The sequence below is a fragment of the Cyprinus carpio genome, chromosome B1 (genome assembly GCF_018340385.1).
Source record: "Cyprinus carpio isolate SPL01 chromosome B1, ASM1834038v1, whole genome shotgun sequence".
NCBI classification, from domain to species: domain Eukaryota; kingdom Metazoa; phylum Chordata; class Actinopteri; order Cypriniformes; family Cyprinidae; genus Cyprinus; species Cyprinus carpio.
Genome location: NC_056597.1, coordinates 36,707,110 through 36,995,467, shown reverse-complemented (window position 1 = coordinate 36,995,467; position 288,358 = coordinate 36,707,110). Strand labels below are relative to the sequence as shown.

At 36.5% G+C, this 288,358-nt stretch overlaps 21 protein-coding genes, 2 long non-coding RNA genes and 1 pseudogene across 31 annotated transcripts in view; 13 read left to right on the top strand and 11 right to left on the bottom strand.

Annotated features, from left to right (window-relative positions):
* LOC109055647 (TAF5-like RNA polymerase II, p300/CBP-associated factor (PCAF)-associated factor) overlaps positions 1-1,751 on the top strand; it is a 7,040-nt gene extending 5,289 nt beyond the window's left edge. The window contains exon 7 of the mRNA XM_042717334.1: positions 1-1,751. This exon is cut by the window's left edge and continues 333 nt beyond it. Coding sequence (XP_042573268.1) covers positions 1-465 — 465 coding nt within the window. The 3' untranslated portion in view covers positions 466-1,751.
* Positions 1,752-1,914: 163 nt separating this feature from the next.
* LOC109064365 (calpain-9-like) lies at positions 1,915-11,352 on the top strand. The gene is made up of 20 exons (XM_042717333.1): positions 1,915-2,223; positions 4,391-4,460; positions 4,963-5,081; positions 5,161-5,294; positions 5,406-5,574; positions 5,655-5,738; positions 5,829-5,914; positions 6,798-6,875; positions 7,113-7,273; positions 7,417-7,574; positions 7,665-7,873; positions 8,330-8,366; positions 8,496-8,576; positions 9,567-9,624; positions 9,703-9,767; positions 9,940-10,008; positions 10,136-10,214; positions 10,296-10,412; positions 10,554-10,612; positions 10,887-11,352. The coding sequence occupies exons 1-20, from the start codon at positions 2,017-2,019 to the stop codon at positions 10,911-10,913; spliced, it is 2,067 nt and encodes a 688-aa protein (XP_042573267.1). The 5' UTR covers positions 1,915-2,016; the 3' UTR covers positions 10,914-11,352.
* Positions 11,353-12,230: 878 nt separating this feature from the next.
* Positions 12,231-17,630, top strand: LOC109064394 (protein LTV1 homolog). The gene is made up of 11 exons (XM_042717332.1): positions 12,231-12,407; positions 12,763-12,894; positions 12,976-13,155; positions 14,148-14,235; positions 14,878-14,995; positions 15,144-15,375; positions 15,527-15,654; positions 15,731-15,879; positions 16,103-16,155; positions 16,854-17,054; positions 17,318-17,630. Exons 1-11 carry the CDS (start codon positions 12,405-12,407, stop codon positions 17,429-17,431), a joined length of 1,398 nt encoding a protein of 465 aa, XP_042573266.1. The 5' UTR covers positions 12,231-12,404; the 3' UTR covers positions 17,432-17,630.
* Positions 17,631-17,818: 188 nt separating this feature from the next.
* On the bottom strand, positions 17,819-27,182 carry LOC109064391 (interferon gamma receptor 1-like). Its single transcript, XM_042717331.1, is given in 7 exon segments — positions 17,819-19,706; positions 20,432-20,574; positions 20,962-21,130; positions 21,567-21,712; positions 21,795-21,964; positions 22,125-22,257; positions 26,726-27,182. Coding segments are annotated over 7 exon segments (1,113 nt in total). The 5' UTR covers positions 26,790-27,182; the 3' UTR covers positions 17,819-19,418.
* On the top strand, positions 26,893-31,399 carry LOC109064399. Its single transcript, XR_002013384.2, has 3 exons — positions 26,893-27,027; positions 30,672-30,818; positions 30,950-31,399. It is a non-coding gene; the product is annotated as an uncharacterized LOC109064399 (long non-coding RNA).
* Positions 31,400-47,272: 15,873 nt separating this feature from the next.
* On the bottom strand, positions 47,273-49,429 carry LOC109064393 (lysozyme C, milk isozyme-like). Its single transcript, XM_019081444.2, has 5 exons — positions 49,231-49,429; positions 48,583-48,846; positions 47,976-48,036; positions 47,694-47,741; positions 47,273-47,495 (listed from the first exon to the last, which is right to left on the bottom strand). Exons 1-5 carry the CDS (start codon positions 49,367-49,369, stop codon positions 47,420-47,422), a joined length of 588 nt encoding a protein of 195 aa, XP_018936989.1. The 5' UTR covers positions 49,370-49,429; the 3' UTR covers positions 47,273-47,419.
* Positions 49,430-54,926: 5,497 nt separating this feature from the next.
* On the bottom strand, positions 54,927-57,445 carry LOC109064400 (basic salivary proline-rich protein 1-like). The gene is made up of 6 exons (XM_042717621.1): positions 57,400-57,445; positions 56,709-56,907; positions 55,869-56,618; positions 55,695-55,755; positions 55,529-55,570; positions 54,927-55,314 (listed from the first exon to the last, which is right to left on the bottom strand). The coding sequence occupies exons 2-6, from the start codon at positions 56,887-56,889 to the stop codon at positions 55,245-55,247; spliced, it is 1,104 nt and encodes a 367-aa protein (XP_042573555.1). The 5' UTR covers positions 56,890-56,907; positions 57,400-57,445; the 3' UTR covers positions 54,927-55,244.
* Positions 57,446-58,934: 1,489 nt separating this feature from the next.
* LOC122135986 lies at positions 58,935-61,561 on the bottom strand. The gene is made up of 6 exons (XM_042717330.1): positions 61,411-61,561; positions 60,470-60,835; positions 60,025-60,384; positions 59,790-59,859; positions 59,529-59,564; positions 58,935-59,224 (listed from the first exon to the last, which is right to left on the bottom strand). Exons 2-6 carry the CDS (start codon positions 60,645-60,647, stop codon positions 59,152-59,154), a joined length of 717 nt encoding a protein of 238 aa, XP_042573264.1. The 5' UTR covers positions 60,648-60,835; positions 61,411-61,561; the 3' UTR covers positions 58,935-59,151.
* A 17,253-nt stretch (positions 61,562-78,814) lies between these two features.
* LOC109064384 (RAC-gamma serine/threonine-protein kinase-like) lies at positions 78,815-85,500 on the top strand. The gene is made up of 10 exons (XM_042717329.1): positions 78,815-79,278; positions 79,351-79,482; positions 79,557-79,622; positions 79,703-79,771; positions 80,468-80,590; positions 80,702-80,830; positions 83,375-83,473; positions 83,842-83,957; positions 84,117-84,204; positions 85,393-85,500. Exons 1-10 carry the CDS (start codon positions 78,976-78,978, stop codon positions 85,498-85,500), a joined length of 1,233 nt encoding a protein of 410 aa, XP_042573263.1. The 5' UTR covers positions 78,815-78,975.
* Positions 85,501-89,226: 3,726 nt separating this feature from the next.
* On the bottom strand, positions 89,227-89,987 carry LOC122135985. Its single transcript, XR_006153839.1, has 3 exons — positions 89,852-89,987; positions 89,516-89,615; positions 89,227-89,410 (listed from the first exon to the last, which is right to left on the bottom strand). It is a non-coding gene; the product is annotated as an uncharacterized LOC122135985 (long non-coding RNA).
* Positions 89,988-90,044: 57 nt separating this feature from the next.
* Positions 90,045-96,325, bottom strand: pus10 (pseudouridine synthase 10). The gene is made up of 15 exons (XM_019081425.2): positions 96,285-96,325; positions 94,780-94,906; positions 94,466-94,678; positions 94,304-94,390; positions 93,910-93,944; positions 93,719-93,830; positions 93,587-93,648; positions 93,375-93,420; positions 93,215-93,279; positions 93,049-93,134; positions 92,528-92,653; positions 91,273-91,329; positions 91,084-91,160; positions 90,359-90,414; positions 90,045-90,261 (listed from the first exon to the last, which is right to left on the bottom strand). Exons 1-15 carry the CDS (start codon positions 96,308-96,310, stop codon positions 90,045-90,047), a joined length of 1,392 nt encoding a protein of 463 aa, XP_018936970.2. The 5' UTR covers positions 96,311-96,325.
* A 27-nt stretch (positions 96,326-96,352) lies between these two features.
* cct4 (chaperonin containing TCP1, subunit 4 (delta)) lies at positions 96,353-101,872 on the top strand. The gene is made up of 13 exons (XM_042717328.1): positions 96,353-96,635; positions 97,249-97,301; positions 97,398-97,487; positions 97,859-97,967; positions 98,789-99,053; positions 99,154-99,286; positions 99,389-99,528; positions 99,651-99,747; positions 99,832-99,942; positions 100,109-100,239; positions 101,196-101,430; positions 101,513-101,626; positions 101,733-101,872. Exons 1-13 carry the CDS (start codon positions 96,527-96,529, stop codon positions 101,745-101,747), a joined length of 1,602 nt encoding a protein of 533 aa, XP_042573262.1. The 5' UTR covers positions 96,353-96,526; the 3' UTR covers positions 101,748-101,872.
* Positions 101,873-103,473: 1,601 nt separating this feature from the next.
* LOC109064396 (protein FAM161A-like) lies at positions 103,474-109,660 on the top strand. The gene is given in 8 exon segments (XM_042717326.1): positions 103,474-103,656; positions 104,517-104,530; positions 104,532-104,777; positions 105,365-106,624; positions 107,739-107,906; positions 108,312-108,411; positions 108,595-108,752; positions 108,897-109,660. Coding segments are annotated over 8 exon segments (2,403 nt in total). The 5' UTR covers positions 103,474-103,512; the 3' UTR covers positions 109,210-109,660.
* Positions 109,661-110,238: 578 nt separating this feature from the next.
* Positions 110,239-122,456, top strand: LOC109091932 (exportin-1-like). Its single transcript, XM_042717325.1, has 24 exons — positions 110,239-110,836; positions 111,427-111,556; positions 111,642-111,743; positions 111,863-111,935; positions 112,100-112,161; positions 112,402-112,446; positions 112,542-112,723; positions 112,831-112,879; positions 113,193-113,312; positions 113,593-113,721; positions 116,560-116,718; positions 116,799-116,996; positions 117,081-117,219; positions 117,302-117,483; positions 118,050-118,206; positions 118,349-118,641; positions 118,865-119,048; positions 119,126-119,232; positions 119,312-119,506; positions 119,668-119,833; positions 119,990-120,127; positions 120,500-120,659; positions 120,750-120,846; positions 122,310-122,456. The coding sequence occupies exons 2-24, from the start codon at positions 111,431-111,433 to the stop codon at positions 122,451-122,453; spliced, it is 3,207 nt and encodes a 1,068-aa protein (XP_042573259.1). The 5' UTR covers positions 110,239-110,836; positions 111,427-111,430; the 3' UTR covers positions 122,454-122,456.
* Positions 122,457-123,561: 1,105 nt separating this feature from the next.
* On the top strand, positions 123,562-171,207 carry LOC109052086 (ubiquitin carboxyl-terminal hydrolase 34-like). The gene is given in 77 exon segments (XM_042717324.1): positions 123,562-124,373; positions 127,729-127,816; positions 128,796-129,273; positions 131,183-131,233; positions 132,607-132,756; positions 132,843-132,910; positions 134,390-134,582; positions 134,663-134,724; positions 134,799-134,880; positions 134,967-135,059; positions 135,818-135,943; positions 136,111-136,240; positions 136,850-136,980; positions 137,057-137,853; positions 138,085-138,296; positions 141,399-141,514; positions 141,592-141,719; positions 141,804-141,893; positions 141,976-142,071; positions 142,579-142,661; positions 142,759-142,913; positions 143,004-143,117; positions 143,200-143,299; positions 144,348-144,507; positions 144,733-144,859; positions 144,946-145,093; positions 148,249-148,349; positions 148,431-148,640; positions 148,720-148,845; positions 149,754-149,876; positions 149,965-150,048; positions 150,249-150,335; positions 150,431-150,631; positions 150,710-150,792; positions 150,896-150,936; positions 151,035-151,159; positions 151,714-151,866; positions 153,040-153,200; positions 153,373-153,677; positions 154,649-154,812; positions 155,266-155,331; positions 155,419-155,565; positions 155,655-155,711; positions 155,810-155,887; positions 156,913-157,007; positions 157,087-157,259; positions 157,353-157,503; positions 157,611-157,689; positions 157,800-157,853; positions 158,142-158,231; positions 158,314-158,378; positions 158,710-158,785; positions 158,909-158,956; positions 159,098-159,163; positions 159,488-159,568; positions 159,729-159,814; positions 159,947-160,115; positions 160,455-160,529; positions 160,615-160,766; positions 160,983-161,181; positions 161,558-161,587; positions 161,718-161,822; positions 161,916-162,063; positions 163,599-163,903; positions 163,987-164,316; positions 164,632-164,789; positions 164,876-164,954; positions 165,036-165,162; positions 167,202-167,309; positions 167,403-167,507; positions 167,588-167,712; positions 167,793-167,916; positions 168,080-168,159; positions 168,555-168,695; positions 168,814-168,960; positions 169,042-169,198; positions 170,223-171,207. Coding segments are annotated over 77 exon segments (10,911 nt in total). The 5' UTR covers positions 123,562-124,330; the 3' UTR covers positions 170,873-171,207.
* Positions 171,208-172,136: 929 nt separating this feature from the next.
* Positions 172,137-194,307, bottom strand: LOC109091692 (protocadherin Fat 1-like). Of its 5 annotated transcripts, none has more exons than XM_042717319.1 (30): positions 194,163-194,307; positions 193,741-193,809; positions 193,423-193,586; positions 193,289-193,333; positions 193,091-193,180; positions 192,910-192,999; positions 192,670-192,777; positions 191,719-191,832; positions 191,537-191,630; positions 191,277-191,389; positions 191,007-191,180; positions 181,954-182,082; positions 181,705-181,860; positions 181,356-181,536; positions 181,115-181,245; positions 178,893-179,843; positions 178,068-178,193; positions 177,734-177,985; positions 177,546-177,644; positions 176,606-176,778; positions 176,321-176,469; positions 175,446-175,753; positions 174,958-175,068; positions 174,383-174,574; positions 174,156-174,250; positions 173,599-173,763; positions 173,272-173,466; positions 173,014-173,112; positions 172,867-172,888; positions 172,137-172,766 (listed from the first exon to the last, which is right to left on the bottom strand). In XM_042717319.1, exons 1-30 carry the CDS (start codon positions 194,218-194,220, stop codon positions 172,683-172,685), a joined length of 4,737 nt encoding a protein of 1,578 aa, XP_042573253.1. In that variant the 5' UTR covers positions 194,221-194,307; the 3' UTR covers positions 172,137-172,682. The 5 variants fall into 5 exon arrangements, with proteins under 5 accessions (XP_042573253.1, XP_042573255.1, XP_042573254.1 ...); XM_042717321.1 differs by lacking the exon at positions 191,007-191,180 and adding an exon at positions 182,171-182,344; XM_042717320.1 differs by lacking the exons at positions 191,007-191,180; positions 191,277-191,389 and adding exons at positions 182,171-182,344; positions 182,457-182,569.
* Positions 186,734-189,210, bottom strand: LOC122135984 (cadherin EGF LAG seven-pass G-type receptor 3-like). The gene is made up of 5 exons (XM_042717323.1): positions 189,039-189,210; positions 188,600-188,895; positions 187,547-187,657; positions 187,012-187,203; positions 186,734-186,912 (listed from the first exon to the last, which is right to left on the bottom strand). Exons 1-5 carry the CDS (start codon positions 189,202-189,204, stop codon positions 186,823-186,825), a joined length of 855 nt encoding a protein of 284 aa, XP_042573257.1. The 5' UTR covers positions 189,205-189,210; the 3' UTR covers positions 186,734-186,822.
* Positions 194,308-201,411: 7,104 nt separating the features above from the next.
* On the top strand, positions 201,412-207,772 carry LOC109097194 (copper metabolism (Murr1) domain containing 1). Its single transcript, XM_019110834.2, has 3 exons — positions 201,412-201,625; positions 202,694-202,981; positions 207,539-207,772. Exons 1-3 carry the CDS (start codon positions 201,452-201,454, stop codon positions 207,644-207,646), a joined length of 570 nt encoding a protein of 189 aa, XP_018966379.1. The 5' UTR covers positions 201,412-201,451; the 3' UTR covers positions 207,647-207,772.
* Positions 207,773-210,124: 2,352 nt separating this feature from the next.
* LOC109097101 (N-acetyllactosaminide beta-1,3-N-acetylglucosaminyltransferase 2-like) lies at positions 210,125-218,454 on the top strand. Of its 4 annotated transcripts, none has more exons than XM_042717316.1 (2): positions 210,125-210,441; positions 216,208-218,454. In XM_042717316.1, the coding sequence occupies exon 2, from the start codon at positions 216,228-216,230 to the stop codon at positions 217,470-217,472; it is 1,245 nt and encodes a 414-aa protein (XP_042573250.1). In that variant the 5' UTR covers positions 210,125-210,441; positions 216,208-216,227; the 3' UTR covers positions 217,473-218,454. The 4 variants fall into 4 exon arrangements, with proteins under 4 accessions (XP_042573250.1, XP_018966341.1, XP_018966347.1 ...); XM_019110796.2 differs by having other exon boundaries at positions 210,128-210,471; XM_019110802.2 differs by lacking the exon at positions 210,125-210,441 and adding an exon at positions 212,813-214,857.
* Positions 218,455-219,463: 1,009 nt separating this feature from the next.
* LOC109091684 lies at positions 219,464-225,720 on the top strand. Its single transcript, XM_042717315.1, has 10 exons — positions 219,464-219,851; positions 219,930-219,960; positions 220,964-221,377; positions 221,521-222,171; positions 222,946-223,005; positions 223,131-223,219; positions 223,307-223,365; positions 223,453-223,619; positions 224,802-224,954; positions 225,097-225,720. Exons 1-10 carry the CDS (start codon positions 219,783-219,785, stop codon positions 225,474-225,476), a joined length of 2,073 nt encoding a protein of 690 aa, XP_042573249.1. The 5' UTR covers positions 219,464-219,782; the 3' UTR covers positions 225,477-225,720.
* A 1,851-nt stretch (positions 225,721-227,571) lies between these two features.
* Positions 227,572-232,833, top strand: LOC109097137 (annotated as a pseudogene).
* A 1,017-nt stretch (positions 232,834-233,850) lies between these two features.
* On the bottom strand, positions 233,851-239,739 carry LOC109097182 (mitochondrial uncoupling protein 2-like). The gene is made up of 7 exons (XM_042717314.1): positions 239,590-239,739; positions 238,682-238,815; positions 237,532-237,739; positions 237,182-237,379; positions 236,671-236,772; positions 234,949-235,129; positions 233,851-234,458 (listed from the first exon to the last, which is right to left on the bottom strand). The coding sequence occupies exons 2-7, from the start codon at positions 238,805-238,807 to the stop codon at positions 234,344-234,346; spliced, it is 930 nt and encodes a 309-aa protein (XP_042573248.1). The 5' UTR covers positions 238,808-238,815; positions 239,590-239,739; the 3' UTR covers positions 233,851-234,343.
* Positions 239,740-244,198: 4,459 nt separating this feature from the next.
* Positions 244,199-271,283, bottom strand: LOC109101799 (TBC1 domain family member 9-like). Its single transcript, XM_042717312.1, has 21 exons — positions 270,703-271,283; positions 264,976-265,086; positions 262,038-262,156; positions 261,721-261,949; positions 260,356-260,617; positions 259,184-259,391; positions 258,749-258,955; positions 257,990-258,163; positions 256,550-256,700; positions 255,086-255,300; positions 254,889-255,006; positions 253,301-253,586; positions 250,861-250,990; positions 250,674-250,772; positions 250,507-250,575; positions 250,159-250,411; positions 249,017-249,082; positions 248,522-248,608; positions 248,330-248,398; positions 248,137-248,240; positions 244,199-246,951 (listed from the first exon to the last, which is right to left on the bottom strand). The coding sequence occupies exons 1-21, from the start codon at positions 270,821-270,823 to the stop codon at positions 246,340-246,342; spliced, it is 3,690 nt and encodes a 1,229-aa protein (XP_042573246.1). The 5' UTR covers positions 270,824-271,283; the 3' UTR covers positions 244,199-246,339.
* Positions 271,284-286,765: 15,482 nt separating this feature from the next.
* Positions 286,766-288,358, bottom strand: part of LOC109056768 (RING finger protein 150-like) — a 10,844-nt gene continuing 9,251 nt past the window's right edge. For both annotated transcript variants that reach the window (XM_042717310.1, XM_042717311.1), the window contains exon 7: positions 286,766-287,108. In XM_042717310.1, the coding sequence (XP_042573244.1) occupies positions 286,990-287,108 (119 nt within the window). In that variant the 3' untranslated portion in view covers positions 286,766-286,989. The remainder of the gene's footprint in view (positions 287,109-288,358) is intronic.

Sequence of the window (288,358 nt, the reverse complement as noted above, 5' to 3'; positions counted from 1 at the left end):
CCCAACTCCAACTACGTGGCCACCGGCTCCACGGATAAAACCGTGCGCCTGTGGAGCACCCAGCAGGGGGCGTCTGTGAGGCTGTTCACCAGTCACCGCGGGCCCGTGCTGTCGCTCGCCTTCTCGCCCAACGGCAAGTACCTGGCCTCGGCCGGAGAGGACCAGAGACTGAAGCTGTGGGACCTGGCGTCCGGCAGCCTGTTCAAAGACCTGCGGGGTCACAGCGACAGCATCACCAGCCTCTCCTTCAGCCAGGACAGCAGTCTGGTGGCCTCCGCCTCCATGGACAACTCGGTGCGGGTGTGGGACATACGCAGCGCCCACGGCAGCGCCCCCAGCGACGGCTCCAGCAGCGAGCTGATCGGACAGTACACAGGCAGCACTAGCAACATCCTCAATGTGCAGTTCATGGCCTGCAACCTGCTGCTGGTGACGGGCACGGCGCTGGAGAAACAGGAACAGTGAGAGTCTCAACAAAACACACCCTTGTCATATTTCACCCCAAATTCTGATGAAACGGTTAGGGTTCATTCAGGATAATCCCCTCAGTAATCTCAATGGCAAAATGTGTTCCAGTTTTTGTGAATTCATCCTATAACTAAAATGAAGCCATTTAGCACCATTATTATTTGGCTTGGTGACATTATGAAAAACATGTTCCTATGTTCTTATTACTGTAATGCAACAAAAAAAACAATGAGATACAATTCGAATGGTAAGGTATTTATCAGGGTGGTGTTTGTTGTATTGTCCTTAATCTATGTTGATTCAACAATAATTTGGGACATACATTTCAGTTTATTTTCTTTAATAGACATTTTGCAATAAAAATATTACTTATAAATTCATAATTTACAGCATTTTATCTTATTAAAGGAAAGTCAACAAATACTACCTTGATTTTCATCATTATTATTATTGGCATAGCAATAAGAATTTGGATGACAATTGTCTTCTTAATTGGCTTTATTTTCTTTGAGGAAAATATATTTGTATTTTTTTTTTCTTGTGAAATATGGTTGGGGCATGTTCTTGACAGGTTTTTGTGAGATTCACGCTTTGTGTTTTCTAAAGTGAGAGAGTGATGTTTTGGTTCATTTTTGTTATGATGTGTGTTGATGCCTCTAAAGAACATTAGAGGTGTAGCCTGCTGTTTTCATTAAAAAAATATATATTTTACATTATTTCCATGTCTGTATTTTTCATTCTGGCTAATTTCTGTTGTAACGTTGCTGTTGTTTGTTGATGGTCTGTGTTTATAAAGGTAAGCACATCCAGCACTGTTCTCCTGGAAGTTCACCAGGAAGCCAGATAAACTGGATTCATTCTAGTTTAAGCAGGAAACAGTCCTGATGAAGCCGTCATCATCCTAGTTTTTATTCCCCCAGTCACTAGGGATTGACTTTAGTTTTACTGCAACAACAACAAAAAACTTCCCTAGGAAAGCTCAAGAAGAAACAAAAACAACTGATTAATATAACTGCCACAGTTTGTGTTTTGTAGCTCATGGATGGACTGAATGATGACTTTCCTTGAATCTGTGAATTTTGCAACCCTGCTCTTAGTTTTGTATGAAGCAAGGCAAGTTTCTCCGTTTGAAGTTTCCTTTGTGTTCCTAGAGGTCAACCACACAATCATGGGATGTTTTCTTTAACAGTGAAGAAAAACATGACTTTTGTATTGTTTGGTTCCTTCCAAGAAATGTTTTTGCATCGTTCTGATACTTGTAAATATAGTTTTGTAACATTTCACAGTTGTCTGGATCTCATTTCTGATGTTGCAAATCTGATTACTGCAGTAATACCGCAGTAAAGTTCTCAAGCAGGATCCGATCCACCTCCTCACACACAGGTGTGGCTGCTTTCACCCAAACCAGTTCTGCTCTGGATGGGCGTGACGCCAACCTGACGAGCCTGTCCAGAGTGGCTGGATTCATCTCACACACACTCGAACACAAGCTCACTGCTCCAAACGAGTGTCACCAGTGTCCTGTCTGTGGTTTTGGACGGTTTGAAGATGCCCTACAGCGTGAATCTGCCGAGTGGCTCTGGCCAGGCGACCCTAGTGAACAGCACACAGGCGGACGGGAAGACGTATGAACAGCTCCGCCTGGAGTGTTTGCAAAAGGGGAAGCTGTTTGAGGATCCAGATTTCCCAGCCGTGGGCGACTCGCTCTTCTTCAGCCAGAGGGTCCCGGTTAACTTTGAATGGAAGAGGCCAGGGGTAAGTGACCCACAGTATGCATGATGCTGCAAGATAACATTTTTGACTCCTGGATGAGGTGCATACAGTAAGTAGAGTAGGATGAACTGGGTAATCACACAGATTTATTCCCTAGACTGAAATATCAACCAGCACAAACGAGACCTCAATCACATTTTTCATTCATATGAATTGGCACTGCGGAGGGAATTGAGGGTGAATTTGATGGGCTCTGATGTAATCTATAAAGCTGACAAATGTCTAGAACTGTCAAATCTGACGTATTCCCTTCTCTGTAATGCTCCTGCTGCTCATGTATGGATGGATGTTAGATGAATGAATGGAAGTGGCTTTACGGTTCGTAATTACTAATGGTTTCACCTGTAGTATTACGCACATTCCAAAAACATTTACATCGGTTTTGACCTTTATGTCACACTACACCTACCTTTGCGAGCTACATGCATTTATAAAAAAACCATCTCACCACAAAAAAACTTGTCATGCAAGTTGAATCAACCAGGCTGGCTGCTTTATGAACACACCAGAACTTTATTCCCTAACATTTCACATTCCTTTAAGTGTCAGTCACAACAGAGGTCATATTTATACATTATTTATACATGAAGGACATTTCTGAAGCCATGAAGCCACTGGAGACTGATGCATGCAGTGTTGGGGAAAGTTACTTTTAAAAGTAATGCATTACAATATTGCTTTACTCCCAAAAAAAGTAACTAGTTATGTTACTTATTTACTTTTTATGGAAAGCAATACATTACGTTACTTTTGCGTTACTTTCGTGTTACTTTTTAAATATGAGCAGGGCTTGGTTGTTTTTAATACAAGTTCTATTTATAGCAAATACATATAAAAGCCCAGTCACACCAAAAAGTGTAATGAATAAACCTCAGGCTGAAGGAAAAGTAAATTCACGTCTGTACAGTAGAACACAGCAGAACACTCTTCAGCAATAAAAAAAAAAACAATGAAGCACAATTGTTAGTTTATCTGAAGTCATTTTTGCTTGTTAGTATGGTTGAACTGGATCATCAAAGGTCATCAGCAAAGACATTAGTCAATAAAATGGGATTAGATACATTTGTGTTATTTAACATATTTAATTATTGCAGGTTTGCGCCAGATTCTGAGTTTGCATTTCACTGTTTTAAATCATTCTGATGAATACTAAATCTGTTTTTTGTTTTTGTTTTTATTTTTTTGTGAGTGGGATGAATTAATGCACATTCTCTTTTAGTCTAGAACTACATCATGTTCACACAGTGCACACAACGCCTCTGTACTTCCGATTTCTCCCAATATGGGGACAGGAGACTTGTCAGTCAATAAATGGGAAAACAAAATAACTGGCATTACTTTTTTGAAAAAAGTAACTCAGATATTTTCTTGTAAATTAAAAAGTAATGCGTTACTTTATTAGTTACAAGAAAAAAGTAATCTGATTACGTAACTCGCGTTACTTTTAATGCGTTACCCCGAACACTGGATGCATGCAGCAGGTCAGGAATGCAGATGGAATTTTGGCATGCACGGAATGCATGGTTTATTTAGTCTTGAACGATTGAATTGAAAGTGGATGTAGGTTTTATTCTAGTTGGAAATAGACTACTGGGTTGAGTTGGTTGCCAGTAGTTGTAAAAAATGATCTAAGATGCTCCGCACCCCTCCATCAAGCTTGTTAAACTCTGAATGATACTACAACTGCATTTCATTCCAGGGCGTTCCTGCAGAGTGACCTTAGATATGCAGCGCCTGAACAGTGTGGGCTTGTGTTAGAATGCGAACACACCTCACACAGGCATCACGGGCTTTCACACACCTGTCTCTGTCTCTAATCAAACGCTTCAATAGATCTACAGTAACGGCAGATCATGTGATGTGTTGTATCTTCTGGAAATGTCTATAAAAATAGTAAAGATTGAAAATACTGTTGTATAAACAACCTACAGTATCCAGCTCTTATTGCATTCAGAACATTTCTTATCATGGATGGATGGATAGACAGCATGACAGGTGGATGTTATTTGATCAATTGATATTTTTTTTTCTCTGATCTCTTCAAATTCAGCAAATCTGCGAGATGGATGATAGATAGAGGGATAGCATAACAGATGGTTGTTATTTGATCGTACTGACTGATATTTTTCCCTGATCTGTTCAAATTCAGGAAATCTGCAAAGACCCAAAATTCATCACAGGAGGAGCCACCAGGACAGACATCTGTCAGGGGCAGCTGGGTATGTTTTCCTGTCGTTTCAGGTTACTCAAGTGTTTTATGACTAAATGAAAACCTAATCTGAGCAAAACACCTCAAATGACCAAAGAATAAAATAATGGATCAGTGTCGGGGAAGATTACTTAAAAAAAATTGATGCAACACAACACACCAAAACTCAAATAAAAAATAAACAGCCTGAATGAAATGTCAGTGAATAAATGGGAAAAGCATTACTTTTATCACCTGGGCTGGGCACCAAAAATGTTTTTAGAATAAATGGGAAAACAAAGTGACTTGCGTTACTTATTTGAACTTTCACACCAAAAGTGAAATTAATAAGCTTCAGCCTGAATGAAATGTCAGTGAATAAATGGGAAAACAAAGTGACTTGCGTTACTTATTTGAAAAAGTAACTCAACTATTTTGTTGTAAATGTAAAAGTAATAAATGCAATGCCTCAGCACTGTGACTGATCATAATATGACCTCCATGCATGCTGCCCTTCATGTATGGCCACACAGGAGACTGCTGGTTGTTGGCAGCGATTGCCTCCCTGACCCTCCATGAGGAAACTCTAAAAAGAGTCGTACCACACGACCAGAGCTTTGATCGTGGCTATGCTGGAATCTTCCATTTCCAGGTGAGTCCCACTCTCGGAACTCTCTCTCTATAGTTTCCCCATGACCTCGAACCCTAACCATACTCACCTTGTTCTGCAGTTCTGGCAGCATAATAAATGGCTGGACGTGGTGGTGGACGACAGACTCCCGTGTGTGAGGAACAATCTGGTGTTCGTCCACTCTGCTGACAATACTGAGTTCTGGAGTGCACTTCTGGAGAAGGCCTATGCCAAGTATGCACTTGAGTTTACAAAACACGATACGCCTTGACGTCTTGTCAAATCTAGTTTTGAGACGTCAAACCTGTTTGTGTAAGTCAGTCATCTCCTGTGCGTCTCTCTCAGGTTGAATGGCAGTTATGAATCCCTGAAAGGAGGAAGCACCATGGAGGCCATGGAGGACTTCACGGGCGGCGTGGGCGAGATGTACGAGACGAAGAACGCCCCCACAAACCTCTTCCTCATCCTCAAGAAAGCCGTGGAGAGAGGATCGATGCTTGGCTGCTCCATTGATGTAAGCAAAGCTTTGCTGGATTCAAAGTGAGATCAGTAGCTGTTCCTAAATTCCAGATGTTTGTGTTTTCGTATTATTAGATCACTAGTTCTGCTGAATCTGAAGCGCAAACCACTACTGGTCTGGTTAAAGGCCACGCTTACTCCATCACTGGAGTGGAGGAGGTAACCACAGCGTTTTCATCTCTTTTTTTTTTTCACAGATTCACTCTTTATTTTCTCTCTATTATCTCTCACGTCTTGTCTTGTCTTCAGGTCAACTACAGAGGAGCAAAGGTCCAGCTGATTCGTGTTCGTAACCCCTGGGGTCAGGTGGAGTGGAACGGACCCTGGAGCGACAAGTAAGCGTCCACTAATGGTGACACTTGAATAAAGTCCATTTGTTAATTATGATAAAAAATCATAATAGTAGTCAGTAAGAAGCATCATACAGCTGTTGTGTCATTAACTATGTTTCCAACTAATAATTTTTTATGTGATTTCTGGGATGAAATAAGCTGAAAAATGCACATAAACTCAATTGAGCCGGATAACTTTTTCATTTAATAAAAAAAAAACATTTACATAAACTATAATGGAAACACATTTACCAAATTAATTCATAGATGAAAACTTATGTGACTTGTGAACTTATGTTGCCTCAACAGATTGTGTATTTAATAGTGCCATCAAACGATTAATCTTGATTGACCGGATCCAAAATAAAGGTTTTTATTTACATAATATATGTGTGTGTGTGTACTGTGTATATTTATCAAATATATATAAATACACACACACACTGTAAATATTTTGAAAATATTTACATGTATATATTTATATTCATGTAATTTATATTATATATAAATATATTTAAAATATAAACATAAAAATTTTTTCGGAAATATATACATGCATGTGTGTATATTTATATAGACATAATAAATATACACAGTACACACACATATATTATGTAAATAAAAACTTTTATTTTGGATGTGATTAATCGCGATTAATCATTTGCCAGCACTAGATTTAAAATGATTTGGTTTAATTACCTCACAGAACTTACTGTGTTCCCAAACATCAAGCATCCACCCAGAATGCAAGATAACAGAACAGCATTTTTTGTCTGTGTGCTTTGTTATGTAGGAAAAAAGAGCCACAGGCTTCCCCAGTTGCAGCAATTTTTTATTATTTCATTACTGATACTCTTGTGTTCTTTCTTTAAATCTTGTTTTTCAGTTCCAGGGAATGGAGCGCTATTGACAGTTCAGAGAAGAATCGACTGCTGCACAACTCTCTGGATGACGGAGAGTTCTGGTATGTGTGACCCATCACATTTAGAGTAATAATAATACTAATAATAATACTTTTTATTTGGTGGTGCCTTTCAGAACACCCATGTAATGTAATGAGGGGCTTTGAAAGTTAACAGAAGTTGTTCATATCAGGGTGACTGCTCTTAAAGAATCGCTTTCACATGAGAACCAGGATGATCTGACTCAGCGAGCTCATTCGGATGTGTGCTGTGAACTAACATGACTTGCTGTGTTGCAGGATGGAGTTCGGGGACTTCAAAGCCAACTACGATAAAATCGAGATCTGTAACCTGACTCCTGATTCTCTGTCAGACGACGGTAGCAAGAAGTGGGAAGTCAATCTGTTTGAGGGCAACTGGATCAGGGGCTCCACTGCTGGCGGCTGCAGGAACTACATCGGTCAGTATCATAGATTTCACCATAAAATCATTTCATCATGCTAATCCATGCTATCGTTTATACATGAGGCCCAGAAATTTTACTATTTACAGTTGCTCAGACCTATATTCGTGTTCCTCTTGATCTCGGTTTTCCCTTCTCAGACACATTCTGGACAAACCCGCAGTTTAAGCTTCGTCTGGACCATCCAGATGATGGTGACAAGATGTGCAGTGTCATCGTGGCCCTGTTGCAGAAGAACCGCCGTCGGCTCAGGAAAGAGGGGCTTGACATGGAGACCATTGGCTTTGCCATTTATGAGGTAAAGGAGATGTAATACTGTGTTGGAAGAACTTCATGTAGTGCCTCCTGCTCCACTGAAGTCTGACCCGCTCTCTAACTGTACCCTCAGGCTCCTGATGATCAAGATCACCAGGGGAAGGACTTTTTCCGCTACAACGGCTCTAAAGCACGGAGCCGTTCTTACATCAACATGAGGGAGGTGTCCGAGCGCTTCAGACTGCCGCCGGGAAACTACCTGCTGGTGCCCACCACCTTCCAGCCGCACCACGAGGCTGATTTCCTGATCCGGATCTTCTCAGAGAACAAAGCTGGAGCTATGTATGTCCATGAAAATACGCTTCAGTGTTATCAGCCAGATTTTAAAGAAAATATTAGCTGTGTTCATAGCAAGCATTTTGATGCAGCTCCAAAAAATCACAAAAATGCACCATTTAAATACTACGAAAGTAGTATATATGACTCATAGCATTATATTGCACTGTAAGTCATATAACTTTTTATATAACAGCGCATTATTCACAAATAATCTTAGTGTGTGCATGTACTGTATCTATGCATTCCACTGGCATTGTATTAAATATATAATCATAAAAGTATTAAAACAATAGTGAACTATTAATTTATGAATACATGTTTTTCCTTCAGCACATTTTGGAAACATATTTCCATAAAAAAAAAAAAAAAAACTAAAATGTATTATGTATAGTCATTATATCCCGTAGATTTGTTTTTACACCAAATAACTGTACGATGTAATGTGTTTTGTGTTTGCAGTGAGATGGGAAACACCATTACAGCAGATCTGCCAGAGGTGAGTTAGTTCATTTATAGTCTTGCTGGGAGCTGGGAAATACTCCTTCACTGGACATAAATAGTTTAACATACACTGATGTTGTATGCTAAAAGTGTGTGTGCATGTGTGTTTCTGTTTGATTCGCGGCCACCGAAGCCAAACCCTCCTGAGGAGGAGACAGATGAGGAGAAGGGCCTGAGGAGACTGTTTGAACAGATCGCCGGATCGGTAAGAAACTGAAAAACTCCAGCTGGGTTTCCCAAAGCGAACTGCAGGGTGTTGATAAAAAGCTGATGACAAACTAACATTTAATTAAATCCTAAAAATGTGACATTAAAGTAAACAATTAATTTTAAAATAAAAACAATCAAGATATAAAAAAAATATGGGGTTGCATTTGTGCCAAAAATTTGCTATACATTTGTCTTTGTCTACAATTACTGCCTACTTGTTCAGGTAAATCAGTATATGTTGACGTATGTCGTCTGGTCTTAATCTGTGGTCCTGCCGTCTTTTTCTCTGTTGTCCTAACTGTCGTTTTGTTCTGTCATCCTAATGTTGTGATGACAGAAAAAAAATGACATTAGGACGACAATAAGGATGACAGAACAGGACAACAGAATAAAATGACAGAACAAAATGACAATAAGGACAACAGTAAGCACAACAGAGAAAAATACGGCAGGTTGACAGATTAACACGACGTCATCAGACAACATACATGTCAACATATACTGATTTACCTGAACAATTAGGCAACGACTGTAGACAAAGACAAATGTATAGAACAGAGCACAAAGCAGTCGACTCATTTTTGGCACAAATGGAACCCCGTAAAAAAGCTTATTTGTCTTATTTGTTTACCTGGATGTCTTGTGACCATTAACCGACATAATATCAAATGTGCAATCATACTAGTGTATTATTAAATGATTGAAATATTAACTTAAATCTTAGGGGGCACTTTGAGTAAATATTTTAGGTCAAATTATTAATATAATAAAAATATATATATTTTGTTTGTTTACCTGCATGTCATGTGACCATTAATGACATTAGAGAGCCATGAACATAGAATGTGTTATTAAATTATTAAAACATCAACAAAGGAGTTAGGCTGGGGAAATGTTTGGGAATCCCAAAACAGACCGAGCTCGCCCTCCTCTGGTGTGGCTGTGAATTACTGTATGTTTTACACTCTTCTATGTCTCTATGTAGGATAACGCCATCAGCGCCAGAGAACTGCAGCATGTGCTGAACAATGTTCTGAGCAGAAGTGAGTCACTGTTTTCAAGCTTTTTAATCCAAAACCAGAAATACCATAAATACCGTACATGCAACTGTCTCTCTGCAGGGAAAGAGGTGAAGTTTGATGGTTTGACCCTCAACACCTGCCACAGCATCATCAACCTGATGGATGTATCCTCTCAATGGCTGTGCATGTGCTATTAGACTATATAAACTAACCCACTTCTGCCTCAAGTTTAAGTACAAAATCAAACATTCAAACCCTATGATTTGAGTTTTACATCTTTGATACATGAGTATTATTTTGAGCCATTGTTGCTGAGTTTTCCTGAACCGAGTGCAGGTGGATAACACCGGAATGCTGGAATTCGAGGAGTTCAAAGTCTTCTGGGAAAAGCTGAAGAAATGGATCGTAAGTTACAGAATCATACATTTACTTGCTAGCTTGTCATCAACGACCATCTTCCAGAATATCACCATATATCTCAGAATGAAGCTTCCACAGAGAAACTGTGAAGTTGTGTTGTGTGCTGTTGTAGATGCTGTTCCTGGCTTACGATACGGACCGCTCTGGACGCATGTCATCCTACGAGCTGCGCAGTGCTCTTAATGCTGCAGGTAAACATTACAGTGCAGTTTAAACAGAATTATTTAGAAATCAGTGTTTTATCTGACCCTGTTTGTGTTTTCTTCATCCAGGCATGAATTTGAACAATAAGATTTTGCAGCTGCTGGGTCTGCGGTTTGCAGATGAAAATTTTGACATCGATTTTGATGATTACCTGACATGCATCGTGCGTCTGGAGAACATGTTCAGTACGTTATGACGATGCGTTAACTAAAAGTCTTGTCTCTGGACTGCAGTGTATTTCTGTATTTCTTTATTATTAACATTCAAAACATGTTGAGTGTAAATAAAACCTGGTATTTAAATCTAGATTTTGACTTATGTTACAGGAGTTTTCCAGGCCTTAGATAAACAAAAGAAAGGAGTGATCAATCTGAACATGATGCAGGTAAAACTTTTTTTTTTTACCTTTTTGAAAATGTAAAGAAAGCATTATTTATTTATTTGCAGTGCATGAACTACAACAGTTGCCCAATTTGTCAAAAAAGCTCTTAGTAGTTTCCTTATTTAACAATGTTAGGCAACATTTTAAGGCACATATTGCTTTCAAAATTCAAGTTTCATGCATTTTGAACTGCTTTCATATGTTTTAGTAAGTAGTGTTACTCCTTTTAATAATTCTAGCATGTCAAAGTTATAAACAAATCTTAATTTCTTCACAGTTCCTGATGTTGTCCATGAACATATGAGGATTCAACTAAATCCAGCAGGAACGATGTGATGAACAGAGTCAGCTGTGCCACTGTGGATTTTCACTGTTACGCTGAACAGTTTTTACACACGTTTTTGTTTGATTGTGGGGTCTTTCCCGTTGCTACTCACTACAGATTTACCTGAAAGTTTTTCTGATTATTATGTGAAAAAAATTCTCCAGTGTTGTGTTCTCGATGGCACGTTTACTGTTATTTTTCTGTGATTTGAGGCATGTTCACCCTTTATGGATGTTGCAAGAATCTGTAATTATTGCAAGATGTATTATTCACAGAGCTGATCTCGAAAGGTGCATGCATAAATGAACAAAATCAGGAATATAAACGAATAAAAATGACAATCAACTACTGTGGCTATTGTTATTGAGAAGATGTAATAGAGCATCCACTAACTAATAAATCTTTGTTTAATATTAAACAAGGTCCAAGCATTTTGTCATTGATTCATCACCAGGAAAAAAAAAAGAATAAAAATAAATAAAAATTAACTAAATGGGCAACGTATTACTGGTTAATGAAATTAAAAATGTTCAACAAATCAAGCAAGCAAATAAATGAATTAACATAAATTAAATAAACAAAATAAAAACAAAAAAAACAAAATCTTTCACAATTTTCACAATAAAACTAAAAAACTAATATAATCTACATTTTCTTTATATATTTAAATGTGTAATATAATTTACATTTATATTTAACTATGCGTGCCTGGTGTTTTATTTATATACCTATTATATTTATATATTTGCCTTTATATTATAGATATATATATATTATATATTTTTGAATAATTGTTACATTCTGTCTAACCTAAGATGAACCAAATAAAAGCAAAAATAAATAAATAAAAATAAATAAATAAATAAATAAATTCTAAAGCCATAAAAAATAGTGTAAATATATTTGAATAATCAAAACAACCGGCACTGCAACAGCAACAATAAGAACACTCAAACATATAGGGAAAAAATACTTAATTAAAAGTAAAGAAAAGCTAATGTAATGTATGTTAGAATATAAAAGTTAACCATATAATTTAATTTCTTAGGAATGTAGAATTTGTAGGGTAGCGTCTGAACGTCATCATCAGTACGTCACGTCCCTCGTTTAGACTAAACCAAAACTGATTCAGGGGTGTTTCATCAGCAACAACGATCGCGCCTGGTAGCGCTGTTATTTATTCGATCGCTTCAGTATATCATTTTAAATCATATATGTACAAATCGTAAACCGCACTATATATGAATAACTTCTTGTTTATAACAGATTTTTTTTTAGCCTGGACTATCTCTCCTCCTTCAGTCACTCGGGATGGTATAGTCCAAAAATGGTCGCTGCTGTCCATGCGTTTCGAGCTGACTGAAGAATTTCTGTTTGATTCTTCGTTGTCCACTTTTCATAACATCGATACTATTACAGTCACTTCATACTTGAAATACAAACGTTTGGATTATACATTAACGTGCAAGAATGGTGAGTAACTTCAGCCTTGTTTTTACATGTTTAGCTGTCAGGCCAGTAAGCGTGTAAATCACATGTGACACTTTTGTTCGTTAAAGAACGTTGTCATTTAAACACGAAAAACAATCCCTGTGTTCTAAAATAGATCTGTTTCAGTCAAGATTAATGCTTTAGTTTGGTGTTACGTTTTAATATCACAGCAAGCAGTCTTATTGTAGTATTGAATGTGTTGTACTGTATAACATTTGGCACAAACACACAAAGATTAAATAAAAGGACCCCAGAAGTGAGTACAATGGTCCTGCAGTAACAGAATATGACAGATTTGTGTGTTGGCGCATTATAGTTGTGATCTGTCCGTCTCCAGCCTCACAGAAAGAAGAAAGCCTTCATCAATAAGAAGAGCGCAGTGTCCTTCCACCTGGTGCACAGAAGTCAGAAAGATCCGCTTGCTGCAGACGAAACAGCACCTCAGCATGTCCTTCTGCCCGCCGCCAAGGTGAAACAAACACACCGGACGTTCATAACACTGAAATATCACCCCTGACCGTGTCACTGAAGCTGGCGTTTGCTCCTGCAGGTGGAGGTGGAGAAGAGGAAGGAGGAGCAGCGCAAGTTCGGAGTGTTTTTTGATGACGACTACAATTACCTGCAGCACCTGAGAGAGGCGCCCCAGCCCGCAGAGCTGGTCTCTGCTCCTCGCATCCGCAGAGACGCACCACCAAAACCTGAAGAGGATGAAGAGGACGCCAGTGTCCCTGTAAGGCCATTCGCCAGCAGCTCCTCCATGCAGCACTTAGATCTCCATAAATTACAATTATATATTCTGCACATGTGACACTGATTGTATAATTTGTAAAACGTATACTGCACCAGAATAGTCCACACAAACATGAAAAGACTTTGTACTTTTTTTTCTTTAGGGATTTCCCACCACCTTTTAACACTTCTGTTAGTCCGGGTCAAAAATGACCCGCCTACGAAAATGACTCGTTATCACCAAATATTGGATTCAATCTTTTTAGCAACTTATTTTCTTTAAATTACTTGAATTTATTGATCACAGGGCGGAGCTTATGCATCTTATGCACAGTTTTTGAGTGAGCATTGCCAAAATTCTCAACAAAAAATGCTTTATTCAATCAAAAACCGAGGTGCATAAGCTCAGATCAGTATGACCTACGATTAATCAGTTTCAAAGCAAAATACAAAACCTGTGCTAACTGGAAGACAACAAGAATAGCAGAAAGATTGATTCTAAGATTTGGTGGCGATATAACACAACAAGAGATGATTGATAAGCTATTTTTAGAAGGTCAGACAAAAACACCAAATTAGGTAAAGGATTTTCAGCACAAGGGTTAATTCTTTTGTGTTGACACATTTCCAGAGAAATTGAGGAAGTTCTTGTTAATAACAGTCAGCTTTTAATTTACATCACAGCTGTGAATCAGGTTTCGTTACTTGTTAATTCAAATCTTAAGTAGGCGATATTAGGGAACATAAATGTGTACACATCCCTGATTTTGTCATTATTTTGGTCCATTTTCCATGACACGAAAGATTTGAAATGTTAAATGTTTTATTAGATAACCTTGTGGTTATTTTTACTAAAAATATGCGTGCAGCTAGAGTGAAGGTGACGACAAACAACGTTATGGTCCGGTTGCGTCACCTGCAGTTGATATGCATCGTTACGCGTGTGTTTTGATGAAATGCTGATGTTTTATATTGATGTTTGTCATAATGCAGACGGCCTCCATCAACCTGCCCTCGTCTGTGTTCGCGTCTGAGTTTGAAGAGGAAGTAGGTTTATTAAACAAAGCAGCCCCTGTTTCAGGTGAGATCAGAATCAGTCCTGCTCACAAACGTTTACTTTATTTAAGATCAGACCTCATTGGCTGTCTTTATTCATTGGTCGATTGATAAAGAAAACCAAAATAAGCCCTCAGACATGGATGGGTCATGTTGGATGACTACTTCTTAATTTTATTATTATTATTATTATTTTTTTTTTTTGAATACAGTTCAATACTGTTACATATTACTGTTACAATACCTATTTTTGTTCATCAAGGATGCAATAAATCAATTAAAAGTGTCCATAAAAGCATTTAAAATTTCTGTGACAAAAATATCACTGTTTTCACAAAAATATGAAGCAGCACAACTGTTTTCAACCCTGATAATGATAAGAGCAGCGAATCAGTATATTAGAATGATTTCTGATGGGTCATGTGACACTGAAGACTGGAGTAATGATGCTAAAAATACACAGGAATAAATTACATTTTACAATTTATTGATGAGTGGCAAGACCAAACAATAGTAAATGGTAATGTGACCTTAATTTAAAAAAAAAAAAAAAATATATATATATATATATTATATATAAAAAATAGTTGATAGTAAAAGGCCTGTATATATCAATGAAATGCAAATGTTGAAAAGCCAACGACGTCATTTGCGTCTTGCTTTCCAGGGCCACGGTTGGATATGGATCCTGACATTGTCGCTGCACTGGATGAGGACTTTGATTTCGACGACCCAGAGAACATGCTGGAAGATGACTTCATCATCAAAGCCAACGACATCACGGGGTAAAACTGACAAATGTCAGAAGATTAGCATGAGCCTGATAGTTTGTGGATGATTGGATGAGTTGGATGTAAATTAAGTGAGTTAACCAGTGGATGAATGCTTGAATCTGATGTCATCACCAATTTCCTTTTGGTTTTTTGACCTCAGTGGTGATGAGGATGATGATGATGAATGGGAGGACACGGATGAGGAAGATGATGAAGACGAGGAGCAAGATTATGATTCAGAAGGTGGTCTGTCTGAGGATAAGGAAGGCGGCCGGAGAGAGTTCATGTTTGCAGACTGCGAGACGAAGAGTCGTTTCACAGAGTATTCGCTCACATCCTCCGTCATGAGGAGGAACGAGCAGCTCACGCTCCTGGACGACCGCTTCAAGAAGGTCAGCCAGCAGATCTTCCACACACAATCGTGCCTGGTCACAAATTAATCTTTCATTTAGGCACACACTACAACACGGCAACATTTTTTTCTTTTCTGAAATGTGCCACAATTAATTGTCTATGACAAATAAATGTCTGTTCGTTGGATAGTTTTACGAGCAGTTCGACGATGATGAGATCGGCGCACTGGATAACGCAGAGCTGGAGGGCTACATCGAACCGGACAGCAAGCGACTGGAGGAGGTCATCAAAGACTACTTCAAACAGAAAGAGAAAGAGTGAGTGTGTGCGACTGTCACACATCTGTGTGTTAGAGATCACATCAGAAGAGCTCATCACTTTATGTGTCTGTAGATGTCAGAAACCAGATCAGCTGGGTCCTGCGGAGCTGCCCTCTGTGAAAGAGGAAGAAGAGGATGAAGACGACGATGGCGGAGAGGTGGAGATTGAGACGATGGTCATTGAGCCACCTACTGAGCGCTGGGACTGTGAGACCATCATCAGTGAGTCTGGATCCATAGAGTTTCCATAGAGTCATGATGCTGAAAATTCAGATTTGATCACAGGAACTAATTATATTTTAAAGTGTATTAAAATAGAAAGCAGTTATTTTAAATTGTAATAATATTTCACAATATTACAGGTATTTTTGATCAGGTGTTCAAGTATCAAAATAACGACATCCCGATTATTCTTTCCATGATCATTTTCATCTTTCTCTCCTAGGTACATACTCCAACCTCTACAACCGGCCCAAGCTGATCCAGGACCCACCGAAGGTGAAGAAACCTGCCTTACATGTTTCATATTTAATAAACTGTTCACTCATTTCAATAGAGAGATAAAGAAGTAAAGGGACTGATCAGATTCACTGGGAGTTACATTTCCAATTCAAATCCACTTCCATTTTGCATTGGAACCAAATTTCAGACGTGGTTTGTGTCTCTGTATTACAGTATATGCCTATAGCACACAGACACAAGCAAACATGCTACATTTATAACAATAAGGCTAAGAAATCAATTAGTAAACAAATGGCGAGTCTGTAGTGAATTGAGCTTGTATTCATATTAATCTTAACAAATAATACCTTCCATATGAGTAACTTTTGATGCAATAATTCACCGAGCTAATTCATAGTATATGTGACTAATAAAGCACACAGACCTGTTTTCTTTACTTGCTTTTGATAATAGTTTGCACGCAATGTCATGACCAAAACACATTTCAGAGGTCATTAGAGGAGAACATGTTTGTTCATGAGGATGGATGGGGTTACATGAGGATTATTAGAGCTTAAAAACACACAAACGCCAAGAGACGTGGCCCATAGTGTAAACAGTACAGCATGGTGCTTGCAACACCAAAGCTATGGGTTTGAATCCCATGAACTGATATTATCTACATCTTGAATGCAAAGCAAGTTTCTTTGGATGAAAGCATCTGCCAGGTGCATAATGTAAACGTGTGTTTGCAGACCAAGCAGATCCGAGTGTCCGATAAGACAGGGATTCCTCTGGACGTCCTGCCGAAACGAGGCCTGACGGCCAAACAGGTGGAGAGGATGGAGAGGATCAACGACTCGGACCTGCCCCGAGCCTCCACGCAGCCCCGCTCACGGGAGGAGAGCGCAGAGGAGAGGAGAGCCAGGAAACAGGCCTGTGGGCACTTCCAAGTTGTTACACTTGGGATTTTTTTTGCTTATTTCATAATTAAATTAGAGATCTAACTCACTTTATGTTGTGATTATCTAGTTAAGAGGAAAAACATCTCATAATAAAATTAAATTTCCAAGTTGTTACACTTGGGATTTTTTTTGCTTATTTCATAATTAAATTAGAGGAAAAACCTCTCATTGTAAGAGGAAGTTGGCTCCGTATGAAGCACTTGGCAGTATAACTACCTAAAAAGCACCTTTATTTTCATTCATTGTTGTTTTAGGAGAGGAGGTCAGAGAAGAAAGCAAACAAACTGGCGTTCAAACAGGAGAAGCAGATGCAGGAGAAGCAGATGGTTAATTTAAGAGCAAACGTTCAGGGACTGAAGCTCTCGTAGGACGGCAGAGACACTCCAGAGACTGTTTCCAACACCAGCGGAGACTACAGGACCTCACTGAAAACACGACAGCTCACATGGTTTTCCTTACCAGACCTTCCATGTTTGTCTGACTCACACAGCCAGTATTGCCATGGAGACATCATAACAAAAGGAATCTACAGAAACTGTTCTATTAAAGTTTGATTGTTTGAAGGAACAGAATATAATTAAAAAAGGTTTTCAATCAGTTGAATATCAGTAATCAGTAATATACAATCAGTTGAATGTCAGTAATCAGTACATACATACATACATACATTATATATATATATATCTATATATATATATATATCTATTTAATAACATATATATATATATATATATATAAATAAAAAACAAGTACTATTTTTCCCATAATATCCCAGTCTGGTTTTAATAAAAACAATATGAAAAAGCAAAACAAAAAACAATCGCTTTTTTATATACAAGTGGCACATTATATCAAACTATCAGCTGTCTGTATCTACAGAGGATGGCTTTATAAATTGGCTTGTCATTTCATCATGATGAAAGTCTCTTGTCTTGCATTATTATGTATTGTGCATGAATGCCCTTCACAGGATTGAACAATAAACAACTTTGACCGCAAAAGTTCCTGTTTTCATCATGGAGTGAGCATGTTGCTACAATGTGGTCATGTCAGAATTACAGCGATTATGAGTTTGAGTTGGCAAAAATGTTCACGTCTTTGTTGGAAATTGAAATGGCAAGCTGGAAGTGTTTTATAAAAGCTCTGGCATCATACAAAAACAACCAAACTGACAGTGTCTTTAAGAGATGTTTAGTAGCACCTTAAACACACTACTGTTCAAAGGGTTTGGATCAGTGAGATTTTTTTTTAAATGTTTTTTTTTAAGTTTCTTCTGCTCACCAAGGCTGCATTTATTTTCTTTTTAGTTTGATTATATTATAAAATGAAACTTATTCACATTAATTTTCAGCGATCCTTCAGAAATCATTCTAATATGCTGATTTGCTGCTCAAAAAACATTTCTGAATGTTATCAATGTTGAACACATTTGTGCTGCTTCACATTTCTATAGAAATCATGATGTTGTAGTTTTTAATGAATACAGAAGGTTCAAAAAAAGCAGTGTTTGTTTTAGCCTCATTATACTTTTGATTAATGCATCCTTGCTGAATAAATATTCCCCAGCTATCAATTTTTGGTTCCCAAAATATAACCAAACGGGAACCAAAAACTAACGTTAGGAGAACGTTCTGTGTTTGCTGGATCAGTTCTTTAAAATGAATCATATTGACCACAAACTTTTTGAACAGAAGTGTACATTTCTGCTTGATGTGACATTTTTTACAGTTGATGATAGCTGGTGCATTCACATTTACAAAAAAAAAATAAAAAAATAAATATAAAGGTGAATTACTGTAATAATAAAGTGTTTTTCTGTAATCAACTCAACAAAGCAAGGATCTATTTGGTGTTGTGAGTTTTCCAAGACAACCAAACTGAAATACAGCAGTTGTTTTGTAATGGCGGTAAATCCCATGAGATGTGCAAGAACGCAGCATAAATCCAATGACTTAAAGTCACATGACCTGAGAAGCGCTTGTAAAAGATGTTGTAAAACTTTGTTCAAAGGCCACAAGATAAGACTCTGTCCGCATAGAAAATAAAGCTACAGTATGTAGAAAAATATAACTAATGAACAAATAATGCTTAGAAAATGGATAAAGCGATTCCCTACAGTAGTGTATGAGGAGTTTCAGTTCGAATAAAAGGAGTGCCGTGATGAAGGAAAACGCCAAACAGGTTTTTCCATTGTGCCACGAATCAGAAACCCTGGGGGAATTCCACTCATGATGCATGTGAGGGCTTGTATTTTTACGAACAGTCCCATCCCATGTCATGTTCCCAATACACATCTATACGGGGATTTTGCTGCCTTTACAGTACTTTCCTCCACTTCTAGACCTCTAAAAGCAGTTATGCTCCGTAACCATCTACCAAATCTCCGGGACTCATCTCCTGTTTTTGCCTGGGAGCATGTGGGCAGTCGTAAAAATCCGACAGGTCGCTCTGCTCATCTTCAACAAGGTCATTAGGCCCGTAGGAGTTTTTATCTTCTGAGTCGCTGCTTTCCAGTTCCTTGTTATCGGACAATGATATCAGCGAGGTTTGCTCTTTATTGTCCTCGATCTGCAAATGTGACTCCACATAATCCGGCACCACATACAGTGTTTTCGGCGGGTGCGATTGTGTATCACCGAAATCCTACCAAACCAAAAAGAGACAGTTTACAGTCACTAACCCCTTTAAAAAATAACAATGAGAAACACGCTCACATAACACACTCCAGGACACATCTGACAAATTAAATGCATGGTTTACCAAAAAAAAAGTATTTTACAAAAAGAACATTGAGAACCAAACATTAGACAATCCACTAGTGCACATTCATTCATTTATTTAATTTATTTTATTTTTTTAATAATTTTCTGGAGTACTAAATGGATAGTAGTCAACTTCATCCACCTTATTCTTCCACGCGGAAATAAAACTATGGGTGAAACTAGCGGCTGATTAGCAGAAATAATGAGAAGAATAACAACGTGCAGTAACGGGAAAACTGCACTACAAACCAGTGTGATCATAATTAAGATAATACATTAAAATAGTAAAGTAAGATGCACTAATTTGCAATATCAAGCAGCAAAACTAATGGTTTTGTACAGCTAAAATTTGCTGGATGCGGATGATGCCAGAAGCCAGACCCATATTTACGAATGCTGTTTCGTAAATACATATGACCATTTTAATGCATCTTGCGTAAACAGGATTGCAGCATTGATGCAAGTAGACAAGTGGAGGCCAATTATAGTAAAAAAAAAAAAAAAAAGGAAATATTTTAGCATTTGCATAATGTTGCATTCAGTTTGTATCAATGTTTTACTGAAAAATGCATATAGATATCCAGAACAGGTCGAAAAGCAACTTACAAAGAAATGCGGGAACATAGAGGGAACTTTCTTCTTCATTTTTGAGTTGCACTTCTTCGCTAACAGGATAATCCCGGCGGTAATGAACAGCAGCGTTAAAACCACCCCCAGCCCTGGATACAGGTACACGGTGAACGAAGGATCTGGATGGAAGAACGAAAAACATCAGTCAACTACATCAGCCTCAGCTGCGCATGTATTTATTGTTGGGTTTATCATTTAATATCCCTTTATAATGCTTGGTTTCTGTTTCAGCTTGGTACCATTGAGCCCATATGGTTTTGTCTCATGTATAAAAAGTATATAATTTGCCTTCAGTATTTTTAATATGTAAACTCTGCTTTAATTTGCTACCTAATATGTTAGAAGCCAGAAGTATTTACAAACTCTCTATTATGACTAGCAAACACAATACATAATAAAGTGATCAAAACTACATAATAATTGTATTTGTCTCTATTTCAGCTGTTTGTTTGAAATTGCACTTACAGCTTCTTATGTCTCCTATGATTGTTTGAAATTGCACTTACAGCTTCTTATGTCTCCTATGAAACAGCTTCTTGTGGGATTGAAATACCTCTGTCCAATAAACACACCCATATTCACAAAGTATCACACACTTTCCTCTGAAAACACAACAGATGTCTCGCATGATGTATTTTGCTTCATTTCACAGGTTTCACAGACTTCTTTCTTCCCCTGTGGAGGAAAAAAAAGGTATTTTTAAAAGAAAAGTTCATACAAAATGAGCATTTTGTCATTATTTATGCACTCCGTTACACCACCGCTCAAAGATTTTCTGTTTTCAAACTGTTTTCAGCACTGATAATCAGAAATGTTTCTTTCATTTCAATATTTCTAAAGGATCATGTGACACTTTGATCACAGGAATGAACTACCTTTTAAAATATATTCACATAGAAAAGAGTTATTTGAAATAAACAAAAAAAAACATCACCCCATAAAACAACAGATACTTTTAAACTTCAGCTACTTTTATATGTTGCATTTTGGTCTTTTTTAAAGCTAGAAATGATTATAATACAGAAAAAAGCTGCTGCCGATTCTTCAAGTGAGGCGTTTTTTTGTATTTGGTTGAACTATTACTGCAAGCAGACAGGAAAGTGAAGGGTACCTCGTCTTTTTTGATACAGTATCTCAGATTATCGGTGAGGTTGCGCAGAGCCGGTGAGTTTCTGTACAGCAGAAGAGGGTTGGTGAACTGGACGTGAAGTTTGCCGTCTTTGGGAGAAAGTTTAACCTCAGGAAAATCCAAATAACCTGAACACACAATAGTACCGTTATACTGCCGGCATTTGCTATGACAGATGATATTTCCACTAAAAACACAGGCTAAACATACACTTAATATCGGCGGTAGCAAATGTATTATAGCTGAAGATAACTGAATTGGTCGAATCTGACTTCTCTCCTCCTCGCACGGCCGTCACAGAGACACAGTAGCGGTTGTGCGCTGCATTGAACAGCATACTGGATATGTTTAACTGCAGATTTTGTATAAGATTAGAGCTCCTGGAACAAAAATAAATAATAACAGTGAGCACATGATGGCAGAAAACACTCTCAAACTACCAATAAACAAGCTTATGGTTTAACTGGTATTTTAAAGGATTCACCAGTCATTTATTTCATTCATATATCATGTATTCAATTTCTAATTCAGATGATTTACCTTTCAGAGGACTCATCTTTCACCTTCACCTGGAAGTAAACGTCTTGATCGAGATCAGGATATTCCCATCGAGCTTTGACTCCATAGCTGCCACACTGAACAGACACGTTCACAGGAGACGGGAGACTCACAACTAAACGAGAGACAGAATCACGTTATGTCTGATCAATGAGCTCTTTTCTCTCTGTTTGCATTAGTCTGATCACATGATCTCCATGTATATCACATTTCTTATTATGCAAATTAAAACAGTTCTCATAATTCCCATTCAGACATTGTAAAAACACCAAATCTGTCAGGACATGTGGACCAAATTTCAGAAAATAAATAAAAGCCTATTTTTATTTATTTTTTTGCATTGTAACATTATTCTTAAAAGCACATTTAATTGTCGGTAGTTCAGTAAAGTAATCCAATTATCGTTTGCACTATATAATGCAAGAAAAGTGATATATTCAAACATTTATTTAAGTACAATTATTAAGTACGTGTTTTTTTTTATATACTGAATATACAATACAATGCTATTTAAAAGTCTGCACGGTAAAAAACCCAATTTACAAAATGTTGGAAGGGGAAAAATATTTAAGGTGAACTAATTTTATTGCTTGTTTAGAAAGTGTTTTATGAGTTGTATATCGGAAGAAAAGTGGATATTTAAGAGTTGTTATGTCAAGTTCAGGCCTCAGGTAAGTCAAGTGGCACTAAATACTTAAATATTGTACTTAGACTGTATATTAAAAAGGTGTAAGTGTTTTATTTAAAATGTATATATTTATACACAAACGTACAACATATATAAAAAAAACATTGAATATGTCTGAGGGAAATTTAAGTTAAGGGGACGTGGTCTTTCACCTCGTTTAATCCATAAACACTTAATGTCAAAAGCTGTGTTACTATAATGAATTTTAGCTAATTTTGGTGTGTTGCATGATATTTTTGTGTCTCGTGACGGAAAAAATATATGAAGAGATTGCGTGGTCTTTCTCTCTTTTATAAACCATTATGCTTAATACGACTAACGTTAACTGAAATCTATTAAACGTGTAACTTAATGTAAACCACAGGAATGCGCTCATTTGAAGTTAACATTGGCGTGTTGCCAAATCTCATGCATCTGGTGCGCGAGTCACGCTTTTTCAATGCAAATCTCACACCAAATTGGCAACCCTCCTTGCAATATGAAACAAAGTATCAGCTTTCAAATTTTGTGTTTTAATATTTTTTTTTAATTAATTTTTTTTTATTGTAATAATGTTGAAAACAATTGTGCTGCTTCGCTTTTGGATTAATGAATAAATAGAAAGTTTAAAAAATATAAAAAACAGCATCTATTTGAAATCCTTTGTAACATTAAAGTCTTCACTATCACTTTTGATCAATTCAATGTGTCCTTGCTGAGTATTGATTTCTTTAAAACAACAACAACAACAAAAAAAACTTTTTTTCATATAATAACTCTGCCCTTTTTTATATAATTATTATGTTATTAACATTCTTCAGAAAATATCATCTTCATTACCGTATTACAGTCATAACAATCAGTGTGATTTACCTTAATGGTCTTAAAATAGGCTTCATGTATGTTAACTATCATTTCTTTTTTCTTTTACTATCATCTCATAATCTTTTTTTAATCTAACAGCCACAGTTACAGTGATTCCTCTTGTATTGGTTCAGACTGGCCTGACAACGTCACCAGTGCTGTTTGTTGAGATAGTTTGAACAAGCCTTTACAACCCCTACTATCACCCTCCCTAACACTCACCAGCGTCACTCACACAACACGTATCAAAACCGTCTTCCCTTCCCGCTGGCCAAACACCCACGTGCACACATGCTCACACTTGCCGTTTGTTAACAGATGCCATTTAACGCGTCACTCACACTGTAATTACCATCGACCAGTGCCAGTTATCAACTTATTATCTAGTATTTTGGACTTTGCATTGCTTTTATATTCAGATGTGTTTTAAACCCCTATAAAGTCGACAATCAAAACCGATTTAACTGCTCTGAAGTAACATATTTAAGAGCATTTAGCATTGTAATGTAACGTGTGGCACTCGTTTGATTCTCTCTATTAATTTTTTTTTGTCTTGTCAGATACAGGCTCTTTTATGAGAACAAAAAAAAAACGGAATGTAAAAAAGTATCTCGATTTCCACAAAAATAATTAAGCAGCACAACTGTTTTTAACATTGATGATAATAATAATAAGAAATGTACTCGAGCATTTCTGAACGATCATGTGACACTGTAGTATGGAAGCCTGTTACTACCACTGAATAAAAAAATAAAACAAGGTTATTGACCCTTCGCAGGGAGCTTGATTTACAGGTGATCTGACCAATCATAACGCCGAATCTGCTCTTTTGTCCGACAAACAAATCAGACAGGAGAGTAATTAACGTCGGTTGGACTTAAACTAGAAAAATGGTGTGTACTGACGTCTTTCCGCAGTTGAAACAAGATACCTTCTGATGTTCATTTCATGCTATAACTAGTAAAGAGGAAGAGATGATTGGTTCACATGTGCCGCTTGAACTGAGGCAATACAGCCAACTTTTGCAACACATTAAAATGCCACAAAACTGTATTCATTGTTGGACTACACTGTTGGAAAAATGACAAAAAAAAAATTTCAAAAACAGGGTCAATTGCGAGTTTTCATCTTACAATTCTGCCTTTTTTTCCTTTGCAGCTGCATTATATAAACTGAGAATCTCGCATTCAGTTTATGAGAAAGCCAGAATTACGAATTTATTTCTCAGAACTGCTAGTTTATATCACGCAATTCTGACTGCGTAACTATCAATGCCGACTTTATATCACGTGATTCTCTAAAAATGACCTTGTTTTATTTTTTATTCAGCGGCAGAAACGCACTTCCACACTGAAGACTGGAGTAATGATGCTGAAAATTCAGCTTTGCATCACAGGAATAAATTACATTTTAAAATATATTCACAAAGAAAACAGTTATTTAAAATTGTGATAAAATTTCACAACATTACTGTAATACTGATCTCATAAATGCAGTCTTGGTGAGACTTCTATATTTAAAAATCCTACCAATCTCCAAGAAGATAAATGTTTTCATGAGTGATTTGATTAGCTTCATGAGTCATTAGTCACATGGGCTACTTTTACAGTGTTGTGTGTGTGTGTATAATTTTTTTCAGGGTGTGTATGAGTGTCTGATGAAGTTCTCAGACTCGTTTTCCAAGTTTTGACTATTGACCATTAACCATGACTAAAAAAACAAGTGACAAGGACACCAATACACACAAACCCGCCCCTTTCTCTCATCACTGGCATTATATTCTGAGAAAACAGTGTAAAACAGGATCTGTGGTGTCAATTACTGCCGTCACAGTCAATCATTTAATCTTTGTTTCTAAAAGTAAGTGCAAACCAGACACCAACAGACTCCAACTTCCTTAAGACCTTCTGAGAACTCCAACCCAACAAGCTTCCCACCCAAAAACAATAATGTAACAAGATGAATCATATTACAACGTTCAGAGAACAAATGCCTGACTCACAGGACCGAGCTGTTGCAATAGTTGCAGCCTTTTTAAATGGTGCTGAAATTTGGTTAAAAATGAATTACGACTGAAATCAGATATCTTTGTGTAGTCGAATCATTTACAAAACAGTCTAAATGGAGTCATTTTACACCCGCTTTAACAGCCTCACAATCACATCACATTCATTTATTCAGTCTAATCAGACTGATTCATAAGGCAGCTGTGATGCGATCGAACTTTGACCTACATTATGGATTTAATAAACATGTGGAGTACAAGTGATTGCATTTCTGTCCAGACATTCACAGATCTTCTCAGTGAAGCACACTTTAAAATATGAATGAGACGAATGTGTGACCAACAGCACTGACAGTAAAGTACTGGGTTTGCGTCCCTCCTGTCGAGTTTTGACACACCTGTCTTCAGGATTAATCTCAGATTTCAGTGCAATAGAAATTGACACCTGTCCCAGACCTTTGGACTGCACAAACACAAACCTATGCTCTTATCACGGAAAACAAAATGGCAAAACAACTCTAACACAGCACCTCTAAAAGCATAGAAAGTGTTAAATCGGTTTACATTTGGTAAACACTTTCATCCAAACACAACAGACACAGTGTGAACATATTTCTGTCGGTTCTTGCGTTCCCTGAACCGAACCCACAACCTCGGTGTTGGGCTGCCATTAGATTCTGAAAAGATTCAGGAATTAAAGCAATGTAATGTTATCATGAAAAATGAAACAGAGCAATATACAAGTGTGTGCAGACTTAGCCTCCCTTGTATGAAAACTGAAACATTGTAATGCTGTGCTATCCTGCCTCACATGTGCCAACATAAACTTTAATCATTAATAATCAACATTCATGAAATATTTAGTGATATTAACGGGTCCGTTTCCTCCCAAAAAATTATTTTCTAAATGAATAAAAGCAATTAAATAAAAATAAAGGTCGTTTGATAATAATAAACATTTAATAAATATATTTAAAATGTTTCAATATATTAAGTTAATACTATTATACAACTAAATAAATAAATACATAAATAAAATAATCTTACCCTCTGAAGCAGATTTTTTAATCAGGATCCAGACAGTGAGAGTGATATAGATCTGTGTCCGCATTATTGCCCGCGAGTTTCAATCCAGTATTCACATAATATAGCTTCGAGTAAAAAAAGAGTTAATCCTGTCGAAATCAGCGTTGTCCACGTGTAGTGAACCCCATGTTCTTCCAGATCTGAGCTCTCATTACACGAGACGTGCTGCAGCGCGAGCAAAGTTTCCAGGGAAGCGGCGCTCTTTCAGGGAAATGACGTGTCTCGCGCACGCACTCCCTCGGGCACGACAAAGGTGTTTACAGGTAAAGACAGATTTTACTCACTCTCTTACTCAACTACACTGAACTTTTCGCTTGTTGAGGCTTGACTTAAACTCCTCTGAAACTGTAACTGCTATGAATCGGGATCGTTTAGACCGCGGCTTCTTTCACACGGAGGGTTTTATCTTATGTCCGTTTAGGATCAGATTTCAGCTCTCGGTTTAAAATATTAATAGTGCCATCTGATGTTATATCAGTGTATTACATGTCAGATAAACTGTACATAGAAATTATTCTATCTATCTATCTATCTATCTATCTATCTATCTATCTATCTATCTATCCCCACGAGTCCTTGTTTTTCAGTAATCAAGTAAATAAAAAAATAAAAGTAAATAAAAACAGATTGAGCACTTTTGTTCAGTGGCAGCTGTGACAGTATGGCCGGTCTGAGTCCTTCAGATGTAGCCTCTGATTGGGTTGCAGCTGTAGTTAGCAACAATTTGTTAATATTCTAACAATGTTGGTTTCATTTTCAAAATGACCAGTGGGTGACTGTAACGGAGCACATTTGATGCATTGTTGTACATTAAACTGACCAACAGTACAAACCCGATTCCAAAAAAAGTTGGGACACTGTACAAATTGTGAATAAAAACAGAATGCAATGATGTGGAAGTTTCAAATTTCAATATTTTATTCAGCATACAACATAGATGACATCAAATGTTTAAACTGAGAAAATGTATAATTTTAAGGGAAAATAAGTTGATTTTAAATGTCACGGCATCAACACATCTCAAAAAAGTTGGGACAAGATCATGTTTACCACTGTGTGGCATCCCCTCTTCTTTTTATAACGGGTAAACGTCTGAGACAGGAGACTGGTTGCTCAAGTTTGGGGCAAATGTTTTAAGGAGACAAGTTGCTCAAGTTTAGGAATAGCATCTTCCTCTTTATGATGGGGCAAATGTTTTCTATGGGTGAAAGATCTGGACTGCAGGCTGGCTATTTCAGTACCAGGAACCTTCTTCTACGCAGCTATGATGTTGTAATTGATGCAGTATGTGGTCTGACATTGTCAAGTTGGAAAATGCAAGGTCTTCCACTGAAAGAGACGACGTCTGGATGGGAGCATATGTTGTTCTAGAACTTGGATATACCTTTCAGCATTGATGGTGCCTTTCCAGATGTGTAAGCTGCCCATGCCACAAGCACTCATGCAACCCCATACCATCAGAGATGCAGGCTTCTGAACTGAGCGCTGATAACAACTTGAGTTGTCCTTGTCCTCTTTAGTCTGGATGACATGGCGTCCCAGTTTTCCAAAAAGAACTTCAAATTTTGATTCGTCTGACACACAGAACAGTTTTCCACTTTGCCACAGTCCATTTTAAATGAGCCTTGGCCCAGAGAAAACACCTGCGCTACTGGATCATGTTTAGATATGGCTTCTTTTTTGACCTATAGAGTTTTAGCCGGCAACGGTGAATGGCACGGTGGATTGTGAAAACAGTTATTTAAAATTGTGATAAAATTTCACAACATTACTGTAATTCTGATCTCATAAATGCAGTCTTGGTGAGACTTCTATATTTAAAACTCTTACCAATCTCCGAAGAAGATAAATGTTTTCATGAGTGATTTGATTAGCTTTATGAGTCATTAGTCACATGGGCTACTTTTACAGTGTTTTGTATGTGTGTGTGTATAATTTTTTTCAGTGTGTGTATGAGTGTCTGATGAAGTTCTCAGACTCGTTTTCCAAGTTTTGACTATTGACCATTAACCATGACTAAAAAAACAAGTGACAAGGACACCAATACACACAAACCCGCCCCTTTCTCTCATCACTGGCATTATATTCTGAGAAAAAACAGTGTGTAAACAGGATCTGTGGTGTCAATTACTGCCGTCACAGTCAATCATTTAATCTTTGTTTCTAAAAGTGCAAACCAGACACCAACAGACTCCAACTTCCTTAAGACCTTCTGAGAACTCCAACCCAACAAGCTTCCCACCCAAAAACAATAATGTAACGAGATGAATCATATTACAACGTTCAGAGAACTCACGTGACTCACAGGACCGAGCTGTTGCAATAGTTGCAGCCTTTTTAAATGGTGTTGAAATTTGGTTAAAAATGAATTACGACTGAAATCAGATATCTTTGTGTAGGTGAATCATTTACAAAACAGTCTAAATGGAGTCATTTTACACCCGCTTTAACAGCCTCACAATCACATCACATTCATTTATTCAGTCTAATCAGACTGATTCATAAGGCAGCTGTGATGCGATCGAACTTTGACCTACATTATGGATTTAATAAACATGTGGAGTACAAGTGATTGCATTTCTGTCCAGACATTCACAGATCTTCTCAGTGAAGCACACTTTAAAATATGAATGAGACGAATGTGTGACCAACAGCACTGACAGTAAAGTACTGGGTTTGTGTTCACCGACAATGTTTTCTGGAAGTATTCCTGAGCCCATGTTGTGATTTCCATTACAGTACCATTCCTGTATGTGATGCAGTGCCATCTAAGGGCCCGAAGATCACGGGCATCCAGTATGGTTTTCCGGCCTTGACCCTTACGCACAGAGATTGTTCCAGATTCTCTGAATCTTTGGATGATATTATGCACTGTAGATGATAATAACTTCAAACTCTTTTCTCTTAGAAACTCCTTTCTGATATTGCTCCACTATTTTTCGCCGCAGCATTGGGGGAATTGGTGATCCTCTGCCCATCTTGACTTCTGAGAGACACTGCCATTCTGAGAGGCTCTTTTTATACCCAATCATGTTGTCAATTGACCTAATAAGTTGCAAATTGGTCCTTCATCTTTTTTATATATACACATAACTTTTCCGGCCTCTTATTGCTACCTGTCCCAACTTTTTTGGAATGTGTAGCTCTCATGAAATCCAAAATTGAGCCAATATTTGGCATGACATTTCAAAATGTCTCACTTTCAACATTTGATATGTTATCTATATTCTGTTGTGAATAAAATATAAGTTTATGAGATTTGTAAATTATTCCATTCCATTTTTACTCACATTTTGTACAGTGTCCCAACTTTTTTGGAATCGGGTTTGTATATGTAATAGACTATTTTAAACTTAACAACCTTGAACATATTCAGAAGTGAAATGCAACATACACAGCAGTGCAGAAGTAATATTAATGCAACAACATCCTGATAAATTATTTTTTTTCTGAACAATACATACCTTCGCTTTTACTCTCCATACCTTAAGTATACCACAGTATGCAAGATAATACTTCTACTTAAAGGGACTGTTGCTCCAGAAATTAAAATTCAATTATTAACTCACTCTCAAGTTCTGCCAAACCTGTATACATTTCTTTATTCTGCTGAGCACAAAGGAAGATATTTGGAACAGTGTTTGTAACCAAGCAGATCTTGCCCTCATCGTCTACCATAGGAAGAAAAATACTATGGTTGTCAGTGGGGGTTAAAATGACGACTGAATTTTAATTTTTGGGTGAACTATCCCTTCAACTAAGGTTTTTTTAATATGACTAGTACATTTCCTCAATGTGTTGTTAGTAGTTACTAAAAGTAGTATCCTAAAGTATCTCGATATTTCTTCTACTAATTACTCTCTCACAGCTCTAAACAATTTATTTTTTCCTTCTGTCCCTAAATCAGACCAGAGCCCTGTACTGCAGGATAAACCTTAATGTCCCAGTGCTGGAAAGGTTTTTCAATGATGGTGACACACGGCCTGACAGACAGTGGTGCTCCATGGCGTGACCAGCTGTCTGACCACAACTATTTGTAACAGGCAAGACAATTGTAAAGCTATGATGCCTAAGACAAAAATTGATTGGACCATAAAACTGTTTTGCACATAGAAATATTTTATAGTTTTGTTTTGAGTATGCAAGTTAATTTAATTTATTCTTCCCTTTCTGAAAACATCTTAGTGACATGACAGCGGTTGATTGTGTCAGCCCTGCAAACCTGTTGGTAGACAACACAATGGACAGTGGAAATATGCTCTCAAACACTCAGGAGACCATCCCAGATGATGACCCACCAGCAGAGAGGCCTTACCAGGGACCCATCCCAGGTCCAGCAGCTCCACCAGGCCCTCCCTGCTCAGCTGGATGAGTGTACAAAGAAATGTTTTGTTCCGTTTTATATACTCTACTTGTATGTTGTTTTTCTGAAGATCAACCCAAGTTATGTTGTTAAGTAGTTTCAGTAATGTTTTGAATTATTTGTTTTAATGTAACAATTTAATTTAAGACAAAAATAAATGCATTTGAATACTTCTATTAAAATAAGAATGCTGTGTAAGAATTATAAGTTGCAACAGTGTACAGGAGAATCCTTTTATTTCCACGCACAAAAAAAAAAAAAAAAAAAAAAAAATACTCAGCCTCATTTCAAATAAATTACATTACAAAAATAAATGCATATAACTCTTCATTTTTAACTTACAAAAATAAACTGAACAGAAATTAGACTATTTCATTGGCAAACTGACTTAAAATAGGTTTTCTTTTCTTGAGAAAATGGTTAATTTATTTGTTAGCCATCCTCTTAAGAAGACCAAACAGTCGGTCCATTCTCTCTCTGTTCTCTTGGGCTCTTCTTTCCTCCGTCTCCGTCTGGAACTTGGTGTCTTCTCGGAGTAGCTCCACCAGCTCATACTCATGGCCCCGTTTTTTCTTGCCTGGTGCTGGCTCCTCCTCAGCTTCGTCACCCAGTGCTGAACTTGGCCCTGCCGTTTCCTCAGGAATGGAGCAATTAGGACAGGGGGGTTGTTTGAGGGCCTGTGTCCTAACACCTCATCCATGAGGACAAATAAGGGCCAAGTTTCAGCAGTGGGTTTTCCACTCACCCCCTCACCCATCCCAGGAGACTTGCAATCCTAAGGCAAAATAAATAAACCATGAATTTCCGTAAATGTTTATATTAACTTACTTTATATATTTATTTACCTTCAGGCCAGCAACCTACCAAACCACCCCAACATTCCCAATAACTCCACAAATGTCCTAAAACAAGAGAAAACGAAAACACTTATTAAATATATTAAAATGGGTGCAGTTAGATTAACAATAGAAAATATGACACAGCAGGACATGCATAAAAAAGTACTGAAGTGCTCAAGTTTGGTTCAAACGTGTAGACATCTTGCATGATAGCACTACATAAACACTAAGTGAAAGACTACTGCCGTATATACTGGTTGCCATATTGTTTGTGGGCTTTGTGTAGGGTGGCAGCTAATTGTTATAATGAACAAGAGAGCCTAGTGGAAAAACTGCAAAGGAGTCGTGGTCTTACCTCCAAGCCACGCTGGCCGAGTTTTTGGCCCCTGTGAATAAATGGTCGTTCTGACCCCTTAATGTGATGAACTGAGCTGTCTGCTCGCTGCCCCCTAAAAGCAATGGAAATATTAGAAGTATTGCCTCAAACTACCTAACAAATGAGGCTGCTCTGTGGTAAAATGTTTATTTTAAGTTCACATTTTTTAAGAAAGACCTCTACCTTTTAACACTTGGCTTGCTGGATATTAATTCTTACATTTAAATGTGAATTCCTCTGTCGACGCCACTGATGTCTCACCCGCCGTGTTGTTTGAATATTAATTCCGTCATCACCTGTGCGCAGTTTATTCTGGGATAGGGTAGGGTCAGAGAATGTCTAATATGGCGAGAAGTTTCACTCTCACTACACTTCCGGCTTCTGAACTGGTTGCAGTTCCACTCTGATTCCATATGAGGGCGCTCACAGGACGAGTGCAGAATGAATGGAGGTCAATGGCGGTATACCCCTCCAAAATCCACTTTTCTCAGGATATAATTTTTTGTCCAGTAATTTGAATGTTGTATTCGAAAGGAGATGCAAAGAAATTACACATTGCTGGGTGTTAGATTTTTTAGAGTCACTTATTTGCTTTAAAAAGTCTTTTAAAATATAAATGACGTCATACGTTATACGTTCATTAGCAGAATGCTAGCGTGTTATGGGCAACAACAACTCAACCTGTAAGAAATCGAATGGACATAAGTACTCGTTCATTCAACTTTCGACCTATAACCCATGTTGAACTTGCAAAACCTACAATCAGATCTGAGATTTCTCAACGGCAATCGGGTGAAAGGGACAAATTTAGCCGTATAGCCCCATAGACTCCCATTCATTTTGCACTCATGGCGATCGCCCCCAGTGGAACTGTGGTGGAACTGCAACCATAATTCGGTACAATAGGACTTAATAGGGAGTGGGAAGGCTCTCCGTAGACGGGCTCTGGTAGGGTGCGAAGTGTCCATCAGATGTACACGTCCTCTGCATCCCAAAGTTAAGGCCACGCCTCCGAAGTGCACGATAGTATGGCAAGCCGTTTTAACATTTAAAACTTTGTTTTGACTATCCATAAATGTAATTTCGGATAGTCACAATTGTAATTCCAGATATCTATATTGCAATTATGACTCATCGTAATTGGAATTAAGATATCTGCAATGTTATTTTGACTAGTCATAATACACATTTCAGATATCTACAATGCTATTACGACTTGTCATAATCTTCCATTGACTTCCATTGAAAAATATTTTCGGATATCTTCAACTGAGTTTTGACTAGTCCTAATTCCAATTCAAGATATCTTTAAATATGATTTGACTAGTCAAAATACAATTTAAGATATCTTTAATTCCAATTTTTTAAAGATATCTAAAATACATTTGTAGATATCTGTAATTCATTTATGACTAGTCAAATTACATTTGTAGATATATTGAATTGGAATTTTGACTAGGCAAATCATATTTAAAGATATCTCTAACTGGAATTATGACTCTTCAAAACCCATTTAAAGATATCTGCAATTTAATTATGGATATCCCAATCAGATTTTTGACTAGGAAGAACTATATTTAGAGATATCTGCATTTAGCTTTGTGACTAGGCGTAATTGCAATGTAGATATCTGGAATTAACAATTTGACTAGTCAAAATACGTTTATAGATACCTACAATGTGCACGCAAATACACCTTTGTTGAGCCCCACCTTAAACATTTTATTTAACCAATCCTAGCTTGGAAACTGTTGTCATCCGCAATTTTGTCTAAGAGTTGTATAATAACGGTCCTGCGTCTTTGGGTGGTTTTAAAGGGGTCATGACATGGGTTTTTTTATTTTATTATTATGGTCCCCTAGGTGCAATTATAGTATTACTATAGTTTTTTTTAAAAAAAAACTTTTAAAATGTAGTGAATTATGACATTTTCCCACCCTGTTTCTCATCCTTTGATTCAAACAGTCTGTTTTTGGGCTGTTTCCCCTTTAAGAGTTACAGTGTTAACGCCAATGTTTATGATTGGCTAACGACAGCGCCTATGGATCAATTATTAACACCCCCCAGCCAGAACATTTGCGGATTGAGCGTAACTGTTTAGTAGCGGGGTGATTCCATGTACGATGTCGCGATTTCATTGGTCCAGTCGTTGAAGCCTATTTCTGATTGGTTGTTGCCGTTTTGACAGTGTTTATGCCAAGAGCAAAGAGAAAGAAATCGAAGAGAAAGAGTACTTGGCCATGCGCGAACGCATGGGACACAGTCTAAGCACATACACGCTTACTTTAAGCGAAGAGGAGACATTCGCGATTGCACTGAACACGGTTTAAGTGCAGGCATACTCTCTGAGCGAGCCCAGAGAAAATTCTTACAAGAGCATTGTGTATCTGAGATTCGCGCTCGCACATTATATTAATGTACTTTCGCGCTACAATAATGCGCTCTCGACATTTGACAGGGAAATAACGCCATACTGCGTGGCATTGTAATTTTCCTGTACACAGACCCACTCGCTGTCCGTCGACTGAACACTTGTGAGACGCGCGGCGCGACAACGATACGAAATGAGCGTAGTTGTGGTCTTGTGCTGGAGGCGGTCATATGCAAATGGTTGGAACGTCACTTCGCACCGTGACTCACTTCTTACCATGGATCCAGAACGAGCTGTTTTTTAGAGCTTTGATTAAATAAATGGCTCGTTTATAATGGGGGAGGGACGTCTTAAGCTATCAAAATTTAAGTACCAAATAACAGCACAAATAAATCTTCATAAACCAAAAAATCAAGGCAAATTTGGTTTCTCATTTCATGACCCCTTTAAACTGTTTTATACAGAAGTAATTCCAAAGTATGGAAATAAAAATGTAGCTGGAGCATGTGTAAAAGTGGTAGGCTATACAGAGAGGACTTAAATAGGCCTTTGTCCTGTTTAATATCGTAATGTTGAGACGTGTGTGCTGTGGATTAAATTTTGTTAGCCTTTATTTACAAACGAACACATGCATAAGCCTCATGTCAGCCGTTGCAACATTTGATATAATGTTAAAAAGAATCAGAGTGTCTATTTACACTAAGTGCAAATAGCCTGCCTTGTTGTCAGAGACTACTTACACTATCGCCCACCAACATGTGACACTGATAAACGACACTTAATCAGTGTCAGTTGTAGTGGATTAGTGGTTAAAGTTTGTTCTTTTTGACGCAATCGACCTGAGTTGGCATCCGCCTTTTGCCAAACATTTTTTCTACTTTTTCAAATCTCATATCGTATCAGAAAGGCATTTATTTTCAAAAAAAATTAAGGAAATAATTAAAAAGTTGAAAATAAATATTGGGTAGGGTTAGGGTAGGTGTAGGGAGGGCTTTATTGTCCCAGTAAGGTGGCGTCCATTTAAAAATTTGAATTAAAATGATCATTTACACTCAGTAAGTTATTATTGCGTACTGTTTTATAATGAACTACAATACCGAGGTGCAGATAATTGCCACTATTTGAAATTAGTAATATAAATAGTAGAAAATCTTGCTATTTTAACATAGTCTAAATATAATCTATAGCTATTTGCACTAAGTGTAAATGGCACATCGTTAAAAAAATACTGCTATTTTCACTTAGTGTAAAGGGAATCCATTGCTATTTGCACTCAGTGTAAATATCATCTATCGCTAAGAAAATAGGCTATTTACACCTAGTGCAAAAAGAATACATTGGCGCTCATCACTGAACACAGCAGAATATCATCATCATGGATCTCTTGCTATAATACAATACAATACTCCCACCTTGTGGGCTCTTTATGGAAGCTCGTTTCGGCCACTAAATAAAGAAATAATTAATAAATAAAGAAATAATTAATAAATAAAGAAACAGCAACTTTTTATCTCGCATTGTCTATATATCGCAATTCTGAGAAAAAAAAGTCAGAATGAATGGTAAGATAAAATCTCCAAATTGCACTACCTACCTTTCTTTAAATAAATAAATAAATAAATAAAAACATTGTTTTTCATTGTCTAAATATATAATAAATAAATTCAGATGAGCAGTTTGTGATTTTCTGCCTTTATTGAACATTACACTGCATTTGGTTTATTTTGCAACATGATTCAGTTAAAACACAGCACATGCACGCTGGAGACCTTTTACCACACAAGGCTGCATCCAGATTTATTTAATAATCCATGAAGCACTTCATCCGGTAGCTTTTCTCTGCGTGACAACAAAAGCAGACATTTATTATGTTGTTAGCAGTAGCAGAGATGGGGAGGAGCTGAGTAAATGTAAACAGCATTTCGACTAGGAGCAATTGCAATTCAGATATCTTGATTTAAACTATAATTAGCCGAAACTGAATTAGAGATATCTCTAATTACATTTATGGATGTATGACACGTCTATTGTATATATTTATAAAGTAATTACAGATATCTTAAATGTAATTTTGACTCAAATCATGCAATTATAATTGAAAAAACACATTATTGTAATAATAAATATTTATTGTCATAAAGAGGATTTTAATTTGAGTGTTAGCATTACATTACAGCTGATAAAACAAGGAAACACACTCATTTATATAAAAACAATATAATGCACAGTGGGGTTTGACTAAATATTTAGATTCAAAAAAAGAGAGCAGGCAATAATCCAAACAAGCTCATTCAGTAAAATTACTTTTCAATGCTATATGAACAATAACAAATTAGTTTTAAAGTATTTTTGAAAAAGGAGCTCGCCAATGCATTTATTTGACCAAAAATACTGTAAAACTGTAAATTAAATGTTTTCTATCTGAATTTTTTAAATATTATTTATTCCAAAACTGAAGTTTCACCAGCCATAATCCTTCAGAAATTATTTTCAATCTTTTATAACATTATAAATATCTTTACTGTCACTTTTGAACAATTGAATGTGTTCTTGTTGCATGAAAGTATTAATTTCTTTTAAAAACAAACAAATGAACTGTTAGATCATGCCTTCACACCAGATCATTAAGATCCAGCCCCAGATGCCAGATTCTGTCAGAAAATATCTGTTTTGTCTGGAAACAGTCAGCAAAATTGCTTAATACCCAAAACCTGTTGATAGCAAGTCTTGTCTGGTACCAAAAACTGTATTAACAATTGACTGAGAAGTTGACTGAGTAAAGCCAGAGAAGAGTAGAAGCAAGAGAGCAATGATGATGATAAAAAGCAGCAGAGTTTATTGTATAATCTTAGTTGTGTATGTTTCAGACTTCGTCTGACGAGCACAAATCCAGCAAGTACTGTTATACCAAACTGATTCACAACAACATCCCATAAACCTTGAGTTTCCATCAACATTCCCTCATAGCTCTTATTCATAAACACATACAGCTCTTGAAAAACACAGTCATAAGACTAAACAACAATGGAAAATAATATAAAAAACAACAATACAAAAAATAACTAATCCGTTTATGAATCAATGAAATGAGTATACAAATGGCTAATGATTATTATAAATTATTAAATGCAATAATAAAAATAATTGTAAATGAACAAATGAATGAAGAATAAATAAATGAATATAAAAGAAAGAAAGTAAAACAACACAAATGCATGGTTTCTCTCTTGAACCTCAGATCCTGGGAACAAACTTTAGAACAGTATTGTATAACTTTTGGACATATCTGTCTCAAAAATTAAAGAAAAAAGTTATCTTTGGATACAAGGTTGAATGAATAGGTTTGATGAATGCTGCAACAACAATAATCAAACTCATACAAACCCCACTCACTTATTGTGCAGTGTTTACATTTACATTGCCAGCAGACTGAAGCGACTTGCAGGAAAGTGTTGTGTTCATCACATGTTACTGGTCAGGTCAAGCATCAAGAGTACAACAACGATAACACAAATCAGCTACTAAGATGAGCAAGTTAACAGTCAGGTATTAAGACGAAACCCTGAAGTGACGATCAAACAAACACAGACATAAACACAAGCACAAAGAAACAGAAGCGGTGAGTTAAGCCTCTTGAAGCGTTACAGCTGCTGTGCTTTGAGGAAGCAGATGTGGAGTGAATGTGAGCACTGAACAAACAAAGAGACGCTCATGTGGCTGCAAGCTCATCATGTGTATTTATGCACCACTGTGTCACTAAAAGGAAATGTTTGAGGCAAATACACCTGGTTTCAATAGACCACTTCATCTTGTGTGAGAGCAGAGGATTTGAAACAGATTTTTCAGAAGCTGTTTGTCCAAAAATGAAAAATTGTTGAAAATGTATTCTTCCTCAGGCCATCTCAGATGTAGACGAGTTTGTTTCTTCATCAGATTTGGAGAAATGTAGCATTACTGTACATCACTTGTTCACCAGTGGATCCTCTTCAGTGAATGGGTGCCGTCAGAATGAGAGTCTAAACAGCTGATAAACACATCACAGTAACCAACAAGTAATCCACAGCACTCCACTCCATCAGTTAACGTCTTGTGAGGCAAAATGCTGTGTTTGTAAGAAACAAATACATCAAGACAATTTTTCATTTTCTTCCCAGCTAAAATATGAGTCCTAATTCCATAATATATTTTTTAAACATGGACAAAAATTACATAAGCAGAGTTTTTATTTATTTGTACTTGCTTACATTTAAACACACAAAATAAATAATTCCTCTTTCTCTCTAATAAATAAAATACACACATGCACGCACACACTCCGCCCCATTTACTTCTATAATACCCTTTTACACAGAAAAGCCACTGCAGATCTTCAAATAGCTGCAATATGTTGAGAGCTCAGCAGTTGTTCTGACCTCCAGCAAAACACGGGTCAAGGGCACACAAACACTAACACTAAACCATCAAATCCCTGCCAAATGTCTCCATCCTCCCTTACTGCCCTTCATGCAAGCATCATCACACATGCATTCACATGTAGTAGCTGGATCAGTGATATAAAATGAGTCTCAAATGTTCTGAATAAACTTTATTTTTCATTTCCAGGACGTGCTGCTGTTGGGAGTAATGAGTGCACACAAGCAGAAAGAATCAACATGATGGCGTTTCATTCACAGAGACTAATTAGAGTGTCTTTCCTGAAAGAAACTCCCTGTTATCATCCCAGATCACTCACAACTAGGCAATCAGCATCCCAAAAGTGTGTCCTGGGATCAGCTTCATTATAGTCACAACACCAGCTGAACCTCACTGCGGCCTCTTCATGAAAACAACATTTAGATATTTGCTGAAGACAATCTGAGTGCTTTCTTCATACAAAACTCACTATAATCGATCAGATTCATAATTTTCATTTGGTTGATGACTGCAAGAGTGAACTTATTAAAAGTTGAAAATATCCTACGATACATCAAACTGATACATACTATATAGCAAATATCGCAAAATGTAACTATATTATCAGCCAGCTCTTTATATAAAAATATATACGTATGTCAAACTTTATCCAGATACATACAGTGCAATATATACTACATAGCTACATTACTTAGTTGCTTAAGTATCATTGCAAAATATAAACTATTATCACTCAGCTCTAATCTGCACCTGTAAGGCATGAAGATATTATATATATAAATGTATGCTTTGAAACTATGTGTATTGTGAAAAGCACTATATAAATAAATATAACTCGACTTATTTATCTAGAGACTAGTATATCACATAAATGGAGACTTGACTTTTGACTTGTGCCAGAAGAGATCAAAAGCTAAAAATATAGCATAAAAATATTTAAAAATCTGAGATGTAATATTTTCCCTGTCTTTTTTTTTTCTTATTCACCTTTCCCTGCACAGCTCAAATGAAACTAAATTGTTCTGGAAAAATGGCAAAATCACACACACACACACACACACACACACATGAATGTTGTTGAGACAGATGTCCAGTCTAACAGATGTTTTGTGAATGTTTATCCTGATTTAAAGAGAGAAAATAAAGCTCTACTAAAATTTAATTAACAGTCAGAAATGACATGAAATTAAGCAAACCAGAAGAAGATCTGATTATTTTATATCCTCCAATACATACATATATATATATATATATAATAGTTGTATATGTTTTTTTCCTAACTGAAAACAGCTTGAAACCGATCCAGATAAACGAACTTGAGGTCATTTGCATGGAGAGACAAAGATATTAATGTAGAATTTAGGACAGTGTGTGTAAATCTTCAGTAAAGGTTGCGTAACAGAACGCAGTACTTCTAGTAATAAGGCCGAGAGAGTGAAAGCATAAATGAAGACTTTATATTATGTCTTAAAAACTGAGACAAGGACATAACGGCATCACTGAGCTCACTCAACAGATTCTCTCTTTATTTGAATTTGTTTTTTTTAAAGAAAAAAAGAACCCACAGTGAAATGCTGACTCAGAGATTATCAGTGTGTTCTTCTCGTGACTCAGATTCAGACTCTGGTCTGGCCTGGAGTGGGAGGAAAGCGGTGACCCCGTTTTGTGTCTGACATGGCAAAGCCTCATGCATGTGTGTGTGTGTGTGTGTGTGTGTGTGTGTGTTTAAGTATGATTAAGTGTGTGTGAAAGGCTAACGTGTTGGGTTAGGATTAGCATTAAACATGAAACTGGGAGACTCATGAAACACACAAGCTGAATAACTGAAGGAAAAACGTGCTGCAGTTCAGGATTATTATACTTTAGATATTTCAAGGAACTTTTATGTCTGTTTTATGTTTTCAATTCAATTCACTCTGCTTGCTTTTTCCAGTGTTTTTCTAGTTTCAGTAAAGTTTAAGATTTACATGGTATTTTCTAAATATATGATTTTTTATATATATATAAGATATTTTAAATATTACACAATGTATGTTATTTAAATTAGTTTTCACATTGTTTACTTTTTTAGTGTTTTTCAAAAAATTTTCCCCTTGATTATTTTTAGTATGTTTCTGAATTATTTTGATACATAAAAATATATAAAACTTATTTTGTATATTAGGTATTTTATATATTATAATAATAATTGTATTATATATATATATATATATATATATATATATATATATATATAATATAATATATTTTTATATATATGTATATAATATATATATATTGTATATCTATATATATAATTTATTTTTACATGATGTATTTCATGTTCATCACTCCACATTAACTTTTCTTTAAAATTAATGTTTTTTTTTTTTCAGGTTCAGTTTTTCACATGAACTGTGTTTTAAAATGAATGTGGGGTTCACGCTGTGTTGTTTTGTCTGGTCATGTGATTAAAAGTGTCTATTCAATAAACCTCTTTTTGGATGATTGCTTTATCCACAGGACGTCCAGCAAACTCCCGTTACCAGTGGTCAGAGAAATTCTTTTGAAAACCTTCACTTGTGCGTCAGAGATTTCGATTGAATTACACAGAAATTTCCATATCTCTAATTAAAAACATGGCCGCTGCTAAACCTAAAAATGTTCAACCCCAATAAACCCAGATATTAGGATTGTTCTGCTTCTGAAACTCATCTGTCTAAACAGCCACTTGATACAAAACATCAATGACTTGATACAAAACATCCACAAGATTTTCTTCAGTATGATTTGAATTAAGCTTAAGGTCAAGATCAGGCAGAAATAGCTTCTTAAGATAACAAAAATGGCACATTTTCACACTCTCGCTTTCTAACGTTACAATATTGCACATTAGCTACATTTAAATGAGACAGTACAGGTACAAAGTCAAATTTTGACATCATAGAGCCAATAGTAAAAACCAAATGCTGGTGTTCACGTGAAAACGTCTGATAAAATCAGAATGAGTGCTTATTTAGTTGTTTTGGAGCCCGACCTCAGACATTAATAAACCAAATGTACTGAGAGTGATCCACGGCATATCAGTAATGAGCTTTGATCCTAATGAGACTATCGCTGTGATGCCGCTTTGGCTTGAGCAGAGTTTTATCGCTGATTGACTGTAGCTCAGCTCAAATGCCCTGGCAATCATTTCACATCTCCAGCCAACCAGACTAATGCAGACTTTCAAATCTGCATCTTTCTGTTTCTGATTTTGGCCTGCTTTTTAACCTAAAGCCTATACGATATCACTCTAAATTATCAACATGATCAAAGTTTTGCTGTAAAACCTGTTGCACAAAATCTACTACATGCCTTCTGTCATCTGATTGCTAGTTTATGTTTTTAGCAAGTAAAAGTATTAGTGTTATTGTAAGTGTATCCACCATCGTTTTTTTTTTTTGCCTTGAAATCTTTAATGATTGTTATTAAGTAAATGCAAGAATAGTTTTTATATTATTGGTAATATTTAGATGAACACTTACTAAACTAAAGCAACTTACTTGATTATCCATATGTCATTTTTAATGTTAAAATGAGTATCAAATATGCTCATCAGCCTTTTGAGGAATGTTTATTTGTTCATTTCTCAATCATCACTGTTTTGCATTGCATTATGTATTCTGTTAATCATAAAACTGAGCAAATAAATATCTTACAAAGACATTATCGTGACAACTGATATTTATATGCATTTATATAAGTAGTCTGTTACTATGATAAAAATCTTATTGATTTACATGATCAGAATTTCTTAATTTCTGGCCATATAAATAACAGCAACTTCACCAAATTGCATATTTTTGCTCAGTTTGGGCATCTGAATAAAATATAGGCGCTTTTTCCTCCTCAAATGTGAGCTCATTATTCTCACTGTATCATATTATATGAGACATGGTGATTCAAATCTGATGCAAAACATAAAACTTTTTTTTCTCATATTTTGTCTAAAGGATCAATAAAGAGTCCATTTTTTGGACTAGTATTTAATATGTCTGACTAAACAGGGTTAAGTTTCTCCAAAGCAAAGAAGTAGGCTAAAGTATATCTTAAAGCAACATATGTCTGAACTGAAGCATTCCTAGATGTTCATCTAAACGTGCAACTCTGAATGCAAAGGAAAAGCCCCGCCCTTTTCTGCCACCATTGCATAGCGCAGCAGCACTTCAACTCATTTGATGGACAGCTCCATCTTCTCTGCTTATTAAATATAGGCCAGCTGTGTGCATCACAAATCCCCAAATGATTGCCTTTCGGGTCTTTTTTCGCCTCACGCCATTGGCTGACCGCTGGCCTGATTTCCACTGATCTGTATGTGCGAGCATGTGAGACAGTATTTAACACACACAAACTCTGGCTCTCACACACACATTTAGAGAGACACAAGATGCAGCTGTTATCCCACTGCGCTCTTTAGACCGCTGCTGACCTGACTCTCTCATCCTTCATCAGCCGAAGCTCTTCTGTCAGCAGAAGCATGCGACGATTGCTGGACAGCAGCTGGATAAAGTTTGGACCTGCTGGAAGAGATGACTGGGTGTCTGGGTCCCCATCGCCACCTACTGCAGAACAACGACTACAGGTTGGTGAACAATCCCATTCAAGATGAAGGCTGGGATTCAAGATGAGATTATGGAAATGGACAGAAGATTGGAGATTAAAGTTCCAAAAATAAAGGTTCCAAAGTGGTGATGTCATAGAAGAACCATTATGGGAACCTTTCAGTGAACAGTTCTTAAAAAAAAACTTTTCTTTGTTTGAAGACCTTTTAAATAATCCAAAGAACCTCTATAAAGAACCTTTTGTGCAATGGAAATTGTGCAATTCACTTTGTGTGAGAATCAAAGTTGCAGTTGCACTCTGACATTTGTTTTGTCTTTAATTTTGATGCTGTGATGACCTGAAGTTACAGTTGTGATCTCCACAGGGGTTCATCTGAGGTGACACAGTGTGGTTTGGCGTAAATGAAGGGGTTTAAAGGACCAAAATATCTAATCTAGCTGAAAAGCAGCATTATGTGATTAGTGTTTGTAAAACGTTGGAGAAGCACTAGATTTTGGGATGCAGTCCAGTTAGGCTGGTTCTGGATTAGTAAACAGCTGTATTTATTAAAGAATGGTTGCTTTCCTTCCATGCAATACTTTAGTGTTTTTGAAAAGAAACTTTAAATGAAAGAAGTTGCAGGATGAGGCCATTCATGAAGATAGTGGATCCATCTGTGGATATGCTGCAGCTATAGGTTCAGCGAAGAACTTTTTTATTTATTTAAATTTTTTTCAAGACCATTTTTCACTGTAGTCTTAATATGGCTCTGTAAGACTTAAAAATTGTGTTTTATAGGTTTTTCAAATCATTCTTTTTTTTTGTTTCTTGGTTCATTAAAGCATCATATGGTTTTCTCATGAGCTGGATAAGACATCTCAGAAATCATCTGAAGACCATCTTAAACCAGATAAGACTAGCAAACCAGCTATTTTACAATAAGCAGGCCTTCAAATACATTTACATTTAGTCATTTAGCAGAGGCTTTTATCCAAAGCGACTTACAAATGAGGACAATGGAAGCAAAACAAAATCAACAAAAGAGCAATGATATGCAAGAGCTATAACAAGTCTCAGTTAACCTAAAGCAGTACACATAGCAAGGTTTTTTTAATGATATAATAAAAAGAAAACTAGAATAGAAAAAGAATAGAGCAAGCTAGTGTTAGAGGCCTTTTTTTGCTTTTTGTTATTTATATAACAAATAAAAAGAAAACAAATAGAATAAAACAGAATAGAGTTAGATTTTTTAAAGAAAACAAGCAGTTAGTAAATTAATAGAGTGCAAGTCTTTTTTTTTAAGAATAGAATTTGAATAGAGAGTGCTAGAGTTAGAGGGTCAAATAACAATAGAAGCGATGTGTTTTAAGCCGCTTCTTGAAGATGGCTAGGGATTGAGTTGGGCAGGTCATTCCAGCAGGAGGGAACATTTAATGTAAAAGTCCGTGAAAGTGATTTTGTGGCTCTTTGGGATGAACAATAATGCGTCTTTCATTAATGCACCGAACTCAAGCTTCTAGAGGCACATAAATCTGAAGTAGCCTAATGAATTCTTGTAGGCTACCACTGATGCCTTAAATGCAATACTATAAATACAGACTTCCAAACTCCTGAACTGAAGTAGTAACCCATGGTGTCCTTTACGTCCCTATAGGGTTACCACTGGAATGAGCTTTCGAGCGAAAACGACGTGAAATCGGAGCTTATCCTGTACGTCGTCCTCCCGCTCGTCACGCTCCTCGTGTTCGGTGTCGCGTTCGTCCTTCTTTACCGAAGGTTCAGGCAGAACAAGCTCGGGCTTGCCAACATCCTCGCGCTGGACCTGCAGCACCCGGAGCGCAACGCCGAGATCCTGTCGTCACTCACCGGGAGCGCGGAGCGGCTCAACAGCTCCAGCTCGGACTTGTCTGACGGGGTTTTCCTCATGGTTTACCTCCCGCCGCCCTACGAGGACACGCTGACGAAGATAACGCGGGCCGCCAGCCTCAGCAGCGGGAAAGACGTCGAGTCCATCAAGATCGAAGACCTCGAAGCCAAACTGTGTCCAGAGCTCAAGTTTGTCTGAGACAGAAGTAGCCTACTAAAGAGACACCGGGGCTAGATGTAACAGAGCCCTGCTGGGAAAAAAAATGTAAAAAAAAATAGAACCATCCCAAAAATTTCTAATGGTTTCCACTACAAACATTACAAACCATCAGGTTTCCTATAGTGTGTTTTGGGACATGTTCCATTGGGATTTATTGGTTTTAACAAGCCACCGATAGAAGGTGACCAATTAAGAGATGCACCATTTCCATTAAAATCAATACAATTCCCGTTATAACCAGTAAAACCATTAGAAATTTTGTGATGGTGTCTGTTGTTTTTATTGTGAAGATGACACAAGGGCTATCTCAGTTTTTTGTTGTCTTGTTGTCTGTTGGTTGAATTCTCATCTACAAAACGAAAATAGCAGATAAAAACTTAAAAGTATGTGCCTGACCTTCTAAAATAAACCTTGAGTGGTAAATATTCACTTGAGTAAAAAGTGTGACAACTAGACCCGGCCCCCATCATCATCTGATTCTAAACTTAAGTTTGCAGGGATTTTTATACTGTACCATAATAAAGCTATACAGAATTAAACATCTTGATATTCATATTAGTTTTGCATTACGACAATGTATTGTATACCACATCGACATGAGAGTAAATCTTTGTGCTTGTATTTACAGTAGGCTAAGTAATCACTGTGTGTTTTACTTTGAAATATTGCCTAGTTAGACACACTTTGTGTTGCACCACAATTTTTAGTAGAGACAGCCTCAGTATTAATATATCACTTTTTATATCTGCAAGACTGCATCAGTCCTTGTTTGCATTTAAATATAAAGCACAATCCTGGCAGGTTTTGCATTATCATGTACTCATCTAAACCATTTCTAATAAAGACCATATTAAAGACAGCTTAGTGTCACCTTTTTGCCCACATGCAGTTTTTCATGCAATATTGCCAGTCACTTCACATATCGCCTTAATAGTTAATATGTAAAACACTATAATAATATATACACTAAGAAAAAAAATGAAAAAAAAAGCATACGAAATAATATGTAATAATTATAATAATAATTAATAATAATAAAAGCAGTGATTTGTGACAGTTTTATCTAAGAGTTTGCTGAAAAAAATCTTGCTTGAGACTTTTAGATAATTTTCAGCTCATATTTGTAGCGACAGAAAAACAAAACAGCTGCTGCATGTACATGTCAAAAATGGTTCTTTAGTTCTTCTGAAAATACACTTCTCAGTTACCTTACAGCCTGCTGTTTATCTCAGTACACAGTAATCAAGTGTGTGCTATAATTACCTCCACAATCCGTTTGTTAACAAGCACGCCGTCTAGTGGATGTTCTATGTACTTAGTATGCTACATACTGAATACTGCCTGATAATAAATAACTTATTTACCTTAACGTCTTTGTTTTCCATCCGATTTGGATTGCCTTTGGCAATAAAATGGACATAAACACTCAGCGCGAAACATTCAGCATCAGACTGCAGAGACACACAAGGGCCTTAATTAAATTAATGAGCACACCACTGCGTTTCAAATGGTTTTAATGACTCATATAGGCTAGTACAAAACACAAGCAACTTGTGCTGGGATTTTGTTGTCTTACAAGAAAGCTACGAATATAATTGCACATAAATGCAAAAGTAAAGCAGGGTGCTAATAGAGGTCAGGACTTCAGGGTGTTTGACAGCTGGCAAAGTACGAAGTGGCCTTCATGGCCATACACTCTGGCTGGTGGATCAGCGAGATCCTGTCAAAGGAAAATAGGAAACATGAAAAGATTTCATTATTATTATTATTTTTTAGAAAAGCTGGTTTAGTCAAGGCAGTGATATAAGCTATTGTAGTGATCTCAATATCAATTTGTAACATGCTTGCATGCAAACACAGTAAATTTGTGTTTTCCATTAATTGCTGCATTGAATTGGTTCTTGTTTCTTTCACTTACATTTCATGGATGTGTCTAGCAGTTTCAGGGTCAGGAATCAGTGAAGTTCTGTTATAGTCAGATGAGCACAAAATCAGGACACTTGTATTCACCTGCTTTATGAGGATTCACTACTAATATAATTTCTACATGGAATAAATATTAATACTACAGTCTGCAAAATTAATACATCTACAAACAATGATGTTTAATGTTAAAGCACAGTTAATTTAATCATACTACACTGGATAATATATGATAATATAATTTTCTGATGTTTGTGCATTCTATTAAATTACTCACACTGCATTTATAAGGGTCTGGACGCAGGCTATGTCATCACTGGTGTTATCGTCAATCAGCTCTGAAAAGGAGAACAATCACATTTAATTTTAGAGAATATTTATGCATATAAAAAAAGTATCTTCTGCTCACCATATGTTTCATAAAACATAAAAAAAAAAAATAACTATTTGAATATATTTAAAAATGTAATTTATTCCTGATGCAAAGCTGAATTTTCAGCATCATTACTCCAGCCTTCACTTAAAAATTATCCATAAAAAATACTCTTTTAAAGGATTTATAGAAATTATTCTAATATACTGATTTGCTGCTTAAGAAACATCTTGAAAAAACAGCTGTGTTGCTTAATATTTTTGTGGAAAGCATACTCTTTTAAAGGATTTATCGATGAACAAAACATTCAAAAGAACAGCATTTAGTATCATAGAAATCTTTTGTAACATTATACATTTCTTTACTGTCACTTGTGATCAGTTTAATGCATCCTTGCAGAATAGAAGTATTGATTTCGTTCACAAGAACCCCAAACTGGTTCTGATAACCCTGTGGGTTATTTTGCCGTATCACACAGTGCATCATCTCTTTTTATATGAAATATACTCACTGTCACAGGACAGTCTGCAGAGGTTCAGTGCACGACTTTGAGTAGAGCTGCACACCACATGGTCGCTAAGCTGGAACAAGCCGTACAGGGTCCAGACCTCATCTTTGTCCTCACCACTTTCATTACTGGAAGAGCCACCTTTATTTTTTTCTCCTGGAGACCTAACACGGCGAGGACCGGGACCACTACGAGGCTCTTGTGGCTCAGCGATCATCTTGATGGCGCTGGTATTGAAGCCAGAGGTCAGCTGGACGTGACACACGACTGTAAAGAAAAGAGTTTTCCTTCATTTCAGTCATTTTTGAAGAATATTCTATTCCATCCGACTTAAAAATGAAACTTTCACAGCGATGACATAGAAGAACCATTTTGGGTTGAACCTTTGAACAGTTCTTAAAATAGCCATTTAATTTTCTTACCATGAAGAACATTTGTAAAAAATGTAAAAAAAAAACTTCTTCCACTATAAATAACCTTTTGTGGAATGGAAAGATTTCATGGATATTTAATGTTCTTCATGGAACTCTCAATGCAAAAAGAGAACATAGTGTGTTCTTTGCTCACCTGCAGACTACTGAAACAGTATATGAATCTACACAGAAGCAGTGATAGGTATATCTAAAGCTCGGGATGTAAACAGAGACTCACTCTGTGCCAGCACGTCTGCAGAATTGGGGATTTGCAGGGTAAGGCCTCTTTCAAGCTGCTGCTTCAGCTCACATTTACTCAAAATCACGCCATCACTCACGCCGACCGCTAGAAATAAAACAACCACAACTGCCAACATCTTCACGGCTGGATGAATTCTCACGATTTCTGTGTGTTCCTCTCACAGGGAATCATTGCAAGTTGAGTTTAGATATATAGACCCACCTGTTCCCCTGAGAGAGGCCATCTATGTGTCAGTGGATTATGTGAAATAAGAGTTTGAAAGGTTTTGTGTCAGTGTGTAGGAGGTTTTAAGGCACTTTGTGTTCTGTATGAAATGTTTTGGCTTGGTTTCAGTGTTTCTGGGTTGCACAGATTCAAGTTCTAACACAATGAAGTAAATGCATCATCTTTGAATCGTCTTTGTCTCAGTAAGGATCAGATGTCATGTACATGTTATGTGAGGCCCCTAGATGACAGCAAGAAAGACCTGGACAGACTGACTGGTACACGACACAATGCTGGGTGGACCTCTGAATTTAGGTTTAATAAAAATAAAATAAATTCTAGGAAGGAAAGCATTATGTTGTAATACAATGATGCAAGCAAAATGTGAATTTGCTTTGTTCTGGATCAGTTTGACATGGTTTGTCACCATGCGGGGAGGAAAGTGTGCCAATGCATATAGGTCAGGAAGTTATATATATATTCACATGTGTAGATGATGGGCTCTCCCTCCCTGAGTTTTGGTTCCTCCCAAGGTTTCTTTTTCATCCTTCCTAACCAACCATTTCTGAGATTGTACAATGCATATACAGTAAGGTGCATTAAAAGGCATAATTGTTGTATTACATTTTTTTTATATAAAGTATTATACATAAAGGCTTTAAGTAAAGTGGTACCAAATCTTGTATTAAATTGAACTGAATTTAGGGCTATATTGATGTCCTTTTCTTAAAAGAACTGTCTAACAACAGGTTTATACACCAGATTCACTGCAGAACCAACAAGGCTGTAATTACTTTGCAACAACTGCAGTTGTTGTCATGCTATGTTGCTGTTGGAGTTAATATATATTGTTTTTAATGTTGTATGCAATCTCTCCAACATTTGCCAGTTAATATCATACATAAAGAGCTGCTGACGTTCAGGTAATTTTATATTCCGTTACATTCATAAACTGTATCTTACTGTTTATTAATGAGGTCAAAGTTTGGCTGATTAGCATGGGTCAGTTATTGAGGTCATCTCTTTCATGCTGCTCCAGATTGTTAAGACCTGACTGTTTTTTCTTTGGGAGGATCAGTTTTCAGGGTGGACCTTCTCTGTTGAACCAGTTTAAAACAATGCAATGCAGTGCATTTTTGATTGCCTGACTATGAAAATGTATATAATTCACAATCAAAACCAAAACTCGCCGTTTTGTATTCAGGACTGGAACGGGTTTTGCAACCTTAAGACATCATATTGGTTGCAAACAATTATTCAGCTAATCCGGATTAAGCAACAACAACAAATAAATAAATAAATAAATGAATAAATAAATAAATAAATAAGAAAAATCAAAAGAAAAAACTTATATTAAAAAGGGTGTTAACATCAAAACAAAACAAAAATACTTCAGAAAAGCATGATTTTTCCTGTGTGATTGGAAACAAAAATAAGTGACAAAGCCATGTTAAATTGGATTATTTGTAATTTAGTAAAGAGAATTTAAACTGTTAAAAATATGATTAAAGGTTACATTATCATGTTTTTGTTGTCATGTTTTTATTTTTATTTTTTTTTAACTTATCTAAGTATTACTTGCTCATTACAAGATTAAAATAAAATATACTCGACCACAGTTATAGAGTTAATAGCAATTAAAAACTAAATTAATAAAAAAATATACTAAAATATAGTTTTGGCAGTATAATTTTAAAAAATGGATAAGCTGTACTTATGAAGAATACTTTACACCACTGTATGTCAGTAGCTGCTGCAGGTCATGTAATGGTTCGTCTTCCTCCAGTAATTATTTTCACCTGCTAGTTTTGCATTTGAAAATGCTCCGGTTACTGATGTAACCTCGGTTCCCTGAGATAAGGGAATGAACGTTGCGTGAGACGCTAAGGGAAAACTCCTGTTTTACTCTGAACTGAAGCCTGATTTGTTTCTCTTTTGGCAAAGAGGTCGACCTCTGCCCTCCCGAAGACTGACCAGATCGCTGGAACCTTTTGAGGGTGTAGCGCCCATTTGCTCGTGGCCACTGGACAGCATGTCTGCACCAAGGTTCAATATGCCTGGCACATGTACCACCCTTAAAGAGAGGAGTTCTTTCTGTGTCCAAAAAAAGGAGGCAACGAGCCATCCTGTAAAGAGTGTGTGACCTGAGACTGCCTTGGTGATTGATGTAAGCCACCACCATCATCATGCTGTCTGACCGGACCAAGACGTGGTGCCCTTTAAGGCTGGAAGGAAGGTTTTCAGGGCTAAGAAAACCGCCAACATCTCTAGGCGGTTGATAAGCAGGCATTGCGCCGGTGCTGACCAGGACCAACCCGAGTTGGACACATCCTTTGTGACTACTTTCCATCTGGAGGTCAGGTCTAATCTCGTTCCTGTTTGGAACAGGCAAGAGTTCGTCCAGGGGGCCACAGCCTTGATACAGCAGTGGTCTACCCTGACAGGAAGCCACCCCAGGCGCCAGGCGTGGAGGGGAATGTGGGCTTTGAGCCAAAACTGAAGCAGGCCCAGAGAAATTACAGAGGCGGCCACTGCCATAAGGCTGAGCAACCATTGAAAAACCTTCAGTTTGAGAGACTCTGCCAAACGTTGAATAGTCAGAGATTGTTCCGGCGTAATCCATGCCTGCATTTGGGCGGAGTCTAAAATTGTTCCCTTAAAGACAGCTCGCTGTCTGGGCAACAGCTGACTCTTGTGAGGGTTGATGATCAACCCGAGGTGCTCCAAGTGCCTGAATAACAGCTCTCTGTGAGCAGCCAACTCCCATTCTGACCTGGCTAGAACCAGCCCATCGTCGAGGTAGTTCAAGCCACATCTATGCACTTCATGAAAGTGCGTGGGGCCAGAGACAGTCCAGATGGAAGGACTGTATATTGATAAGTCAAACCCTCAAAAGCAAATCTCAAGAACGGTCTGTGATGGGGGCTATGTGGATGTGAAAGTATGCATCTTTCAGATCCACTGTCAAAAACCAGTCCTCGGGGCAAATGTGTGTGAGGATCTGTTTGATAATTAACATCTTCAACGACTGGCGCATAAGTGAGTGGTTCAGATGGTTGAGATCCAGAGAGGGTCTGAGCCCGCCATCTTTCTTTGGAATGAGGAAGTAGCGGCTGAAAAATCCTGACTGTTAAGAAGATGTAACATGTTCAATGGGGGCACTATTTGCAGGCCATGGTGGGATTCTTCTGACGGCCCGCAGCTGGGCGCCAGGGCGCTTGGGGAGGAAGTGATGGAGCACCTGTGACAACTTTTGAGCCTCTGAAAACTTTTCTGTAAACCTGTCCACAGCGGGGCCGAACAGGCCCTTCGGCGAGCCTCCTGGTGTTCTTGGCCAGACTCGTCCATACTGATAAGCATGACTTCTGGTTTATTAGTGGTTGTAGGGAAGATAATGAGAAGGTTCTCTTTAATTTGTTGAGCTCCATCTGTTTATGAATCAATCAGCCTGTTTTCTATTTATGAATAAATAACAAGGGCCTTATTATAAAAGTGTTTCTTTATTCACAACATATTCATTTTAGCCAATAGTAGGCTGAGGCATTCTGTTTGAGCGTGTGTTAGACAATTAATGAGCTGTGTTCAAAAATTATTTTTCAAATAAATGAATATAATTAGAAAAATAATAAAATGAAAAAAACACTAAAACTCAATAAACAGTAAAACTGTTTGCATTTTAAACCAGTGTGTTCAAAAATTATTTTTCAAATAAATGCTTTTCTTTTGAACTTTGTATTCATCAATGAATCCTGAAAAATGTTGGATTCCACAAACACATGAAGCAGCACAACTGTTTTCAACATTGATAATAATAAGAAATGTTTCTTCAGTGGCAAATGAGCATATTAGAATGATTTCTGAAGGATCATGTGACACTGAAAACTGGAGTAATGATGCTGAAAATTCAGCTTATTGCGTCACAGGAATAAAATACATTTATTTTTTTTTTATATTAGAAAGATATTTCAAATTGTTATAATATTTCAAAATATTACAGTTTTTACTGTATTTCTAATCAAATAAATGTAGCCTTGTGACTTCTTTCAAAAATGAAAAAAAAAAAAAAGTCTTAAAGACACCAAACGTTTGAATGCTATAAATTTGTTGCTTGTTCAGATAGACCAAGGCATATTCTACAATTCTGAACATAAATGTTGTGTTCAGACAACTGGAAGAACCACATTATTAACAACCATAACTGAGTCTTACCAGATGTTCTTTTGTTGGAGATTGAGATGAACGAATTCGTGTCAGAGGAGGATGGGCTCTTTCTGCTGAATTTTAGTTCCTCCTAAGGTTTCTTCATACACCCAAACCACACTGGGCAAATTCTTATTCTTAAATGTAAAAAAATCAGCCCATGTTTGCTGTGATGTGACAGTGATTTTAGCTTGCATTTTTTAAATAATTTATGTGGCATGTCTGCAGCAGACAGATGATAGAGGTCAGAAATCACTCTTTAAAGCTTTAAATCCATGACAATTCCTTGTAAAAACAAAATGCTTTTGTGTGAAAGTGCTTTTTGGGAAAGGCGCTGACATTTAAATAGCGTTTTATTAGAAACTCATAATGGTTTAAGTCAAGAAAATTAGTTCAGACAAGCTAATTTAAGTAATTATGAATGATTCAAATAGTACAATTTAAATCAGACTTGATCTTTTGCATTGTCTCAGCACACTAGATGTTTGCAGCTTACATTAGTGTGTCAAAGTCTCGTTCAGCTTGCAAATTTTTGTAGGAACGATGATGTTTTACTGGGAAAGATTAAAATTTAAAAATCATAATACTGTTTTTTTATTATTATTATTATTGCAGGGGAATGAATATAATGTCAAAAACAACTTTTGGTTTGGGTGAATGAAGAAGAACCTTTGGGAGGAAGCAGAGCTTCAATTTTAGAAATGTACATTAATCTCTGTATTAATTATGGAATGATCCAAAAGCTGAGGTGCAGCCGCAGGTGGAGGAGATTCTAACATATATAAGTCTGATGAATCACATACAGACTGTCTCCAACAACAATAACCAAACATATTTTATCTCAAAAATAAAATATTTTGAATATTTAAAATCATAGAAACAATTTAAATATTTGCTCATTAATAATAAAAAGCTGCTTTGCAGAATATAACGTCAAAAATGACTATTTTTTAAATCACAAAAATGCATATAAAATATAATTAAAAATACATCATAAAACATCCATCTAAAACTAATATATTATTATTGCAGGGGAAAGTGTGCATCTAAAATGCATAGAATATAGATTGCAATAGACTTCATACAACAGCTGGTGATGGCTAAGCTAAAAGTTTACCGCCTTAATTATTAATTATTTAAACAATTTTTATATTATTTGCTTGTTTTCTTTTCCTGCACGATGCATCATGAATATATGCATATATATAAAAACTATGTGGCATCGTGTTGCTTTTTGATTTGGAGAAAAGAAAGACCACACAGGGGTTTGTTAATTTTATTTTTTATGATAAAGTGACAGTATTTAAAAGCCCTCAGCAGCAGCACAATCATATTGGATTATACAATGATATATTTTAGGTTTATACAGTGATAGATGTTTAGACATTCACAGTATTACAGTAATAAACGAAAGTGTCTTAATGCACAAACTCCCTATATTCAGACTCTCATTTAAACTCCCGCCACCATCATAATGACCTCATTATCATTCAATCAAAGACAGTTGCCATGGAAAGCATCAAACTGATGTGTGTAAAAAATGCAGCAGGAAGAATCTAATCTTGAGTGAGTCTGCTCCATCTGTTTTAAACACATTCAGAAAAGTAGTTTGGAGGAACGACAGAGTGACACTCCTCCACCAACATCATCTTCACACTGTAACACACAGAACACAGTCAGATCTGACTCAGACACATTATAATTACTGTCACATGTAGAGAAACAAAAACTCACATACATGCACACTTGCATATATATGTATATATAGATTTAGATTTCATTCAATATATATTTAAATATTTAATATTTATGATTCTGTAAAAGCATAAACTATACAACTGTAAATATGTACATAAAAAAAATAACTTACATCTTCTTAACATCAAATAGGATTTCTTTGGGTTTCGCTTTCCTGTTAAGAAATGAGATATTTGCACTACTTTAAGTAATAGTTATATTTTTCAAACTTTCTTATGAAAGTCTGACCACTTTTGTGTTATCATGCAGTCTAACATAAAAGAGTTTGTTGTACTTACATAAAGTTTGTCAGGGTCTTCAGGCAGGCGATATCATCAGTGATGTCGTCATCAGTCAAAGCTGGTTTGCAAAAAAAATAAATAATTATTCAAAGTTATTTTATTTGTTTTTAAACATTCATGTTATTGCTTGCTCTTTGATTTTTTACAGTGCAGTCATTAAAAAACACTCACCAGAGCAGGTCATGTTGCAGACGTTGTGTGATGGGATCATGCCAGAATCACAAGCCAGCTGATCACTGAGCTGAAACACTCCGTACAGGTGCTCAACATCTTTGGCAGCTATGGTCGGACGTGGTTTGGAGCTGGATGGAGCTCCAGATGGTGGAACTTTGGATGGAGCTCCAGATGGTGGAACCTTGGGTGGAGCTCCAGATGGTGGAACCTTGGGTGGAGCTCCAGATGGTGGAACCTTGGGTGGAGCTCCAGATGGTGGAACTTTGGATGGAGCTCCAGATGGTGGAACTTTGGGTGGAGCTCCAGATGGTGGATCTTTGGGTGGAGCTCCAGATGGTGGATCTTTGGGTGGAGCTCCAGATGGTGGATCTTTGGGTGGAGCTCCAGATGGTGGATCTTTGGGTGGAGCTCCAGTTGGTGGAAATTTGGGTGGAGCTCCAGATGGTGGAACTTTGGGTGGAGCTCCAGATGGTGGAGATCCAGATTGTGGAGCCTTTGGTGGAGATCCAGATGGTGGAGCCTTTGGTGAAGATCCAGCTGGAGCCTGAGGTAGAACTCGAGATGATGGAGCCTGAGGTGGACCGCTACGTGGTGAAGCCTGAGGTGGAGCTCCAGATGATGGAGCTTGAGGTTGAACTTGGGATGCAACTTGAGGTGGGGCCTGTGCTGGATTCATCTCTTTATTGTCGACCGTGATGTTTTTGACAAAGCTGGTGTTGAAGGCTGAGATGCTGGCCTTGCAGACAACTGCCTCAGAAAAGAAGAAAGACATAGATGAGGGTCACATAATCTGACATAAAACAGTGCTATTTGGCATCCTGCAGAACAATATCTCACGTCTGGCGATGAGACTGTTCACGGTTATTGTCTCTTCCATGACCGTGATCTGCTGCAACTGAGCGGCGTCCAGCTTGGCCTTCAGCTCACATTTATTCATAATCCGTCCCTCAGTCACACTGAATACCAGCAGAACCAGAGCAAACGCCGCCAGCATCTTCACTGGGTTTGCACGCTTCATCTCTCTCTGTTTGGAAATCTGGAGATTACACGTGTTCAGTTAATCCAGGGAACTCTGATCACATCTTGAAGTAGAGCCAATAACAGATTACAAGTATTCAGTGATTGTATATTCATGAATTAAAGGATTGGCGGGGATAAAAATATCTGTAGATCATGCACAAAAAACATCTTCAACTTAACTAAAATAAAAATGTAAAATTCAGATTAAAACTTAAGTATTAAATAGGTTGAGCCACATATATAGATTATATGTGTGTGTGTGTGTGTGTGTGTGTGTGTGTATATATATATATATGATAATTGAATAATATATTACACAAAAACAAATACTAAATAATTATTACTACACAAAAGCAAATAAAAGTACATTCAATTCAGCAGATGCTTTCATCCAAAGGTTTTATTCCTTTATTTGTTTTTGCAATGACCGGGAGTGAACTTAATGATTAGTTTGAGCAACAAAAAAACAAACAAACATGAAATATCATGAAGAACCAATGCATCTTACCAGAGGTTCTGTTGAGATGCTGCTTGTTGGAGAGTCTTCTCCAGCTTCAGTGTTTTTTTTGTGCTGTGGTCCATCTTATATATGTCCGACTGACCTCCACCTGCACTGTTGGTCCATCCCATCATCACGAGGAGATCATGTTCCTATGATGTCATTGCTCTGAAACATCACAAATGCTGACCAGGAAGCTCAGGTTGTCATCCTTGTTATTATGTATTTGTTTACTTATTTGCTCTCTTTTTCTCCAGTGGTTTCCAGCTGTGAGTGGAATGATGTGAAGCTGATGTTTTGATGCTTGAGTCTCTGTGCTCTGTTTGTCTTTTGATGATGGTGTTCTGCAACACACGCACCCACAACCACAAACAGCAGCATTTCCAATTCAAATAGCTGAATGCCGCACTCATCTTCATCTAGAGCCCACTGCTTGTATAATGGTACTGCTGTGACTCTCGAAAGCCTCAAGTTTTTACTCTGTTTTGTTTGGGCGGATCTGAAGGGCTGACGATGCTTAAAGGATCATTTAGCAATTGTGAATTATGCAATGAAAACTATTCAAATCAAATATTATCTTCTGCATTGTCACATCAGATGAGTTTTGTTCTCAGGAAAAAATTTTTATGCAGCTTTTCTGATTAAGACAGATGAGCTTATTCTCATATGCGATTGAGCTTTAATTTTTACTTTAGATGCATTACATGGTCAGTCTGAAAAATCTTCTTTTTGAAAGCTGAAAATTTCGGTCAGTGTCTTGGTCCAAATCTCTGAGCTTCACTGCGAGGGCTCATTTGAGTGTATTCAAATAGCACACAAATACTTGGTTTGTTCGAAGATGCTTGCTTTGACCTTTGTGTGTTGTTGTTTCAACATGTAAATGTGAACTTCACATGGCACAGAACAAATAAGAAATTGGATAAAAGCACAAACAATTATTTTTAAGCACAATTTCAACGATTATTCATCGTATGCTTGTGGATGTGCAATTCTTTTTTATTATATATACCAATAATTTATTTAATTTGTATTTTTTAATTTATGTAATAAATAATACATTTTTATATTCTATATTTTAATATATTAATGCATTTTTAATGATGCATGGAGCATACTGTGTTCAAAGGAGATAACATGGTCAGTATCATTAATATGCTTATGTAATATAATATGTCCATGGTAGAAGGCTTTGCACAATAGATTTGGTTAAACAGAGTTGATCTTTTATTGTGATTCATTGCACAAAAAAAGACATAAAACAACCACAGCACAAAAATAAATGATTTGAGCTCTTTAAAAAAAAAAAATCATTTTATGAGAATGCATGGCTACTTTTTGAATGGCCATCGTGTGGAGAAAGATGATCTTTCCAGACAGATGGTGTAGTTACCATATCTAGCAGCAGAGGTTAAATAGACCATGCAAACCAGACTTCTTGGATGGTATAACACTTGTTTTGTGTTAGAAAACAAAACCTTTCACTCATGCAAACACTGATTTGTTGGTGTTTTTATTGTAAAGACAAACTTAGACAAGTGTATATATTTTTTTTAAAATATTTGTTTATTTGCATTCTGAGGAAGCCTAACTGAGGCTGTTTTGAGAATATTTTCCAGGTACATTATGGCAGAAAATGCAACAGTAAAATACAAGGGTCTGAGAACTTATTCATGTGATCAGTAGTTCCTGTAGGGTTTATTACAATAATACGTTGGGATGAAATTTAACAGAATATTCATGTCTGTAGAAACGTTGAATGTTTCAGCGACACTCAGCAAAGTACTGCGCAGGATTGATGTTGCGGCACTCGTTCACAGAGAGAATTACAAGTGGCCTAAAAGACAAAAAACACAATCTTGTAAAAGAAGGGTTACATCTTGCAAAGCTTATTTCTGTGGTTAAAAATATATTGCTAATATTAATGTAAAAATATGTACAGAAATATATTTCCAATAAGTTTTAGTTACTTCTATTTCATCATATATTTTTGCCAATTTCTTATGTATATTGTCCGAAATATATTTTATAAATGTATTTCATTAAGACTTGTATGCTTTCAAGTATTGAATAAAATAAAATAATATATTTCTAGTCAGTATTTCTCTTGACTCATACCATCTTATAATCGTCTGACTTACATTTTATTGGGTGGAGAAGCGAAGGCTGAAACAGTGCTGTAAGAAAACAGGAACATTTATTAGAAAAATACACTTGTTTAGTTGCTTTTGGTAATATTGGAATGTTTTACAATGAAGAATTGTCCATTTTCAATTATAATGTGTTTATTTTGCAGAAATATGCTACAAATGTGATCTGTGAGCAGTGACAGAATGTGGTGACTACCAATGGGAATGTAAAAGGTGATCATGTGATTAGTGGGACAAAAGATGACAACTTACGCATTTCTTGCGCTGTCCAGCAGGGTCTTCAAGCACCTGATGTCATCCCTGATGTCATCGTCAGTCAGAGCTTTAAGAGAAAAATTATGTTGGAAAAAAATTGAATAATTTTTTTTTGCAAACAAATCGCATTGTGTGAATTTATTTAAAATCACCGCCCAATAAATTAGTTACATTTCTCATGAGATTGGGTTCAGTCTATTCTGTTTATAATCACTTTTGTAACGTGACTTACCTCTGCAGTTCATGTTGCAGATGTTCAGACTCTGGCCGGATCCGGAATCGCAGGCCACACGGTCGCTCAGCTGGAAGATTCCAAACAGTCTTGTGGCGACATTCTCCTCAGAACTCTCGGAACTCTCGGAACTCTCGGAATTGTCACGAGAAAATCCAGCTGGCCTCCTGAGTGCCCCAGCATGAGATCTCTTTCCCCTTCTGCCGGGACGTCCAGGTTTTCCCCCTGGTCTTTCATTGGGTTGTTGTTGTGGTCTGACAGGGGGTCTCACTGGAGGTCTCACTGGAGGTCTGGGGTCTTCTTGGATGGTGGTGACCAGGCTGGTGTCGAACTTCGAAACATGCTCCACAGAACAAACAACTGAAAGAAAGACAGAAACACTCTTGGCTTACATTTGTATCATTACTAGTTGTCAACTGACAGTGTTTACCCTTGCAACACTTACTTTGGGCGATGAGTGGATTTACAGTTGTATTTCCTGGCACTGTTACGTTTCCAGGCATGTCTCCAGGCACCGTTTCATTTCCAGGCATGTCTCCAGGCACAGTTACGTTTCCAGGCATGTCTCCAGGCACAGTTACGTTTCCAGGCATGTCTCCAGGCACAGTTACGTTTCCAGGCATGTCTCCAGGCACAGTTACGTTTCCAGGCCCATTAGTGACAGTTGCAGGTCCATTTCCTCCCTGATTTCCCCCAAATGCCGCCTCGAGTTGGGACTTCAGCTCACATTTACTGAGAATCCGTCCCTCACTCGCACTGGAGACAGAAGAACCAGAGCCAACACGGCCAACATCTTCACCTTCATCTCTCTCTGGAGATTAAACACATAGCAATGGAAAAATCCAAATTAAACAATCAGTCTATTCTCTTCATACAGTGCTTGAAGTGAAGGAACATAATCACTAATGCAGCCAGCAATCTTCTGGATTTGTTCTCAGCAAAATTGTCCAGAAATGTGCCTTTACCACCCAGACTCTAGCCTTGGAAAACTGTCATAAAAAGTGCTTGTCACTTGGACATCTTTGTACCTTATTTCCCCCTAAGTAGTACAATATTACCACTTTAAGGTACTAATATGAACATTTAATGGGCAGATAACATACAAAGATGCCTTTTTAAGGGTATTAACCCAGTGACAAGCAATTTTTCTGACAGGTTCCCAAGGCTAAAGTTTGGGTGGTCAAGACCAAGTAGATTATTAAAATTACAAACATGTTTTTTATCATTATGCCCTTTAGCAATGCAATTGGTAAACACTTTGCATTAGGTTTTCTACGACCAAGTGGTTCATTATTCTTGCATATTTTGATACAGTTATAAACTGAAGTAGCATTTAGATAAATAAGCTTAAAGCATTTTATACAAAGAGTTCATAAGTGATTTTACCAGAGAAGCTTCGACTGCAGTAGATGTGGGTATAGTCTTCAGTCTTGCTTTAGGCTGGTGTTTGTTTCCACCATCCGTTGTGTGCTGATCAGACGAGCATGGGGATTTTTATACTGAATTTGACATGATGACCTCATCGCATCAAACTCACTAAACCTGTTGAAGAAACACCACATGACTCAAATTCCAAAGACAAATTGTATGTATTGCATAATACTTTTTGAAACAGCTCCTTATCCGGTGTGTCTGATGTGATGTAACTTTACAGAGACGCTCAGGTGGAGGTGAGTCAGGTTTTGCTTCGTCACTTTTTCCTCACGCCATTTCAACTATTTTTAAACTGTGACCATGTAATTATGAGATCTTTGTTGTGTGCCAGTTTCCTGGAGGATGACCCAGACTAAGTGGCTCTGCAAATAATTTTAACTTTTTATTATTAGTAGTAGTAGTATCTTGTTTTACATTTTAATTTCAAAAGGTTAACACTAAACTTAAAGGGATAGTTCACCCCAAAATGAACATGTCGTTCCAAACATGTTAGACGTCCAAACCTCGTTTCCGGAAACAAATTAAGACCTTTTTTCATCTCCAGAACATACTATGATCAATATTTTTGATGAAGTCTGAGAGCTTTCTGACCCTCCCATAGACAGCAAGTATACTACTATGATCAAGGTCCAGAAACATAGCAAGGACATCGTTAAAATAATCGAAAAAGGAAACGGCGCCATTCTGGAGAGTATCCACTGAACGTAAACAACGTATGCTGTTCAGTGTATGTTCTCAAAAATGGTGTTATAGGGTGACACGGAGACTAAATACTAAATAAAGAATAATCAGTGTATGTTCTCAAAAATGGTGTTATAGGGTGACACGGAGACTAATTGTTGAATAAAGTCGTAATTTAGTTCTCTTTGCACACAAAAAGTAATCTCATAGCTGCAAATAATTACGGTTGAACCACTGATGTCACATGGATTATTTTAATGATCTCCTTGCTACGTTTCTGGATGTTGATCGTGTTCATTACATTGCTGTCTATGTGAGGGTCAGAGAGCTCTCGGAATTCATCAAAAAATATCTTAATTTGTGTTCTGAAGATGAATGGAGGTCTTACGGGTTTGGAACGACATGAGGGTGAGTCATTTTTGGGTGAACAAACCCTTTAAGGACTCTAAGTTTTTTATTTATTTATTTTTAACTGATGTCAAAAGTAGAGCTGTCAGTGTAATATCAGTGTATTATTATTATTATTATCAATCAAGTTTGGTGTGCTCTTATTACACACACACACACACACAAAAAAAAAAAAAAACCATGCAATTTGTCAAGTTTAACACGTTTTGTGCAATGGTATTCAAAATGTTTCAGGGTTAAATGTTATGCTTTGAATTATCAATGCAAAAATTAAGAATAATGGCTTTAACTAGCAAATTTCAATGCAAACTTTTGATTTTTTTAATTTTTTTATTTAAAAGTATATAAATAAGTAAAGACATCACTTTTTTTATTTATTTATTTATTTATTTTTTTTTACATTTATTTATTTTCAAATAACAGTTTATTGATATACTACTATTCAAAAGGTTTGGGGCATGTTTTATTTTAATTTATTTTTTTCATTGATGGTATACTGAACATCCATGCATCTATGTAAAGAGAAATCTCCAACTGTGTGACGTTTGCTCAGTAGCCATTGATTTACTGATCAGATTTGGTTGTGGTGTTCACTGGAAACAGATATTCATTCCAGAAAGGATTTCTACCATTCACTCACTCAAAAACTGATTCACTGATAATTATTTATTTGAAGTTTATAGAGAAGTCAGGCTCAGACAAACAACTCTTTTATGAATATGGTTTTATTTGCAGTCTGTGGTATGCTGTAGGACAGGTAGAAGCAGAGATCAGCACAATTGTGGCTATTGTTAAAAACATTTTTTTAGGTGTATTATGCAAATACAACTCAAGAGTGAAATACAAGAGATGTAGAAGTCCGAGATCTGATCATTTAAGCTACTTTATGTGATCAGTAGTGCCCCGATCCCCTTTTACCAGCAAATTAACCATCAAGTGTATAACAGTAATGCAATGACATTGGCGGCAAATCATGTGCAGCCTAAAAGACAGTCAACACGATCTTGTGAAACAGGTTTTACGTCTTGCAAAACTTATTGCTGTAGTTTATTGCTTTAACACTTTAACAAACATTTTAACACTACTATAATAACATAATAAAAACAGCACACAATTAATTTAATTTAATTTATTTAAGCAGTTGCTTTCTAAATGGAATGGAATTTTCAGTGTGATTAACTCATAACTGACTTACATTAGAAACCATATGGCAAAAATACATATTTTCAGATACTGAATATATTTGAAATATACTGTAAATATACAAAAATAGACAATTATTTTGGTAACATAATTGACGGTAAATATATTTACATAAATATATTTCAGATTTTTTATGCAGCAAGAATTAAGAGTAAGGACATTTATGTTACAAAAGATTTTTATTTCAAAGAAATTCTGTATTTCAGTATTTCACAATCACTGTTTTTACAGTGAAATAAATGTAGCCTTGGTGAGCAGAAAAGACTTCTTTCAACACCTTTAAAAAAATATATTAATTATTCCAGACTTCTGATTGGTAGTAAAAATACTGATAAATATGAAGTTTAAAAGACTATAACCGTATGATAAGAAAGACTTTTTATTATTATACACCCTTAAATAGTGTCAGAAAGACAAGTCACAGCATAAACACAATAAATTAAAAAATAAAAAAATAAAATCATTAAAGTTACTTGTAATGAATATGAAAAGTCAAACTCCGGACTGTGTGTTGCATGTATAGTGGGTGGACTGGTATTGCACACCTGTGGTTGGATTCCTGTTATGTAATTTTAGCCATCCTGCCAGACAGTTTCGGCAGTAGTTAATAACCAAACAGACGTACGTTGTGTTCTTACAGAGCTGCTGTATCTACAGTATTAGACAAAGTCAAGCTATTCAACTATAAACGATACTATGATGCATTTCCATGATAAGGCTGTCAGTCTTTGTTCAGTTCTGCAAAATACATATTCCTTCAAATATGCAGATACCCACAAAAGTATTACTGAATTGAAAAGTATTTTAAAGTCTGTACATAGTGGCTCAAACATGTAATTAGACACTTTACTTCATCGCATCAGATGCAAAATATCAAACTAAGTCGCTTTCCACTTTATTATCAAAAACCAAAATTAATCATATTTACATAAAACGCGTAACACAAACATAATAAAATAACATCTTTTTTTTTTTTAATTGCTTAGACACTAAAAGTGATACTTGGGCCCCACTTAGTGAAACCATTCACTCTCTAATCTTTAGACAAAGCCTGCAAAACTACAAGCACATTACATGCTTTATTCTTTTTCTTTTTTAAATAAAAAAATTAAAGTTGCTATTTTAGTTTTTATTCATGTTTTGCAAGTTTTCGTTTCAATTTAATGTAAACCTTTATTAATTTTGTAGTGTTTTTGTCATTTTTAGTATAGTCTATATAGTTTTTATTAATCTTCTTTTACTATCAGTTTTTTACTGCATCAAGTTAAATTAAAAATATGAGAAATGTTGTTTTTGCAATTAGCTGAAATAAAAACAAGTTTAAGCTTTTTAATATTTATTTCAGTTAAGTTTATTTTTAGTTAACTATGGGTTTGAATAGTTAACAAAAACTAAAAACATAAAAAAAAAAAACTTTACCTAAATAATTGTTAAGAAGCTAAAACCTATTTTAGACACCTTTTTTTTGTTTTTCTTGAATGAGGTGCTTGTGTTTCTGGTTTGTCAGTGACATTTTTAAGTGTGACTTCAGTGTCCAAAAACTTTTAGGTTCAGTTGGATCTGTTATTAAATATCCTAACTGCTGGGTTATTAAATACACTTCTATTTATTCAGGTTCAGTATCACACAAACACTCCCTTATTGCACCATGAAAAATCTGGAGAGAGAACAGAATGAACTATCAGACGAGAAACATGATCATGTGTTATGACGCAAGTATTGAATATCAGAGACGATCCATTTGACAACTGTCTGACAAAGAAAACTTCAATTGTTCTGCATCTCTAAAGCAAGGTATCGGTTTGCAGGAAGTGAGGATGGGTCAATAGAGTTTGAGCTATTTTGAACACAAGATGAATGTCAGCATGACTCAGCATAAATGTCAACATCATCCTCTCACGGCTGTGATAAACTGATATCTAATAGTTAAATATGATTAAATATTTCGCCCACACTACGGCCTTTGTCACATAAAGTATCAAAGGCAGGTGGAGATCACTGCTCACTTGTTAGCAGCTCATTTGTTTAAACATCTAATGAATTGCATTGGGATATTTAAATATTTACATGGCTACTGCATTTAACTGATGTATGCTGCTATTCAAAAGTTGTACTTTGAGGTAAATATCAACCAACACAACTGCACAGATCAGGCAGCTGAAGAACGTAATCACTTTACAAAGCGATTCACGTGAAACTCACTGACATTTGTACTTGAGGTTTCATGTGGAGTACCGCTTTTAAAGCAAGAAGTATGTGCAGCTTTCAGTTCTTGGTTGTGTGCCAGTGGAAAATAATTTCAAATGCATGTTTTACATGACTGCTGTGATGGAGCTGTGTCATTGTGTGATTACATTTCACCAAAAGAATGTTTTCTCCTCAACCGAAAGGTTTTGATTGCAGTTTTGATAGGAGCATGATCTCATCTCTGCTGCTGCTCCAGCGGCTCTGGATGTGAACTCAATGTGAACTTCTGGAAATCAGCGCCTGTGGAAATACAGCACAGTCACACACTGCCCCAAATGCTCAGATTTTTAATCATTTTGTCCCCTGTGAGCTGCTAAAATCCTCATGTTTCAGAGTGTTTCATGCAACATGTGTGATGTCATATTGTCATGTTGATAGAGAATCTCCTCAAGGTACAGTGATTTTGTGGCATGTGCATTTCATGATATGCTGCATTCAAGCACAAAACCACCGCCACAGTGTCTGAAAACAAACTATCTGAAAGTATTTCACCCTAAAATAAAATGATCACCACCATCATCTACAGGTTGTCAAGTTCTGAAGAAAACAAACAAAGCACAATCAAAATGACAATTTCTTGTTTCCAGAAGACAAATGACAGGCCAAAGACAACTTATACTTATCATGTAACTAAACCATGAATGTTTGTCTTTAAATTAGTGGTACGATGGCAATCCATTATTACTGCGTCAGATATAAACATTGGCTACAGCCTATGTGTGTTTATGGATACAGAATATTCACTTGAGATATAAATTCATGTTCCAGTTCTATTAAAAATGCACAAGGAACATGTTTAGGTTTGACACACACACACACACACACACACACACTGTTTCTCCACTTACAGATCAAGAACATCCCAACGTGTGAAGGACAACTATTGCTCAGGTTGTGTTTACATCATGTAACCTTTATAAATGCAAAACGTGCATTTGTAAGGTGGCAAGGAAATAATGACTGAAGAAATAAGCCTTCCAGCAACACTTTTCCTGATTATTCAGGGCGGGAGACTAAGTTTAAGAGCTTAAGAGATAGGATCTTTTGTAAGAATAAAAGGTGAGTGTTGCCAAACGTGAATGGTTTGTGTGAGTGACTCTGAATGTATGACTTTAAAGCATTCCTCTACAAATATAGAGAGCTTTACGTGTACATTACTGAAGTCAATTAATGTCAATCTTCTCGAACTGACCTATAGACTGTCTGTTTGGTGTGTTTGATGTGTGTGTTTCTCTGTGATGAGACTGAAGCGAGGCCTGAAGGGTCAACAGATCGAAGTTTCTCCTCTGATATTTCTTAACTGCTCCAGATTCATAATGTTGCATGTCTGGAGTCTTCGGTGTCAATCTGAGGAGAAATCAGAAATCTTTTGAGACTGGTAAAAATTTGGAGCACATTTTTACTTTCCCCTATTGCCCTTGAACTATGATGTCATCCGGCTAAGTTACGTATATGCTCCAGATGTTATTATATGATTATCAGCATGCAGTCATTACATTTCTATGTAGGCCAGTACATTAGTGTCACCTGGTTTCCTCAACAAAAACCCAGTGCGATTTTAAGATTGGCTTATGAATTCTGAAGCCTAAACACAAATGTCAGAAGTAAAAAGATAAATGTAATTATAAATGAACAAAACCTCACCACCAGTAAGCTTCTTACAACTCTTTCAGTTTTTATTTAAAAACACTTTCACAAGTTTGAGTTAGAATAGTTTGTAAGAGTTTGAATAAACACAGTGAGGCTGTGAAAGCGACTAGTGAGTAGATGAGTTTTTCTGTTCTGTGTTTGGTATTTAGTGTCTCCGACAACCTCTGAAGTCCCATTTAACCACTTGATAGCAATCACCTTTTTACAATCTAGAATAAAACATCAGAATATCTTGATTTTGTGTTCACCACAGACAAAAGAAACAGGTTTATAAACAGGTTTTAGCCTATAAAAATACATAATCCCTGCAGCACTGCTAAAGCACTGGTGATTTATTTACTGATTTGAAACCCTAATGTGTGCTGTATGTGGCCTAAAGTATCCCCTGGTGGCCGTAGAGTGAACTGCAGTCTGTTGAACTATTGCTGGCACTGGGTAGAGTGTATCTGAGCTTTACTGACAGCAAAAACTAGTGTGTATTATGGAAGCCCATTTCCGCCACTGAATAAAAACAAAAAAGGTAATTGACTTTTTATTTCACAATTCTGACTTCTGAATTGCATGATATAAACTCACAATTCTTTCTTTTTTTCAGAATTGCATGATGTAAACTCGCAATTCTTTCTTTTTCTCAGAATTGCATGATATTAACTCGCAATTGCGAGTTAAAAAGTCATAATTGTTAGATATAAACTCACAATTCTGAGAAATAAAGCAAGAACTGCGAGATATAAACTCACAATTCTGAGAACATAACAGTCTTTTTCCCACCCTCAAAATTGGACTTCAGCTCGCAATTTTGACTTTATAACTCGCAATTCTGATTTTTTAAGATATAAAGACAAAATTTTGAGGAAAAAAGTCAGAATGTAAAATCAGAATTGTGAGATAAAAAGTAAAAAAGTCAGAATTATGACTTTATAACTCGCAATTCTGATTTTTTAAGATATAAAGACAAAATTTTGAGGAAAAAAGTCAGAATTGCAAGTTTATATCACGCAATTCTGAGAAAAAAAAGTCAGAATTGCAAGTTTATATCACGCAATTCTGAGAAAAAAAGTCAGAATTGTGAGATGAAAAATTGCAATAACCTATTTTTTAATTATTATTCAGTGGCGGAAACGGGCTTCCATAATAGTGAATACATCAGAAAAAACATACATTTTCTCAGCTAAAAAATGCTAACATTTTAATTTATTCAAATATTAAAAGATGATAGGATGCAAAGTGAATTTCTCTTCATTTAATACCAGTAGGCTTATGTACTTGTAATTGTGTCTGTGTCTCTCACACCTGTCCAGATGTGAGCTGACGGCATGCACTCTTGCGATCTGACCGGGATACAGTCCCAGAACATCTCGGCCCTGCCGGCGAGCACTGGAGAAACACAGTAAACACATCAAACACACATGATGCAGACAGTAAAACATGCTAACATGCATCAAATCAGTATATATACTAAAGCAATAAACCAGATCAAACTGGCCAAATTTTGTCTAAAACATTAAATGTTGACATTTTAAGTTAAATGAATACAGTTGCAAATGAAATTTCTTAATTTAAACACTTTATTGTCTAGAACTGAAAGCGGTTAATTTTGACCTGTTAGGAGTCAAAGACTCAAAAACCTTTGGACATACGTGTGTGTTGGATGGTTTTTGGTGTCCTGACTTTCCTTAAATTCGTGCAACCTCAGAGCAACTCCTGACCCGGCCATCCTGCACTGAACCCTTGCATAAAAACATCAGTAAAATTAATTTGGTTAAGTCTTACATGCTCATTCATAGCAAATGCACATAAATATAAAGTAGCCCTATACAGTGAACACAATGGTTTGCATTTCAAACAAGCCTAAGCTGGTTTGCTTGTCTATCAACCTGATTTAGACAGGTGTTGGGTTATTAGCTGGTTAGGCTGGAAGACTAAGTAGACCAGCAAACGAGTTTCAATATTAAGTAAAATGCTGATGAACATTGTTATGCAGCTTCAGAAACAGAATTATGAATAGATCTCCATGAATTGTTGATAGTTCAATATTCAACCTTTGATGTAAACCATGTTAGGTAAAAAAATAAAATAAAAATAAAATGTGTCTCGTTGTTTTCGCTGAGTGAGCCACAGCTGAGGATATTATTTACAGGTCACAACCAAATCACACGTTCAAATGCAAACTCTTCGTAGAAAACAAATTGATCCCTGTTTTGAAAGACAAACACAAGCCATCTTACCTGCTTGTTTTCAGTCAGCGTACAGATGCATTTGCACAATGCATGGTTGAAAGTCAGCGTCCTTATGAGAGCAATGGACAGCAGTGCTTCTGTTACAGAAATCTGACACAGAGACACTGATACTGATACTACACTCATCACATCAGTCAGTATCCGGTGCATTTCAATCTAGAAGCTCTAGGTCTGCAGTTTAAAAGCTCTGGTCTGGAAGCAAACAAATGCAACATCTAAGATTAATTATGTTTTATAAACTTAACTTTTGCAATCTGAATACTATAATAGTACTTTTGCATATACTTATATATGTGTGTAAATGTATATATAATTTTATAAATATATAACTTTTTACCATTGTTGCCATTGTTAATACCTGAAAATAAAATATTTTTTTGTCCGTTTTTTTATTTTATTTTATTTTTTTATGATTGCATGTCTGAGATTAAAATGTCCTGAAGTTCAGAGTCTGAGGCTTAAGGCTAGATGTGGATCTGGATTTCACTTCTCAGGTTTGTGTTTGTGTGTGTGTGTGTGTGTGTGCTAAAGGTGAAAATTAATTCAATCAATCTGTATGGTATATTTTTATGACCCCACTTTTGTTTACCTTTCTTACATTGTTTTTTAAAAATAATAATTGAAAATAAATGTAATTTAATAATAATAATATTTTTTTATTTAAATATAAAAACATTGAATAAATGTACATGTATTAATTTTAAAATACAAATTGTATTAATATTTTAATACTAGTTGTAATTTATAAATTATATATTATATAACTTAGATATTAATTCATACATATAAATAATATATTAATTACATTTATTTATTTTTTATTTAATTTATATTTATTTATTTATTTGAATGTAAACTTACAAATAATAGTAATGTGGAGTAATTTTAATAATTTAATAATACTTAAATGTATTTATTAAAACGTGTATTTGTCACGTTTTATTCTGAAGCTTCAGTTTTATGTTTTGAACACAAGAGGGAGACATCCTGCAACCTTTCATGTGAAGTCCTTATAAACTATGCACTCCACGTGTAGTCTAATCAAAAGATGCATGGAATAAGTTTATGAAAATTATTCCCCAAATTTGTGACTTTGATAGACTAGAGGTTGTTGTTCAAAGTCTAGTTTGAGTCTTAGCAGTAGCCTATTATTATTTCTGTGTCCTTCGTTTTGTGAATAGCATTTCTGCATTCATTAAACAGGACAAAGGGCCCCAAATCCTCAATCTGTCCCGGGACAGAGGCGGGGAAACTCACTGCAGCTGGTGCTTTTATTATCATTTGACGCATATTAAGTGCTTTTTGGTGCTGTATGTAAATATATGATGCGTCTTTTCGGTCGGTGGGAGGTCCATAAAGCATTTATCATTCATATGTAGGAGAACAACAAAAGCCTGGCGAGCGACAAAGCCCGGAAGAGGAGGAGGACGGGGGGAGCGTCCGGTAAAAACGGGTCCCGGTGTGACGTCGAGAGGGTTCCTCCTCCGTCCCACTGGCAGCGACTGAATGGCTGGGACTGGAGACGAAATTACGATTCCTACTATTGCGAAGGTCCAGCTCATTTATATTAATAAGCGCAGACTGACGTTGCTCGCTGACCTCCCAATGACAAGGCTTAGTCTATGAATATTAATTAGCCCCGGCCGACGGTGTTTGGAAACCCTCAATGGGTTTTAAAAATATATATTAATAAGCCTTACTGCATTAAAGCTTATATCCATGATGAGTAACAAAAAAGAACAAGTGTATATTATGCAATTATTAATATTCTTGTACATAAACTAAAATGTCACATGTCTCTGTTTATTTTTTTTTCTATTAGATGTGCAGTATTACTTTTGTATTTATTTTATATTTGTATAATATTTCTATTAAAAATGTTAATTTTTATTTTTATTTATAAATGTTAAATGTTATTTATTTATATTTTTCATTATATGTGACCCTGGAGCACAAAAGCAGCTATAAGTAGCACGGGTATATTTGTAGAAATGGGTCCAAATGATCGATTTTTTCTTTTATGTCAGAAATCATTAGAATTTTAAGTAGATCATGTTCCATGAAAATATCTTTTCCTACCGTAAATCTATCAAAACTTAGTAATATGCATTGCTAATAACTTCATTTGGACAACTTTAGATTAGATTTTCGCAATATTTTGATTTTTTTATGCACCCTTAGATTCCAGATTTTCAAATAGTCAGCCAAATATTGTCCTCCTAACAAACCATACATCAATGGAAAGCTTATTTATTCAATCTGAATTTCAAAAAACGCAGAAGGTTTATCTTATGAATATTAATGAGCTCCCAGTGACGTCTCACGCTGACCTTCCAATGCCGACGCTCGCCTCATTAAAATTAAGAAGGGGGCCTTCGCCGTAGTAGGCTTCGGGAAATTCGCGTGCTGGAGACGGGGTGCGCCGTCAAAGCGCTCTCTGCATCGGGTTACGCCATCATTCATCCAGGGTCATTCGGTTCACCGGGGTAACGGAGATGATGGCCGCATCACGGGCGCGCGTGCCTCCGTGCTCCTCATGAGCGACCGGCGGCGGCAGCAGCGTGCGGGTTTGGGTTTGTTTCACACCGGGCTGGCGTGGGTCCGATCCCACCGTCTGGCGGAGCGTCTGCCAGGTAACGTACTGCGTGCTTCGCGTTGTTTATTTTTCCTCCATCAGCGAGCAGCATCACGGACGAGGCCGAGCATCCGCGCTGGAGCGGGGTGGAGATGCTCCTCGGCCTTGTCCGTGATGCTGCTGGACATAACAAGCGCTTATTTACACATCGAGCGCTGTTTTGATAGAAATGTACATTATAAACACATTCAGACCACATCCTGCGTGGTATTATTGATGCGCGTCCACCATTTTACGCATTTCGGACAAATATAAAACAAGAGGCGGGTGCAGTTCTCATCTTCTGGTCTAGATGCATGCATGCATGTGTGTTTGTATAGTTTGTTATCACAGCCGTGTTTTTGAACAAACATGTATTAATGTTCATAGGCACGCTTGTTCATGTTCGTCGCGCGCTGTCAGTCCGCTGTATGTATTTATTATGATAGCGATGGATTATATAACAGCAGCTCAATATGACACAAAAGCCGCTGCTTCATTGTGGTTATTGTGATTTGTCATGTTAATCGCTGTCACATTCGTGTGTGTGTGTGTGATGCCCAACCGTGTCCGCCATTGTTTTTGTTGACATTGGTTTGGGTGGCTTCTGTTGTTTAGACATCTCGTTTTTCCTAACGACGGGAATTATGCATCTGTTTTATTCGACGTGTGTCAAAATGAGCCTCTTTTGTTAAGAATATGTTTTTAATTTCTGAATTTAAATCATTTTGATGTTTTTTTGACTTTAAGTCAAAAAGGTTTTTGTCGTGAAGCTGGGAAAAAAGCTTGTTTTGTTATAATATTTTATTATAATTTATTAAAAAATAAGCAATTTTGTTTTAAAATGTTATTAATATTTCATAAAAAACAAAATCTGTGTGGTGTAATCAGTGTGCAGGGAGCCATTTTGTTGTCATCATGTTTGATTCCAGGATGATGCTAAATAAAAATGATAAAGGTCTAATATTTGAAGTGATTTTAAGATCGTTGCGAGGTTGATTCGGAAGTTCTAAGGTAATGAAGCGAAAGGTTTGATTCCAAGGATGTAAGATTCTAAGACTGATTTAAAATATTCTATTGTTCTTAGGGTTCTAAGATTCCTCGTAACATTCTGATTTCTTATGTTCATTCTCAGATGGGTTTAAGACTCTCATGTGGTTTTAGGTTCTTCTAAGATTGATTGTAGAAATCCAAGATTGATTCTGAGGTTGTAAAGGTGATTTGTGAGATTTTAAGGTTGATTTGAAATCAATTCTAAAATTATACTAGAGCTGCACGATTATGACAAAAATCATATTGTCGATTATTCACTTGAACATGTAATTGTCATTAATAATTACAACTATCACAATTTACATTGAATGATGTTTATACCATTGTTTGATGTAACTGCATGCCATATTTTTATATGAAAATAAACAAGCTGAAAAACTGAAAAACTTTTAGTGCTTTTCTATAGTATTAAGCCACAGATGTCAACTATACATCAGATTGGTTTCTTCTTCTATAAAAATTATATATATATATATATATATATATATATAATACCATTTTTTATATTATATATATATATATATATATATATATATAATATATATATATATATATATAATATATATATATATATATGGTATTATTAAAATAAAACAAAAATTAAAATAATGGAAAAACCCTTAAGATAACATGTAGAAAGTAAAAAATGCATCTTAAGCACACAGAATAACATAAGTGGACTTTAAACGATTAATTGCTGCTTTGAACGATTACGTAATTGTGGCATTCATAATTGTAATCACGATTAGAAATTCGATTAATTGTGCAACCTAAATGATACTAACTGAAAAATTACAAAGGTTTTATTTTAAGATGATTCTCAGGTTGATTTCAAGTTTAAAATGATATTATTCTAAAGCTGGAACATTCTAAGCGTGAGTCATAGTTTTTAGTCAAGTTGAATGTGAGTTCTGTTTACTGTAAAATTCTATTTTATTTTGGTATTATTTAAGAGTTGAAACTGAGATGATTCTAAGAGTTGATTTATTAAGGGGTTCAACAGGACGTTTTCTTACAAAATTCAAAATTTGAAGAGGTTCCAAGATTGATTCTGAGGTTGTAAAGGTGATTTGTGAGATTTTAAGGTTGATTTGAAATCAATTCTAAAATTATACTAACTGAAAAATGACAAAAGTTTTATTTTAAGATAATTGTCAGGTTGATTTCAAGTTTAAAATGATATTATTCTAAAGATGGAACATTCTAGAAAAAAACAGGACGTTTTTTTACAAAATTCTAAGGTTCTAAGATTGATTCTGAGGTTCCAGTGTTGGTTCTGGTGCCATCGGGTTGTTTGATAGGTTGATTCTGAGCTGGTTCTAAGATTCTGAGTTTGATTATGTGGTTCTAAGATGAATTCCAAGGTTCTAAAGCCTCATCATAATCCAGAGAAGAGGTCGACGGAAACAGGGCTGTGTTCAGAGTCATGCATCGCTTCAGCATCCAGTGTGAGAGAGAGGAAGAGAAGGCCGCGGGAAGGGGCTCTTAACAATGACTGTATTTCTCATGGAAGTGTGTGTGTGGGAGAGGGGGGGAAGCGGAAGAGAATGACCCGTGTGTGTGTGTGTGTTTTCTCTCTTTTGTTGTTTCCTTCCAGGCTGAGTCACCACTGGAGTGTCTGAAGGGTCGAGAGAGAGAGAGAGAGAAAGTGAAGGAGGAGGCTGAGACGTTACATCACAACGTGGCAGAGAAAGTGAGAGGAAGAGTGTGAGAGAACAGGAGAAGCAGAGCGAGGGAACAGGACAGAACCGCCAGCAGGACGTCGAGCGCTGGACTGACCCTTGAACTCTGACCTCGGAGCCAACATGAATGACCAGAACGTAGTGAAAGAGGGATGGGTGCAGAAGAGAGGTGAGAAACAGCAGCACTGAAATACTGATGTAGTGTCTTTCTGTGTGCTTGATCGAGTCGGGGTTTTATTGGTTTCGCAGGTGAATACATTAAGAACTGGAGACCGCGGTACTTCCTGTTAAAGACGGATGGGTCGTTTATTGGATATAAAGAGAAGCCGCAAGATGCAGATCTGGCTTATCCACTCAACAACTTCTCTGTGGCCAGTGAGTCTCTCTCATTCATTTTAAACAGGGTTATTGTATTTAACTATAAATAAAACCAAAAAAAATGAAGGAAAAAATAACGCAAAAATAAATTGAATAAAACTAAACCAAGATGAAAAAAATACTTGAAAAGTAAAATAAACTTAAAATACAATAAATTAACTAAATAAAGCCATAAAAAATAAGTAAAATTAAAAAAAAAAAAAAATTTAATAAAACTAAACCAAGATGAAAAAAATAAAAGAGGTCCCATTACAATTACTAAATAAAACCATAAAAAATAGTTAAATTTCACATAAAATAAAATGAAAAAATACATGAAAATTAAACAAGAACATACTCATTTTCATTTTGTTTTAACATTATGTATTAAAATTTGCACTGATAAATAAAAATGAATACAAATATACAGGTGCTTCTCAATAAATTAGAATGTCGTGGAAAAGTTAATTTATTTCAGTAATTCAACTCAAATTGTGAAACTCGTGTATTAAATAAATTCAATGCACACAGACTGAAGTAGTTTAAGTCTTTGTTTTTTTTTAATTGTGATGATTTTGGGTCACATTTAACAAAAAAACACCAATTCACTATCTCAACTAATTAGAATATGGTGACATGCCCATCAGCTGATCAACTCAAAACACCTGCAAAGGTTTCTTGAGCTTCAAAATGGTCTCTCAGTTTGGTTCACTAGGCTACACAATCATGGGGAAGACTGCTGATCTGACAGTTGTCCAGAAGACAATCATTGACACCCTTCACAAGGAGGGTAAGCCACAAAACATTCATTGCAAAAGAAGCTGGCCGTTCACAGAGTGCTGTATCCAAGCATGTTAACAGAAAGTTGAGTGGAAGGAAAAAAGTGTGGAAGTAAAAGATGCACAACCAACCGAGAGAACCGCAGCCTTATGAGGATTGTCAAGCAAAATCGATTCAAGAATTTGAGTGAACTTCACAAGGAAAGGAATGGACTGAGGCTGGGGTCAAGGCATCAAGAGTCACCACACACAGACGTGTCAATTTGGCTACAATTGTCATATTCCTCTTGTTAAGACACTCCTGAACCACAGACAACGTCACAAACTCCTCACCTCAGATAAAAAGAAGAAGAACTGGACTGTTGCCCAGTGGTCCAAAGTCCTCTTTTCAGATGAGAGCAAGTTTTGTGTTTCATTTGGAAACCAATGTCCTAGAGTCTGGAGGAAGGGTGGAGAAGCTCATAGCCCAAGTTGCTTGAAGTCCAGTGTTAAGTTTGCCACAGTCTGTGATGATTTGGGGTGCAATGTCATCTGCTGGTGTTGGTCCATGTGTGTTTTTTGAAACACCAAAGTCACTGCACCCGTTTACCAAGAAATTTTGGAGCACTTCATGCTTCTTCTGCGACCGAGCTTTTTGAAGATGCTGTTTTCATTTTCCAGCAGGATTTGGCACCTGCCCACACTGCCAGAAGCACCAAAAGTTGGTTAAATGACCATGGTGTGCTTGACTGGCCAGCAAACCTCACCAGACCTGAACCCCAGAGAGAATCTATGGGGTATTGTCAAGAGGAAAATGAGGAAACAAGAGACCAAAAAATGCAGATGAGCTGAAGGCCACTGTCAAAGAAACCTGGGCTTCATACCACCTCAGCAGGGCCACAAACTGATCACCTCCATGCCACGCCGAATTGAGGCAGTAATTAAAGCAAAAAAAGCCCCTACCAAGTATTGAGTACATGTACAGTAAATTAACATACTTTCCAAAAGGCCAACAATTCACTAAAAAATGTTTTTTTTATTGGTCTTATGAAGTATTCTAATTTGTTGAGAGAGTGAATTGGTGGGTTTTTGTTAAATGTGAGCCAAAATTAAAAGAACCAATCATCACAATTTAAAAGAACCAAAGACTTAAATTACTACTTCAGTCTGTGCGCATTGCATTTAAAATTTTAATAGTATCTCATTGATACTTAAATAACACTGCTTTATAATGTTTTAATAGTATCTCATTGATACTTAAATAACACTGCTTTATAATGACCCATTAATACTGTGGGGAAAAAGATATGAAAATATTTACTTCTAGTGTATGTTTTCTGTCAGAATAAAATAAATAATGTGTGATCAACCTCAAGATTTTCTACCAGTGTTTTGAGATTTTTTTTTTAATTGTATGAATGATATGAGTGTGTCGTGTTTTTGGTAACCCATCAGATCAGTTTTACTGTTCTCTAGATCCATGACTCACTTCATTCAAAGCAAACTGATTTAATTTGAGCGTCACATGCTGACGTCATCAACATGAGTCTGCCGCTGTCATCTGAGATGATGACATCTTTATTCCACATACATGAATTATATTATTCAACCTGCATCCTCCTCATTGGTCAGAGTGTCAGCTGATGAAGACGGAGAGACCCAAGCCCAACACCTTCATCATCAGGTGTCTGCAGTGGACCACTGTGATCGAGCGCACGTTTCACGTGGACACGCCTGAACACACCTAACAAAAGCCCAAAACAAACCAAAATCAAAACACACTAAAAATTCACAATAAATGTTAGTAAAACTCTAAATATGACCTGTGACCTGTCACAATAAAAAAAATTAAAAAAACTATAAAGCATATTACATTTTAATGTACTGTTTAAAATTAAACAAACAATACTTAAATTAATAATTAAAAAATTTATCAAAAAAATTAACACAAGAATGTATTTAAGAATTTTTTTGTCTAGTGTCCTTTTGTTAATTGTATACCTTGTGTAATTTATTCAGAGATCGCCATAAAAATAGCCTTGATACTGGCATGGCATTAAAAAGTGAATAAATTATAATAATAATAATAATTCAAAAACGGTTATTTTTAACATTAGGCTACATCTTTTCCCCTACTTCTTTTCTTAATAGTCATTACTAGATTAATAATCACAATATAGCTATTTTTTTATTTTATCTTTGTTGTTATAAATAAGAACCGATGCAAAAAAGAAACAAGTGTATTACGTACTACTTTCATTCGGCATCTAAACAAGCATTCAAGAAAAAACAAATAGTGAAATGTAAAAATCACTTGAGTGTGTCGATTAAAAATAAATTGATTATTAAAACTACAAAAGCAGTTCAGTCAAGCATCACATGATTTCCTCTCTTCTTTTTTGATCACCGTTAATGAGACAGACAACAGTGTTATGCACAGATCAACACATGCAACGTTTTTCCCCAAACGTTCTCTTAAGATATAACAGATTATGTTTGTGTGAATACTTATAAAAATATATTTAGTCTACTGTAAATCTGTAGATGTGTACTCAGAAAACGTACAAATAAAGATGTTTAATCACTATTTGGAGCACTGCGATCACTAGATAAGGGCTTAATGAATGAATGTTTGTGAAAATCTCAAATTCCACGAAAATCGACATGTAAAAAAAAAAAAAAAAAATTGCCCGCGGATCAAAATTAGCCAGTATGCATTAGTGCACTTTTTGCCTGGACAAAATATCGCTCTGTCACAATTGATTGCACTTTTGGTAACCAGGGATGAGTGGGTCGAGGCCATTCAGATGGTGGCAGACAAGCTGGCCAAACAGGAAGAGGAAGGAATCCTGTGTAGCCCCATCTCTCAGATCGAAAACGTCAACGAGGAAGAGATGGACACGTCAACCAGTCATCACAAACGAAAGGTAGAGCGGCGGATCGATGGGGTTTAACGCGCAGGCGCTCATTCTGACGTCTCTCTCTCTCTCGTTTGACAGACAATGAATGACTTTGACTATCTGAAGCTGCTGGGTAAAGGCACATTTGGGAAGGTGATTCTGGTGCGGGAGAAAGCCAGCGGCACATATTATGCAATGAAGATCCTGAAAAAGGAGGTTATTGTTGCCAAGGTACGAGAAGTGATTCTCTGAGAAACGCTGGGCGTCAGCTGTGATGAACTTCTGTCTGTCTCTCTCTCTTTCAGGATGAAGTTGCTCACACGCTCACCGAGAGCAGAGTTCTGAAGAACACTAGGCATCCCTTTCTAACTGTGAGTGATGGTTGTGTTTTTTTTCTTCCTGTATTTAAAAAGAAAAGAGCAATTTTGAATTGTTTGTTCTCTTTCTGCAGTCACTGAAGTACTCGTTTCAGACGAAGGATCGTTTATGTTTTGTTATGGAGTATGTGAATGGAGGAGAGGTAAAATTTTGCTTCTTTTACATCTTTAGAACTTTCTTTTGAAGGTGTTTTGACCTTTGAATGATCTTTCAAACATTGTACAACTTACAAAATGTCTTTCTAGCCTGTTTTTTTTTTTTTTTTTGGTCTTTCTTTCCAAATATTGAACAGATTTGCAAACCGTTTCAAACTTACAAATTACTTTCAAATTTAGAATTTTCATTTCATTTTTAAAACTTAAAACTTCCCTCCAACATTCTAACCTTCTTTTAAACGTACTTTTTAAAAACTCTCTTTTGAACTTTCTAACTTTTCTTTGAAGCATTTACAAATATAGAACATTTCCTTCGAGCTTTCAAAAATTGATTTCAGGCTGTCTTTACAAATTTTGAATTTCTTTCTGGACATTTTCAAAACGTACAAATTTTCTTGCAAACATATTCAAACTTCTTCTAACCTTCTTTTGAACTCTCATTTAAACCTTATTTTGAAATTTCTCTCTAACTTTTGTCCTTAAAATTTCAAATTTCTTTCCCCCTTTCCAAACTTCATTTAAAACATTTCCACACTTGTTCTTTCCAGCTTCAGATTTTTCTTTCTTTAAAGCTTCCTAATCCTTCTATCATGTTTTATTTCAGTTTCTTTCTCCGTGTATGTGAGTGTGCTGCAAGTTTGGATTGTGAGTTCTGAATATTCCTCTTTTTTTAATTATGGCAGCTGTTTTTTCATTTGTCGAGAGAGCGCGTATTTTCAGAGGATAGAACCCGTTTCTATGGCGCTGAGATCGTTTCTGCGTTGGATTACTTGCACTCTGCGAAGATTGTTTACCGTGACCTGAAGGTGAACATTGAACAGAGCACACAGACCAATATCAACATTTTCATGCTATGATCCTCAGTTATTTTTTTTACCATTATCAGATGTGTCTGTGATTGGTGTGTGTTATTCCAGCTGGAAAACCTGATGTTGGATAAGGACGGTCACATAAAGATCACTGATTTTGGGCTGTGTAAGGAGGGCATCACAGACACGGCCACCATGAAAACGTTCTGCGGGACCCCCGAGTATCTGGCCCCTGAGGTACGGGATGTTTTATCACTTTAAGCGCAGCACAGGAAACACACACGCTGGGTTCAGTTTAATAAAGATGACTGTTTAATCTCCGTCTGTCACAGCTGGAACAGGGTCACACTTTAGCTAGAGTCCGCACACAAACAGCAGGCTGTAGACAAGACTGATGAGCAGCTCACGGGTAAAAATAGAGCGATCAGACAGGAAACATAACGGTGACCCGCTGGCCATTTAGGCTCCATTTTAATAATCAAATACAGTACAGCATGTATAATCAACAGTGATGTTGCATATGGATGCTGTAACGCCGATGACTCATGCTGATGTCATGATCATAACTGTATGATGCCAGGCTGTTCTTCCATCATTGGAGTCATTTATCCAGGTTGCATCTACTGATGCTGCAGTAATGATTGATTATTGATATTGGTAATGACTGGTTTTGAGAGATAATGTAATCGTTTCTGGATCAGCCATCAGGTATCTGAGGATTATAATCAGCTGTCGGAGACTGATCTTGGATCAGATATGTGCATATTTTTTGAGCAGTTATTGGAGGATAATGTCATTATTGATGAAGATATTGGTGGTGGTTTGTGAAGAGTTAATGGAGGGTAATATTTTTGTTAATGAAGAATTGGAGGATATGTGATTTTGATTGATTATTAATTTTTTCATGTTCGTCATGGAGATATTCATGTGATATTTTATTTCATAATTATTAGAGACTCATATTCGTCATCCTTTCCTATCAAAACGCTTGCTACGGATGCAGATTCAGAAAAATCGAACCTGATCCAAAAAATTTTTGTGGCAGACAAAAGTTTCAGAGGCAGTGTGTAAACGTGATTGACACAACGTGAGTTCGTATTAATTTTTTAACGTGGGAGCTATTTCAGGTGAGATTTCGGACTTTTGTGCAGAAACCTTGGAGAGACCAATAGAATTATTAATGGAGATATTCATGTGGATATTTTTTTTTATGATGAAGAAATTCAAGTTATTAATTTTAATATTATAATCTTATTACAAAATAAAATAATTAATAAAATATTGGAAGATAATATAATTATTAATAAAAAAATATAAGAGAATAGTAAAATTTAAAAGTTAATTAGAATAATTATAAAAGTCAAAAATAAATTATGTGGAATGCTTATTGGGGATTGATGTGGAATGCTTATTGGGGATAATTGGATGTGGATATTTAATAGATTTTTGCTGGTATTGGAGACTAAATACACTGCTAAAAAAAATTAAAGGAACACTTATTCTCAATGGAAGAAAAAAACAACTATCAGGATATTTATGTGATTTTGGCTTGGTATTATGTAGAGAATGAAAAGATAGAATTTTAATGAAATGAAAATGGAAGATACAGAGGGCTGATTCAAAGACACTCAAAGTGAGTTCGTATTAGTTTTTTAAGCTAACCTTTAGAGACCAATAGAGCAGAGACCTTTAGAGACCAATAGAGTGCCTGAGACCCTTAGAGACCAGGGCATAGAATTATCTGAGATAAAGATATTTAATGTTATTTCTATTGGATATAGGTAGGTCGGCGAGCGGGGGCACATATAATATATCAATATATATATCCTCCTTGATATATATACTCTCGCCACATATATATGTATATATATAGCGTATATAAAATTCCGTCCCCGATATAATGGCAGTTATTGGCCCATATATATATATATGTCTCTGTGTAATCTCTATATATCTATATACTGATATAAACCCAACCATTATTATTATATTATTATTATTCTTTCCAGACTCCAGACTATTATATCACAAGTTTTTTTTTTAGATTAATTAAAGGCAGAAGAGACTGCCAACATGGTGTTCAAGTGGCAAATTATTAATGAATTGGGCAGATTTTTTGTGATTTCTTTTTTGAGGCATACACACCAGTGTCCTGGATCATTGGAGGCTAATATAATTATCTTGCAATAAAGTAATACGGTGGATGAGTAAGGCCTTATTCATATTAATAAATAATTGGAAGTTATTCATCTGATTTTTAAATTTTTTTTATGGCTTACTAGAGATTGATATAATAATGAGTTGGGATATATTTTTGTGATTTTTGATAGGATATTGGAGGCTAATATAAATATTAATAAAGAATTGGAAGATATTCATGTGATTTTGATTATTAGAGGCTAATATAATTGATGTGGAATTGGATAATATTAATATGATTTTTGAACGCTTATTGGAGACTAATATAGTTATTAATGAAGAATTGGAGGATATTTATGTGATTTTGGCTTGATTATTAGAGACTAATAGAATCATTAATGAAGAACTGGAAGATATTGATGAGATTTATGTAAGGTATTATAAAATAATGTGATGTGATTGTTACAGATTCACTATATAAAAGTCTTCAGACAATGTATCTTTATATTAGTGATTAGTGTCTTATTGCTGTGTCTCTTGATAAAGGTGTGCAGGCGAGTGATGTATTGATTATTGATCAGGCGTTTGAGAATGTGTTGTAGTTTTAGTTGTATCGGCCTGCACTGTGGTTTTATTGATCAGGTGTTGGAGGACAATGATTACGGGAGAGCGGTGGACTGGTGGGGTCTGGGAGTCGTTATGTATGAGATGATGTGTGGACGCCTTCCCTTTTATAATCAGGTATGACTCACTTTAACGCTAACAGCACAATAATAAACATTTCATCTGTAGGATTTTTAAAACGTTTTTAAAAGCCTCTTCTGCTCACCAAGGCTGCATTTATTTGATCAAAAATACAATAAAAACAGTAAAATTGTGAAATATTATTACAATTTAAAATAACTATTTTCTATTTGAATACACATTAAAATGTAATTTATTCCTGTGATGCAAAGCTGAATTTTCAGCATCATTACTCCAGTCTTCAGTGTCACATGATCCGTCACTCTTGTGACTCTAGTTTTTTAGTATTCATTCACTGATGAATAGAAAGTTCAAAAGAACAGCATGTATTTGAAATGTAACCTAAATGTCTTTACTGTCTTCAGGACCATGAGAAGCTGTTTGAACTGATTCTGATGGAGGAGATCAAGTTTCCCAGAACCCTCTCTGCAGACGCCAAGTCTTTACTGTCTGGATTACTCATCAAAGACCCCAATAAGAGGTCAGTGTGTGAATGTGTGATCCAAAGCCTTTCTGGGTGTGTTTGTTTCTGCTAACAACTATTGACGTCATCCTCATTTCAGTATGAGAACACCAGATTAAAAATGAGTGTGTATTATGTGAGACCTGAATGAATATTAATCAGCGGTTTATTCCCTGAGCTCGGAGGAGGCCCGGATGATGCAAAGGAAATCATGAGACACAGTTTCTTCACTATGCTGGACTGGCAGGACGTCTATGACAAAAAGGTATAAGTGTACTTACAATGGGGCGAGACATTTTAGAGTTCGAAAGCAGAAACGTAACACTATCGTTTAGGAATCTGGGGTCAGTAAGAATTATTTGAAAGAAATACTTTTATTTATCAAGAATGCATTAAATTGATAAAACGTGACAAAGGCAGTTATAATGTTACATAAGATTTCTGTTTCAAATAAATGTATTTTCTGTTCATCAGAAATCAGAAAATATGAATTGGCACATCAACACTGATAATAATCAGAAATGTTTCCTGATCATCAAATCATTATATTAGAGTAGGGCTGTCAAAATGGCTGAAAAACTAAATTCGAATTTTGTACTTAAATATTATCAATATTCAATTATATTCAAATTACTCTCCTGAGGCCACAAGAGGCCGCATCGAGCAAAACATCACTAATTCACATTTCTTCAAAGCAATAAAATAATACGACTACCTTTGAAAAAAGTGCATAATGTTTAAATTAATGTTTCTAATTTATATATAATTAATTAAGTTACTAAAACAATTAGAAACAAAACAGCATCATGTATGTATGTATGTATAGTTTAATACAAAAAACCAAAAAAAGAACAAAATTACAACTAAAAAAATTAAAAAAAATGAGATGCAGGAAAAACTGAGAAACCGCCATAAAGTGCCAAAACATGTTTTTTAAAAGTTGAACTTACATTAATTGTACATGGCTTTCTAAACATGCGGCTCTCTTTACACGAGTGCAACGCTGATAGATGCCCCTCTAGAAAATACAATAAATATGCATTCTGTGTGAACGGATTGGTTTCAGTTTTGATGTTCACAACGTTTTTGCATTTGAATGTGGATTTATATTTTAAATTCGACAAATATTCGAAATTCAATTTTTTTTTGACAGCCCCATGTTAAGAGTGACTTCTGAAGGACAATGTAACACTTAAGACTGGAGTAATGATGCTGATAAGATAAAATAAAATTTAAGTTGTAATAATATTTTACAATATTCCTATCTTTTTACTGTATTTTGATCACATAAATGTAGCCTTGGTGAGCAGAAGACCCTTCTTTTAAGAACATTTAAAAAAACAAGCAGCCCCATAGTGTGTTTTTGTTAAAGCACATTTAATTTGTACATGATTCTGTATAATAAGCTGCTCTCTCTCTGGTCCTCTCTGTCTCCGTCACGTCTCTTGTCCAGCTGGTACCACCGTTCATGCCGCAGGTCTCGTCTGAGACGGACACCAGGTATTTCGACGAGGAGTTCACGGCGCAGACCATCACCATCACACCTCCGAATAACTCCTAGTGCCACATCAATATCAAGTTACAATCTCTCAATAAAAAGACTGGCTCCTCGTGCCACAGGAAGAGGAAGTTCCAGTCAGTACACAATGAAAAAGCACATGGAGTGTATCACTGTGAAAATCAGCACGGCGCTTATCGCTAGGAAATTCCATTTAAATGCGGAGCGTGGTAAAAATATCAATCGTCCGTCTGTGCGTGACGTAATGTTTCTCTCTCTTCCTCCCCCGCAGATGACGAGGACGGGATGGACTCGGCCGATAGTGAACGGAGACCACATTTCCCACAATTCTCGTATTCGGCCAGCGGGCGGGAGTGATGTCATCGAATAACGCCCTTTAAGGAGCCCCGCGTAGCCATGCTAGAAAGAGCCCCCCCTCTTTCCTCCGTTTAATTACCGATAGTCACAGCGAGTCGTTTTTGTTGCTTTCTGTCCGTTTTTTGTGGGACTTAAAAGGGGTTTTGCACAGTTGGGTGAGACTTGAGCTGGTCGACCCACATTAAAAAAGTCTTGTACACTTTCAGCTTGTTGTTTACAGATCATGGACAGTGTTTTTGTGTTTTTTTGGTATTGATGAAGACCTGGAGCGTTTTTGTTTTTTTGTTGAGCACTCCTTTAACAGAGCCGTTGTGGGGAACAAACCAAAAAATGTTGCCTTATGTGTGTGGATCTCATCAGACAGACAGACAGACCTGTTCCTGTGGGGCTCACGAATTTCATTTTGTTCTTGCATTTTTAGCACACACACACACACACACATCCTCTGTCTGAGGCGTTAAAGAGTTTTGTTCCTTGTTCGTGCTTTCGGTAAAAGATGAAAACGGAGGAAGTGGGGAAATGGACTCTAGTGTTAATATTTGCGTTTCTCTTTTAGTTTTGTCCTCACGCTCTGATATGAAGGTTTCAGTTCAGATACACAACCATACAACAAACTGCCGTTACTGTAAAGGTCTCTCAGGCAATTCAGAGCACAAGTGTGAATCTCACGAAACCCGCCAAGAACATGTCTGCATCGTATTTCACTGCAAATCCATACAAGAAACAAAAAATCATATTTTGCATGAGGAAATTTGAGCATATCTTTAGTATCTTTTATAAGTTTTGCACTTCAACATTTTCATCACCAACAAAAACAACAAAAATCCAAACACAGAAAAAACAAAAAAATATAATTATTATAAAAAAAAATATAAAATAAAGAAAAAAAAGATTTAGGTATTTTGGTAACACTTTTCAATATGGTTTTATTTGTTTACATTAATACACTACAGTAGTTAACATGAACTAACAAAGAATAAGTTATACAGCATTTATTAATCGTAATTTTAGCATTAACCAGTATATTTTTAATTAACAAATTATTTTTGTTAACATTAGTTAATGCACTGTGAACTAACAATACATTTTTATTAACTGACAAAAATTATTAAATGTTGTAAAAATATTTTGCACACTGTTAGTTGGTAAATTAACTAAAGTTAACAAATGAGACCTTATTGTTGTTAAGTGTTACTAGTATTTATGTTATTGATATTTGTTGTTCTGACTTCAAAATAAATCAAAAAGTATTTTTAACATGTGTGTATATATAGTGAAAAGTTAATTAAAAAAATCTATAATTTCTATCCATAATTTAAAAAATTTGCAAAAAATAATGGGAATTAAAAATAAAAATCTGCAAAGTAAAACCTTTGGATTAATTACAACTTTTTTGTGCATTTATGGTAATGAAAATTTCTGACATAATTTTGTCAATGTGCGAAAATCAAAATAGCCCTATTTTTTTTAACCTAAATTCTAATTTCATATTTTCATCTTTTTGATTTTTGTTGGGAAATACAACCTGCGCATGTTTTCGTGAGATTCACCCACAAATCTACCCACCGACGTGGTGAGACCTGCCCAGATATGACTTCTTATGGCTTTGTCCTCTCTAAAGCTCTCCAGGACAGACGCGTGAAGGCTCATGCTGGGCGGCGCTCACCTTTACTGTACAGAGCTACAGGTGTGTGTCTCTCTCAGCAGCACAGAGAGAGACGATCAACCACTGACCCTCACTTCTCACCACACATGTTGGACTATTCCTGAAGATGTAAATACAAACCTCTCGCTCTCTTTTTACTGTTACCATTATTTGATTTTTTTTTTTTTTTGCATAAAGAAGTTATGATCCTGTGTCCATAGCTGTGGAAATCTTATGGATGTGTGATGTTTGGAATCAATACCAAGTCAGATCACAGACTCATTATATGTGCAACTGAGCCATGCAATAGCAGTGTGAATGACCCCTGACCTTTGACCCCCAGGCCTCCTGTGTGTGTGATGTACATATGCAATGCCTTCTGTTTGTTACGCGTCACGGCCCGAGACAACCGTGAAGAAATATGAAGTGAAAAATGACAGAATCATTGGAGAAACGTGTATCATGTGGGTGTTTCCATAGAGACGACTTGCTATGGTTTCAATCCCATTCTGTTAGTATCTGATCCAGCGAACGTTTTGGAAGCTGCCAGTATTCGTTGCGGTTCTTCATAGCGAATGATATGAGTGTGTGTGATTGTTCGTTTAACTTTACCATAAATTCATTGAACATATTATAATATTTTTCCAATAATCCTCTGCCGATTTTCTAATGTTGTTCCGATGACTGAGGTTTTTTGGTTTGTTTCAGCGTATTTTTGTACTATAGATGTAATTTAGTTGTATTTATTTTCGTATGTTGGGATGAAGGACGCTGTCGGCCGCGTTTATTAAGTGCTCTCTCTCCCTCATTATTTTTTATACCTTTCCTTTAGTCGTTTGCCTGTTTTGTTTTCATACCAAAACATTAGGGCAAGTGCCCTGTAGAGGACTTGCATTGCCTTTTGGTAGTATTTATTATTATTCAAATTTAAAATTGTCACCAAATACTATTTACTATATTTAAATTTTAAAACAAATACCATAATCTCTCTTATATCTCAATACATATGAATACAGTTTATACTGTTTCCATTCTCTCTCTCTCTCTATATAACATTATATTATTTAGCTCATTTTAGCAGTATATACTATTTATATATATACATTTTATATTACATTAGAGCATAACAAAATTATTTAAAATTAAACATTTAAAAAAAAATTAATAAATTACAAAATATCAAAAAAAAAAATAAAATAAATTAAATATAAACATATAAAAAAAAAATATATTTATATAATATTAATAAAAAAAATTATATATATATATATATATATATATATATATATATATATATATATATATATATATATTACACATTTTTATTATATATTTTGCGGCCCTTATGTCTCACGTGGGACAAAGGATTAATAATAATAATAAAAAAATAAATTATTATTCATTTTAATTATATATATATATATATATATATATATATATCTATATATATATATATATATATATATATAAATATCAAATAAAAATCACAAGTTAAATTTTTATTCTTAGAAAATAAAAGTTTTGCATTCAATTTCAAAGCTGCAAGGGTATGTAAATGTACTTTTATATGTTAAATATAAATGAAGCCACAATATATGCTTTTAATATGTTTTTGTTTATATTTTATTATAACTGTAATATTATATATGCAGGATTTAACCTAAAACCTAAATTTAATCTGAAATAAATCCATAAACCTTATTCTATTTCTATGAAAATCAAATATCATAATAAACCAGCTGGTCTGTTACTAGAGGAACATGACATTAAAAAGCAAAATTAGGCTGTTTTATTAAAGAAAATGCATTCAGTGCCATTTGCTTTAATTCAACCAATTAACAGTCAAACTAACAAAGAACTGTGTGACAGAAATATATAGTCCTGACAAATCTATTCTCAAAATCCCAAATGTCAATCCGGAATAGCAGGAGGCCAGTCGATGTCAACAGACTGAAACACACAGACAGGAAGATCAAATCTTTGAGATGACATGAAGAGCTACCAAACTTATGCAGCCAAAGCAGTTCTTGATATTACATATTAAATAAGACGCACCTCGACGTCCAGCTCTAGAATATCAGCGTCAGTTTTCATGAGGTCACAGAGGTTGGGTTTCGTGCGGCCGAAGTCTCCGTGCACAAACTCTTTAATGTAACTGCAGCATTTTGTAAGTGAAGGGAAACCAATGCAATTAACCGTTTTCAACATTTATAATAATCAAAAATGTTTCTTGAGCAGCAAATCAGCATATCAGAATCATTTCTGAAGGATCACGTGACACTGAAGACTGGAGTAAAGATGCTGGAAATTCAGCTGCGCATCACAGAAATAAATTACATTTTACAATATATTCTCATAGAAACCAGTTATTTGACTATTTTGTAAGGATACGTGCCGGCCTGTGTGCACAGCTTGAGGGTGAAGTGGTGTTTGTCCAGGTAAATGGTGGTCATGGAGTGCACGAGTCTCTGTCGGACTGCCAGCGGCCGGCGATGCAGGACTCTCAGTGGAGTCTTCTGAGCGACATCAGCACGTCTCTTCTCATGTGTCCAGCTCAAACAGGTCAGCACAACACAATTCCAGATCAGGGCTCTAGATGGACACACACACACACACACACACAGTCATCAGCACGTCTCTTCTCATGTGTCCAGCTCAAACAGGTCAGAAAGCTCAGCAAGACCTTGATATTTGCTAGGAATTCCAGATCAGGGCTCTCGATGGCCTTCTGCGTCCAGATGAGGGCGCTGTAGGTTTTGGTCTTCTCCTCTTCACCCTCTTTCATGCGGCTGGTTGCGTCTCTGGAGAAATAAACAAACACCTCAAAATGCAGCTTCTTACATAGATATTTGACAATCATTGGATATTTGTGCTTATATGCAGCACACACACACACACCTGGTAACGATCTGTAGGTCTCGTACTCTAATTTTATCAGACGACTGGTTTATTGTCTGTGGGACAGAAGACAACAGGAGCCAAAATTCACATGAGCAGGTTTGTGGTTTCAATATAATATTTTTGTGAGCACGTGACTGACAATTAAAGAACTAGATTGCTAAAACTTTACTCACCCTCTGGCCACCATTAATGCATTTTAGATTTAAAGGGGTCATCGGATGCCAACACACAATTATGTTCAAACAACATGTAAAAGTGAATTTTGCATCCGAAGACCTCTTTAAAATATTACTTCTGGCCAAAATACAAGTCTATAATCCATAGAAACACTCTCTTCAGTCTAAAGTCTACCTGTTCTCCTCTCACATCAAAATCTAACAACATTATTTGTTTAGAACTGTTTCCACTTGTGCTTGATCTGTGAAAGCAATATTATGGACAGAGGACTCATATTTTAGCCAGAAGCAATGGTTTGAAGTTAAAAACATCTTAATGATGGATTTGTTTCCTACAAACATGCAGCTTTTCACTTGACTGATGGATTGAAGTTGTGTGGGCTTCTTGTGTATTATTATGATGTTTTTATCAACTGTTTGGACTTTCATTCTGACGGCACCCATTCGCTGCAGGGTGATGTAATGCTACATTTTCCTATCTTGTATGGCCTGAGGGTGAGTACATTTCCAGCTTTTTTAATTCAATCTTTGGGTAAACGTTTGCACCTCCTGTAGTTGTTTGATTTCAGCTCTGTTGAATTTGGCTCGATGGGGGTTCAGCAGCTCAACAGCAAACGGTCGACCTGAGAAACAACACACACATTATGACAATTACATGACCACATCAACACAAACCTCACTTCTGAAACATATAAACAAACCAGAAGCAAATACACCGTTTCTGTTGTGTTTTACCATTTCCCAGAGTCCTCACGTCCACGTCCTCCCGTCCTGAAGATGAGAAGTTAAAACCTACATGGAAGAGACACGTAAAAAGACTCAGTAAATCTGTGCATGTCTGAAATCATTCTTCGCAGTGTTTGCAGTATCATTAGAAAATAACATATGCTGTCTGCAGTTTGGGATCCCAATCTTATTGGAGCGTCCCACTAAGGTTGTGCGATATATCGTCTGCCATAATATCATAATTGTTGATTTAACGATGTGCGATTTGACATTATCTAGTATTTTGGAAAAAAACATTCAAAACACATACAGAACGCATGCATACATTACGTGAAGTCTAGACTAGTGCACGTGCATTTAGAGTGCGTTCTTTCACTGCATGATTCAGTCTAATAAAATACATTTAGAATGATCACAAATTCACGATATGGGGGCAGAAAATACATTTATACAACTTTATATAGTTAATCAATTTCACACGAAAAGTGGTGTTTTTTTCCCTCTACGAAATTACCACGGTTAGAAATGTGATATCGATTTTTTGTACTTTTTTTTTTTTTAACAACAGTTCAATAAACAAGAGACGATTGCAACATGACTATTTCGTTCCTGAATGAATCAACCGTTTAAATGATTCGTTCAATCGCAACGACTCACTCATTAACAGTGACTTGCTGCCACCTACTGGTGATTTTAATTTCACAATTAAACTATGTTTTTACTATTTAAGTAATTTTAAATATCGGTATTCAATGTTTTGTGTTTAATATATAAAAACATTATTTATGCATTTGTAACTGCTAGTTAAATGCATTCATGTCCTGCATTAAACAGTGTGTAAATGCATCTAAACGCCACTTCAGATGTAGCTCCTGTGTTTCCTCTGCATTGCAAAGATGAATTTTGTTGATACTGATTTAATTTGCTTGATAAAAGCCCAAATGTCTTATTATTGTAATTCACTGATTAAATGTAAGAATTTGACTCAAAAGATAAATAAATACATTTATTAAGGCAACCCTGCTCATAAAATGTCAAAATGAATTTAAACTTATTGGGGAAAAAATAATAACTTCTATCAATGTTAACTGACCACCACACATAATATGAAGAATTTCAAAAATTTACGAGTCAGTTGTCCACGGCATTCCTTAAGGTACCAGCACTACAACACACTCAGCAAAATATCATCTAATTATTGTAATCGATAAAATAATTTTTTGTCAATATCGCACAACCCTACGCCCCACACACAGATGCTTACCGTCAGCTCTGAACGAGGACAGGAGAGGAGCAGCGATCAGCTCCTCCACCGATCCATCCATCCGTCTCTCTCCATCGATCACCCACGGCGTCTGCGGAAGCTCCCGCGAAAACTTATTATACCGACCTGCAGAGACAAGTTCATAAGGTTGGGGTCAGTAAGACGTTTTTAAGAAATTAATACTTTTATTCAGCCAAGGATGCATTCGATTAATCTTACGTCACAGAAAAGACATTTATAATGTTTCAAAAGACCTATATTTTTTAATAAATGCTGTTCTTTTGAACTTTCTAATCATCAAAGAATCCTGGTTTGCACAAAAATGTGAAGCAACACAATAAGTTTTCAACATTGATAATAATGCTTCCTGAGCAGCAAATCAGCATATTACAATGACTTCTGAAGATCATGTGACACTGAAGACTGAAGTAATGATGCTGAAAATTCAGCTTTGATCATATATTCAAATAGAAAACAGCTATTTTAAATTGCAATAATAATAGTAACTTTTTTGGCCATACCTGCTATGAAAACGGATGTGTGGAGACATGTGGTGTCCAGTGCTGTACATCTCGTGTTTGCTTTCTTTGGTGGACATGGGTAATGCCTGCACACAAGAAATCACACACTGAAAGGGAACGGCCAAAAACTCATGTCACATGTGAGCAGGAAACTGAAAACACACACCTGCTAAACTTCTCCTCGGAGATCTTCTCCAGAGCTTTAACCACCGCCATCCTGGTGAAGACGGACTGAGAGACAGAGAGGAACACAGCTACACTACTTTCATATTCAAAACGGTCACTTTTGATTTTGAAGACTGGAAGCACAACATGTGAAAACATACCGCTTTGTTTTTGGTGGGTTTGAAACAGTCTGGACAGGTATGTGCTCTGTACAAAGAAAGAAAGACACATCTAACCAGGAAGTGACATATTTGGACTCATTCTACATATAGAGTCCTCCTCCCTCCCCTGTCTGCTCAAACCTGCCACAAAAGTTATAGTGTAACATAAGAAAAATGATCACACAAACACTTCCTGTCATTGACCCACGTACAAGAAATGACAGTCCTCCTCTGTTTCCGGATGTATAAAGCTGATGCTCACTTCACACGGACTCTGGGGATCACAGAACCAAGAGATTCAATAACAGAATTATTCAGAAAATCAGTCAAGAAGAAGCACTCACATTGGCCACGACAGCAGCTCCCAGTTCCTGTCCGATCTTTCCCTGAACGGCCCACTTGAACGCGTCCTTCACCTGGATGACATCATCTTTACCCAAACACATGCTCTTCTCCCTGGAAACACAGCATTATGGGACTTCATACAGATGCTGCCGCTGCTAGGGATGATGGGAGATGTGTGCTGCTTACGTACCTGACTTCTTTTTTGACATGCAACCAGCAGGAATGCTGTGGATATGTACAGAGAGACACATTTCCAATCATAAAATAATAAAAGAGCCATGCATCTTGAAAAAAAAAAGCCTAATATTACCTTATTTGATGATTCATATTACAAAAATAACAACAAAAATAACAAATAAATCATATATAAAAACAATAAATAACACATATACATACATTCACAAAATTAAAAGAATTTTTGTAATTTCAAATATTTAAACAATTAATTTTACATATACATACATGCATATGTATAGAAGTGTGATGTGCTTCAGCAAAACAGGCACTATTTTTGGAATCAACACCTTAAAATGAATAAAAAACATCTATTGATTATCATTCAGCAAACTGGCGGCAGGACTCACCTCTCTGACGGACAGCTGAGCGGGAAGAGAAACGGTCAGCACCAGACTGTCAAACTCGTACTGTTGTTTTTTCACAGCATCTGACACCTGCAGGTAACAAAATCAGAAACTATGTTCACACAGCAGCAGAATACAGATCAGCCTAATAAAATAAAAACACACCTGTTCGGCGAAGCCGGGATCACAGAAGTCCTGCAGGACTCCTAAGCAGACGGGACAAATGTCTGAGTCCGTCTGCGCTGCTGTGACAGAATCCTCATCTATTCTCATGCGTTTATTCGGCGGGGCGTCGCTGCTTTTCTCCTCACCTGAGGCATCATGGGACTGAGGGCTGTTTTCCTCACTGATGAAGGCCAGGAGCTCCTTGTGTAAGTCCTACAGACGGGAATGTTCATTACTGACATATACACACACACTGATGCAGCCATAACAAACAAAACCTGGTGATCTGCAGGAAACGGTTGGATGTGACAGACCTGGTAGGATCGTCTGTAAGCGGAGCTGGTTCCCACACAGCAGAAGCGCAGAACACATCTCACACAGCAGCCGGCGCACAACAGCTTTCTGACGATGGGCCGGTCCTTCTCTTTCAGGGACAGCATACTGCCGAGAAAAAAAGAGAATGAAGGCAAAATATAGCATTAAACGTTATGCAATTTTGTCTTAAATAAATGCCACCACATTTAAAGACATGATGACACAAATTTTGGATTAGTTCATAGGATGCAAAACCGAAGACACAATCTCATACTTTTTAATAATACATTATGCCAATTAAAATCTAAAAATTAAGACTTTTTAAATAAAGATATGTTAGTTTCTGTATATATATTCGTGTATATACATTTATGATTATTCTGTTATAATTACAATCAACTTTTTTTTGTTTCACTAAATCTGAGTATGCTTCAGACAAAAACATGTCATTAAATATAATGCAATTTGTATTTTAAAAAAATGTCACAATGTTTACTGATGTGATGACACATTGATTTATTCTATGACTAGTTGATATAGGATGCTAAACTGAAGACACAACCTCTGTTTCTTGTCTTAAATAATGCATTAAACCAACTAAAATCTAATACTTTTCAGTCAATAAAAAGTTATTTTCTATTTCCATGCATTTACATATGTATTATTAAAACGATTCTGCTGTTAATTACAAACAACTTTTTCCCATGAAAAACAATAAAAATAACAAAGAACTTATTATTCAAACATCAAACACAAAACTCAAAAATACAATATAAAAAGTAATATACATTAGGAAAATAAAACAGAATGTGTTTTATTATTATTAATATCATAATTTCTTTTGAAAAACACTCTAAATGCAATCCATAAATGTACGAAAACAATGCATATTGTTTAATTTGCAACAATGCATATTGTCTGTCAAACACTTTGCTCACCTACATGCCATTTATGTTCTTTATTATTTTTTATTATTTTAATAAAAGCAAACTATTGTCTAGTATTTCCGTGAATTCACATCTATGATGCTTTAATTACATTGTGCATTTTCGCTAATACATAAAAAAGAAGAAGAAGAAGAAGAAGCAGCAGCACAGAGATGGAGACGGATCAAAATAGCATCATCACGATAGAAGAAAAGGACAAAATACTTCGGATTTCTATGAAACGGTGTCTATATAACAACACATCATCAAAGCTACATCAGTCCATTACACATTATTTATATGAGAAACACAAATGTCAGCGGTGTAACTGAATGAGCTCTCTCTAAACATGCTCGTCGTGCAGCTAGCTTACCTTCACTGGATCGCTTCTTCAGTCAGAGCTCAGGGACACACAGAGACGCATGTGTTTACGAACACCGCTCACTCTATAACTAACTTTACATTCAACTCGTCAGAACCTGCCTGAGTTATATATTATAAATAATTTAACACAACATACTCTGACATATTCATGTTATAAAGAGGCGCTCTTGACCCACTATAAAATATTTCCTTACACTGAAACTGCATTTACGCTGGGCATGTTTTAAGGCACCCTCTAAACGTCATCCTCACGCGCCGCACTGGGTCCTTTCTCTGTTCCCGTCGCGACCGGTGGATCTGGAAGGTTCTGCTTGGGGTATCCGAGCCCAGCGTTATCTGAACCCATCCGAACCGCACAGACCTCCTAGAGAGACCGGATAGCGTCCATCTCCGCCTGTGATTCCTGCGGAACCAAACAACGTGAATATCATCCATCATGCCCGAAGCCTTAGCGACTGCAAACGGGTCTAAAAACAAAGGAGGCGCGTATGTGGACCGAGACAAACCCGCCCAGATCCGCTTCAGCAACATCAGCGCCGGGAAAGGTGAGAGAAAGCGTCTGATACTCGGATTAAATCTGTGTGGAACAGTCACTGGGGTGTGTTTTAGTGTATTAATGCAGCCCGCGACATGAAGTGGAAACGTGAGTCGATAGAAATCCTGTCCCGTTAGAAACATGACCGTGTCTGCGCACATTTGTCTCATTTCTGCAAACACGGCAGTGTTTAAAAGCGTTAGATGAGGAATATGAAGGTTTGTTCCTCATAATCTCAGTGCACGCTCACTTGCGCCCTTATAAGGTGTGGTCTTGTTAATGACAACACACGACATACACAGACATCAACACACAAAAGCTTAAATAAAGTCAAAGTGTTCAGTATAAAAGAGCATCACACAAGCTTCATTCATTAGAAAAAAAAATTCTATGCAACAAATTAAGTAAATTTAAATCTTTAAGGCTTTGCATGTTTAGCATTCGTTAACATTAATTTCTGTATTATTTAATTTTTATTTTTGTGTCTTCAGGTCAGAAATTAAATTGCTTTAAAAATTAAATTTACATTTATATATGATATATTTAAAATTTTAATAGATTAAGTGTGTGTGTGTGTGTATTTTTTATGGCAGCAGGTGTAATGGTTTTCTTTTGTTTGTCAGCTGTCGCAGATTCCATCCGAACAAGTCTGGGCCCTAAGGGCATGGATAAAATGGTTTGTGTTTATGATTATCTGATATAAATCTTATTTACTGAAGTTCTTGGTTGTATGACTGTGTATGCACTGAGTGAGTGTATTTATTCTCTGCAGATTCAGGATGGAAAGGGAGACGTCACCATCACTAACGATGGAGCCACGATCCTCAAACAGATGCAGGTGCTGCATCCTGCGGCCAAAATGGTAAATCATTGATTCGAAGACATTATTCTTTATTTATATAACCTGAAGGTGCTAAACGATATTGTTTAGATTTCTTGAATTTGAACTTGGTTTCTCCATAGCTTGACTTGTTTTAATGCATGTGCATTGTGAATCTATTTTCTAGCCATTTAAATTGATTCACACATTTCATAAATAAATGTTCTAAATGCTAGTTAACAAGGTTGCCGTTATATTATTAATACATAAAATGCAGAAGTCAACAAGGAGAGCAGTGCAGCACATCTGAATGGAATCAAACCCAAAAATTGAATTAGAGTGTGAGATTTCAAATGATTCCCAACCCTAGTGAATGTCTTGAGTATTATGGGATGTTTGTGTGTGTGTTTCAGATGGTGGAGCTGTCTAAAGCTCAGGATATTGAGGCTGGTGACGGCACTACATCAGTGGTGGTGATTGCTGGAGCTCTTCTTGATGCCTGCGCTAAACTGCTTCAGAGAGGTAAGCTTTAGTAACATTAAATCTTTATACAACATGCATCATGTTCGTTATGAGCTGGACATTAACACAAATGAAAAATCCTGTCATCAGTTACTCACCCTCCACTTGTTTCAAACATTTAAGAGTTTCTTTCTTGTGTTAAACACAAAAGTAGACCATGTTGGTAATCGAGCAGTTGACGGTAGCCATTGACTTCCATAGTGTTTTTTTTCTTCTTCTGTAGTATAGAAGCCAATGGCTACCGTCAACTGTTGGGTTCCCAACATTCTTGAAATTGTTATTTTTTTGTGTGTGTTAAGCAGAAGAAAGAAACTTACACAGGTTTAAAAGAACTGGAGGGTGAGTAAATGATGACACAATTATGGGTGAACTATCTCTTTAAGCTGTAATAGATTCAAAGCCTATTCTGCAGTTGAATCCTTTGACACAGCCATTTTCAAGCATCTAGGGAAACTCTTAAGGACTTGTTTTGTAAGATTGACCCAGAAAAACGTATAGTTTCTTTCAAAATTAATTTTTTTTTAATGTAAAAAAAATAAATAAATAATTGCTTTATTTTTTTTGTATTTTGTACTACTGTATTGTTTTTCTAATGTATAATCTTTGTTTGCCATGAAATAGATTGTGAAGCTGATTTGGCAATAAACTAAAAAAAAAAAAAGATGAAATCAAATCAACCATTTAGGGTTGGGACACTTTTTTTTAATATATATACATACATATATATATATATATATATATATATATATATATATATCATAGTGATGTTTATTTATGCCAACAAGTTCAGCATGATCTTTCTGCTCTGTTTTTCCTGCCAGGAATCCACCCGACCATCATTTCCGAGTCCTTCCAGAAGGCCGTAGATAAAGGCGCGGAGATCCTGACGTCCATCAGTCAGCCGGTGCAGCTCAGTGACCGAGAGACTCTTCTGAACAGCGCCACCACCTCGCTCTGCTCTAAGGTGGTGTCCCAGTACTCCAGCCTGCTCGCACCCATGAGCGTTGACGCCGTCATGAAGGTCATCGACCCCGCCACCGCCACCAGCGTAGATCTCCGCGATATCCGTATCGTCAAGAAACTCGGGTGAGCCGCAGGACAGAATTGAAATATTGCTCAGTCGGTTATTAGGCCGCAGAAATTAGTAGTTTTTCTTTGCAAAGCAAATTCATTGCTGTGTTTGCAGAGGGACCATTGATGACTGTGAGCTGGTGGATGGTCTGGTGCTGACTCAGAGTCTGGTGAACACTGGAGTGTCCCGTGTGGAGAAGGCCAAAATCGGCCTCATCCAGTTCTGCCTGTCCCCTCCTAAAACTGATGTATGTGATCATGCTTCAAGCTGATATATAAAAGCAGCCATTGGTGTTCAAGATTCAAGTCGTTGTGTGTTAATGGTTTATGTGATGCTTCTGTCGGGACAGATGGACAACCAGATTGTGGTGTCAGACTACGCTCAGATGGACCGTGTGCTCCGTGAGGAGAGAGCTTACATCCTCAATCTGGTCAAACAGATTAAGAAAGCCGGCTGCACTGTGTTGCTCATCCAGAAATCCATCCTGAGGTACGAAATCACCACAAAGCACCATCACACAGTCACTATTTTAAAAATGTTAAACTATATAACTATTGTCATGTATAACATTTCATCGAAGGTTCTCACGGTGTTTGTGATTGCTCTTTCAGAGATGCTCTGAGTGATCTGGCCCTTCACTTCCTGAATAAGATGAAGATCATGGTGGTTAAAGACATTGAGAGGGAGGACATTGAATTCATCTGCAAGGTATGACCAGAAGATCCAGATGTTTTTTTTTTAAGCATTTAATACACATTCTTTAATACAAGTTTTTGTCTTCTGTCCCATCAGACTCTTGGCACCAAACCTATCGCTCATATTGACCAGTTCACTCCAGAGATGCTGGGAACAGCAGAGCTAGCAGAAGAGGTTAACCTGGACGGATCTGGCAAACTAGTGAAGGTAACCTACATTTTATAACCTGCATGCATCTCCAGCTGAACATGTTTAGTTTTTCTCATGCATACAGGACATTATTTGCTTACGTATTTATTTGTAGACAGAGATGCATGTGGTTTTATTCTGTCTGTGCTGGATCATGACAGCAGTGTTTGATTGGTGTTTGTAGATCACAGGATGTGTAACTCCAGGAAAGACGGTCAGTATTGTCGTCCGTGGTTCCAACAAACTGGTGATTGAGGAGGCCGAGCGATCCATCCACGACGCCCTCTGCGTCATCCGCTGTCTGGTCAAGAAGAGGTAACAAACATCTCAAGAGACTCCAGTGATTTTATGGATTTCTCATCTGAAAGAAATATTATTAATCATAAGCTGAATAAATTGGCTGATATTTGACTATTTCCAGCTTTGGCTTGATTTGGTAACTGTTGCATTAAAGAAATAATTCACCCAAAAATTAAATTTTCCTGAAAATTTACTCACCCTCAGGGCATCCAATATGTATGGGTGTTTTTTTTGTTTTTTTTTACTTCATGGGAGCATATTTGCAGAAATGTAGCATTACTTCATTTGTTCACCAGTGGATGCTCTGCAGTGAATGGGTGCCGTCAGAATGAGAGTCCAAACAGCTGATAAAAACATCACAATAATCCACAGCACTCCAGTCCATCAATTCATGTCAGGTGAAGCAAAAATCAGTGTGTTTGCAAGAAACAAATCCACTTTAAACTGATGTTTCCCGCTAAAATAGGAGTCCTCTATCCATAATGCTTTCTCCAGTGGAAGAAGTGTGAATCAGGAGAGAAATATGCACAGGTCAAGCACTGTTCTAAACAAATATGTGGGTTTATTTTGATGTGAGAGGACCACAGTGATTTACTTTTTCACTGCAGGAAGCTACATTATTAATTATGAACGGGTGTTTTGGCTGGAAGAAATTGGTTTGAATTTAAAACTCCTCAGTTATAGTTTTGTTTCTACAAACACACAGCTTTTTAATTCAAGTCATTAATTGATGGACTGGAGTGGTGTGGATTATTGTGATGTTTTTATCAGCTGTTTGGACTCTCATTCTGACGGCACCCATTCAACGCAGAGGATCCACTGGTGATTTCTCCAAATCTGTTCTGATGAAAAAACAAACTCCTGTACATCTTGGATGGCAGTTTTCAGCGATTGTTTTTGGGTGAAACCTTTCAGGTCTTGGAGTCAGAAGAAGCTGTTTGCTAACTCGTCCTCTTCCTGTGCGTCTGCAGGGCTCTGATTGCTGGCGGTGGAGCACCAGAGATTGAGCTGGCGCTGAGGTTGGCAGAATATGCCCGCGGTCTGGCCGGCATGGAGGCGTACTGTGTGCGTGCGTACGCCGATGCCCTTGAGATCATTCCCTCGACTCTGGCAGAGAACGCTGGTCTTAATCCCATCTCTACTGTCACCGAGCTGCGCAACAGACACGCGCAGGGAGAGAAAACGGCCGGGATTAATGTCCGCAAGGTGTGACTTTCAACCATTAGTTCTCAACAGTGCTGCATACTGACAAACCCCTCCAAAAATAATGCGTCTTTGGGTCTCTCAGGGTGGGATCTCTAACATCCTGGAGGAGCTGGTGGTTCAGCCTCTGCTGGTCTCCATCAGCGCACTCACCCTCGCCACGGAAACGGTCCGCAGCGTCCTCAAGATTGATGATCTCGTGAGTGATTTGCAAAGTCTGAGTATTTGAGCATTTAAAGGACCCTAAAATTAGTACTGATGTTGAGTGTAAATGCACAAGCATTAATGACTCGTCTCCTCTGCAGGTGAACACGCGATAAAGTGAATGTGATTAGTGAAGGAAGATCCAGCCCCACGCAAGCACCCCGATAAGACCAACTGATCTGTCGCTGTCTGTTGCTGTTACCTGGAGTAATTTAATAAAACGTTTTTTTTTTGACAGTAACTCATGACTTTTCTTGTTATTTGGCTTTGATATACGTGGTCCATGTAGTGATTTATTTCCATGGGGGTTGTCGTGGTCAGTGTATTACTGCGTGTCAGGAAGTTTAATCTTGTTAGTTAATCGTCTTATCTGATCAGAGACAGGGCTCTGCTCTAAGGCCTGAGAAAGTCTGAAATCTGACGAATCGCACTTAGATAAAGTTTTAACTTTAATCTTTAAAGGTTTAAAGATTAAGTTAATGAAAATGATTTAAGAACAATATTTTATTTAAAATATGTATTTTATGAAACATGTTGAACTCTATACCTGCTAGAAAATCAAAGCCATAGACCAAAAGTTGTGATCCAATTTTGAAGTTAATATCTAAAAAAAAAAGCGCTTTCAGTAAGATTTTGTTTGGGTGCAGTACCAAATTCTCCCCATTAGATTCTAGCAAAACTCTGCTGGTTTTTCTCTCAAATATTACAAAAACACTTTTTTTTTTTTCAAGACACGCATACAAACCCCACACTGACATCCATACCAACACACCCACAAGATTATAGCTGCATTATTTATCCAATTGGCTCTATAATATGCAGAAAACAGGAATAAAGAGAGCATTTGCTTTAAAGGCCAAACCTGAAAAAATGGCACCATCTTGGCACCATAAATTGTGATTAAAAATAGCAGTTTTAATGGGTTTCAACAGGGACATTTTTTTGTCCTTGAGGTCCTCAGGGGAACAATTGTGCACCTAGAGAAAAACAGATTTATTAAAGGAAATGAAAGTGAAATAGTAAAATTACAATAAAAATACACACCAAAATTTATGCAGTTGGAATTAGCACAGGCAAAAAATGTTTATATATATATATATATATATATATATATATATATATAAACTGAAAAGGACAAAAGATCACTCAAGGGTTAAACGTATTTATTGTAATGTAATTATAAATCAGTTTGGAAAAAAATCATCAGGATATTAGGCCTAAGTAAAGATCATGTTCCATCAAGATATTTTGTAAATTCTTTGCACTCATACCATACATGTATCAAAACTTAAAATTGCCAAGGACTTAATTTGGACAACCTTAATGGTGATTTTCTCAATATTTTTATTATATTTATTTGCACCCTCAGATTCCAGATTTTCAAATAACGTATCCCAGCTAAATATTGCTCTATCCTAACAAAAAACATACATCAATTGAAAGCTTTCTTTCAGTTTTCAGATGATTTATAAATCTCAATTCACAAAAAGTGGTGTGGCCATCGGATATTTTGTTTTTTGGTCCAGGGTCACATATTGTGGTGTGGCCATCCTATATATATTATTATTTATTAGATTATTATTTATTTTTTTAAATGTAATTAGTTTGGACATCCATTAGTGCAGTACTCATAAAAAAAAAAAAAAACGTTTTCTTCTAATTTATAAACAAAAAAACTCCAAACACAAACATACACAAAAAAAACAACCACAGTCTATGGAAATAACCATCGTTTTATACGTGCGCGTTCCCGCGGCTGAGCGTCACTGCGGGCTTCCCGACGCTACGCGGTCGTCAAGGAGACGCGCACCTGTTACAGTCAAAAAGCGGTCGGTCAGTCTCGATTGATTTGATTCAAGCAGTCTGGAGGGAGAGACGGATATGAAGAAGTCTCACCGCACTAATGTCCTGGTGATGTCCTGTCTGAAGACGCCGGTGGACCCGCACACGAAAGTCCCGTTAGCTCAGTATGAGAGGGAGCGAGCTCTGCCCTCGCTCACGGACAACCGGCGCTATGAGACAGAGGTGACAAAGAGCTAATAAACCGCTTTTCTATCGATCAAACTATCAAGAGAAAGTCATTTTTAAGATTGCTAATAGTGTTGCACTTTTGCATATCATATGAAGACACTTTAGATGTAAAAAAAACCCCTAATTGAGATCTTTCTGACAATGTAACGTTAGGTTGTTTAGGCTTAAACATGATTTTAAAAATACAATATTGAAAACAATAGTTGTGTTATACACTAAAGGTGGTTAAACAGCTCACTAATGATGAAGAAGAGGAAGGATTAACTGTTATGGCCTGACATGATGAAAACTTCAGTAAGTGTGAAACAACAATCTTCAATTAAACAAAATACTTCTTTCATTTAAATTACTAATGGCAGTTAAATTACTTAGATATGCTAAAGCTCAAATAACCCAAAAAAAATTTCAAAACATTCATAAATTTGCATACATAGCCTAATTTACCTGAAACCTGCGTAAACGTGTGTAATGTAATGTTGGTTTCATGTTGAGTATGGTGAAACTGAGGCAATCTCTGGTATGAATGAAGAACACAATCTGCCATCTGGCCTTAAAGCTGACAGACCTGCAGATTAACAGATTACACACAGAGGCTCATCTTGTGTTACACACACAACTACTGACCGCACAAAACTGTTTTCCAGACAGGAGTTTCACAAAAAAAAAAAGAGTGGGACATATGAAAACACTGGGCTTTTAACCAACAATACTTGATTTCAACATATAGACACTGTTTTTTTTTTTTTTTTTTGGTCAATCAAAGCATCAAAATCTTAAAGAATGGTACTGGTTAATAACCTATGATACAGATTACAGTGAACGTATCATTGTTTTCATTGTGTGTGTCTTCACAGATGGAGTACGACTCTATCGGAGCTGGTGACTGATGACCCTCCTGCTAAAGACAGCAGTGCACTGCTGATCAAAGACTACCGCGTGACAGGCGATCACATCGACCTCAGGGAGTTCTACTTCTCAAACCAAGATTACTACCGGAAACTAGAGCAGCTGAAGAAGGCTCATCTCCAAACCATGGCCGAACTCGAACTCATGTATCGCAAGAAACTGGACCTCAAGGGGGTGAGCGCTGCGGACAACAGTGATCGGACCAGTCTGTGAGTTTATACATGAAAATATTTCTTTTTTTGCTTTTTAGGTATGCACTACTGTTCAAAAGTTTGAGAAAGATGTCTCATATTTTCACAAAGGCAAAAGTTCAAAACAGTACAGTAAAAACAGTAATATTGTGAAATATTATTACAGTTCAAAATAACTGTTTTCTTTCAAAAATGCAATTTATTCTTTTGATGGCAAAGCTACTTTTTCATCATAATTACTACAGTTTTTGCTATCATGTGATCCTTCAGAAATTATTCTAATATGCTGATTTGCTGCTCAAAAATCATTTCTAATCATTATCATCAATGTTGTGCTATTTAATATTTTTTTTTGTGGAAACTGTGATGCATATTTTTCAGGATTCTTTGAATAGAATGTTCAAAAGAACAGCATTTGTTTAAAATAGAAATATTTGTAACATTATAAATATCTTTACTGTCACTTTTGATCAATGTAATGCATCCTTGCAGAATAAAAAAAATTCTTGCTGACCCCAAACGTGTGAACAAGTGTATAGTGCAGAACATTTCTTTAAATTTAAATGGAAATGAAAAGATTATTAATATTATTTTTTGTTTAATAGTTCCCCAAAAGGATGGAGTCCAGTGATAACCAGCAATCTGAAAAAAGCCCGGTCTGCTCTGGAGCTGCGGCGGGCTTCAGATCTTTCTGACATGTCTGATGAACAGTGCACTGCTGACAATGGCAACACTGAGAAAGGCCTTGAAATCTCACCCAGAGAGCACATCAAGAACATGTGGCAGGACTTCAGCGTGCATAAGCTGTCTCCGCCTCAATGGCACCCCTTTTCATCCTCACTGCAGAGCTTGCCTGCTGACTGCCAGGCTGCTAGCAAACTCAAGGGTAGGACCAAGGGTCAACGGCTAAAAAAACACAAGCAAATGGTAGACGAGGGTTGGCATCCGAGAGTAACAGTCCCCAAGCCTTTCCACATGACCCTTCGGGAGGCAGAACGCCGCAAGAAGGGCATAAAATCACGTTCAGAGATGGAACAAGAGAATGCGGATCTCCGACGCCAGGTGGAGGAGCTCACCGAGTGCCAGAGGAAGTTCCGCGCCAGTCCGGCACCTGCGCACGTGCGCCTCCCGCTGTACGAGGAGCTGCAGGAGCGCGACGAGGAGCGCCGGCGGCTTCATCGAGACTTGGAGCAGCAGCGTCTCCACACCTCGCAAAGACCCTTCAGCTTCCTGGAGCGCGAACGGCTGAAGAAAGAGCAGAAGGAGGCCAAGCTCCACGAGCAAATGCTCAAACACAAACGAGAGGAAGAGGAGAGAAGGAAATGCCCCTTCAAGGCAAAACCCGTCCCACGGAGAGTGAAGGAGGCCACGTCGGGCGAGCAGCAGAAGGAGGAGGAGCTCTACAGGGCCATCAAGATGCAGATGCGGGCGAGAGAGTTGCTTCACAGCGCGTCCATGCCTCCTAGCATGCTTGCACGGCAGCTTAGTGAGAAACAGGTGCACAAAGCCGCCCAGGAAGAAGAGCAAACACACAGACCCAAGATCAACGCCGAGGTTCCAGACTTTGACGGCAGCTACAGGAGGTTTCGGAAGCAGCTGGCAAAGTGCAAAGAAGTGCGGCCCGTGACAGCGTGCGAACCCTTCCAGCTGCGCACGGCTAATATCGCCTCGCACAAAGAACGCATCATGGCGGATATCGAGGCAGAGATAAAGAGCCCAAAACTGTCACGCTGGCCGTTCATGACCCCACCTGCTCTCTCGCCCAGAACTCCCTCGTCATCCCTTTGCTCCTCTCTGTCTGGAAGCCAGGAATGCTTGTCTGCTAAAATCACAGATGCAGCCAAGAAACGGCAAGAAGCTGTGAGGTAACTGTGATGCCCAGCCCTGGTTTAAACCCTCACCCATCTAGAACTTTCCAAGTGAAGTCCTGTGTCTCCAGCTTTTTGGAATTGCTAAGCAGGAATGTGATTTTCCCTGCCAGTGTGTCTCCCATTAATAACCCCATCAACAGTAGAAAACCTCACTGGGAATGTTGTCGATGCTCCTCAATCCCCTTGCTGCCTTCAATTCCTTGTGGGAGGTTCACACTTACGAGTTCAGACATGAATTCAAGATATTTCAGTCAAAATGAAATGGAAGTGTTAACTAAATTCACTTCCTGACAAAGAATGTTTTTAGCTCTAACACAAAGGCTGAATTAAAAAAAGTATACTACACTTTTTAAAGAACATTTTAAATATCTAAAATATAAAACTTTCCCCCCACTTTAAAGAACCATTTTGTGTGATAGAAAGGTCCCATGGATTTTTAATTGAACCAACAAGGGCAATAAAGAATCTTAATTTTTTACTCTTACTAAAGTGTGCAACAGTTGGGTTCCGGAAATAAGAAATACCATTCATTTTCTCTATAGGGCAGGAGTGTCTAGTTCTGGTCCTTGAGGGCCAGTGTCCTGCAGAGTTTAGCTCAAACTTGATTTAACAAAATAACAAATTGGTAAGTTTAGTATGCTAGTATTCTATTCTGAGTTCAGCCAACAAGAAGAGCAAATGATATGATGGAAATTACAGAGGGAGTGAGTTAGTTTTGTCGTGCAAAGCCTATCACTTCATAATCCAGATAAATGCATAGTATTTTCTAGCAAGCTTTAGTGCTGTTCATCAAAAATCCCCAAAATGTATACAAACTGTAAAGTGCACATTTGCGATAAAAACATATTTATGACCTACATCAATTTGCTTTTACACTTTAATTGATGCACCCAACTTGAAAATTCGGCACTCAAAAAATGAATGAGTTTCCCACTAGAAATATATTTTGGTGGCACTAAGAAATGTGATCATTGTGACATGACTTGAAGGCAGCACCTGTCCATCGTTTCCGAACCCTGTTCCTGCTGGCTTACCGTAGCAACATCCCATTAGAGGAGTCTCTCCTTCATAAAGTTCAGTTCTGACAGCTCTTTACCCCTATGAGTAGAAAGGTTCTTGAGCAGAGAAAGCGGGCAGAAGAAGAGGAGGAGAAATGGAAGGAGAAGCAAAAACAGAGAGAGAAGAGACTACAAAAAGTGATCACAAAGCGAGCCCAGGCGAACGACCCTCACGTGACCCTGGCCCAGACATGCCCGTCCAAACTAAAAGAGTTCAGGTAAAACAATAAGCTGCTCTTCGTTTACCTCAAACGACACTTTTATAACTAAAGCTTCTTTATTGGAATTGATGGTTCAGTGAAGAAGCTTTAACATCCATGAAACCTTACCATCACAGAAAGGTTTCTGTGGAGAAACCAAAATAGTTCTTCTATTGCATTCCTATGAAAACTCCCTTAAGAACCTTTATTTTTAAAAGTGCATGAGTTTTTGAAACATTGGAGATATTTTCATATTCAGATGCAGATTGCTTGCATATAATATCGATCTATCTTTCTCTATATATGTATATATATCTCTCTCTCTCTCTCTCTCTATATATATATATATATATATATATATATATATTATATATATTATCATTATTATTGTAAATGCTCATATACATGTGCACATGGGAACAGGAAACAAGATCTTCAGAGACAAAGAGAGTATCAGGAGGAGATGAGAGAAATCCAGGAAAGAGTGAAGGGAAGACCTCTGTTACTTGAACAGATAGCACAGGTGAGTTTTTTATTATATTTTATTTGATCATTTTTTAAATTTGTAATTTATTTTGGTCTTTTTTATTTTTGAAAATCTGGACGAGAGGACATGCATCTCTACTAGAAATGTTCATTGCGAGAGGACATGCATCTCTACTAGAAATGTTCATTGTGATGATAATGCAAAGCTCTGTCTTTCCAGATGAATGCTAAGAGAGCAGCAGAGAAGCTCTACTCTGCCACTTTGCATGGATGTGGTCTGAGTGAATCCTTTATCAGCAGTAAAGCTCCTAAAGGCTTGAGACACAGACAGACTCCAAGCCCCACCCACTCCGGCAGCCAAACTCCACCCACATACAGGTAGAAGAGCCAGGAGCTCTCTATTCTGTCATACAGTTTATTAAAAGAAACACTTCTTCCAAACAGGAAAATACTGCTAATTTTGCATGTTTATTTTTCGCAGTGTCTCTGAGTTGTTTTCATTCATTCTTTCACAGTGAACAGGAATGAAGATAATGAGGAACTTCCAGACCTGCAGGATTCTCTTCTGGAAGACTATGACGATGATTATGAGGAGTATGACCATGACATGGAGGCAGAACACATGGACAGATAAGAGGAAGAAAGGGAGGAAAAGGGCAACGACGAAGGACACTCACATCATGACAAGCTGGATTTTGATGATGATGATGATGATGAACAGGAAGAGCGTTATAAAGATGATGACATCAGCAGTAAGCACAGCCAGAGCAGCAGGGGAAGTGAAAGTAAAAACAGTCACCATAGCGACAGGAGCAGAACAGGTAGCATTAACTAGGTGACAAAGAAAAACAGGAAGATCAGAAAAGTGATCATTAGCTTTATTCTACACATTTAATTTGTTTTTAAACAAAGCAAACCTCAGTAGCAAATTGTTGCTGGATATATGTGTGAGAGAGAAAATCTCACAAACCTTACTAAAGGGATAGTTCACCCAAAAATGAAAATTCTGCCATCATTTACAGCGGAAAACAAAAGAATGTAGTTAACCAAACCGTTTATGTATATTTAACAGTATATTTATATGATATAAAGTATATTATTTTCTTAGAGTAAGGGGAATTTTGAGAGGAAGTGATGAATTATCAATAAGAATAATAATTCTGCACTGCAACTGATCATAATAAGCTTAAAGATTTCTTTATGCAACGTATAATTTACTTTTTTTTAAATTTACTCTTTTACGTGTTTACATGGCATTCACTCGATATACAGTAATGAATGTAGTATATATATATAGATATATATATATCTATATATATATATATATATCTATATATAATATATATATATATATATGGAAATAAATGCCTGTCCACCATCATATATTTAACAAAGGGCCAAAAACGCAGCATTATTTAATATGTGACAAATTAAATGAGTGTGTTTCTATATGCAATAAGAGAAAAAATAACCTAATATGTGAAAATAAACGTTATTATTGCAATTTTATTGTTTAGCACTTTTTCTTTTCATACTCAATACGAGCATATAAACCATTTTGCACATGAGCCACAGCCTAAAAATACACATCACGGTCAGTTACTGTCTGTACAACACAGGCAACGTCTCAGTAATTTTCCATGCTCCACGCGGTCCAGCCCACAACACGCTCACGCTGTGCTGCAAAACCCGCCTCGTACATGAGACCAAGGGCGAAAGACGCGCTGGGAGGGGTCGATCCTGACGGACGGCACCTCTACCCAATCACATGCGCGCAAGGCTTCCGCGTCGCTCTCTCTGACCAATCAGCTGCAGCGGAGGGCGTGACCGCAGTCCGAATTTTACGCGGCGCTACGGCGTGAAAACTAAACCGAGATGGAATACGCCAGTCTGAACCGGTTTCAACCGGTCTTGCGTGTGATGCATGAGACTAGAAAGGAGCTGGGTCACAGTCTCTCGCAGATATCTGCTTCCAAAACAACGGTTTTTCTGCAATAGACAAAAGAATAAACTAACGATTGGTTTGATGCTGTGGTTATAAAACGGAATGAGAAGTTAAAGCGAGCTGTAAACCGTCATACAGAGAGACAGATGAACTGACACGAGCTGCTGACTGAAAGACGACCTGGACTCAATTACTGAAGACAATAGTTAAAAATAACACCGAAATTGTGTGTTTTGGGGGGTTTTAATTAACCTTTTTAACCCAACAAAATTTGTGTTTGACTATACAGCTAGTTAGCATTTGAAGTGAACTTGCTAGCTGCTCAGATTGCATTTTCAATACACACGCTATCCGTGTAAAATGAGATAAATAACGTTACACTTGCCGCTTTTTTTACATCACGTCTTGATTTGACGCGACGCACGTTTCCAGGACACTTAACCTTGTTGCTAATCCCCAAACCACGTTAGCATTTTTGTTGATTTTTTTCAGCGTGAAGGAGTTTTTGTTAAAACAGGTAAGTTGAATGATGTTCTTGAGGTGTTTGGTGAAACGGTTATCTGTTACAAACAGTATATACTACGATAAGTGAGTTGAATGAACTGCTAGTTTGCTGACACACTGCTAGTGTTGTCCAGAAACGAAAACGCGTTTTGTTCCTCGCCGATGCCCGTAACTGCAAGGCGCTCAACTAGAATTCATGTGGGCTGCTTTCTAAAAAAAAAAAAAAAAAATGTATCATTGCATATGAAGATCTGTTGACTCAAATGCGTGTTTACTCTTTGTGTTTTTCTTTTTGTCACATTTAATATGTGTTAAACTTCCATGTTAGTACTTTTTTAGAAGCGTTTAACTAGTAATAGTAGCTGTTGTAACGGTGAACTCAACAAAACTGTCTTTATAGGTTGTATTTCAGCGCAAATGCATGCTTAAGTAATGTGTTTTGTGGACTGAAGTGCACCCACGTGGTTTGAGCCATTGGTTTGGTATCTGACTTTTAGCAGATAATTCTGGTTAAACAGTTAGTAAAGTGTTAGGATGCATGGTCACATAAGTGTCACTATTGATGTTTGATAACTTAAATCTGTTGTCCGTCTTGTCTTACAGCTCTATGCCGGCAGACATGACCATGTTGGCGGATCACACAGCACGGCAGTTGCTGGATTTCAGTCAAAAGCTAGACATCAACCTGCTGGACAATGTCGTCAACTCCATGTACTATGATGTGGGATCTCAGGTACGATTCGGTTTGCGAATTCCAAGACAATTCTGAATGTACACGTACAGTGCATACAAAGTGGTTTTCGTTGTGATTATTTTAGCAAAGACTGGCACAAGAAGTTCTCACCAACCTGAAGGACCACCCAGATGCCTGGACCAGAGTGGACACCATACTGGAGTTCTCGCAGAACATGAAGACAAAAGTACGTTAACATTAATGTCTTTATTTCTGCATTTAGCCAGTGTATAGAGTCTAACTGACTAAATGCCAACCTTGAGCACGCTTAACTGATGTTTACTCATTTTGCTGTTTGTATTGCAGTACTATGCTCTTCAGATACTGGAGACCGTGATCAAAACACGCTGGAAGATTCTTCCTCGAAACCAGTGTGAAGGTGAGGGACTGTGTTCAGACTGAAGTCGTATTCGCGCACACTCACCTCGGTCTTTATGGAAGATTTATTGTACGCCACCACATTATATAACACTGCTGTCATGTGAAATCCTGATGACTCTTTTAAGAAATGCACAAATAACGGACATCTCTCGCTGTCCACAGGAATTAAAAAGTATGTCGTTGGGCTGATTATCAAGACTTCCTCTGATCCCAACAGCGTAGAGGTAATAAATAAACGTTTAATTTCTTAAATTTGTACCATTTAAATGACTTACAAACAGCTGGTTACAACCAAAATATAAAAAAAAAACATTTTCATTAATTTAAATAAAATAACTGAAATAAACTTTAAACTTTTTTCGTTTTATTTAGCATTCAGTTAATTTTTTTTGTTAACCATAACCGACTAGTACTATTCATATTGCTGAAAGCATCCATGTTGACTTGTATTTGTACTCTTACAGAAGGAAGGGGTTTACATAGCAAAGCTCAACATGATCCTGGTGCAGGTGAGTGTGTTTTCAGGAATATCTGTAGTTGTTATATTGTGAGCGCGAAGGGCTCGTGGATTTATTGCTGCTGATGTCTTTCTGTTTGTGTGTAGATCCTGAAGCAGGAGTGGCCGAAGCACTGGCCCACGTTCATCAGTGACATTGTGGGAGCGAGTCGCACCAGTGAGAGCCTGTGTCAGAACAACATGATTATCCTGAAGCTCCTCAGTGAGGAGGTGTTTGACTTCTCCAGCGGGCAGATGACTCAGGTCAAAGCCAAACACCTGAAGGACAGGTACACATACCTGCAACATGTGACAGTTGCAGACTTTGCAGGGTGTGGTTGGTAAAATAATTGTGGTGATATTTGCTCAACCTCTTTACCTTTTTTTCTTTTTACAGTATGTGCAACGAATTTTCCCAAATCTTCCAGTTGTGCCAGTTTGTCATGGTATGTTGCAGGAATATTATAACAGTGTTAGTGTTTTTAGTATTAAAGGTATAGTTCACCCAAAAATTACAGTTTGCTGAATTTACTCAGTGTCAGGCTGTCCAAGATGTAGATGAGTTTTTGTTTGTTCATGGGAACAGATTTGGAGAAATTTTCCATTGTATCACTTACTCAGCAATGGATCCTCTGCAAATAGCTGATAAAAACATCACAATAATCCACAGTTTTCTCTTTTGGGTGAACTATTTCTTTATGTGCAGTTCAATATATTCATGCCTCTAATTTAAACCTGATTTGATGCTTTGTACATCAGGAAAATTCCCAGAATGCCCCTCTGGTCCAAGCCACATTGGAGACCCTCCTTCGTTTCCTGAACTGGATCCCACTTGGCTACATATTTGAGACCAAACTCATCAGCACGCTGGTGTACAAGGTAACATGACTCGAGGTCTCTAATTGTAACTCATTTGATTTAATAAAATGCTGTTATAGCAGACTGCTGTCACTCCTCTCACAAAGGCGCACTGTCATTGGTTCAGCTTGCCAGTGCGTAAGAAAGAGAGGGAAATCATTGGAGCGCTGGCTGTTCTTATTGGAGCTCTGCTCAAAGCTTTGTGTCCGAGCTGGTGCTCCAACATTTATAGCCTCTCACTTAGTAAAAATCATTGAGTGTTCCAGGAAGTTTATCGTTTGTGTTCTGATTTATTCCACAGTTTCTGAATGTTCCGATGTTCCGGAACATCACTCTGAAGTGTCTGACAGAGATCGCAGGTGTCAGTGTCAGTCAGTATGAGGAGCAGTTTGTTAACCTGTTCACTCTCACCATGGTGCAGCTCAAACAGGTACATGTGCGCGTGCACACAAACTCTTTTCTTTTCTGTTTTCTAAATTGAATACTTTTATTCAGCAAGGACAAAATAAATAAATCTACAAAGATTTCTTTTTCAAATAAAATTATTTTGGACTTTCTGTTCTTCAGAGAATCCTGAAATGAAATATCATAGTTTTACACAAACATTTAAAGAAATTAACTTCTGTTCACACCAAACGCGAATAGAGCGTCAAATTCGCGTCTACCGCGCCTAGTTTGCCGCTTGAACATTTTGAGAGCATTCGCTTCATTCGCGCGTGAAATTCGCTTCATTCGCGCGTCAAATTAACTTCACAACGGACGCGAATTCGCGTCATGGGGGGCTTCTGCCAGTTGAGTTTGCAGCATTTTCAACCACCATTTTTATTCGGATAATTTTCTAAATATTACTGTTATCTCGTGTCATGAAATGTAGTTGTAAAAGTATTTCAGACGAGAATGTAGTTGTTTTAAACTCAAATATGCATTTTTTTTTTTACAAAGACAGCGTCTATTTAAAAATGTGTTTCGTCGATTTCGGAGACGAGCTCCATGCGATCAGCGGGAGCTCAGTGATCATGTATCCGCCGAGAGCAGCCTCACCTCGGATAGACCTTCTGACATTTGCCGCTGGCTCTGATGTCTCTTCAGTGGTTCAAGATAAAATATAATTCGTTTGGGGTAAATCTTATCTTTGGCCTTTATTCAATTAATCTATTCATATTTTTATATATATATATAGGTCCTTTTTATTCCTGTCTCTATAGAAATATGAACTTTCGTCATATAGCTCCAGGTGACTGCTCACTGACAATATCAGTCGTTCCTCCATGTTGAATGAGTGACTCCTGAGCAGGCTCCTGATTGGTTAACGCGGCGCGAATTGACGCCAAAGTTCAAATTTTTCAACTCGGGCGGCAGACGCGAATTCGCGTCAAACACATAAATGCACAAAAGCACCATTCGCGCGTAACGCGCGTATCGCGCCAGACGCTCAATTCGCGTCATTCGCGCGAACTTGACGCGCGAATGAGGCGAATTCGCGTCTACCGCACCGCGCTAAACGCCTCATTCGCGCCGCGAGACCTCCAGAGGCGCGTAAACGCATCTTTACATTGACTTAACATTGAAATCATTCGCGCCAGACGCTCTATTCGCGTTTGGTGTGAACGCAGCATAATAGTTTTACACAAACATTTAAAGAGTTTCAGAGTTTGTTAGTAATAGGACATTTTTTCTTGAGCAGCAAATCATCATATTAGAATGATTTCTAAAGAATTATGTGACTGAAGACTGGAGTAATGATGCTGAAATTTTAGCTTTGCATCACAGAAATTAAATTGTTAAAATTTTACAATACAAATATATTACAGTACAAAAAGGGTATTTTAAGTTGTAATCATTTCACAATATTATTGTATGTTCGATTTAAGAAAATGCAACCTTGGTGAACATGACACTTTTTCAAAAATATTTTTAAAAATCTTTTGAATGCTAGTGTGTGACCATATTACGATATCTTGAATTAAGAAAATAAGGTAACTGTGTTGGGCAAGCACTACTGCCAATCCAACGGGCAGGTTTATGTAGGAAGCACAGCTTTTCCAAATGTAAACATCTGAAATGAATAAATAATAATAATGAAATATATATATATCACAAATTGTGTGTTGTGTATTTTCTGGTAATCAAATGAACACACAGAACATGAGGATTCATATTTAACTGGTCTTTTTGCAGTTTAATATCCACAGACACTAGTCTATATCGCAATTTGATTTGAGTGTACTGACCTCTTTTATTTATTCATCTAAAATATGACAGATTCCGTGAAATAGGCTTATAGCGATAATAGCGTTATAGGCTACAGTAAATTAAATTTTTATGACTGGATTCATGGGGCCTACTTATGTAGCAAACGAATATGATAAGCTCATTGTGAGTGTAAAAGACGGGTTTTTATTTACTTTATAGCATTGCATCTCACCAACTAACTGACAACTTAGCGTTAAATCACCATTCAGCAGACTCAAGCCACCACGGCACTGCCATCTATTGGACTGCAGCAAGATACTAACTTGTCAATCTGCTACGTTACTGAAAAACTGAGCTGACTTAGGAAATGTGATGGGGCCGATGTGATAAGCATGAGTTTTGGGACGCGGCGTGGCTAGTATAAACACAAGCTGCCTTGATCAGATCCGGTGTGCAACAGATGCATGCAGTGATGCGCAGATCAGCTGTTAAACAATGTCTGCTGTTAAAAATGAACCATCCCTTCATCATAACATCATGCAAAACTAAGAATTAGAATCATTGTAATGTGACGATCAAATATAGGTGCGGGTGGTTGTCGGGCGGATAATTCAAACCACCATACACTGACCTGGGTCACCAGTAGCAAACAATACACAAACCTAGTAAACAAACAACAAACAATCAACAAAATCAGCAAAAACACAGATCTAAAAGCATACTCAACAAAAAAATCCAGCTCTCATCGTAAATCAAGAAAAAGGTCTATATGTTCTTTAAAAAAGAAAAGTTCATATTTGCGGCATATTCGCCGATACCGATATATCTGCGACAGGCTCAGATCGGCCGATATATCGCTTTGCCGATTTTATCGGTTGGGCTCAAGTCTATACAAAAGTTTGCAGCATGTGGAGTCTTGAATTTGACTAATTAAACTTAAAACTTTCATATTATCTTTTTGTGAAAAGCTTGAGCTATTCGGAACCTATGAGTATTACTTTTTAAAACAACACCTCAAATGCACCACTAAAAACTAGTGAAGTTTTCAAAACTATAACCCTCATTTACTCAACAGATGCTGCCTCTGAACACAAATATCCGTCTGGCATATTCAAACGGGAGAGACGATGAGCAGAACTTCATCCAGAACCTCAGTCTGTTTCTCTGCACCTTCCTCAAAGAGCACGGACAACTGATAGAGAAGAGACTGAACCTCAGAGAGACGCTCATGGAGGTACACACATAGTTAAATGTAGAGAAATAGACGATAAAGTGACACACAAACTCCTAATTGCTTGACTCCCATGTGCTCAGGCTCTGCATTACATGCTGCTGGTGTCTGAGGTGGAGGAGACAGAGATCTTTAAGATCTGTCTGGAGTACTGGAACCATCTGGCTGCTGAGCTCTACAGAGAGAGTCCCTTCTCTACCTCAACCTCTCCACTGCTCTCAACCAGCCAGCACTTTGACGTGCCGCCCCGCAGACACCTCTATCTGCCTGTGCTCTCCAAGGTCAGTTAGCCACAGTCTACAGCAGCTCTGCCTCAAAATATTGGTCGCTGGAGAAAAACTGACTGCATTCTTGACCTGTCTCAGGTGCGTCTGCTAATGGTGAGTCGCATGGCCAAACCAGAGGAGGTTCTGGTGGTGGAGAATGATCAGGGCGAGGTGGTGAGAGAATTTATGAAGGACACAGACTCCATTAACCTCTACAAGAACATGAGAGAGACTCTGGGTAATTATTATGGGCTGTTCTAGAAACTGAGAGGAAAAAGTAGATGGGGAAAGCTTGATAACGATGCGTTTCTCCTGTCCAGTCTACTTGACTCATCTGGACTATGCGGATACGGAGCGGATCATGACGGAGAAGCTTCATAATCAGGTGAACGGTACCGAGTGGTCCTGGAGGAACCTGAACACGCTGTGCTGGGCCATCGGCTCCATCAGTGGCGCCATGCATGAAGAGGATGAGAAGAGATTCCTCGTCACCGTCATTAAGGTATTTATCCATGCATTTGTTATTGCCCATCAGGAAATGTTATGTGAAAACTGAAATTTTGCTGTTGCATGCTATAACACTATACAAACAGTGTTTGCTACTGTTTTTTAATAACAAATGTAATACTTTCAACAAGAATGCATTCAGTTGATCAAAAGTTACAGTGAAGCTTCTTTCGGTGTTTCAAAAGATTTCTATTTCAAGTAAATGCATAGGGTAAAATGCATTTGAACTTTATTTATCAAATAATTTTTACAAAAAAATATTAAGAAAGGTTTTCATTATTGATGATCAGAAATGTTTCTTGAGCAGCCGATCAGCGTATTAGACTGATTTCTGAAGGATCATGTGACTCTGAAGACTGGTGTGATGATGCTGAAAATTCAGCTCTAATCACAAGAATAAACTACATTTTACAACAGAAAACAGCTATTTAAAATTGTAATTATTTTCACAATATTTTACTGTATTTTAATCAAATAAATGCAGCCTAGATTAGCAGAAGAAACATTTCAAAGACATTAAAAAGTCCAAAGGCCAACACTAAATTTCTATTTTTTTCTCAGGACTTGCTGGGTCTGTGTGAACAGAAAAGAGGGAAAGATAACAAGGCCATCATTGCCTCCAACATCATGTACATCGTCGGTCAGTACCCACGATTCCTCAGGGCCCACTGGAAGTTCCTCAAGACTGTCGTCAACAAGCTGTTTGAGTTCATGCACGGTGAGGAGCAGATCGTGTTTCAGATCGAGTGTTCATGCATGTTGTTGGTTTTTTTTTGCTAATCTTCTCATAAGGGTGTATATTAATTGGAAAGAGTCTCTCTCTCTCACTCTCTCACTCTCACTCTCACTCTCACTCTTAGAGACCCATGACGGCGTGCAAGACATGGCCTGTGACACCTTCATCAAGATCGCTCAGAAGTGCAGGAGGCATTTCGTGCAGGTTCAGGTAGGGGAGGTGATGCCCTTCATCGACGAGATCCTCAACAACATCAACACCATCATCTGTGACCTGCAGCCGCAGCAGGTGCACACGTTCTACGAGGCTGTGGGCTACATGATCGGAGCACAGACAGACCAGGCTGTCCAAGAGCGCCTGATCGAGAAATACATGCTCCTCCCCAACCAGGTGTGGGACAGCATCATAATAACCAGTGTTATTTTGAGAACCCGTGTTATTTTAGTGTTATTTTGTGTTCGTTTTTTTTTTTTGAATACATTACAGAACTTTCCGAATGAAAACCAAAAGGGGTCTTATAATAGAAAACAGGGCTTTCCTTGCTATTTAAAAGGTTTATACTTTTAATGTTAAGTTAGAATGACCAAGATTGAAACAACAACACTTGAACTCGAAGCACATGATGTTTCTCTTCGATCAGAACGTGGACATCCTGAAGGACCCAGAGACAGTGCGTCAGCTAGGCAGCATCCTAAAGACCAACGTGAGGGCGTGTAAAGCCGTGGGTCACCCATTCGTCCTGCAGCTGGGCCGCATTTACCTGGACATGCTAAACGTCTACAAGTGCCTGAGCGAGAACATCTCTTCTGCAGTCCAGAGCAACGGTGAGACATGGAGCACATGACCCAACAACTGCCATGTAATAACGGCTCGTGGTAAACTCTTTGGCCTTCCTCTGCAGGTGAGATGGTGACCAAGCAGCCTCTGATACGGAGCATGCGGACGGTGAAGAGAGAGACGCTAAAGCTCATCTCCGGATGGGTCAGCCGCTCCAACGACCCACAGATGGTTAGTTCTGACGTTCCTAGATGCCAAAACAGTGAGTCGGGTTTGACAGCAGCTCAAAGCACTGTTGTTGTCTCTTCAGGTTGGAGAGAACTTCGTTCCACCTTTGCTGGAGGCAGTTCTCATCGACTACCAAAGGAACGTCCCAGCAGCTCGAGAACCTGAAGTACTCAGCACTATGGCAACCATCGTCAACAAGCTCGGCGCTCACATAACAGGAGAGATCCCCAAAATATTCGATGCTGTGTTCGAGTGCACCCTCGACATGATCAACAAGGTTAGTCCACACTGTCTGTCAGTGCAACTGTTTCATATCTTGAGTTGTTGCTTGTAATGTGCATTTGGGAATGCGAGGTGCACAAATGCACTTCTCTCTTTCTCTCTCCCCTACCAAATCGTTCAGGCCTTCTTTAATGCTCTTTGTTTTGCCTCTGTCAGAACTTTGAGGAGTTCCCTGAGCACAGGACGCATTTCTTCTACCTGCTGCAAGCTGTCAACTCGCAGTGTTTCCCAGCATTCCTGTCCATCCCACCAGCACAGTTCAAACTGGTTCTGGACTCCATCATCTGGGCCTTCAAACACACCATGAGAAACAGGTCAGACAAAGACAAACAAACGGACAAATAAACACGCTTCTCTGTGTGAAAGCAAAACAAACACATTCTTAATAGTCAAGCTTCTGTGACCTGTGTGTGTTTTTGACAGTACTTGCCCTGAGTCACATACACAAATGAAAACGCTGACTGTGTTTGTGTGTCTCCAGGGCTTCAGGTCCTGTTCACGATGCTGCAGAACATCGCACAGGAAGAGGCGGCAGCTCAGAGCTTCTATCAGACCTACTTCTGCGACATCCTGCAGCACATTTTCTCTGTTGTCACGGATACGTCTCATACTGCTGGTCAGTTGCTAGGCAGAGAGAGAGTGACATGTTTTCAGCGTAACTAATGGAGCCGTTATTTTGAACAAAACCGCTTCACATCAGTCACGCAGTGAATCTCACAAACACTGCTGATCAGGTCATTTTCCACCTGAAATAAAAAGGAGAAAAAAAACAGGAAAATATGATTTGTTTTTCAGCTTTGACATCTCTTTTTATAGATATCATTATTGTTGCATGCATTTCTCTTTCTTATTTAAGTATAACATTTAAATTGTGACGTGTTAATTTATTCTGATTTCAACTTAATGCAGTAATAATATTGCAGATAACTGACTCAGAGGTTAAAATCATTGTGTGCTTGATGTATGTTCTGTGGTTTGTGCTGGGCAGGTCTGACGATGCACGCCTCCATCCTCGCCTACATGTTTAACCTGGTGGAAGAGGGTAAAATCAGCAACACTCTGAACGCAGGCAGCACGAGCAACAATCAAAGCTACGTGCAGGAGTATGTGGCCAATCTGCTGAAGACAGCCTTCCCACATCTGCAGGAGTAAGAGCAGCCTAGAGCATGAGGATTGTGTTCAGTGTGTTTTCGGTGTCATGTGTTTGTGTTAATGTTGGGTTTTTGTTGTTTTTTCAGTGCCCAGGTGAAGGTGTTTGTCACGGGTCTGTTCAGCTTGAATCAGGACATTCCTGCCTTTAAAGAGCACCTCAGGGACTTCCTGGTCCAAATCAAGGTATGTCACTTCCTTCCTGCTAGATTTGGACTTTATTTTTATTTTTTTAATTTCACAATGTAAATGGGTACTACACATGCAGGGATTAAATAATAACTATTAGATACAAATAAACATTATTAAAAAAATATATTACTTCAAAATAAATATAATTTAAAATTCTAATTTATTCATAATAAAAAACAATAATCATAATTAAAAATATAAATATAATAAAAATTCACAGTTACTCAAAAACGAATAATAATAATAATATATAGGGCTGGGCGATATATCTAACGATATGTTCATGCGCATCTAGTCAGTAAATCTGGTTCCGTGATTAGCGCTAAATCGCCATCACCTGCTTTCAAATGGAGCGGAAACCATTTAATTCTAGACAGAGCCGTAGATCACTGACAAGCTAACAATATCACATTCATTATCCCAGATGAATCGCCTTCGATAATGAACGCGATATTGCGAAGCTTGTCGGTGATCTACGGCTCTGTCTATTAAATGCCGCTCCATTTGAAAGCAGGTGATGGCGATTTAGCGCTAATCACGGAACTAGATTTACTGACTAGATGCGCATGATCATATCGTTTGGATATATCGCCTTTAATTATTAATAACATAATATAATTACTAAAAAAATTCTAATAAAAATAATAAAAAACGAATAATAATAATAATATAATTATTTTATTCAATATTAGTAGTTTATTAATAATAAAAAATCTTGCAATATTTTGTTTTAATATTAATGTTGATTATATATTAATTAATATAATCAAAATCATAAATAAAAACAAAATTCTTAATAATAATAAAGATTATATATTAAATTACAAAAAATAATTTAAATAAATAAAAATCTTAATCACAAAAAAGTTAATATGTTATTGTGCATAATGTTGTTTTAATAAATATCAATGTTAATTGCATATTAGTTAATATAATCAAAATAATGTTAATTGCATATTAGTTAATATAATCAAAATGCTATTATTATTGTTACTACTGATTAAATGTTATTAAACATTAATCATTAATGGTAATAAAATGCTCTCCTATGAATAATACATTATTAATACTAATAAATAAATTATTGTGCATGTTTTAATTCATAGTGAAATTAATTATATTGAATATTAATGTCCATTTAATATTAATAGCTAACATAATTAAAATGGTCATGCTATTATTATAAGTATTAGTAGTATTATATAAACAGTCTTGTGGCATTCACACAGTTTCTGGCCTTTCAAATGGATATGGATCTGTTTTTGATTCTGGATAACAATGCCAACTCGATTACTGATTACAAATGGATGCATTGTTACAGTCTAACATTAAAAATACTTTTATGTAAAGCTGCTTTCAAAAACGTATAATGTGAAACACACTGTACAGATAAGCGTGACTTGACACAGCGTTGTTCCAGTGGGCCGTTCATAATCACTCACACTGTGTGTTTGCAGGAGTTTGCGGGAGAGGACTCCACAGATCTGTTCCTGGAGGAGAGGGAAGCGTCTCTGCGTCAGGCTCAGGAGGAGAAACACAAGCTCCAGATGTCTGTCCCAGGAATCCTCAACCCTCACGAGCTCCCGGAGGAAATGTGGTAATCACCACCACAACATCACAACACTCAAGAAGGAGTATTTTTTTTTTTTCACACGTGTATAGGGAAGTAACACTCAAATAAGGAAAAATAAGAAAAATGAGGACAAATAGGAAAATCGATCCAGATGTTGGTTGTTTGTCGACCAAATCCATGCCAATGTGTAAATTAAAGACATGTCTGTTATTAGTAACCTGACTCCTCCCAAACCCTTTGGTTTTACATAACAGAGCATTTTATATGAAAGAAACTGTCTGTCTCTCCTATATCAGTTTACTGTATATGCCTCGATGTTTCTGTTCAGTATGTTTGCTAATCATTTTAATGTTTTCTCAGCCTCATCGGTTTGTGAATATGTAATATACAGTGTGGCAGGCCAGTGAAGACGGACAATTACTGCGCAGGAAGAGATTTGTGTTGAGCTGTGTGACTCGTGAACCACAGCAAGTGAATTTGACTGTTTAGGATCAGTCCTGATGCTGTTCCTACCTTCTTTATTGGGGGTTTGTGTTTATATATATATATATATAAATATATTTCATTTGATTGCAGTATATGAGAGAGACAAGTCTTTTTCATGCTACCGACTCGCTGAGTTTTTTGTTTTTTGGCATAGGGTTGTCATTAAAATGAAAGGGTTTGTTCATATCCTATTTGTAAAGCTGTGTATTAGTACTATGGAAACATAAAGTTGGTTATTTTTACAACGCATAGTGTGTGTGTGTTTTCATTTAGCTTGTAGAGATTGATTACTTTTAAATACATTTTAAAAAAAAACTAGTTCTATAAATATACTTGCAAACTCTTACATAATTTTGTCTGAATTTGCTACTATACTTTACTAGAGTTGGGTATCTCATTAATACTGATAGTGATAAATTTATTAAATGAGCACATAAGAAATATATCAAGTTTCTTATCAGTGTTGCTTAATATTTGTTGAAACTGACCTTCTTCAGGATACTTTGAACAAAGTTAAAAATAATTTTGTAATGTATCTATATAATAAGTGTGTTTACTGTAACTTTGATGTAATTCAAGTTCTTTTAATGACCCCAAACTCTTTGCAAATGAGAACACACACACACATATATATATAAAACGTACGACCCATAACTGTCATATACTTAATCAATTACAGTATAAATGGGATTTCTGTAGGTAATACCTGTCTTAACAATCCGTGCATCAATGGAAAGCTTATTTATTCAGTTTTCAAATGATGTACAAATCTCAACCTCAAAAAATTGACCTTTATGACTGGTTTTGTGGTCCCAGGGTCACATCAAAAATTAAAACATCACACGTACACGTGCTCTACAGCGAGACATCGCGAGATTTACGAAGAATGGCCGAACGGGCCGGAAGCAGGCGTAACGAAAACAGCCGATGTGTAACAAACGGTCGCCCCTCCCTCTCTCTGTGCCAGTTTTCCGAAAAAGCCCGAGCGACCTGCAAGAGGACTCGGCGGAAACAGCCGACGTCTCGCACAACGTTAACCCGCGTGCCTCCGAGCGATCGCGAACATTCCCGGAAACCCCCGAACATTTCCGAAGTCTCCCGGCGGAAACAACCGAAGTGTAACTCCCGTCCCTGTTCATCATGGCTGCCGTATGTGCTAGTCTGCACAGTAACGCTCTGCTCGGAGACTGACTCTCCGCTCCTTTAGTGCCTCACATTTACTGTCTCCACCCTCGACATCTCGGCAAACAATCCCGCTTGAATGAGCCCAAACCTCCCTGGTTGTGTTGTCTCATAATAGCGAGCCTTCATCAAGCATTTCGTCGGGCCTATGTAACACCCCCTTAAAAAGACAGAGAGAAAAACAGGCAGCATTTTATTTCTCCAATGGTCTGAATACACTTTCCGCCTTTATGAACCATGTGTGAGAACTGCGCCGAGCTGCTGGAGGTGCTCAATGAGAGTAAGTCAACAGCATTTGATTGTTTTGTTTTGTGTTTTTGTAGTTGTTTGCAGCAAGTTGCTAGCATGACTGTCCGAGCATGCGGCTCGCTGCTTCGATTCAGCGCAGATTTTCGCGTATAATATTTAATCTTTCAGGCTTTCTGTCAACGTATGCATTTAAAACAGCGCTCAAGCACCTTCTGTCTGTCATTACTTCTCTTCTGTTTGATGTTGATCTCTAGTTTTTATTAATGCAATGCCATTTGAACGCGTTAGCCCCTCCTCGTCATTTCAGAATTAAATCGTCAAAGAAGAACAGCCACCAAATCTGCTGTTCATTTTGAACAGAGGCATCAGAAAACATCTCTATGTGTGCGTTGACCATCAGCTTGGAGGCTGAGGAGAAGTTGGACTGACATTAGCATTAGCATTAGCCCATGCAGAAGTGTTTTTGACATTGTCATTCTTCATAATGCACATAGATCAGCATCTGATCAGCAAACACGATCCACGCTGCGCTGTAATTCCGCTCGAGCGGGTGATTTATGAGGGTTCATGCGGGATGTGAGACAGGAATCAGACAGTATTTGTGTTTGTGTGCTTTGTTGGATGGACAGACTGTGATGTGGATTGTTGCGCTTTCTTTGCTTCAGCACTGGTGTCTTGGCCAGACAGTGACTGATGGTAATACCAAGGCACTTTGTACCACTGTAGTAAAGGATTGCCATGGCTTTTGCATGAAACTTGAAAGAACTACTGTTATAGCATCACATCACTATGGTACAGTTATGATGTTGCACGCTGTTATGATTGTGCTGGAGGTATGCTGATGATATTTCCATGATATTTTGAAGAATTACTGCAAAACAAACAAACAAAAAAAAAAATACTCTGCTGGTACAGTTATAATGTTAGATGGTACTTTGGTATATACCAGTGTACTGAAGGGTTACCATAGTATGTGCATGATATTTTAAAGAATACCATGAAATTATTACCATATTACCAGCAGGTTCTGTTGCTAAACTGGAAGATGATGGTGTGTAAACAAGAATCATGGGTGCCAACAATTTGGTAGCAACTATTAGGGCTGGATGATGAAAGAATCAAATATAGGCCTATATAGTAAAAGTATCTATATATTATAAATAATTTAAGCATGCTATTTAAAAATTGCACTTTTTAAATGCACAATTTTAATATTAAACATCAATATTTCATTGTGTCCGTGTGTGTGTGTGTGTGTGTGTGTGTGTGTGTGTGTGTGTGTCAGCAGAGGTCTGTTCATGCACGCTCTGTAATTTCGCATTTTCTGAAAGGTCAAAAACAGACAGAAAGTCACTAAACCAGTTGTGCCAGACATCATAAAAAGATATGAATCACAGGGCATTTTAACTATATTTGAAAAGTTCTTGCATTAAAGAGATCTTTGTCATTATTTAGTCATCCTCATGATGCTCCAGTCCATGATGCGTTCTTCTGTGAACTACAAAAGGAGATGTTTTAAAGAATGTTCATGCTGCTCTTTTCAGTGCAAAGATACAGTAACCAGGAGCTTTCAATCTTTTAAAAAGCAGTGTAAAAGTAGTCTATGCAGTTGTATGCTATATTTCAAGTCTTTTGAAGTCATATTATACACAATTCAATTTGTCATTTGCTTAAATTCTTCTCCTCTATCCAAGCTCTTGTATGTTGTTTTGTGTTCTACATATTAAAATCAGCAAATCATTGCTCAATAAGCAAAAACTGACTTGGTAAAAATGAGTTTAGTTTGTTCATCTCAGAACTTTCAAACAGTATAAATATCAAACAAGTAGTTTAGAATTATTTATGGTATGTTTTTTAATTTTTGTAGTACAGCTACAAAAGAGCAGCATGAACATTCTTCAAAATATCTTCTTTTCTGTTCCACAGGAGGAATTAAGTTTTTATTTCTCCATAAGAGAAATAAAGTCTTGGAACAACACAAGGGCAAGTAAATGATGACAGAATGTCCATTTTGGGTGAATTATTCCTATAAGTCATTAAGGTCAGGCTGTTTTTCTCTGGATAAGAACTGAATACTGTGATTCAGTCAGTCTGTATGTGCAGTTTTACTTTTTATTTTTCTGTGCCGTGAGACTTTGAGGGATTTTTTGGTACTTTTGTGGTTTCAGCTTTGATAACAGATCCTCATATCAAACTGTTTCTCAGTCCTTGAACACAATGCCCTGGATTGTTACTGTAGAGCTGTGTGGAAACGGCAGAGAAAGAAAGACAGGAAAGCCATTTTACAGAAAGAAAGAATGAAAATCTCATGTAGGTCGAGGCTAACCAGCTGCTTGAGTGAACTTTACAACCCCAAGGTAGCATTCCCGAGTCCAGCAACTCCCTCGTCACTGTGGAAACCATTAATTGTGCTCTGTGTGTGTGTGTGTGTGTGTGTGGTTTGTCGGGATAGAGCACCTAAATGGACGTTAAGGTCCTGCAAATAACAATGTCACGTGATCATCTGCAATGAGCATGCTTAATGTGATTGCCAAAAAAAAAAAAAAAAAAAAAAAAAGTTAAAGAAATGTATGATAAAAAAATAGGTTGCCATAACTTTGAAGTGAAAAAAATGCAACATTATAAGTTTTATAGATTTAACTTAAATTTACATTAAAATGTATATTTCATTAACTGAAATAATGATAATATACCAAAAGACTAAAATCTGTCGCATGTCGAATCAAAGTAGTTTAATCACAAGTAGTTTTTCCTCAAGCTGAGATAAATACTTATATATATAGAAGGTGCAAAATCACTAACACACAACGCCATCATGGTAACACACATTAAAAAACGCTGTAAGTATTTATTTAACACAAGATGAAATAAATCCCCTAACGCACATAGGCCTAACTGAAAGTAAGCAGAAACATTTAATTAAATAAAAAAACACCAAAGGTGTCAAATATGTCAAAATTGTCACACAGGGAGTTTTGGGAATGTCAGCTGTACATTAAACAGCAGTGGTACTGTAAAATGTCTGATTAGAATTACATTCAGTAACCAGTTAACTGGTTTTCGCTGTAGCATTTCTGCAGTCTTTTACCATTAAAATTACACTCATTTTATACAGCGTGAGAGTGCTGTCTTGGACAGGATGTACCATGAGTACCATGGGTTGTTTTACAGATTATTATTTTTTTGTGCTGTATCACTGTTTCTCCTACTTGACAGTTTGGAAAAATCTCTGACATAAAGTATTAAACCTTGGTGTGTAAGTCGTCTTTCAGTGTCTCTAACACTGATCTGATCCCAGAGAGCTCTAGAACCCTGTGGCCAGTTCATTAACAGCTTTCTTTCTCTGTGTGTGTGTGTGTGTGTGTGTGTGTGTGTGTGTGTCTCAGTCTCGGATGCAGACAGCTCAGACGGCCTGCAGCTGAAGAAGGAGCATGCCTTAAGAGTCTTCACTTACATCAGCACATGGACACAGAGGTCAGCACTCAGTCTTTTGCGGATTCAGTTCATTAAGGCTTTCAAACATACAGTTACTCATTCATTCCTTGATTGGTTTGTTTATAAGTTTATATGTTTATTTGCTCATTTCTCAATTGCTCATTTGTCCAGTTAATTCACTCTCGCATTCCCTCATTGACTTCTCACTCACTCGGATGTTTATTCCTATCCTATTACTCAAACAATCAATCGTCATTCATTCTCTCACTGCAGTCTGTCGTACATTCATTCATTCACCCATTCAATTGCTTGCAGATTCATTCACCGACACATTCATTGACTCCCTTGTCTGCTCACTCACTGTATTTATTTATTCATTTATTCCTATTCGCTCGCTGATTTGCTTACTGATTTGTTCGCTGATTCACTCATTCATTCATTTTCTGTGACTCACTGACTTGCTCATTCATCAATTCTCATTTGCTCATTCATTCACTCACTGATTGGCTTATTCATTCATTCTCAGTTTCTCGCTGACTTGTTCACTGATTCACTTATTCATACATTCTCATTCTTTCACTGATTCATTCACTGACTCCATTCATTCTTATTCACTTACTGATTCACTCATTCATTTATTCTCATTCGCTCACTGATTCATTCATTCTGCTGATTCATTCATTCTCTTGTTCAATCACACGCTCATTCACTCACTGATTCACTAACTCACTAATCCATTCATTCTCATTTGCTCACTGACTCGTTCATTAATGCATTCTCACTTGTTACTGATTCACTCACTGATTCGCTCATTCATATATTTTGTGTTGTTTGACCTGTCGCTTGGATTGGATTTAAACTCTGTCAAGTGTGTTAAACAGAACTGGGTGTACTGCGATCTCCTTGGTAGCTGGTAGCACCGTTTAAGTAGCCAAAATATTTAATAAGCAAGCACATTAGATGCTAGAACCTTGTAAATGATGGGCTGACGACCGATTCTCTCTGTATTCATCTGCAGGCAGTGTCTGTGCTGTTTCAAGGAATACAAACACCTCGAGGTGTTCAGCCAACTGGTTTATGCCCTCATTAACTTGGTTATTGCCCAAGTTACCAACCTTAGGGACCGTCTACGCAGTGGCCATGGCAACACTAGGACTGAGGGGGCGGAGTCTGAATGGGACTCCGCCCAGCCACAGCCGTCGCCCAGTGAGGACGAGCCACTGAATGTGGAACGGGACTCTGCTGAAGAAGATGGTGGAGTGGAGGATGGAGATCAGCACAAGAACCAAAATCAGGGGGTCAAACCGGATCCCCAGCCCAAGCTCAGTGAACCCACGGCGGGCGGGAGCGGGAGCGGGAATGAGAGCAGCCTGGACCCGTTTGCATCCTGGAGCACAGAAGACCAGGAGAAACTGCTGCTGTGTGCTGCCAAGATCTTTCAGATCCAGTTTCCCCTGTACACGGCCTACAAACACAACACACACCCCACTATAGAGGTAATACTCGCTCATATAGAAAACCGTTTTCAACAGTCTGGATTCTGAGGTTTTTTTGAGGCCTTTAAAGTTCCAATTGCGGATTGGATTTTGAGATGTTGTCGACTTGGCATTGCACTCAAGCTTGCACTCAATTGTGAAGGGTTTAAGTAGATGACTTGATTGGAGAAGTCTCTATACGTCACCAAAATGTATCCTTCTTCTCATAGATTCAATTATAACATCTTACAAGGTCAGAAATTCATGGATTAAAGGGGGCATGAAGTGCCTGTTTTGTATTGTTCTCTGGTCCCCTTATAATGTTATCAAGGTTTTTAAATAAATGTAATAAGCTATTTATTTTCTATGGATTGTAGACTCAGAAATAAACGCCACTGCTATGATTGGCTAATAATTTTGTATGTTTAACAGTGTACATCCTACACAGATGGACGCTGCTGTAATTTAAGTTTAAAACGCTTAAATACATATTGAACAATCTTGAACAAACAGACAAAGCAATAGTGACTATATAATAAAAGCAGTTGCGCACACTTGTGTGTTGCTGTATTACCGTCGGATCCAATATAGACGATACAGCATCGTCTTTTAATTTCAACATTTCTGGAAATCCCGTGTCGATTTGTGCCTTGTTTGTAAAGGAATACTCAGTAAATTAAAGTGAACAAAGGGCCGAGTTCTTACTGACGGTCTGGATCTTCATTAAAAAATAAATATCATCAGATCTTTCCTAATGTTGGGATCAGAGCAGAAGGAAGGCAATGCAAAGACTGTGTTTCCACAGCTTGGCCCTGCACAGCGTCTTGATGTTTTCAGAGCCATCTTTATCGTTTGGTTTCTGTGTAGACCTGCTCGTTCGCCTCCCTCGTAAACACTTCATATGCAAATCGGTGGGCGGGGCAAAACAGGCAGCGATGTAGAAGCAGGCATTCTTGTCGTTTGACAAGACAGACTGCCTTCAATATAAGCTATTTTTAGACTAACAAGAAAGTTTTTAGTTCTGAAATTTTTATAGTACAGTGACCACTTATATGTCGAAAGATCAAGGGAATTTTGATTTCTCAGTTCATGACCTCTTTCATATTTCACAATAAGATCTAGTTCATGCATTTATGAAAATATCATTTAATGCATATACATTTTAAGCCATTATCCAAATTAACCAGCTTCGATATGAATCATATTGATTCTTTTGATTCTCTTCAAAGTTGCTTTACCAAAAATGATGCCTGAAAAAATCCCAGAATTAAAGATGCTCTGCTTTTGATGCTCCTTCTGTATGTGTTATTGCTGTTATATAGTTCATTTACATGTGCAGTTGTAATTAGGTTATTGTGTAGTCAGACTGACGGATAAAGACTGCTGCTCAAGTATACACGACACAGTGCGTAATTTAAAATTTGATGGATTAAATGCACATCAGCCACCACTTTTGTCTTTCAGCGCAAGCTCACAACGTCAAGGCCAGTTGTAATAGTTACGCATATGTACAAAACGAAGCTGGGCTACAATCATTTTAACATTTTAAAAAGACAAATGACCTAAATCAGATTTTTCAAGTGCATGTAAAACCTGATCATTGTTGTCAGTACTGAGTACTTGTGCCTGTTCTTAATTTATTGGCAAAACTTTTGCTCTGGACGTTTTGAAAGCATTTAAACATTTCAAACTACCAAAACCTACCAACAGAACTAAAAAAAAACAATAAATACATGATATAAGTGTTATGTGTGTATATTACGCTCTTCCAGTTAGTGCTTTATTATTGCTAAATGATTTGGATGAACTGAATAACCTCAACAAATCCTCAAGACAAAAATAGAAGCCGTTTTCTGTTGAAAAGTTGAGAATGGTTTCATTCGGGTCGCTGTTTTTTTTTTTAATATCCGTTTGTTGTTTTTGTCCTCAGGATATCTCAGCACAAGAGAGCAATATCCTGGGCTCTTTCTGTGATATGAATGTAAGTCTCTCTCTCTTTCACACACACTCATTATGATGGGCTTGATTACACTGTTTAGAGATAATTCATGACCACAATAGATGCTGAGTGGATGGAGCAGGACTAGTTTTAACTGACTCTGAGGTCACAGCTAGTGTGTGAAAGTACGAGATGTTTCCCTCTTTAGACATCAGCTAGCGTGATTCATCTGCACCCATGAATCATCACAGGTTTTAGTAATTAAATGCAAACTATTCATACTCAACTCTGTATAAGGATGTTTTCTAAAGTTCCTTAAAAAAGACTCTTTTTCTTGGCTTTTTTTTTTTTTTGAAGCCTGTAAATAGTTTTGCCTGCAACTATTTTGATTCATCTGTTGATTATTTCTCATAGTCTTTGCTTGAATTGTGTACAAAGTATTAAATAATATTTAAGATTTTTCCACACAACATGTAGACTTTATTTTAAGAAAAATAATATTTAAACTTAACATGCAATACAAATATTTTATAATAATAATAATGATCTATATTATATTATATTATATTATATTATCTTATATTATATTATATTATATTATATTATTATAATATTGTGATTATTATATAATTACAGTTTATTATATTACTTAAAAGGACATTTATCTGGTAATTATATGATTATATAAATATATGATTATATTATTGTATTAATAATCTTTATATTATTATAGTTAAGATATGGTCTTCATACCCCTTGTTTGCTATATATATAAAACGTTTTATAAAAATACAATATGTTAGTCTTATAATATAAAATAAAATAATTTAATATTATAGTCACATCATATATATAGTGTATTGTTGTGTTGATTATTACAGCAATTTAATATATCACATATTTTTTATTTTTTGATTATTGTATAATTGATGAATATTTTGAAAGATCACATGGTTTTCATACATCATGTTTACTTTAATGTGATGGTCATATAGTCACATGACAATATCTGTTATATAATATAGTGTAATATTATATACATTCAGTTTAATGTCATATATGTTAAGTCATAAGAACAGCTCAAAGACTCAGTTTTTTGTGCTTTATTCATGAAATACAGGCTGAATTAATTTCTGTGTAAATCATTCACAAAACCAATCAATTCAGTGCATTAATTTGCAAATAAAATGGTTTTCTGGAGAAGTCATTGTCAGTCTCTCTCGTGATTGGCCAGTCGGTGAGATCTTCTGAAGAGTATATTGATTAAACTCATTTTAAAGTTGGTTTCAGGCCTTTAATGGCATCCTATGCTGAGTCATGTGACCACACAGTCATGCTGTTGAGATAAAGAGGGTTTTTTGGGTGTGAAATGATTTGGGTGTGTTTTAAGGGATTATATTGTGTGTGTGTTTCAGGATGTGGAAGTCCCTCTGCACCTGCTGCGATATGTGTGTATGTTCTGCGGGAAGCACGGCCTCTCTCTGATGAAGGACTGCTTTGAGTTCGGCGCTCCTGACACTCTCCCCTTCCCCATCGCACATGCCTTCATCACCATCGTCTCTAACGTGAGTCAAACAAACCTAGTCAAGTAAACCAGAGCCTGACTTGTTAGACCTGTAACCAATCAGAGCTTATTCTCCTGTGTGTACAGATCAGAATATGGTTGCACATTCCCGCTGTGATGCAGCACATCATCCCTTTCCGCACTTACGTTATCAGGTGAGAACACCTTTCTGAACTGGACCTGAAGCTTCAGAATCATGCATTGCCAAGTGGAATATCTGAATTAATATCAGAATATCAGGAATATGTGTTTCATCAAATCGATCCTGCGATATAAAGAGACGCAGGCTACTCTTAGAAAGAGCGCTGCCGCCAAGAATCTGCTCTCTGCGGAGTTGCTAGGAAGAGCATCCCTCACCATAGCAACAGTCACCACGGCTCTCCTCACATGACCTTGGGGGAGCCAGACGGCTGGCGGGGGAGCTGAGAGAGTGCTGGTCATGTGACTCGAGCCAGACAGAGCGACAGAGCGACTCGCAGAGAGAGAGAGTATTAGTGTATTCACGCGGAAACCTCACGTTCTTCTGAGATTTCTGTAGCATATTATATATATTATTAAATTGTAAATATTAATCCATTTTGAAAATTAGTCAAAACCACCAGTATATTATCACGTTTTATTAGTGCTGTCAAACGATTAATCGCGATTAATCACATCCAAAATAAAAGTTTTTGCTTACATAATATATGTGTGTGTGCTGTGTATATTTATTATGTATATATAAATACACACATACATGTATATATTTAAGAAAAATGTTATGTTTATATATTAAATATATTTATCTGTAATATAAATAATATTTTATATATATATATATATATATATATATATATATATATATATATATATATATATATATATATATATACTTGTAAATACATATACATATTTTCAAAGTATTCAATGTATGTGTGTGTATTTATATAGACATAATAAATATACACAGTACACACATATTATGTAAATAAAAACTTTTATTTTGGATGTGATTAATTGCTTGACAGCACATTTTATACAAATCTACATTTCATATAAATATTAGTTCACCAAGACAAAAGTCCTACCTCAAATTATTATTGTTATTATATTTTTATGTTATATAAATATTTATCCACATAAAAAAGTAGTCACTTCAAAAAGACTGGACAGATCTATTATATTATATTATATACAAATCCACACAATTAGATACAATTTATCATGTATCATGATTTTTTTTTTTATTAAATATTATGTTTTTTTTTCCTTTGCAAAAGGAAACTTTGAAATGAAATAACTGGAAAAAATATTTTTAAAAAAAACAGTTTTGTAAATGTAATTGTCAAGCCACTGAAATGCTCTGTCATTCAGATTGTTTTGCTAGATTTTGTTTTTGATACATATCCTGAAAAGATGGCTTCAGGTTTAATAGAAATTAAGCGTGCTACTGATTTGAAAATACTTTTAACTAGTCCCTCAGTTTGAAAAAACCAATCTAAATTGCAGTTACAGCAATGCTTTTGAGTTGTCAGCCTGTCATTTTGAAGTGGGCCATTCTAGGTGGATGACCCTTTGTGATCAGTTGTTTTTATGCACCTGACTCATGCAGTCACACCTAACATGTCTGGTTTAATATGAATCTCTGTCTCTAGGTATCTGTGTAATCTGTCGGATCAGGAGCTGCGTCAGAGCGCGGCGCGTAACATGGCCGATCTGATGTGGAGCACGGTGAAGGAGCCGCTGGACAGCGCGCTGTGTTTTGACAGAGAGAGTTTGGATCTGGCCTTCAAATACTTCATGAGTCCGACGCTCACCATGAGACTGGCCGGCCTGAGCCAGATCACGGTACGAGACACAAAAACACAAGAACTCTTCTTCCATTGTCTCCAGCCCGTGGTGAATGATCTGTGCTTGTGTTTCTGTAGAATCAGCTGCACACCTTCAATGACGTCTGTAATAACGAGTCCCTGGTGTCTGACACTGAGACGTGAGTGTTACGAGTCCACTGCTATTAGTAGTTCAAGTCAATGTAGACGTGTATTGACGTCTTTCCTTTTTCAGGTCGATAGCAAAGGAACTTGCTGACTGGCTCATTAACAACAATGTTGTGGAGCACATATTTGGACCAAATTTGCACATTGAGGTGAGTCCAGTACACTTTCAAAGTTTCTTTGGACGCTGACTAAAGGTTTATTATATCTGATTGTGCTTGTCTTGTTTCTGCTGTAGATCATTAAACAGTGCCAAGTGATCCTGAACTTCCTGGCAGCCGAGGGCAGGCTGAGCACTCAGCATGTGGACTGTATATGGGCCGCCGCTCAGGTGCGCACACAAACTCATTTCACATGAATTTCATAATTTTTGCATAGCGTAAATTTGTAAAAAATGTGCAGTAAACTATCAGAGCACACTGTAAGTAACACTTGATCCCACAATGCTGTGGGATAGTGATGGTTAAATTTAACAGTAACAACACTAACATTGTGTGCAACAAGAAACATTTCGAAACATTCAGTTATCCTGTCAGAAATAAAAAAAATAACATTTTTAATCCAATTTTGTGAACTAAAAAAGTGTTTTGGAAGTCTGTTATTATTATTACATTTAATTTCAATATATCACACTTTTAATCAACTAAAATTGTCATGAAAACCACAAATATAGAAATATATATATATATCATGAAAACACACAAATATAGAGAATAAATAGCTCACTTCAAAAATCGTAATATAAATCAAAAAGAAATACTAAAAACAGAAACTAGAAATGCAAGCTGTTTTTTAAAATTACTTTCTAAAATTACATGAAAACCACATATGAATAAAAGCTTTCAAAATCGTAATCTATTAGGCTATTTTTCTCTTTTCTCCTACATATGAATGTTTTATCTATTAGGTTTTTCACAAGTCAGTTGTAGAGATTATAGAGACGTTTTAGAGTAGATTTTCTTATATTCTTACATCTTTTGATCACAGTGGGGAAACAAGGACACACACTCTTTTCTCTGCTGGGCCTTTGATTCTCATTTATTTCCTCATACGGTAGTGTTGAACAGGCCTCTCTGTCTCTGTTTTTAGCTGAAACACTGCAGTCGCTACATCCATGACCTGTTCCCCTCGCTCATAAAGAACCTGGACCCTGTTCCTTTGCGGCACGTGCTCAGTCTGGTGTCAGGGTTACACCCCAGCGCACACACTGAACAGGTACCACACGCTCTCACACTGTATCTGCACATCTTAGAATTACACACAGCCACTTTAGCCATATAAATGACTGCTCTCACTAACATACTTTGAAATAGACTAAAATAGCTGTATTTTTACCTGGCTATCCAGTATGTGTTTGTTGAGTTGTTTCTCTGCTTGTGTAGACGCTGTATTTGGCGTCCATGCTGATCAAGGCCTTGTGGAATAACGCTCTGGCAGCCAAAACTCAGCTGTCCAAACAGAGCTCCTTCGCCTCCCTGCTCAACACCAACATTCCCATGGGCAACAAGAAAGGTGTGCTGTGTTTGATGTGTGTGTTGTGCATGCCAAAGAATTAAAGGGATAGTTCTCCCAAAAATAAAAATTGTCATTAATTACTCACCCTCGTGTCTTTCCAAACCCGTAAGACCTTCGTTCATCTTCAGAACACAAATTAAGATATTTTTGATGCATTCCGAGAGCTATCTGACCCTCCATAGACAGCAATGTAATTAACACGATCAAGGTCCAGAAATGTAGCAAGGAGATCGGTAAAATAATCCACGTGACATCAGTGGTTCAACCGTAATTTTACGAAGCTACGAGAATACTTTTTGTACGCAAAGAAAACAAAAATAATTTTATTGAACAATTCGCCTCCTCTGCATCACTCTATCGCCATTTTGGAGAGTATCCACTGAATGCAAACAGCGCATTTTGTGCCTGTTTTGTGTCAGCTGCGCCACACGGATACGCTGTTTACGTCATTTACGCTATGATTTGAACGAAAATAACATATCTGCGTGGCGCAGCTGGCACAGAACAGCACACGTTGTTTACATTCAGTGTACATGCAGTGTGAATGTAGCCTCAGTGTAGCGAGTTTTTGGTTAAAATGTCAGTTGTGTTTTAATTTTCCTCAAGGCTCTCCTGCAGGAAGCCCGGAGAGCAGTGACAACAGCGACACGCATCACAGTGGAGGAAGTGACATGGAGATGGACGAGCCAATCATGAGCAGTGGAAAACGAGGGCAGCAGAGGCTTTCGGACACGGAGGTGACGCATTTTCCCAAATATGATTTGAAAACAGATGTCACTCAGCTTAGTTTGATTGGTTTTTGCCATTCCGCAGGAGTCTCTGCAGGGCAGTTCAGACGAGACGGCCAACAGCGGCGAGGAGGGCAGCAGCAGCGGACGCAGCGAGGCATCCAGCAACGAGGCTGGATCCAGCCGAGCCAGCCAATCAGCAGGCAGCCCGGGCAGCGAGCTGCACTCCGACGACATGGCTGACAGTGAGGCCCTAAAGGAAGAGGAAGAGGACGAGGAAGAAGAGGACGACGACGAGGATGATGATGACGATGATGAGGACGATGAAGACGACAGGCCCGCTGTCGCCTCCGAGGGCAGCCCTCAGAAAGAAACCCGAGACTCCCGAGAGCCGTCTACATCAGAGCTACGCAAACGCAAAGCAGGCGAAGCGCTCGGAGAGGTCCAGGGTCCTCCGGAGCGACCCGGAATTCCGCCCGGCATCACCTCCGCTCCTGGACTTTCCAAAACCAAATCCATTCCCTTCACCCCCGAGGCAGCCGCTGCCATGGTAGCCTCGTCTTCCCTTAGGATCCTTGAGCCTTGCTCTTCTTCATCCGTGTGCCTGGAGGGAACGTCGGGAGAGCAGGCTGATACCTCCTCACGTTCCCAATCCCAGAACCCCCAACAACCACAGCAGGGTGGCACAGAGATGGGCTCCTCACACGAAGCGTCTGTTTCCCAGGAGCCACCCTGCATTCCTCGACCGGCGGACTTCCTCACGGAGGCCATGGGCAACGAACTCTTCAACTGCAGGCGTTTCATCAGCCCTCAGCATCACCATCAACATCACCACCATCACCACCACCACAACTCCATAATGGTAGAGGCTAAATCACGCAGGTGATATTGACATTACATCTGTTCCAAAACCTAGTAGTAGGTACCTATCTACGTAGGAAGCATCTTAAATGACTACGATGATACTTTAAAGTGTATTCCAGTTATACAACTAACTTGGTTTTTATTAGGGATCGACCGATATGCATTTTTCAGGGCCGATGCCGATACCGATTATTACACCGTTTGCGTCTTCGGGAACAGACTTTCAACACAAACTCTCCCTCTCCACAGTCACATGGTAGAGGACATGCTGACCGATGACGTGAGCTGCAGCAGTTCCCAAGTCAGCGCCAAATCCGAGAAGAACATGGCGGATTTTGATGGAGAGGAGTCCGGCTGCGAGGAGGAGTTAGTCCAGATCAACTCGCACGCTGAGCTCAGCTCGCACCTGCAGCAGCACCTGCCCAACCTGGCGTCCATATACCATGAACATCTGGTGCAAGGTACGTATACCCACCTAAGACTTGCCGCCAAGTGCTAGATTGTGCAGGTGGTTTCCTAGGGCTTTGCTGCCACAGTGTTTTTAATTTGTGTTCCAAGTTTGGTTTCTAGAGCATTGCTCTATTGGCAGTAAGTGTTTCTAAGTGGGTTTTTTAGGGCGTTGCTGTATGGCTAAGTAGCTTGATCTTGGGTTGTTAGGGTTGTAGGGCTAGTTTTTGTGGTGTTATAATGATTGTGTAGACCATTGGTGTGGTGATAATTTAGTGTTCTGCTGTTGTTTTGGGGTTCTAACCGGTGGTGTTAGGTTTTCAAGGTGTTATATGATGATGTTAGAGCATTGTTCTCTGTGATAATTTTGGCGGTGTTTCTGTGTGGTTTCTAGGTGGTGTTAGGTTTTTAAGTGTGTTTCTATTATGAGAGTGTTAGAGCATTGTTCTGTGATAATTTTTGGGTGTTCTGTGTGGTTTCTAGGGTGTTGTTAGGTTTTTCGGTGTTTTATAGGAATTGTTAGAAGCATTGTTCTGTGATAATTTGGGTGTTCTGTGTGGTTTCTAGGGTGTTGTTTAGGTTTTAAGGTGTTTTATAGTGATTGTTAGAGCATTGTTTGTGATAATTTTTGGGTGGTTCTGTGTGGTTTTCTTCTAGGGTGTTGTTAGGTTCTTAAGGTGTTTATCATGATTGTTAGAGTGCATTGTTCTGTGATAATTTTGGGTGTTTCTGTGTGGTTTTCTAGGTGTGGTTTAGGTTTTTTAAAGGTGTTTATATAGGATTGTTAGACCATTGTTTCTGTGATAATTTGTGTGTTCTGTGTGGTTTCTAGGGTGTTGTTAGTTTTTAAGGGTGTTTTATATTATTGTAGAAGCGGTGTTCTGTGATAATTTGTGTGTTCTGTGTGGTTTCTAGGGTGTGTGTAGGTTTTCTTAAGGTTTTATATGATTGGTAAGATAGCGTGTTCTGTTATATTTGGGTGTTCTGAAGTGAGGTTTCAGGTTGGTGTCTAGGTTTTTAAAGATATATTGATTTAGAGCATGTGTTCTGTGTAATTTTGGTTGTTCTAGGGTGTTGTTAGGTTTTTAAGGTGTTCATTATGATTTGTTAGACCATTGTTCTGTGATAATTTTTGGGTGTTCTGTTGTGGTTTTCTAGGGTGTTGTTAGGTTTTATAGGTGTTTATAGGATTGTTTAGAGCATTGTTCTGTGAGTAATTTGTGTGTTCTGTGTGGTTTCTAGGGTGTTGTTTAGGTTCTTAAGGTGTTTATATTATTGCTAGAAGCGGTTGTTCTGTGATAATTTGGGTGTTCTGTGTGTTTCTAGGGATGTTGTCTAGGTTTTTACGGTGGTTATATGATTGCTAGAGCGGTGTTCTGTGGTAATTCGGGTGTTCTGTGTGGTTTTCTAGGGTGTTGTTTTTTACGGTTTTTTTAAGGTTTTATAGGATTGTTAGAACCATTTGTTCTGTGATAATTTTGGGTGTTCTGTGTGTGGTTTTGTGTGGTCATTAGCTTGATCTGGTTGGGTTCTAGGTTGTTGCTAGGTTTTTAAGGTGTTTAAATGCGTGTTTGTCAGGGTGTTCCCCTGTAGGGTGTTGCTAGGTTTTTAGGTGTTTAAAAGAGAGTTTGTCAGGATGTTGCTCTGTGGTAATTAGCATGTTCTGGATGGTTCATAGGGTGTTGCTAGGTTTTTAAGGTGTCTATATGATTGCTAGAGAGGTGTTGTTCTGTGATAATTTGGGTGTTCTGGGTGGTTTCTAGGGCGTTGCTAGGTTTTTAATGTGTTTTTATGATTAATAGAGTATTGTTCTGTAGATATGTTGGTGTTCTGAGTGATTTCTAGGGCATTGCTTGATTTGTTATTTTTTTTGCTAGAGCATTGTTCTGTGATAATTCGAGTGTTCTGTGTGGTTTCTAGGGTGTTGCTAGGTTTTTAAGGTGTTCTAAGTGGTTGCTAGAGTTCCATTCTATAAAAAATAGAATGGACACCCATCTGTGATGATGCATTAAAAATACAAACATTTTATTTTAAAGTGCGAACAAAGCAACAGCAAAACCTGCATTCACACATCCTCAAATTATTACGCAGCAGCGCTTCTGAGAACATAGAAAAACTGAATAAAATAATATAAATAAAAAAGAATAAAATAAGTAAGCCTAGGGCTACACTAAATAGCCTATATATCAAATAAATAATGAACAAATAAAGATGACAAAACTAAAACACACACTGAATCCTTCTATGTGCTTTAAAAAATGGCATAGTCGTTTTCCCGTCAGACAAAAATACATAGCAGGCCTACCTCAGTGTACATCTAACCGTTAGACCCTCAGAACAAACACAAAAACAAAAACACAATAAAATTGACAATTCGCACTTCTCTACTCACCACCCACTTGAAATAACGTTCAAAACACAACCAAATTTCGGGACTTTTCATCCACTGGTCATGTGTTTCTATTCATGGCGTGTTTGCAGCACCGTTGAGCAATATAGCCAATCACAGATGTATCTGTTGATTTCATGAATGCAATCCACTCACCCCAACCAAAATGCTGGTGTTCTGCTAAGTTACACACGATCGCGAATTCTCTCATGAAAACAAAGAAAGTGTAGACATGATGTAAATAAGAGATTCATTGTGCAGAGTAAAGCTTCTTTAATTATTTTTAATGAACTTTCTGAGATTGCGATGATCTACAGTAAGATGAGCGACAGCTTTCCAGTGATTTATAAGGGCACTACAGGCAGTAATGCATTCAGAATTTACATATATTCACTCACGGATTCACTCTCACTTCATTACCATTTATCCAATATTGCCACTTGCCATTGTGTTACGTATAGCCTACTACATCAGTTTACTAAGTGAAGAGGAAGCAGGTGCTTTCTCAGCGAAATATGCACGCTGCATGTGTATATCATCCTCAGGCGTTTAGTGTATGCTGGCCAGTAGCATCAACTTCTCCAGTCCGTAAATCGAAGTAAAATCATGTAGTGAATTCCAGACTTAAAGTGGTTGTTGGGATGGTTGTAAGGTGCTCTAAGGGGTTGCTTTTACAAAAACTCGAATTTGATTTCAAGCAAAAGTCACATGATCGTTTCTGCTTCAGGTCCGGCAGTGCACAAACATCAGTACTCTGCACACGCGGTGACCGACATCAACCTGGACAACGTCTGCAAGAAAGGAAACACCCTGCTGTGGGACCTGGTCCAGGACGACAATGCGGTATGTTTACCTCGCAGCAGACTGAAGTATTTAACATTTAGATTGTGATTCTCATGTGGATGTGTTTCTGGTGACAGATCCACCTGTCGGAAGGATTGATCAATGAGGCCGAGAAGCTGTTGTGTTCTCTGGTCTGCTGGTTCACTGACCGTCAGATCCGCATGCGTTTCATCGAGGGCTGTCTGGAGAACCTCGCCAACCACCGGTGAGACCATCACAGAGAGGTTTGGGTTTCTCTAAGGTCAAGCAGGAGATGCTTGATTGTTTCGTTTCTGCTTGCGTTCATCAGGTCAGTGGTGGTGTCTTTGCGTTTGCTGCCGAAGCTATTTGGGACCTTCCAGCAGTTCGGCTCCAGCTACGACACTCATTGGATAACCATGTAAGAAACTCCGCCCACCACTGCTCTCCATGTTGTTATTTAGTGGAACTTAAGAGTGTTTACAGAGAATTTTGTGCTACAGGTGGGCGGAAAAGGAGCTGCACATGATGAAGCTCTTTTTTGATGATCTGTTACACTATATACAGGAAGTGAGAGAGCAGCGCCACAAATTCGCTTTGTAAGTTCAGTGTCTTTATTTCTATATTACAGTACAAAAAATTTGTGGTTGGTAGGATTATTTTCTTTTTTTTTTTAGTGTTTTTGAAACATAATTCTTACCAAGCTTGCATTTATTTGATCAAAAATTGTGGAATATTATTAAAATTTAAAATAACTGTTTTCTATTTGATTATATCGTAAAATGTCATTTATTTCTGTGATCAAAGCTGAATTTTCAGCATCATTACTCCGATCAGTGTCACATGATTCTTCAGAAATCATTCTAATATGCTGATTTGCTGCTCAAGAAACATTTTTAGTTCCTATCAACGTTAAAACAGTTGTTTTGAATAATTTTTTTCAGGATTCTCTAATGAATATAAAAGAAAGGGACGATTTAGCAGTGTTATAAATGTATCTACTCTCACGTTTGATAAATTTAATGCATCCTTGCTGAATAAAAATCTTAATTTCTGTAAGAAAAAACAATGTTTTGTCTGAATTGTTAACACCCCGTGTGTCTCAGGTACAGTCACAGTGCGGAGGTGCAGGTGCGTCTGCAGTTCCTCACCTGTGTGTTCTCAACACTCGGATCACCTGACCACTTCAGTGAGCGTCTCTCTTTATCTCTCACACACCGCTGCATGTGAGAATCACTCTATATGTAATTGTATGAATATCCTGCTTGTGTGTGTGTGTGTGTCAGGGTTGAGTCTGGAGCAGGTGGACATCCTCTGGCACTGTTTAGTGGAGGACTCTGAATGTTATGACGATGCCCTGCACTGGTTCCTAAACCAGGTCCGCAGTAAAGACCAGCACGCCATGGGCATGGAGACATACAAACACCTCTTCCTGGAGAAGGTCTGGTCACTGTATCATTAAAACACATCTTCTATACACTACATGCCATGAGAGTGAGTCTTTCATCAGGTGATTCTCTCTCTCTCTCAGATGCCTCAGCTGAAGCCGGAGACGATCAGCATGACGGGACTCAATTTGTTTCAGCATCTGTGTAATCTGGCTCGTCTGGCCACCAGCGCCTACGACAGCAGCTCCAACTGCGAGGTTCACAGCAGCGGATCTCAAAATCTCTGCGGTTTCTCTCGTTAGTTCTCACTGACCGTTCTCTCTCTCTGTCTGTCTGTAGTTGTGTGGTATGGATCAGCTGTGGGGAATCGCGCTGAGGGCTCAGTCTGCAGACATCAGCCGCGCTGCCATCCAGTACATCAACTCCTATTACATCAGCGGTCAGTAAACACTGTTGCAGAATTCAGAATGATTGAAATTTCATAACCTCTCAATTTTAGTCAACAAGTCACCTTTATTTTTTATAGTGCTTTATATATTAGATATCACTACACTAAACACAACACAATAAAATAACAAAATCAAACCTAAAAAAAAAAAAAATCCAAAAAAAAAAAAAAATCAACAGGCAAGGCAGTCGTGTCATTATTCAGAACAGTTTTCTTTCAGTTCATTTATTATAACCAGTTCAGTTCAGCGATGAGCAGCTCAACTGAACATACTGGTATCATTATTCAGCTGATGTCAGATCAGTGTTTATTTAGATTAGATTAGATGCAGAAAGAAACAATTTTGTTGGCCATTTTTTATTTAATATATACTATATATATATATATATATATATATATATATATATATAGATATATATAATAATATATATATATTTTAAATGTTTTTTAAATGAAGTTTTACCTGAAAAATATTGATTTTGATTATGTTGTAAACAGGGTTATTATCATTACCCAAAAATGTTAAAAGCATTTTTGTTAGCAGAAATAAAATGTAAATATTAGATGGAAAATTTTTTAAAGTCGACAAAAATGAATGTTGCCTGGAAGTAAATAACTGCAAAAGCTGAAAGAAGAATAAATAGTAAAATTAAAAATATACTAAAATTAAAATGACAAAAAAAGTACCAAATTAAAATGAAAGCTAAAAATATAAATATTGATGTTTAATCTAAATTTTAATTTATTCATTTTTAAAACTAATACAAAAAGATTAAAAACTATTATGATACTGAAATAACACTGGTTTAAAAAAAAACATCTCTCTTATTTCAAACTGCTAAGATAGATTGATAAATAAGGATTGAGTTTTGATTTTGATTAATTGACAAGTTCATCATATGTCAGGTGTTTTCACATCATTTGGTGGCATAGATTAAATCTGCAGTTTGTCCCGTTGGAGTTTGACGGTTGTGCTTTTTGTTTTCTGAATATATGTGTGTGTGTAATGCGATGTATTTATGAGTGTGTGTGACCGCAGGTAAAACGGGTCTGGAGAAGGAGCAGGAGTTCATCAGTAAGTGTATGGAGAGCTTGATGATGGCGTCTGCTAACCTGGAGAAAGACGCCCACTCCAGCCTGACCATCATCGAGAGAGGACTGCTGCTGCTCAAAACACACCTGGAGGCCTTCAGACGCAGGTACACACACTCACGTGACGTTCATACTGACCTGAAACCATGTCTGTGTGAGAAATCATGTGGCATTTCAGATGTTTAGATGTCAAAATTTGAACGGACATTGAATAAGCTAAAGAATGCTAGTAACCTCTATGACCTTCATCCTGTAAAAGAACACAGTTAAGGCATTACATGTGTGTGTAAACACTCAGTGAGTCTGCTCACATCTGATGTGTGTGTGTTCAGGTTTGCGTATCACCTGCGGCAGTGGCAGATCGAGGGCACGGGCATCAGCAGTCATCTGAAAGCTCTCAGTGATAAACAGTCTCTCCCGCTCAGGATCGTGTGCCAGCCAGCAGGACTTCCTGACAAGGTGCGCCTTCATCATCATCATCATCTTCCTCATCACTGGTGTCTGCTCAGGCTGGGTTTATGAAAGCTTTCTGTGTGTCTGTGCAGATGACCATCGAGATGTACCCCAGCGATCAGGTGGCTGATCTGAGGGCAGAGGTCACGCACTGGTACGAGAATCTGCAGAAGGATCAGCTCAGCCAGCAGGCACAGCTGCAGGAGTTCGGTCAGACCAGCCGCCAGCAGGACTTCCCAGGTACACACACACACACACACACACACACACACTCTCTCTCTCTCTCTCTCTCTATTGGAGGACTGTGACTCTGTCACATCTGAAACTCAAACAGATCGTCTACTGACTGTATGATAAATATAGATGCCCATAAGCAAAAAAAACAAACAAAAAAGGGTGTGTTTTATATATTTATATATATATATATATAATTAGAGGTCGGCCGATATATCGGCGCGATATTTGTCGGCATCGGTCGATATCCGTGTTTAGTAGCGCCGATTTAAATTCAGGCACGTCGGCGGGCAGCCCCGTGTTATTGGTGCGGTGGAAAGTGCTGCTGTCGCATGTGAAGGACCCCGAGCCAAAACTTTTGGAAGATTCAACAACAGTCCTGGGAGATAAAGGTAGTCAGAGAATTTCACTCTGTCAATGGGGTGGAGAAGGTGGCAGCTCTCACAAACATTGCAGCGTGATTGAGGGCTCCGTTACTCCGCCCCGCTCACAGACAGCACCGTGCTCGGAGAGACAGCTGTCCTGGAGCAGCACAGAATGGTGAATGACATTTGTTCAGAAGCATGTTTTGATGCAGACAATAGCCAATTTCCATCCAACTCATTTGCATTTAGGGATGTCAATATTTGATAATTTCCATGACCGATCGTCGTTTAAATTAACAATCAATGAATAAGCTTAATGCTGCAAAATGCGTCTGCAGCGGTATTATTATTATGTGCAAAAGCCACTCGAAAAAAAAAAGCTTTCTCACCCGAATTAAAGGGGTTTTAGTCATGGGGGCAGGTTTGTTGAACTAAATAATGCTAGTAGCAGGACTGTTTTAATGAATATGTGATTATGATCATTTGATAAAATGAAGGGAGCGAGCTGTACATTTGAGATCATTTTACTTAGTTGACTGTTTTCCGTCAAGGAGACCGCTGAATGTGCCTCTTTAAATGGTTTCGTGGTGCTCGTTGTTGTATTTTAAAACGTAATTGCAATATTTTCAAATGACACTATATTATTAAAAATAAAATTATCCCAAACGTAACTGTGGCACATGTGGCTGTGCTGCGCAGTCAGTGAACCGCTTTTTTCACATTAACATTTTATGCGGTAGTATTAATGACCAGTACTTTATTTGATCCTGTTCTGCAAAATGTTCGATTTAGAATTTTTGCATTCCGGTAGAGCCTTTTTGTTTTAAAAAATCCGCCATTTACAGTGCATTAGATCGTGACTGTGCATGCGTGCGTGCAGACGAGGACGAGTGAGCGAGGGCGTTTGGCTAGATGTGTTTGGAGGTTGTTGCTCACGTCTCGTTCTGCACATATCCAAATGTTTCCATATTCGCAATGTATCTGAATGTTAAACTATAATATATTGTATTTCTTTAATGTAAACTAGACGGAAAAGATCATCCTCTTCACATGAGCAAAAACGTCCTTGGCATAACAGCAGAGTGGACCGGTATACTACGATCTATTTAAACTGACAAGTGTAACCTTTTATATGTTTGGTTGACTGTACTTAATCTTAATAATGAACAGACTGCGATATAAGGTTGAAGTTAGAAACTTAGATGTTCTGTGTCTTTTATACCAAACACAAATGTTGCTGGTTGCTAGTGTGTTTGCAGCACTACTATTATTTATTTTTTTATATATATTAATTTTTTTTTTTTCAGTTTAATTGATTTTTATTCATAAAATTGTATTTCTTTTACTTAAATGTATATTTAAGTTTACATTTATGTTTCCAACAAACTTGAAAAATTCTGCTTGATAAATGCTCTAAACTTTTATGTAAATGATTGATTGGGGGGGGGGGGGGGGGGGGGGGGGGGGGGGGGGGGAGGGGGGGGGGGGGGGGGGGGATTTATATATATATATAATATATATATATATATATATACACACACACACACACACACACACACACACCACACACATATATATATATGTATATATATATATATAATATATATATATATATAAATATATTATATATATAGGTTACACACACATACATAGACAATATATATATATATATATATATATAATATATATATCATATATATTACCTGTGTTTTATATTTAATACTTGGTCAGTTTATTGATTTGTTTGGTTTACTTTAGAATAATTTTTTTTTTACATTTGTAATACCGTGCAGTGCACAAAATTAAGATTCGAGAGATGGTTCAAGTCAGTGCTCAATAAATGATGATAAGTTTAGAAATGTTGTACATCCACTTATTATTAGTGTGACATTTTAGCATGCAAAATTGAGGGGGAAAACTTCAAGATATCGGCCCTAAAACTCGCAGCAAATATCGGCCATCGGCTGACCCTGACCTCTAAACATCGGCATCGGCTATAGAAAAACCCATATCGGTCGATCTCTATATATTATATTTAAAATCTTTCATTTATATTTTTAAATTTATATGTGCAGTATTTATTAATATATATTTAGTTCTTTTTTTCTTTGGTAATTTTATGCTTTGGATATTTTATATATATTATACAATATAAATCTTTCAATATGTCTATCTCTCTGTCTGTGTACATCTTTATACATCCACATCTCATAATTTAAATATATTTTTATATTAAATATATTTTTGTTTATATATAAATAATTATTCATATAAAAATTATGATTTTGTTTCAGTGCTTTTACATTTTGGATATATATATATAATTTAAATGTAGAATTTATGTATACAATATTTAATAATATATAAATTTGATATATATATGTGTGTGTGTGTGTGTGTGTGTGTGTGTGTGTGTATATATAGATATATAGATATATATATATATATATATATATATATATATATATATATATATATATTATAAATAAAATATATATATATATATATATATATTTTTTTTTTTTTTATAACCTATCTGTCAAAAGTTCAAATGAATGTTAATAGGGCAACATTCTGTGAATTAAGTTTTTGGGGCAATATTTATCTACATATGATATTTACAAATAGTTTTTAGTTATTTGGGACAAAAATCGGATAATAATAAGACATTTTATTTATTTACTATATTCTATATTTGTGAAAATATAATCATTCAAAAGTTCAAATGAATGTTCACATGGCAACATTTTGCTGTGGGATTTGGGTGGTAAAGTCTGTGTGTGTGTTTATGTGCAGGTGGTCTGATGGGTCCGGTGCGCATGATTTCATCAGGACACGAGCTGACCACTGACTATGATGAGAAGACCCTTCACGAGCTCGGCTTCAAGGACATGCAGGTGACCAAACTAATCCACATACACCTGTGAGTCCACAACACTAGACATAAAACGCTGAGAGACGCTTGTGTTTGCGGTCAGATGGTGTTTGTGTCTCTGGGCGCTCCTCGGAGGGAGAGGAAGGGTGAAGGTGTCCAGCTGCCGGCGTCGTGTCTGCCGCCCCCTCAGAAGGAGCACATCCCCATGCTGCTGCTCCTGCAGGAGCCCCACCTCACCACCCTCTTCGACCTGCTGGAGATGCTGGCCTGCTTCAAACCGCCCGGCCCTGACAGACCCCAGCACAGCACTGAGGTAACGTCCAGCTCCACGCCTCAGACCCGGTCCAGACTGAGTTAAACCAGCATCCAATCCAGTGTGTTTCCTCCGGCAGAGTGTTCGCTGTGAGGAGCTGCACCTCCACGCAGAGAATCTGTCTCGCAGAGTGTGGGAGCTGCTCATGCTGCTGCCCACGTGTCCCAGCATGCTCCAGGCCTTCCAGAACATCTCCGATGACACGGTCAGTCACATGACCCATGCAGCCCATTCATTTCGTAGCATTTGTTAGCCTGAACATGTACACTGTAAAAGCTGATTTTTTTGAAAACTAAGATTATTGAAGCATGTTTTATAATGTATCAATTTTTTTATGCAAAATTGCATATTTAATTCAACATATTGATTTTTGAGTGAAAATTAACATTAAATTAAATTTGCATTAAATAGCTTTTTTTGGGACAAAACTGAATAAATCATGAAACATTTAATTTATTTACCAAATTAAATTTTAAATTGATTTTTTTTATACTTCAGAATTTCAAATTTAAAAATCTTTCTACTTCAAAATTTCATATTTAATTAAACCTGTTGAAACTTATTAGCAATTTCTTGGTGATTTCTTTTCTATTTGTTTATTTGCATTAAACAAATATTTTTTAGTTTTGTGGGGGTAATGAATACATTAAATTTTATATTTTTTAATATACTTCAAAATGTCAAATTTTAAAATGTACATATTTTGCTTTAAACAATTAGTTTAGTTTTTGGGGGCAAAACTGTATACATTATAATAATAAATTTTATGTATTTGTCTTATTAAAGTTTATATATGAAGAGTTCATTTGCAAAAAAAGATAACAAAAATCTTGTTTTTTCATTGTGCATTCCAATTAATCTCAGTTAAAAACATGGTTAACTAACACAATAAAAACACAATGACATAATAAAAAACATGATTTTTGAAGTTTGAGTTGTCTGTTTTTATGAATGAACTCTTCATATATTTTTATACCTTAGAAATGAACTTTTTACTTCAAAATTAAAAAATTTCTACTTCATTTTTACGTCAATGTGCCAAGCATTTACTATTAAATCTACTACTAATTAATCAAACTAATGAAGTTTGATCTGTGTTCACTGTGGCTGCAGGGATCTGACGGTTTGTGCTGGAAGGATCTGTTGAGGATCAAGAGCCCTCACAAGCTGCTCTACGCTTTAGAAATCATAGAGGCCCTCGGCAAACCCAACCGCAGGATTCACCGCGAGTCTACGGTACACGTCCAGAATCACACTCACACATGCAGTCCTGCAGATCTGCAGATGTCCCGTCTCTTGAAACACGTGTGTGTTTGTATTTCAGGGCAGTTACAGTGATCTGTATCCAGACTCTGACGACTCCAGTGAGGAACAGATCGAGAACAGCAAGAACACCTGGAGCTGTAAGGTACAAACTCCTCTCACACTTCCACTGAAAATCAGCTATTGTGTATTCACATAAGAACTAGGTAACTATATTCGTCTGAACACCAAATGTATGGGTTTTGGTAAAACTGTTATGTGATTTGTAGTTGTTAACCTGTCCATGCGCTCTGTGTAGAGTGTATCTGAGCGGAATGACAGACTGAACCTGTGTCTCTCCTGTAGTTTGTGTCGTCTGGAGGTCTTCAGCTTCTGCTGGACATTTTTAACTCTGCAATTTTAGAGCCGAAGGAACAAGAGTCCTGGACCGTGGTGAGTGTCAGTATAATGTTTGCAAGGGCTTCTTTCCTCTTGACTTTGAAGTGCAGACAGCTGTGGATATCACGTTTCTTCTCTTCTCTCTCTAGTGGTTGCTGGACTGTCTTGCGTGTCTGCTGAAGCTCATTTGTCAGTTCGCGGTGGATCCGGCTGATCTGGACCTGGCTTATCATGATGTGTTCGCCTGGTCTGGTCTCACGGACACACAGAGGAAGAGGACGTGGCCAGGGAAGTCGCGCAAAACCGCGGGGGATCATGGGAAGGGCCTGCACATACCTCGTCTCACAGAGGTGTGAAACTGCTTCTAAATGGGTTTTTCTCTGCGTATGCTTGCTTTTTCCAAATGTTGTGATTGTCTACTCTGTCAGGTTTTTCTAAGTCTTGTGCAAGGCACCAACCTCATCCAGCGGCTCATCAACGTGGCCTACACATACGACAATCTGGCGCACAGGTGAATAACACGTGCATCACCCATGAGGATTCCTGTGTATTTGTTTTTTTATTTATTTACTTGCAATGTTTTCTAACCCTTCTGTCTTGTGATTATCCTGCAGGCTTTTGAAGGCCCAATCAGATCACAGATCCAGACACGAGGGTAAGCACATCATTGGTTATATATCTGTGCATCTTTCTGCTTTTCTGTCATTATTGGTGATGTTTCATTAATATGTGTTATTAATAATGTTCATGCAGTGACTCATTACTCCATGTGGCTGCTGGTGAGCTGGGCTCACTGCTGTTCTCTGGTCAAATCCAGCCTGGCTGATAGTGAAGATCTGCACGACTGGCTCAAGAAGCTCACGCTGCTCATACCTGAGGTAAACCAACGAATGTCATGATTTTATCCATCTCTGAAATTAATTCTATTGATTAAGGTCACACATTGACAATAATTAAGGTCATGTAGTAGGGCTGTCAAAATGGCTGAAAAACTGAATTTTAATTTTGTGTTTAAATATTATCTGTAGTGCTGGACTTTAAAAGTTGAACTTCAATTTTTTTTTGACAGCCCTATCACGTAGGCAGGGAACAATGAGGGTGGCATGGAACATTATAAAGATGCGAATTTAATGCCACATACATATTAATACATAAATTATATTCTTTGTAAATTAAATTTTATTCCAGAAGTTAGATGCGTTGTGAATGCCATGTATTTATTAATATTTCTATTTTAGTTTTTGTAAGTTTACGCAATTGGTAGACGGTTTATTGAAAGTGACATGCATTGCTTTAAGGCTATACACCTTTTATGAGTTTATGCATTCTCTGGGAATCAAATTCATGACCTTGGCATTGGCCATTGACTTGGCTCTGCTGTCGGAGCTGTTTGGGATTGTATTTTTATCATATGGTTGTACTGTATCTGCAGACGGCGGTGCGTCAGGAGGCGTGCAGTGGTCTGTATAAGCTGTCTCTGTCAGGTCTGGAGGGAGGAGAATCCATCAATAGATCCTTCCTGCTGCTCGCCGCGTCCACACTGCTCAAGTTCCTGCCAGACGCACAAGCGCTTAAACCCCTGAGAGTAAGTACAAACACTGACAATGTCTATGTGCCAGTGTTATTTTAGTATTTATGTATTTAGTATTTATTTGTATGTATGTATGTGTATAAAAATTTATTTTATTTTTATCTTTTTATCTTTCATTTTCATTTTAGTTACTTTTTTTGGTAATTATATAATGCTTTGTGTGTTTTTAAATATTTTTCGTTTTTTTTAGATTTCTAAATAATCTAAATTTTTTATTTTAATTATTTTATTTCCGTTTTAGAAATAACATTTTATTGTTTTAAATTATTTTTATTTCAGTTTTGATTTTATTTGAGTTACTTAAACATTTATATTAGGGCTGTCAAATGATTAATCATGATTAATCACATCCAAAATAAAAGTTTTGTGTACATAATGGTATGTGTATGTGTACAGGGTATATTGATTTGTATATTAATACAACATATATTAAATACACACACAATAAATTATAGATATTTTTTTTGGAAATATTACATGTATATACATTTATATATTTTATATTCTTATATGTTTATATTCTATATAAATATATTTAATATTATCCACATAACAATTCTTCTTAAATCTATACATGCAGGTGTGTGTGTGTATTTATATATACATAATAAATATACACAGTATACACACATATATTATGTAAACAAAACTTTTATTTTGGATGTGATTAATCGTGATTAATCATTTGACAGCCCTAATTTATATGTTTTATTCCTTTATTTTTGTTGCAAATTATATATAATTTAAATATAAATTAAAATAAAATAAATAATATAAATTAAATTACATTATGGCTCGGTTTCACAGATGGGGCTTCGCTTAAGCCAGGACTAGGCCTTCGTTAAATTAAGATATTTAAGCAGCTTTAATAAAAATGCCTTAGAAAAGCATTTGAGGTGTGCATCTTGAGACAGAACAATGGCACTGACATATTTTAAGATATTTTCAGTTGAATCAGCTCATACATGCATTTTAGCCTTGTCTGTGAAACCAGGGTTATATTTCTAATTTTTATTCAATTTCTGCTTTATATAAGTGAACACAAATTTCTCTTTTATAGTTTTAGTTAATGATTACAACTCCTCTTAAGTGCTGGCTCAGTGTTATTTACCCATTTAATTTTTGTGGGTGCACAAGTCCTTTAAATGAGTGTGTGTGTGTGTCCAGGTGGAGGACTTTGAGGAGGAGGCCATGTTTCGCACCGGCTGTAAGGAGTATTTCTGGCTGCTCTGTAAACTCATCGACAACATCCATGTGAAAGACACCAGTCAGACCACCCTGCTGGACCTGGACGCTCTGGCACGACACCTCGCCGACTGCATCCGCAGGTCAAACACGCTCCTTTTCCTTTGTAACTTACTCCTTCAGAGCGCAAACACAAGCAAACGAACTTTATTAGTTAGACAACATTATGCTTCTAGAAAGTAAATGCATCATTTATCTTTGTGAATACTGTGAAGCCACTGAGTTTTGAGCATGCTGTTGTTTTTCTGCCTGCAGTCGTGAGATTTTAGACCAGCAGGACGGGGCGATCGAGGACGACGGTCTGACGGGTCTCCTGCGTCTGGCCACCAGCGTCCTGAAGCACAAGCCTCCCTTTAAGTTTTCTCGAGAGGGTCAGGAGTTCCTCAGGGACACGTATGACCTGCTGTTCCTGCTGCCCAGCCTGAAGGACCGACAGCAGCCCAAATGCAAGAGTCCCGCGGCCCGCGCCGCAGCCTACGACCTGCTGGTGGAGGTGGTCAAGGGTTCGGTGGAGAACTACAGACTGCTGCACAACTGGGTGATGTCACAGCACATGCAGGGTGAGCGCCACAACCGTGAGTGTGCTGCAGTGGTTTCCTGTGGACATCTCTGACTTCTGTTGCTCTTAAATTTGATTTTTGTTAACACGTAATACAATAAACTTCCTTAGTTAACTTACTTAGTTAAGTACATTAGCTAATATGAACTAACAATGAAAAATTCTTCTAAAGCAGTGATCCTCAAATCTGGCTCGCGAGATCCACTTTCCTGAAGAGTTTAGCGCTAACCCTAATCAAACACACTTGAGTTTCCTTATCAATGTCTTAAGGATCATTAGAAAATCACAGGTAGGTTTGTTGATTAGGGTTGGAGCTAAACTCTGCAGGAAAGTGCATCTCACGAGCCAGATTTGAGGATCACTGTTCTAAAGCATTAATTAATCACATGAACTACTAATGCATTTTTAAAATAAAACCTTGAACTAACAAGAAACAGGTGTATTTTTATTAACTAACATTAACAAAGATTCATTAGTACTGTAACAAATGCTCATAGTTAATGCATCAATTAAGGTTAACTAAGGAAGGTTATTGTTAAGTGTTAGTTTTTTTTATTATTTTTTTTTTTTATATAAGATGTAGACAATATTAGAACTTAAATCATCTTAATTATTAGCAAGGTTGTCCCCATAAATTGATTTAAGGAAGTTTCACTATGCTTTTATATCTCACACGTATTAAAAAACACAAAATTGACATCATTTTTATTAGTTAGTTTTTAAATATTTATTTTTAGCTTAAATTATTATTATTTTTTGAACTAATTTAAACGTATTTTTATTTTAGTTGCCAAGGCAAAACTTCTTATTTTCATTACTTAAATATTATATTATATATATAATTTTATTATTATATTTTATTTTATTTCAATGAAAACAATAGAAACAACACAGAAAAGTCCATACTTATGTATGTACACAAGCGCCTTGATTTGATCTTTGGTGCTTGTTTGTTTGTTTGTTTGTTTTTAGCGTCTCATGCTCCATATAAATGGGATTACTGGCCCCATGATGATGTCAGAGCCGAGTGCCGTTTTGTGGGATTGACTAACCTGGGCGCCACGTGTTACCTGGCCTCCACCATCCAGCAGCTCTACATGATCCCAGAGGCCAGACAGGCCGTCTTTACCGCTAAAGTGAGTTCATAAAACTGACAGTCAGATCTGTTCAGATCTCGTTTCTGTTTAAATATATATTTAAAAACATAATTTGATGCTGTGATGAGCAGCTGAATTTCCAGCATCATTACTCCAGTCTTCAGTGTCACATCATCCTTCAGAAATCATTCTAATATGCTGATTTGCTGCTCAACAAACATTTCTGATTATTATCAGTTGAAAGAACTTCCATAAAGCTGTGATGGATTTCATTTCAGCCTCTTTTGATCAATTTAATACATCCTCGCTGATTTAAAGCATAACTATGCTGTCATGTCATAAATGCACTAATACATGACAAGCCATGCGTTACCCTCATTTTACCGCAGTTGAAATAATTGAAATATGCATTCCTGTGTGACTCATTGTTTAATAACACACAGGATTTATGTATTATAGTAATATGTGTTTATGTCTGTGTTTTTTATACAGTATTCAGAGGACATTAAGCATAAGACCACATTGCTGGAGCTGCAGAAGATGTTCACTTATCTAATGGTACGTTACTTTATCAAATCATGTGATGCCCTCTGGTGACTGCAGATGTGATGTGATGTGAATTTTTTCCCCGGTGTTCATGTGCAGGAGAGCGAGAGGAAGGCGTACAACCCTCGTCCCTTCTGTAAGACCTACACGATGGACAAACAGCCTCTGAACACAGGAGAGCAGAAAGACATGACCGAGTTCTTCACAGACCTCATCACCAAGATAGAGGAGATGTCTCAGGGCCTGGTACGGCATACGTCTCTCTGTGTTTAAAACTGCTTTGAGCGAGTATGATGGAATAGTCCTAGATGTGTAATGCTTCTTTGTCGTTTCAGAAAAACACCGTCAAAACGCTGTTTGGGGGCGTCATCACCAACAATGTGGTTTCACTGGTAAGACTGAGCTGTTCGAACCTGCAGCTCTTGTGTGTAATGTCCTTTCTGAATAAGAGAGATCGTGGATGAGGGTTTGATTGGATATCTGTGTGCAGGACTGTGATCACGTGAGTCAGACGGCTGAGGAGTTTTACACAGTCAGGTGTCAGGTGGCTGATATGAAGAACATCTATGTGAGTGTTTCTCATTTACACACACACACACACACACAAAATCATCAGAAGAAAACTTAATGCTCTGTGTATAGGTCACAAAAAGGATTAACTACTAAATACAGGCTTTTCAATGGCTGATTTTTTAGATGTTATTGTAGCTTTTAAAGTACAGATAGCTATTTGTATTTACTAACGCTGAAGCACTATCAGTGTAAGCCTGCCACAGGCTCATTTGAATGGTTTACTGATTAACTTCTAGTGGCATTGCTCTGTGTTTATGTGTAGTAATAAGTCTCACATTGTAATTGGAAAAAATTACAATCAACATGTTTTGGCTAATAATAGCCTCGACTGTAAATAATGCACACAATATTTACTGTCAGTTTTTTTTGTCTGCACGTTTTTTGTCTGCAAAAAAAAATATTCAGTGTCACTTTTTCTCATGACTTGAGCTTGAAGAGGCCAAAATAAATATAAAACATAATGAAATACTGCTCAAGACCATTTATGTTTGTACCTGGTTGACAAAAACAATGTTATATTACTCTCATAATGTGGGATTATATTACAGAATTTAATGAGATTAAACCATTATATCAAAAAATGCCTTCATCAGAAAAAAAAAAAATATATATGTATATTTTATTTATTTATATTATCTATATATATAGATATATATATATATATATATATATATATATATATATATATATATATATATAAGATATATATATATATAATTTTTTTTTTATTTTTTTCTGATTTTTTTTTTCTATATAACCCAAATACTGTTTTCTGATTATGTATTGTAAAATGTAATTTATTCCTGTGATCAAAGCTGAATTTTCAGCATCATTACTCCAGTCTTCAGGGTCACATGATCCTTCAGAAATCATTCTAATATACTGATTTGCTGCTCAAGAAACGTATATCATCTATTAAGTAATGTGACAAGGTTATCCTGTTGGTTATATCAGTAATAAGTCAAGGAGAGCATTTCCAGTTGAGGGAAAGCATCATCTGTGTCCGTCTCTGTGCTTCAGGAGTCTCTGGACGAGGTGACCATTAAGGACACTCTGGAGGGTGATAACATGTACACCTGCTCTCAGTGTGGGAAGAAAGTCCGTGCTGAAAAACGGTAGTTTGCTCTTTTCCTCTTCTTTGAGAGCTGGAATCTTTCTGTTGAGTGTTTTCTGACGTCTCTTTCTGTCTCTCAGGGCTTGTTTTAAAAAGCTCCCGCGGATCTTGAGCTTTAACACCATGCGCTACACGTTCAACATGGTGACCATGATGAAGGAAAAAGTAAACACGCACTTTTCTTTCCCGCTGCGGCTCGACATGACGCCGTACACCGAGGACTTCCTCATGGCCAAAGGAGACAGGAAGGAAGGTAGATTGACACACGTTTTTGTCTTTCTGCTGAAGCACTGCTTTTAAATCGCATTTGTCTCCTCCGGTCAGCTAATAGTGATCTCATATGCAGGTTTCTGTGACGACGGTGATGCCAAAGTGGCAGAGAGTTACGAGTATGATCTCATTGGTGTGACGGTGCACACGGGCACGGCGGACGGCGGCCACTATTACAGCTTCATCAGAGACATCGTCAACCCACACGCTTACCGCAATAACAAATGGTGAGCATTCACACTGCATTTACAGCTGCTGAACCGTTTCAGCCCAGAGTTTGCTATTGATAGCTGACCGTCATGTGTGTTTGTGATGATGTCATTTCCTGTTGCAGGTATCTGTTTAACGATGCAGAGGTGAAGCCGTTTGATTCGGCCCAGCTGGCCTCGGAGTGTTTTGGTGGAGAGATGACAGTAGGTTTTTTTTTTTTTTTTGAGATTTCAAGTCCTCCTATAAGCATTTAGGATAAACTAATATAAATAAAATGTGGTTTTGATTCAAAAATGCTCTCGTCTCATTTTAGACAAAAACATACGACTCTGTCACAGACAAGTTCATGGATTTCTCCTTTGAGAAGGTTGGTTTTGTGATAATACTGATAATGATAATTATTATAAAACAACTGAATAATAATATAAATGTAATTTGATAAACTGTTTATTATAATCATTTTATTTTACATATGAATTGTGATTATTATAGTAAAAGTAATGCATTTTTTACATTAATATTTTATGTAATTTAAGTATGTTATATTATAGTATAGTAATAAATAATAATCAGTTATTCTTAACCTTATTATTATTATTTAAGTAAGTCTCACTAGAGATTTTGGAAGAAGTAAGGTGTGATTTGTCGTCTTCAGACCCACAGTGCCTACATGCTGTTCTATAAGAGAGTGGAGGAGGAGAATGAGAAGGACTTGACCTTTGACATCTCTCCTGACCTTCTGGAGGTACAGACCTCTCACCGTCAGTCTTCACTGCACTCTTCTGAGCTTCTCACTGACCGCTCATCTCTCTCTGTCTCTCTCATAGTGGATCTGGCACGACAACATGCAGTTTCTCCAGGACAAGAACATCTTTGAACACACATACTTCGGGTAAGAGAACAGTCACAAAACTATGTACAAGGATGTCTTTGATAACTCTTTAATTAGGGTTTCTTTTCTTTTTATTCATTCTTTTTTTATTATTTATGCATGGTAATATATATTTTGTCTATGCAGTTTTTATAATATATATATATATAATATAATATATATCTATATATATATATATATATATATATATATATATATATTATATATATATATATATATATATAATTTTGGAATGTAACAATAATTTTATTTCAAAACGTATTAATATTCTCTGTGCTGTCGTTCTCTTCTGTGTTCTTTTTCATTCTTTTCTTGTGTTGTTTCTCTGTAGTTTTATGTGGCAGCTGTGCAGCAGTATTCCCAGCACTTTACCGGATCCTAAATCCGTGTCGCTCATGACGGCTAAAGTGAGTCTGGCCACATGACCCGCACTACACTAACTGATGAAGTGCCATCTTTCAGATGAATCATTTTGAGTTTCTGTCCACGAGGTTCATGATTCAGATTGTTTTCCTCTCTGTCTCTCACAGCTCAGTACATCGTTTGTTCTGGAGACATTCATCCACTCCAAAGAAAAGGTGAAATGGACTTTACTTTTCTTCTGTTGTTGTTTTTTATCGTTCTTCTATTGTAATCTACCGGAGACATTTTCTGTAGAGTTCAATAATTGTTTTTTTGTTCTTGCAAGTTAACATTTCATTCTTTTTTTTTTCTCTCAGCCCACAATGCTGCAGTGGATTGAGCTCTTGACCAAACAGTTTAACAATAGCCAAGCTGCCTGCGAGGTAACACACACACACACACACACACACTGCTTTCCATGTTTTATGGGAACATTCCATAGACGTAGCGGTTTTTATACTGTATAAACCTAACCCTACCCTACACAAAACTGTCTGTAGAAAAAAAAATTTTAGATTTTGAGCTTTTTCCTTCATGGGGACCAAAAAAAAACTCCACAAGGGACACACACTCTACACACACTTTACACGCAGCTTCTTGTTTCCCCTGCTCTGTGAAATCACTTTTGAGCCAAATGAATGGAGAGAGTTGATGAGATCAGCAGTGCTGTTTTGGAGATCAGTGTGTCTGTGTCTTTGTGTGCGCAGTGGTTTTTGGATCAGATGGCAGATGATAACTGGTGGCCAATGCAGATTCTCATCAAGTGTCCCAATCAGATTGTACGTCAGGTGAGTGTCACATAAACACCTTTAATTAAAGGTTTTTCTTAAATGAAGATTATTATTATTGTTATCTTTATTATTATTAACAGACAAACCCACACCCTTTCTCTATAAGAAACCATTTGCATTTAAAATAAATAGTTAATGTGCTGCTGTGATGTTCCAGATGTTTCAGAGGTTGTGTATTCACGTGATCCAGCGGCTCAGGCCGGCCCACGCTCACCTGTACCTGCAGCCGGGGATGGAGGACGGGTGTGTGATGCGTCTCTTTCTGTCTTCCTCTGATGCCAAATAACCGTCCTGTCCTCAAGTCTCCAAACACATATGCAGTTATCCGGCGAAATTCTTCTAGAAAAGTTCTCATTTCTGTTGGTGTGCCTACAGATCTGATGATATGGACGGGCCGGTGGAGGACATCGGCAGCCGCTCGTGTGTGACGCGGTTCGTCAAAACCCTGCTGTCAATCATGGAGCACGGAGTGAAGCCGCACAGCAAACATCTGACCGAATACTTTGCCTTTCTATACGAGTTTGCCAAAATGGGAGAAGAGGAGGTAACAACTATTTATCTCTTTAAGCATTTATTTGTTTACACTTTATTTATCTACCTAATTAATTCACTTATTTCTGTTTATTTTACTTTTTGTTTTATTTTATTTGTTTACTTATTTATTTTTACCTACTTATTTAATTTATGTATGCATGCATTTATTTATTTACTTATTTAGTTTATTATTTATTAAAAATTGGACAGTTTTTTAAAATATATTCTAAAAATACATTTAGAAAAATGTATAAAATTATTTTAAATTTAAATGTTTTAATTTTATAAAAATAAATAAAAATATATTTTCTTCTTTTAATATTTTTTTTCTTTCTTTTTGTCTTCACAGAGTCAGTTCCTCTTATCTTTGCAAGCCATTTCTATAATGGTGCATTTCTACATAGGTACTAAAGGACCTGAAAATGTGAGTGCCGTCTCATCAAGGCTTGATCTTCTCTGATTCAGGCTTTTCCTGATCTCAGATCATAACATCCATCTCTCTGTCTCAGCCTCAGGTGGAGGTGTTATCTGAGGAGGAGGAGGGTGAGGAGGATGAAGAGGAGGACATCCTGTCACTGGCGGAGGAGAAGTACCGTCCGGCTGCTCTGGAGAAGATGATCGCTCTCATAGCTCTGCTTGTGGAGCAGTCCAGATCTGAGAGGTGCACACTGAAGTATTGGGTTTTAATCTCACAAAGCATATCATATTTCACTCCAGACGGATCATAGTTCACCTTCGAATTCCTATAAAGGAAATAAAACCTATTTTAGGGCTGTTAAAGATGTTAATTTCAGAAGCATCACCAAACAGAGTTGCCCCATTAGCCATTTTTACTGCAACAGAGTAGTAATCTCTGACCATTTGTCTCTGTGTATAGACACTTGACTCTGTCTCAGAGTGACATGGCTGCGCTGACCGGAGGAAAAGGTTTCCCCTTCCTGTTCCAACACATCAGAGACAGCATCAACATCAGACAGACCTGCAACCTCATATTCAGCCTCTGCAGATACAACAACCGCCTGGCAGAACACGTAAGATACGCACGCTTACCGTTCTGACATAACCACACACTTCTAGTGTTTTTGGATAAAGCTAATTATAACAGTTACTCCAGTCTTCAGTGTCACACGATCCTTCAGAAATCATACTGATATGCCGATTTGCTGCTTAAGAAATATATTTTTTAACTAATATCAATGTATGCTGCTTCATACTTTAAGTATTTATTGATTAATAGAAAGCATGTATGGAAATGGAAATCTTTTGTAACATTATAAATGTCTTTACTGTCACTTTCAATCAATTTGATGCATTTGCTGAAGATTAAAAAAAAAAAAAAAAAAAAACGAATTGCCCCCAAAAATGTTTAACAGTAGTGTAGCTTAGTTCTTGGAAAGTCTTTGTCCTCATATTATAGCTAAGCATGCAAACAGTTATATCAAACAAGATAAGTTCACCTCCATCGCTAAACTGACTCCTGAGGTAAGAACAGCTCTCAGTACTGTTCATCTCTAAATCTTACTCCTCATATAAAAACAACCATCATTACAGTAACATTCTTAAAATTCTTATTCTTACACACCCTAACTAACATTCTGCGTGTGTCTGACAGGCGGCAAATCCGTTCTTCAAGCTGCTGACGATGCTGATGGAGTTTGCTGCTGGTCCTCCAGGAATGCCCTCGTTTGCGTCCTACATCCTGCAGAGGATCTGGGAGGTACATCTGTCCCATCACTCTTTCGCTTTCTCACTTCTCCACTGAAACAGTGCTTTACGACCTGCCTCTACCTCACTGATCTCTGTCTGTCAGGTGATCGAGTATAACCCGTCTCAGTGTTTGGACTGGTTGGCCGTCCAGACGCCGCGTAATAAGCTGGCTCACAGCTGGGTCCTGCAGAACATGGAGAACTGGGTGGAGAGGTTTCTGCTGGCGCACAACTACCCACGAGTCCGAACATGTAAGAACACACAATCTACACACCAGTACACACACATTATATATGTGACCCTGGACCATAAAACCAGTCTTAAGTCGCTGGGGTATATTTGTAGCAATAGCCAAAAAAACAATGTATGGGTCAAAATTTTCGATTCTTCTTTTATGCCAAAAATCATTAGGATATTAAGTAAACATCATGTTCCATGAATATATTTAGTAAATTTCCTACCGTAAATATATCAAAACTTAATTTTTGATTAGTAATATGCATTACTAAGAATTCATTTGGACAAATTTAAAGGCAATTTTCTCAAGTCTTTAGATTTTTTAGATTTCAAATAGTTGTATCTCAGCCAAATATGGTCCGATCCTAATAAACCATACATCAATGGAAAGCTTATTAATAGATTTTAGATTATGTATAAATCTCAATTTCGAAAAATTGGGACTTAAGACTGGTTTTGTGGTCCAGGGTCACATATATTTATATAAAATGAAAAGTTTGGGGTTAGTAAGTAAAAATTAATTTGAATTGTAAATAATAAATAATGTATTTTTAATAGTAAAAATGCATGTAAAAATGTATGCTTATGTTCAGCAGGGATGCATTAAATTGATTAAAAGTGACAGTACAGTCATTTATAACATTACAAAAGATTTGTTTTAAATTAATGCTGTTCCTTTTGTACTTTATCAAAGTATCCTGAAAAAAGTATCAACATTTCTACAAAAATATGAAGCAGCACAGATGTTTTCAGCAGTGATAATAATCAGGAATGTTTCTTGAGCTGCAAATCAGCATATTAGAATGATTACTGAAGATCATGTGACACTGAAGACTGGAGTAATGATGCTGAAAATTCAGCTTTGATCACAGAAATAAATTGCATTTTAGAATACATTACAGTAGAAAACTGTTATTTTAAATGTCAATAATATTTCACAATATTACTGTTTTTACTGTATTTTTTATCAAAAAGCCTTGGTGAGCAAAAAAGACTACTATTATAGTTTTTGTTTATATTTATATTTTCTGTTTTAAACTTTTTGTAATTTTATTGTGTTGACATTTGTATTCATTTCTTTTCCTTTTAATATGACTGTATAGACTGTAATGTTTTAGTTTTAGTTATTTTAATACTTCAACTAAAGCTAAACGAAAATGAGAACTGTTACCTTGACAACTAGCTGTAATAAAACAGTAATTTTATTATAGTATGAATCTTATTATTGTATTTATTATACTCATTATAGTAATTTAAGTTTTTTATATTTTATAACTAACTAAAATGTTTTTTTAGTTAATGATAATAATACTGCCCCAGACTTTTAATAGTAGAATAGTAGTGTATATACGAATACACATTATAAGATCATCAAGAACTACACACATGCTTAAAAATATCTGAATGTTCCTGAAATAACTTTTAATGCAACCACACACACAACTACAAAATGGATAGCTAGTCTTATTTTTAGAATAATATATTTTTGGTTGATAAAATGTCGGATTTGACATTATTTTGTGACATATGTAATGCATTTCTCTCTCAGCGGCGGCGTATCTGCTGGTGTCTCTCATCCCGAGCAACTCGTTCCGTCAGATGTTCCGCTCCACGCGCTCTCTTCACATCCCCACGCGGGACCTCCCGCTGAGTCCCGACACCACCGTGGTTCTGCACCAGGTCTACAACCTGCTGCTGGGCCTGCTGAGCCGGGCCAAGCTCTACGTGGACGTGCCGGTGCACGGGACCACCAAACTGGTGCAGTACTTCAGCTTCATGACCTACTGCCTCATCTCCAAAACTGAGAAGCTCATGTTCTCCAGCTACTTCATGGACCTCTGGAACCTCTTCCAGGTACTTCACGTGCAGATGAAAGCATGTCTAGATGCTCATAAGATGCATATTTGAGTTCTCATGTGTTTCTCTCGATCTCACAGCCTAAATTATCAGAGCCAGCCATCGCCACGAATCACAACAAGCAAGCGCTTCTGTCCTTCTGGTATAACGTCTGCATGGACAGCAGCGAGAACGTGCGTCTCATCATCCAAAACCCCGTCGTCACTAAAAACATCGCCTTCAACTACATCCTGGCCGATCACGACGATCAGGAGGTGGTGCTGTTCAACCGCGGAATGCTGCCGGCGTACTACGCCATCCTGCGCATGTGCTGCGAGCAGTCGCCCGCCTTCACCCGCCAGCTGGCGTCTCACCAGAACATACAGTGGGCCTTCAAAAACCTCACGCCCCACGCCAGCCAGTACCCAGGGGCGAGTACAGCACCTACAGTCCTTCACTTCAGCAGTTTCTGAACCGGTTACCAAAGTTATTATAAGAAATATTATCAGTAACTATGTCACTCCAAGCCCCCCTTAATTTTATTTGATCAATACAGTTTATCAGTAACTATGTTGTGAAATATTAAAAAAAAATTTCTATTTTATATATTTATGTTGCAGGCGGTGAAGAAAATGAATATGTATATATATATATGTCTGAAGGAATATGAATGTTTTAAGCCTCAAATATTCAGTGTTTAATTCAGTTCAAATCAATAACACTGTGTTGTTTTTCTTTCTCTGCAGGCGGTGGAGGAGTTGTTTAACCTGATGCAGTTGTTTGTGGCTCAGAGGCCTGATATGAGAGAAGAAGAGCTGGAGGACGTGAAGCAGTTCAAGAAGACCACCATCAGCTGTTACCTGCGCTGTCTGGACGGGCGCTCCTGCTGGACCACTCTCATCAGGTACACACACACTCTATTTAGTCTGATTGAGTATTTTACAAGACTGAGCCATTGTCATTCATACTAATCTCTTTGTGAACTCTCAGTGCCTTCCGTATACTGCTGGAGAACGATGAGGACAGACTGCTGGTGGTGTTCAACAGAGGACTCATCCTCATGACTGAGGTATTCAAAGTCTCACTCTTTTCATTCATTGTCATATTTGAATGGACTGTCATATAGAATTAAACATTTCTCTGTCCGCAGTCCTTCAACACCCTACACATGATGTACCACGAGGCCACTGCGTGTCACGTGACCGGTGATCTGGTGGAGCTGCTGTCTATTTTCCTGTCTGTTTTAAAGGCAACACGGCCCTACTTACAGCGCAAAGGTAGTGCATAACCCATAATACACCACACACTTCACTGATGTTTATGATTACCCATAATGCATATTAAATAACTCCATGGTTCTTCATTACTTATGGACCATAACATGCTATACAGAAGCTCTGTTATCCATAATGCACCGTACACAATGCAGAATTACTCAGTTACCCATAATACACCTACACTTGCAGTACAAGTACTCATTATGCATAATGCACCCTACCATGCAATGCAAAAGTACTTTATTACCCATAATGCACCTGAATAATCAATATTAAAGTAACCCATTATCCATAATCCACCTAAGCCTGCAATGCAAAACTACTCCATTACCCATAATGCACCTTAACCCTTAAATGCATACCTCGACCCGGGACATCATTCACTACCCTCTCCCCTTTCTTTTTTTAAAGTTCGACATCAACTTTCTTATTATTCCTCAATCTAGCCATTATAAACAATAAAACAAGAAAAAAATAATAAAATATTTAAAAAAGCCTGTTTTCTGATTAATTTTGCGTAAAAGGTGTATAGTGTCCCTAAAGATCCGAGGTATGTAAATGTGTAAGTATATTTTTCCAGCACAACTATATTTACATATCTGATTACTCAATTTGTACATCTTGAATGCATCTTTGCAATACATCTTTATTCCTCGAGGAGGCACTGTTTAATACACAATGATGAGGGGATGTTTCACTCATAATTACCACAGGCATAAAACAAAAGAATATCATCAGCAAAAATCGAACTGGTTTGAATGCCTTTACTACAGAGCAATTACTGTACGAAATGAAATATATATGTCACTGTGATGTGGTGAATAAGCTGACAGTGATCAAAATATTAAATATGTTGCTGAATGTACTGTGGAAGTGCGTTCGGACAATGACTTCATCTGTTCATATTGAACCCTTTTAAGTTTCAAAAGGTAACAAAATATGCTTTATTTTATTCTTCTGTAATTGTTCTTAAAATATCAAGAGAGTTTTTTGTTATTGCAGCAGTTAGAGATCCATCCGTGAGCGATGTATGTCCAATTATGTAATAATGATTGGTGAAAATTCATGCTTTTGAGGGTTAACAAGCAATGCAAAAGTACTCATTACCGATAATGCATCTTAACAAGCATTGCAAAAGTACTCATTACCCATAATGCATCTTAACAAGCATTGCAAAAGTACTCATTACCCACAATGCACCTAAACAAGCAATGCAAAAGTACTCATTACCCACAATGCACCTTAACAAGCAATGCAAATGTACTCATTACCCATAATGCACCTAAAGAAGCAAAGCAAAAGTACTCATTACCCATACTGCATCTTAACATGCATTGCAAAAGTACTCATTACCCACAATGCACCTTAACAAGCATTGCAAAAGTACTCATTACACACAGTGCACCTTAAGCTATGCAAAAGTACTCATTACCCATAATGCACCTAAAGAAGCAATGCAAAAGTACTCATTACCCACAATGCACCTTAACAAGCAATGCAAAAGTACTCATTACACACAGTGCACCTTAAGCTATGCAAAAGTACTCATTACCCATAATGCACCTAAAGAAGCAATGCAAAAGTACTCATTACCCACAATGCACCTCAACAAGCATTGAAAAAGTACTCATTACCCACAATGCACCTTAACAAGCATTGCAAAAGTACTCATTAAGTAAAATACTAGAAAAAAGCACACACTGCACACCCTCAAAATCACAAGCGAGATGAAAGCAATGCAGGCAATTTACTGAAAAGGCAAGGCAAACATCTCAGTCACATGTTGACCATTTTCAATGGCAAGCTAACAATGCTGGAACAGGAGCTACTTTGATGCAATGCAAAGTACTCATTACCCATAATACACCTTAATGTTCAGTGCAAAAATGCTCACTACCATAACGTTCTAAAAGAAACAATACTGAGGTACCTCATTTCCCATAATGCATCTTATGAAATACAAAAAGTACTTGATTACCCATACTGCACTTGTATATGCATTGGAATCTCAGTCCCTGCTGATTTGTGTCCGTCTGTAGATGTGAAGCAGGCGTTGATCCAGTGGCAGGAGAGGATTGATTTCGCTCATAAGCTGCTGACGCTGCTGAACTCTTACAGCCCACCAGAGCTGCGTAACGCCTGTCTGGGTGAGTCGACACATCCACAAAACAAACACGCCGCGCTTCAAATGAACCCAAGCAGCAGATGAATGTGATCTGAATGTGCATGTTTATTCTCAGATGTGCTGAAGGAGCTGGTGCTCTTGAGTCCTCATGACTTCCTGCACACGCTCGTGCCCTTCCTGCAGCACAACCACTGCACCTACCACCACAGCAACATCCACAGTGAGTCCCGCCGAAACAGCATTCTTACCATCATCATCACCATCATCATGATGCGTAATACTATCTGTGTGTGTTTGCAGTGTCGTTTGGCCCGTACCTGCCCTGTAGAGAGAATATCAAGCTGATGGGTGGGAAGAACAACATTCGTCCTCCAAGACCAGAGCTCAACATGTGCCTGCTGCCCTCGATGGTGGAGACCAGTAAGGTGTGTACGAGACCAGCGCATGAATCCTGTCACACGCTGAGCTTTAGTTATTCATCAGGTACGTTTTGTGTTTCCTGCAGGGTAAAGATGAGGTGTATGACAGGATGTTGTTGGACTACTTCCTGTCGTATCATCAGTTAATTCACCTGCTCTGTCGAGTCGCCATCAACTGTGAGAAGTTCACCGAGACTCTGGTGAAACTCAGTAAGGATGCTTCACTCTCTAAAGCTCCGTTTGACTCTGTGTGTGTTTGTGTGTGTGTGTGTGTGTGTGTGTGTGTGTGTGTGTGTTGTGTGTGTGTGTGTCGTGTGTGTAAGTGCGTGTATGCCTCAGATTAAGCTGATGGTGTTTATTCACCTGTGTGCAGGTGTGTTGATAGCATATGAAGGACTTCCTTTACACCTGGCTCTGTTTCCAAAACTATGGACAGAACTCTCTCAGTCTCAGGTAAAATCTTCTCCGTCATCTCTCACACACACTTGATGAAGCAGTAAACCACTAGAGGTCATGCTTCACTTTAGTTAAGCTTGATGAGATGAAGCGTGCCTAAAACTGTGGTAAAATCACTGTCATGCATAGTTTCAAAGTATTTCAAATGTAATTGATTCATTCATTCAGTATTAAATCTGCTCTCATAACAGTCTTTAAATAAAAATAATAATATAATTATTATTATTATCCATCAGTTTAATATCAAAACTGTGGTATATTGAATTGTTTTTTTAAATATAGAGGTGGCCTTTAAGCAGCAGATATTTCAGAGAAATGGCTATAAAAACAAAGCCGTTTCATCCAATCAGAAGTGAGAGTCAGATGTGTGTGTGTGTTCTGGTCTATGTCAGTGTGCGATGGCTCAGTCGTGTGTGAAGCTGTTGTGTGAGGATCCAGCGTTTGGAGAATACATGAAATGCATCCTGATGGATGAGAGAAACTTCCTCAACAACAACATCGCCTACTCCTTCCTCACCTGCTTCTTACATAAAGTAAATACTCATCTACTTCTCATGCAGCTTTACTGTAATCATGGGTTGATCTTATCTAGTTCTGAAGTAACTACACGACTCTCTTGCAGTTTGAAACTTGATTTCTTTGTGTGTTTAGGTACAGGTGCAGGTGTTATCAGGCCAGAGCTGCTCGAATCTCGTCAACGTGTTGGTGACCAACCTACTGAACGAGTACCACAGCCTGCAGCCTGAGCTGACCAATCAGAGAGCAGAGATGAGCAAGACTAGCAGCCTCCTGAACGCAGTCAGTACAGTTCCTCCTCACGTCTCACCCAGCGCTCCAGCGCTCTTTATTCACCCGTCTCTGTCTCTGTCTCTGTTGAAGGATCTGCGTGCGCTGCTGCTGGTGCTGTCGGTTTATGCCCCTCAGCAGCTGGATCCTGCTCTAGGCCCCGCTCTACAGGAGCTGCTGTCCAAATGCAGACTGTGTCTGCAGCACCGCACCACATTAGAGATAGAGGCCAAGGAACGCAAAGTCAAAGGTGTCAATACAAGCTCAAATACACTTATCACTGCCATGCATGGCTTTGAATTATTAAAAAATATAAAATACATTATATTATTAATAAATAATAAATAAATAATATTATTGTGGGGTTTTTTTTTTTTTTTTTTTTTTTTTTTTTTTTTACATTATTTGAATATTTGTTTTTTTAAATGGTAGCAACGGCTATGAGTACAAAAAGGGAGAATGTATTTCTTTTACCTCATGGCTTTGAATTATTTTATTTAAAATAATTATAATAATGTATTATAATAATAATTATTATTATTATTACTACTATGCAATTTATTATTATTATTATTATTATTATTATGCAGTTGATTTATAAAATGGTAGTAACAGCTCGAGTACAAAAAGGAATTCTTAAACATCTTCCAGATTACCAAAAGTACATTTTAAACAATAAATATTTTTTGTAAATAATAATGATACTTGTATTTATACAAACTCTTTTAAAAGTATTGTTAAAAAATAAAATAATAATTTATTAAATATTTTAAAATAAATATGATTAAAAAATAAATTATATATATATAAATTATATAAAAATAAAAAATAAATTATATAAAATTATATAAAAATAAAAATAAATTTTATATATATATATATATATATATATATATATATATATATATATATATATACACATACACACACACACATACAGATAGATAGATAGATAGATAGATAGATAGATAGATAGATAGTTACCAGATGTACATTTTAAACAGAAATTACATAAGGTAGTCATGCATCCTTTTAAAATAGTATTTTATACATCAGTAATAATAATTACAGAGCACTTTGAAAGGTAAGGTCAAAATACCTAAACACTTTGTGACACAGCAATAATTACACATTACAAACAGTCTTAAAAAGGCCTAAATTTTAAATTATGATAATGATCATATTTAAGTGGGTGTTATGCATAATATGCACTTATGTTTGATGACATCACTGGGTGCGTGTTGCTTCATTTTATTCCTCTGTCTGTCTGGCAGTGGAAGAGGAAGGCGTCACTCCAGTGAAGCGCCGGCGGGTGAGCAGCAGTGCTGAGGATCGGCCGGCAGACAGCAGCGTTTGCCCTCCATCTACTTCCTCCTCATTGGCTCCCTGCTCGGAGCAGAAGGCGGAGCCAGGGGAAGCGTTAACGCCCACCAGCACTTCAGACACTGAAACCCGAGACTCCTCCCTCATCGACCCGGGAGTGGAAAACGACCCGCCCTCTCCGGACAGCGGGTCCCTCGAGGAGAAGAAAATGGACGTTTCTTCATCATCATCCTCATCTTCGTCATCATCCTCCTCCCCTCCTGAAGCGTTCAGCCGAACAGACAAACCTCCACCACAGATAGCTGGAAGAGAGGAGGAGGAAGAGGAGGATGGGCGGAAGGAAGCGCAAGAGCAGGAGGCGGAGCCAGAGCGAGAGGAAGTGCCCTCCACTTCCTCCTCATCCGCCGACTCGGTGCTTTTACTCTCCAGCCTGCCGGATTCTGCTGAGGGGCGGAGCTGCTCACTCCAGGAGGCGGAGTCAGGCGGGTGTGGCCACGCCCCCGTGCAGGATGCTCTGGAGATGCTGTCACGCACAGTTGAGGCCACTATCGCTGTGGTTGCCAAACTTTCGAACGGAACGACACGCCCCTCAGCTTTGTGACGTTACTTTCACGTCACTCCTTTCTCGCATTTCAACGTTTTTCCGTTCGTCATGCTGTTCAGTTTTGTCTTTTTACGAGTAATTGAAGTCCAACTTTTTTTTTCTTTTCCCGCCCTTTGGCCTCGCTCTTCATCTGTTTCGTGTTGCAACACAAAAAGTTCTGTTTCCGGTTCCAGAAAACTGAGCTTCGCATTAACTGAACAGAACGAAAAACCAACTGAAGCGTCTTTTTGTCAAAGGGCAGTATTTTCTTTTTTAAACCGTGATTTTGTTGGTTTCTTTGTTTTGAAGTGGTTTGTTTTCGAGGCTGCAGTGAAACAGGGAAAAGGTTTACAGCGTTTTAGTCCCATCAGTGCATAATTTAATTTGTGTTTTTATTCACGTGTATTATTATTATTAAAAGGATTGTCTTCTGTGCCAGTTTTGTACTTACACATGTGAGGCTGAGTCAGCCTTGCTGTGTTTTTTTTCTCTGTGGTGGATATCAAAAACTATGTTTACTTTGTATATTGAAAAGAGAGAACGAACCACAAGAACCTTGATTCTGTAAAGAATCTTCTAGATGTTGCCTGGCTTTGTAAATGAGATGGTTAAAAAATATATATATTTCTGTAAGATATATGTATACAGTATATATCCATTCAAGCGCAGTATACTGTATATATAAATCTACTGTGTATATATATATACCTACGTTGTGTATATAGAAACTTACGGTGCTCTTTTCAGGCTCAGAACATTTGTGGCTGGAATATTGCACATTTGATGGAACAGTTGGAGTTCTATTTTATTTACCGAAATACATTCCATAATCTATTGGATGTCATTCTTCTCGTTCTCTGTATTTGATTTCTCTCTCAGTCTTTTTGTTTTGATTTATTTTAATATAGGATATAACTTAATAAAATTTTAATATGATTTAATTATGAATCGAGTCCAAAAAAGCAGGTTGTGGGGTGATTTTTTTAATTTTTTTTCCCTCTTTCTGTTGTGAGTGTAACTAGTGTTCAGAATAGAATACATTTTTTTTTTTTTGACTTTCAATTCAGATGAATCAAAAAATATTTGCATATGCAACTGTTGTCTACAAAAATGTAAGTGTGCAAAAAATCTTGTGTACAAAAAGAAGTAGTGTGCTTGTATGCTTTTCTGAGCACAGCCCAAAGCACAAACTGGTGTAAAGGGTGCTAAAACTCAAACTCATCAAAACCCTTAAAGCCTCAGCTGTGGATTGTCCTGTGATAAATATACACACCCACAATAGTTAAGAAACCTTTTTTAAAAAGTTTAATCATTCTAAAAAGGTATTTACATCATCAAAGATACAAATTAAAAGTGTTTTGATACACATCTGTAGCTGAGACGGTTAAAGTGCAAAATCCTACTGTTATCTGTAAGCAGGTTTTGGGATGTCCGAATCCCTTCGTAAAAGACCACATTGAAAATCAAAATGCAAGGCTGTTAAATGTACATATTACTTAAAAGAAAGGAAAACATGTATACAAAGGTGAGTTTAAGACCGCAGCTTAACTGAAATGAAACCAAGAAGTGACTGATGTTGTACATGCTACATAGGCAGCAAGCATAAAATGTTGAGTATATTAATATAACAGTATAGAGTATACAGTCAACGTTTCTCTCTGTCTTGTCACAATGTATTATGGGATTTGCTTGTATCTTTTGGAATTGCCTTAAAATGTGACTCGCTATGTTATGGAACAGGGCCTTAATAGTGTGTCAGAATTCATTTTAAAACTCATGAAGTCTTATAATGACAAGTATTGAGGAGCGTTGATCCACTGGAATGTTTTCAGAAGGCAGAGATGCTGCTTCCATTTCTCAAATCTGCATCATTTTCGGAATATCTTTCAGACTCTGTGTTACTGAACTCAACCTGAAAAACAAAATTTGAAATATATATTTGTAAATGCAAACTTTTTAAATTCCATTAACAGAATATTGGCTGAATTCTACTTATGAATTGTGTGCTTTACCTCTTTGGCTTCTTCTTTTTTGCTATCAACAGAAGAAACATGTTTAGTCAAACATCTCAGAACAAACCTGATGCACGTTTTGTATTTGAGATCAAATTTTTAAAAAGTGTGAGTGCATCTGCTCTTTGACAATATAATGGCGTTTACCTGGAAAAGTTAAAAGCATTGTCAATGCTTGATCTGTTTTTGATTCCGCCAATATTGAAGCTCTCTTGGTCAGAATCTGTGTCCTTCATTTTCTTATTCCTGAGGCAGCAAAAATAATGCATTAAATTAAATACTTAGCCATTTTTCAAACAAAATTTGTAGTCATTTTGAAAAATGTCAATGTTTGATATTTGGTTTTAATAATGTTTGATGTTTCGATGTTTGATATGCAAGGAAAAATGGCCACTAATAATTTACCTAATGAGATAGACAGTTGTCACAGCGATAATTCCCACAATGCACATAGCCAACAGAACACCGAGAGCAATAAGTACTGCATCACTGGATTCTTCAGAATTGTTTCCAGAAACATCCTCCACTTTGAATTCCAAATCGGAACCAAACACCTTCTCCAGTTCCGCTTTTAAGGCGTTATGATTACTCTGCAGTTTCCTGTGGGAGTTGACACAATTCAGATCCCTCAAACTCACATCTTGTAAACTGCACAGACTTGTGCTACAGTGGAAACCTAGCAGGGTTTAAAAGCAAAAAATAATTTATGAATATATTGCATTTCTAACTTACTCTTTGACCTCTGTGGCTTCAATGACAGCACCACTGCTATCCATCGCAATGAAGCTGATGTAAGTCTTGGCTGTAGATTCTCTGAGAATGGTGCGCATCTCAATCCCATCCTCAGCTCTCACACTGAGGATTTTCACAGTCAAACCTAAAGCTTTCTTCATGGAACTGAGAAAAAACACCAATGAAACATTCAGTTTGATTTGTGAACTGCAACAAGTTTATTAAAAAGAACCAATTCAAAAAGAACGATTCATTCAAGTTTGGAAAATATGCATATGGACTATATAATGGTGTCTTTTTTTGAAGCTTGATAGTCCAATGGTCAATGTGAACTTAAAAAAACAACAAAAAAAATTTGCCATTTGTCTTGCAGTGAAAAGTCAGCCACATCAGGTTTGGAATGACATAAAGGTGAGTAAATAGTGACAAAATGGGTGAATAATTTGGACGAATATACTTCCCCTTACTTTCTTTTCTCAAAACACAAATTGCAATGATTAAACTTCCCTTCGGTCCCCATGCAAAGTAAGCTGAGAAATGGCAATTCTCCTACTCACTCTTCAATCTCTGGTATCTTCTTCTCCACCGTGAACACGGCCTGGTTTAGAGAGATGACCAAAACGTTGTCACTTCCGCTTTTTTTCACTGTGATCTGTAGGTAGAAGACATGAGAGCTTGTTTTGATCTCTTGAAATTTCACAGATCTCAATCACAATGCCTTTGGTCATTTGAAAAAGTCTTGCAAAAGCGTTCTCTTTTTTTTCCTTGTTCTCTTTCTTCTCACCTGTACTGTTGCAGTTGTGGACAGTCCATGTTTATCGGTGGCTTTAACATCTAAGGGAAACTGACCATCGCCAACACTAGATGCGTCCAGTACATAGATTTGACCGGTGTTTGCCTCTACTTCCACCAGAGATGTAGACTTCACCAGGGAATACTGCAATTCTGAGCTCTCGCCCACATCAGGGTCTGATGCCTGAGGGGCACATGACATGTCAGCCACTTAGTAACCCTGAAAAATACTTGATTAATCACAATTAACAAGTTCTGTAGCCTATTCCTTATATGCAGTTCTGTGTTCTATGTATTTCCATTTTGCAAAGGTCTTCAGGAAAGTTACTATAGCATTAGCAATACGGTTGCTAGGTGTTTGCTTTCTGGCCCGAGTCAAAAGAACCCACCCAAAAGAACCCACCATATTCTACTAACGTCTCTATAATATACTATTCCATAGAAACTCTTCAAACAACAAAACATTGGAAAACAACAAAATAAATCTTATTACACATATATTCAATTTTACAACTGATGTCTATGCCCTCTTTTGAAAAGCACCAGCCACCGCTGAGATTCACTTACCTGGACCTTCACTATAGGGAATTTGTATGGAGTGACAGTGAAAATTTCTGCCTCATATATTTCAGTATCAAACACAGGAGCCTCATTCACGTTCTCAACCTGAATGATGACCTGAAAATTATTGAGAGAGAGAGAAAGTTAAATGCTAATGTATATGAGCCCTGTGCCCACTTTTCTTTAAGAGGAAAAACTTTGGTTTTAACATCTGTGGGAACATTAAGACTTGGGCCCAAAACACATTCTTCTCAAGTATGTGAACACAAGCATTTCTAGTTACACAAATTTGTCATTTGCATTCAAAACGGCAATTCGTATTCGCAATTTGCTACAAATGTTCTTTGTGCATTCTCAGTGTTGCATTAAGAAGGTGCTATGTTCTTAAGTTGTCTTCTAAAGGACAACTACTCTGCAGGTTTTAGCTATCCACCATTGGTGTTTGCATACTTGTATAGAGTTTGTTTCTGGCCTTGTTTGTAGTTGAATAGTACCGTTGTCTCTGCAGTGTTTGGAGGAGTTCTGGAGTCTACGGCCTCTACTGTGAGGATGTACCTCTCCTCTTCCTCCTTGTCCAGAGGTCTGAGAGCTTTTATGGTTCCCTCACCATCCACAGAGAAGACATCTTCGTGTGACTTCATGTTATAGCTGACTGTAACCAGTGGACTCCCTGTTAATGCCTTGACTTCCCCGACTTTCATGGCCTCAGGTTCGTTCTCCTTAATTACGAAGTTGTAGGAGGAGCTCTCAAAAGCCACAGTCTCAGTGAGGGAGGTTATTTTGAAGTTAATCAAGACTTCAGCTACAGAGAGAAGAAAGATGTTAGTTTTGACACGTTCATCGGATTAGAAATTAACTTTTTATTTGCAAACATTATTTGCATTCATTTGACTTTAACATTAAATGTTCCCTCCTGGTGGAATGACCTGACCAACTCAATCCGAGCAGCTGAGTCCTTAGCCATCTTCAAGAATTGTCTAAAAACACATCTCTTCCATCTTTATTTGACCCTCTAACTCTAGCACTCTCTATTCAAATTCTATTCTTTAAAAAATGCCCCCTTTTAGACTTACACTCAATTTTTACCAACTGCTTGTTCTCTTTTTTTTCCCACTAGCTTCTCTAATCTTTTTGTATTCTATCTGTTTTCTTTTTATTTATATAATTTTAAATAAAAAAAACCTTTCTGTGTGTACTGCGTTAAGCTAACTGAAACTTGTTATAGCACTTGTGTATTATTGCTCTTTTGTTGATTTTGATTGCTTCCATTGTCTTAATTTTAAGTCGCTTTGGATAAAAGCATCTGCTAAATGTATATGTATGTATTTACAGGAATAATTCAAAGGAATTATGCAAACCACACTCAAACCTTCATCAGATTGTGCTGGTGTTCCATGATCTGTCGCTATAGCAGTCAGGGTTAGCTGTGTGTCTTCTGTGACCTCGCTAAGGTCAGAGGTCAAAGTGATGTCTCCTGTTTCAGCATCCAGTGCCACCATGGAAGAGTCTTCAGAGAAACTACAGAAAGACAACATTCATGCATCTGTCTTAAAAAAGGTGTCATGTAGGTAAGTGTGTTTTTATGATTAATCCTTAAGAGTTTAACCTTTCTAAATGGAAGCCTAGTTATAAGTGTGAAAGTCCTGAGCTGTACCTGTAGGTAATATTTGCATTGGACCCGGCATCTTTATCTGTGGCAGAGACTGTCAGGAGCAACTTTCCAACCTTGGCATCTTTAACCAGAATACTTGTGCTGTAGGTGTCAGAGCTGAAGACTGGAGCGTTGTCATTGATGTCTGTGATACTGACCCTCACTGTGGTGATATTCTGCAGAAAATAAACACAAGCAACCCTTTTGCAGTACAGACCAAAAGCTCATATTTGCAATGTCTAGTATCAAACTTAAGGATTGCAGTTAGTAGAATCTAGAAGTTTGAATATTGGATTCACAGTGCAATGTCTTAATCGATAGCAGCTTAGACTGGTTGATCATGTGCAACATAAAAAACTACTACCTGGAGTTTGCTTTAGATGTCATTTAGAGATAGAAAAGTATCAAATTTGATGTCAATTTACAGCAGAAGTAGTCAAGCCTGTTCTTGGAGGGCTGCTCCAACCCTTATCAAACACACTTGAACCAGCTAATCAAGGTGCTCATGATTACTTGAAAACAACAGCCAAGTGTGTTGGAACAAGGCTGGAACTAAAGTCTAGGAAGGCAGAGGCAGATTGCTACCCCTAGTCTGTGTTTTCGAAGTTGCGTGCTACCAAGTGCCTCAAACAAAACTCAAGGGAAGTGTTTCAAAGATTTGATTTTCATAAACTCTGGAAAATTAAGCAACTAGTTTATCCTTCAAGCATGTATTGTATCATGGCGGACAGGTAAAAAAAAAAACATGCTGACTCCTTTGTGATGATCAGATCAAAGTTATTGTGATTTTTGTTATACTGGCAATAAGCACCAGTAGTCTGTAAACAGACTGTGGGATTGCTGTCTGAGGTTGTGACTAAGAATGTACCAGTAAATACAATAACAAAACTGCACTGAAGTATGCCGTTAGATCATGCTAATTGTATAAAGAAAAGGAAATTACATGTCCCTGTGGTATCCCATGATCCACAGCAACAATGACCACATCATACACATCTTGTGTCTCCCTATCCAGCTCCTTGAAGGCTAGTAGAGTTCCATCCTAAAGGGAAAAAGGAAATAAATATAAATAATAATAATAAATAACAACCGAACATCTGGCAATGCACTGTCCTAGGTTTAGGTCCTCACATCTTTGAAGCTGAAGATATTGCTGTAAGAGGAAATAGTGATGGTGACACGTCCGTTTCCTCCAATGTCAGAGTCTGTGGCTGATATCATGCACACCTCTCCAGGTGATGAGGGAGTGTAAGCACCTTCCTGAATCTCAATGGGCTCTGGGAGAGGAAGGAATTGTGGGTTGTTGTCGTTGACGTCCAGAACTGTGATGTTGACCTGAGCTGTGGCACTTAAACCATCATCAGGCTGGTCTACAGCTATTACCTAAAGAAGACAATGCAAGTATCCCATTTAGAATGAACAGACATCCTGAACATGTTGTGAATAGTTTCGTGATATTTTGTACCTCTATGATGTAATTGTCTATAGTTTCTCTATCCAATGTGGCATCACTCCTGAGTGATATTACTCCTTGATCGGTGACAGCAAAGGTATCGCTGTCCATGATAAAGATACCTTTAGAGAACCCACCCTGATCAGAAAGAAACAAGAAAAGGTAAGTCAGTCAAAACAAACTTGGAATGTTGGCTTGAGAAAGCTTTACTTGGAAATTTACAAGGAGAATTTGAAAGTTGTTCAGGTCTTTTGTAGTTTAAATTGTAGTTTAAAAAAATGTTGCATATGCCTTGTATACTTGCATGACTAAACTTTTCCAAGTAGTTGGTAGGGAATTTTTGCTAGGGTGTTCAGGGGCACTGCTCTGGTTTCTGGGCCCCCTGAACAGCATATTGACTCAAGGCTCAGTAGAAATAGTGTTCTAAAGGGCTTGGGTTGTGTCAGGCTGAGGTTTGTTCTGGGTGAAAGCTGAGTGTTGCTGAGAAGGTCCAAAGATATTCTAAAGGGTTTCTATGCAGCTACAAGAATGAGAAGTCTCAGCAACCACTCAGAACACCTCTGCAACCACTGCAGCAGGATGAATATAGAGTGTTGCTATATGGTTGCTCATGTTTTTGAGGTGATTAGATTGCTTCTAAGGTTTTCTGGGTGGTTTCTAGAGGCATTGCAAGGCAGTTTCTACATAGACTTGTAGTATGGGAGAGGTTAATGGGGATTTCTTGGGAGTTACTACATAGACTTTAGGGGATGTTGCCAGAATACTTTATAAGTTTGCCAGAATAAGTTTGTAAGTTTGTACAACAACTAATACGATTCTAGCATCTACTTTTCTTACCTCATCCTCATCTGAGACCTCCAAAGATACCAGAAAAGTTCCACTCGCAAGGTTTTCATAGACGGACACGTCATACTGGTCCTTACTGAACACGGGCGCTTTATCGTTTACATCCTCAACCCACACTGTTACAAAAACATTGCCAGTAAGAACAGGGTTTCCTCCATCTCGTCCCTCCACCTCTAGAGTGTACTTCTTAACTTTGCCGTAATCCAGCTTTTCCGCTAGGTTTATGGAGCCAGACTCTTCATCAATGGTAAAGGCGAGTGGTGTGGAAGAAGGCTCCTGTTTGACAATGTGATAAGTCACTATAGCATTTTCCCCGTCATCTTTGTCTGTCGCCATGATGTCGATGATGTTTGTTCCTACTTCAGCATGCTCAGACACTGTGGCCTCATACTGTTGTTTGGAAAATATGGGAGCATTGTCGTTGATGTCAGTCACAGAGATGTCCAGAGTGGTGGTAGCTGAACGTGACGGGCGACCCTGATCTTGGGCAGTGATCACTAAGTGGTACTCATCTTGGGTCTCCCTGTCAAGGGGAGCTGCTAGGGTTATCACTCCTGTTTCTTGGTCAACACTAAATCTCCCAGCACTTCCCAGGAGAGTGTATCGCACTTCACCATTAAACCCTGAATCTGCATCTGTGGCATTTACGGATGTTACTTCATCTCCCACCGTGTGATCCTCTGGTACTGGGACAGTAGCAGGGTGATTTTCGAACACTGGACTGTTGTCGTTGATGTCCAGCACCTCAACCAGGACTGATGCCTCATCCCGGTTAGTTCCATCTGATATCGACACCTGCACAGTGTAGCTGCTCTTCTCCTCAAAGTCTAGTTTGACTCTGGTTGAGAGAACACCTGTATCCTGGTTTATGGAGAACTTGTCAGCATCACTCTCAACCATTAAGATGACAGGAACTAAAGGTTCAAGGGACAGGAAGTCAACCTGTAAATGAGAGAGTCCATATTGGTTTCCACCGTCTTTGGTATAGTATGTGAGAACTCAAAATTGATTAACATTTAAAGAAATGCATGCTATATTCCAAGTCTTCTGATTTTCAGTAGATAACCATTCCTTCAGTCCGTTCCTCACACAAAGCTGTTGAATAACTTTAGAAGGCTTGGAATATAGTGCATAAGCCGTATGGACTACTTTGATGGTCCTTTTATTTCAGTAGCTGCTCCTGGAGAGAGCCCAAGAACCCTGCTCCAACACACCTGCCTGTAATTATCAAGCAGCCCCGAACACCTTGATTAGGTCGGGGTTGAAATCTACAGAACGGTATCTCTCCAGGAGCAGGGTTTTGGAGATTGACAGTCATGTGCTTGCACACTTTTTTGTAAATTTCTCCTTTTTGTATTCCACAGAAAAAAAAAAATGTGTTTGAAACAACATGAGGGGGAGAAAGTCATGACAGAATTTTTACATTTACATGTTTTTTGAGATATGTGACTGTACTCATAAACCCTGGATGGAGCTTTGACGCATGCCAAATTTCAAGTAGATTGAACTAATGATTCCATTTTAAAGCCTCGTTTCCACTGGGCAGTATGGTTCAGTACAGTGCAGTACGGTACGCAATTACTTCTGTTTTCATTGTCAGAAGTTGTGAATAGTACCAAAATAGCCAACTGCACACACGGGGAATGAAGCGTTTCCTTCACTCGTTCTGCCATGCTGCTCATGTGTTGGGCTTGTTTACATCGGAGTGTGCAAACACATAAATATAACAGTATATTTTAGAATTTTATATTTTCACACACATACACACAGACAATGTTTTGCTTTCTTATTCGCTCGAGATCGAGATTGACGTCAATCGTTACTTTCCAGCATAGACCACACCTATCAAGTAAAGGTATGGTTGGCGATGGAAATGCAAGCCAGATTAGGGTGTACCGTCCCTAATCATACTATACTTGTACCGTACCGTACCGCTCAGTGGAAACGAGGCTTTACAGATAATTTCATATTTTTTCCTGTTATAGCACCACCAAGTGGCCAAGCTCTGCCGTTTTTTGTGTGTGTCCTCAGACTGAGCCCATACATAAGTGTACCAAGTCTGGTGAAATTATCTTTTCGTGTTTTTTTTTTTTTTTTTTTTTTAGAAGGTTGTAATTCAGCAGACTATTATCATCAAAGGCTTTTATATCCGTTACAGAGACAGTGCCTTGGAAAAGAAGCTCTTATAGGGAAACTGTTTGTGCTGTAAGGACCTTCACAATGTCTGCGTCTGCTTGATCCTCCTCTACTTGTCCCTGGTAGGTGTCCCGAAGGAACTGAGGATGAGACTCTCCAGGTGCCTTGACATTCACAATTGCAGAAGTTGATCTGCTTATAGCACCCCCTAATGGTTTGAAAAGAAAATGCAGTGGTTTTTAAATCAAAAGTAATGTATCCACAGCCATATATGCCTCCATCAAATTTCTGCAAAAACACCTATATATGAAAACTTACCATCTTTTGCAGTCACATAGAGTGCAAACTCTAGGATTTTATTTTCCACCAGGTCAATTTTGTTAATTAGTGTAATCTCCCCATCATTCTCATTCATTTCAAAATGACCTCTCTCATTTCCAAACTCAATGGAGTAGCTGATTTCCCCATTTGGACCTGTATCCATGTCTGTTGCTTCGACTACATGAAAATTTACATATGTTTAGTTAGTATACAACTTCTTTCCAACGTTTATGGTATAGTAGTCATCTTATAATGACATTATGGTTCCACAATCTTTGAAAATGTACTAAAATATTGATTGTGCTGGAAAACATTTAAAAGACTCAACAAAACAATGATTCATCACCTTGACAACCTGCATTCCAACAGTTTGGTTGCTGAAAACTTTGCCCTCATACTTGGAAGTTGTAAACTGTGGACTGTTGTCATTCTCATCCAGCAACACAATGGTCACATCTGCTGTTGCTTTGATAGTAGAAGGAGGTTTTTCTTCTGCTTCAACCTTTAGATTTTGAAAACAAAATTGGTGTTGCATAATTTTTCATTGCACAAAATTTATAATCATATTTAATGATAAAATGAGCCTTATTGTTACTTTAAAACTGAAGCTAGCTGTGGTTTCTCTGTCTAGGTCCACTGAGCTTTTCACCAGAATTATTCCATCAGGGCTGATCGAAAAAGGGACGGAGTCTGGAATAATCCGGATTGTTCCCACAAATCCTTCCTGGGATAAAAAAGGTTACTTAGTAAGTTCTTTTTTCAGTTTTTATTTTATTTGTACAAACATACAGCAAGGTTTTCAGGAACAATACCAGGTCTTTATCAGTGACTCTAGTCTGAAGCACAAACTGGTCCTCTGGTGAATTTTCCAGAATAGACACGGTGTACTCATCCTGCTCAAATTCCGGTGAGTTGTCATTCACGTCTTCAATGGTGACAGTCACCACAGCGCTTGCTGTCTTACTGGCATCATCCTGCTGAGCTGCCTGTTTTTACAAGGAAACATTGATGAGAAAACATGAAGAATCAAAATACTGAAATCTCTTCAGATTCACAACATCATCTTTTTAAATGATTGTCTTTAGAAACGTCTTATACCTGTATGTTAACCGTTATCTGGCCAATATCCTCTCTGTCTAGTGCTGTCGTCACAGAGATGACTCCACTGTTTCGGTCAATTTCAAAGTTGCTCTGATATTCATTTGGAAGGACTGAAACAAGAATGTGGATATGTGTGCTGTATTACCAGAAACTTAATTCAGAATATTCAAATGTAAGTATGTTATTAGGGGTGTAAAGTACTTGTTTTATCAATTGCTTTTTACAGTGCTTGACTATTGTTTGGTGGATTTTTATATCCCTCCATATTATCAGACTTAAAATGAGTCTTGTGTGTTGTAAGTCTTCTGTTAACAGTACCTGCTGTTATGCTGTAAACGACAGGCTCGTTGATGCCTGTGTCGCCATCTTGAGCTTTTATGGCTTCAGGAGTGACGACTGACAATTGTCCTGCCTGGGGCATGAACAGAAAAGAGGGGTTTTATTTGTGTGGTCAGAGGTGTTTTAAGCATTGGTCTTCTCCTCTGACATCGTTTACCTGATTTTCCTCAATGGATGCCGTGTAGAGACTGTGATCAAAATAAGGGTTTAGGTTGTCAAAATCTTCAACTGTTATTGTAACTGTTGTTGTGTCACCGAGTCCTCCTATATCCTGCAAAGACACATTGTGTTGTGTTACTGCTTTATATGGAAAAAAGCAGCTTGGACATTCTGCTAAACATTGTGGGTTCCATAAATGAGTTTTCAATTTTGTGTGGACTATTTCTTCAAAGAATAGCCTACTAGAGAAGTACTTTAAAGCTTAGTAATCGAAGTAAAATTGATGTAGGACTGGTAGGCTGTCAGTGGTTTTGTTTTTACTTTAGCTTCCACAGTGAAGATGTACTGTTGAGCATTGTTGTAGTTCAGACGTTGTTTCAACCTGATGTTACCGTCCTGTCTCACTTCAAAGTCATCTGGTACTGGAGGCTGTTAATAGAGTGGAAGTGATCAATTAAAAATGAGCATATGGATAAGTTCATGGACACAAAGCTGAGCTTACATAGCTGTTGCACAATGCAGCTTATTGTATCTATCAAATATTTGAGTTGTTCACGGCTCACCAGTATAGAATATGTAATTCTGTTGTTTTCTGGAGAGACATCTGCATCGTCAGCCCTCACCCTGAGCACATCTGAACCCACAGTCATCATCTGGAGCAAAAGACAGGGTTTACTAAGAGATGTGAGATCTCTCAGTGACCAAACACACTACAGCTGTATGGAGACGTGACATTACACACACCTCTGACACTCTGCCGCTGTATGATTTGCTCTGGAAGATCGGAGGGTTGTCATTGACGTCCAGAACGTCTACCATCCGGATGTTTTTCACCTGAAATGAACAATGAAGACTTTGTAATCAAGGTTTATGTGCTGGATATTTATTTCTATAATGCTTTGTCTTAATTATTTCATAATGTTAAGTGTTTAAATAAACATACCTCTCCTGAGCAGGTGACTGAATAATATAATTTCTCTCCATACTAGAAGAAATAAAACATACAAAGCTTAGTTAAGTCAGAGACTAGCTGACACTCTACCAACTCAGTGCATCAGTGAGGCTAGAACAAACCTCCTTTAGTTCATCAGCGTCCAGTGGTTTTTTGGTCCGTACAGTAGCGGTTGAATCTCCATCAGAATAAATCAGCTCCACAAATTCCAAACCAATAGGAAATAAATGTGGCTTCAGCACCAGACGATCATTAGGTCCAATATTAGTGAGAATCTCTACATCACCTTTAGGCCAGATTAAATACACATTTAAATATGTATTCTAACACACAATCAAATAATAGTTAATTACATAAAGACTAGATAATTCCAGTGCCCTATTGTTCTTGTATTACTCTTGCAATACCCACAAGCAACAGCACCTTAAAGTACCATAGAAGCACTTTATCAAATATATATTTAAAATATTTTAATATAAACATTTCAGATTAGTATAAATATATACTACTAATAATTATAACAACACAAAAGTTTTCTTGCAAATGTGAAAAGACACATGTAATATTGTAAACTATTAGTTAAAGTCATGTTAGTATATCTCACCTTCATATCCCTCCGGGATGCTCCCTACATTGATATTAGTTCCAGTTGCACAGTTTATCTGTGATTGACTTAAAGACCTAACAGACAGCTGAAGGCCTACATTAAGTATTACAAACAACATTAAATCACACAAAGCATAAAAACAATTTAAACAGACAGTTTTAAAATTTGCCATCATTTTTATTTTCAATGTTTTTGCTGATATGCTGGTGACATGCTTCAGTTGTCATTCTAAATCGAATCAACATAGTATCTGGTTGTATATTGAATATTGTTTAAAACTCATGTCAATTAAATATTTAATCACTTTGAAATATAACCATTATACTAAAATTAAGTTATATTACTTCCTGTTAAATCTTGACAAGTATTATAAATTTGACTCACCAGTATCACTCAATACGCTATGGACATGCAGAATAGTTAAAATAAATAGAGAATATAAAGGAATTGAAAATGAGGCCATCTTTTCCATAATCGGCTGTCAGCACAGCTTGTATTCTGAAGCCTGGCAGTGAGGAGAATGACTATTCCTTGTGTAACATCTCTCTCGGAGCTGTTCTTTATTGTATGTCATAAACAGTTATGGCCTCTGCTGTAAGCAGGTATCAAAGGTGCTTCATAAATTCAGTAATGCAGGATTGATGTGGGAGGGATTTTCTGGAAAGAAGTTGACGTTACGAGTTTATTTGAGGATATCTAAGATTTTTAACCTTTGATATCAACCTTTACTTTATCTCATTCTATCATTTCTTCTCATGCAGTGGTTTTAGTCACTTAGGTCTATTCTTGTTTATCATTATACAGCCTTGTGGAATACGTCATTCTGATTGTACAGTTGCAACATTCTAATGTCCAATGACCAATGAACTGTATATTTGCCTGTTGTCTGGCAACTAATTTCATACGCTGTGCTTCATGTCTGTCATATTACTCTGTGCTCTCTTTCTTGTCACATAATGGAATAATTTAAACTCTAATCAATATTTAACTTACAATTTATTCATAAATTGGTGGGGTAATCAGATGAATACTGAACAGTCAACCGCTAATTATACTAAAACCAACCCCCGTAGGATAATGTAAGTTCATATCTGGGATGTGATCTTTTTTTGTAATCATGAACAGTACATTATTCCTTCCTTAATGATAACCACTCATTTATTGTCATAAATCAAAAGACCTTTTGCTGGACTTTGGCCTGCAATTTAACAGGCTGTAAAGATACATGACAACAATGAATAATTCACACCCTGGTCTGCTGTGTAACTCAATGAGATTTTCCAAATCTATCCACCTTATCTTATCACAGCTTACTAGTTATGTTCCTTATTTTTCAGAACCAGATATATAAATTTATTGCACCAACATTTTAGTTGCATTACAGAACAAATCAAAGGTCACACACAATAAATACTTTGTATAAATGTTTGAAAGTTTATTATATCATGTGCTGATGATTTTATGTAATTAAGTATTGGAATGTTTACATAAACATTAATCCTATAGCATTTTGTTTCAGTTCAGATTTTTCGGCAGACAGATAATAAAAAAACAAAAAATGAACAAACAAAAACATAAGTTAGGTGTCTCTTAAAGAGTCAGTTCACCCAAAAATGAAAATAAGCCCATAAATTACTCACCCTCAAGTTATCCAAGGTGTATATGACTTTCTTCTTTCAGACAAATCCAGTCGGAGTTATATTAAAAATTGTCTTCGATCTTTCAAGCTGTTTAATGCCACTCAGTGGGTGTTGCAGTACATCAGTCCAAAAGAAGTTAAATAAAAAGCGCCCATCCAAAAAAAAAAAAAAAAAGTGTCTCACTTTGTAAGAAAAATTACCATATTTAAAACTTTTTTATTTTTAATTGGCTCAAGTAAAAAAATATAGATGTGAATCATTACCCTATTTTTTTTTTTTTTTATTGGATGAATGAAACTTTTTTTTTCAGTGTAATTCAAAACACTTTCAGCTAGCCTACATGGTATAACAATAGGTGTCCATGAATTTAAAGCTTATGTAGTGTCTGGCTGTAATTTTTTTGAGTATGCTGAGATATTAACACCTCTGTACCTCCAGGATTCACACTTAGGATTTTCACAGATTTTCACAAAGAACTGAGGAAAAACACACAGTACTCAAAAGTACCAATGAACCATTAATTGTGAAAGAATTAATTAATTTGTAAACCAGAAAGAATTATGTTTATTGAAAAGAATTGGTTCAAAAAACTGTTTTATTGTGTTTAAGACTTGGAAATATAGGACACAAATCACTCCTCCAAACAGCCCATGCCGAGCAGGGGTATCATTTCTTTGGTATCATCTTCTTCAGTTTGAACATAGGCTTTTTTGGAATGACCACAAAGTTGTCACTTGCACTTTCTCTCACTTTGATCTGCAGGCAAGCACAAAAAAGTTTATTTGATCACTGAATGCATTGCATTGATGGCTCTGTTTTACAGCTTTCAGTCAAAATGGCATTGAAACAACTCACCATTACTGTTGTAGTTGTGAACAGTCCGAGTTCATCAGTGGCTTTAACCTGTAAGGTGAACATACTGTCTCCAAAACCGGATACATCCAGTACGTAGAGCTTGCCGGTGTTTGCATCTACATCCAGCACTGGACAGTGCTCCAGTAGGGAATACTGCAGTTTTGAGCTCTCGCCAACATCAGGGTCTGATGCCTGAAGGAAACACAACATTTCAACCAATTACAAACAAACATGTTATTATATGTTATTAATGGCCTAGTCTATTGACAGCACTAAAATATACAATTCTGAGGACAGCTCAGAGTTTGGTCATGCATTTTCATTTGGTTTAGTTATAGTTTGTTGGCTAGCAGCTTAGTTTTTAGTTTTTACTTTTTACTTTTTGGGAGAAACATTCCAGACACCAAACTATACAAAAAAATTCTGATCACTTTAAAAATAGCAGCCCACATCTCCCAAATAAGCCATGATCTGAGGCATGATTAATATTACACACCAAGGCTCATTATTGCATTTTATTACATTTATCACTTACCTGAACCTTCACTATAGGGAATTTGTATGGAGAGTTACTGGGGATTTGGGCCTCATATATTACAGCATCAAACACAGGAGCCTCATTCACGTTCTCAACCTGAACACTGACCTGAAAATTAAGTGAGAGAAAGTCAATGCTAATATTTTTTAGCTTGTGTCAGTATGTGACTTTGGCATGTACAAGAGCAAGGCCAGAAACATATTCTCCTGCGAAGGTCTTTCAGGATTCAAATACAACTAAAAGTACTTGCTGCGTTTGCTTTGTTGCCTCATGTACAACAGGACAATGTGTTGTTTGGATATTAAAGGAGACCTATTATGCCCCTTTTTACAATATGTAATATAAGTCTCAGGTGTCCCCCAGAATGTGTCTGTGAAGTTTCAACTCGAAATACTCGGATTCATTTATTATATAATTTTTAAAATTCCTGATTTGAGAGGAAGCAGAAACATGCTGTTTCAGTGCATGTGTCTTTAAATGCAAATTAGCTGCTGCTCCCCGCCCCCTTTTCCAGAATAGGGCTGTGCCTTTACATCTCATTCCTCAGATACTCTGCTAAAAAAATGTTTGGTTTTGATTATCATGTCTTTTGGGCTGAAATCATGCATATAAATCATATTAGTTTTAACTTCTTGCACGCGCATGCACAGAAAGCGGCTATCACATGGCATGTGAGTATTATATGAAAAAGTTATTTCATGTCTTATTGCGCTTAAACTTTCGCAATGGAGTTACACCATTGTCACTTGCGAAAACAAAATGGTGGCGCCATGAATGGAAACATGCAGATTAAGGGGCGCTAATATTATAATAAGATCCCCTTTCTACGTCACAGGGGGAGCGAAATCTGACGCACTCATTTTTTCACAAGCTTGCAGAGAAAGGCTTACCAAAAAAATACTGGGTTGTTCTTTTTCACATTTCTGGGTTGGTAGATGCACCGGGGACATGAATATAGCACTTAAACATGGACAAAAATCAGATTTTCTTGATATGTCACCTTTGTTTGCATAGTATGTTTCTGGCCTTAGTTTGTAGTGAGAATAATACCATTGTCTCTGCAGTGTTTGGAGGAGTTCTGGAGTCTACGGCCTCTACTGTGAGGATGTACCACTCCTCTGCCTCCTTGTCCAGAGGTCTGAGAGCTTTTATGGTTCCCTCACCATCCACAGAGAAGACATCTTCGTGTGACTTCATGTTATAGCTGACTGTAACCAGTGGACTCCATGTTAATGCCTTGAGTTTACCTACTATCGTGGCCTCAGGTTCGTTCTCCTTGATTGTAAAGTTGTAGGAGGAGCTTTCAAAAGCCAAACCATCAATTTTGAAATGGATCAAGACTTTGGCTACAGAGAGAAAAAAGAAGAAAGGATGTAATTTATGAAGAATGAATGCTGAAAGGCAGTAACAGCTGTATTAACACTTGGCGCTCGCAGACATGTTTCTGCCTTTTCATATTTATATAAGTGGGAACAAGCTACACCCAAACCTTCATCAGATTGTGCTGGTGTTCCATGATCTGTCGCTATAGCAGTCAGGTTTAGCAGTGTGTCTTCTGTGACCTCACTAAGGTCAGAGGTCAACGTGATGTCTCCTGATTCAGCATCCAGTGCCACCATGGAAGAGTCTTCAGAGAAACTACAGAAAGACAACATTCATGCATGTAGGTAAGTGTGTTCATGGTTGAGCCTTCATATTATTAATCCTAAATAAATGAAAGATTAGTCTTGAGCTGTACCTGTAGGACCCGGCATCTTTATCTGTGGCAGAGACTGTCAGCAGTACCTCTCCAACCTTGGCGTCTTTAACCAGAATACTTGTGCTGTAGGTGTCAGAGCTGAAGACTGGAGCGTTGTCATTGGCGTCTGTGATACTGACCCTCACTGTGGTGATGTTCTGCAGAAAAAAACACAAGCAGCCCTTTTGTAGTACAGACAAAAAGCTCATATTTGCAATGTTGTCTAATTTGCTTGCTACCAAGTGCTTCAAACAAAACATGGAAAATCTTTCAAACTTTCTAACACATGAAGCTCTGGCAACTCAAACAACTAGTTCTTCCTTAGAATCCCTTGTACAAACATAGATTTGTATGATGCCAGACAGATAAACCTTTTACTCCCAGACTGTTGAGTAAAGCCTGCCAATAAGATGCTTGCATTATGAAAAGTTTTTACATTTTTTTTATATGCAACAAACAACCAATCAACAAACATTCTGTAAGAAGCCTTCTGTTGAGAATAATAATATTCCACCAAACAAAACAACAAAAAAACACTAAAGAAAATACATACACACAAACCATAAAAAAAAAAGTGGAAATTAATACATTTCTTGGTGGGATTGCATGATCCATTGCAACAATGACCACATCATATACGTCCTGTGTCTGCCGATCCAGCGCCTCAATAGCTAATAGAGTCCCATCCTACAAGAGAAGGAAATATTTTGGGACAAGCCGAGTAAGATCTGGACACTGACATTACAATTTCCATAAAAATATGATATCATGTAGATAGGCACTCAGAGCATCAGTGACAGCTCTCGTAAGTCCTCTCACCTCCCTGAAGCTAAATAGTCCACTGTGTGAGTAAGTAGTGATGGTGACACGTCCGTTTTCTCCAATGTCAGAGTCTGTGGCTGATATCACGCACACCTCTCCAGGTGAGGAGGGAGTGTACATGCCTTCCTGAATCTCAATGCGCTCTGGGAGAGGAAGGAATTGTGGGTTGTTGTCGTTGACGTCCAGAACTGTGATGTTGACCTGAGCTGTGGCTCTTAAACCATTATCAGGCTGGTCTACAGCATATACCTAAAGAAGACAGTGCAAGTATCCCAATTTAGAATTAATATTTATCCTCAACATGATGTGAATAGTTGTGTTCAAGAGATGAATATGATGTGTGCAATGTGCATTATACCTGTATAATGTAATTGCCTATAGTTTCTCTATCCAAGGTGGCATTGCTCCTGAGTGATATTACTCCTTGATTGTTGATCATGAAGGTATCGCTGTCCATGATAAAGTGACCAGAGAACCCACCCTGATCAGAAAGAAGCAAGAAACGGTAAGTGCATCAAAACAACAATTCTGGCCTGGCAAAATCTTACTTGGTTGTAAGTTTGAGGATTATTTACAGTGTAGATGTTTTGTAGTTTGAATACTTATAACCTTGACATTTCATGTCAGTTTTGATGAGCTTCATCCTTTTAGTGTTTGTGGGTGTGTATCTTTGGTCACACTTTAATTTGGGGACCAGTTCTCACTTTTAACTAACTATGGAGGATTAAGAGATCTAAAATCTGGTTATGCAGAACATTAATATGTGCTTTGTAAGTAATAATAAACAGCCGATATGCTAGTTATATGCATGCTAATAAAAATTGGTCCTTAAAATAAAGTGTTACTTTTTTATTATTTATTTGTACAAACAGACAGTGAGGTTTTCAGGAACAGTACCAGGTCTTTATCAGTGACTCTAGTCTGAAGCACAAACTGGTCCTCTGGTGAATTTTCCAGAATAGACACTGTGTATTGATCCTGGTCAAATTTCGGTGGGTTGTCATTCACGTCTTCAATGGTGACAGACACCACAGCGCTTGCTGTCTTACTGGCATCATCCTGCTGAGCTGCCTGTTTTTACAAGGAAACATTGATGAGAAAACATGAAGAATCAAAATACTGAAATCTCTTCAGATTCATAACATCATCTTTTTAAACGTCTTATACCTGTATGTAAACCGTTATCTGGTCAATATCCTCTCTGTCTAGTGCTGTCGTCACAGAAATGACTCCACTGTTTCGGTCAATATTAAGGTAGCTCTGATATTCATTTGGAAGGACTGAACAGAAATATGGATATATGGGCTTTGTAATTATCAGAAAATGAATTCAGATCAGTACATTTCATCATTTAGATCACTTTAAGAAACATTATTGTTAATTGATTCGATTAGGGCGCATGTCATGTATGTTTCTGTTAACAGTACCTGCTGTTATGCTGTAAACGACAGGCTCGTTGATGCCTGTGTCACCATCTTGAGCTTTTATTTCCTCAGGAGTGACGTCTGACAATTGTCCTGCCTGGGCATGAACAGAAAAGACATAAAGGGTTTTATTTGTTTGGTCAGACGTGGATTTAAAGCTTTAATCGTTCTGTAATGACGTTTACCTGATTTTCCTCAATGGATGCCGTGTAGAGAATGTGATCAAAATAAGGGTTTAGGTTGTCAGAATCTTCTACTGTTATTGTAACTGTTGTTGTGTCATTGAATCCTCCTTTATCCTGCAAGAAAACAAACTCACTTAAAAATAACCCCTATTATAATTTTGTATAACATTAAAATTGATTTTTGTACTTTGTTTTCAAATACCAAATATTTATTTGATATAATAACAATGAGAAAAAATCTTTTAAAATTATTTTAAATATAAAATATACAGATTTGATAAAATACAAGAGAGAGAAAATTCAAAAACAAATACACATATCAGTATCTATCTATCTATATGCTAATGGTTTATAGTTATTAATTTTAGGAAGTGTATTCATTAACATCTCGTTCTCTGGAGTTCAGGAAACTGTCAAGGAATTTTAACTTTTTAAAATGACAAGATACATTTTTTGGGATATATTTAAAATTCAGTAAGTAATAATTAATAAGAGGTATATAAATTAAGCTGCTGCTGCTGTCTCTTGACTGGACTGTATGCATTTGAACTGTAACCGCAGAAGCCATACTTTATTTTAACTTGCTGGATTGCTACTAAAATAACCCAACAATCTAAAAACATTCTCAGTAATTAAAATAATAATAATAATAATAAAAAATAGTCCAACATAGTGATCCAATGTGTGCAACCCAACATTTTTACTATGTAGTGTTGAATTGCTATCAGTCTTAAAATGATAAAAATCATAGTCCTGTCATCACCAAAGCTGTTCCTGATCCTCACACTTTTACTGTATGGAAAAAAGCAGCTTGGACATTCTGCTAAACATCTCTTTTTGAGTTTCACAAGTGAGTATATGATGACAGAACTTAGATTTTTGAGCAATATTTTGAAATTTATTGATCAAAATGATGCAGGACTGGTAGGATGTGAGAAAGTTTATCATTACTCTCGCTTCCACAGTGAAGATGTACTGTTGAGCATTGTTGTAGTTCAGACGTTGTTTCAACCTGATGTTACCGTCCTGTCTCACTTCAAAGTCATCTGGTACTGGAGGCTGTTAATAGAGTGGAAGTGATCAATTAAAATGAGCATATGGATAAGTTCATGGACACAAGCTGAGCTTACATAGCTGTTGCACAATGCAGCTTATTGTATCTATCAAATATATGAGTTGTTCACGGCTCACCAGTATAGAATATGTAATTCTGTTGTTTTCTGGAGAGACATCTGCATCGTCAGCCCTCACCCTGAGCACATCTGAACCCACAGTCATCATCTGGAGCAAAAGACAGGGTTTACTAAGAGATGTGAGATCTCTCAGTGACCAAACACACTACAGCTGTTTGGAGACGTGACATTACACACACCTCTGACACTCTGGCGCTGTATGATTTGCTCTGGAAGATCGGAGGGTTGTCATTGACGTCCAGAACATCTACCGTCCGGATGTTTCTTAGCTGAAATGAACAATGAAGACTTAATAGTCAAAGTTTTTGTGCTGAATCTTTATTTCTATAATGCTTTATTTTATTTATTTTATGATGGTATTGTTTAAATAAACATACCCCTGTGTTCGAGCAGGTGATGGAATAATATAATTTTTCTCCATACTAGAAGAAATAAAACATACAAAGCTTAGTTAAGTCAGAGACTAGCTGACACTCTACCAACTCAGTGCATCAGTGAGGCTGGAACAAACCTCCTTTAGTTCATCAGCGTCCAGTGGTTTTTTGGTCCGTACAGTAGCGGTTGAATCTCCAGCAGAATAAATCAGCTCCACAAATTTCAAACCAATAGGAAAGAGATATGCCTCCAGCACCAGACGATCATTAGGTCCAATATTAGTTAGAATCTCTACATCACCTTTAGGCCAGATTAAATACACATTTAAATTCTAATACACAAACTAAAACATAATTTCTAGATAATATCAGTAGTATTCTTGAAATATTGTTTTTATTTTACTTGCAAATAGTATCGTGGACTAATAGTATTCAGTCATGTGGGCATATCTCACCTTCATATCCCTCCAGGACGCTCCCTACATTGATATTAGTTCCAGCTGCACAGTTTATCTGTGAGGAACCTTAAACAGTAACAAGTCATTGCTTTAAGAATTTAAAATACAGCTAAAGTCTTGAACTCAGTAGCACAAAATACACTTAATCATACAGTGTATTGATTTAACAATGAATATTAATTGGTGAAAACTTCAGTGTCCAAGTTAATCTTAAATCACTCCACTTATATTAGTAAGCAAAATTGTTTCCTAATAAATTCATTTTAATTCATTAGAAGAGCTTTGTCCTTTAAAACACATGCTTTTAAGCAACAGACAATCGATAGAATTAAATGGAACTACTAAAAGGTTAGGCATCACATTCAGATGTTTGAATTTACTATTGTTACTTCAGCTGGTTGTGGATAAATTTGACTTACCGATAGCACTCCTTATATGCAGACAAGCTAAAATAATTAAAATAGAGAATAAGGCCATTTTTTCACAATCCACAGTCAGTGCAGCTTGTTTTATGAAGCCTGGCAGTGAAGAGAATGACTTTGTTGTGAAATATTGGTCTCAGAGCTGTTTATTAATTGTATGCCATAAACAGTTATGGCCTCAAATAAAGATGTGTAAGCTGGTATCAAAGGTGCTTCATAGAGGCCAATTATTCAGGATTGACAGCATATAGGACCGGTTGTAGACAAAAAAAAAAAAAAAAAAAAAAAAAAAAAAAATATATATATATATATCCAAAATAAAAATCATCTTACAAGTTTATTTGAGGATATCTGAAATTTTGAACCTACAGTAGACTTTATTATTGGCCTTTACTTGATCTTGTTCCACCATTTCTCCTCATGCAATTGTTTCAGTCATCTGGGTCTATCCATCTTATTTGGGAAGTGAGCTGTGAATGTGTAAAACGTCTGATTGATTAGTTGCTAATGAGTATATAACTAGAACAGCAAGATAGCCTAAAGTTTTGTGTACCTAAAATAACCGAAAGCGGATGACACCAGAAGCCCATATTTAAGTTTTAAATCTAAAGACTTTTATGCTGGACTTTGGCCTGCAGTTGAACAGGCTGTACAGGCTAAACAGATACGTGACAACAATGAATTCACACCATGCACTGCTGTGTTAGAAGACCTGGCTTTTCACTCGTGTTGCTAAGATCACATTACAAAACGGTTTCCAATTAGATTATATAAATTTAACTATTGTTAAGGTGATTAGTGATTAGGTTGTTAAAATCGAATCACTCAAAAATCATCGTAAGGTTTAAGATATTTTTCCATATCTTTTTATTATGTGGATGTTTTACTAGTGATGGTAGAGCTATACGAATCTTTTGTTTTGAATCAGTGCTTTAATTGTACATTTGGCTCGAAGTCTTTAAAGTTGCAAAACCTCGTCCATCCCTTTTGATGGTATTTCCACTACCACACCTTTATTTCTATTCACTACTGTTAATTAGTGTAATAATAAGTTTTTTTTGTCACTATAGTGTTAAAAAACATTTTTTAAACATCTTGAGTCAAGAAAAATCGCACTCTGCTCACTTAAGATATTTATTGACAAAAAACTATTTGAAAATTTGTCAATATAGATGATAATTATTAAAATGGTTGCAATGTAATATTCATCAGTCTTTTTTTTTTTTTTGGCTAAAAAGTCTATTACGTCAGTTTAAGGTACACTGCTGGGTCCCAGGAGGTTTCATAAATGTCATTAATGTGTACTGTGTTGTTTGAATCTGTCAAAACTGTTGTCAGTTTTGTAGAAAGAGCTATTAAATTGACAATGCCTTGAGCAAAAATAAATAAATAAATAAATAAATAAAATATATAATGTCCTGTTTAAGTAGGTCTTGGCATGCATTACACCCTGATGACAGATCCACCCCAAAAAGATCCACTTCAAAACCAAACAAGAAAAATGCAACAAAGATGTAAACACTAAAAGCTGATCACTTATTTTACTTTTTGACCTCTATTAAAGGAGCAGTAAGGTTCAGAGGTCCAGCATTACAAGGTCAATTTCCTGCCTGTTTTATTTGGAAACATTACTATGTATGTGAGTGTTTTTGCTCAACCAAACCTCATGATCTACAGTCAAACAGAATTCCATGGTTCACGTAACAAAACCTGCCTGAGCTGTTTGTTCCAAAGTGGTTTTACAAAATATACTGCCTCAAAACTCCCTAAAACGGTTAGTTTGGGTGGATGAAGAAGAAACTTGGGGAGGAGCCAAAACTCAGCAGGGAGAGCCAATCATTTTTTGGAACACGTTAAAAGGAAGTTGTAAGAAATATCAATAATGGTGGAATGAACCCAATGTACAGGCGCAGCTGCAGGTGGAGGCGATTGTGATCCAATGTGACTGAGGGACGGTTTATGAGTAAATGTGAAAGCTGGAGGCTGCACGGTTTCAGGACATTAAAGTCTTGGGAGAAGAATTGAGAGCAAAAGATCTTGTCGCTAGACGTGAGAAATAGTGTTACTTTTCCTTCAGATTGTTCAGGAGGCAATATTTCCATGTCACAACTTCATGAAAACCATCAGTGCCTCTTAAGAAGAGGACAATTCCGATAAAGAGGACAATTCCAAAGAAGAGGAACATTCCGATGAAGAGGACAATCCCAATGACACCCCACCTCAGTTATCCACCTCCACCTTATGGCCTACATCAAGCTTCACTTCAAGGACTACAAGCTCCACCTCAAGCACCATCTCAAAGCCTACATCAACAAGGCTCCACCACAAGACCCACCACAGCTTCCTCCACAAGACCCACCACAGGCTCCACCACAAGACCAACCACAGGCTCCACCACAAGACCAACCACAGACCACCACCACAGATTCCTCCAGACCCACCACAGATTCCTCCACAAGACCCACCACAGGCTCCACCACAAGACCCACCACAGATTCCTCCACAAGACCCACCACAGGCTCCACCACAAGACCAAAAGACCAACCACAGATTCCTCCACAAGACCCACCACAGGCTCCACCACAAGACCAACCACAGGCTCCACCACAAGACCAACCACAGGCTCCACCACAAGACCAACCACAGGCTCCACCACAAGACCAACCACAGATTCCTCCACAAGACCCACCACAGGCTCCACCACAAGACCCACCACAGATTCCTCCACAAGACCCACCACAGGCTCCACCACAAGACCAACCACAGATTCCTCCACAAGACCCACCACAGGCTCCACCACAAGACCCACCACAGATTCCTCCACAAGACCCACCACAGGCTCCACCACAAGACCCACAGGCACCAGATTCCTCCACAAGACCCACCACAGGCTCCACCACAAGGCTCCACCAACCAACACAGATTCCTCCACAAGACCCCACCACAGGCTCCACCACAAGACCACCACAGGCTCCACCACAGATTCCTCCACAAGACCCACCACAGGCTCCACAAGACCCACCACACAAGACCAACCCACAGATTCCTCCACAAGACCCTCCACAGGCTTCACCACAAGAACAACCACAGATTCCTCCACAAGACCCACCACAGGCTCCACCACAAGACCCACCACAGGTTCCTCCACAAGACCAACCACAGGCTCCACCACAAGACCCACCACAGGCTCCACCACAAGACCCACCACAGGTTCCTCCACAAGACCAACCACAGGCTCCACAACAAGACCAACCACAGATTCCTCCACAAGACCCTCCACAGGCTCCACCACAAGAACAACCACAGATTCCTCCACAAGACCCACCACAGGCTCCACCACAAGGCCCACCACAGATTCCTCCACAAGACCCACCACAGGCTCCACCACAAGACCAACCACAGATTCCTCCACAAGACCCTCCACAGGCTTCACCACAAGAACAACCACAGATTCCTCCACAAGACCCACCACAGGCTCCACCACAAGACCAACCACAGACTCCACTACAAGCTCCACTTAAACCCCCACCACAGACTCCCCCAGAAGACCCACCGCAAGATCTGCCACAAGTCCCACTAGAGGCTGCCCCTCAGGATCTACCACAAGCAACACCACAAGACCTGCAACAAACTCCACCTCTGGACCCTTTACAATCTCTCCTTCAAGAACTACCCCAAGGAATGCCTCAAACACCAACAGAGGCCGGCATCACGTTTCTTTTTTAAACAAACCCATCTTTAGGGAGAAGGAGAAAAGGCATCTGTATGGAGTGTTTCTGCTCAGTGATGAATGGACCTGTGATTCTGGCAAGGTGCCATCTCACAGTATTTGTAACATGAAATGCACTGGTAAGTTTGCGGGGAAACATGCCAAACATCACAAATAAGAGATATACCTAAATGTTGTCACTCTTTAGAACTTTGAATCAAAGAAAACAATTAAATCTGATCTTTTAACCTTTTTAACCAAAGATTTAATTGATGATGATATCACAAATGACATTGCTTGCCTGAAGACCCTGATGAACAAGCAGGTATGAGCACATCAGCAAACAAACAGCTCTAACAAACACTCATTTACATAACACGCTGCTTCTTATTTTAACTATTTAACTATTGTATTTAAATTATAAATAATAAAAAAATAATTTTATTCAGTATATTAACAGGCAAATGTTTTTAATAAATGATTAGAACATTAAAGAAATCTGAATCTGTAAGGACATTTTTTGTAATATTTTACTTCAAGGGGTCCTTGTTACAAGTTACATGTCCTTACGATTAATTATGCATAATTACATACAAGTAACCCTAAGCCAACCCCTAATTCTAACCATAACCATATAGTAAGTACATGAAGTCAATTAATATTACTCAGTACTTAAATGTATAATTACACTGGAACAGGGACACCTAAAAATACAGTGTATCCGAAATTTACATTCATGACCCTTCATGACTTCTTTTGTAACAGGCCACCTAAACCTCAAGTGAACCCCTCTCATTTGAAGAAGATGTAAGCTGAAAATACAAACCCAATTCCAAAAAAGTTGGGACACTGTACAAATTGTGAGTAAAAAAGAAATGGAATAATTTACAAATCTCATAAACTTATATTTTATTCACAACAGAATATAGATAACATCAAATGTTGAAAGTGAGACATTTTGAAATGTCATGCCAAATATTGGCTCATTTTGGATTTCATGAGAGCTACACATTCCAAAAAAGTTGGGACAGGTAGCAATAAGAGGCCGGAAAAGTTAAATGTACATATAACAAACAGCTGGAGGACCAATTTGAAACTTATTAGGTCAATTGGCAACATGATTGGGTATAAAAAAGAGCCTCTCAGAGTGGCAGTGTCTCTCAGAAGTCAAGATGGGCAGAGGATCACCAATTCCCCCAATGCTGCGGCGAAAAATAGTGGAGCCATATCAGAAAGGAGTTTCTCAGAGAAAATTTTCAAAGAATTTGAAGTTATCATCATTTACAGTGCATAATATCATCCAAAGATTCAGAGAATCTGGAACAATCTCTGTGCGTAAGGGTCAAGGCCGGAAAACCATACTGGATGCCCGTGATCTTTGGGCCCTTAGACAGCACTGCATCACATACAGGAATGCTACTGTAATGGAAATCACAACATGGGCTCAGGAATACTTCCAGAAAACATTGTCGGTGAACACAATCCACCGTGCCATTCGCAGTTGTCGGATAAAACTCTATAGGTCAAAAAAGAAGCCATATATAAACATGATCCAGAAGCGCAGGCGTTTGGGCCAAGGCTCATTTAAAATGGACTGTGGCAAAGTGGAAAACTGTTGTGTGGTCAGATGAATCAAAATTTGAAGTTCTTTTTGGAAAACTGGGACGCCATGTCATCCGGACTAAAGAGGACAAGGACAACCCAAAGTTGTTATCAGCGCTCAGGTTCAGAAGCCTGCATCTCTGATGGTATGGGGTTGCATGAGTGAGTGTGGCATGGGCAGCTTACACATCTGGAAAGGCACAATCAATGCTGAAAGGTATATCCAAGTTCTAGAACAACATATGCTCCCATCCAGACGTCGTCTCTTTTCAGGGAAGACCTTGCATTTTCCAACATGACAATGCCAGACCACATACTGCATCAATTACAACATCATGGCTGCGTAGAAGAAGGATCCGGGTACTGTAATGGCCAGCCTGCAGTCCAGATCTTTCATCCATAGAAAACATTTGGCGCATCATGAAGAGGAAGATGCAACAAAGAAGACCTAAGACAGTTGAGCAACTAGAAGCCTGTATTAGACAAGAATGGGACAACATTCCTATTCGTAAACTTGAGCAACTTGTCTCCTCAGTCCCCCAGACGTTTGCAGACTGTTATAAAAAGAAGAGGGGATGCCACACAGTGGTAAACATGGCCTTGTCCCAACTTTTTTGAGATGTGTTGATGCCATGAAATTTTAAATCAACTTATTTTTCCCTTAAAATTATAAATTTTCTCAGTTTAAACATTTGATACGTCATCTATGTTGTATTCTGAATAAAATATTACAATTTGAAACTTCCACATCACTGCATTCTGTTTTTATTCACAATATGTACAGTGTCCCAACTTTTTTGGAATCGGGTTTGTATTTTTATGGCATAATTTTACTAATCATGTAAATACATGCTAAATATAATAATGCAAAACAAATAAAGTACATATTATAGTGCATTTTATGGAACAAACAGTATTTCTGGGGTTGTTTTGATTGTTTAGGAAGCTGTTTGTTAATGGTGTCAATTAATTACAATCAAAAACAGCCATGCATAACAACCGTGTTATGCGAATGTTAACAATAAATGTTAACCATGGCCCATACTGTGGTGAATTCCATTTTCAACATGTTATGACATGGGGAAAAAATAAATAGCTTGAACTGACACAAATTCAACCAGTACATTGTGATTACTGGCGTTTCTTGGCATGTGACAAACACAGAGCGATTAATTATTATATGTCAGACATTATAGGCTTAAGAAATCAAATCTGAAGGTTCAAAGTGTGACTGTTTTTTGTGTGTTACAGCTTGAAGATGTTGTTGGTGGAAGAGTGCCGCCCTGTCGTTCACTGGAAGTACTTTGCTGAGTGTTTTTAGAGGAATATCCCTGGGATCTTTGGTTGTGGAACCTGTGTGAATTTAAATGCCTCAAGTCTCTTTACAAAGAGAATTTACTTTTTTTTTTTTCCTAAACTTGGTTGCTTGTATGTGCTAATTATTAAAATAGCCTATTCAAACATATTGTACTTTCTTTCTGCACATGCTTTCCTTCAGAAGAATATGTCACCATTTGTAAAAAGTATTTTTAGGTCAGGAAACAACCTTTATAGATCATTTAGGAATAATGAATGACAACTGAGAAAGCTAAAGATGAAAAAAAAAAAATCAATTCAGTTCAAATCCTTTCTTGTAACATGCAAAGGTTTTAGTTAAGTGAACTGTTACATATAACTATTTTTTACATATAATACTTGTTATAATAGTTTTAATTCGTTCTGTTAAAAACTAGAGCTGTCAAGGGGTTATTTTATTATTAGCTATTATTTCCGAATACTACTACTACTACTAATAGTAATAATAACAAAAGTAGTAATTTAGAAAATGAAAAAAGAGATACGAAATATGTCTAAGTAATTTATATTATTCATTATATATGTTTATATTAAATTAGAAAATACCGGAAGTGAACGCGCAGCGAAGGAAGACGTGCTGCGCGTGACGCAGATCACATGACCCCTGTCAACATCCAGCATGGCTGACGCGGACAGCCAGAGGTGTGTGAGCGCTTTATTGAACGGAATCACGCAGAGACTCTACTACGGTAATACCGAAATCACGGAGGAGTTTCTGAAGAATGAGCTGTACGCGGAGATGACGCAGGACGAGTTCCGCGCGCTGCATGACAAGATGAGGTCGCTTCTGAAGGTGCTTTCTCCTCTACAGTTCACTGTTTATCAAACCAAACGCACTGTTCACTGTCTGCCACCAGAGAGCAGCAATAGCACTAAATGTTGAGATGACATTTTGCAGAATGTCTATCATTTATAAAATGTATATATTTTTAAACCTATATTTTATTTTATATCGTATGTTTTTTATGCTTTTTTTTATTAAATGCTAAATACACAACAAAATAAAATCAAAATGGACAACACCATACGAATACAATGGGTTCAATATATATATAATATTATATACCATTTTCAAGATTTACTTTCTAGTTAGCTTCAGCCTTTAGGAAATATAATCATATGTATGCATTTGTTTATTATCAATACGTTTAATCAATAAACATGAACCCAATAAACAGTCAATAAACATAAAGAATTAAGCCATGACTTACTCCTTTTGCTTTTCCAATCTGATTAAAATCATTAGATTCACTATAAAATTAATAGATGTTTTTTTTATTATTTATTAAAAACATCTTTGCAAAAAAGTATTTATCCTCTTTTATCAAAGTACAACAGTACAGTGTTATTTTAGTATCAAAATGCTTTTAATTTAATTTTTTTAAATATATTTTCTTTGTTTTTATTGTAATTTTAGCTTTAATTTGTTGTGTTTTGTAATTATTTACAGAATATTTTATTTATTAATATTTAATTTATTTTTATTTTTATAATGTCTGTTTTCATTGTAATTTTCATTGTTATATTAGTTTTAGTCATTTTGTTGTTTGTTTTTGTCATTTTTGTAATAACATTATTATATGATTTTTAATCATTTTAAAAAAATATTAATTATAATAATAAAAAAATTTTAATAAATCAACAAAAAAAAAAAAAAAAAATTAAAAAATATCTTCTAATTTGCTAAAGTAAATCAATTATTTTTTTTTAAGTTATATTAACTCAGTTAAAGTTTATTTTATTGTAAGAATTGGAAGTTGTTAATGGTTTTGGTAGTAGTTGACTATAATAACCCTGCTACAGCGTACAGTTTGTCCTGTCTCTGTCCACCCTTGACCTCGTGTTTCTGTCTCTCTGTCAGTCCATCGCGTCAGCGGACATGGATCAGGCGCAGCTGGAAGCGTTCCTCACTGCGCAGACGCGTAAGCAGGGCGGCAGCGGCGTGACCCCGGAGCAGGCGGCTGCTCTGGCACGCTTCTGGAAGGCCCACCGGACGCGGGTACGAGAGAGTCTGCTGGCTCAGAGTCGCTGGGAGCCCGGCCTCCGGGGCCTGAAGTGGAGGGTGGACCTGCACACGTCTGCCAGCAGGGGGCAGGTGTCCAACAGCCCCGTGGCCCTGGTGGAGCTAGAGCTCGGCCGCGCCGGAGAGGTGAGAACTCAACGGGACATATGAGGGTTCAGTTCCCCGAAACATAAGGGTGGATCTTCATATGAAGCACAAAAGAGATTATTTTTTCTTTCACTGTTCAGATCTTGTGCTTGACTTTTGCATGTCTTTGCCTGCTGAAATCAGGGACGTGTGTGCGCCCGAGAGTTTTGATGATGATTTCTTTACACAGTCTCATGGGAAATGCAGGTACTCTGGATACAAGGATACAAAGAGTATAATTGCACACACCTGTGAATATGTACAGACACGTCCCGAAAAATGAAGTAACACCCCTCTGTGTAGTTGTATTTCACATTAGCAGGAGTTGTGACATGTTGGGTGTTTTTGTTGTTTAAAACCTCTACAAGCCTCAGTTAAAGTGGAGACTACTCGGGACGAAATATTGAGAGTAATTATTTAAAAGAAAACTGAAACTAAAGACCATTAAAAAAATTTCATTCTCTAAAATAAAAGAATGATGTACTAAAAAACTAAAACTAAATAAAAATTAATACAACTATAGTATATAGACACAAAATACTAACTAAAATTTACTAAAATTAAAACAGAATTTGTAAAAATAAAAAGCGATTTAAAATATTAATAAAGCTGTAATAGTATCTAGATGCTGAAATAACACTAGAAATGTTTTTATTAGATTGTTTTGAATTATATTTTAGCAAATAGTCAATATCATAAGCTTTACATATCATTCATGCAAACTCTTTTATGTAACTCTTGTATCTACAGTCAGAGAGCAAAATGTTTTCTTAGCAGTTGTGAATTTGCTTAATTCTTTATTCTCGATGATGATGATTGACAGTTGTTTTGAATAATCTTCTGCTCACCTGCCAGAGAAGTGTTGCAAGGATACTCAATATTCAGTATAATGCAAACTGGGCTCTTAGGTGGAAAGACTGACAGATGTTCAGAGGTTTTAAATAATCTTCTGTAGCAGTGAAGTAGCTTTGCTTTCAGTTTAGCTTACAAAAACTACATTGGAAATCAATGGAAGGCATAAATTAATAATTATGGAAAGCTATAACTGCAGTGTAAGTGGAAAAACAGACTCTGAAAATGTATTCCCCTCCTCCTTAGGGTTTGATTATATATAATTCATTTATTATTATTTATTAAAATAATATTTTTATTTATTTATGAATGATCGTTTATGTTTATTTTTATTTAATTAATAAAATAGTTAATTTTAAATAATTTTGCAGTCATTTATATTTACATTGGCTTGAAAAAGTCAACTTACTGATCTGCTGTTTAAGCTTCTTCTGAGCCAAAATGTAGTCAGTATCTTCCCTTAGAGCTTTAAAGCTACAAACACCAAACTTGGGTCAGAGCTTCAAACTGTTCTAAAGTTAGTTGCTGAATCTTTTCTAAATGATCCGGTTTATGGTTTTCGAAAACCAGACTACCAAATCCACTAAAAATCCCATAGACTTTCATTGAGGGTGTAAAAACTTTTGCACAGTAAGGCTTACAGAGTATTTAAGCTTTTTATTAGTGCTGTCAAATGATTAATCGCGATTAATCACATCCAAAATAAAAGTTTTTGTTTACATACTATATGTATTGTACTGTGCTTTTATTATGTATATATATAAACTACAGTAAATATTTTGAAAATATTTACATGTATATACATTTAATATGATATTCTTATATCATATATTATATATAAAAATATTTAATATATAAACAAACATATTTTCCTTAAATGTATACATGCATGTGTTGGTAATTATATATACATAATAAATATACACAGCAACACTAAAACACATGTAAACAAAAACTTTTATTTTGGATGTGATTAATCGTGATTTATCATTTGACAGCACTACTTTTTATCACTAGCAAAGATTAATGACTATCATAGACAACATGCTAAATCATGCTAGCAACACACTAAAACATGTTCGCAATATGTTAATCCTGCACGCTTATCATGCTAAAACATGCTAATCCTACTAAAAACATGCTAACAACAGGCTAATCATGCTTAAACATGATAATCGCGTTAAAAACATGCTAGACATCATCTATCTATCTAAACCTTCAAATGTCAAGCTTTTACAAATGTGTCTAAATTTTAGCTTTTGGCTAAATTTAGCCTTTTTCAAGCCAATTTCAAAGTTTGTTCGCGAACTTTACTCATCTAGTTGTCAGCATTACAGTAAGACTATATTTTTCCTTGCATATTTGTGTAGTCTATGTTATATATGCTGGCTTTCATATTATGATCCGTTTGTTACATACAGAAACACACTCAGCATTTCTATAATCAAAATATGTAGTAGTGGCCATTAACAAACATTACAAACCATCAACTTTTAACCATTAAAACCATAAAAAAATGGTTTTCTGTAGTGTGTTTTGGGACATGTTCCATTAGGATTTTATTGGTTTTAACAAGCCACCGACAGAAGGTGACCAATTACCAGAAGAGACCAACAGGGTCCATTACAGTATCCCGTTATCCCAAGTCCCATTATAACCAGTAAAACCAAAAAAATTTTCTAATAATGTCTATTGTTTTTTTTTTTTTTTCATCAGGATCAGTATGTTCCTGAAATATGTTGGTATCAGTATGTGCATGAGCTCTAATCCTTGTCTTTTGCTCCTGTGATATCAAGAGGTCTGGTTACAGGAAACAGAGACCCGTTAGTGACATTAGCCGTCATTATTCTGCCATCAAGTCTTTCTGCTGCTCATCAGCTCTTTCCTATGAAATTCATTTAGGGTTTTTATGTTTGCATATTTGAAATGCTAACTGTAATATCTGCTGAATGTTATTGTTTAACCTCAGGGAGTCAAGACGAGAATGACAGCCTTCTTTTTTTGGGTGATTGTATTTTTTGTAAATGCACAGTTAGCACTGTAAGAGGAGCCTCCTCTGCACTGTAAGTGGCTTTCAGCCCGTTTGTTTGTCAGTGTGAGTGCTCTTATTGTTTTGTGTCATTCGTGCCATGTGCAGAGAGATGCATTTATACGCTGTATGATTCACGCTCTGAGAATAGAGGACTGGAGAGTGTTCAGTTGTCTTCAGAGCAGCAGGAGAGCAGAAAGGTCCCTCATCAGAAATGAGGAGATTGATTCTTCACTCAGGGTCACGGGATCAATTACTGCAGGATAAAACCACAAATCATTTCAGATAGTGCTGTGTTTGTGTCGGACGGGAAGAGAAGAGACTATTTTTACACATCCACAGTCATGCATTAGAGCACTAATATGGTTACTTACAGTTGAATTACTAATAAGAGTGAAAGAGCATTACATTTTCAGGAAGGACCTGTTGTGTAGTTGTCTGTCACACCTTTTCTGCAGAGTTCAGATCATGCTGCAGTTTTCAGTTCTGCGCTCTGTGCTTGCAGCTGCTGTCAGTTAATTCAATTTCACAGATTAATTTTGCAGCTTAGTTGGGCTCGTTTATTGAATATTGTTGTGTCAGTTGTGATAAGCCTTTCCAATGTTATTATATTCACTGGAGTCACTGTCGCTATGGTTACAGGTGATGAGATATGGCCATTGTGAGCACACAAAAGGAACTTGACATCAGTTCATTCATTCATGCATCAGCTGAACAGGACGTCCTAAAAGAGTCACGCCTGTTATTAAATGCACTTGTCATAATCTGTGTGGATGTAGCACAGTTTACTACTTACTATGTATATTCAAGTCCTGCTAGTTGTTAACAAAGTGAAATTCAGCCCAGTTACTGATCTCTAATTTATCACTTTTTTCTCTATTTTGAAAATAGTGTTTATGTTGTAGGTTAGTTTAGGTTTTAGGCTGTATTTGTGTTTGAAGGAAACACAGCGTAGGAGCCACTCCGGGTGTCCGATGATGTCATCATAACCTGCTTCAGAGACATCTGAGTCCTATTCTTCTGCCCTTCTGGATCATTTTACAAAAAAACGCTTAGTGTTCTTTTGCTGCTCTGTAATTATGGTATAGTGTAGTCAGCTGGTCGTTATCACGAAATAAATCATGAGGGTGGTCCACATCCAGGCGAGAATTGAAGGCTGAATGTGCATTATTCTACTTGGACATAATGGACATAAAATATTGATTCACAATTTTGTGAGATGAAAGAGTGCAGAGAGATGGGAAACTAAGTAGGAAAACTGTTCAGACAATGATTCATTATACAGTTTAGCATCACCATGGAAACATATGTTCACAGAATGCTGAACGACCAATCAGAATCAAGAATTCCTGGAAACCCTTCAGGAAATGCAAACCTAGTTCTTTATTGTCATTCAGATGGTTTAAAAAAAACATTCTATTTATTGATTCTAAATAACAAGTTCAGAATTCTGAGGATTTTCGATGTCATTTTTCTTTGAGTGGGAGCTGCCTTGTTTCCCGTATTGTGAATCTTACACAGCTGTGTTGATGCAGGCTGACTCTGTAACAGGTGTGTCAGCAGCATTACTGATATAACACATCGACACTGAGCACTGATGTGTTGTCTAAAGTGCATTGGGTCAGTTCAGGTTCACTGCTCATACTGGCCTCTGTTTCTTTCTCTCTGTACTTTAGAGCTCTGAGTTTGTGTGTTTGGAGTTTGATGAGCAGAAGGTGAATCTGGTGCTGAAGAAGATGGCAGAACTTCAGGAGAGCATCGACAGCGTGGTGCACCGCAGCTAGAGCGGATCTGTCTCTTCATGGGTGTGTGTGTGTGTGTGTGTCAGAGAGTGAGGGAATGTGTTTGTTTTATATGCTGTATTGTCATAAAGTTATATTCCTCATAAATAATCATTGTCAAACCTCAAACTTGGCTATCTGTGAGTTTATTATTCCATATTATACCATCACTTGCTCACCAGTGGATGCTCTTCAATGAATGGGTGCCGTCAGAATGAGAGTCTTGTGCATATTTCTCCTGATTCAGACGAGACGACTTTTTCACTGAAGAAAGCAATATTATGGATTCTTAGTTTAGCTGGATTTGTTTCTTACAAATGTGCAGCTTTTCTTGTGAGGTTTTTATCAGCTGTTTGGACTCTCATTCTGACGGCACCCATTCACTGCAGAGCATCCACTGGTGAACAAGTGATGTAAAGCTACATTTTTCCAAATCTGTTCTGATAAAGAAACAAACTCATCTACATCTCGGTTATCCTGAAGGTGAAGGCATTTTCAGCAAATTTTCATTTTTGGGTGAACTATTCCTTTAAGTGAACACTTGTTATTTTATACTTTAACTATATAAATATGAGAGAAACCAAAAAATACATCTTTTCACATTTTGAAAATCGAACTATACCATGTGAATCAAACTAATGATCTTGCTTTGCTAATGCCTTACCAGTTTTCAGTCCTTGTTTCAAGATTTATTTGCTGCGCTTTAAATCACTTCACAGGGTTAATGGAGCTTTTATGTAGTCACTAAATAACTAAATGAAGAAATAACTAGATAAATGGTGAGCAGTGGCAGCGCAGGTGACTCAATGGCCTGGAAATCTTCTTAATTCATGTGAGTTAATGTTTATTATGTGTACCAAATGATTTAGCGTTCTAAGAACTGCAGAGATACTAATATCGTAATCCACCTTTATCACTGCTGTGTTTTTGAGCAAAGGTCATCATTCTGAAAGTCAAAGTTATATTGAGAAGAGAGAAGCCCACTGTTCCCATATTTTAAAAAGCCTAGATGACATATTGTTCAGAATAGGTTCAAACCTGTTGGCTTTTCTCTGTAGTATTTAAAAAAAAAATCATTTTAGATTTTATTTTATTTTTAAAGATTAGATGATTTACCGTCATTTAACAAAATGGCATGCATTAATGTATTTATTTTTGTTATTTAAATTTAATCATTCAGCAGATTTAGCAGTGATAAATTATAAAATGATTAAAAACTTTAAAAATAAAATGACTTTTAGCCTTCATGTGGATTATTACTAATGGATTGGGATACCACCCATCCTGTTTAAATATTTAAAATGAGTATACACCATCTACCCTTCAGGGGAACAGGTCGAGACGTGCCTCTTGTCTCACAGGTGTGAAAACATGGACGTGACCAGATGAGGATTGATGTGTGTTTATCGTAGACCAAACACATCAGTGTGCCTTTGTTCCTGCTGGAGCTCAAACAGATGGTTCCCGTTCTGTCATTTACAGCAAATGTGTGGTTTAACCAGCTTTAAAGCTGAAAAAGATGTCCTGTTAATTATTCAGATGAGAAGACAATGGGTGTAACTGCGGCCTTTGAAAAGTATCATATAAGGTTACCATTGATAATCACACCTGAAGCCTTCTAAACAGTCTGCATAAAGCTACGGAGGGACATGCATTTATGTGAGTGTGTTGCTAACTAATGGTCACAATCAAATAATGAGTCACTTGTTCATTTTAGTAGCTTGATACTGACAGAACTAACTGTTATTGTTGGTGTCCTGGTGTTATTGTGCTGAATATAGAATGTAACAGAATAGAATATTGTTAGAAAAATATTTGATAGGAAGAAAAAAAGAATAGATTTTTCTTACATAAATTTGACCTCATTACCAAAAAAGAACAAAGAGTTTTAACAAAATATTTGTAGTGAAAATGAGTGCCATATACAGTTTGCTGTCAGAATACTAATATTAAAAACAGCAGAGAATGATTTTATCATGCCTTATTAAAAGGATACATTCTTTAATAATGGAAAATACCAATAAATAAAAATACTACATAAGTGCAATAATATTTATGGTGGCTACATCTGTGTTCCATTGCTTTTATGCAACAATCACATTTAAGCACTTCCACATACAAAAAAAAAAAAAAGAAATTCAATATAAAATGCTTTCTTCCATGTGATGCAGAAAAATATTTTTAAAAGACTGCTAGGGCTTATGTGTTGTTGGTTTTTTTTTTTTTTTAATAAGCATAGGTCTAATGCATAATTTGCTTGCAAAGTGAAGAAGATTGTTTTGTTACCCTGAGGCTGAACTTCATCAGAATTCAAATACATCTTAAGGACATCTTGCAGACAAAATGGTATTTATAAGGAGGTGGTGATTTTTGCTGAAGAAGACCAACCCTCACTCCACTCCAAACCTGCTGATATCAGAGGTGTCATATACAATATGATCTGTGAGCATTGTATATAGTGACGAGCATATCAAACGTCCTCACAAGCGTGTTTGACCCGTGTGTTGGTGAGGAGATTATACAAATTTGGTCCCGGCTCGCGTAGATAAGCCTGTACGCAGGCGTGCGTGCGCGCGTCCGTCGAGTGGGAGGCGCTCGCGCAGTCGGCGGAGGAGACTCTGACCTGTCTCAAACACACGCGGCACATTCATTTGCATTACTGACTTTAAATGGGACTTCAGAAATTCAGTAAAGAAATAAACAACAACAACAACAGTTCCGTTCGGCGGACTGAGAGGAAAAGATAGAGGAAAATGTTACGTCTGTGAAGAAGAAACTGTTGTGGACCGCTGTTACTGGTGAGAACAGACGCACACCTTCACGCACAGGTAAATTCAGACAAGATCACACTTACAAGTTAAGGCTTATAAATACCAAAATAAAGTATAACATGTCGAAGTGATTTTTTAAAAATGCTAATCAAATGTATTTTATTACATGCAGGGGCGGATTTAGTGAATTGGGGGCCCCAGGCAAATATAGGAATGGGGCCCTATACATTTGCAAACATTTACCTAGATCAACCCTCGAGGTCCTTTTTTGTCGTGATGCTTGCTGCTGCACAATGGTGCCAGATTGTTGTGTCCAATGTTTTTTAAATTTTTTATGTACATGTGCTAATGGGATTCTTTAATTTACATTTATTCATTTAGCAGATACTTTTATTATTTTCATGTTGTAGACCACGAAATAGCAATTGATTTACCGTTTTTTTTTAGTTTTAACATAAAACAAAATAAATTATAAAATGATAAACCTCACAACTGAAACTTTATATTTCTGGGATGAGTCAGAAGTATAAATTTATTATATTATTTTAAAACAGATTTATGTGAGTGAATATTCGCATTGGTCTGAACAAGAAACTGCAGACTGGATTATTGAAAATGCACATTCATTCTCTGCCAGTAGGAAGTGCTTTTGAGTCAGAAATATAGTGGTTTCCCCGGTAACAGCTCTAAACAAAACAGCTCAGCTCATAAATGGTACTTTATCAGGTAAAATGAAAATGTGAGTTACCAGCGTAATCCTACATTTTATTTTAGTCATTTTAACTTAGGGCTGTCAATCAATTAAAATATATAATCACAATTAATGGCATGATTGTCATGAGTTAACTTGTGAATAATCGCAACTTAATTGCACATTTTTTATCTGTTCTAAATGTACCTTAAATGAATATTTTCCCCATGGTTTCACAGACAAGGCTTAAGCTAGTCCCAGACTAAAATGCATGTTTGAGCTGTCTCAACTGAAAAATATCTTGCTCTGACATATCTTAAAACTCATTGTTCTGTGTCAATATGCACACCTGTAACACTTTCTTTTAAGGCATTTTTGTAATGCAAAAATTAATTTATGCAATAAATGTTTATTATTAGTGAAACCAGTTAACAGAGCATGAAGAGTAGACATGTTTCATAGGTCATAGATGTTTTTCAAAGAACTTGTTCATGTCTATTAGACACATGAAAGAAAAAAAAAAAAAAAAAAAAAACAGAAATACTAGCTTCCTATTACTTCTCTTTCTTTGCATTGAGCACTTTACACAAACCTGTTTGCATTTTCGCATGACAGGGCAGCTCACTTCTGAACATGCAAAATGTACATTTATTATCTATTATTACATTTGTTTGCCTCTCTGTGCCACATACTGTATTTTGATGCAGCTAAATTCTCAAAACTGTTTTCATTGATACATTGAGACTGTTTGTTGTCAGACAACGGGATGAATATGAAATAGTGACTGAAACGCGACCCATTAAGACTAAACCAGCTCTCCCTTCCGAGAAGTTAATCTGCACAAAAATATATAATCGTGCCGTCGTCTGATAAAAATCAAATAGGCTACAGAATAGCTTGAAGACAATAGCTGTGCTGTGATTTCAGCTATACTTATATGTAAAATTAGAGAAGCAACATATCAGTGTTTTAACTGAAAGCGCAGCTCCTTTCAGCCGCGCGCTGAACGCAGAGAGAGAAGTGTGCGCGCGCTGGGAAAGAGGGACCTCGCGCTCGTGCGGCAGTCAGCTTAAATTTTTATTTTGCTACAAGCTGGATACACAAGAAGAAGCACGTTCAACTCGGACGCGCAGACGATTGTCGTGCATAAACACCGTAAACAGCAACCGTTCGCGTGTCCGCGCTTAATGCGCATCTCCTATATGAAAAGCATTAGGGGGCCCTTGGCTTTTGGGGGCCCAAGGCAGTCGCCTACCTTTGCCTAATGGGTAAGTCCGCCCCTGATTACATGATACGAGTGTCGTTGTTTTTGATAGGTCTGTTGTTCACCTGCACCACCCTTATCTTTATTAAGGCAAATAAAAGATTTGTCTTTTTATTATTATTTTTATTAGTTACAGTAAATAAATGAATGCGAATATCTATCTTTCTGTCAAATCTTCAAAGGGATAGTTAACAAAAAATGGAACAATTTGTCATTTTCTCAGGTCTCATGTCTGAATTAAAGAGTTTTTGCGTATCCATTTAAGTACAATGACCACTGGATGTCTCCCAAAAATATAATACACACTCTTAAAAATAAAAGTGCTTCACGATGCCATAGAAGAACCTTTTTTTTCTAAATGGTACCATAAAGAACCTTTAACATCTGAAGAACCTTTCTGTTTCACAAAAGGTTCTTTGTGGCGAAAGAAGGTTCTTCAGACTATAAAAAGGTAAGAAAGAGATGGTTCTTTAAAGACCTGACAGACTGAATGCTGCTTTGTGGAACCAAAAATCATTCTTCTATCTATGGCATCGCTTTGAAGCACCTTTATTTTTAAGAGTGTTAGGCAATACAGTATATGTGCCATAATCCATCATTCATGCTATAGTAACATGGGAGAAGAAAACAACTGAATTTATGTCGATGAAAACCTTCTTTAATAAGATACGGTGCACATCATGAAATTGAGTTATGACATATTTGAGATTTTTATGTCCAACAACCAGTGGCATATTTGATCTTTGTAAATAGGCTAATGAATTTCAGTCTGTTACTCACATAAAGCTCACACTTACAAAAATAGGCCCACTGAGTTTTAGGAAATAAACCATTAAGTCTGTGAAAAAAATTCCTCGTAATAATAAGAGTATCAACATATGTGTAGGCAAGTCAGAGATGTAATGTACAGTACACACACACACAGCTTATTTGCTGTTTACAGTACAGTGTCTGTACAGAAGCATTAGCCTGTGCCTTCAGTATGTTGACTATACCTTTAAAATCAAGGGACTTGATGAAACACAGTTTAAATACATCTGAAGGAAAACCACATTTTCTCTTTCTATCATACATCAATGTTCTTGTTTTCTTCGCTTGTTGCTGCTTTACCAAGCAAGCTGTTATCTCAGATTTCGGTCTAAACGATTCAGTGAGTGAGTGGTCTAAATGATTCGGCTGAAAGCATTTTACAGTGTTTTGCCTTTAATTTACAGATTTTTTCTTTGCAACAGAAATTGCATTCACCTGAGGATGTAACAGCAACAGTGGGCCAGTCAAGCAGTTTTTGTTAAGAGCATAACCAGGCGGTACATTGCCAAAACACAAATACTGGCATTATTATGAATTGTGTTATAGACAGTGAAAGGGTAACGCATTCTAAGTAATCATGAGTTATGTAATCAGATTACTTTTTTTTTGTAAAGTGACATTACTTATTAATTTATGAATAAATGAGTAACGACTTTGTTTCCCATTTAAAGAATGCCAGCTTTCCTGTCCCCATGTTGAGAGAAATCATGAGTGAGGTGCAGAGACATTGTGTGCGCTGTCTAAACATGATGGGTATTGTAGTTCTAGACTAGATGTTTACATGCATTTACTCATCGCACCTGCAGAAAAACAGATTCAGTATTACTCAAAATGAATAAAACCAATGAAATGCAAACTTGCAGTATTTATATTAAATAGCACAAATATCCTTTATGTATTTAATCCCTTTTTATTAACCAGTGTCTTTACTGCTGGCATTTGATGATCCATCTGAATTACTTTAGATAAACATAACAATTGTTTAATTTTTTTATTGCTGCATTCTGTTCTTCATGCAACCCAGAACAGCAGCACAGCTGAAAGGTTGAGAGCTGCACCCTCTACTGTACAGATGTGAATTTACATTTCCTTCAGCCTGAGGCTTATTCGTTTCCCTTTTGGTGTGAAAGGGCTTTTTCATTTGCCAGAAATAGAACTTTTTATACTAAAAAATGAACAAGCAAGCCCTGCCCAGATAAGAATAAATAAACATAAATTACTTCCCGTAAAAGTTGCAACTTATTACTTATAAAAGTCCCCAAAACTGATGATAGATATCACAAATAGCCTATATATCTCAGAACAAGTGTTTAAAGAAGCCTTTGAAGAGTTTAATTGTTGTAATTGAATGAGACACTTTCTGACAATGAAGTCAGTGATAGCATCCTAAATTCATTGTCTGGATTGGACTGTGCTAATAATCTGTCACTCATTTACGAAAAGTAGGTCAATGATAACATTCTTTCAATGTGGTCAGATCTAAAGTGCAGTCATAAAATAGATTTGTTGTTCAACAGTGAAATGCTATTGAAGGTTTGCTGCGATCTGAAAGAGTTTAGTCTCCAGTGCCACATCACAGACCACCTTCGACCGTCTGGTGCGTATTGAAAGCACAATATGACAAGCTGATGTCAGATCTTTGAAACGGAATATCATGGGGCTGATTACAGAATCTGAGGTATATAATCTATTTGACATAAACCTGTCCCTAAACTACCTATTTGATCAACACAAACTGAGATTACACATTTCAAATGGTCCCTTCCTGTCTTATTGGGTCAAAATAAACTACAGTGTGGACAACAGTCGTGTTGTTTAGTCAAAGGTTTGACTATAGGAGGCTAGGAAGAGTCTGACGTTGCACATCTGTAATTGGTGTCATGAGGAACACATGATGTGTATGAATGAATGAGAGAAGGAAGCACAACGTAGGATGGTGTGGAGTCTGAAACAGAGAGAAATCTTGGGTTCGATATATCAAACATTGGCTGATATGCAGCAGGTTCATCCCTTAATGTTCAGGTACAGTTACAGGAGGAGAAAGCCTAGACGCTTCACACCGGACTCACTCATGGATCTCACCCTAGACTTACCCTGCAGATGTCCTCGCTGTGAGTCAACAACAAGCGGTTACTTTAATGTTTTTAGCTGGTTCTTTCTCGAAGAAATAGTTCATCCAGAAATTTAAATTATTTTTACTCGCACTAGAAGAGTTTTTTTTGTCTCTGAGCCTTATGAAATCATATTACAGCTTTGTGTGTAGAACAAAAGACCTACATTTCAGGTTTTTCCATGCACAAAGCTATGATTTAACTTCCAAAGACATGCAAGCACCATTTGTGCTTTTATGGTGTTTTATTGTATTCATTTTTGAGTATTAATATATTAAAAACAACTGTACATTTAATCAAAAAACTAATAATGAAAATATTATTTTGTCTTGCATGGAAAAAAAATGCAGCATTTGAAATGAATAATGATAGAAGTTGAATTTTTTTGGATGAATTATTTAAGCTCTTTTTATTAATCTACTGAAACTGACAAGCAAAGGTAGTTCACTGCACTTCATGGTTGAGGAATTATGTATCCGTTGTGGTTAGTTTCTGGCTTTGCATGAGCCTATTGCTGCTTTTTTGGGTTGAGGTATGTGCTACAAAAAAACTACAAGCCTTTAGCACTCAATAGTTTTGACCCTTTTAAATGTGACCCACAACATTATGTGACACAACTTTTTTTTTTCAAAGATAGATGATGATCAGTGCTAAAGAACCTTTATTTTTTCTTTTTTTTAAATGTAAATATCTTTATTTTGGTGTATGGTTGAGTTTTCAACATTCTGTATGCCAGTGGATCAAACACTCACATCTCAAGTCCATACTAACTGGCTTTGACTAATGTAACTTCCTCTACTTTCCAGGTCATTGTGGTTTGCCCATCCCACTTTCTCCACCATGTTCTGTAGACTTTTCCACACCTCTGTTCCCAGACTGTAACCCAACATATAATAAATCTCTTTCTGTGTCTTCAGGTGGTGAGGGCATCTTCAAGATGAACAGCAACTGGAAGACCACCAAGGTGCTGGGATTGCTGATGTTAGCCAACGTCCTCATCTACGTCGCGGTGGAAGTGTCCCGAAGCTATGGGCAGAGCCGAGACAATCGAGGGAAACTGACGCCCAAAAAGTTCTGGAAGAAGCCGGAGGTCAGTCCGGCTTACTGGAATCGTGTGCAGAACCGTCTTGATGACATCTACTACCTGCCACTTGCAAATGGCAGCGAAGCCCCTCAGGACTTTCGGGGAATCCCACGTTGGCTGAATCGCACGAGTCCCTGTAAGCCGGACAGCAGGGTGAAGACAGAGATCGAAGACTTTAAGTCCCTACCGCAGCGATTCCAGGACTTCTTGTTGTATATGGGATGTAGGTCGTACCCCTTGATAACGGACGCACCCAACGTTTGTTCTGAACCGCCGTACCTCTTGCTTGCAGTGAAGTCCATTGCAGCACATTTCGACCGACGGCAGGCCATCCGGGAATCATGGGGCCGCGCTGGGATCCTCGACGGCCGGCGCATTGCGACGGTGTTCCTACTTGGCAGCATGGTAGCGACAGACCACTTCCCGAACTTGTCGGACATGGTCAAGCATGAAGCAGCATTGTACGGCGACGTCCTTCAGTGGGATTATCGAGACTCGTTCTTCAATCTCACCTTAAAGGAAGTGCTCTTTTTGGAGTGGTTTTGGACTCATTGTGGTTCTGCCAAGTATGTGTTCAAAGGCGACGACGACGTTTTTGTCAATACGAGGCATATGCTGGCTTACCTTGGCAACTTTTCTGTGTCCAAGACACAGGACCTTTTTGTTGGCGATGTGATCTCCAATGCCGGACCACACCGGACCAGACACCTCAAGTATTACATCCCCGAGAGCGTGTTTCGAGGAGTTTACCCACCGTATGCCGGAGGCGGAGGCTACCTGTATTCTGGGAATCTGGGGCTGCGGTTAAGAACGATCTCTCGTCTGGTCACATTGTACCCGATAGACGACGTCTACACTGGGATGTGTCTGAAGAGACTGGGACTAGTACCGGAGAAACACAAGGGCTTTAACACCTTTGACATTGACGAGAAGCACAGAGAGAATCCTTGTGCTTACAAAAGTCTGATTCTGGTCCATCCCAGGAGCCCACAGGACATGATAAAGATCTGGTCTTGGATTAATGACCCAGAAGCTAAATGTTACATCGCACCTACAACGCAAGCGAAGGGCGGAATGCGACGCAACAAAAGCAAATAGAACCCAATGACAGTAAAACTGATGCTAACAAAAATGTGTTCCAAGAACATTTTGCTAACGTTCCCATTAAGTTATAAAAACACTATTTCTGACTGTTCTGAACATTAGCTGCGGTATTGAAATAACGAGAAAAATAAAATGCAGTAAATGATAAAACTGTTTGTGCTACAAAACAGTAGTGCAAACAGTTTTTAAAATTAAGATAATACAATAGTTTTAATATAAGATTAACATTAAGATAATATAATAATTAAGATAATAAATTAAAATATGGTAAAAAACAGCAGTTTGAGATATCAAGCAGCTCAACGAGCTGTTTTGTACAGCTCAAAACAGCTGGAAGGGAATGACACCCATAAAACGACAAGCCAGACCCATAAAATTGACAAATGGCCGTGCCCACTCTTATGGGAAAGATAGTGTGAATAAACATTTTTTTTTCTTGCTTACGCAATCATTAAGGGAACATCACACTGAATCAAATATCATAGGAATGTTACTTTTGAATATTCTTTGAACATTCTAAAACAAGTTGTAACATTTAAAAAACATTAGATGGAACTTCCAGCTTAAACATTTCAGTAAAAAAGTTCCACGAATGAGATAATGTTTCTGTGCTAACATTTTGAGAACATCACTAAAGATCAGAGAACTTTGAACAAATGTTCTATGAATGTTACTGAATAAAGATTTGAGAGAACCTTGCTAGAACATTCTGAGAACATCCCCTGTTAGCTGGGACATGCTTGCACACCTTCTTTCACTTTGATGCGATGAATCACAATTATTTACTCAAAATGAGTTATATACGGTGCACTATAATGCATCTTGACAAAAAATCAGGGTGCATTTTCATAACAGAAAGAGTGAGTCTGATGCGTCTGTGTATTTTTATGTTGTTGTTTTAATTTATGTTTGCATTCGTGTGTGGAAGACTAGCTGAGCTGTTTGACTTCTCTTGCATTAAACCTCAATATTCTCAGGAAACTGCTGTTTGATCGTTCTCCTGCTGCACTATCAGCACAAGGATAATAATAGAAGTTTTATTACTTTGTATACTGTTTCTGCAAGTAAGCTGTAACCTTTGTACCATTGTTGAACGGGCAACATACTGTAGGACACTTACAACACACACATTGAACTGAACGAGCCTCCAAAGTGCAAAGTTAAAATCCAAATCAGTTATTGTATAAATATCCATATGGAAGATGAGCACATTTTGCAGTTTATGTATCACATGGCCCTCACAATTCATTTTCAAAACTGAGGTAATTTGTTTAGTGTTTTGTACAAATACTGAGGTAAAGTTTGTTTTTGAGATTTTGCAGTTGTGTGTCACATGGCCCTTTTTGAGGTTTTGTTTTGAGTTTCTTTTCTACAACAATCGGGGGGGCATATTTGATTTAAACTTTTCTTTTCTACAACAATCTTCACATGAATAAGCATCAGTTTTGCTGCTACATTATAACCATGTGAAAAGACCTATGCAAAAATAGATATTTAGTATTAAGCATAAAATGCTAAATTTGTATTATTCATGAAAAGATTGTTTACATTAATTTTGCTGCTATATTATTATCTCATTATATGATTCTTTATTACTCATATCATGATCAGCATTTCTCATCCTATTTTTAAAAGCATGCATATTTAGGTTAGGTATATACTACTCAGTGTGTAGTACTATGTGCGATAATATTTCATTATGTCATGACCAAAACCGGTCATAAGTAGCACAGATATATTTGTAGCAATAGCCAGCATTACATTGTATGGGTCCAAATTATTCATTTTTCTTTTATGCCAAAAATCATTAGGATATTAAGTAAAGATCATGTTCCATGAAGATATTTTGTAAATTTGCTACCATTAATATATCAAAACTTATTTTTTGATTAGTAATAAGCATTGCTTAGAACTCCATTTGGACAACTTTAAAGGTGATTTTCTCAATATTTAGATTTTTTTTTTTTTGCACCCACAGATTCAAGATTTTCAAATAGTTGTATCTCAGGCAAATATTGTCTTATCCTAACAAACCATACCTCAATGGAAAGCTTTCAAAATAAAGATAAAAAATGACCCATAGGCTGCTATATGACACATTTATGGTCACATTTATGTTTGCGCGGTGCCCTCTGTCGGATCAAGAGCGAATCACATGTCATATAAACCTCGTTCATTCATGCGCGACAGGTAACCTTGCCTCATTAACTACAGATATAATACAGGTGATGCAGGCCTCTTCCGTTTAGTTTCGCAAACAAGCATCTGACAGCAACGTAGAAAGTTCACGAGCATAAATCCAAAATGCCACGGCGGCATTTATTGAGTCTTGTGATATTAATCTATTCGACAGGTTTGATGAGCAGCGCTGAGGTGAGTAACTCATGGCTGGTGGTCATCTGATCTGATCTAATCGCTGCATGTTTCACTCAATCTGTCTGTTTTTGGCAGATCAACAGATATGGCGGACAAGCATCCGCAGGTAAACAGCTGTCAGTCACACTAACATCAATGTGAATTATTTTAAATAACTTAAATACTTTTTAAATAATAATAATAATAATAATAATAATAATAATAATAATAATAATAATAATAATAAAATCCTACAAATCTTTGTAAGTATCTGTGTAAAACTCATTGAAAAGATACAACACGCTTTAATGCACATTATATATCATGCAAGGAGGAACAGATGAATGCTTAGAATTATTTTTTACAAAATTATTTATTAGATTAGAAAATTATTTATCTTGTTAGGAGTATTATTATTTATTTGCATGTTTATATAATGTTTTGTAATAACAAATCGTTTTCCTTTAAAAAAAATGTTAAGATGTTTTGGGGGAAAATATGATAAAATACATGCCATCTTATTTCATATTATTAAAATCTTTATATTGTATTTTGTAAGAATATATCTATTAATATGATCTATTTTGATATTTTTTGGAGATAAATATACTAAATATCCTGGCTATCTCATGTCTTATTAAAAATAATATATTTAATATTTTATTTTCTCTTGTTTTTATATTTTAAACCCCCTGTAATTTTTCCTCCAATAAAAATATGTAGATATTTTGGGGAATAAATTGTCTATTATTATTACTATTATTATTATTATTATTATTATTATTATTATTATTATTATTATTATTAATATGGTGGTTATTTCAGGTCTTCTTTTTGAAAATAATATAAATAAATTTGAGGATAAATAAGATAAAATAATATTAAATATATTTTATCTTATTTATCCTCAAATTTATTTATCCTCTATTCATCCTCCAATAAAAATATGTATATATTTTTGGGGATAAACGGTCTATTATTATTGTTATTATTATTATACTTTTAACAAAATATACTGTCAAATTTTAATCTTATTTTTGGTCATTTAAATACCCTGCAACTCTTCCTCTTCAGTTAAAATAGTTCTATATTTTGAGGGATATATGTGTTAAAATGTTGTCTCTGGTCAGGTGTCGGCCGTGAGCGATACGCGTTCTATGCCCTGCGCAGCTGCCATCAAGTCCTCCACGATGACAGCGGTGAGCTCTTCTCCCCTGATTACCTGTGCTCACACCCCCCCGTGTGGTGCAACTGGACCATCCAGGTGCCTCCTGGGAAGCGTCTGGAGCTCTACCTGGAGGACTTTACTCCCTCGGATGCCTGTCAGCAGAAGAGCGATCAGATCCACCTGGATGAGTCTCCGGCGGCGGCAGGAGGGCAGAGGATCCTGGAGAGGTGCTGGAGAAAGGCCAGGTACACCTCCGTGTCCAACACTGTTCAGGTGGTGCTGCTCATCGACGGGGACCACCCCGTCCCCTACAGGGGCTTCTATGGACGCTTTAAAGCTTTCAGATCCCTGGATTCTCCTGATTCCATGTATGAAGGTGAGTAACAGTGCGAGTGACAGCTTTATATATATATATATATATTTAAGGTTAGAGCACCCTCACTAGTTTAAGAAACCCCCTCAGTGATCTGATTCTGGAGTTGGGCCTGCTGGTGTCACATGACGCTTTGTATTTGACAGACACTCCTGTAGACGTGATAGAAGCAGACTTAAGAGATGATGAAGATGAAACGGATGCAATTACACCAGATTCTCCACCAGCTGTGAGAGACGTCATAGCAGATAGATCAGGAGTGAACACACAAACCCCTTCTGCTGGACTGACCAGCTCTGTGAAGTCTGGATCCTCAGTGACCAATGAAAAGAGCTCCAGGGATTCATCTCCTCGCAATCTAGCCCCTGGTTACAACAGTAAAGATGTGGTTGATGATGATGCATACTACGATGGTCATTTCTTGGCAGCGTCACAAGAAGCTGCTGGTCGGTGGGCCGCTGAGACCCAGCACAACCAACCCAAAAGTGAAGAGGCTCAAATACGGCCCAGCTATCAAGCGGCTTACGCAGGTGTCTCAGACATGAGCCTCAGTGCACAGACACACATGCCACTGGTCAGACCCGCCGCACGCTCGCCGTCCGCCATGCGCAGGAATGTGGATGCGCATACGCACTCCTCTGGTCAAACCGAGCCGGTCAGAGCCAGAACAACGCCTGATGCTGGAGGAGTGAGGTGGGTAAAGGGGGGACAGCGGGACGATGAGGAAGGCGTTTCCATTGAGGTGACAGCAACTGAGAGCAGCGTCACACTACCTGTAATACAACGCAAATCAAAAGGTGCTCTTACATTTTTTTTAACAATTAGAAAGCATTACATTTTGCATAAAGAGAGCCTCTTTATAGGACCTTTTTTTGTTACATTGTAACATTATTTTAATAAATTAAGTACACTTTACCACACAAAATTACTTGGAGAAATTAAAAAATGGGCTTAAAATAGGATTTTTGTTAAGTTATCGCTTTTGTTAATATGATTATCATCATCATGGGGTAAAATTGACATTAATAATTTAATGTTTCAAAATATTATTATTAGTATGCAATGGTTAATGTTAACAATATCAACTTATTTTTGTTTTTATTAATTATTATTATTATTATTATGATGATGATGATGATGATGATGCAAAGAGTAATATTAACTATTAAATTTAAAAAAATGATAGCAATAATGTACTTTTTTTTTTAATTAAAATCAGATTAAATTCAATTCAGAAAAAATACTGTCATGACATTGAGTTGTTGCAATTACAATTTACTTAACAGTAAAGCATGTACATTAAAAGTGAAATGTCATCGTTTTATACCATTTCAGTACATTAGTTTCATTATTGTTATGCTTGAACATTAGCAGGATCTTAAAATGGCCCTTAAATAGGATTTATTATTATTATGCTGCAATGGTAATAGTAACAATCTTAAATATTTTATTAATTCTTTAAAAAGTTAATACTACTACTAATAATATTATTATTATTATTATTATTATATGAACCAGGCATCTTAATTATATCTAAGGTTTTCTTGCATTAACCCTTTTTCATTCTACAGAGGAAGCTCTCTACCAGCAAGCCCTTCGAAATGTCACCCACAAAAGGCATTTTCCTGCTGGTGAGATGTGCTTTCAAATGGTTTAACACATCAACCTAATAATGCAGCTACCATTTACGTTTCATTTTTACAAATGATAATGACGTATAGCATTCATTCTGATGTCATTTCATCCGTCCAATCAGAGCTCTTGTTCGAGGTGAGTGTCGAGATCAATCTGGAGCCTGAACATCATGAAGACTCCTCTTCTCTCAGATCTGCTCTGGAGACCATGGTGAGGCTCAACATTATGATTCCCTTTATAGATACTCAGAAAATTGTTGTTAATTGTGCAACTTTTGGGCTCAAAATTGGTTTATAGATACCAGAAGTATTTGGACATCTCATTCCAAAGAGCCTGGACTTCAAAAGACTAAAAAAGTAAGTATAAAACTCACTTCCTGAAGCAAAATAATTGGATTCTTCCAATGCAATCTGCTCACAGGCTGTGAATCAATCTGTTTCCAGGCTGAGTTCTGGCGTGTTGTTCATCGTGTGGCTGCAGTTTGAGAAGGCGGCTGTAGGGCAGCAGACACACAGGGATCTTCAGTCCAGTCTGCAGGGGCTTCAGGGCAGAACCGTCAAATCCCAAACCTCTGAAACACAGGGCGTCATTGCATCTGTCTCCACTGAAGGTGCGCTCACACCACACACACATTGATTTGTCCTGTGGTCTTTCAGGTTCCTCTGTATTTACAGAAACTGTGCTCTGACCGCATGCTAGCCAAAGACACATCTCTCTCTCTCTTTCTCTCTCTCTCTCTCACACACACACACACACACACACACACTGCTCTCTGCAGGACTACTGCGGTGTCAGGACCTTACTGAGGTATAGAGTTTAACCAGAGGTCAACCTTGGGTCAGTTGCATAGACTGCCTAAATCACTTAGTTTTATTTTTTTGAATGTTTTTTTTTTTTTTTTTTTTTTTTTTTTTTAAAGTACAGCTAGCTTTTTTTTGTTTTTTTTTTTATTTTTCATTGTTTTTTTTTTTTTGTCTATGTTCGTTTTATTTGAAGCTTTAGTACTTAATATTGTTGTGTATTTGCATTGTTTTTTTTAATTAGGCTGTGTCCACATGTTCATTACAGCATGCATTATGGTTGACTTTTTTGGGCTGTTTAACTTTATTTCACGCATTGATGGAATAAACCACTACTTTAGATTTTATGTAAATGTAATATTTGTAATGTTATTTATTTTATTTTTTTCTTTGGGGGGGGGTTCCTTTCTTTAAAATTAAAATTGTGGGTTTTTTTTTGCCTTTTTTCACCATTATAAACTCTAAAAATAAATAATAATTTGAAAAACTTTTTAATGTCAAACATATGATATAAACAAATTATTGATACAATGTGTATCAATAATATATATTGAATGCATAACAAATTCAGTTACGATATGTAAAACAACAAAACAAAAACTTATAACTTAGATATTATATCTTTGTGATTATAAACTTCAAATTTGAAACAACTTGGTTAGACAGGGCTTCAGTGGCGTTTGGTATAGCACCTAAACAAGATCTTATATCTTTGTGATTATAAACTTCAAATTTGAAACAACTTGGTTAGACAGGGCTTTGATTTTATAGCAATTTCAGGTTCCAAAATATTTTGTAAAATATTTATTTTATATAAAATAAAAGGGTGTGTGTGTACATGTATATAAAATACACTTTTTCCCATATGGTCAAAAGCACATTATAATTAAAAATAATTTAGAAACATATTGATTAAAATACTTTTAGATGGACATATTATGCCTGTTTATCTGAATCATTTCTGAACGGTCCATTTGTGTGTCTCTGAACAGACGTCAATGAGTGTGAGACGCAAATGGTGGTGTGTGACGCTCACGCTGAGTGTGTGAATCAGTTTGGATCGTACTCCTGTCGCTGTATCAATGGTTACCTTGAGGTTCCTCATGGGCCAGGAGCCAGCGTTTGTGCGGCGTCTGCTGAACCTGGTAAGAGACTGATTGTCAGAAGTTTATACTGACACGTGTGGCAGATTTCAGACACCGCTCTCATATCACTTTAAAAGGTTTTTTTAACACATAAAATGAAAATTGTCTTTACATTTCATTTTTGTCTCCACTCACTTTCTAGACTGTAGTTGGACATCATCTCCCAGAATCCTCCGGGGTGTTTACGCCGGCGTCAGCCTGATCACGTTGCTCATCGTGCTGTTCCTGTTAGTGGCGTTTCTTTTATATCATCGATACTATAGAGGATCGTTCCTTCCTCGCTGTCAGAAAACAAGTGCTAGGAGTGTCGTGGAAACTACTGCCAGGGATGATGACAACAATAACACAGGAAATGATGGTAGCGGTGGTGCGAACCCCTCTATATTCACCCTACCACCTCCATCCATGAGGATGGGCAAAGACGGCCACCGCTCTCTGGACCTGCCTTTATTAGGCTTCAGCTCTCTGCTGCCCCCTGATGGATTTAGAAGTAAAATACCTGCAGAGAAACACCAGTTGTGAGTGTTTCACAGTGTTACTCTTGTCTGAGAGTACTGTCACTAAATACACTGCACCTCACCGAGTGTGAGGCTGCTCTTATTTGTATTAGTGAGTATTTCCCAGCTTCTTTGTATGTTTCTTTTCTGTTATTTTATGATTTATGGAGTATTTTGGACAATAATTGCCTTGTTCTTTTGTTTTGGGCTGTTCTTGTATTTTTGTTCACAGAAGCTTTCTCACGCTTAAAAATAGAACTGAACAGAACTCAAAAGCACTTTGTGTACTTTGTGGTTTTATACAACATTTACATTGTCATTTAGCAGAGGCTTTTATCCAAAGCGACTTACAAATGAGGACAATGGAAGCAATCAAAATCAACAAAATAGCAATGATATAAGAGCGCTATAACAAGTCTCAGTTAGCTTAAATGCAGTACATGTAGCAAGGGCTTTTAAATAATATAAAAACCAAAACCAGAAAACAGATAGAATAGAGAAAAGAATAGAGCAAGCTAGTGTTAGAGGTCTTTTTTGCTTTTGTTAATTGTATAATAAATGAAAACAAAGCCGAAAGAAGAACAGATTAGATTTTTTTTTTTTTTTTTTTAAAGAATACAATTAGATAGTGAGTGCTAAAGTTAGAGGCCACAATAAAATGGAGAACTAAATATGTTTTTTTTGACGCAAGGACTAAGAAAAAAAAAAAAATAAGAAAACTTAGAACCATAAAAAAAAAGAAAATGCAAATACAAACCAGAAGCTTTTTTTAAGACTAAAAGATCTGGACAAGCCGTGGAAATCTGCAGTGAATATCCACCTTCGTTTAGTGTAAGTATAAGCGAGAAGCTTCCGGTGTCAGTCGCTTCCATTTATTTTAGCTGTACAAAAAGTTTCACTCCAAACTTATTACCATAATCATAAACTGGTTTGTAGCATGGGTTTAACACTTACTGTACGGTTTACCCTTACTGCTAAAGAATCAGAAGTCCTGCACATTCACAGGAAATTGCTTCGGCGACGTGTTGTAAATGAAATTAATTTATGTTCAGCTCTTTTTGGTGAAATCTTTTTTTTTTTTTTTTTTTTTGGTTTTTTGTGAAAATACCTCAAATTTTTATAAATGGATCCTAAATGTTCTAAATAAACTCATCAACAATAAAAAAAAATTATTAAAACTAATACTAAATCTAATTATAAAAGCTAATCCAAAAAGAGGAAGAATCTATTTCACAAGCTAAGGCGAAATGCTTAGCACTTAGCTCTGAATTTCTTTTACTTTATTTTTAAGTCAATTTAACCATAATATTTCTCCTCTCTGCTCGTTCTGCCAAGAGGAGGAAGAATCTATTTCACATTTATTCTATTTCTGTTATTATTCTAAACAATTCTGGCTTCAAACATCAGCTTCTCTATTTCTTGTGTTCCTCCAGCTCTGTAGTACTTCTATCAGTAAGGTTCTTTTTCCATTCTGATATTTCTGACAATAATGATGTCTTAAACTTTATGTGACGGGTAAATACCAAATCCACGAAGCTAGATACCTTAAATTTAAACCAGCTGCAAAATATTAGCTTCTGATCTACATGTAGCTATTATTGCCATCACTTCAAAAATCTACAATTAAAAAAAAAGCTTTGAGGACGTTATAGAACTAAATAAATTGCATTTTTTCTTTCCTTGTTCTCTATCCTCTGTATTCCCCCATATCGTCTGTGTTTTATAATAGTAATAATAATTAGTGCTGCCAAACGATTAATCACGATTAACCGCATCCAAAATAAAAGTTTTTGTTTATATAGTGTATACTGTGTTAATTTATTATGTATAGCCTATATAAATACACACATACAGTGTATATTATAAAAAAATATCTTATTACTATGTATTACATTTATATTGTATATAAATGTATTTAATATATAAACATAGCATATTTTATATCCATAATATAGCGATGCATGTGTTTGTATTTATACATACATAATAAATATACACAGTACACACACAGTAATGCATTGAGAAAGTGTTTTGTCAGAGAAATGCGGCAACCAGCCCTCAATCACCGCCATCTCTTATCACCATCACCCACCAACCCCATGCGCACCAACCCGATTCATCATTTCCGGGCGACGAGGCTGCTCTTAAGTGCGACCCATACAGTTATTGGACTCCACAACATTTTTAGCACATAGTATTAAATGCCAGATAAAAACGGGCGAGCCAACGCGAAGCAGTATAGACTTTGGTAGCGTCACGTGAAATGCGTCGTCAGTTGAATTGTTTGAAGTATGTCTCTCGCGCGAGCAACCTGTTGTGTTGTCCAGCTAATTTCTTAAAGCATCGCTTTTGGCTTATGATTAAGCTGCATCGGTCATCTCATTGACTAGTTTGTCTGATATAATGGTGGACAGTGTACACAGAGTCCAGCACTGATCTTATTGTTTAGAGATTACTAATAATGCTTATTTCTGGCAGAACACTCGCGGACTTCACACAGTACAGGGTTTAACAGCTCATCTGGACTGAATAAAGTCTGCATTACTGATGTGCCGCTCTAAAGCCAGTGTCAACTGCTTGCACGAGCTGTATACTTCTAAGAAAATAAATGGACAGTGTCTGTCTTGTGTATGTTGTATCCCTGTTGCATGTATAATCATGCATTTTTTAAGAAAGAGTGCAGCTGGACTGAAACTAACTGATGCTGTTTGTGTTTCAGAGGATGCTGGGGTATATCTGGCAGTGTTTCTATTCCTCATGTCTGCGCTTCTGGTTGAAATGGTTCCTCCGGCTGGTCACAGGGAGATGCGAGCTGCAGCGTATTTGTGCCCGATGCAAAGCTGGAGCACTGAGGAAGCACAGATAGGTGATGATCATACGTGGAGTATATAATATATTAATCTGTGGAGAGGAAACAGTAAGAATTGTCATGCATCACATCTCAACACCTCTCATCTTTTATAGCATTCCATTTTGAATTGTCATGCATCACATTTGCACACCTCTCATTGTTGCTTGTCTTGTAGAGCATTCCCTGAAGTCCTCTAAAAGCAAGGTAAGTGTGACGCTGATTTCTGGCTGCTGCAGTACTTTCTTATCTGAGCTAAACATTAATATTGACCAGATTCTTCACTCGAGACCAGTCGATCTGATGGATAAACCTCATTCTCGGCTGCACTCTGAAGTGTGTTTGTGTTTGATCAGGTATTGCGAGCAGCTTTATCTTTGAAGGAGAATGGTTTGGATGAGCATCTGGCTCAAATAATCCAGGAGAAGAGAGTCAAAGAACAGAAAGATCCTACGTGAGGCTCTATTAAGATTGCATTAACTTCATTCAGTTGTGAAAATAAACTTGAACATTTTGCAACCTTTTTCTGCAACAGTGACACATTCACACAGAGTCACATGATTTTTTTTTCTCTGGTACAAAGTACTAACCCACCACACTACACCAAGCCAAATAAAATAAATTAAATCTAAATCTAAAAAAAAAAAAAAAATTATGTATTGTAAATATTCCTGTATTTTCAATGTAATGGCATAAACGGTAATTTTTCCGATTAGAGAAACCATCATTACCAACCATCCACCCCCTGCTACTATTTTGCACAAAATTTTTCTACTAGAAGCTTCTAGATCCCGTTTCAGCATATTAAAATACACCTGCCATTACATAATGTAAACTGTCTCCATCAAAGAAATCCAAATATAATATTATAATTTATGTAAGATTAATAATAATGTAGAAATCTAGTTTAAAAAAAAAAAACATTATCAGTTTTCCCTAATTAAAATAAAACCTAAATATATATCAAAATAATATTAAAATGCTTTAATAAATATTAAAATATTTGAGATATTTATTTTTATTATTTTATTAAATCTCACAAATGCATAAATGTAAATAAATTAGTGCCGGGCAGCGATTAATCCCATCCAAAATAAACGTTTTGTGTGCATAACATATATATATATACAAATAAAAACAAATACATATATATATAAAAAAAAAAACATACACTTATATATAAAAAAAAAAAAAATAATATATATATAAAAAAAAAAAAAAAAAAAAAAAAAAAAAAAATAAATAAAATATATATATTATATATATATATAATAATATCATATATATATATTATATATATATATAGGGCTGTCAAATGATTAATCACGATTAATCACATCCAAAATAAAAGTTTTGTTTACATAATATATGTATGTGTACAGGGATTAATTTATTATGTCTATCCCATACATCACACAAAAATATGATTTAGAAAATATTTACATGTATATACATTTAATATTTATTTCTATATTTCATATTATATATAAAATATATTTAATATATAAACATAAACATATTCTTCTTAAATCCCATACATGCATGTGTGTGTATTTATATATACATAATAAATATATGTACACACACATTAATATGTAAACAAAACTTTATTTTGGATGTGATTAATGTGGATTAATTCATTTGACAGCCCTAATATAAGCTATATATATTATATATATTATATATTATATTATATATATATATATATGTATATATATGTATGTATGTACACACAGTACAATATGTATATGTGTGTGTATTTTTTTTCTAAAAAAATATACATACACACAGTACACACACATATATTATGCACACAAAAACTTATTTTGGGTGCGATTAGCAGCACTAAAATAAATACATTAGTACTTGAATGAACATTAATGCTAATAGTGAATTATTGAATCAACTTTAACCCCAACACATTTTTTACTACTGTTTCTACCTGCTAGTCAAGAAACTTGTCTGATTGCTTCACAGTTTTTGTTTTCAAGGTTGGTCATTGTATTCAAGAGTTGTGTATGTTGTGGACATTATCAAGGTCCGACTGCAGTTTTACATGCAGAAAGCTCTCTTACAGGTTTAAGGCGAATCTCCGTCAGTGTTTGTTACAAATCAGCGGATACAGCGAGTTGTTTGAGGCGGTCGAGGAACTAAGAAAACAGGTGTTCGACTCTGAAAATAAAGAACATGAGAACATGCTTTTGAAGGTGATTTATCTCATGTTTAGGATCATTTAAAGATGATTGAGCTTCAGAGGTTCTCAGTTCGGTGTGTTTTCTGTCAGTTGTGGGATCTGTTAATGCCGTCCGTGAAGCTGGAATCAAGGATCACGAAGCAGTGGGGAAACATTGGATTCCAGGGCGACGATCCCAAGACGGATTTCAGAGGGATGGGGATGCTGGGACTCACAAACCTCCTGTGAGTGCAGCTTCTTCGCTTATGAGAAGATGACGCTTCATTGCTTCCCTGATGCGTTTAAGTTCAAGTTTTTCTTTGTTTGGCCAGTTTTTTCAGTGAGAATCACACAGACGTGGCCCGGCAGGTCCTGTCACACGCCAGTCACCCCAGACTAGGGTGAGTGATCACTGGTTTGTGTCCTGTTTAGTGATTCTTGGCATCATAACTGATAAAATGAGTAAATATGCTCTCATCATAGCATGCTTTGTGTTGTTGCAGGTATTCGTATGCCATCGTGGGCATCAATCTAACAGAGATGGCATACAGCTTAATGAAGAGTGACGCTCTGAAGCCTCATTTCTACAACACAGTCACATATATATATATTAGTGCTGTCAAATGATTAATCGGGATTAATCAAAAAATAAAAAAAAATTATATATTATATAATATATATGATATATATATATAATATATATATAATATATTATATACTGCATATATTTTTGCATATATTTATTATGTATATATTAATACAAACACACAGTATATATTTTGAAAATATTTACATGTATGCATATATTTATTATGTATATATTAATACAAACACACAGTATATATTTTGAAAATATTTACATGTATATATTTATATTCATATAATTGATATATTTAAATATATTTAATATATAAACATAACATATTTTTCTTAAATGCATGCATGTGTATTTATATATACATAATAAATGTACATAATATTATGTAAACAAAAACTTTTATTCTGGATGCGACTAATCGTTTGACAGCACTAATATATATAAATATAAAATATATAAATAAATTATTTTTAATGTAATAAATATATTTATCATTTTAATATTATATATATATATATATATATATATATATATATATATATATAATATATATATATATATTATTTATTTATTATTATTATTATTATTATTATTTTTTTTTTTTTTTTTTGAGAAATATGTATAAAGAGCAAAGAGTCTCACAAAACCTGTGAAGATCATGGTTCGATCATATTCAATTCCGAAATAAATAAATAAAAATTACATTTTGATTAAGGAAAGTAAAGCCAAATTTTAGGACAGTGCAGATATTTGCCCCTGTTTTTTTAATAATAATAATTTGTATTCAATATCAAATATATTTAAAAAAAATATATTAATTGTTTTATATTATTATTCATTTGTTGTTATTTATTATTGAAATAAATGTTTATATAATAATATTTAATAGTAAAAAATTGGAAAAAAAAATGTCTATGTATTTATCTTATGGCAGCAAAGTAGAGTTTGTTATACTGAACTTGTGCTGATTTAAATAATTTTTTTGTATCTTTATTTTATTTTGCAGTATTTTACAGTAAATATTGCATTAAAGTTCCCAAAATAGGCTTACTTTTCTTTATGTAAAAAGTAATCTAGTTTCCTGTTGGCAGGTTACCTGGCATATGAGTTTGATAAGTTCTGGTTGGAAGAGGAGCCGGAGAGCATCATGGAGTTCAATCGCTACAGGGAGAAGTTCCACGACAAGGTCAAAGGTCAGCTTCAGATGCCTGAGGTCACACTCATCATGACCGTGGACCAAGAGAAGTGATTCCAGCATCACTTCACAGACAAAAGGAAACCGCAACTGTTGATTTTTCTTTTCTTTTTCCATTGACTTCATGATAGTTTTTATTTGGAAAATGTACAACGTGCATGAATCTTTATTTGAATATTAATAATTAAACAACTGTATAAACTGTACATCAAGGGTACATAGCTAGTTGTTTAGCTACATTGACCTGGTCGGGGAAAAGACTTACACTGTTAAGTATTACTAATAATACTTTCAAAGTGATGTTTTAAACTCTCCAACGATCAGATTGGAATCCCTTCACACTTGAGCGTTTTGGTCGTGGTCACGTGACTCCTGCTTCTTCATGTTTACCCATCTCAGGAAGTTGCCGTTTATGTTCTCAAGATGTTAGGAAGTTGTTTATTCTTCTGTATGCAGATGATTCGACCTCTTTGCATGTTAAAGTGTGTTTAAGTTGTATTAAACCCCGCAGCCGTCATGCCTATAACCAGTATTTAATAACTAATCTGTTTTGCAAAAATTTCTATTCAAAACTAAATTTTATAAATTATTAATCATATATAATCGAAATCAATGACACTGTGTCGTTGTCTTATTTATAAACGGTGTTTGGTTTTGAAGATGTAACTTTTTATTCCTGATTAATTTTATAGTGTTGGATTCATACCTAATGCTGAAGAATAAAATTAGTGACTGAATATTCAAATACAATGTTTGAATCTATTCATTTGAGGTTTGGCAATAAAAATACATTTTTGAGTTTCGTAAATGAATGGATTTTTTGAAGTGTGTAATTAAATTAAATTAATGCATTCCATGTTTTCAGATTTTAGATCCAAATGAATGCATATGTTTTATGTCTTATAATTGGTCACTACCTTTTTGGCCTTACTATTTAATTTTAATTCATTCTGTGAATTTTTTAAAATAGTTCTTGTAGTTCTTAGACAAATATGATCATAAAATCTGCATGCATGGTAACCTGTCTAATGCATGATTCCATAAATATTTAAATAAATCATTTGAACTTTTTCCTTAAATTTACATCACGATCATTTAAAAGATTTTTTGAAGTGAGATGCATATGCATTTCAAAGTCAATGTTATTTAACATAAAACAACTTAATACAGTCATAAAATCTGTAAAATGCTGTTAAAAATGACAATTTTGCATGTCACAAAAACAAGGTCTATCATTTTTTTTTTTACATTTTTTAAAAAGAACATCTGTGATTAATGCATCATACCCTAAACATTTAAATATTGCATTGAATTTGTACTTTATATTTGTGTCTGTGAAATATGATGCATGTTTATTTTATAGTCATAAAATCTGCACGCATAAGAAAAATGCTGTTGAAAAGTTATAAAACTGCATGTCACAAAATAAGGTTTGTAGTTTTTAAATTATATATATATATTAGTAATTTTTAATACTTTTTAATTATTATTATTATTATTATTATTATTATTATTATTAGAGAGATGCATGTCATGGTCATTTCACAAAGTACACAACCTAAGTCACCACAAAGACATCCAAAAGTAGTACAAAGGTGTTTTATTGAAGCATACAGTATGTGCTTATCGTTATGTCTTTATAAGTTTCCAGTTATAAGGCAATCTCACTTTCTAGGTCATCCCAGGTTTATGTGATGGATATTCAGAATTAAATAGACATTAAGGTAAATAGCTGCTTTAAACAAAGCATTAATTGCTTAAAAATGAGGAAATATAAATATTACATAAACATTATGTACATTAAGATATCAAGGGGGTTCAGAAGATCCTTTCATTTCAATTTGTCTATTGTATGATCAGTCGTGGTATTGAGCAGCCATTCTTTATAGTGAAGAAGAAAGGATGACAGTCAAGATCTGGTTCTGATGTTTCTGGCAGATTCTCACTGATGCATCCCCTTCTGTTGCCTGTTGAACTTCCAAAGCGGAAGAGTGAGACTGGAAGCTGCTCCGGTTCTCGTGCTGTCAGAGGAGTTCAGAGGACCCGCTCATGTGAGTCCGAGCCTTTGAGGTGAAGATCTAGGTGGTGGCCTCGATTCTGCTCCTGGACATCATCATGGCCCTCTTGAGCTGCTCGAACGACACGAACATCACCACGTTCCAGGAGCCCAGACGCAGGAAAGACGGAACGAACCTGAAGGAGAAACACACAAACATTTAGACATCATTTCAGGCGTGACACATTATTAAAGTTTGCTTCATTTAGCTGTTAAATGAATGTGATCCTGAATGTGATCCTGGAGCACAAAAGCAGTCATAATTGGCTCGGGTATATTTGTAGCAATAGCCAGCAATACATTATATGGGTCAAAATTATCATTTTTTCTTCTATGCCAAAAATCATTAGGATATGCACATGCATTGCTAAGAACTTAATTTGGACAACTTTAAAGGTGATTTTCTCAATATTTAGATTTTTTATGCACCATCATATTCCAGATTTTCAAATAGTTGTATCTCAGCCAAATATTGTCTTATCCTAACAAAGCACACATCAATTGATAGCTTATTTATTCATCTTTCTGATTATGTATAAATCTCATTTTCAAAAAATGGACCCTTATGATTGGTTTTGTGGCCCAGGGTCACAAATAGCACTTTATGGTTCAGTATGTGGCGCTCACCCTTTGTAGAAGGCGGTCGGGCCCTCTTTGGTCATCATGGTCCAGGCACAGTTGAGGGAGCTGCGGTACTGTCCGGGAGGAGAGTTCATGTAGCGCGTCTTCACCACATCCACAGGAGACGCGATCACTGTCGTGATGAAACCCGCTCCGAACGCAGACACAAAATGACACGGAAGAGTGTCTGGGAGGCAGAAACATGAGCAAATGTCACTGACATTAAATCACTGCTGCACCTAAGAGTTTGTGCTTAAACTTAGAGTTTATTTTATTCAATGTGTCTGGTGTAGAATTTGTGCTTTTCTCATTTTCTTGTTCTTTTTAAAAATATCTATCTATCTATCTATCTATCTATCTATCTATCTATCTATCTATCTATCTATCTATCTATCTATCCATCCATCCATCCATCCATCCATCCATCCATCCATCCATCCATCCATCCATCCATCCAGTCTAAATATTAAATATAAAGATAAAAAATCCTTTTGTTTTGAAGTCTAGGTTTCTTTCTTTATTTTTTCATTTTATTCGATTAATAAATTGTCACATTATTGTCCTTCCATCTTTATTTAATCTTTAATTTATTAATTGTGTACTGCATGTAAATATGTCCACTAATTTCGTGCTTTTGTCATTTTATTAATGTTTAAAAAAACATTTTGTTATAAATAAATCTTATTAAAATAATTTAAATATATTGCTATTTTGTCTAAGTCTTAAAGACACAGTTTCTTTTGTTTTTTTGTTATAAATATATATAATTACAATTATTTAAATATATTGTGTTTTCACATATATATTTTATTCACTTAATTAAACCGCCTTATTGTCCTTCCAGCTGAAATTACTTTTTTTCTATTTACAAATATTTAATGTGTAATTTTTTTTTACATTTTTTTTATAAATGTATTTATTGTATACTGTATGTAAATGTGTCTGATGTTATTTTACTGTTTATATGCTATCATTGTATTTATTAACATTTTGAATTAGCTGTTAATTATTTTCAATTGTCATTTTAATTTTAGTTTACATTTTAGTCATTTTGTTATGAGCTTGTCATTTTTTAATTTTATTTTAAATATTTCTCATTAGCTTTTTTTTTTTTTTTATTTTATTTTTTTATCTCAGTTTTAGTCATTTTACAACTTTTTACAACATTTTTCAACTTTTACAATTTCAATTAGTTGCCAAAGGTAAAATTTCTAATTTTCTTTTAAGTGTTTAATCTAATCTACTTTATTACAGCAATAACACTGAGTTTTATTGGTATCACCACGGCGTCAGACACACTTTGTTCTCTCTCTCTCTCTCTCTCTCTGTGTGTGTGTGTGTGTGGAAACCTCATCATAGCTTTTCCCTGGTTTTACAGGCCTTTCACTACAAAAGTGCTGATGGCATGAACTGGACAGTGAGGCCTGACCCCTTCACCAGTGCTATCTTATCTGGTGAAAGTGGTTTGTTTTAACAGGTCTCACACTGGTTATTAGCTTTAGTCCAATCACAGATGCTTCTGCTGCGTCTCCTCATGGACTCCTGGCCTGATTTACAGCGTGTGCTCCGGCACGTTTCATCATTATAATGATTCTGGGTCCTACCTGATAAAAATACTAAATAAGCTGGAGACTGGAAACAAAAATGCTACATGAACAGTCAGAAAGGCCTTGTCCTTTCTCTATCTGACTGGTTTCTGATTCTCATTCCTGCTGGGAGATTTCGTACCTGACATGAGCTTATGTTTGAGAATGGCTTCTTTGATGAGATCGTAGGACACCAGTTCAGTGCAGTTGACCAGAGCGTTCCTCGTGATGTTGGGGAGAGTTCCTGTAGGAAAACACATCAGATATAATGAAGATGTTCATTAGGGTCATCGGTGCTGCTGCAGATTAAACAAAGAACACATGCTTCTAATGATACATACCTCCACCCACATAATAATGTAATAATACTAGATACTACTTAATAATAACCCAATACACTGTTAAAAAACAATCTTTATTGGCATTAATGGTTCCATGAAGAACCTTTCCATTCCACAAAAGATTCTTTACAGTGTAAAAAGATTCTTAAATTCTAAAATTCTTAAAAATCTTTAAAATGACTGAAAGGTTCTTTGGGGAGCCCAGAATGGTTCTTCAAGGAATTGCTGTAAAAAAAATAAATAAAAAAAAAACCTTTGGAAGCTTTTTTTTTTTTTTTTTAAGAGTGCAATAGAAATGAACAGAAAACACACCTTTCCACAATCCCCGGAGCCCCTCGTGCTGGAAGATCTGTCTGTAGGCCTGCATGGTGCCGCTGTAGCGTCTGCCCACCCCCTGCAGGTTCATCTGGGCCTGGAAACGCACCTTCACCACATCTGTGGGCTGAGCCATGGACACGGCCAGCGCTCCGGTGGTGCAGCCCGCCAGGATCCTGATGCCCACGTTGGGGTCTGCAAGGCAAAACGACCAATCCATAAACAAGAGAGCGCTACACTTTCATTCAAGAATCAGCTTTCATTCATCTCATCCCAGGATTCTCGTTCTTGTCTGGGAGAAACAGATCATTTTTGTATCTAATGAAAAGCGGTGGTTTTGAACTCACTGTCTTTGCCGCGTGTGTAGAAGCTCTTGACGTTGTCGTAGAGACCGATTCGTATGGAAGCGAAGGCCATCTGTCTCTGAAGACCGGCAACCAGGCCGTTGTAGAGCGAGTGCGGCCCCTCCGTTCTCACCATGGTGCTGATGGTCCCAAACACCCCTCTGTACCGGATGCCTTTAGCTGCACCTGTCACCGCTTTCTCTCCCTGGATCTGGAAGAAAACATGGAGAACACAGAGAGATTGTGATGGGAGATAATACTGCTACTGTAGAACACAGTTACAAGCATGTAATACTTATCAAATAAATTTAAAAATGATAATACTACTTAATATTTATCAAAATTCCTAACAATTACCCATTTAAAAAATATCTTAAAAGAATATTTAATAAAAAAAAATAATATATAAAATAATAAAAAACAAAATATAAAATACAAAATATAAAAATATAATATTTGCCAAAAAAATAAAAAAATATAATAAAATAAAAAAAAACAAATTATATTCAGAATTATATTTAATAATTTTAAATATATTTTTAATATGAATAATAGCTTTTTTACTTCTTCAGAAATCTTAAAAAAGAAGGTATACATTTTCAAACTAACTAACAAAATTCCAAAAAATTACCCAGATTATTTTTTATAACATTTATTATAATCATAAATATATTCTTTGTATATATAATAATTTGTATTGTAATATTTTAATATATAAATTATAAGATATATATTTTTAATATGCAACATTAAATATCATTTAATACACTCATATTCAGATCTTTAACTTTAAATATACATTAATGTATATATTTTTCTTCTTCAGAAATCTTAAAAAATCATTTTGAATACCTAACAAAATTCCTAACAACTACCCAAATTATTTATAGAATTTTATTATGATCATAAAATATATTGTTGGTGCAAAAATACATATTATATGATCATATTTTAATATATTTGACAATATATCATATTTCATATTTAATTTTATATATATTTATAGAATTTAAAACAATAGAAAATATTTTTTTCTTCTAAATAATTATTGAAAAAACATTGACAATACATTTACAATTATCAAGCCGCATACCGTGCAAATACAACATATTTCGAGTCGTGGGATGTTCAGTAATCAGGCTGAAGTCTGTACCTGTAGCCGCACTTTTGCAGTGTCCAGAGGGAAGGTGACTAAATCAGCGATGCAGGCGGCCGTTCCTGCGCTGAGAACTTTCACACCCAGAGGAGGAGGAACATCTGACGGCTTCAGACCCACCATACTGACAGCTGAAAACACACACACACCATCACTGCATTACAGCGCTTGCTATAATAAAACACATGACATCACTGCAGGTCAAAAGTTTAGACACACCAACTCATTCTTTATTATGACTAATAGTCATGAAAACTTTTATAAAAACACAAACGAAAGGATGTGAATCACACAGAGACCCAAATATATTATAATATACTCATATATTTGAGCTCTTCTGAACCTTCATCAGCCAAATGCATGAGGTGCAGGAGATGCTTTGAAATTACTGAAAGCATTTGCATTATGCTGCACACTTGTTGCATACAAATGCATACAGCAGACTCTATTTTTCTTCCATTAAAAATATTTTTATAAGGTAGGCACAGTTCATAACTGTCTATAACACAAATTTCAAGCATGTCAGCAGAAGCCTTTTGATCAAAAGTGTTTAAAACCGTCAGAAATATAAATTCAAAGCGTTTGACTCCTGGTGTAAATATTTATGCAAATGTTCCAAAGTAAGGATCAAAATATTTCAGCTTATTTTTGAATGCTATTTCTGTCTACAGGAATGAGAAATAAAGCACGATATAAAAAAAATATACATTGTACATGATTTTAAATTATATTTGCATGATAATATCATATTTATTCATATTTTTACACATTTAAAACAATGTCAAACATTCTTTTAAAAATAATATTCGATAAAATATTTAATTAAAAAAATCGTATTACATTTTTTTTTTTACATAATATAGTACTATTATTAATTGTGGATGACACAAACATGGTGAACTGACCTGTGATCGGGTTCCTCTGTCTGATGGAGTGACAGGATGACGACTGGAGCTCTGGAGGGACGAGGACACTTCTGTCCTTCTTTATATATCGTGATCCAAGAGGGGCTTTTCCTCCTGCGCTCAGGGAGGTGTTTCTCTGGGAAAGGTTACTGGCCGACACAAAGTCCACCCTCCAGCACAAACATCCCACATCGAGATAAACAAGCGTTAGGTAACAAGTGAACACAAAGCTGAACCATTTGAAGATGCTGCTGTCAGTAACAGGCACATTAACATGCACAGCATCAGTAAATGACTCATGCATGCTTAACAATCACCCCCCGATGAGTCTGTGTGAAAAAACATTCAGCTTTAAGCAATATATTTAAGTAACAATATATGTGGCAATACTTTAGGGAACACGGATTTACTATTAACTAAAGTTTTCCTTCGATAAACAAATATGCTAGTAATATGCATGCTAATAAGCAACTAGTTAATAGTGAGAATTGGTCCCTAAACCAAATATATCTGTTCACTGCAAACAGTATAATACAGCTACTGAAACTGCAGATGCATTCAAAGAGCTGGACAAAGCTGTTAGCCAATAGCAGAGCCGGGACAGTCCTGCAGGCTCTGAGAGATGATTGGCCTCAAGGCAGGGTGGGAAACAGTCAAATATGAGCCAAATAACAAAGATCTCTGAGAATGTATGTGAGTTTCTATTAAACAGCTGAATCATGAAGCATCAGTTACCGCACGCCTTCAAATGAACACAACCCCTACAATCCTGAACAAGCTAAACATTAAACTAGTCTCTAAAAGCCAAGGACCTTTTGGGATCCTCAGATATGGTTATAAATGAAACCATTAATGTAATTAAAGAACCATTAAAGCTGAAATATGATGTCATTTCTCCATCACTGAGTCACCTAAAAACTAGAAATGTTACATTTAAATTACATGCATAAATATGAATAATAATAGTAAATATAAAATAATAAAACAGTTATTATAATTTATTACAATGATAATAAAAATAATAAAAAAATTCAGACAGATATGGTTCTTAATTGAATATTATGGTTCTCGATATTAAATAACTAAAAATAATAAAATTTCTAAAATACTAAACGTTCAATGTAAATGTATAAATATTAATAATAATTCTTCTTATTATTATTATCGTAATTCTTTTGATAGATATGGCTCTTAATTGAACCATTAATATAAAAGAACCACTAAATTTCCATTCAATGTAAGTGTAAAGATATTAATAATAAATAATAATATAGTTATTATATTTTGTTACTGTATTATTATTTGTCAGACAGATGTGATTCTAAATTGAACCATTATTAAAAAAAAATATTAACTGTCACCAAAAAGTCAATAACTATAAATGGTAAATTTATTTTTTATATTAAACTTAAACATAATAAATAAAAAATATAAAATAGTAATAATAATGTTATTACTGTAAAAATGAGGATGATGATGATAATAATTCAGACAGATATGGTTCTAAATTAAACCGTTAATATCATCAAATAAGTGTTTCATTTGAGCTATGGGAATTCCTCACTGTTTGTTTTTTAATTTTTAGTGTTTTAAGTTTATTTTTGTTTCCCAAACACTCCCCCGTCTGCCATTGGTCAACAAACAGATAGTCCCACCCCAAATGCATGCCATTGGCTGAGCCAGTGTTGCTGTGTCAACTTTTTTTAGTAGCTAGCTAACTAAATATAAACTCTTTAAAAGAGCCATATCTCTAAGATAATGGACTGATTAAATACATTTTTAATGCGGATAAGTATTTCTATGACAAAAACAAGGAAGATCTCAATTAGAATTTAACCCATATTTTAAACATTTCCATCCATATTTAAAACATCATGCTGAACTGATTAATATCACAAACCCAAACATAAACGTAAACCTTTATTTGTCATAAGACTGTTGTCATGTCACACTCATGAGATCAATGCACTGAAATGATATCCTGAAACAAACGGGTCAGAGTCAGTTCACTGAAAGGAGGGAGGAGCTGAGTGTTGAGGGATTCATCTGCCTTTGTCACCGATCACTGTATAACCTCAACACTCGGTGTCTCCTGATAGTCTGATCTCTCTGAGGAGGGCTGGATGTGACTGTGAAGCGCTCTAATGTTGATGTGAGTCAGTCGCTGGGGTGTGAGGAGTGCGGCTGAAGTTCATGGAGGACTGATAACCGAACTCAACTCTACAAGTTTATGTAACAGACTCCAGCAGCAGCTGGAACATTATCATCTGCTGACTTCATCAATCAGCGGAAAAACACGGCTAACACAAGACAGATATGCCAATGAGAGCAAAGACTTACTTCACACTATATTGAATTCTAAAAGTTTTTTTATGATCTTGAAGGCCTTGTCAAAAAATACTACTACTACCACCTCTGGGGGTTGTTACCACCTCATGTTATACACATACAACGCATACTTGCATTGGCCAGATGCAAACTTTGTAGGACATTACATGTAAAATGTAAATGTAAACTGTATAAATAAATAAATATAAATATTTAAATTAAATGTAATATTTAAAATGTATTCACGCTAACAACAAATAACAATATTATTGTAATAATAATAATTAAAAAATGAAATAAAAGGTTAATAAGAATAAAAAAGTACAAATAATAAAAATATATAAATAATAAATATAATGTAAATAATAATAATATAATGTAAATAATACCAATAATAATAATTTTAAATTAAATAATTGAATAAAAATAAAGGTAAAAAAGAATGATAAATAAAAAACTAAATAATAAACGTGAGTAATAAAAGTAAATATTAAACGATTAAGCAAATAATAAAATATAAATAATATATATAATGCAAACAACAACAATAATAATATTAATTATTAGTATTAGTATTTACATTATTATTTGCATGATATTTATTATTTATATTTCATATTAATATTTATGTTATATATTTAGAATATTTATATGGGGTTGCAAAAATCTAATATGGAATAAATAAACAAAAAAGTTAATAAAAATGTAAATTTAATAAAAAAAAAAATAAAAAAAAAAAAAAAAAAAAATAAACAAAAAAATAAAAAAAAATAAAACAAAAAAAAAAATAAAATACATAAAGGCATTTAAATAAATAAATATCTCAAAATGTAACATTTTGTAAAACATTGCATGCAATATTTCAAACACAGCTTCCTGTGTAATAAAAACCCACATCAGCGCATTAATGACGCTGACAGTATTATATTGCAAAAGAGTGCTACTCTACAGAGTGTTGACTGTGCAGTATTGCAGTAGACTTTGATTTTATTGGTTAATTCATAAACGGCAAATGTACAGGGCTTTTACTGTTTGCTTTGCTAATCTACGCCATAATACTTGGATCGAGTACAAAAGATACAAGGCTAAAGATAAAACAATACTTGATAGGTTAATACTTGAAGCGGATAGCCGGAACAGATAAACAGCTGAATTATCAAGTGCTTAGTGATGGCAAAGTGCTTTATTAAGTAGTAAATAGCTTTATTTACAGGATATTTTGATCCTAAGAAAGGTCATTTTGAGGCTGAGAGAACAGTTTTCTCAAGCAAAGAGCCCAGTAATGACGCAGGACTGTTGACTGAGACAGCATGCTGTCATTATGTGAGTGCCAAGTATCTCCAGTACTGGACAGATCGGAGAACACCGGCGTGTGATTGGACGTCTGCGCTCACACCCTCTAAACGTCACGCCGCTTCATTCAAGAGTCAGGACACATCGCTGGACTCTGAACAACAGCAAACACAAGGCCTCAGTCCCATCTCAGAGTCTCACAGCTCTACTGGCCTCTAGTGGATAAACACTCAAAAAAATAAATAAATAAAATAAATAAAATAAAAAAGTTAATAAAATAAACAAATAAAAATAAATAAAATTTAATAATAATAACAACAATAATTTATCTGCGGTTAAATAAAAAGTAAATAAGAAATAAAATGTAAATAACAAACAAAAAGTAAATAGTAAATGAAAAATGTCAAATCTCATATGAAATGTAATTTTTTTTAAATAATATTCATTGTAGAAAATACATTAAATAACATTTATCTTTAATAAACCTTTTTTCCTTTTTTTTGCAAATTTACAATTTAACTATTCATCATATTTAATAATAAATTAATTTATTAATTTAAAATACATTTAAATTGATCAAAAAAATAAGTTTATTACTAACTACTAACCAAAATGTCATCATCAACTAGCTAGATACATCTTTGACATTTGTATTTAGCCTAAATCTGCATCCACGTTACCCATTCTGGCTTAATGTTATCTTATTAAAACTTAAGATTTCATCTGAGGTGTCATTTAATCTGATGTTTAAGGTTTATTGATAGAAATCACAGCATGTCTAAGTGTTGCAAAAATTGCAGACCTTACAAAAAATATTTTGAGCCCCGTTTGTGAGGATCCATTCACTGACACTTTACAAAATAAAACGACAAAAAAAAAAAAAAAAAAAAAAAAAACACTTTCACTAGCTTTATCCCACGTTTTGTACTGCGAATGGACTGCAATACAGTAAACAATAAATGAAACAGAAGAGTTTTTGATAACAGGATAGGATATTTCCATTTAAACTTTTAATTGCCAGAAGTGAACTCAATCATTTACAGGATTTTAACCATTCACATTAAAACGTAAACTTTAAAACAGCAGCATGAAATAAAGTAGAAACTCGTCTATTAAAAAAACAACAACAATCAAACAATAACTTACGAGAAGGTGCACAGACATGCCGCATGCCTGGTGAGAACACGGTAAAATAAAAACTGTACACAATCAGCCTTCAGCAAACAGTGTAAATCAGATATCAAACACGGCTGGACTGCGTCGCCTCTCAGCCGATTCATATCTGATATTTCAGCGCTGATAGGTTTGAGCATCCTCACGGTTTACAAAGAAGAAAAACCCAAAGTGCAGGTGCAAGGAACTGAGAGAGGAAGAGAGAAATGAGAAATCTGGGAAAATACAGATGATTTAGAAAACGTCATTCCAACATCCCAGTGTTAACGATCACAGACGGGTTTCCACACTCTCCCTGTAAAAGATCATTTACCATCCTGTAAAAAACACACACTCTCTTCATCTGTATTTACGCCTTATTTCAAAGTAAAAATATCTAAATCTTGAGAAGATACTTGAGAAGCAACACCACAGAAGATTGCACAAGGCAATTATTATAGAACATATTATAATGTAAAATAAATGTACTGTATTGTTCATACAAACACACTATTTTAAAATTGTATTTTTGTTTTTGTTTTTAGCATAAATATTTAAATGAACCTTTTTTTTTTATCCCCCTAAGGATTCTTGCACACAGTTTTGCTTCTTAAGTCACTTAAGATTTAGACACTTTTATTGGAACATAAAACAATAATACAGATTAAGAACGTGTTTTATCCCCCAATCAGGACTAGTGAGCTATTCTAGACACTCTAGACTATGATAAACATCTAACTGTATTAGATATTATTAGTAACCATTTCTGTATATAAAGTACATCAAGCGCATCGTAGTATACAACAGGTCTTCTCAGACTTAGTACAGGTAAAAAGGTCATCGTGTCGGTCACATCACTCAGATCAAAGACAAGCCTCCGGGAAAACTCATTACTGTCCGGTCCCTAACGAGCTCACCTCAAGTGTCCCGCTGATTTAAGAGATCAGATTTGATTTAGTTAAAGGGACAGTTTGCCAAACATGAAAGTTCTGTCATCATTTGCTGACCTTTGTGTCGTTCCAGACCTGCATTTCTTAAGGTAGAACACAAAAGGAGATATTTAGCCGAATGTCCAGGCTGCTCATTTCCATACAATGGGGAAAGGAGATTTCAAGCTCCAAAAAGGACACTAAAAGATCATATAAATGGCCAATAAATGTCTACAATAGGTTTTGTGAGAAACATACTGAAATTTAAGTTGTTATTTGCAAGCGTATGGCTTCAGAAAACACATTATATAGTATGTCAAGTATGTTATTTCATTGGACGTTTAGGTTCACTGCTAGAAAACAGCGAAAATACATCAATCAGGGTTTTTTTTTGGTTTAGGGGTCCCAAAAATGTTCAAGTGCTGCAAAAGTTGCAAGCCTTGCATAAAATGTCACATAAAACAATTTGACTTCCTGAGGAAGATTCCCAACTCCAAAAACTGACAACGAAGCATCATAAAAGTGGCTAATGTGATTATTACAAAACATCTAAAAACAGGTTTATGTGAGAAACGCACTAAATCTAAGTCGTTATGTGCTAGCATATGGCTTAAAAAACTCAATACATAGTGAATAAGTCTTATATTATGTTATCTGATATTGAGTTGTACTGCTGGAAACAGCGAAACAGGGTTTTTTGTGTGAAACTGTTTGCTGCAAAAACAGCAAGCCTTGTATAAATATAAAATCAAACAGTGCATATAACATTTCAAGCTGACCATGAAACATCACAAAAGAAACATCGTAAAAGTCGTAAAATGTGAGGTTTGTTGTGTGTTCAAGTTGCTAGCATATGGCTTCAGAAAACTCACTATGTAGTGTCCAAGTCTATTTTTATGGTGCTTCTTGTCATGTTTTCGCTCAACAGAGTGATTGTATGGAGAACCAAGCATTAACTTTTCACCAAAAATAAGTCAGGTTTGGAACATAAAAGTGAGTAAACGATGCCCAAATCTTATGTTTTGGATACCTACTCCTGTAACAGTTTTTAGCCCGATAGCGAGATCTCATAGTCACTGAGGGACATGTGTTGGTGTCCCACCTTGCGAACGTTCTTGGCGTTGGTTATTCGCGCGGCGATCTCCACAGGCTTCTCAAAGTACTGCACCAGGGCTTGTTCGGTGAGCACCGAGGCCAGGAACTGCTCAAAAGTGATGGCCCAGTCCTTATCGATGCTGACGCTGTGAGGCAAGCCGCCCCTCCTCCCATGATGCCCGGCGGCCGCTGCGCCGCTGCGTATGAGCACGGTGTCCTCGGCGATGTCCTCGCACTGAAGCTCGTGCGAGCCGGCGCTCAGGACGGAGTAGGAGGACACGGAGGTGTCGTCGTCGGAGAGGAGCATGGCGCAGGACGTGGCCGTGTCTTTGGGCGAGGAGTCCTCCAGTTGATGGCGCTCCTGCTTGCTCCTGCTCGGCACAGCGATGAGCTCGTCCTCGTCCTCCTCGTCTGTCTTGTGAGCCGGACTGCAGAAGAGCTTGCCCACCTCTCCCATCTCCAGCAGCAGGCTGGTGACCGTAGCCGTGGCGTGATACAGCTCCTGCTCGCTGGGGTCTTCGCTGAACATGTTGTAGAGAGTCTTGCACAGCTCGATGAACTGACTCTGAAGAAGCACAGGCAACACATTTCAATTACTTTATTACAGTAAACAAAAACTTTTCTTTTGGATGCGATTAATCACAATTAATAATTTGACAGCACTATTTTAAATCAATCAATAAATATTTTTTAAAGCTTTTTTCTACGATTTTATCTTTTTATTATTATACTTCTTTTGGTTGATGTTGTACAGTTTTTCCTTCTGGAGCATCAGCGAGTGTTTGAACCTTCTGTAATAGTTGTATACGAGTCAGTTGTCCTCAGTGTGAAAAGATGGATCTCAAAACATTACAGTCATTGTTGGAAAGGGTTCAAATACACAAAAATGCTGGAAAACCAAAGAATTTGTGGGACCTGAAGGATTTTTCTGAAGAACAGCAGACAGTTTAACTGTTCAGGACAAACAAAGGACTCATGAACAACTATCACTAAACAAAAACACAGCTGTGGATCATTCAGGCAACAACACAGTATTCAGAATCAAGGGGATGTAAACTTTTGAACGGGGCCATTTTTATAAATTCAAATATTATTTTCTCTTGTGGACTATATGTTAACGTGAAATATCTTATTCAGGTCAGTACTAAATAAACAATAACATGCACCCCTTATTATCCAAAATAATTAATAAAAATAACAAATCCTTCAAAGATTATAAATTTTAAACAGTATGTAAACTTTTGACTTCAAATGTATATAAAACCTGAATTATATAAAGTTGTACCTAAAAAAAATTATTCAATTAAAAATTATCTATACTACAACTACTAGAATTAAATAATTATGTATAATATTGTCTGTTACTATATAATTTTTTTAAATTATTTTACATACTTGACAATATATATGAGTTACTTATTTTGTGAAATCAGAGAAACCATTATTTTAACCCAAAAAAAAAAAAAAAACTGTTGTAAAGTAGATTCAAAATATTTAAAATGTAAAAATCAATATATACTAGCTATTTTTAACACATTTTCCACTGACAGTTTATCAGGTTTATGTGAACATGCATTTAAAATATCTCTTTATTTAATTCACATTTTTGGTCTCATTGTGCAATGCACTTAGAAGAAAGAAAAGGTTTATTTTCAGCCTCTGAAGTGACTTTTCTCTACATCTGATGGGTTGTGAATAGAGAATCATGCTGTTTTAACAGGAGCTACACTGATGAAGTTTGCTGATGTACCTGGTTGAGTTTGGGCAGATCCTTCAAGTTCTCTAACTTTGCTTTGGTCTCCTGGTTCCACAGGCGCAGATACATGCGGTAATCTGGAGTCTGCATTTTCTTAACTACACAGAAGACAGAGTGTTGCACATTTAAACAGCTCTCCAACATCAAACTTCAGCTCTGATTCAAAGAAGAGGATGTTTTCTCCCACCTTTTTCACTTCTAAAGGTGACTCCTACAAAACCATCGTCCTTCTCGGCTCTGTTCTTTTGGTCAAGGCCTATCAACGAGAGGTCAAAGCATCAGTGATCACAGTCTCTGGACTAGGCACCAAGCATCATTTACACTGTAATTTCACTGCAACAATCTATTCTGTATTGTAAGTGTAAGCATGCAGCAGTACCGCTGGAGGTCTCTGGGGTGATGTCCTCAAAAAAATACTGCATAGCTTCACACGCCGAGTCGGGCTCCTCCTGCTCATGGTGCAACTCTGAGAACAACAAATCCATTCAGTCTCTTTTAGAGCTCAGTCTACACCAAATAACAAAACAAAATCAAAAAACAACCTGAAAATATAACTAAACATCATATAATTAAACCTCATTTAATTAAAACTTCTTTAAGAATTATTTTTTAGATCAGACATTTTCGTTAAAACTTAAACATACTGAAAACATCCATCCACACATAAATTACAGCATTAAAACCATAAAACGCAAACAACAAAAAAAAAAATAGAAAAAAACAAACAAGAAAATAAAAAGTATGCATATGTGCAAAGGCAAACAGGAATATGAAAAGTTGAAAATAATAATCTAGCAAGGACAAGTCTGTACTTTATTCATTTCTAGCACCATGTTAACAATGTTTTACGTTTTATTTTCTCTTTTACACCCACCTGGAAGTACATGAATCTTATACAGAAATTTGAGTTTTTCCGTCAGGTCACCGTGACACATGACACCTACAATAGAAACCAAGTCAATCATTTGAAATGTGTACAAAAGCAAACAACCTCATACACTTTATTTAGTCTGAATTTAAATGTTTTTTTTTTTTAAATACTCACATATTTAAAAAAAAATTACCCTAGGGTTCATTTATAATATGGCTTATAATTTTTTTTTGACATTTTTACTTCAAAACTTATTTTACTTCCATAACTTAGTTTTATGGAAAGTCACCATAAAATCAAAATCAACTTATTGTTTATGGAATATTGCAGAGTTTATTATAAATAATTGATCAACGTACAGTGTTATTTTTAAATAATGCATGTTCCCTCATCATCATCTTTTTTTTTTGAACATTCTCTTTCTTGGTTTTTTAACATTGGCACAAAGAAAAAAAAATCCAAAAAAATCCAACAAAATTCACTTTGCTGATACAATGTGCAATAATATTCTTCCATATGTAAATGATTTATGTTTGAACTCAGGAAATGATATAGAAGGGAAAAAAGGAAAGAAGATAGAAAATAAAAAAAGGGGGGGGGGGTGGGTTTGTTAGATTAGGGTTTAATTATTGCTGTCTTATTAAAAATAATTAATAAAAGGTTTCCATACTTTCATAGAACTGATCAGTCTTGTTTTTTAAAGAAAATCTAATCTTTTCAAGCTGAAGGTGGTGCATAATATCTTCTTAATCAGGACAGAGCAGTGAGGTGGATTTTTTTTGTTTCCAATTAAGCAAAATCAATCTACGTGCCAAGAGTGTAATAACTCCAAGCACAATACACTGATTTTTAGAGAGCTCCACAATGTCACTACTGGCACCGAAAATAGCCAAATTGGGTCTGGACCTCATCATCATCTTTAACCAAAATGACTTTCCCTCCCCCCAAAACCTCTTCTCTTCTGGAGTGATCCAACAAGATAATCCATTCCATAAGAACAAAAATTAAACCCTGCCCTGCATTTTTCTTGTTCCAGAAGCCGCTTTACTTATATATATATATATATATATATATATATATATACATGGAAAGAAAAGATGATTGCAACTTCAAACATGGGATTGGTCATGATAAAGCGCACTCACTGAGGCCGCAGATGAACTCTCTGAAGTTTATGAGCGCGTCTGCGTTGTGGTCCAGCAGACGGAAGACGCGCAGGGCCAGGTCGTCTGTGTGTGTGCCGCAGGCCCAGGGGAAGAGCAGTAAGATGTTTTCAGCAAACAGCACTTTGAACTGCTCCAGATCGATGCGGTACTGCTCCAGGTACGGCAGGCTCGGGTCGTGCCGGCTCATGGGGTTACTGGTGCTGCCCCAGTAACAGCTGGTCAGATGCTCAGCCTGATGGTCATAGATCATGCACAGGTCATGACACTCATGTTATACAGTCAATGAAGCCTGTATGTTTAAATGAGAATCCCCATCTTGGGACTGACCTTAAAGAGTGTATAAAGCTCCTCCAGCTCATCGATGCTGAAGGGTGTCTCTGTCACGATGGTGCGCACCTGCAAATCCAGTGGATGAGCCAAAGACATTAAACTCCCAGATCCTCTGACTGAGGGCTAACACTACACTAGTGTCAGTACGGAGAGTGTCTGATTACCACATTGCGTTTGGTGGTGTCCTCAATGGCCTGGATCACTCTCAGCCTCTGTTTGAAACGCATCTGCTCAATCACATCCGCCCGGATGGAGCCGAACTTCTGCACATCACAGTGAACATCAGCAAACATGCAACAACACATGAACACACTTTATGATATACAAGTTGACAACTGGAGATGAACGCACCTCATAGGAGCTGCGCACCAGTTTGAAGATGTCCACCTCAGGATGAGGCTCCCCGTTATCCGTCAGGAGAGAGTGAAGATGAGGGATTGGAGGAAGAGTGCTGTCCTTATTGGTCACGCTGTCCAGATACCTACAACACACATACACAAGCACACACACTCGTTTGAGTCAGCAGAACGAAGAAAATCAGCACCATCATCATCATCATCACTGTTTCATACATAGATCCTGCTATTCCATATATACTGTAGCATACTATATTAAATACACAAACCTATACACTTTGTAGTACACTATATACACATATACTACAGAATAATCCCTTTGTAGTACATTATATACACACACACTACAGAATAATACCTTTGTAGTACACTATATTCTACAGTATAGTCCCACACTATATACACACACATTTCAATTTAGTCACTCTGTAGTATACTACATACTAAAGTATAGTCCCTTTGTAGTACACTACATACACATACTAAAGAATAATCCCTTTGTAGTACACTGTATATACACATAGTATAGAATAATCCCTTTGTAGTACACTATATTCTACAGTATAGTCCCACACTATATACACACACATCACAATTTAGTCACTTTGTAGTATACTACATACTAAAGTATAGTCCCTATGTAGTACACTACATACACATACTACAGAATAGTCCCTTTATAGTACACTGTATATACACATAGTATAGAATAATCCCTTTGTAGTACACTATATTCTACAGTATAGTCCCACACTATATACACACACATTACAATTTAGTCACTTTGTAGTATACTACATACTAAAGTATAGTCCCTATGTAGTACACTACATACACATACTACAGAATAGTCCCTTTCTAGTACGCTATATACACATATTACATTATAGTCACTTTGTAGTACACTATAAACACATATACTACAGAATAATCCCTTTGTAGTACACTGTATAAACACATAGTATAGAATAATCCCTTTGTAGTACACTATATTCTACAGTATATTTTCACACTATATACACACACTACAATTTTGTCACTTTGTAGTACACTACATCCTAAAGTATAGTCCCTATGTAGTACACTACATACACATATTACAGAATAGTCCCTTTCTAGTACGCTATATACACATATTACATTATAGTCTTTTTGAAGTACACTATATACAGATATACTTCAAAATAGTCCCTTTGTAGTACACTGTATACACACACACACACACACTACAGAATAATCCCTTTGTAGTACACTATATTCTACAGTATAGTCCCACACTACACACACATTACAATTTAGTCACTTTGTAGTATACTACATACACACATACTACAGAATAGTCCCTTTCTAGTATGCTATATACACATATTACATTATAGTCTCTTTTTAGTACAATATATACACAAATACTGCAGAATAATCCCTTTGTAGTACACTATATTCTACAATATAGTCCCACACTATATACACACACATTACAATTTAGTCACTTTGTAGTACAGTACATACTAAAGTATATTCCCTATGTAGTACACTACATACACACATACTACACAACAGTCCCTTTCTAGTATGCAATATACACATATTACATTATAGTCTCTTTGTAGAACACTATACACATATATTACCATATAGTCCCTATGTAATACACTACATACACATATACTATAGAATAGTCCCTTTATAGTACACACTCAGACTATATACATTATAAAGTATGCTACACACACTAAATTTGCAGGATACTGTATACTCTTATATAGTATGTAACAAATAATAATTTTGCAGTTCACACATTTTTCTTATATATATGGTGAATACTCACTACACAGTTTACTAGAAACACTAAATTTCCAGTGTACTGTATACTCTATGTAGTATGCAGCATAAAATCACTTTTCAGCACACAGCATTAGCAAACTGTGCTTACAGAGTACATATACTCACTATATAGTATGCTATATACACAACATTTAGCATTCGGTATACTCATATAATCATATTGCATATAATCACACAACAAACCTGGTTTACTTAATACGTAGTACAATACAAACTTAATTTGCAGTATACTGTGTCCTCTGTAGTATGCAGCATAAAATCACTTTGTAGTACACAAAAAACACTGCTTACAGACTATATATACTCACTTTATAGTATGTTACATCCAATACATTTGCAGTATACTGTATACTAGTATTTAGTATGCTATATATAATCACCTCGGAACATAAACATGAAGTGCTTACAGACTATATACTCACTATGTAGTATACAACATTCACTTAATTCGCAGTATGGTATATACTACGCAGCATATGACTTTGCAGACCAGTACATACTGTATGCAGAATACTATGCATACTTACTAGACAACATACAGCCACATACTCATTATGAAGTATACCACACTTAGTATGCGGTTCTCCTACCTGCCCAGGATGGTCATGGCCTCTCCGTCATCTTTGCAGCTCAGCAGCTGATGGATGTTAGCGTCGAGGACCGACAGCGCTAGCTGGAAGATGACCTTGATGCCCTCGTAGAAGAAGCAGTCGACCACCACAACAGCGCTCTCGAAGGGCATGACGGACAGGAAGAGTGTGAGGAACCAGGACAGAGAGATGGTGGAGATGACACTCAGCGCCTGCATGCAGTCGTACAGCTGCGGAACGTAGACGTGAGCCAACTCCTCGAACACACCCTGGTCCACCAAAGCACCTAGATACACACAAACACACACAGTGCTCACAGATCTTCCTGGATGTGTGTCGTAGGGCACTATAAAAATTGTTTTATTTTTTCCCAAATTTACAATTACTGAAATCATAAAAACATACTTAATTCAACATCAATTTATTAAAAGTTGTTAGGGATGTATGAAATACTGAGGTTTTAAAATCTCAAACTCAAATAAAAAATTTTCCCAAATTCTGTTTTACATTTTACATTTTCTAGATTCTATTTTAATGGTTTAATTAAATCAAAACTTTGACAACTTAATAATTTATTAAATATTTTACCATTAATAGGGCCCTATGAAATTTTTTTTCTAAAATTCTGTTTTATTTTTCCCAAATTCAGCATTTTCCACTTTAATTTTTCTGGATTCCATTTTAATGGTTTAATCACATTTTACAAAAACAGTGCTTTATAATCCCCCCCCCCCCCCCCACAAAAAAAAATCATTTTTTATGGATTCATGATTTAATATAAATTTATTATCCAAAATGGTGATAATCAACTGAATGCATGAAACATTAACAATTTAATTATTCATTTAAAATGCAATCAGATGAAAATGAGTAAATTCCTTTTTTTGGCAAACAAAGTGCAGCACAACAGAGGTTTACTATTAAAATTAAAACATGTAAGAAACACAAGAAAGGAATTATATAACTTTCTTAAAAAAGTTAATATTATTATTATTATTATTACTTTGAGAACTACATTCTACACAATAACACTTGCGAAACAAAATTATTTCATTGTGTCATGGTGAGTCCAATTTTACTTAATTTTATATTATTTTATTTTGTAATATATTTATGCCTCAATTTCTTCAATTTAATACAAAAAATTCTGCTCATATTTTGTTTAATTTTATATCTTATTTTATTATGAATTCATTTGATTTTATTTTCTAATATATTTATGTCCTTTAAGACCTTTGAGTTTTTGTGTTTATCTGACGATAGTTTTATGAACTGAATTGGTGGAATACTGTTATAAGTGACTCTCAGAGCAGCTCTGGCGATGAAGTTTGCGTTTATAATAAGATGACAGATGCTGGAAACACTGTAAGTGTGTAACAGATGAAACTGCACCACTCATTCACACAGATACTGTACATGCAGAAGATGCAGTTTTAATATTACACAGCAGTCTTTTGTGGTTTAATGTTCACCGATACTAGTCCATGTGGTGATTTTAATTAATTGTACACTGCTACTTTTCATTTAAGAATCCAAAATCTGGTGGCTCGCTGATGCATTCGAGAAGCTGGATGATGCAGGAGCTCACCTACGACTCTGGTGTTGTAGTAGTCAGGAAGCATGCGCTCACATAAGGCCACCAGCAGCCAGAAGGCCTCTTCCTCTTTAGCGTACAGCAGCAGGACGGAGGTCACGATGTTCATGGCCTGTGGAAGACGACAGATCGGCGTTATGACCAAGCTGTGGGTGCATTTATTGCAGAAGGTGTGTTGTTGTGCATCGTACCTGGCAGTAGCCGATGTTGGGGTTGCGGAAGGCGTATGCAGTAAGGACTCGACGCAGAGCAGCGATGCCCATCTCGTTCTGAAAGGCTGGATGCTCTGGAAGAGAGCGGTGCAGGTCTCTCTCGATCTCTTCGGTGGCCAGATTATATTTCCCCATCGACTTCTCCACCAGGTCCTCATAATAACCAGGATGAGTGGCCATCTCATTAATCGCCCCTGTACACATCAATATACACACTTAAACAACCAAACAATCAACTTAGAAGCAGCACTGTCAAACGATTAATCGCGATTAATTGCATTCAAAATAAAACTTTTATTTACATAATATATGTGTGTATATTTATTACGTATATATAAATACACACACATGCAGTATATATTTTGAAAATATTTCCATGTATACATTTATATTAATATAATTTATATTATATCTAAATATTTTAAATGTATAAACATAACATATTTTTCTTAAATATATACATGCACGTGTGTGTAGAGATATATGTGAGCAGCTTGGGCATGTAATTCAACAGAGTAGTTTAACATAAGCTGAGCTGCTTTAAATCATGGGAACCTTGTAGCTTCGCAAGTTTCAAAGTAACTTCAATCCCGTGATTTCATCACGTTGTAATGTTGCTAATGCAGAAAACTGTGAAGGAAAACAAGGCAGCTATTTGTTTACTACCACAGAAGTGTGCTTGTGCAGTCATGTGTTTCAGTTTGTGCACTGGCCTAGACAGCTTTGAAGTGTGCATGTGTGACTCTTCTGAATAAGGCTCTCACATCTCACAAACAGGAAGCAGTGCTGTATTAGACAAACAGGTACGTGCGCTCAACCACAAAACAACCGCACAACAAAACAGGTGCATGCACACGTAAAAAAAATGTGTAAACACCTTTCAACATGTCCAGGATTTTGTTTCAGATTGCTAATGTCTAGTGCAGTGGCTGGTTTTGCTTCAGGATCCAGATTTTACTTGGAACATTAAGTGCTGATAATTGTCTCTTGCATAAAACTACAATAAAATATGTTCTTAAAAATCAAATCTTAAATGTATTATTATTTTATTTTCATTATTTAAATATAAAAAATATATTTTTACCAACAAAAAATATTTATTCATACTTACATACATGCATGCAATAATTGGCTGCATAAAAACATCATGCAACCATGCAAATCATATTTAATGTAGTCTGGATCATATTTTCTTTTACCGCATATTTCGCTCACTTTTTGCAGAATGAGGTTAACACAGCTTGTTCATCTTGGCATCTATTTAATCTGACTTGCTTCAACAAAATGACAGATAAATGTGTAGAAACTAATTGGCCACAGGCTCTTATATATCAACAACACGAGATATCATTGAAGGTGATAAGACTTAGTTCTTTTTTGCTTGAATCCAGTCTTGCTGTTCTCGCTGCTGTCTGTGAGCCAGGTGTGGGATGCATGACTCACCAGAAAACAGGAGCCAGAGCTCTCCTCGCATGTTCTCCGGGATGCCCTGCAGCACCAGCTCTTTGGTCTTCTCCGTGCGGTACATACACACTCCCTGGCCGTATTCGGTGAAGTGATTCTTCCAGGCCTGCTCCTTCAGAAACTCTTTAGCCTGAAAACATGAGTATAAAGAGAACGACTCATCTGCTGTCCTGACTTCAACTTCACAAGTGCTGATGTAGGAAACTCTGACTTTAAAAACTAAGCGCTGGCAAAGAAGCAAAGCCAGTGAACCGTGTACTTCATTAACTTTCTATTCTCAAATTTAAAAGGTGGTGCATTTAATGTTCACAAAAGCTTTAGATTAGACAATCTTGCAAGCAAAATCCCCCCAAAAATGACTACAATATTATTCTGAATGCAAAAGTATACATCTTTGCAAGATTTACATGCATTTTTCTCTCATGCACTGATACTGTGACTAAATTAACACAGTGTAGTAGTTTTAAAGTGAATGACTTGGATAAGCAGGTTTTCAGGTCATTTGTTGCAGGTTCAGCAAACAAAACGAAGTGTACCCGGCCTTCTCGTCAGTTGCACTTCCTGTGTGGGTCCAACTAAAATATCTACTTTAACCACAACAAACGCAATAAACTGCATCTGACTTGAGGCTTTGAACTCTGACTGGAAGATGCGTTCAAATGCTGATAAACACACACCTGTGACTGCACCTTTTTTTTTACTTTAAATAAAATGTTAACTGAAATAATATATGAAAATAATTAATATTAATAATAAATAAAAATATGTAATTAGTATTTGTATATTATTATATTTATATATTAAAAATAAAAATATAAAAATAAATTATTTTATATATACAATAAAAATAAAAAATACAAAATATTTTTATTAAATTAAATAATTAAATTTATCTAAACTTAATTAAATAATTTACATAAAATAATAAAAATGACTAAAAACTTTGCTTAATGAACTACAACTAATAATAAAAATGACTACAACTTAATGAACTACAACTAATAATAAAAATGACTACAAATTACACAGACATTTAATAAAAATAAATCAAAATACAACTAAAATTAAAATGAAAACAAAACACGTAATTTAATATATTAACAAATACTATAACAGTACATCAAAAATACTAAAATAACACTAAAAATAAGATGCTGTGTTGTTTGTAAACAGCTAATAATTAAGCTCAAGAACTGTTTAACTTCACATAAGATTTGTTTACTCTGATAACTAATATTAATTTATAAACACAAATATAACTGTTGGTGTCTTCCTGTTGTTTTATAATAGCAATAAGCCACTCAAGGTCATGTATGGCAATGATTTTTTTAGGGAAAAAGGAAGCTCTTAATCATGGTACAGCCTCTTACAGTATTTGTCAGGACACATTTCTATTCTACTTATCCTGTTGATTTGTACCAGTTTGGGGTTGAACTCCTCCGGGGACCGCCGGCGGTACATGGTCATCAGGGCTTGTGTCGCAGTGGGAACCCTGCTATCATTGAGATTGAACTGTCTGTCACTGTCTCCCTCAGAGCTGAGAGCGCTGCGCTGGGGACTACAGGACAACACACTGCCCTGCTGAGAGGACACCTGCACACAGCACAGCACAAGAGATACATGTAATAAATAATAATAAGACATATATTCTGAAATATGTTTTTTTTTTATTAAGAATTATTAAACATATCACAGTAAAGACATTTATAATGTTGCAAAAGATTTATATTTCTGTTCTGAACTGTCCATTCAGAAAAGAATCCTGTATCTTTAAATATGAAGCAGCACAACTGTTTTCAACATTGATAATAATCAGAAATGTTCTTGAGCTGCAAATCAGCATATGATTTCTAAATGATCATGTGACTCTGATGACTGGTGTGATGATGCTGAAAATTCAGCTGTATTACAAAAGAAAATTTAAATTGCAATAATACTTTACAATATTACTGTTTTTGTTGCATTTTGATGAAAAAATGCAGCCTTTCTTTTAAAAATACTTTAAAATCTTTAAAAAAAAAAAATCAGGATTCTTTAATAAATAGAAAGTTTAAAACAAAATAAATTACTTTAAAATAAAAAACAATATTACTGAGTAAAAACTGAATTGTTTTCTTTAAAAGAAAAAAGAATATTAGTGATAAATACAAGTAGATTAATACACAGAGCTGTTCCTACCTCGTCGTCTGAGCTGCTGAGGCTGCCCGTGGTTTCCCGCTCAAAGTAGATTTTGGAGGTGGTCTGCTGCAGGAAGTCCGAGATCCTCTGCACCAGGAAGTCCCGGTCTTTGAGGTTGGCAAAGAGGAAGGTCATTTTGTTTTTGGTGCTGATTGACAAGGGGCTGGGAAGGACGTTACAGCTATCGGCTTTCTCAACGATGGTCACCTGGTGAAGAAGGATGCAAAATGCAACTCACAACCCATTTTACTTCCACGAAGTGTAAGAATTAAAAATGTCGTTATGCTGCAGGAACTGACTGGACTGTGAAAGATGGTGGAGAATGCATGATAAATGCTTGATTAAAAACACAAAAATCTAATTAAAGTTGACTGTTTTATGTGTGTATGCTGAGTCTTGTCATGAGTTTAGGATGGAGCGGCCGGCGTGACGCACCTCTCTGAGCGGGATAATCAGACTGCAGGCGGTCTCCTCTTTACTGGTGAAGCAGATGTAATTAGTGGAGACGAACATCTGTCCGAGGATGTGCATCTTGTTGAAGGGGGTCCATAGCGTGCAGTCTGTGTGACCGTCCAGTTTCTCGTCTTTCGGCAGGCGGAAAAGTGCCCGGTATCGCTCGCTTTTAGCCCTGGCGTCCAAATCCCTGAAGTCAGAAAAACAAATATAGTATTGAAAAAGGCCGCTAAAAGTTTCCTAAACCCCTTGTAAATGCATACAGTGAACTAAACTCTACAATATTGTCACTTTACTATAAGCCTTGTTTTCTTAAACAAATTAGCAAAATTATTTGAGTTTATACATAAACCTAAAAAAACTATCTGCAAATGGGATAGGAAAAATACACTCAATTTAAAAGGAAAACAAGTTTTGTTTTCTTATCTCATTGGCAGATATTTATTATTATATCTTTATATATACTTCTTCATTATAGTCACTTCATATATTAAATTATTTAGCTCCTAAAATAAATGTAGCTAATAAAATAGGCTATAAATAAGCTTATAAATATAATAAATAATAACAACAAAAATTCTTGTTTAGAAAATAATTTTTCACATCACAATAAGAATTTTATTTAATTTAAATTGATTTAAACTGATTAATTAATTTACATTTATTTTGAATTTATTTCACAGTAACAGTAAACATATCACTATAATTATAATAATTCTAATTATTTTTTGCAAGAACAAAAAATTACAACAATCAACAACAAAAAAACAAAAACATTAAAACGACAGCTTTTATTTTATTATATAATAAATTAGTACTTCAAAAAAAAAAATAGTAAATTAGTACTTCAAAAAAAGTACTTCACCAGGTGCTCATTTAATAAAATAAGCAAATAAGTTTAAATAAATGTAAATAAATAAGTTTCCTCTTTTAAATAAAAAATATTTGTTTTTAATCATTATGGACATAATGGCAAAAGATGAATTTGCAGCAAATGAACAAATGTGTATATATATATATATAGAATATTAAGATGAATATTTCTTCGTAGCTTTGTAAACATCTGGTGTTTAATTGACCTCCTAACACTGCTTTCTAGCATCACTTGATCTGGATTGATCTACTTTATCTTCCTGAGTGTTGCGGTCACAGACCTTTTGAGGGCCGACACTTTCTTGGGCGACTTCTTCTTGAGTTTGGGCAGAGAGCGGTCCTGCTCGAAGCCCTTGTTGTCCAGCAGCTGTCTCATGGCTATGTTGGCGAGCTGCTCCATGAGCTTGAAGGTCTCGTTGATGTTGAGGAAGACGGAGAAGACGTGCTCGCTGCAGCGTGTGCTGACGCGCACCATGTCCGGCAGCAGCAGCGTGGCGTTCTTCTCCAGCTGAGTCACGTCAGCCCAGCGGATCACCAGCTTAGCTGAAACAAACCACCACACACACAGTCAAACGGAGGAAACATTAAGATCTGCTTGTCACCCTGCAGCACAAAAGCAGTAATAACTAGCACGGCTATATTTGTACAGAAGCAATAGCCAAAAATACATTGTATGGGTCAAAATTATAGATTTTTCTTTTTGGCCCAAAATCATTAGGATATTAAGTAAAGATCATATTTCATAAAGATATTTTGTAAATTTCCTACCGTAAATATGCAAAGTAATATGCATTGCTAAAAACTTAATTTGGACAACTTTAAAGGTGATTTTCTCAATATTTAGATTTTTTTTGCACCCTCAGATTCCAGATTTTCAAATAGTTGTATCTCGGCCAAATATTGTCCTAACAAACCATACATCAATGGAAAGCTTATTTATTCAGCTTTCATACTCAATAGCCACTTACTGTACACACTGTAAAGTTTCAGGAGTGATAACCACATTTACATACAGTGGTAAATCTCATTCATTATTGCTTTGTGTGAGTATGGCTATATTTTATAGTATGACTATAACAGAATTATATTTTGCAATATTTTGCCTTCTCACGCATTCAGTATCCACTATTATTATAAAAGTACAATGACCAAAGACTCGTTATGTTCTGCAACTTTACTGTCACCAGAGCCACTGTGTTCGGGTTGAAAGTGGAAATGTTCTGAAGGCTGCGTTGCAGAATGTGCTCTTGAAGGGTTGCCAAGTCCTCTTATTATAAACAATACTTATTAAATGACTTTGGGCCTGTTGTTTAGTATCGGCTTGGCTCATAATGCGACCCATTTTATGGAGATAAAAAAGTAGGCAGGTGCAAGTCATGATATTTTGGTATTTGGCTTATTTGTAAAGATAACACATCTGGATCCTAATTACAGTTTTTTTTTATAGCAATATCTGGCAACACTGAGTCAAGACTCATCTTTCCCTTTGATTTCTTGCACCACAACTCTGATATGCGTTTAAATAAATCCTTAACAACTACCTGTTCAGTGCAGTTCTGCACACACTGTGCAGAATTTCTGTAAATGTGGTTGCCATTACCTGCATTTTTTGGGAGTTAATTCATTTGTAGAAAAAACACCCTCACCCTCTTTCCCGAGCAGGTAGGAGTAAAAGCAGAGGTGGTTGATGCTGAGGTACAGCCAGCCCTGCCGCGGCACCTTGCCCTTCCAGTAGCTGCAGGAGTAATAGTTGACCAGCTTCTCCTCCTCCGGCATGACGAAGAGCTTGTGAAACTTAGCAATGGCCTCCTTAAACTTATCCGTGTCATCATCCTCTCTGATATCATGGCTTTTGTTGTATTCGGCTATAATGCCCTGCATACAAACACACACCTATAAGTGCTTCGGCTTATAATGAAGCATCAATTAAATGAATAGCGTGTTTAAAATGCTAATGTGTAACCTGTATTTTGCCCTTGACGAAGGTGGTGATGTCATTCTCGTTCTCGAAGATGGAGAGCGTCTGCAGCAGATTCTGCTCCAGCCATTCCCAGTTCTCTGTGATCTCCTTACGAGAGCTCCCTGCCAGAAACAAAAGCCGCTGCGTCGTCAAATAATACTAATCCAGGCGTTTGGGATAATGAATTTCATTTGAAGTCTTTATCTGCAGCGACTTGATTTGCTCAGAACTGAACAGCAGATGGGGTCGGGTTCTTGTTTTAATTAGCTCTGTGTTATAGCACAGCTCTCCTCAGGCAATTAATCAAACTCATTACTGGCAAGCCAAATGATTAATTAAGAGCGTTCTGTGACGAGTCCCACGCAATTATGTAAAGATGGAAATTACAATTATTTAAAAAATAAACTATCTACGCTCCATCTGCACTTTTAATCAAAACTCCCAAAAACAAACAAATACATTTAATATATATATATATATATATATATATATATATATATATATATATATATATATATATATAATATATAATATATATATATATATATATATATATATATATATAAAGATTCAAATAAAATTAAATATTATTAATAAAATTAAAAATAGAAATTAAATGTAAGATTTATAATTTTATATTCATAATATGCACATATGTGTATATGTTATAATAATATTAACTTCATTTAGCTGTTTATAATATCTGAAAACCAACAATTTATATTAAATGTTAAATTTAATCTCAATATTATTTTATATTTATATACATGTAAATTTAATATTAGATATTATTACTAATAACATAAAATTCATTTAGTTGTTTTTGTCTATAGTAATATTAGTTAATTTAACATTAACATTATAATTTATATATGTGTGTGTATACACACACACAATTATTTATTAATACATTAATTTTTTTATCATGTCTGACTACCAAAAATATATTTAAATAGTAAACAAAAACAATAATATTAATATTAAATTTTAAATGTATTAATATTATAATTTTATATTTATAATAAAGGCATTTTTTATATTTAGATTACTTATCACTTAGATTTAGAATTACTTATATATTTATACAATTATTTCGTTTTATTTATTTATTGTACAACTTAAATTTACACTGTAAATGAAGTCTACGATTATTTCTAAAAAAAAAAAATTCCAATAAAAAGTCCCTATGTACAGTCAAATCCTTTCACAGAGCATATGCACATCTGAACAGGCACACGGGTTTCTCACTTAAATAAAGAGATTTACCAAATGGCTTGCAGCTAGCAGAGTAACAGCTTGTGAAATATGAACCAGCATTCGCAGTCGCCTGTAAACCAGATTAGCTGAGAAACAGAGCACTCTCCGCTCCTCTGGGAAGCCAGTGCTCTCTTTTAGCTTCACACATAATGCTCTGGGCAGGGGCTGGACGCTCTTACCGTAAATACTGTGGGATGACCATACAAATCTGACTGATATGGTCATCTTGCATTCAACTCCATGTTGTATCAACCATTAATAGCATGTTTTTTTTTGTTTTTTTGTTGTCTTACCGTTTTCAACTCTGCATTTTCACGCTCAATATGTCTCCAAATATTGCTTTAAATTTTTAAAAATTTTTTTACTGAATGTGTATTTGTCTTTGTAAAGCATAGTTTATTTTTAGAGTATTATTTTTGTATATATATTTTTATATATATATTTGCAATAATATTTACATTTTTTTATTTATAATTAAAAGTATTTTTTACAATATTAAAATAAAATAGTGAAATATTTAAGAGGCTGTTGCGCTATTGAAATTAGCATCAAAAATCATGAAATTTCTTTAGCATCGCTACTGACTACAAAAATGAAAATTTAGGTTTTTTGACAAAACTACTTATTTCTTTAAGTGTAAATAACATTAATCACTCTTACACAAATACATCTACCATGCCAATAATTGCACAGAAGAATCTATACCGGTATGATTTAATTAGTTGTTTCTCTTTTCATTTTTATAACAATTTTTACTTGAAAAAAATGAAAAAATACTGAAGGCTACTTGCCATTGTTTTAATGCATTATTTAATTAGAATTATTACTCTGCAGTATGTGTACATAACATATACATAATATGTGCTAATATCATAAATCACTTTTGCACAAATATATCTACCATGTTAATAATTGTATAGTAGATTTTATATTTTATTTAATTTATTTATTTTTGTATTTTTGCCATTGTTTTAATGTATTACTAATTTAAATATTATTAATTTGCAGTAATATTTAAACAAATGTATTTGTATTTAGAATTATAAGTTAAAATATAAACTAAAAATATAAAATGAATAAAAAAAAAATAGAGCAATAGTCCACTACTAAAAAATAATGTTGCAATAACAATAGTTGTGAAACTGGTACTGAGAATCTTTACTGAAAATGTTTATAATTTTAGAGAACTATTACTGGTATTGCTCTAACTACAAAAACTTTGGTATTGTGACAACTGAATGCAGTTGGCGTAATGCAGACCTGCGCAAAATATATCTACCATAGTAAAAAAGCTCTAACCCATTTGGGTTTCAGTGTGCAGTGTCCTGCTGCCTAATATCTGTGTTACTCAATAAACAGAGCAGCTCTCATCTTAAGTGCTCTTAATTGCACATTAACCGCACTGCCCTGCGTAGTCCTGCACAAATACAGATTCCTAACAAATGCCATCTTTGCTAAAACATCGATTCCTGCACTGAAGTTTTCAATGTCTGAACTGAAGTTACACTGAGTAAACATCATGTTCAGCCGGCATCGTTTAAAGGAAAAGTGGAGATTGATTTCTGACTTCAGCTTGCACTTTAGAGGCACTAGAGCATGAGGTAATGCTCCGGCAGCGAGCGGACATCAGGGAGCAGAGTACTCCAGAACGGGAGGCGGCGGGGGGTCGGAGGAAGTATGTTACCGTGGGCGATGGTCCAGTAAACCAGGGAATCGGGGGTCTGGTAGAGGATCCTGTATGGGGCCACACGGGCGCTCGAGTCCAGCACCACGTCAAGAGTACCAACCAGCAGACCTGTGAGAAAACAGACCACACACTCAGAATGACCACTGCATAAAACTGACTAAACCAACAGTACTTAGAAAACAAGTCCACACAGACAAAGATACCTGGTTTTTTTTTTTTTTAAACCTAGTTTGATTTATGAAATAGTTTCAGTTTTTAATGTTAGTTGTGGTATCAGTTTAATATTTGGGAATATTTCCAAAGTTGTTTGTAAAATCTTATCTTTCATCATTAGACTCGTGTTGTAATCTTGTGATCCTTGTCTTGGGACTTGCAAACATGAGAAGGTTAAGAAAGAGATGATTTAATATCATCCCTGATTTAAGCTTTAGCAACAAAAATGGTATTACAGTTGGTAAAGTTGATTCATTTTAGTGAATCAGTTCAAAATGTTCGTTTCATTGAAGTGATTCATTTTAGTTTTGCCTCTTTTCAGTCTCTTAATGCAATCTGTGGGTGTTTGGTCATAACAATGGTTCCTTTGATCAATCTTTTTACTCAATATAACTAAAAATATAATTTTTATATTATATTTTTCTAAAATGTATTTAATGATACTATTCAAAAGTTTGGGTTTATTTAGATTTTTTTTTTTTTAAAGAATATCGCTATAGCATCGCTATCAGAGCATCAGACACCTGCAAAACCTGCAGATCAGAGGAGGAGCTATTCATCTCCAGCACTCATTCTCACAAAACCTACAACGCTTTCACAATCCAGTGTGGATCAGGCAGGTTCAGCCAGTTTGAACATGCACAAGCAAAAATGGAATTTGAGACCATTTAATTAATCATGCACAATAAGACCAGGAATGTGCATTATGAAAGTAAACACCCATGAGGCTGTTTTTGACACCACAGATTTTGCCAAAGTTAAATATGTGAATCAGGATCCTCTGAACAAATCTTGTTTCCTGTTTCTGCCTGAGCTTGTATGTGCACTAACTAACACCCCCCTCCTGAACAAATGACTTTCCGTTCCTGCTTTCATATGCTTGGATGAGCCTCGGTTTCCTTGGTTGCGAAACAAGAGAGCAGAGATTTGAGAGTACAGTAAGGATCACGTGATCTATTCAGTGGCAGAGCCCTGCGTTGAGCGCTGTTTAAGTGCACATCAACAACATTCAGTTCATTCTTAAATAAACTGTTTCTAGTTCCAGTATTTCAAGTTCCTTTGACAGACAGAACCAAACAACTGCCTTCTTCTCTCAAATAATTGACATATTTCATGACATGGCATTCCATAAGCCTCTTTTAATATTGATGTATTTTCAGAAAAAAATACATATATTATTGATATATTTTAATACGATTGATAGAAATTATTTTACAGACACATTCAATTACATTCAATTCAATCTCTCCAATAAATATTAAATATCCTATTCTTGGATCATGAATATTAATTAAGCTGCATGACTGGACAGTCCCGAAAGGTTTCCAAGCAACTCCTGCCAGAATTGATATTAACACACTTTATGGCTCAAATTCACACTGTTACACAGTAGCAAAGTCGTTTAACACTGTCTGTTTTCTATTAGGGTGCAATCACACTAGATTACCATCAAGAAAAATCACTTCACACTCCACAACGAATACGACCAACAGGATATAAAATCAAACTCTATAGGGTTTTTGTTTTTAACAAATAATGAAAAAAAAAAGGTATGAATGAATGAAAGTGACATACAGCCAAGTATGGTGACCCATACTCAGAATAACCCATCCAAATTTAACCAACACACACAACAACCCAACACACACACGGAGCAGTGGGCAGCCATTTATGCAGCGGTGCCTGGGGAGCAGTTGGAGGTTCGGTGGTATTGCCAGCCCGAGACTCGAACCCACAACCTTAGGGTTAGGAGTCAAACTCTCTAACCACTAGGCCATGACTTCCCTACGTAAAGTTAAAAACATACCATCTATACCAAACAGCATTAATGTTTGTTGTTATTGTTAACTAACATTTTTGTTCATTGAAATAAAGCCAAAAATATAAATATTAGATGAAAAATGAACTAAATAAGTGGACGTAAAAGTACTAAAATTACAATAAATATCACAAAAACTACTAAAAATGACATAAAAACATACATTTAAGGCATACATAAAACTACTCCTATTAATATAAAAAACTATTCAAAATATTAATAAACACTATAATAGCATATAAATAATATTTAAATAACACTGCATGTTTGTATTCCTTGTGTTGAGGTCAATCTGCAATGTTTAGATCCTCTTTTGGTCACACTGCTCAGTTCGCACTGCACATTGCCTACTATTTAAAAAAAAAATATGAAACAATAAATAACAATAATCTTTTCCATAGTAGTATTGTACATTAATGTCACAAGACCTCTTTGTGAACATGTTTAATTCAGCAAGTGGCATCCAGTCGTTGTGTTTATAAAATAGAAAAATTCTGCATTTTTAATCCATTGCTTTTCAACCATTTGCACATGGATGGTCCAGTCGAGCGCACTGCATTATGGGAGACATTTTGACCACTGTAGTAGGGCGTGCTACACTACATAGCCTTTTACAGATATGCTTGTGTTTCCCTGTTGGCATATATGAGAATCCTGGGAACACAATTCAGTCAGTCCTGTGATTCTTGTAAGGATGCTTGGATAAGGAGTTGTGGGAGGAACATTTCATTGTTGTCTTTTCTCATTCTAAATATAGAACGTTCTGCTCTCAATTGAATTCATCTCCGCTCTGACAAAAACAGCCTTACCAGCACATGGACAAAATCAATATTCTCCTGAACAGCATCAACCTGATACAACTGTATTGAATAGCATAAAACACAAAGAAGCTGTTGACTTCACCAGTATTTAGCCTAAGAAAATACATTTAGGCTCCTTCTGGGTGCATGCAGACGACTGGGCCTGTGGATAATAGATTATGATGCATTGATGATGAAGATGAAAATTAGAGATCAACTGATATTGATATTTTCTTCTTTTCTTTTTTTTTACCGAAAATTTGCATGTTTATGTCCCTGATAACCGATATGTGGAATCTGCATTTATTGTTTTACTTCTGTTTTATTTCATCATGCACTCATTCAAGCCAGTTTTATTTTCAAATTATGTAAAGTTACGTCTTTGGGACATGATTTGACAGATTACTCGACTATTTTGTAGCGCCAAGCTTAAAGTACAGATCAAGCGTTTATGTAACGCACTTCATTTGTGCATTAACCGCAATTATGTTAAATAAAGTTTAGTAAATAAAGCAAAGCAAGTTACTTTACATTTGAACAGGTTCATAATGGCAGTCTTGCGTGCAATTCTCCATTTATTGTTGGATTCGATATTAGTAAAAACCGATATATGTTTATGGAAAAATGCAGGGAAAATATTGGTAAAACCGATTATCGGTCAATCTGTTGCAACTGTTCTGGATGTCTTGATAAAATTAAATTAAAGTATGTTTATGTTGGTTTAAAATTGCACTAGCTACAATCTGATCGTTCAAAAGTTGCTCTTTTTAATAGCTCACTACTATTTTTTTAAGTATTTATCATTTAGGCATCATCTTTGTCTTAAATGTTTTTCATAAAATGGCTTCAAAATAGACTCAAATGAGTCGGCTGTTGAGCGTAGAGCTATAAAAATAACACATAGATTATAGCTCGATACATTTCTTGTAAGAATCTGATGAGTTCCTATGGAGACCATTGGAAAGAGAATTAAGGTAATAATACCAAAACAAAAGTGGCTGTTCAAAAGCATTTGTTCTCAATGAAAAACATGTGAGACATTAAGGAGATCTTAGCGAGATCTCGTGTGATTTTTTGTTCTTAAGGGTAAATAAATGGAAAAATATTTACACATGTAAAGAATCAAAAAATAGGAAAACTAATCATAAACCAAAACAACATAATCATTACCCACAACACTACATCTTCTATTAAAAATCAACTTCTCAACAATTAAAAATTAATGTCTGAATAAAGATATTTGGTTAGTTTGATGTTTGTAAACACATACACAAACATATACGTTGCTTTTTTCCTAGTACTTCTGGCCGAACGCCGGCTACCCAAGACTCTGTGGGTCAGTCTGCTGGGCCGTGCCAGGCTCACCGACTCTCACTGGCACACAGCTCGCACATTTATGTAACAATGACATCATCTTCCCTCGCTAGTGTACGCTTTGTGTCTGTCTTTTCTCACTGACAGACACAAAGAGGAAGATGCACAAATACCGGCAACGTTTCGGCCCTAACAACCTCGATCTCTGCTATTCACTACGAGTTATATCCGTAAGCACATTATTTTTCCAGAACTCCCTTCAAGGCTCTAGCACGATATCTGTCAATCAGTGATAAAGAGGCGAACGCCACATATACAGCACCTGTCCAGCTATAAATACAGGTCAGCTCACCAGGTGAGGTCAGTAAAGCGTATTTCACAACACCAAACCAGCTCAGCTTCCTGTCCTGAGGCATTGAGAATAAACTGAACCTTACTGAGCCTGTCTGGTCACTAATATCATGCTAGGAGTTTTATATTGGGTTATTGGATGCATATATCAGCCGGACTGATTAACTGGACCATATTTGGCCATTTTGATGTTGTCAAAGCAATATAAGCAATATTTAGGTTTTGTAACTAAGTCTAAGAACATGAAAATGAATGTTAATTTCAGCAATTTTCCCAGTCATCAGTCAACCTTAACTCTCTCGATATTAGTATCAGCCATTGAAAAAACCCGATCGGTCAACCACGGGCACATTAAAAACATCCCACAGAAACAACAATGAGCCATTTCTATGGTGCTTGAATGCATCTGTACATCTCTTGAATGGCCTGTTCACAGCAGTGATAGAAATAATATGACTATGAGGCTGTATAAATCCATTAAGTCTATATTATGCACAATCATACATAGGCACAATCATCAAATATATACTCGATTCTGACTGATCAGTCATGGTATTGTCCAGGGCAACTGAATGGAAACCAACTCTCTATTAATATCAAATCAGAATATTTATTGTCCATTCAAAAGACTTTTAGTCTTTTTTTTTTTTTTTTTAGAATTTTCTAAAAATCATGCTTTGTACAAACGCTCAAATAATGCTAATAATGTCATCAATTGTGAAAATTGCTAAAATATTTTTAACATGAAATATAAAATAAATAAAGTAAATAAAAAAATCGAAGATTTAAAAAATTGTGAAAATGCTAAAATATTTTTTAAAAAATTAATAAATAAACTGAACAATATAATACATACGACCAAATCACATTACTGTAAAAATACATAAATAAAATAAAAAAATCGAAGATTTAAAACAATTTATTAGAGTATGTTTGATGAGAACATACGATTCAATGTGTTACTTTTCGTTTCTGTGGAATTATTTGTGGAATTTACTAGCAATATCTGAATGAAAACTCTTTCAATGTAAATCCTGTTTTATTTAGTGAAACCCGTCCACACTGGTAAGAGCGCACAGGTGCGTCTCCGTGTACGCGGCGTGACCAACAACAGCGCGCGTCCACCTGAGTGTGCAGGCATGAATGAACACATACACACACACACCTGTGTGTTAATAAGCTGTCATCATAAACAACAGGCGGTTGATTGAGTAAACACGGCTTTACCCGCGAGCCCTCCTCCGCCGTCTCCGTGGCCCTTTCTCTTCTGCAGGATGAAGTAGGGATTCGCTCTCTCTGTCATCCACAGCGCGCTGGCCAGCAACACCTCCTCAGGGTTCACCCACATCTTCTGCTCGGGTTCCTCACGAGGACATCAAACAAACCTCAGATGCGTGGTCCAGTATGGAGTCGCCGTCCTGAAGCTGATCCAAGCGTCACAAGCGACGGCGGCGGTATAACGCAAACTTATCAGCTGTCAGTAGAATATAACACTTACTGTACCGTGCATGGGGATAAATATTAAAATATGTCCATTTAAAAATGTGTACAGTCCTCCTGGAGCTCCTTGAGACGCGCGCGCACCTTACACTACACAAATAGCAGCATTAACACCTTTCTTAAAGGACAACAGCGGCTCCAGCGCCTACCGATGACTGACGGAGGCCGCGAAGAGCCGGATCGATGTATTCCGAGGGTTAATAATGAACGGTGAGGATAGTTTCAGCGTTTGAACGAGCACGCAAAATAAACAATGCTTGACATTTCAGCCGTGCTTCAATAATAATGCTTAACTCACTAGCGCCACTGCAGCGCACGTCATGGGCAGGCCATTGTGACGTCACGGCTGTGGGAGGGAAGCACGTTGATCATAAACAAAAAAACGACAGAAAGACAGACAATTAATTTTGACTAAAATAAATTGAAAAATATATTTAAGGTGTCTTAGGATTACAAACTGGGTTCAACTATAAATATAATAAATAATTATATTTTTCATATATATATATATATATATAAAAAAAAATACATATGGTTATATAATTTATAATCATAAGAAAAGTAGCATTTAAAAATCAAAATAAAAATATAAATTATTAAATAATTTATAAACATAAGAAAATAAACACACACGAACACACACAATATATATAGTATTTATGTATCTATGCATTGAAAAAAAATTAAAATATAATAAAAATATAAACACACACGCACACACACATATATATATAGTATTTATGTATCTATGCATTGAAAATGTATTAAAATATAATACAAATATAATTTTTTAAAAATTTGTATATATTAATTGTGTATAGATTTAATGATTATACCTATAAGATGTACAAGATTATATATGGTTATATAATTTATAATCATAAGAAAAGTGTGTGTGTGTACATTATACATTAATTTTTAAATATAAACTATAAATATAGTATAATTTTTCTATACTTAAAATATAATGGATATATATAATGTACATATTTTTTCAATTGGAATATATATAATATAGAGGATTATACATCATTATATAATTTATACCAAGAAAGCAACCTTTTATATCAAATTTGGCTAACTGGCTGATTTTCAAATAAATAATCATATCATGTTGTCATCTGGTTTTAAGTTTTACAACAAAACAACACAGTTTCTATTTCTGTAACTGACTTTTTATCAGGTTCATTGGGTTGAGGTGAAGCCCTTATGCTTCAAGTAAATAAAGCAGTATAGCTGTATCAGATGCAGTGTGTTGTTGCGTGTGGCTAACCGCTGTGTCAGTAGGTTTAACACCTCTGCTCGGCATCACAGGTGGGACAGGCTGAAGTTCAAAAGGACGAAGCAAAACAACCGCATAAACACCCACAGCGACAGCTTCACAGCATGAAAACAGAGGTGCGAGTGCCAATCAGGCATCCATTACTGCACTGTTGCTCTGGTGGTTTGTCAGCCACTGCAGGGTGAGAGCAAACCAGACTTTCCTAAACCAGACCGCAGCAAGAAAACAAACAAGCTTGTGTTGGCAGCGCTGAGGGGGTGCAGAGGAAACTCAACTGGAAAGTGCTGTGAACTTGGAATAAGTGATCATGTACAGTCAGTCACACGATGCTGTGTTGTCATGCTTAGATTACAGCTTAAAGATAAGAAAAAGAGTCTGTTACAATTTAGCCAATCAGAATTAAGTATTCCAGAGAGCCGTGTAATAAATGATACAGAACAAAAGCAGGATGTTATGTGTGCTCACGTCAACTTGGACAGTTTTATAATTCCAACAAATATTTCTTACAAAATACCCTTCAATAGTAAAGTCTGTGGAGATTCGCTCAGCTCTGAATGACTAATTTGTGTTGCATTTCTCACTCATTTTCTCACTTTATAAAGAAACTGTGGGACTTTTCTGGGTTGCATGGGGAACTAACTTACTTTTCAGATCAAAAAAACAGCTAAAAAAATCCTAAATGATGCATTGCAAGCATTACATCAAAATAACGTGAAATCAGAAACAGAACAGAACAAGAAAGGCTTTATTTGGACCTACAGTAAATGAACCTAGGCCTATGAATCACACATGAATCAGGCCTGTAATGGAAGAATAACTATTAGCAATATTTCAAGATGAACACTTACTGAACTGAAGCAACTTTGGTTTACTTAATTATCCATACAGAAATAGCCATTTTAGAAAAATCATATTAAAATGTGAGTATCAAATATCTTTGAGGAACATTTATTTGTTAGATCAGATTATATATATTTGCCCCCACACTGAAAACTACAGATCTTTTGATCATAAAACTAACCATTGAAGTCACCTTACAAAGACATTATTGGGAGATATAGAGTGAAAACTGATATTTACATGTATTTGATGTAAGTAATCTGCTTTACTGTTATAAAGATCTCACTGATTTAATTTTTCAGACTATTATAGGCATTACAGGGTAATATTAGGCTACTTATTCCCAAGACAGCATATTAATACTGTATATGGGTCAATATCACCATAGAGTGCCTTTCAACCCTCACAGTACTCAAAATTTTGGTTTTAATTTCCCATTCGCTTTATGTCATATCATAAATAGTAGACACTCAAGTACTATAGAAACATATTAGCTTTTTATATTCCTATTAGCTAATTATTATTTAAAATATTATTGTAAAATATCAAGATGACAGGATTGATCAGCACATGATGGGGTGGACACACAATGCAGAAGACACAAAGCATGACAAAATATAACAATGAAACATTTATTCAACTTTGAAAATAATAATAATAACAATAAATAATACAATTACATCCTCAATCACGTTGATATCACATTGCAAAATAACATGCATCCACTTACACAAAACTAAAAAATAATCTAGAAAATGTATCTAAAGAGCCAAATAATGCTTTTGCTATGAAGACAAACATACATTTTATGTTATGTTATCATGGCAAATGAGTTATTTATGTGCAGGACACCAAAAGGCACCTTACAGTGATACTGACCCACATGTTATTCTGTCATTATGAAATGTTTCTGCATTGTGAAAATCCTTGATTGAAGCCTTTACGTCAGGTTAGGGGGTGTTTTGAGGGTTTTCTTTATGGCTAATAACTTTCCCCCGCTAATGTCTGCTCACCACAACAACTTTACATTACCAAGAACGAAACAAAGAAATCTGTACTTTTTCTATTTTTGCTCGTATGACTCATCCATAAGAATATATGACTCATAAATGTCCTCAGTCTGACTGTTAAACCAGAGTGTTCCTGTTTTTGCACCTTGTTAATATTAAAGGACACATGTCTAAAACAACAATAACTGTGTTGTCTCGGTGGATGTTTCACTTCTGAAGAAGCTCATGCTGATGCAGAAGTTTGACAGCACACACTTCACATTATCAACAGAAACCAGCTGAGGCGTAAATGGAAACCCCGAGAAAATCACACATATGTATGCGGTCGGTTAAATTGTTCAGGCAAGGGACCCTTTAATTGGTGAATGGAGCAGGGTGCCTTTTACATTTTACTCATTGTATTGTAGATAGGTGTTAGAACATGGCCTTTCCCCCAAATGGGTTAATTATCATAGAAAAGAACAAAGTCAGCAGTTTCAGTGTTTCTACACCATTTGAGACGATCACATCCTGAGCAAATGCTAATGTAGAATGGAAACGGGTGTGTGAAACTGAGAGCCATCGCAGACAGTAAGGTGTCTGGACTTCATTAACATACAGGCATAACAGGAAGAAACGGCTTTTATTGGGGGCATGTAAACTGAAACAGGATGAAAGGGGTTTATTCAGCTGCTACTTTGTTACTGCTATATGCTGCAATAAACTTCATCATTGAGGTCTTCAATCAAAGTCTTCATCCTTTTTGTCTTACAGTATAATATATTTTAACATACGAGGGACATGTACATATCTGTTATTTTAGTATTATTTATAATCTGTTTTTGTATGTATAGCTTTTATTTATGTATTTAAATTTTGTATTTTCAGTTTTAATTTTAGTTTATGTAGTTTTAAATGCTATTTTATTATGTATGAATATTATTTAATTAGCTTAATTAGCTTATATATACACACATATATATATACATATATATATATATACATATACATATATATATATATATACATATATACATATATATATTTATAATTATATATATATACATATATACTTCGGTATTAAATAAACATTTTTACAGGTCCTTCTCAAAAAATAGCATATTGTGATAAAAGTTCAAACACTATTTTCCATAATGTAATGATAAAAAATTAAACTTTCATATGTTTTAGATTCATTGCACACCAACTGAAATATTTCAGGTCTTTAATGTTTTAATACTGATGATTTTGACATACAGCTCATGAAAACCCAAAATTCCTATCTCAAAAAATTAGCATATCATGAAAAGGTTCTCTAAATCGAGCTATTAACCTAATCATCTGAATCAACTAATTAACTCTAAACACCTGCAAAAGATTCCTGGGCTTTTTAAAAAACTCCCAGCCTGGTTATTACTCAAAACCGCAATCATGGGTAAGAGGTTAACCCAGAAGGGCCATCACTGACACCCTCAAGCGAGAGGGTAAGACAAAGAAAGAAATTTCTGAAGGAATAGGCTGTTCCCAGAGTGCTGTATCAAGGCACCTCAGTGGGAAGTCTGTGGGAAGGAAAAAGTGTGGCAAAAAACGCTGCACAACGAGAAGAGGTGACCGGACCCTGAGGAAGATTGTGGAGAAGGACCGATTCCAGACCTTGGGGGACCTGCGGAAGCAGTGGACTGAGTCTGGAGTAGAAACATCCAGAGCCACCGTTGCACAGGCGTGTGCTTTTGAACCAGAAAACAGCGGGCAGAAGCGCCTGACCTGGGCTACAGAGAAGCAGCAACTGGACTGTTGCTCAGTGGTCAAAGTACTTTTTCCGGATGAAAGCAAATTTTTGCATGTCATTCGGAAATCAAGGTGCCAGAGTCTGGAGGAAGACTGGGGAGAAGGAAATGCCAAAATGCCTGAAGTCCAGTGTCAAGTCTGGGGTGCCATGTCAGCTGCTGGTGTTGGTCCACTGTGTTTTATCAAGGGCAGGGTCAATGCAGCTAGCTATCAGGAGATTTTGGAGCACTTCATGCTTCCATCTGCTGAAAAGCTTTATGGAGATGAAGTTTTCTTTTTTCAGCACGACCTGGCACCTGCTCACAGTGCCAAAAACCACTGGTAAATGGTTTACTGACCATGGTATTACTGTGCTCAATTGGCCTGCCAACTCTCCGACCTGAACCCCACAGAGAATCTGTGGGATATTGTGAAGAGAAAGTTGAGAGACGCAAGACCCAACACTCTGGATGAGCTTAAGGCCGCTATCGAAGCATCCTGGGCCTCCATAACACCTCAGCAGTGCCACAGGCTGATTGCCTCCATGCCACGCCGCATTGAAGCAGTCATTTCTGCAAAAGAATTCCCGACCAAGTATTGAGTGCATAACTGAACAAAATTATTTGAAGGTTGACTTTTTTTGTATTAAAAACACTTTTCTTTTATTGGTCTGATGAAATATGCTAATTTTTTGAGATAGGAATTTTGGGTTTTCATGAGCTGTATGCCAAAATCATCAGTATTAAAACAATAAAAGACCTGAAATATTTCAGTTGGTGTGCAATGAATCTAAAATATATGAAAGTTTAATTTTTATCATTACATTATGGAAAATAAGGAACTTTTATCACAATATGCTAATTTTTTGAGAAGGACCTGTATGTATATATATAATTTACATTTCATTTTTCATTTACATTTTAGTTTATGTACTAGTTTTATTTTCGTATGTATTGATATTTTTAATAACCTTTTAATTACTTCGGGTTTCACTTTAATTTTATTTTTTATATAGTTTATAGTATATAGTTTAAGTTTTTACATGCTTTGGCATTAAAAAAAATATTTCTTTCTTTTGAATATCATCTTTAGTAACTTTAACACTTCGGTTATATGCCATGGCATCTATCCAAAAACTATTTGATTTGTTTGTTTTAGTTAACAACACTATATAACACTATAGGAAGTGGGAGACAGTTATGCATAATGTGCCTCCACTAGAGGGCAGTATGTCTTTGGGTAAAAATCGAACTAATATTCTGAACAGTAGCCGTAACAGATGCAGTGAAGCACCCGTAAAGAACAGAGCAGACGTTCATTCTAAGGAATCGGTTCATCCTTAAAACCCTCTTCTTCTCATGTGCAGAATTGGAATGTCCGATTCTTTCTAGTGAATCGATTCTCTCTAAATAGTTTGCTCTCTCTTTTGAAAATGTTGGAAGGTCCGGGTAACGTTAATGACACTTCATTAATAGTTCACGTATTATATATATCGATTATATAAATGATTATACAGTTTACTACACTGCATATTTTCCTGTTCGAGTTTCCAGAGTGTTTACATGTTTGATGTTTATTGTTCATTCACCCCCCATTTAAGTAACTCCAGCGTAGTTAGGCTAACTTATCTCTTTTCGTTTGTGCACTCTTAAAAAATAAAGGTGCTTAAAAGGTTCTTCACACCGATGCCACAGAACAACCATTTCTGGTTCCACAAAGAACCAATCAGTCAAAGGTTTTTAAAAGAATCATCTCTTTCTTACCTTTTCATAAGCTGAAGAACCCTCTTTCAACACTTTTGTGAAACAGAAAGGTTCTTCAGACGTTAAAGGTTCTTTATGGAACCATTTAGACAAAAAGGTTCTTTTATGGCATTGTGAAGCACCTTTATTTTTAACAGTGTAGATTGTAGTCTATAGCTAACTAGTTTTTTGACTGATTATCTTGTAACTTGGCAAGCTACAGTTTCACATAACTTCTCCACCACTCTTTTATACATGTATTAGATTTTAAGTAAATGTAATGTGTTATTAAAAGACATATTTTGCAGAGAGAGGAAGTGTGTTGCCATACAAAGGGTCATGTTAGGACAAAGGACTCAATTTTGGCAGCTGCATTGGCCAATAGACATATTTGGTGTTGGATGGGTGGATGGAACAATTATCTTCCTTTATGAGTTTCTTTCCACTAAGGAAAGAAACTAATTTCTGAAACAACTTGAAAGAGACTGAATGGCGACCCAATTTTCATATTCCTGAAACTGTCCTTTAAATGCCAGTAAATGAGGGTTATAAAATCACTTGGGAACTTATTAAAAATAAGTATGCTTGATGGGAGTTACAGAGGAGAAAACAAAACCATATCAAAACTACACCATGATTCTTCCAGTGAACATTAATGAAGAGGATTGCAGCCAGTAAGACAACACTGGAGATCCTGATAACAGAGACCTGGCAGGGACACGTTGAGACAAGTTATTGACATCCAACACAAAATGGCATAAAGCACATGATCCAAAATTGGCAGGACATCTAGATTTTTTGCAGCCAATTGGCTTTGGTTTAAATAATGGAAATCTTGTTTGCGCAATGCTGGGAACATCCATAACCATTGAATAATCAAGCAAGAGCACAAGCAGGGTGGCTGTAGGTCTATAATAAGGAACAGGACGGAAATCCAGGCCACGCTTTTGGGTTAGAACGGCCTTTGCAAAGCCCAGCTCCAACAAGCGGAAAGGCTATCGCAGATGAACCTATAAAGCAGAGGCTGTGTTTGAAGATCAGAAAAAACTGCCAGAACAGCCCAAGACATCACACATGAGTTTGATAGCGATGCCTTCTGAGATTAGGAAATGCTCTGGTATCCACCCAAACAGTCGCGCCACGGCTAAAAACTGTATTGTATCTGTTTCCCTGAAGGAGGGTGAGGCACATCCTGAATTACATTAAATTTGATGTTAAAGCTAAAGAAAGATAAAACACTGTTTTTTTCTGAAAACAATAAATAAAACACGAGGGGCTCTAGTGTATCCGAAACTTTCTGCCAACATGGTTTCTGAGGTATTCAGACTTTTAGTGTCAGGTTAATGTTAGGACAGCAACTAAAATAAGGTGACCTGCTGCATGAAGCCGGTTTGGGGTTTTTACCCAGCTAAGTTTGCGTTCAGTTTTAACAAACAAACACATATTATTCACACAAAGAAAGGTAGGCATTCATCAAGCAGAAATCAAATTTTTTTTTTTTTTTTTTGCTGTGGGTTACACATAGTAAAAATAATTTAACAAAAACGATAATAATAATACTGATATACAATTCTCCAAAAAGCACACTATGACAAATAGTAAACAGTAATCATTGCAAATAGCGAACAAATCAGAACAATAATACATTATTACAATATATATATATATATAAAACTGCAATATGAATTAATATTACATATTTAAATATAAAAATAATATTTGTAAATATAATATATATATATTTTTTACATATGACATTCTTAAACTGTTATTCTTAACATTTTCTCATTGTAATTCATTTTCGCACATTTTGTATATACTGTAATTACAAAATTCTGATGTTATTTTATGTTTGTGCTTTTGGAGATGAATCGTTATCCCTAATTATGCCTAAGATTTAGCTTTTTAGGCTCTTTTTGAGCAGAAAGTATGTGCATTCTGAAAACATTGCATGTTTGATTTTATTGCACTAAAAAAAAAAAAAAAGCAAATAGATTTACTGCAAAAACCACATTCACAAACCATGAAAGACATTTGGTGCACATTAAGGAAGGTTATCAACCGAATGCTAATGGTACACAGCAGCCTGGTTAGCATCCAATCGTTTCACAGGAAAACTGATATGCATATACAGAGTGTGCTTGATATATCAGAGCTTTCAGGTCCAGTGCATGACAAAAACACTGAAATAGCAGTTAGACAAACACTCACATACACACACACACGCGCACACACACACACACACACACACACACACACACACACACACACACACACACACACACACACCACTGCTTCCTTTAAAGGGGTCATAGAAGAAATATCACCTTGATGCAAACATAGTGCAAAATGTAGCTCTCAACACTTTTTGACGAATCTATCCAAACGTGTCCAAATGCTCATGTTTATATACGAACAGGGCATTTACATCGTCTTAAAGGCACAGCACGGAAATATTACGAATGAATTTCCCAAGGAGAAAAAATAAATAACAAATGCAAGATATGACCGCTTTAAAGGATTCCCAAAATTATTCCTAGACATTCCAGACAGACGACTTTAAACAATGAAAACACACTGGGACGAATTCACAAAACATATTTAAGAATATAATGCTTCTTAACTTCAGAAAAAAAAAAGTTTAGAATATTTTGTAAAAACTTCTTATGAATGTTATATTTTTTTCTTATTACAAACTTAAGAAGAAATAAAATTCTTGAAAATGTTTTTCTTTTGAAAAAAAAGAAGTTCTTAAAAACAAAACGTTGAGTGCTGAACTCTGATCAAGCCTGTGGCAATGACAATATTGTATGTGCTTTTTCAGATAAGAACAACATCTGCTTAAGATTTTTTAAATAATTGATTGCACTTTTTTTTTAACACAATTACAAACTTTTTTGAATTTTCATGGTTTTCAAGAACTGCACATTTTTCAACATTTTACAAACGTAGAATTTTTCAACATTGAAATTGATTATTAGAATTTTTAGAATTCTTATGAACTTTTTAGAATTTGCGTATTTTTTTTCAAGAGTTGCACACTTTTTTCAAGATTCGTATGAACTTCTTGAGCAGAAAGTATGTGCATTCTGAAAACATTGCATGTGTAAATGTTGAGGTGGATTTTTTATTTTATTCATTCTGAGATGTACATTAACTCACATGGATGTGTTTGTGCTTTACTGCTAAAAGTAAAACCGATAGCAGTCATCCCCCCAGGCCTCTTTTATCATCTTCACCTTTCATCCGTGGTTATGATGGAAACATCTTCGAGCGGCGGTTGTTCTGTTGACACAGCTTTGTCCTTGTGTTTAATGGTTTCCTGCAGCAGATGTCAGCTGGCTGACACACATGAAGATCCATACGGCGCTTTTAAGAGTTCAGTCTGTCGTCTTTATGTTAGCTGTTGCTTGGAAACAGCAGCGTTTTCTGTGCTGATGAAAAGCATTAGAGGAAGACTTAATGACAGGTATGCAACCGTTCAGTGGTTAAAGGGGAGGCACCTTGAAATAAAACCACAAGATTAACTAGATTTACACAGGTGTTTCTTCTTCGTGTTCTTGGCTGAAAAACATGTATATAAAATAACATTACAGAATCCATATTCATCTTCTTTTAAAATATACATTTAAAAGAGAAGTAAGTCCACTTGACTTTAGATGTGAGATCAAATATTGTACCTGTATCTTTTCTAAATTACAGAAGTCTCTTCTGCTCATGAAGTCTGCATTTATTTGATAAAAAATACAGTAAAAACTGTGAAATACTATTACAATTTAGTTTCCTACTGTAATATATTGTAAAATGTAATTTATTGCTGTGATCAAAGCTGAATTTTCAGTGTCACACGATCCTTCAGAAATCACTCTAATATGCTGATTTGCTGCTCAAGAAACATTTCTGATTATTATCAGTGTTTAAAACCGTTGTGCTGCTTCATACTTTTGTGGAAACCATGGCACATTTTTTTCAGGATTCTTTGATGAATAAAGAAGTTAGAAGAAAAAAAAAGACTGACTAACTTTTTGGTATTTCCTTATCAAAAACTTACATTTCAAAATAAATTAAATGTATAATTAATCAATTTTAAAAAAGTATAAGACAAAGTGAGTAGTAACTGAAAAACCTCAAATGAAAGTTATTGTCCCTCACAATCATGCGTTACACATTGATGTGTTATAACTGTGGCTGAATATATTTACATTTTCTTTCATAACAAAAAAAGCTGTACTGGACTGAGTTACTAAAAGTGTGGATCCCACTTAAGGGATGTATTATACAGTATATCATGTGCCATATCTGACTGACATAGAGGTCAGAGAGGTTAAAGGTGAAGCATACCATTTCTGGCTCACTAGCAGCATTAAACAGAACTGCAAAAATAATGTTTTCCAACCCTATATGCTACTCTTCAGCCAAAGAATCACTGCACACTCACACATCGAGACAAATGACACACGTCATCTTTAAACGTTCTGGTCAGACTTCCTCACAAACGAGACAAAGTGCTTTCATGAGCATGTTTAACTGGCCACAAACAAGAAGTAAGAATACAATTCCTTTAACATGTAAAACATGGAAGTGGTAAAATACTGAGAAATTGTGCAAAAGGTGAACCGAGACGGAAGCCAGACGGTCGCATGAAAAAGTCCAGAGAGCTGTGGCCAGCATTAAATATCAAATCTCAAATCTGTTTTAAAGATATTTAGGAGAGTGGCAGTTGAATATTTATCACAATTTGATTTTATTGCACTAAAAAAAACAAAAAAAACAAAAACAAAAGCAAATCGATTTACTGCAAAAACCACATTTACAAACCATGAAAGACATTTGGTGCACATTAAGGAAGGTTATCAACCGAATGCTAATGGTTCACAGCAGCCTGGTTAGCATCCAATCGTTTCACAAGAAAACTGATATGCATATACAGAGTGTGCTTGATATATCAGAGCTTTCAGGTCCAGTGCATGACAAAAACACTGAAACAGCAGTCAGACAAACACTCACATACACACACACACGCGCACACACACACACACACACACACACACACACACACACACACACACACACACACACACACACACACACACACACACACACACACACACACACACACACACTGCTTCCTTTAAAGGGGTCATAGAAGAAATATCACCTTGATGCAAACATAGTGCAAAATGTAGCTCTCAACACTTTTTGATGAATCTATCCAAATGTGTCCAAATGCTCATGTTTATATACGAACAGGGCATTTACATCGTCTTAAAGGCACAGCACGGAAATATTGCAAACGAATTTCCCAAGGAGAAAAAATAAATAACAAATGCAAGATATGACCACTTTAAAGGATTCCCAAAATTATTCCTAGACATTCCAGACAGACGACTTTAAACAATGAAAACACACTGGGACGAATTCACAAAACATACTTAAGAATATAATGCTTCTTAACTTCAGAAAAAAAAAAAGTTTAGAATATTTTGTAAAAACTTCTTATGAATGTTATATTTTTTTCTTATTACAAACTTAAGAAGAAATAAAATTCTTGAAAATGTTTTTCTTTAGAAAAAAAAGAAGTTCTTAAAAACAAAACGTTGAGTGCTGAACTCCGATCAAGCCTGCGTCAATGACAATATTGTATGTGCTTTTTCAGATAAGAACAACATCTGCTTAAGATTTTTAAAATAATTTATTGCACTTTTTTTTAAACACAATTACAAACTTTTTTGAATTTTCATGGTTTTCAAGAACTACACATTTTTAAACATTATACAAATGTAGAATTTATCTGAACTACTTTCATGATGTTTTTCATGAATTGCACATTTTTTCAACATTAAAATTTATTTTTAGAATTTTTAGAATTCTTATGTACTTAGAATTTGCATTTTTTTTCATGAGTTGCACATTTTTTTAAGATTCTTAAGAACTTCTTAGAATTTATTATTAGAAGTTTTGTAAACTATTTCAGGAATTGCAAAATTTTTTTAACATTCTTATGTACTTTTTGAAATTTTTTCAAGAATTGCACTTTTTAACATTCTTATGAACTTAGAATTTATCATTAGTATGTTTGGATTTCTTCTCAAGAATTGCACATTTTTCAACATTCCTACAAACTTCTTAGAATTTATAAGAAGTTTTGTAACTTATTTTTCTTAAGATTTTTGTGAATCCAGCCCACTGTCATAGAGTTTGTGCATGTTTGTTACAATGATTAAATAAGCACCAAATCATAAGTGCTTAACCATCTAATCTTATAAAATTCCTCTAAACATCCGTTTCATACATGCTAGACTAACATGACAATAAAATCTGCGGATCTCAGGGAAATCTCATGTGCTTTTTGGCTGACAGATGCCTTTACGTTAAATATTACTGAGTATGAATATGAGGATCACAGACCCCAGCGCTGTCCTCCACAGAAAGAGCATTCAGTACAAATGCACAGGTCACGCGACATCCACCTGTCCTAACATAACCAACATATGCAGACATATCCAACAGGGTGAGGAAATGAAACACTAAAGCTTCGGTGTACTGAACATTCATCAGACGTCCCGCTGCACCAGTGCATTCTGGGAATGAGCCCCTGCATTTAACTGGGGAAGTGCATTTTTAGACAAAGTCTCACTGAGAAAAAAATAAATAAATGAAACATTAAACCAAAATACCTAATTAAATGACTAATAATTCATAATAACATCATCTTAATTAATAGTTTTTAAAATAATAAGAAATATTGGAAGTTGGCAGATACACTGTAAGTCTGCATTTAACATTGACACGCTACATATGATCACTGTATCTCTATACTGGAAAGCTATTTAGTAAAATAATAATAATTATAATAATAAAACATAAATATTTAAAAGGGGTGTTGTTTCTCTTCATACAGTATGTGTCCTTTGTTTCTGGCTTTTTTTCTTTTATAGAAAAATAAACCCTTTGATATCAAAATAACCTGTCAATAGTCTTTTGCTTTCCTATTGTGCATGATATAAAGCAAACGGCCATATCAAACAGGCCTGTTAGTCATATGCTAACCTTCTGCAAAAGTATTGTGAGCCGTTTAAATGCTATCTTTTACTACTGGCCTGTAAACATACTTGTGCAATTTCTACAGTAAACTGAACAGAACAGCAAAAACAGTGACAAAGCACAATCTTCGGACGTTTTTTGGTCGTCATCCATTGTTTGGACAAACCGTAGCGTCTACGCCACTAGATGCTCGGATCAATTCAGTTGCTCAGACTGAAATTCTGTTTGGTGTTGCAATAAATAACACACTTTACTTTCAGCTAGGAGTAAAGCAATCATGTCCACAAATATAATGTCGAAATCCTAGATGCCACAGAAAACAAATCTAAATTTACAAACGTTCTACCATTATTTACATTTAAATCCAACCCAACAATTCCTCTTTAAAGTAATAGAAACAGCCTCTGAAGAGGTTAATTTAGCACGTCAATGCCAGAGAATATTACAAAAATGGCCACATGCACACTGCAGGAGTTAGGAAGTGACAAGTGCTGTTATTTGTGGGAGTGAATCACATGTGTATGAATCACGAAGCTTGACTCAGACGGTCTTCATAATGTTACACTAGCTCAATGCATACTGAAAACCGTAAAAAGTATACACTTTATACTGACAAATGTTTATAAATATAGCATGTGAAAAAGATTACAATACTGCATTTCTGTCAAATGACAGAGAGTGGCATCCATAATATTATATAAATATAGAATTAAATCCAGTGTAAAATATCTTAAACTTCATCAACACTGACAATCCAAGTCCCTGGAATCAGTTGTTGTTCATTTTAGTATGGAGTCCAATCAAATTAATTAATTAATTAATACATTTTTTATTTTTTTCATTGTTTTTAAATAAAAATGCTTTCAATATTAAAATCATAATATCAATCAAGCATAGCACTGTGGGATACCATAATGCATGCAGTGTGCTCTGTATTATATTTTCAAAAAAAAATCATACTATTCACTATTTTTTGCTTGCAATATTAAGTCAGGAGGATTCTGATTGGCTGTCAATATTTTATTACGTATGAAACCGAAAATATTTATATATACAAAAATAGGAAAATATCATTTTGAAAGTTACTCCAAGGATGATATTGTGCTATTCTCACAAAATTACCATTCATTATATTTTTACGTAATTTATGCTTTTGGATTTTTATATTTTGACAATGAATTGGAATAGAAACTTAACTAAACAATTAAAATGCATGTAAAAAAATGCCTTTGTAAATGCCAATTTAAATATTTATAAACGACTCCGCTTTTATTTGACTGTTGAATATTAATTAAATTCATTTAAATAGTTAAATTCAATTTGAATTCAATTTTATTCAATTCAATAAAAAAACTGGGACCCCCTCGAATATTAGATGGATCATCTCAAGGGTCTATCCCTTTAATAGATTCATTTCAATTGATTATTAAATAAACTTTCAGTGTTCCGTTTTCGACTAAATGAAAAACTAAATTTGGTATCATGCTTTCTCTAAATAATTCATTTTGGTGCATAACTAATAGTTATTTTGCGTGTGAATGGGCCTTTAGTTATTTTTGACATTCCACATCGTAATTAATTTCCAAGCTAAATGAAATATGACATGCATGCAGCTTTGAATATGACATGAAAATTTAGTCGTCACTTAGGTTGAATTTGAATGCAGTTGTCACTGTATTTAGCAGTGTGCATGTGGCCTAGCAGAACAGATGATAGCACTTAGTCAAGACAAAATGAGCGGAAAGTGTCTGCATTTGTGGGACATTGTGATTCACAAACACTGTCGTGACACACTGTGACTGGATACGGCTGCTGAAACACTCACCATGGCATGAGCTGGGTTTCTGGGTTCACTGTAGCATGATCTGACACATCACATTTGAGGAGAAGCAAGAATAGCGTCCTGCATACGTTAAGCACTGGTGATACTTCACAAGGAGCATCTGACACTGGACCATATGAACTGCTGGTTACAGCACACACAAACCGCTTTACACACTCAAAGCAAATGTAGGGCGCATTCACTGATGCATTACATAAATTCATTTTGGAATATCCTGGTGTATACTGGCATATACCCCAAATGAAACCATAAACAATCAAAAACATCCAAAATAAAACCAAAAAAAAACCTTAAACATCCTTTGTAGGACCATGTGGCTTTCCAGTCTGGTAACACAAGCTTGGGACAGAAGACATTGAGTGCAATACAGCCAGAGGAAGAGGACAAGCAAGCTGTTTTTTTGCGGCGATTGAGACCATGAGGTCAAAAAAGGAGGTTGCACACCTGTGCTGCTATTGCTCATGTTCTTTTATTGTCCCGCTGCAGTCCTGCTCTGTTTATGGCACTTCAAGACTTCACATCGTCCTGTTCTGGATCGGACTGCAGTTCAATGTCGGACAGGACGAGCTCCACTGGCATGATGAGTGAGGTGTCTGAATCAGTGCTCATGGACGGCTGGTGCTCACCTGAAACAACATAAAACATTCAGGACGTATGTGAGGACCAGTGCTATTTTAACACCAAACCTGGTGCGAGCCGTTGTTTTTGAATCAGAATGAAAACGTTAACAAGATTCGTATGGAAGCTTGTTTCTGCCATTGAATAAAAAATTTAAATTACAATTGTGCAATTGAAATGGTGCGATATAAATGAGCAATTTTGAGAAAAAAAGTCTGAAATTGCGAGATATGAGCACATAATTGAGAAAAAGTCAGAATTGCAAGATCTAAACTCATAATTGCAAGATATGAACTCGCAAGTTTAACAAAAAGTCAGAATTGCGAAATATAAACCTAGAATTGTGCTATGAACTTGGAATTTTGGGAAAAAGTCCAAACTGCAAAATATCAACTCAGAATTGCGATATTAATTATTTTAGATAAGAAAAAAAATAAGAATTGTGAGATAAAAACTCAATTTTGAGAAAAAGTCAGAATTGCAAGATATAAACTCAGAATTGCAAGATATATACTCGTTACAAAAAAGTCAGAATAACGAGATATAAAACTCAGAATTGCGAGAAAAGAACATGCAATTTTGACAAAAAGTAAAAAATGCAAGATTTATATTTATTCGCAATTTTGAGAAAAAAGTCAGAATCGCGAGATATAAACCCAGAATTGAGAAAAAGTCAGAATTGAAAGATATAAACTCAAAATTGTGAGATATGAACTCGCAAGTTTGAGAAAAAAAAGTCAGAATTGTGAGATATAAACTCGCAATTTAACCCTTATGCGTTGTTGGGGACGTTTTCGTCCACTAGGGGGTGAAGTTGAGTCTTATTTTGGCCACAACTTTCCCTGTGTTTCAGCAAATGGAATGATTTTTGGTGACAAATCTTATTTTTACACATATTTTGGGAAAATGCTTTGAAAATTTTCAAAAACTCAAAAATACACTTTGGGCAAATTCACACATGCATAAATCTATTAATCAACCTCAATCCTGATCAAAACTACCAAATGTTTAAAAAAAATCTTTAATTACCAAGTTCATAAATGATGTCACTGATTTGGGAAAAAAAACACACAAAATGACTTATTTTCAATATAAAAAGTGATTGTGGACTATTTTTTTTTTTTTTTTACCTTTTATCACAGTCTTGGGCATGTCAAAGATTAGTAACAACTTTGGCTTTGATGCATTGATGCATTGTTGTTTTTGTGCAGCATTAGATGTTAATTTATTCTCCCTCACTTATTGTTCGTGGCTGTTT

Coding starts and splice junctions, on each gene's coding strand:
- LOC109064365 (XM_042717333.1), top strand. CDS start 2,017: ATGCCCTACAGCGTGAATCTGCCGAGTGGCTCTGGCCAGGCGACCCTA. Junction 5,915..6,797: donor AACGGACCCTGGAGCGACAA/GTAAGCGTCCAC, acceptor CTTGTTTTTCAG/TTCCAGGGAATGGAGCGCTA. Junction 10,413..10,553: donor GCGTCTGGAGAACATGTTCA/GTACGTTATGAC, acceptor CTTATGTTACAG/GAGTTTTCCAGGCCTTAGAT.
- LOC109064394 (XM_042717332.1), top strand. Junction 16,156..16,853: donor TGATCCAGGACCCACCGAAG/GTGAAGAAACCT, acceptor GTGTGTTTGCAG/ACCAAGCAGATCCGAGTGTC. Junction 17,055..17,317: donor CCTGTGGGCACTTCCAAGTT/GTTACACTTGGG, acceptor TTGTTGTTTTAG/GAGAGGAGGTCAGAGAAGAA.
- LOC109064393 (XM_019081444.2), bottom strand. CDS start 49,369: ATGTTGGCAGTTGTGGTTGTTTTATTTCTAGCGGTCGGCGTGAGTGAT. Junction 47,742..47,975: donor CAGACCCTTATAAATGCAGT/GTGAGTAATTTA, acceptor TGACTATAACAG/AACTTCACTGATTCCTGACC. Junction 47,496..47,693: donor GCTAGACACATCCATGAAAT/GTAAGTGAAAGA, acceptor TTCCTTTGACAG/GATCTCGCTGATCCACCAGC.
- LOC109064400 (XM_042717621.1), bottom strand. CDS start 56,889: ATGAAGCGTGCAAACCCAGTGAAGATGCTGGCGGCGTTTGCTCTGGTT. Junction 55,756..55,868: donor CTGCAACATGACCTGCTCTG/GTGAGTGTTTTT, acceptor TTTGCAAACCAG/CTTTGACTGATGACGACATC. Junction 55,571..55,694: donor AAGACCCTGACAAACTTTAT/GTAAGTACAACA, acceptor ATTTCTTAACAG/GAAAGCGAAACCCAAAGAAA.
- LOC122135986 (XM_042717330.1), bottom strand. CDS start 60,647: ATGCCTGGAAACGTAACTGTGCCTGGAGACATGCCTGGAAACGTAACT. Junction 59,860..60,024: donor CTGCAACATGAACTGCAGAG/GTAAGTCACGTT, acceptor TTTCTCTTAAAG/CTCTGACTGACGATGACATC. Junction 59,565..59,789: donor CTGGACAGCGCAAGAAATGC/GTAAGTTGTCAT, acceptor GTTTTCTTACAG/CACTGTTTCAGCCTTCGCTT.
- LOC109064384 (XM_042717329.1), top strand. CDS start 78,976: ATGAATGTTTGTGAAAATCTCAAATTCCACGAAAATCGACATGTAAAA. Junction 79,483..79,556: donor AGGAGGTTATTGTTGCCAAG/GTACGAGAAGTG, acceptor TCTCTCTTTCAG/GATGAAGTTGCTCACACGCT. Junction 83,958..84,116: donor ATCAAAGACCCCAATAAGAG/GTCAGTGTGTGA, acceptor TTTATTCCCTGA/GCTCGGAGGAGGCCCGGATG.
- pus10 (XM_019081425.2), bottom strand. CDS start 96,310: ATGCCCAGCGTAAATGCAGTTTCAGT. Junction 94,391..94,465: donor ATCCCGGCTTCGCCGAACAG/GTGTGTTTTTAT, acceptor TGTTACCTGCAG/GTGTCAGATGCTGTGAAAAA. Junction 90,415..91,083: donor AAATCAAACAACTACAGGAG/GTGCAAACGTTT, acceptor TCTGTCCCACAG/ACAATAAACCAGTCGTCTGA.
- cct4 (XM_042717328.1), top strand. CDS start 96,527: ATGCCCGAAGCCTTAGCGACTGCAAACGGGTCTAAAAACAAAGGAGGC. Junction 97,488..97,858: donor TGCATCCTGCGGCCAAAATG/GTAAATCATTGA, acceptor TGTGTGTTTCAG/ATGGTGGAGCTGTCTAAAGC. Junction 97,968..98,788: donor CGCTAAACTGCTTCAGAGAG/GTAAGCTTTAGT, acceptor TTTTCCTGCCAG/GAATCCACCCGACCATCATT.
- LOC109091932 (XM_042717325.1), top strand. CDS start 111,431: ATGCCGGCAGACATGACCATGTTGGCGGATCACACAGCACGGCAGTTG. Junction 111,744..111,862: donor CGCAGAACATGAAGACAAAA/GTACGTTAACAT, acceptor TTTGTATTGCAG/TACTATGCTCTTCAGATACT. Junction 112,162..112,401: donor CTGATCCCAACAGCGTAGAG/GTAATAAATAAA, acceptor GTACTCTTACAG/AAGGAAGGGGTTTACATAGC.
- LOC109091692 (XM_042717317.1), bottom strand. CDS start 184,988: ATGGAAAAGATGGCCTCATTTTCAATTCCTTTATATTCTCTATTTATT. Junction 184,196..184,513: donor CATCCCGGAGGGATATGAAG/GTGAGATATACT, acceptor TCTGGCCTAAAG/GTGATGTAGAGATTCTCACT. Junction 181,246..181,355: donor CTATGTGACTGCAAAAGATG/GTAAGTTTTCAT, acceptor TCAAACCATTAG/GGGGTGCTATAAGCAGATCA.
- LOC122135984 (XM_042717323.1), bottom strand. CDS start 189,204: ATGTTGTCTTTCTGTAGTTTCTCTGAAGACTCTTCCATGGTGGCACTG. Junction 188,896..189,038: donor ACCAGCACAATCTGATGAAG/GTTTGGGTGTAG, acceptor TTCTCTCTGTAG/CCAAAGTCTTGATCCATTTC. Junction 187,204..187,546: donor TCCCTATAGTGAAGGTTCAG/GTAAGTGATAAA, acceptor TGTTTCCTTCAG/GCATCAGACCCTGATGTTGG.
- LOC109097194 (XM_019110834.2), top strand. CDS start 201,452: ATGGCTGACGCGGACAGCCAGAGGTGTGTGAGCGCTTTATTGAACGGA. Junction 201,626..202,693: donor AGATGAGGTCGCTTCTGAAG/GTGCTTTCTCCT, acceptor TCTCTCTGTCAG/TCCATCGCGTCAGCGGACAT. Junction 202,982..207,538: donor AGCTCGGCCGCGCCGGAGAG/GTGAGAACTCAA, acceptor TCTGTACTTTAG/AGCTCTGAGTTTGTGTGTTT.
- LOC109097101 (XM_019110777.2), top strand. CDS start 215,113: ATGGTGTGGAGTCTGAAACAGAGAGAAATCTTGGGTTCGATATATCAA. Junction 215,291..216,207: donor ACCCTGCAGATGTCCTCGCT/GTGAGTCAACAA, acceptor CTGTGTCTTCAG/GTGGTGAGGGCATCTTCAAG.
- LOC109091684 (XM_042717315.1), top strand. CDS start 219,783: ATGCCACGGCGGCATTTATTGAGTCTTGTGATATTAATCTATTCGACA. Junction 221,378..221,520: donor TCCTGATTCCATGTATGAAG/GTGAGTAACAGT, acceptor TGTATTTGACAG/ACACTCCTGTAGACGTGATA. Junction 223,366..223,452: donor GACTTCAAAAGACTAAAAAA/GTAAGTATAAAA, acceptor ATCTGTTTCCAG/GCTGAGTTCTGGCGTGTTGT.
- LOC109097182 (XM_042717314.1), bottom strand. CDS start 238,807: ATGGTGGGTCTGAAGCCGTCAGATGTTCCTCCTCCTCTGGGTGTGAAA. Junction 237,740..238,681: donor CTGCAAAAGTGCGGCTACAG/GTACAGACTTCA, acceptor GTTTTCTTCCAG/ATCCAGGGAGAGAAAGCGGT. Junction 234,459..234,948: donor CCGACCGCCTTCTACAAAGG/GTGAGCGCCACA, acceptor TTTCTCCTTCAG/GTTCGTTCCGTCTTTCCTGC.
- LOC109101799 (XM_042717312.1), bottom strand. CDS start 270,823: ATGTGGGTGAACCCTGAGGAGGTGTTGCTGGCCAGCGCGCTGTGGATG. Junction 248,609..249,016: donor TAAGATTCATGTACTTCCAG/GTGGGTGTAAAA, acceptor TGTTGTTCTCAG/AGTTGCACCATGAGCAGGAG. Junction 248,399..248,521: donor CACCCCAGAGACCTCCAGCG/GTACTGCTGCAT, acceptor TCTCGTTGATAG/GCCTTGACCAAAAGAACAGA.